General features: G+C 36.4%; 3 protein-coding genes across 6 annotated transcripts; 1 reads left to right on the forward strand and 2 right to left on the reverse strand.

Moving 5' to 3' along the window:
* Positions 1-256: 256 nt before the first annotated feature.
* Positions 257-137,074, reverse strand: ATM (ATM serine/threonine kinase; the record flags this gene model as incomplete). 3 transcript variants are annotated; one of them, XM_079708598.1, is made up of 62 exons in its annotated part: positions 257-499; positions 606-742; positions 4,513-4,576; positions 5,318-5,432; positions 10,242-10,328; positions 11,691-11,856; positions 13,801-13,950; positions 22,195-22,311; positions 23,080-23,220; positions 24,603-24,685; positions 25,522-25,660; positions 26,118-26,276; positions 26,646-26,759; positions 27,660-27,867; positions 28,382-28,599; positions 29,390-29,503; positions 30,594-30,761; positions 31,258-31,492; positions 33,904-34,023; positions 35,287-35,391; positions 36,769-36,917; positions 37,822-37,924; positions 38,024-38,112; positions 40,116-40,203; positions 43,384-43,539; positions 45,655-45,742; positions 57,137-57,314; positions 62,692-62,868; positions 64,044-64,185; positions 67,174-67,345; positions 69,282-69,377; positions 70,739-70,871; positions 71,685-71,849; positions 72,394-72,568; positions 85,114-85,313; positions 85,826-85,952; positions 86,909-87,024; positions 90,277-90,523; positions 91,549-91,718; positions 92,778-92,951; positions 94,956-95,076; positions 96,951-97,081; positions 97,212-97,287; positions 98,113-98,268; positions 98,367-98,449; positions 100,694-100,893; positions 102,023-102,194; positions 103,286-103,375; positions 104,312-104,437; positions 104,987-105,112; positions 107,070-107,295; positions 108,094-108,189; positions 109,421-109,615; positions 111,096-111,467; positions 113,111-113,280; positions 117,978-118,141; positions 119,778-120,016; positions 120,676-120,841; positions 130,700-130,864; positions 135,391-135,536; positions 136,807-136,919; positions 137,003-137,074. In XM_079708598.1, the coding sequence occupies 62 exons, from the start codon at positions 137,072-137,074 to the stop codon at positions 316-318; spliced, it is 9,174 nt and encodes a 3,057-aa protein (XP_079564724.1). In that variant the 3' UTR covers positions 257-315. The 3 variants fall into 3 exon arrangements, with proteins under 3 accessions (XP_079564724.1, XP_079564725.1, XP_079564723.1); XM_079708599.1 differs by having other exon boundaries at positions 26,646-26,755; positions 27,656-27,867; XM_079708597.1 differs by having other exon boundaries at positions 40,116-40,224.
* LOC307055299 (heterogeneous nuclear ribonucleoprotein A1) lies at positions 49,078-52,805 on the reverse strand. Its single transcript, XM_079707426.1, has one exon. It carries the CDS (start codon positions 51,396-51,398, stop codon positions 50,286-50,288), a length of 1,113 nt encoding a protein of 370 aa, XP_079563552.1. The 5' UTR covers positions 51,399-52,805; the 3' UTR covers positions 49,078-50,285.
* Positions 137,075-141,448: 4,374 nt separating the features above from the next.
* On the forward strand, positions 141,449-194,278 carry NPAT (nuclear protein, coactivator of histone transcription; the record flags this gene model as incomplete). 2 transcript variants are annotated; one of them, XM_079708483.1, is made up of 18 exons in its annotated part: positions 141,449-141,485; positions 157,745-157,863; positions 167,886-167,946; positions 169,228-169,300; positions 172,299-172,339; positions 172,857-173,081; positions 174,048-174,129; positions 175,099-175,186; positions 175,934-176,025; positions 176,107-176,194; positions 181,695-181,791; positions 182,407-182,535; positions 184,718-186,388; positions 188,488-188,603; positions 188,679-188,787; positions 191,372-191,432; positions 191,513-192,689; positions 193,908-194,278. In XM_079708483.1, 18 exons carry the CDS (start codon positions 141,449-141,451, stop codon positions 193,983-193,985), a joined length of 4,344 nt encoding a protein of 1,447 aa, XP_079564609.1. In that variant the 3' UTR covers positions 193,986-194,278. The 2 variants fall into 2 exon arrangements, with proteins under 2 accessions (XP_079564609.1, XP_079564610.1); XM_079708484.1 differs by having other exon boundaries at positions 191,534-192,689.
* Positions 194,279-211,293: the final 17,015 nt, after the last annotated feature.

Below are 211,293 nucleotides of genomic sequence, written 5' to 3' on the forward strand. Positions count from 1 at the left end.
TTGCATTTTCAGCTAAAGCAAAAGTCAGTGATTCTACTGAAAATGATACAAGTATGCACTTGAGAAGAAAAAATAAACATTTACCTTAGAAGTAGAGCATGATTGACTGTTTATTTCTAAAGTGTGAGAAAACTGTTCCTTGAGACTATCAAAGCATCTTTAGGTAAATGAAGCAAGCATTAAACGTTTTATAAAAAACACAGTAGTTTACTTAGTTCAATATTAATACCTATTTGAAGTATGTGGGTGGGTTAAAAATAAAGGCCAAAATACAATTTCTAAAGGCTGAATTCAAAGGCAATCACATGCTTAATATCACACCCAAGCTTTCCAGCCTGGGAAAAGTCGGCTGAGATTTTTGGGGTCCATGGCCTGTTGTATGAGCAAATTCACCTGTCCACCAACACTGAGTACGGTTCCTTCCTCCACTCCTTTTAGTTTCTCTTGCAGTCTCATCAAGACACGTTCAGCTACTTTGTTGAAACTGTGGTCAATATCACTAATGACAAAAACACAAAGGTTAATGAGGTGGAACAGTTTAAAGGGCCTTGGGAATAGGAGAATCTGAACAATTGACAAGAGATCCTTCCCCACATACTGCTCACCTGAGTTTTCGTTTGCATTCCTGGTCATCTGCATTTGGAGTGGCGTGGAGCTCACTTTCATCCTCTGGCCTCTGCTGTAAATATAGAGCTTTCAAAGGATTCATTGTCCAGTCAAAGAGAGGATCATACAGGAGGACCTAGATAGAGAGGACATACGTATTAGAAGAACGATGTGTATTTTGATGATGTATTTAGAAACAGTAGAACCAGTATTATAAAAATAATACAGGCCAGTCACATGGTAGTTGACTGGGATGGAGGGGCAAACTTATCACATGTGCTTCATGTTTCCTTGTGGAGGAAACTATACTAACATGATGCTCTGGGATTTTTCTCCCATCTGCATCCATTCTTTCTCCATTTTGGGGGCTGTGACATCCTTTGACCCATGTTTCCTGATTGGGTGAAAGTAATCAATTAAAAGCAGATAAGCACTAGTTACTCTTTCCTTCTCCCTCTCCTCTTGATCAGTTCTTGGGTAAGAACATTTGCCAAAGCAGAGAACTGCAGGCCCCAACTCTCCCTCAGGTGAGTACCAAGGGATAGATTAGATTGTGGGAGCTGGACAGCAGTAGCAAGCCTATTTGGACCCTACTCCTAAGCCATATTCTCCAACAGTTGTATCAGTAATAAACCTGACATTTTGATCTCTATCTTATTCTTAAGGCTCTTTCTTTTCCACTCAATTAGTTCCAAATTTGGGTGGAGAAAAAAAAGGTATAATTTATTGAAAACTCAAAACCCAAGGTCTAGTGCTATGGTTGGCAGCTTGAAATCTACATATGGAGTAAAATTTGAATACTAAAATAACTGGCATGGCCAGAGAAAGTGATTCTAAGTCTAAATTTTAGTAAGTGAGGTCACAGGGATTTTTGACCTCAGCAATTCAGAACAGCTAACTGCCCCTGGTGTTTATAAGCACATAATTTTTTTAAATAGGCCTCAGCAAATGCTTACCATACAGGTCTTAATAATAAGTGAAGACTCAATTCCAGGAATGCCTGATTTTGCAGGATATTCCAGCATTACAAAGTTGGAATACTTTCTTGCTGCTTCCTTTTTTGTGTTTCTAGGTAGGTCTGCAGTCTGATACTATAAAATGCCCTTAGCATTACATGTTTAATTCCAGGACAAATACTAGATCAGCAGTACCAAAAACTGGTCATCTGTTTATGCTGTTCTGAGCATCCTCAGACTATTAAAAAATACAGAGGTACTCACTCTGAATATATGTGGTTTGTCCATAAATTTAAGGGTTTCTATGTGACTTCAAATTGGGCACTGACATAGGTTTAGACTTCAGGGATCCAAACCAGTTTCACCCTCAAAAGGGACATATATTGTATTAACCAACGAATGAAAAGAAATTGGGACCTCTATTATAAACAGACTATATGGTCTTCTTTGGTTGAAACAGAGAAACAACACAATTGAATTATTTCAAACCCAAGGGCTTGTGTTAGGAATCATATTTACAAATTCTGGAATCAAGGAGGAACAGGAGTAATTAAAAATATACTTTAGCTTTATTATCAGAACAGAACTGGTTGAACAAAAACAAGAAAGGAATACAGATTAAGTTAAGGCAGGGTTTCTCAATCTTGGCACTACTGACATTTTTTAGCTGGATATTTCTTTGGTGTGAGGGCTCTGTGTATAGGATGTTTTGTGGCATCTCTTGCCTCTACCCACTAGATGTCAACAGTACCTTCACATCTCCCCCAGCCCCAATTATGACGATCAAAAATGTCTCCAGACATTGCCAACTGTCCTCTAGAGAGCAAAACTGCACTTGGCTAAGAACCATTGAGTTAAAAGGAAAGATTACCTTAGTAGAATGGATAAAATCTTAGAAGATAGGATGGTCTATTATGAAAAAGAAAATGAGATCTTGAAGGCCAGTAGAGACAAATGTACTGAGAAGGAAAGGGAAATGCAGCCAAGTCACAGTGTTCTTAAAGAGGGTTAGGAAGCGAGAAGTTTTAATTGTTATTATATCAGAAACAGTGACTGTGGCTCAATGAAATCTAACAGAGCAAACGTAATGACTACAAAAGAGGAGACTGAAATAACATTCCAGAGGATTGGGATCCAGCAAAACTCCTGAGAAGTACCCTGCTAAAGCTGAAGGCACAAAGTCCATAGTGAGGTCAGCTGGGAAGGTTGGGACAACCACACTAAATTATTTCAGGAAATTCAGACAGATTTACAGAGGGAAGATTAGGCAAATCAGTGTAAAACACACAAAGCTTATAAAGCTTATAAGTAACACCATTATTGCAGGTGGAGATGCAGTGGCCTGAAACTCCCCAACAGTTTCCATCTTACTCAGTAAAGTCTAAAATCCTCACACTAAGGTAGAAACCCCTAAATAATCTGCCCACTATTACCTCTCTAACTTTATCTCCTACCACTCTTTAAAGAATGAGGCTCACGAGCAATTTGGCATTCAACTAATAAAACTTCTGAAGCCTTGAAGGAACTACGCTCTTCTAGCAAGTGTTAACTCAGGACATCGGTACTGAAGGAACCCCCACATCTACCCAGACACAAAAATCCTTTTGACTGAGACTGAACAGAGTAAAATACTGGGGAATACATTAAACTTCTTTGGATCTTAAATTAATTTGAAAAGTTTGGATTTTTTGGTCTTAAATGCAAAAAAGCAAGATAATTTGATTTTAGACCTTGATTTCTGCATTACTGAGGCATCCATGTTATCATTTATTCTTGCTGCAGCACCAATGGCAAACAAATGACAATATGTATGAACATAATATGGGATAAAGGGAAAGCTTTTCCAGCCTTGGGAACAGCACAGCCTTAGAGATAACTTTATCAACACACTATTGGGACCCATTTTAACTCTCTTTGTACCAAAAATCCATATCGCCACCAGCAGTCTAAAGGGGCTATAAAGAGGACTTTGGTTCATAAAGGCAGTAGACACAGGACCACCCTAACAGACTATAAATTTCACCCTCCTTGGGATATAGTTCCACCCTTGTTGATCACAGGCTTAATGGTTAATGCCAATGAAGCTTTTAAAAAATACAAATGTTCTTGCCTCATCCCTAGAAGTTTAGTTCAAATTTGGTCAACATCAATGTTGTTTAAAAGCAATACAGGTGATAGTGAAGCGCAGCCAGGTCCAGCACCACCAGTTAAAGAAACAAAAAGCTGAAAGAATGTAAGGGAGGCATGCTTCAACTCTACTTCCAAGCTTCCCTGTGGAGGACACTCTCCTGATCTCTTGCCCCACATACCCTTTACTAGGATAGAGAATGATTGCCTCAGGTACCCAATTCTCACTTGGGTAGAATTAACGTCATAAGCACTGGAAATTTGCTGGACTTCCTTCCTTCCCTTTCTGCCCTGATCAACATGAGGCAGTGATCCTGATGGAGTGTTTATGCCCTGTAGGCCCAAACCCCACTCGGTGGGCTGTCCCCAGGTTAAGACAGCAAAGAGGCACTGAGGTGGCACCAGCAGCAAGCCAGTCTGGCCCTCACTGCTCAGTCATGTTCCTACAGTAACAATGCTGACACTTTGATCTCCATCTGTCTCACTACATGGTTCTGAACCTGGGCATGGGAAAAGGAGATACAACTTATTGATTTCTCTTCAAACTCCAAAGGAAACCATTCTGAAAATAATACCATACAAGGTACCTAAGATGTCAAAGTGCTGATGTATGTATTAAAGACTAGAGGTTACTTAGGGTGCTGTAACATGCCAAGAAACTTGAGGGGGCTGAAGGCATTTCTAAGCCACTGTTTACTCTCCTGCTGCCCAGCATCATCCCACCTCGTTAAAATAAAGCACTGATCCTCCAATCAGTGCCTTCCTAACAAGATACACAGTCTATCAGGCAGAGAAATAAAGATTTCCTTATAATATACTTTACCTCTACAATGGTTAACAGGGTTTCCTGAGAGTTTCTCATAACCTCCATGGTTTTCTCACAGCATCTACAAACACATTATAAATATGAATTTTATTATACACCAACATTTTCAACATATCTTTACCTCCTATATACTCATGTTTAATATGCTGAGACTATTCCTGTTAATAATTCCCAAATTAATATCTCAAAGAGCATAGTATTTGGCAGAGTGGGTTTTCTGTAGATGTTTCTGAAATGAATATAAATATATATGTGAATATGAGCTTAGCATTTATAAGAATAACACAATACTACTATGAAACATTTCTTTCAGTTGATTATTATGGTAATTACAGTTTACTTTGACTAGAATCTGCCCTGTTAAAAGTTGAGTATGTAGACTTAAAAAAGAAAGGAAGTTGAGTATGTAGACCTATGCTGGGAAAACTACAGGGAACTGCAAAGTTCTTTTAGCAGGAATTGGTACCAGATCATAAGCTCCTTTAGGGTAATTTATATACCCAAGAATGAGCACACAAGAGAAGTTCTGATCAGTAAACAAAGAGCGAGGACAGAGGTGTGAAAAGTAAAGGTGGGCTGCTTCCAGAGGCAGTAAGTGTGTCATATTGGGTGAGGTCCCAAGTGGTCTGAAGGAAGGGGAAATTATTACTGCTTTTACCCAAGGTCTTTTCCTTAGTATTGGTAAAGCACTGGAATGTATAATAATTCTAGTAAGGGTGAACTCTATAATCTATAGAAATCAATAATCCAAATAATTTCAACACCAAAAATCATCTGCCTTACCTTACCCTATTTGACTTACCTTCTGAAGACACCTTCTACACCAGTAATGCCCATCCCATCCACAATATCTCTGGTGAGTCTAAAGGGAACTGTTTCAGGAGTAGGAAGGATTTTACCCTGTTCAAAAGCAACTCCTGAAGTAAAAAATACAGTGAGGTTAGGAGGTCCCATAGCTAATTTACTTTCCTCTCAACTGGTATGTGAACTTTGCAGAGGCACTAAATAATTTGTCACCAATATTCAATCAGTACTAAAACACACAGTCATTTATTCTATTTCTGCTCTGCCTGCCTTCTTCATCTCCAGCATTCTCCAGGAGATCCACCTCCAATTTTAAAAAATCAAGTTAAAAAAATTATTTATTGATGTAATTAGAGAATTCTATATTAAAGGTAACTTTTAAAAATGAGGTAGTGAAGGGTAGAATTTAAAATGCAGAAGATATATATATGTGTGTGTCTGTGTGTGTGTGTGTGTGTGTGTGTGTGTGTATATCTTTTATCCACTTTTCCCCAATGGTGACATCTTGCAAAACTACAGTACATTATAACAACCAGGATGTTGACACTGATACAATCAAGATATAGAATATTTCCATCAACAAAAGGATCCCTCATGCTATATTAGCCACACCTACTTACTCCCAAGGCCTACCCCTACCCCCTGTTCTTCCAGTAATAACTCATCTGTTTTCCATTTTTATAATTTTGTAATTTCAACTATGTTATATCAACGGAGTCAAACAGTATGTAACCTTTGAGCATTAGCTTTTTTCACTCAACATAGTTCTCTAGAGAATCATCCAAAAAATGGAAAATAAAATTTTCACCTGGTTCTCTTTTATATCTCCTATTTCTATGTTGAAACTATTTCCGTGCTTAGACTTAGCACCTTTTCATTTGTTTCAAACATGTTTGTAATTGCTCCTTGAAGTATTTTTATGATGGCTGCTTTAAAATCTTTGTCAGATAATTCTAACATCTTTGTCACCTCAGTGCTGACATCTATTGTTTTTCATTCAAACTGCAATTTTCCTGACAAATGATTTTCAATTAAAATTTTGCCCTTTTTAGATATTACATTATGAGACTCTGGATCTTATCTATACTTCTATTTTTGCTGGCTTTGGGAGTAACCACCTTATTTACTGCTAAGTTGTGGTAGAAGACCAGGTTCCCCACTTGGCCTCCTCTGACATCCAAGAGGAAAGGGGGCTCCTTGCTACAGATTGGTGACACGGGAAGTCCAGGCTCCCCGCATGGTTTCCACTGACACCATGGGTGAGTTGAAGGAAAAACAGGGTTTGAAAAATATAGAGAAGGACGCAAACAGCATAAGTGATACAGTGAGACAGTCTAATGTATTGTTATTGGAGTCCCAGAAAGAGAGGGAAGAATCTGGATTGGTTGTATGACACTACTATGACTAAGAGAATATAGCAGAAGTGACACTGTGCCAGTTGCAAACTAACCCTTAACTTCTACTTCCTTCCTCTTGGAGCCCTGAGATGCTTTGTAAGAAGTTCAGGTTACTTTGCTAGACAGAGAGGCCACATGGAGGAGCAATGAAGCATCAAATGTGTAAGAAGCCACCTTGGACACTGGCCCAGTTGAATCCTAAGGTAAATTCAGCCCCAGGTACTGACTACAGCTGTGTGAAAGATCATAAGTGAGAATTTTCCAGCTGAGACTAGTCAACGCATTGACTATAAAAGATAGTAATAGTAGTTTTAAGCTACTAAATTTGGGGTGGTTTCTTATGCAGCAACAGATAATCAAAGAGATACACAGAAAAGTGTACAAATCATCAAAGTCATTCAAGTGTGTGGCTAATTGAGATTTTATAAAATGAACAAACCCATGTAACCAGCATTCCAGAAGCCCCGCCTCATCTCCCTATGAATCACGAAACACCTCTTCAAAGGCTTACCACTATCCTGACTTCCAACACTATAGATTAATTTTATCAGTTTTATATTTTACATAAGTGGAATTATACAGTATATATTCTTTTATATCTAGATTCTTTCACTTAACATTGTATTTGTGTCTTCTATGTTGAGTGTGGCTATAGTTCATTCAATCTCATTGTTATACAGTACTTCATTTTATGAATACAATAAAATTCATTCATCCATTCTCCCAACCAAGTACTAACCAGGCCCGACAGTGCTTAGCTTCCAAGATCAAACAAGATCAGGTGCGTTCAGGGTGTTATGGCTGTAGACTGTTCATCCATTCTATTTGTGATGGGGGTTGGGGCTGTTTCTAATTTGGGGGCTATTATGAATAGTACTACTATGAACATTCTTATACACATGTGTGCATTTTTACTGCAGTGGAATTGCTGGGTCACAATTCCCAGCTTTAGCAGATAATGCCAAAGAGTATTCCAAACTGGTTATACCACTTTACCTTTCTCATTTATAGATGTGTTCAGCATGGACATCGGTTGGCATACTCCTATCTCTACTTTGCAGCTTCCATTGCACTGCCCTTTTGTTCTCATGCAAAATTTCACTCCTCTATTGAGTTCCCACATTCTGGCTCTAACAACTCCACTCATCCTCATATTTATTATACCCCAACATCTAAGAATTTCTATCAGATTCACTGAATGTTGGTGTGGACCTAGCTCACGATCTTCCCCTCTGTCCTAACTCTGGAATTCATTCTGGGGAAAACCATATAATATTCCTGATCTTCTCTGTTCTAATGAAATTCAATTTACTCTCTCTTAGCAAACCACTTAGCAAAAACTTACACTATAGAACTTATAATCTCCTAAAACTGTACTTTCTAAGAAATCTTAAATTCTACATTTTACTTAAAACCTCTTCTCCTACCCCTTTATTTGTGTTAAATAATCTTCAAACTCACTGAGATTTCTAGTCTATTAGTCTCTCTTCCTTCCCTACTCAGCTCAGGGGTATAGCCTGCAAAGTTGATTACTCTCACTAGTAACTCAAATCTTCTTGGCCCCTTGCTCCTCCACACTTACCATTTCAGACTAGAACTTAAATTCCAGGGATGCTGAGGGTGCTGGAAGAAATCGTATGATGACACTACAAATTTAGGATTATCACCCTAAAATGCCCCTTAAAATGCTTGGCATGTCTTTTTTATTTATGCCTTTCTAGTCAGCCCTTGGTCTCATTTCCATGGTACCCACTTTAAAAATTTTATTGTTCTTTTAAGGCCAATTACCATCCCTCCAATTCTTAGCAAATAAACATGCTTTCCAGTTCTCAGAGAAAAGAGAACAGCAAATATCATTGCCCTCAAATTCTTTCCCCTCTAGCTGAAGACCTTCCTATGAGCACTCATCCTTTCTTCTCTTGGAGGAGAAGCTAACACACTTCCAGTGTAACGCCAACTCTACACCCTCACATGCTTCATGATTTCCCTTGCTCTTTCAATTATCTTTATCTCTCTCCTATAAGTATCTCCCATCTTAAGAAAGCAAATGAACAAGAACAAAAAACCTCAAAACCAAAAGAAGTGGGGGGAGGGGACCAAATGTGTGTCTCCCATCTCTGCAGCAAATTTCTCTTCATTCTTCCCTTACTTCTAAATTTCTTGAAGAACAGTTCCATATTCTTAGCCTACACATCCTTAATTTCCATTTAATCCTTGTTTTTTCACAATCTTACTTCCTCCATTCTATCCAAAGTTTACTAAGATTGATTAATTGTTAAATTCAAAGGTCTGTTTTCACCATGCATCTTATTTGACCTTTCTGTATCAGATACTACTGAGCACAGCACTTCTTCCTCCATGAAAATTTATCCTCTCTTGTCTTCCAAGGTATCCCTACCTCTAGTTTCTATGACTTGTTGGTTATTCCTCACTTTTCTTTTTTCTTTTCTGACTCAGCCTTTTTTTTGGCCTCGCTGTGCAGCTTGTGGGAACTTAGTTCCCCAACCAGGGATTGAACCTGGGTCCTCGGCAGTGAAAGTGCCGAGTCCTAACCACTGGACCACCAGGCAATTCCCAAGACTCAGCCTTTTTAATGCTGATTCCTTACAACTCCATCCTTAGTTCTCTTCATCAAGGATGATGTACAAGATTAGAACCTCCTCTAGTCCAAAGACTTCAACTAATATCTATTTGCTGAAAAGTTCTATATCTCTTACTATATATATCTCAACATCTTTGCTTTCCTATATATTAAACTGTCTACTTCCCCTGGAAATCCCAATAATACCTCAAAACAACATACAAAACTAAACTCATCAGTTTCTTATTCTCTATAAAATCTGCTGTTTTCCTTAGCTAGAAACTTCAGTTATCTTGGAGTTCTCTCTCCCACTATTTCCATATCTAATATCACTGGTGCAAAATTACTACAAAAATGTCCCCCAAATCCAACTCCTGTTTCATACAACTTTAGTCCAAATCATTTCTTTCATTATCTCGTCTAAACTATTATAACATCTCCTAATTTGTTTTCCTACTGCACAGATACTGTTCTCCAAATTATCTTTCCAATAATCAAATAAGATTATGTCCTGATTAAATGTATCTTCATTTACTTCCCATTGTTTAACAGATTAAAGTTGAAACTTCTTGGCCTGGCTTTTTATAATCTAGTACCAATCTATACCTCAAGCTACTCAACTACATGCAAACTTCACTCCAGCCACATTTAATGTCTCACCATTCCTAAAACATGCTACAACTTCATTATTCCTCCCTTCATATCTGCTCTATCCTCTCTCTAGATTGTCCTTTCTTTGAGAACTGGCTTAAATGTCACTCATTATCCAAGGCAGAATTAGCTACTCCCTCCAGCATCACTGTGTTTATGCTTTTTTTAAAAACAGTATTTATTGTTTTGATCTCTCTCTCTCTCTCTCATACTTGCAATATCCTGGCAGGCAAACAACATTTCTTGATGACCAAATATTTACTGAACAAAGAAACATATCTTTTGTTACTTACCTAAATCTATATGTACAAGTTCTGCTGACTGCTCATTTATCAAGATATTCTGTACATGTCTATCACCAAGTCCAAGTATGTAACCCACTAGAAAAAAAAAATCTGAAATTACTGATATCATCTATTTCTATAACACAATTAGCCATAATTTCAACTAATACCACTGACTCTATATAATTTTTAAGTAGCTTAGGCTTTTTTGCCTACTTGAAGGAAATTATGCACATAACTGGCCATTTTCAGTTTAAGTCAAATCTTGCCGGCTATTTTCATTTATGCTGCATTTTACAAATCCTAGATGATTTGCTAAAAAAGTTTTCCATTTACTAATAAGCACATACATTAAAATATTAATACTTCAAAATTGAGTGTGGTTAAAATTGAGACCCATTATTTACCAGGACCAAAGCAGCACACTATATACACTCAAATATTTCTTGAGTATACTTTTAAATTGAGGTGCCTATGGGTAAATTCTTCATTCTTCAGTGAAACTTTCTTCTGCTTGATGAATTATATTTAACACAAATTAGTCAATAATTCATTTCATCAGGTATATATCCAGGAAAAACTACATTTCTGTTTTTAACACAGATGATAACATACTTTAAAATGCTTTTAACCTAATGAAACACACTATGAGGTGTTACAGAAAAAATAGTGGACAGGGTGTTAGGATGCCTAGGGTGCATGGCTTGCTCTGTCATTAACTGGGCCTACTTTCTCGTTTGTAAACTAAATTAGTTGAATCAGATTAATGATTCTCATTGTAGGAAAAAAGAGGGTTTCATTATTACCTAGAAAATTTTCAAAATATACATGTCCTGCCTTCCTGGTGTATTGTCCCTAAGTGATGAAAAGAGTGGTCTTTAATTAAAAACCAATAGATCCCTGATATTCCTGTTAGTTCTCATACTCTAAGATTTTGTTAATTGCCCTATCTAACTATTCCAATCTCTCAGAAATAAAAAAAGCCAAAATATATATTGTATACAAAATATTTAAATATATATCATTATTTCTATTCCAAAACCAAAATTCTATTAAACAGAATCAATCTTTGGGTGTTAATATCATGGTATTATACAGGCTGTATGCAAGAACAATAATAATGAAAGGAAATAACTTAAATGGAATTATCACGAGTTTTATTATTTTCCAAAGAAAATCCCAGAAAATAATACATTGAGGGGAAAGAAAATAAGCCATATTCACTATTAAGCAATGAAGAAAAATAACCAGTCTTTATTTCCCTACCTGGAAAAAAGAAATTCTCTCCTGCCAAAGCTAAGAAGAGCTACATTTAGAAGCTAAGAATCAGGATGAACAAGAAACCCAATGATCTAATGATGAAGATGGTTTGATTAACAAACACCATCACCATCACCATCCCCCTGTAACTCAGAATGTAGGAAGTGCTGAATCTACTAAAATGTATAAGAAGATTACCAATAGAAGAAGTAGCAACACTCCGAGTATAAGCCAATCGTTTCTCAAACCAAACAGCTGGATCCAAGAATTTTTCCATGCAGAAGTAACGGAAAACTGGTTGAAAATTTTGGCAAATCTCCATGAAGGTTTCATATTTCTCTTCAAAAGACTTTTTTTGTACATCCTTTAATAGATAAAATATAAAATTATTTTCTGAATATTCTGTTCAACTAATTTAACTGAAGTCTACTAGGAGTTTCAATAGGAAAATAGTATGATAGATTTAAAGGCAATAAAAAGATGAACAAGACATTATCTCTACCCACAAGAAGCTAAAAGTCTGGTCAGGGAAGCAATTAATAACAAGTTATAATCCCTTTAGGGTTTTCATGTTAATTTTAGGGGAAGGTGGCATACCAACAGTGACTGTTATCTGTTTTAATTCAATTCTAATTTGAATGATTCTGTAATCTATGTGGAAGTAAACACAAAAATGCCAAAGGTAGCTCCAGATAGTCTTAGGTGTATCACAGCACTAGGGGTGTGATAGGAAACAGGAAAAAGAGAAAGAATGGAAGAATCAATCCCGGATGGAGGGCAAAGCAGCTGACACATCTCAGATCTGTCCTTCAACATTTCCTTATTATATAATAATTTCCTGAAGCAAAGCACATCTACTTCAAAAGGCTCAATCCTCATCTACGGACTGATGACTTCCAAACCTGTATCTTTGGCTCAGGTATCTTTAATAAGCTCCAGCCTGATGTGCCTCTCCAACTTCCCACTCAACATCTTCACTTGGATCACTTCCAAATCCAAACCAATTCACCTTCTCATCTTTGGCAAAACTCAGACACTTCCTCTATTCATCAACACAGTAAATAGCTTCTCCACCTACTCCATCATACCAACCAGGAAACTGGGTGCCACTGATACTCTTTTTTCACCAACCCCACTTCTAAATAGCAACCAAATCATCTAAGTTTTGCCTCTTTAATATTTCTTAAATGAACTGCCTGTTCTCCATTCCTACTGTTATTACTCTTAGTTCAGACTCCACCTCATGCCTCTAGTCAGTTTTCTCAAAAATATAACCCACAAAAACATAAGTGTTGTCAGAGTTTTCTAAAATGCCAATCTGATATTACTATCCTTCTCAAGGGTTCTCTATTGCCTACAGGATAGAGTGAAAATTTCTTAACATTTCATAACATTCCATTTTTTGACTAATAACTACTGCTTCAATCTCATCTATTCCTCCTCAAAACCTAAGCCTATGCTATCTTTACCTGCCTGTTCATGCCTCCTTCCTTTTTGTTTGTATGTTCCTCTGCTTGGAAAACCAATTCATTTATAAAACTCAGCTCAAACACCATCTCCTGTATGAAGTCTTTCTTGAATCTGATTCTTTCCACTCCTCCCTGTCCCAGGTAGAACTGATCACGTCCTCCTCTGTGCCTACACAGTACCTTTCCATCACAATCCCTATAGTACTCTACCATACATTTTAAGAAACATATAACAGAAAGCACAACAAAAGAAAAAGTAAATGAATTTTAGAGTTGGACAGACAAGGTATAAATCCTTGCTCCACTATTTATTAGCTCATTGACCTGGAGTAAGCAAAATTTTCAGAACTTCTTCTCATCTTAAAATGGGATAAGTATGATGGTGATTAGTCATATTTGTTAAGTCTCAGCATAGTAACTGGTAGAGAGGACACATTCAATAAATGTCACTGACTGGGTGAATGAATGTCAGACCAGATGGCCAGTGTGATGTGGCAAATGTCTTTGAATGTCTCTATTTCATAATGGTTTTTTTTTTTTGTTTTAGTCAGTGTTTTGTTTGTTTTATTAAGAATTAGCTTACCCCAAACTGGAAGCAAATTTGCATACACTGAATAATGTTAAGTTCTCATAGGACAAGGGTTGACACTTAACAGTTTAAAAACCTTCCTTTTTCACTCACACACACTTTCATTCTGGTGAGCTTACTTTCTTATACTTACTGTCATTAACAATTACCTGATGAAATTAAAACTTTTTACATTCCATAATATTTGATATCAGTTTTAATAAGCTATTAGATAACCTTGCAATAACTTATATTTTTGAGTGTTACTCACCATCATTTTCTTTTGGCACTGATTGGCACTGAAATCCTTTGGCCTGTATCTTTTATGAGCACCACTCTCATTGTTAACAAGAAATTCACCAATAGGGACAGTTCCTGTGCACCATTCAAGAACACCACTTCGCTGAGAAAGGGGAACCACCTGAAGTTACAGATGAAGTCTCTTTTGATTATGGAAAGGCATTAAAGAGCATGTGATGATTATTCAACTATCAGAGTCAGTGTGAAGCATTTTTTCAAGTTATACTATTATTTTTCTGTCCATAGGAAAAAAGCAACTGAAAATAAACAAGCTCAAAGAATAAGATTTTCTAGTCTGCTGCATAGACTTCTGAGAACCTGCTCTTCTCTCAATCTCCATGATCCCTGAGAGGTCAATCCTGTTAATTATACTCATCATCTGTGACTGAGCCATACTTAGTTTGTTCCATTTAGCAGAGGAGTTAACTTTGCTTTCCTACACTTTTATTTTTTTTTTTTTTTTTTTTTTTTTTTTTTTTTTTTTTTTTTTCTTTGCGGTATGCGGGCCTCTCACTGTTGTGGCCTCTCCCGTCGCGGAGCACAGGCTCCGGACGCGCAGGCTCAGGGGCCATGGCTCACAGGCCCAGCCGCTCCGCGGCATGTGGGATCTTCCCGGACCGGGGCACGAACCCGTGTCCCCTGCATCGGCAGGCGGACTCTCAACCACTGCGCCACCAGAGAAGCCCTCCTACACTTTTAATGTCAAATTCAAAGAATTTCACTTTGGAGAAAATATCAAATGTAGTGTCAATTTTAGTATATTTTAATAATTGAAAGTGTATGTATTCTCGCTTCATAGTCTCGTTAGCTTCACCAAGAGGAACTGTATTCCTAAACATAAAAGCAATTTTGAACCCTGTCCTGTCTGAGTGAAGAACAGACGCCCTCCGGCGACCTACACGCAGAGGCGGGGCCAAATCCAAAGCTGAGACCCGGGAGCTGTGAGAACAAAGAAGAGAAAGGGAAATCTCTCCCAGCAGCCTCAGAAGCAGCAGATTAAAGCTCCACAATCAACTTGATGTACCCTGCAACTGTGGAATACATGAATAGACAACGAATCATCCCAAATTGAGGAGCCGTGTGGAGGAAAGGTTCCTGGTGCTGCAGCCAGGAGTCAGTGCTGTGCCTCTGAGGTGGGAGAGCCAACTTCAGGACACTGGTCCACAAGAGACCTCCCAACTCCACATAATATCAAATGGCGAAAATCTTCCAGAGATCTCCATCTCAACACCAGCACCCAGCTTCACTCAACGACCAGCAAGCTACAGTGCTGGACACCCTATGCCAAACAACTAGCAAGACAGGAACACAATGCCATCCATTAGCAGAGAGGCTGCCTAAAATCAATAAAAATCATAAGAAGTCCACAGACACCCCAAAACACACCACCAGACATGGACCTACTCACCAGAAAGACAAGATCCAGCCTCAACCACCAGAACACAGGCACTAGTCCCCTCCACCAGGAAGCCTACACAACCCACTGAACCAACCTTAGCCACTGGGGACAGACACCAAAAACAACGGGAACTACGAACCTGCAGCCTGCAAAAAGGAGACCGCAAACACAGTAACATAAGCAAAATGAGAAGACAGAAAAACACACAGCAGATGAAGGAGCAAGATAAAAACCCACCAGACCTAACAAATGAAGAGGAAATAGGCAGTCTACCTGAAAAACAATTCAGAATAATGATAGTAAAGATGATCCAAAATCTTGGAAATAGAATAGACAAAATGCAAGAAACAGTTAACAAGGACCTAGAAGAACTAAAGATGAATCAAGCAACGATTAGAAACACAATAAATGAAATTAAGAATACTCTAGATGGGGTCAATAGCAGAATAACTGAGGCAGAAGAACGGATAAGTGACGTGGAAGATAAAATAGTGGAAATAACTACTGCAGAGCAGAAGAAAGAAAAAAGAATGAAAAGAACTGAGGACAGTCTCAGAGACCTCTGGGACAACATTAAACACACCAACATTCGAATTATAGGGGTTCCAAAAGAAGAAGAGAAAAAGAATGGGACTGAGAAAATATTTGAGGAGATTATAGTTGAAAACTTCCCTAATATGGGAAAGGAAATAGTTAATCAAGTCCAGGAGACACAGAGAGCCCCATACAGGATATATCCAAGGAGAAATATGCCAAGACACATATTAATCAAACTGTCAAAAATTAAATACAAAGAAAACATATTAAAAGGAGCAAGGGAAAAACAACAAGTAACACACAAGGGAATCCCCATAAGGTTAACAGCTGATCTCTCAGCAGACACTCTACAAGCCAGAAGGGAGTGGCAGGACATAACTAAAGTGATGAAGGAGAGAAACCTGCAACCAAGATTACTCTACCCAGCAAGGATCTCATTCAGATTTGATGGAGAAATTAAAACGTTTACAGACAAGCAAAAGCTGAGAGAGTTCAGCACCACCAAACCAGCTTTATAACAAATGCTAAAGGAACTTCTCTAGGCAAGAAACACAACAGAAGGAAAAGACCTACAATAACGAACCCAAAACAGTTAAGGAAATGGGCATAGGAACATACATATCAATAATTACCTTAAATGTAAATGGATTAAAAGCTCCCACCAAAAGACACAGATTGGCTGAATGGATACAAAAACAGGACCCATATACACGATGTCTACAAGAGACCCACTTCAGACCCAGAGACACATACAGACTGAAAGTAAGGGGATGGAAAAAGATATTCCATGCAAATGGAAACCAAAAGAAAGCTGGAGTAGCAATTCTCATACCAGACAAAATAGACTTTAAAATAAAGACTAATAGAAGAGACAAAGAAGGACACTACATAATGATCAAGGGATCGATCCAAGAAGAAGATATAACAATGGTAAATATTTATGCACCCAACATAGGAGAACCTCAATAATAAGGCAAATACTAACAGCCATAAAAGGGGAAATCGACAGTAACACATTCATAGTAGGGGACTTTAACACCCCACTTTCACCAATGGACAGATCATCCAAAATGAAAATAAATAAGGAAACACAAGCTTTAAATGATACATTAAACAAGATGGACTTAATTGATATTTATAGGACATTGCATCCAAAAAGAACAGAATACACATTTTTCTCAAGTGCTCATGGAACATTCTGCAGGATAGATCATATCTTGGGTCACAAATCAAGCCTTGGTAAATTTAAGAAAATTGAAATTGTATCAAGTATCTTTTCTGACCACAACGCTATGAGATTACATATCAATTACAGGAAAAGATCTGTAAAAAATACAAAAACACATGGAGGCTAAACAATACACTACTTAATAACGAAGTGATCACTGAAGAAATCAAAGAGGAAATAAAAAAATACCTAGAAACAAATGATAATGGAGACACGATGACCCAAAACCTATGGGATGCAGCAAAAGCAGTTCTAACAGGGAAGTTTATAGCAATACAATCCTACCTTAAGAAACAGGAAACATCTCAAATAAACAACGTAGCCTTGCACCTAAAGCAATTAGAGAAAGAACATAAAAACCCCAAAGTTAGCAGAAGGAAAGAAATCATAAAGATCAGATCAGAAATAAATGAAAAAGAAATGAAGGAAATGACAGCAAAGATCAATAAAACTAATAGCTGTTTCTTTGAGAAGATAAACAAAATTGATAAACCATTAGCCAGACTCATCAAGAAAAAAAGGGAGAAGACTCAAATCAATAGAATTAGAAATGAAAAAGGAGAAGTAACAACTGACACTGCAGAAATACAAAAGCTCATGAGAGAGTACTACAAGCAACTCTACGGCAATAAAATGGACAACCTGGAAGAAATGGGCGAATTCTTAGAAATGCACAATGTGCCAAGACTGAATCAGGAAGAAATAGAAAATATGAACAGACCAATCACAAGCACTGAAATTGAAACTGTGATTAACAACCTTCCAACAAACAAAAGCCCAGGACCAGATGGCTTCACAGGCGAATTCTATCAAAGACTTAGAGAAGAGCTAACACCTATCCTTCTCAAACTCTTCCAAAATATAGCAGAGGGAGGAGCACTCCCAAACTGATTCTACGAGGCCACCATCACCTTGATACCAAAACCAAACAAAGAGGTCACAAAGAAAGAAAACTACAGGCCAAAATCACTGCTGAACATAGATGCAAAAATCCTCAACAAAATACTAGGAAACAGAATCCAACAGCACATTAAAAGGATCCTACACCATGATCAAGTGGGGTTTATTCCAGGAATGCAAGGATTCTTCAATATACGCAAATCAATCAACGTGATACACCATATTAACAAATTGAAGGAGAAAAACCATATGATCATCTCAATAGATGCAGAGAAAGCTTTTGAGAAAATTCAACACCCATTTATGATAAAAAACCCTGCACAAAGTAGGCACAGAGGGAACTTTCCGCAACATAATAAAGGCCATATATGACAAACCCACAGACAACATCGTCCTCAATGGTGAAAAACTGAAACCATTTCCACTAAGATGAGGAACAAAACAAGGCTGCCCACTCTCACCACTCTTATTCAACATAGTTTTGGAAGTTTTAGCCACAGCAATCAGAGAAGAAAATGAAATAAAAGGAATCCCAATTGTAAAAGAAGAAGTAAAGCTGTCACTGTTTGCAGATGACGTGACACTGTACATAGGGAATCCTAAAGACGCTACCAGAAAACTACTAGAGCTAAGCAATGAATTTGGTAAAGTAGCAGGATACAAAGTTAATGCACAGAAATCTCTGGCATTCGTATACGCTAATGATGAAAAATTCGAAAGTGAAATTAAGAAAACACTCCCATTTACCACTGCAACAAAAAGAATAAAATATCTAGGAATAAACTTACCTAAGGAGACAAAAGAACTGTATGCAGAAAATTAAAAGACACTGATGAAAGAAATTAAAGGTGATACAAATAGATGGAGAGATGTACCATGTTCTTGGATTGGAAGAATCAATATTGTGAAAATGACTCTACTACCCAAAGCAATCTACAGATTCAATGCAATCCCTATCAAACTACCACTGGCATTTTTCATAGAACGAAAACAAAAAATTTCACAATTTGTATGGAAACACAAAAGACCCCGAATAGCCAAAGCAATCCTGAGAATGGAAAACGGGGCTGGAGGAATCAGGCGCCCCAACTTCAGACTATACTACAAAGCTACAGTAATCAAGACAGTGTGGTACTGGCACAAAAACAGAAATATAGATCAATGGAACAGGATAGAAAGCCCAGAGAAAAACCCACGCACATATGGTCCCCTTATCTTTCATAAAGGAGGCAGGAATGTACAGTGGAGTAAGGACAGCCTCTTCAATACGTGGTGCTGGAAAAACCGTACAGGTACATGTAAAAGTATGAGATTAGAACACCCCCTAACACCACAGACAAAAATAAGCTCAAAATGGATTAAAGACCTAAATGTAAGGCCAGACACTATCAAACTCTTAGAGGAAAACATAGGCAGAACACTCTATGACATAAATCACAGCAAGATCCTTTTGGACCTACCTCCTAGAGAAATGGAAATAAAAACAAAAATAAACAAATGGGACCTAATGAAACTTAAAAGCTTTTGCACAGCAAAGGAAACAATAAACAAGACCAAAAGACAACCCTCAGAATGGGAGAAAATATTTGCAAATGAAGCAACTGACAAAGGATTAATCTCCAAAATTTACAAGCAGCTCATGCAGGTCAATAACAAAAAAACAAACAGCCCAATCCAAAAATCGGCTGAAGACCTAAATAGATATTTCTCCAAAGAAGATATACAGATTGCCAACAAACACATGAAAGAATGCTCAACATCATTAATCATTAGAGAAATGCAAATCAAAACTACAATGAGATATCATCTCACACCGGTCAGAATGGCCATCATCAAAAACTCTAGGAACAATAAATGCTGGAGAGGGTGTGGACAAAAGGGAACACTCTTGCACTGCTGGTGGGAATGTAAATTGATACAGCCACCATGGAGAACAGTATGGAGGTTCCTTAAAAAACTACAAATAGAACTACCATATGACCCAGCAATCCCACTACTGGGCATATACCCTGAGAAAACCATAATTCAAAAAGAGTCATGTACCATAATGTTCATTGCAGGTCTATTTACAATAGCCAGGAGATGGAAGCAACCTAGGTGCCCATCATTGGATGAATGGATAAAGATGTGGCACATATATACAATGGAATATTACTCAGCCGTAAAAAGAAATGAGGGCTTCCCTGGTGGCGCAGGGGTTCAGAGTCCGCCTGCCGATGCAGGGCACACGGGTTTGTGCCGCGGTCAGGGAAGATCCCACATGCCGCGGAGCAGCTGGGCCTGTGAGCCATGGCCGTTGAGCCTGCGCGTCCGGAGCCTGTGCTCCGCAATGGGAGAGGCCACAACAGTGAGAGGCCCGTGTACCGCAAAAAAAAAAAAAAAAGAAATTGAGTTATCTGTAGTGAGGTGGATGGACCTAGAGTTTGTCATACAGAGTGAAGTAAGTCAGAAAGAGAAAGAGAAATACCGTATGCTAGCACATATATATGGAATCTAAGAAAAAAAATATGTCATGAAGAACCTAGGGATAAGACGGGAATATAGACACAGACCTACTAGAGAGGGGACTTGAGGATATAGGGAGGGGGAAGGGTAAGCTGTGATAAAGTGAGAGAGTGGCATGGACATATATACACTACCGAATGTAAAACAGATAGCTAGTGGGAGTCATAGCACAGGGAGATCAGCTCAGTGCTTTGTGACCACCTAGAGGGGTGGGATAGGGAGGGTGGAAGGGAGGGAGATGGAAGAGGGAGGAGATATGGGAACATATGTCTATGTATAACTGATTCACTTTGTTATAAAGCAGAAACTAACACACCATTGTAAAGCAATTATACTCCAATAAAGATGTTAAAAAAAAAAAAAACAGGCCCTTCAAAATGAAGGTTTACAGCTTTTTTTTTTTTTTGCGGTACACGGGCCTCTCACTGTTTTGGCCTCTCCCGTTGCGGAGCACAGGCGCCAGACGCGCAGGCTCAGTGGCCATGGCTCACGGGTTTAGCCACTCCACAGCATGTGGGATCTTCTCGGACCAGGGCACAAACCCGTGTCCCCTGCATCGGCAGGTGGAATCTTCTCGGACCAGGGCACAAACCTGTGTCCCCTGCATCGGCAGGTGGACTCTCAACCACTGCGCCAACAGGGAAGCCCCGGTTTACAGCTATTTTTATAAATGTAAACATGCTAGATGAGCATTCATTTAAGGGCCAAAAATGATTAATTAATAAAATAAAGTGACTTGAGAAGTATCTTCTCAGGCAAATAGCTGAAGGAAATGCAAATTGGTACATCCCTCTATTAAATGTAATCTGACATATCTAGCGAATTATAGGTGCATTTACTCTTACCCATCAATGCAACTTTAGGAAGTCTACCCACAGGTTCACCTGCACATATGTGAAATATTATATGTTCAATGTTATTTATTGCAGCATGGCATTGTTTGCTACAACAAAAGACTATAAACAACCCAGATGCCCATTTTATATGAAAGGTACTTGGTATGATAACTATGCACTAATACATAAACCAGCTGTTAATAAAAGAGAAAAATTTCTATAACATATTGCTGAATTAAATATATGTATATATATATATGTTGCCATTTCTCTAGGAAGGGGGGAAATAAGGAAATATATTCATGTATTCTATTTGTATAACACTGGAAACAAATGAAAATGGTACTTATAAGAAGGGGGCATGAGGTTGACAGGGAAAAGGGTAAGAGAAGGCTTCCTTTTTTATACCTTTTTCTACTATTAGATTTTTGAACCATTCAAATGTATTACCTAGTCAAAAACTAACATATTTAAAATTTAAAAACCCTATATTATATACTATATTCTTCACTGAATCAGTATTTTCTTTTTAACATCACTTTTCCTCTTATAAGCACTTTTATACCAGAAATAGGCCAAATGGTCACACATAAGGGGAAAATACTTTAGCTGATTATTACAGGAACCAAGATTTCTTGAAACAAAAAATTGCTGCAATTAACATTAATGTGTACTTTTACAAAAGAAAAATATTTTCTAAATCAGATGTTGGCAATACATGGCCTTTGGACCAAACCCAGTCCCAGACTGTTTTTGTACACCCTGTGAGCTGAGAACGGTCTTTCAGGTTTAAAGGGTTATGAAGAAGAAGAAAAAAAAAAAGAATATGCAACAGAGACCTTATGTGGCCCACAAAGTCTAAAATGTTGGTCCCTCATAGAAAATGCTTGCTGACCCCTGCCTGAATAATGGTGTCTTTTACATGTTCTTAATGAAGCAGCAGAAGTATAAACTAGTTACCTTATATGTGCAGATAGTCAACTTCCTCTTCCTGGTTTCAGTATTTCTCTGCAGCAACGTATTACACATCTGGAAAACCTGCTGCATGACAGCATCTTGTCTCAGGTCATCACGGCCCTTCAGAATAATCAAAACACAAATAACTAAGCGTAGTTCATTTTCTTTATTATAAAATCACACGAAGAGTCATCTGAGGACAGCCAAAGGGAACTTAGAAATCAATCTGAGGATTGTGCTCCTCATAACTGTCTCTTAAATAATTAAGACCTAATACTATTCTTTCGTTTAGAATAAGCTATACCACTGGGTAGGCAGACCAATTTAGAAATAATTAGTCCCGTCCCCCCCCCACTTGCTGCTTTTGTAATTAAAATAATTGGAATCCCTCCACTTGAGGGCACACTGTAAAATACCAGTGTAGAGGAGCACTGTTGTTTCTCTACTACTTCCCAGCAAGGCCCAAAGAGCTTAAGAGCAGAGTAAGGGAGGAATGCTCTCACTTTCTGATACATTTAATAGCACTTAGCACAGTGCCAGACTCAGGATATTGAGGCAAGGGCCTTCAACTTGAACTATTCAAGAAAATAAGCTACACTCACCAAAAATTTTTTTTCCACAACAAGCAGGCTGATTGTTAATCTCATCATGTCTGTACATGTTAAAAGTATTCTTTTACTTCAACCAACTATTATAATAAGGCTGGTCTTTCAGAGAGACAAAAAAATGAGGAAAAGCATTCTGCTTCTAGAAAACAATATATTTCTACTTTATGTTTTCCTCACCTGTAATTATTCAGAATAAAAATAAAGACCCAAAGTAGGAAGAAAATATCAACTAAAGTTTTCTAGTTGACTTTTTTCATTAACAACAAAAGGAAAATCTCACCTTGACAAGCTGTCTCCTTTCCTTGCCATCAGAACCCAAACAATCTATTATTTTTGGTAAATTTAAACCTCCTGCTAAACGAAATTCTGCTTTAAATGACTGTATGGTCACCAGATTTCCATATTCCCCTGTGGGGTCCACCTAATAAAATGTATAAATATGACAATAGCTCAGATACACAATTTGCATTTAAAGAAAAATGAATTATAAATGACAATTTTAATATTAAACAGAGGAATGAAAGACAATGTGCTGTTGGTTAAGAACTGAAGTGGTAACTTTATAAATGAAAGAAAGAAGATTTGACATTGGAAAGGCTTTAAAAACTGACATAGATAAAATTTACCTCCCTAGACAACTCTTAATAAAAGTAGGGCATACAAAGTTAGAATAGTGTTACTGAAAAACTACTGAAAAGCCCTGGGTCAGGTCTTGCCACTGACCTGTATATGTTAAGTCATCTGTATAAATTAAGTCATCTCCTCACAAAAACAAGGTAAATTTTAGAAAAGTACGGAGAGGAGTTTTCTTGGTTGTAATTGCTAAATCTGGCATTTTCAGGAAATATTCAGCTAAATAACTTGCTGACAGGTTAATCCACATGATGAAGCTACATTGAAAATCAAGTAACTACAGATATTAAACACTAAACTACAAACTCAAAGGAGAGATTTTACAATGTAGTTAAAATGATCATTTTCTAAACTGTAACCTTTATTATTACATATATCCCTGGCAACATCGTACTTCTAACAATAAAAGACCGTCAGGACATAGCTGAAAGTGTCATGTATATTATAGTCAATTTAATATTGTAATATATATTGTATTATTTAATACCATAATACATCATAGTCAATACATTCTAATGCATACAGAATTTTAAAAACCAGTAAAAAACAATTAGGGACTTTCTTGCTCAGTTAAAACTTAATTTTGGCATAAACACATGAAATCTTTCCTTCTGGCCAATAAAAATAAGTCTATAGACTTCTTCATAAGAAAGATGACAGCTGTAAAAATGAAGGCAAAAGAAAAGAAAGCAGGAGAGGTCTTTAAGTATTTTAAGTCTTGGGCAAAGGGAATCCGATGAAGCAAAAAAACTATAGGCTGGGGACTTCCCTGTGGTCCAGTGGCTAAGAATCCGCCTTCCAATGCAGGGGATGTGGGTTCGATCCTTGATTGGGGAACTAAGATCCCACATGCCATGGGGCAACTAAGCCCGCATGCTCTAGAGTCCGCGTGCCACAACTAGAGAGCCTGTGCACCAGGACTAGAGAGAAGCCCACACTCCACAATTAAGAGCCTGCGCGCCACAAGGAAAGATCCCGCATGCCGCAACTAAGACCTGATGCAGCCAAATAAATAAATATTAAAAAAAAACAAAACTGTAGGTTGAAACAGGTGAAACTGCCAATATTTAACCAATTTTGACCTACGAAAAAAGGCTATTTCAAATGGTTTAACTTACTAAAGAGTAATTTAGCTTAATTAAAAAATCAAAACAGTCAATGGGAGATTACCTTAATTTCCATAGTAGGAACAACAACATCTTCTAAATTTTTAAGTTTGATAATGGGCTGGTCTGCTGGAATACTTATGCCTTCTGTATTTAAAATAAAGAGGTTTCAGTGACAACTGCAAATTGAGGAATAGTACTGAAGGTAAAGCAGGAGAATTCAGTAGATACCATAAACCCAAACTGTGGCTAATCTGTGGTTCAGGCCCTGATTTAGAAATGAAGACCAAGGGCTCCGGACACAATGCCACTCAGGGTCAGGGCGTAACAATGGTTAACATGGCTGACAAATGAATTTGCAGGTTACCTGGCACTGGTAACTAGACCAGATTCACCTGAGGGGTCAAATTGAGCAACTTAAGATAATTATATACAGTGTAAATAGCACATAGATAATGTACTCCTGTCATATTACTATTAAATGTGACTAAAGGACATGACTAAAGGAATAGTCTTTGTTTGCTTAGAGAGGAACACTATAAGAAGCCTCATTCTTATTTTAAAATCAGAAGAATTTAAATGTGAAGATATGATTCTGAACAGAAAAAGAATACAATTATTAAAGTATGGGGAGAGAGATACAAATAACCAAATATTATAGCAGCTTATAATTATTTAAATAGACACAGCAAGAAGACTAATGGAGAAAATGATAAGGTCTTTCCATTTTTAAGTCCTAGAGTGCAGTCACCTATTATCAGTTCCACAAAAAGATATTAAGTAAAAAAGTGACTGGAGGGGTGTTGAAGCTACTATACAAAAATTAAGTTTTGAATCATGGTTAAGTTATAAGCATCAGGACTTTCACATCTATAATTAATGTGTGTGAGTTGAACAGATTTACATTATTAAGCTCTATAATTAATATATCCCTACAGAGAATAACAGCAAGAAGGCAACACTCATTCTTTCAAACTGCATACTTCTCTGAGTCTTCCACTGAGTGGCATCTAAATTTGCTAGTATAATGTAAGCATCACAAAGTGCCTCAACACTTCTGACCATCTGAGGTCTCCTGCTTCTGATAGTACATATTATTTTGTTTGCAGCCTCGGTTCGATCCTATTAATAAAAAACAAACAAAAAATATTACATAAGCAAATACCCAAGACTTAAACTTTTCAGAGTTATAATAACAAAAGGAAAAATAATTTATGCACAAAGTTAGACAATGGAAGGACTATAATCCCTCAGAGACCAAGTCACCTTATTATGAATGAATTACATCAAAGATATAATAATCTCAAGAGTTAATGACTTGGGTGCCTTGTAAAATTTATTTTTTCTTTGCTCATTGCTCTGAGGAAAAAAGGTAAAAATACTTTTGGTATTTCTTATGCTTTGAGAAATATTCAGGAATTTTGAACCAATTTTAGGTAGCATCACAATAACAAAGGATTTACAAACTGAATACTGTCAACAACACACACTCCTAGAATTCCTGAGACTTAAGAAATGAATATTTTGGGAAAAAATGAATATTACAGTTCAAAAAGGTATGCATGTTCAATCCAAATACCTCATCAAGCTGAGAGCTTTGTTTAGGTGCATTTTTAGTTATTCTACTCCTTCTTGCTGCCTCTGGTTTGGTCAAAAATTCATCTTTGTTTGCATTTGCTAAAGCCAGTATAATAAACAAAGTATGATGAGGGTGATCCATTGAAATTCTAGAGATGAGCTGTCACAAAATTAAGAACTGTTAGTTTTATGGAAACAAAAAAAAAAAGAAAATCCATAACCTTTTAAATTTTGCTTAACATTAAGATATGTGTTACTGTACTAGATGCTGCTGTGGGTGGACTGTGTGAGTATGGGTATGTATGAGAGGGAGAGAGACAGAAGTACATGAGGAATAAGAGAGAGAGAAATTGAGTAACTTATGTGGAGCATGAGAGGAGACAAAAGGAAATCTTTATTCTTGCCCTTATATAGCATAATAAATATGAGTAACTAAACTTTTTTTGTATTGCCAGTTCCTGGAGTGGAACAGTAGTATATAATAATATAAAAGAAAAGCAACTGTGGTTTTATTTTCAGGTTTACTTACATTATTGAGGACTTCATGAAATCCTAGGCCTCCCATCATCTTGGTCCCCATTCTAGCAGCCAATTGGTACATAAGAGGCAAAAATTTATATGATGGAATCTTCGTTCCATCTCTCTACCATTAAAAAGAACACAAAATTAAAAAAACAATGCATTTCAAATAGTCTCACAACTAAGCAAATAAATTATTCTAAGAAAATGCTCCTCTACTAGTGCAATCATCTAGCAGATATTAAATAAAACGTCACTAATCACATATTTTTACTTATCATTTATCTTAAAGTCTAGATTGATCACTGGTAAGTCATAATATTTGAACCTAAATCAAACTGTATTCAGAACTGGAATACTTGGCACTGCTCATATTCCAGTGAATCCAAGGAAGACAAATGTGGATCTAAGGGCTACTGTAATCTTGACTCCTCAGAAGTCAGTGTGAATAACAGGGAATAACTATTTTTCCCTACATGCTAAAAGTAACAGGATTTAATGTACAATAGTAGCAGAGGTTGGCTGTATCATTCTCTTCAGCCAGAAGAACCATTTTACTTTTAAGCTTCAAACTGATTGCCAATATATACCTTGTCAACATAACTTTAATATTAGGTGTCATCAATAAAACCTAAGATTTTTTAAATAAAAATTTACAAAATACTGCCACTTTAATGTTTTCTTAAAATCTTTTTTTCCATTTACAAAAATAATTTATCGTAAAAAATCCCAGAAAAGAATAAAGCAGGGGAAAAATACCCCACCTGTGATCACATCATTTTTAATTGCTTTCCAAATCTCCCAATCTAGCATTCTGAGTACTTTCCTATGGTAACTGCAAAGATATAGGAAAAGACTGACCTAAATTCTCTCATAGCCACATAAACCAACATCATTAGCGCTAATTAAGTACCTATGTGTAGAGCCCTGAACCAAGTGCCAAGGATACAAAATCCATGACATTGAGGGGCTTATGTCTAAACTTTTAAAGCACAGGCTAGAATATTGGGTTGACAAAACTTGCCTTCATCATGCCATTGACTTCAGAAACTCCAGAATTTTCAAGCCAGAGGGAACAAAGACGGAATATCCACATATCATGCCCTTCTCCACTTAATAAGCAATTGATGTAATTTTCAACTGCCTTACATAAGAAACGTTTACGATCTTCTTTCAATGCATGGAGTGCACATTCATCCAACTCCAGCTCTCGCTGGACCTTTACTGTGTATCTTACATTGGATAATTAAAGCAAAACACAAAAGCCATCAAATTTTATAGAACTATAACATTATATAAGATATACAAAGTAAATGAAAAATCTGGTGTCCACCTTAGGAGAAAAAGCAAAATTCTAAGAATTATAAGGGGAACAAACTTAGTTTTGTCTTAAAGTAAGTTTGTGCAACTCAAAAGCTATCTTAGGCAACTAAAGACAAAGTGGACTCTATCCAAGGTATTTCGTTAACATTATTCTCTACTTACACTAAAATATATAGACCAAAAACAGGTTTGAATAAAGGATTTAATTACATCAAAATAGGTAACTCCTCTCTATTTAATTTCAACATCTATCTCTTCTTCAACTATGATACCAACAAACAAACTAAAAAAGCAAAACAAGAAGCTAACATCAATATACTTTACAATTAGCTTAGAACCAGAGCATGAATTCTTATCTGGTTCTCTATACCTGTATATATACTGTATATCTGTATATCTTGTCACTTGTAGACCCCTAGTTACCTGTTGGTCTGAATTTTATGTTCCCTAAGAAGGCCAACTTCCTCTTTAGCTCTTTTCAGGAGAGCTTGCTTGTTTTCAAATTCTGACGATTTCATGTAGTTTTCAATTCTTTGGTACTGAGTATCTGAGAACCGTGCTAATGAGAGAAATGCCTTCATTTTTCCATTTCTGAGCCCATCATTGCTTTCTCCATCATAATTTCCAGCAACTTCTACTGCCTTCAAGAAAAAACAATCCATTTATATTATATTTAGATACTAAATACATCTAAAGAATTACTCAGATCAAAGAAATATCCACACTAAAGTTTAATTTATATATATGTATATAAGCTCAATTATATGAAGTACAGTATTTTCTTGACTTTGCAAAACAACTCTGACATGGCAGAAATAACCAAAATAGCTAATATTTGCAAAGAACAGTGCAAAAACAAAAAACTATAAAATTAAAAAAAAATCATATTATGCTTTTCATGTTCATTTATTTAAGTGAAGTAGCTATTTCTAAAATTAGCTAAACTAAATAAAAGGGAGAAACAGGAAGGTCAAAAGTGGTAGTAGCACTGGAGTCCCAGTCCTACTTGTAGCGTTGGGGTACAAATGAATAATAAAGGTTGACTTGCATATTCCTTAATCAGCTATTTTTACAAATAAGTAAATGGAGAAATTATCAGAAACTTAGCTTAGAACCAGAGTAGTTTAAAGAGTAGCTGGTGATGGGGGTAGAGAGAAGACACATTTGGGCTTACTTTCCAAACATGCTCCTTCTTTTGTAACATTGTTTCATTCTGCCCTGAGGAGTATACAGAGCTACAACAGTAATAATATTTAGAAAAGTGAAATCTGTTTCATTCTGCCCTGAAGAGTATACAGAGATACAACAGTAATGATATTTAGGAAAGTGAAATCATACTTTTATTTGCATTTGAAATACATCTGACTCCAATAAAAAGATCAAATGTGTTCATGCTAAACAACTCTCTTAAGGGCTGCTCAAAAATCTTACCTTTTCTAGATACGTCTGCATGATGACTGCAGGATTTTCTAAGCAAGTTTCTGCTAACCAGGTGCCACAAACCCTCAGACATTCTGTGTATATTAGTTTCAGGTTGGGATCATTCTGTATATGAAAGCAAAATCTTAAAATGTAATTCATTATCATGACTATATAAAAGAATCTTCCACGTAGGGGGAAAAAAGCAGGTTAAAAATGTCTTTCCTCATTTGCTTTTACCTTACAACTATTTTAGTAATTCCAAATATGTAGGTTTATAAAATAATCATTCTCTACTGTTTATTATTATTACTATTATTGGAGCAACTCACATTTATTGAGTACTTTCATATGCTAGGCATTTCTACCAGCTTTATGTATAGTAACTCATTTAATCCTCAAAAGAACCCTCTGAAATAAGTACTATTGTTATCCTTAATTAGAAAACTACAACTGAGGTCAAAGAGGGTAGGTAACTCCCTGGAGTCCACATTGTTAAGCAATATTTAAACATCATATCATACGAGTTCCCAGGGTTTTGGTATAATGATGAATTCTCTAGTGATGAAGGATGTAAGATAAGTTTCCATTATCCAAAAGTACAAAAAGTTGATATTCACCAAGTAGGTTTATGTCAGAGGGACATCATTGTGTCCAAACCTTTAAAACACTTCATGATTCCTACAAATGCTGCTACTTTGCCCATCATATGCTGGAGATGGAGTTGAAGAAGCAACCAAGTTTATAATAACTAATATAGGTAATGTTAGATAAAATATTAGACATGATGTTTTCAAGGTCTTTGGATTAACAACCCAATTATTCCAACTTGCTTTTTTCTAAAAGTTTTGTTCTCTCATGCATTTCCTCTTCCATTTTTTTTGTCATTTCAAATTTATAGTATCTATTGCATCTCTGTTTCCCACATACTGTAGAAAGTTTAAAAAACTGAGGCTTATCACTGGGATAGACTAACCGACAACAAGATGGACTGATAGAAATGCTATAAATAGGAAAAATGAATACTTTCTAAACTTCTTTTACAAATATTAATTTTCAAGACTCCTTTTAACAATTTCTTGTTCATGGGTCAAAGCTTTAATAAAAGCTTTAATAAAATTGGTAATTACTTTAAATTTTATTTTAAATATCTTAATGAACAGTAATTTTTCTTATAACTGTAAAATACGAATTTGGCCAATAGAAAAAAGTGAACCTCTGTACAACTGGCATCCAGCTTCTTGATCATTTGCTTGAGAATACTCAGGGCAAGACTCTGTTCCTTTTTTGCCCAGAATACTTGTGCTTCCTCCAGCTGCCACTCAGAGACTCCACAACTAGCTGAATTATACTGTTTAATTTGAAATATTGCCCTTTCAGGAAGCTGAAATGAAAATGACAAATAATAATAAATACTTTTACTATTACTAATACTACCACTACTACTACTAATAAAAGCAGTTACTACCATTCACTGAGGACTTGACTATTTGTCAGGACTGTCTTAAGTGCATCTCTGATTGCCTTCCCCAGGCCCAATGTCGGCCTGTTTTTCTCTTTATATAAAGACATATATATAATTATGTGTGTTTATACACAGTATATAAAATTGCTAACTTGTTATAAATACAATGAGTAAGTTAGGTAACTTCTCATTTTTTAAACCAGGCAATTGAGGTTTAGAGAAGGTGAGTACCTTGGTCAAGGCTCAAACTCAGGTCTTATTCCAAAATGGGAAATCTTAAACAATTATGCTATACAATGTTTTAATAGCAATCTCTGTCTCTCAATGACATTTCTTTTTTACTTATGCTTTCTATTTTCTGGGTAATAAAAGGCAAGGTCAAGAGGTGAGATGACATAGTTTTAAATCTGATTACCTGAGTGTTCTTGAAAGTTCGGGCTAATACAGAGAGTTCTACAAGATGCTTGGTGAGAATGTCCTTAAGACACTCTCTTTGAGAGTTTTCCATTTCCTTTTCCATCAAGATCTCCAAAATGACTGTGCGTAGAGCCATTATAGGCTCCTGAAAACTAAAATCACTGTCTTTGAGAAGCTGGGAATGTTTCCACCACTTAATGTATACTTCAGAGGGCTGCCTATCTGTTATTGATCTGAAAGCCAAATCACAGAATTCACGTAAGAGAAATGAAAAAAAAAAAAAAACCCTGCTAATATGCGGGTTCTGAAACTTAAGGTTTAATAAACACAAAGGAATTTTTTTTTTTTTAACTGACAAATACAGGCAGTGGGCCGGATTTGGCCTGAGGGCTATAGTTTACCTACCCTTGACCTGGTCCAACATTTTCTCTCTTTTTTTTTTTTAACGTCTTTATTGGAATATAATTGCTTTACAATGTTGTGTTAGTTTCTGCTTTATAACAAAGTGAATCAGCTACACATATACATATATCCCCATACCTCCTCCCTCTTACATCTCCCTCCCATCCTCCCTATCCCACCCCTCTAGGTGGTCACAAAGCACCCCTGGGGGGCAGGACACAAAGGAATTTTTGCAGTAACATGACTGGAACTTCTAAAATAATCCAAAATAAGGACCATAGTTTAGAACCCTACAATATGGTCAGACCTCTGAGGGTCAGTCAGCAGAGAACCCAACAGATGATGAACATTTAAAGATTTTTTCTTTCTTTGTTTAAATTGAAGTTATTGTTGATTTACAATATTATGCTAGTTTCAGGTATACAGCATAGTGATTTAATATTTTTATAGATACTTTCAAGATTTTCTTAAAAATACTCTTCAACCTCACAAAAAGCAGCACTTCTAAACTAACATTCTTCTGAAATGAGAACACGTTCATCAGGCCTGTCATTCAGAACATCTATACCTCTAGTCCAGCTTCAATGTTCCCTGTGGTAAAAAGGACAGTCAGCAAGGAAATGTAATAAACTCATTATCTACTGTGCCTGCCAGGCACAGGGCATGACTCTATGCAAAATGGCAGCTGTTAAAGAAAGAATAATCCAATGAAGGAAATGCTGGCATCTGGTAAAGGTTTCATATACCAATACTATTTATTAAAGGAAGAGAAAACACATATCATACAATTAGTTTATATGAACAGAGTGCTTCCCAGATGTTCAAACTAAGCAATACTGTCCAATCCTTTAGGCCTACTATATGAAGAGAAATTAAGATGAAGCAAGGAGACTAAGAAGATGATAAGGTGATGACTAGGAAATGAAAGCTCTTTTAGTTGCTTGATAAAGAAGGAAACAGTAACACAAATTCACAGGAACCAAAACTTTAATTCCTCCCAAAATGATCCTAGAGCAGCAGGTCTCAAATTTTCTAATCTCAGGAACACTTTACACTCTTACAAATTATTGAAGACCCCCAAAGAGCTTTTGTTTATTGGATTATACTATTAATATTTACCTTATTAGAAACTAAAACTGAGAAAAATCTAACATGTATTAATTTATTTTAAAATAACAATAGTAAATCGACTATATATCATATATCATAAATAACAATTTTTATAAAAAAATAACTATTCTTCCCAAAACAAAACAAATTTAGTGAGAAGAGCACTGTTTCACATTTATGCAAACCTCTCTGATGTCTGGCTTAATGGAGACAGTTGAATTCTCACCTTTGCTTCTGCATTTGGTTTGCTGTGCTATGATGTTTGGCTGAAGTATATGAAGAAAATCTAGCCTCATACAGATACATAGTTGGAAAAGGGAGGAGTATTTTAATAGTCTTTTCAGATAATTGTGGCTATTCTCTGATACCTCACCAAAACTTCACTATACCTCATGAGAGAATGAGAGCAAAAACACCAGATAACATTTTGCTATAATTTTAAGAACAGTTTTGATTTCATGAACTCCTGAATGGATCTTGGGAAAACCAGGATCTCTATACCACACTTTGCGAACTGCTATCCTAGAGCATAGGTATTTGGTACCAGCTCATCAATCTTTCCCTTTCTTCCTTATAACTCCCTAGCAGAGAAAGATCCAGGCACACTGGAAAGTGAGATCACTTCCTTTTCACCACTGTAAGAGGCAATCTCCCCTAAACACTTACTCCATATTCATTAACATTGACTGTTTACTAAGAATTGGTCACCAGGAAAAAGCACTAGGGATACAAAGGATTCAAGAATAAATAAGCCCTATTTTTAGGGAGCTTCTAGTACAGCATGGCAGAGTATACATAAAATGACACTAATGCAATGTGATACTAAAACAGAATGGAGTATAATGTGCTATGGTAAAAAACATGAGGAAACAATTTCATCTAGGGTTGAACAGGGAAAAAGTTGTAAAGAGAAAAACACAATAAGTTAAATTTTAAAAACCTGAAGTTTTACAATGAATATTTTAGAAAATGTTTATTTTAATAAGATCACAGTTCATTAGGTTAATTTACTTATATCTTGATAAAAGGAAATAAACCTATGGCTGGTCTCTATATAGTTTTTATTTTTTAAAGTCCCTATTGGTAACAGAAAGGTTATACTTTGGAATACACAGTCATTTGAATCACATACCTTGAGAAAAGCTCCCCAATGTTTTCGAGCTCTCCGATGGCCTGCAATCTGCTAAGTGTGGGGTAGAGGGAATACACAGACTCAAGACTGCCCTTACACAACTCTTCCACTTCTTTAACTCTAGTGGCAGAAAAGACAAGACACTTAGAAACTAAGAAGAGGTTTGCAGGAAGATAAAAGTTGACTTTCCATTATAGGCCTTGGTGTGGACCTAATAATACTAACACTCACAAGCACAAGCATAAGGTAGTGGAAACAAAGTAAGCCTTGGAACTGTACAGACCTAGATCTAAATCCCAGTTTTGCCAGTAATAGCTGAATAGCTTTGGGCACATTACTGGATTCCTCTGAACCCAAGTTTTTTCACTTCCAGTTGAAAATTAAAGAATACCTACAGAAAAAGCCTAACAAAGTGGCCACCACATGATAAGCACTTAAGTGGTAGCAAGTATTACTTCTGTAATAAAGTACAGGATTTATTAGATCACAAATACTGTTAAACAAAAAATGTGTGACATTTGTTTAGCCTGTTATAGTTTTTTGTTGTGCATTATCTCATTTGTACCTCATAACAAGCCTTTAAGTATTGACCATTAGTCACCATTTTATAAAAAGGACACTAAACGTTAAGAGAGGTAAATGCCACATAACTACTAGAGGAGAAAAGATTAAAATTCTCAGTACACTGGTCCAGGAAGAAAACAAAGGAATGGGAAACAAGAAGACCTTCTTCAGGGTTCTGCGTAAATAACTGATCAGGGCTCCCAAAGGGAATTTTATTTTTAAAAGTAGAATATATTTGAACCACATAAGCAAAGAAAAAGTTATTACATAAGAAAAAAATAACTTAACACTTTATGTAAGTACCTAACATGAGCATGCTCTTACATCTAAAACAAAAAATTGAAACATAACATTGGTTATATATATATAAACATTTGTGTGTATATATGTGTACATATACATATCAAGTGTGTATTAAAGAATTTTTTCATACAAAAAATTTAAAATATGAAGTATAGAAAACAATTATTAAGACAGGAATACTCATAATTCTTATGAAAACATGCTTGCAAAAGATAAAATTCATCTGAGCACTCATTTCTCAGATATGTAAAAGCTATGAAATTCTTAATTGTTGAATATTTCCTCCCACTTTTGCACTACTTTGAGTTTCAACACTGACTAGTATGAATTATTAATTACACAGGGAATTTTTTTAAAGGGGGAAAAGGGAATGACAAGGAAACAACCTGACCACAGCCACCAGGTCTTACTCCTTCACCAGTGCAGATCCTTGTGTTGAAATTATTCTTCAAGTTCTCAGAAAAGAAGCCATGACATTAAATATTAAAATACAGTAACTTTTTTTTTTTATAATACCTGGCATATTTGAGACTCTCATAAAAAGTGGAGAATTCCCCATCTCTTAGAGACTGCAGAGCATTATACAATGATTCATGGTAACTGGTTCCTTCTATGCCTTTGCTGTGAAATAATTTTAAAAATAAAAGAAAAAGACATTTAAAAATAGAGACTCCTAAGATATGTGTGCATAAACAGCTTCACCAAAAGGCAAAATTTTAAACTAAAATTAAGATATCTCCATTTTAAAAAATGCATTTCTAGAAAACTTGGTAAGAATTACAAAGAATTTTGTGGATCATTTAAATTCTTCAAGCAGAAAAAAGTGAATTTCTCAGCTATTTTTCCTGGCTCTAAACATGTTATATTCTCATTTATTTATTTGATGAACACCTACTACGTGCCAGGCACTAGTCACCAGGTTCTAGATGCAGGGGATCCATTAGTGGACAAGTCAGATCAGGTCCCCATTCTCATGGAGTTTATGCTCTGGTTTGCAGATGGACAATAAATAAGAAAAATACCGGACAGCGACAAAGGATATGTAGGAAAGTAAAAGAGGGTAACAAAACAGAATGACTGGGTGGCTATTTTAGAATGGACAGTCAGAAAAGATGTATCTGAATATGTCTGAATGACAAGTAGCCACCTTCATGGTAACAGGGGAAAAAGAAGATATAAAAACAGCCTGGCTTGATGGAAAAAAAATGGAGAAGTGCTATATGGCTGAAATATAGTATGCAAGGGGAAAAACAGAATATGGAGATTCACAGAGGCAAGTAGGAATCAGCTCACAGAGTAAAATGTTTTTAAAATACAAGTGCATATCTCTAATTTTACAGCAATCTAACAGTTTGAAATCTGAAAGACATTCTAATTAATGAAATTTTTTTCTGTGTAAGTGATTAAACATACAATTAATATGATTTAATTTTTTGGTTTATATCATCAAAAGACTTTTTACATAAATACACAATCTTTTATTAGATTAGGTGTTTGGCTTTTCATTCAGAACACATGGTGATGGTACATGTAGGTTATAAATGTTTTCTTCCCGTGCTAGTGATTTAGCAGTGTTTTTTTAATAAAAGAAAATATTTCACAAATAAAGATAAACAGTCTTTCATGTACCATCCAGCCAATAAAAGTGCCATCTAACTAAATAAAATGTTTGCAGCAGGGAGTGGGAAGGGAAATGCCTATAGTTCTCTTTGGATTTATAAACAATAAGTGAATAAGATTCTCATGAGAAAATAATTTTTATATTTCTATTTTCAAAAATATCTTGAGGGTGGAGGGGAAGCTGCCCTAGTATAAGAAGAGAGTGCAATTCAGCCCTACGTATATTTACTGCATCCTGCTGTATTATTTAAGCATTTAGCTTACAGCATCTACAAAACAGGAAAACACAACACCCGCTACATTCATAGAGCAAGATAAAAACAGTTCATTATTCATAACTAGAGAAATGGCAATTAAAAATGTCTGAATTCTTCTTACTTGACAGAAATGCAGTGGTCCCACTGCATATTCCTCCATGCTACTTGGTAATGAAGTTCCTGTAGTTCAGCACACCACTCTTTATTTTCATGATCTAATCCCCTTAAATAGACAGAAAGGATATGGCAGAGTCCCAAATTCTGCAAGGCCTATGCAGGAGTTCAAAAAAAAAAGGAATCAAAAATAACAGAATACTAGAGATACAAAAAACAGCAAACATAAAAAGTAACTTTCGGGCTTCCCTGGTGGCACAGTGGTTGAGAGTCTGCCTGCTAGTGCAGGGGACACGGGATCAAGCCCTGGTCTGGGAGTATCCCACATGCCACAGAGCAACTGGGCCCGTGAGCCACAACTACTGAGCCTGCGCGTCTGGAGCCTGTGCTCCGCAACAAGAGAGGCCATGATAGTGAGAGGCTCACGCACCACGATGAAGAGTGGCCCCCATTTGCCACAACTGGAGAAAGCCCTCGCACAGAAAAGAAGACCCAACACAGCAAAAAAAGAAAAAGAAAAAAAAAAAAAAAAAACTCCTACCCCCAACATCTTCTTTAAAAAAAAAAAAAGGTAACTTTCACAATTTTAGTAGTTCACAACATCACTTAAAATGCCAAAATATTGTTTGTGTGTTTCCCCTAAAACACAAAGATAGAGCTCAAAGGGCTCTGATATTTGATAAAAGAATGGCTAAGGAATATTAGCCAGTAACAGAAATGACAACTCCTGGGACAAACTCTAGTGCAAACTATGAGAAATAGTTTACATGAGATTTTCCATACAAAGGACTTAAATCACTACCGGGCACATTGTATACAGTCAAGAAATGTCTTCTACTGTTAGCTAAGAAGATTATGACCAACAAATCTACACTATCTTTCAGGTCAGTGACTTTTCCAATTTACCTGTGTATCCCTCTGAGTTTTAATCCCAGTGCCTGAAAAAGAACCTTCAGTCTTACCTCTACAGTTTATCTGGTTGTGTAAATATTCCACTGACATACTGAAATAATCTGAGCACTACACTACTAGTGCTTTACCAAAGCAGAAAAAAAAGTACCTGGATTATTCCTGCCTGGCGAGCTGAGGAGGAGATTGCTGTCTCAAGGTCATATGTTACTAGGGCTTTCCCCCACATTGCTTCATGTTCATATGTTCGTAGTCTATAAGAAAAGAGTTTTTAAATGCTTTTGAGTTTTACATACATGTAACTTCTTTCATAACAGAATTACTATAGCATTATATATAAAAAAGCAATTTACCTAGTAAGGGGTTGTAATATTTTCCCTCCACCACAACCATAAAGACTATCTGGCTCTCCTATACTTCTGTAGATTTCTAAGAGCAGATCCTAAAAACATGGAAACAAAAAAAATTGGAGGGGAAAACTATCAGTTTATGAATTCAGCAAATTTGAAATTATATCATTACCATCATGTAACTCCCAATTCTACATGTTATGTTATAAAAGTAAAATATAATGATATTTAAATATATACTAAAGATACTGATCAGCAACACAACAAACTGATCCCAGACAACAGAATGACTGCAGACTACCTGAGAAGAATTGCTCACGATTTAGTGAATTAGATAAGAAATAAATCCCAACCCAACAGGCTTCTAACACATGCAAAAATAATCATAAAAACAAAAGCAAACAATCCTGTCAACAGCTAAAACTGTACATGGGAAAATGAAGTCCTGCAAAGTCTGACTCTTGAAAACTGAATTTGGTAAAAATACAAGCTGTAAAGGTTTTCTTTGAGAGAAAATTTAAAGTTGCACTATGTTATAATTGGTAAAATGTGATATGGATAAAGATTGGTTTGATGACTCAAAACTTTGTTATACAATTTACTTAGGAAAGAATTGATTCTGCTTAAAATAATCTCAGTAAAATAAAAATGAAAATAGCAAACAAAACAGAAAGAAAAAAAGGAAAAAGAAAACAGAAAATTAGAAACTGCATTGCAGAGAAAATTGATCAAGCAATTTAATTCTTTTAATGGTACTTGCTCCAGGAAATACTTTCTAAACACAAATTGATATTGGCATAATTCTATTATTCTAATCAAACTGTTTCTATTCATAAACATGAAATCAAGCCCTCAGTATTGGAACATTCAGTTCAGAAGCCTAGCACAGTGCCTGAAGCACAGGAGATACTCCAAAAACTCAGAGAAGAGGCTAAGACTATAAAGAAGCAAAAAAAAGGAAAGAGAAAAATCAGGAGAATGGTATCAAAAAGGTAGATAGAACATATTTCAAGTAAGGCATGGTTGATGGTGTTAAGTGTTGATGAAACATTAAGGAAGAAGTTGAATGAAAGGTGACCGCTAGACTTAGTAACATGAAGTTTATGAGTGACATTAGCAAGTGCTATTCAGTGGAGAGAGTAAAAGGAAGGAAATGGAGACAGGAAAAACAGACAACTTTTTCACAAGGTTTGGCTGTGATGGAAAGGGAGAAAAAAAAGATGTCACCTTTAAGAGAACATAGGGAAAAGGGAAATGATTTTGTGTCTGTTTGAAGGAGAATGTTTTTAATAAGAGTTTGAAAATTTGAATATGTTGAGAAGGAGCACTACACAATAAAAAAAAATGTTCCTGAGAGAGAGTTGATGAAAAACAAAGCACAGAAAGAAGGACAGAAGAAGAAACTTTCTCTGCTTTAACAAGAGGAAAGATTACAATGGCAGCAGATGCAGGGAGATTTCTATGTTTGACAGTGGGATGTGGTGGGACTTGCTATAATGTCCCCTATCTTGTCCAAGAAGTAGGAGGAGAGACAAACAAAAGACAGAAAAGAGAACATCAGAGGTTTAAGCAAACTGAAGGAGATGAAACTCATTTTAGAGGAATTAGGTGACCAAAGAAATTCAGTAAGAATGGGTCAATTTAAGAGTAAACATTAAAAAATTTACAGAAGAAGCAATCTGCCCTGGGATGTGACATACAATAAACAAGTAAACAAACAAAAATATAATTATAAATGTTACGTGCTACAAAGAAAAATGAACAGAGTACTGTAGCAGAAAATACATGGTATAAATTCACCCTATGTGATAGGTGGTTTTACTTCCATCTTTCAGATAAAGGAACTCAAGGTTGGAAAGGTTAAGTAATTTGTGCAAGATTACACAACTAAGTGGTTGAGTCAGGGTTATAACTCAAGTTTGTCTACTCCAAGGCCTAAGCCTCAAACCATGAATTTACGTATATGACAGTCCAAAAAGGTAACTTCAGTTTGAAAATCGAATGACAAATCAAATCTATATAGTCTTTATAACAAAATAATAGTCCAAAGTATAAAACAAATATTATCACTTATAATAAGGTCAATAATATTTACCTGTAAACTTATTCCAGTTTCTTCCTTACTTTTTTCACTCAAACTGGAAATAGTTGTACTCTGGCTTCCTTCTTCAAACGTAAGACTTCTGTTTGTCACAAGAGCACCTCTTTTAATGGGAATATACTATTCTGAAGCTTGCTAATACATATACCATACACTTTGACAGAAAAAACTAACAGATTACAAATAAAATATAATGAACCATTTATATTTAAAAACAATACCAGTTAGGCCTAGAATAAAAAAGGAATTTGTTAGTATTAATTCTTTGAATGAGAATTACATTTTAATGACAGTCTCGTTTATGGGAAGGCTATATGCCAAAATATGCTTATTTACAGAGCTTAAAAATAGAGCAGAAGCCCCTGAGTTCAATTCCTAAATGTTCTGTCAGTGGTTTTACCTGAAGTTTAACCCCATTAATAAACACAGGCACACAAATTAGGACCACACTTGAGACACCACTTAACACTTGATAATTTGGCAAAAATTAAGAAGTCTGACAATATTAAGTGTTAAAAAGGAAGTGGATCAGTAACACCCAAGGTAATAAAACTAATAAGTGATAGTCAGAATTAGAATTCAGATTTCTCTACTCCAAGGCCTCAGCTTTACGTATGCATATGATACTCAGTCCTATAACTAATTTCAATTCTAAAACCATGCCAGCTATAGTGTTTATGACAATAATAATCCAATGTATAAAATAAATACTATCATAAGTGATGTTATCTCTATTATTTACCTATACTTATTTCAGTTTCTTCTTTACTTTTTTTTACTCAAACTAGAAATAGTGGTAGTTTGAATCCCTTCTTCAAATGTAAAGCTTCCTACTGAGCCACTTCTTCATGAACTACATTTCTGAGTTGGTAAAACCACTTTAAAAACCAATTTGGCACTATCTTATAAGACTGAAAATTTGTATACCCTGCAACCCAATAATTCTACACCTATCATTAACAGGGGAATGGTTAAATGAATTGTGGCATATTCTCCCACTGGTATATTATGTGGCAGTGACAAATTAATGAACCACAGCAACACACAACATAGACAAATCTTACCAAAAAACTGAGGGAAAAAGACAAGTTGTAGGAAAGCACACATATAACTTCTTAGGAAGCTTAAAAATAAGGAAACTAAACTATATTTATGGGTTTCTACTCACATGAAAACAGTATCATCCAAACAAATGAGCAACACAAAACACGAGATAACATTTACTTCTTGGAGGAGCACAGAGGGATGGGATAGAGGAGACCCACTGACAAAATGGCACTGACAACATTCTATTTTGCTTTATAACCTTTATATGTAAATATTCCATATATTTTCCTTATTGGTAAGTTATGCAGAAAAAAGTTTTTAGAGGAGAAACTTGGAAAGTACGAACAACAGTATTAGAGTCTATGATTTTGAGTCTAGAGCTACAACTCATCTAGGCAAAAAGCAGAGTTGCCAGGACTTCTGTCAGGCATTGCCTTAGGTATCAGGAATATTAAAATGACTGAGGTGTGAACTACGACCGGTTGTCTAAATCCTGTTTGAAGGAGTTTTGACTTCTTTCTAAAAAAAATTATGGATACGAACTTTGAAGGCTCATACTTTCTCAGGAGCAAGTTAACAAATAAAACTCTGTATGTATTCCTGAATACCTAGTATAAGGCATTTTGCTATTAACTAACTCGAATAGAAAACCTAAGAGAGTAATTCATTTTTTTGACCTGACAGTGTTTGTAAACTGTTGATCTGTATTTTGCTTTTATACTTTTCCTGATCACTTTAGATGTATAAAAGTCTCAGTTCACCTGAGTCACTGAAGAAAATTAGCATTCCCTACCCTCTCTATACACTTTATGTCTGTTTGCCCTCCCCTTCCCATCAGGCATCTGAAAAAAAAAAAATCAAAATCAGACTGTCAAAGCAAACAGCAAGCCCCACTTGTCAAGCACTTTTCCCCTAAAGTTAACCAAAATAAAATCCAGGCACTCCTGCTTGTTAAACAAGCAATTTTGCAAAAATGTGCCACATTCTATATGATCACCTTTCCTCAAATTAAAAGAGCTTTTATTTATACTCAAATAAGAGCTCAGTTATTCACTCCTGATTAGTAAAAAATATTATTCTATGGAACCAAGATACCAAGGCACATTCAGATTAAAACTACTACTCCTAAGTATGCAGGACTTTTGCCAAATTTTTAAGATCAAGAGTAGGCAAAAATCAATTTCTTACTCATTTCATACTTAAAGGACAACGTATCAATACTTGTCTTTGTACAAAGTCTACGTGATCGTAAACATATCACTTATACATTATAAAAATGATCTACATATTGTAGATTTTTAATTGTTTTCAATTGAAAAGTAGAAATTAAAACAAACCAGAGAGTTAAGAAATCAGTCCAAGTCTACTAAGTTAATTATATTTGAATTAGGCTCTGAATTCCGGTTCCTGGTTTTCCACAGTCCAAAAACCATACTGCTTCTAGCTTAATGACAATCCAAAGTAGAAATTATAAGTAGCAAGCATAAGAAATGCATCAATATAACATCTCTTTGCTGATTTTGTAATATGAGTGATTTTGTGGTGGAAAAGTGAGGATAACTATAAAAATAAACACTAAGCTATTTGAAATAAAGATTTGAGGAGGGCAGTTGGGACAATAAACTGTATATTTTTTACTCTTTGACTTTCCTGGCTATTTTTTGCTTTTCCCTATTATCTAGGATACTTGTTAGACTTTTATGAAAGTTCTAACTCAGAGGAAAAGCAAATTAAAGTAGTAGAAATACGGGTAGATAAAATAATAAAGTGATTTAGTCACAGAAAGCAATCAGTTACATTACTTCTAGTCAATAAGTAAAATGTATCTTCAATAAACTGAAGGAATAGTGGTAAACAATTTAATTGAAGTTAGGGAATCACTCAACCATTTGAAAAGTAATTATTGATCACTTATATTAAGTTCCTAATGCTAGTTACTATGGGGAATACAGAGGAAAATAAGGATGATCTCTGTCCCCCAGGAGCTTGCTATGTGTATAATTTTTATAATTCTTAAGTAATAAACATCTCTATTTCAGAGAATTGCTTATTTCTTTAAAAAATTTTTTATTATCATTTCTCTTTAAAAGGTTGATAACGTCTATCTAAAATATCTTTTAAATGGGAGTGGCAGTAAAACAAATGTTTAATATATACCTTTAATGAAACAATGTCAACACCAATTTTACAAACAAAAACTTCCAAATTCCATTACCTTTTCTCTTGATCGTCCATGTTCTTCTTATCTGCATAGATTTCTGCATAGAGCAATGCTGTAAAATGAGCAGCACAAGACTGAGCTACCTTGGCAACCTCTAGATAATTCAATTCCAGCCAGAAAGCATCATCAAAAACTGTTCCTGAAGAAGGTCTAAAGAAAAAAATTTAAATATCTAGTCATGTCCATTTCTTTAACTTAAATGCCAAAAGAAAAGTATGTTGATATAGAATCCAATGGTAGCAAGTGCTAGTTAAAAAGAAAATTATATTTAAATAACCAAAAACAACATACCCTCAATATATAACTATGAACATCTAAGATAACATAGCTGAAGAGCTCCGTCACTCTTTTTGGATCACACACCTCTTAGAAAGTCTGATGAAAGCTATGAACCATCATCCCATACAAATTTGGGGTTCACATATGCCCTCCACTGAGGGATCCATCGACCATGGGCTAAGCATAGGCTATAAAGAATAACTAATAATACATACACGAGTGTTTTTAAATGGCCAATTCAATGAAAATATTGTTTCTTCTAAGATACATTTACATGTCTTTCCTATTGCAGTTAATTTTCTTCTTAGTTGCCTAGGTTGAGGTTATTTTAAAAATATCTTCCACTGTGATAACAGTAGGCCATAACTGGAAGGGACCATTATATTATCTTTTTCAAAACAAACATTACAGAGATGTGACATGGAGTGGTTAAGAGCACTGGTATTAACGTAGGATACTCTAGCTAGGTTCAAATCCAGCTGGTTCACCTACTACAAGCTGTATGAATTTTGGCAACTTATCTTCTTAAGGCTCAATTTCTTCATTTGTAAAATGCAGAAACAATATATACCTCAGAGAATAGTTGTAATGAGTAAATAATGCTTACAAAGCTGGTGAATAAAGTGCCTATCACATAGCCAAGACTTAATTGTAGCTGTTCTGAGAAACGTGAACCTGAACTCAGGTCCTTACCCTTTATTCTATGTCCCAGTCATATTCTCTCAAGGAATCTTCTTCAAGGTCGTATTTGGAATAACAACTTAATGTTGAGAAACGTTATCTTCTCCAAGGCCAACTAATGTCAATACCATTCTAACTCAATGATAAATAAAAAATGAATGATTCAGAGGTGAAACTGCCTCCCAACACTGAGAAAAGACATGTTTCCAGCTATAGTTAAAGCTTCTTATGGGCTTTCTCACAAGAGGATTCAATACAAAACAATATGGTGAAGCAGTAACTGTCTAACCAGAAACACAAACCCTGAAAGGCCTAACACTTCTTTTTCTAAGAGTGGGATGGAAAGGAATGAGGGGGATATAGAAGAGTTCATTTTTAAGATGTAAATGCATTTACGTTAAACAATTTTTCAGTTTTCCCCTACCATTCCCTCCCATTTTTATCAACCACTGCCACTACCACCAAACAAACTAATGAGACATCAGTGACTACCTATTACATTATTTAGACCTACTACATTATTTCTTCAAAGTTCTGGTCAACTCTGGAGCAGTACAGATCAGTCAGACCATCCTCTCTAGAAATTGCTGCACTCACTGTTAAAAATCTCAAGAGAAATAATAGGAACAAAAATACTATATTATAAAGCAATTGAGAAAATAAACACTGCTATAGCACAGCATCACTATACAGAACCACAGATTTTGAAGACCATGGTACACAGTAAAGAAACTTATGTTTCATAATAAAGATACATGCAGGAGCTTTTTACATAACTCTAGCTACTTCTGAGACAAAATGTAAAGAGAAACGTTAAAAGAGGAGTAATGCAACTAAAAGTAACCTGGAAAATCACTTACTCCTTTCCTTCACTGTAAATGAAATAAACTAAAGCCTCCAAAGACTGAATGAGTTAGCAAAGATAACACTGTTACTATTACAATTGGGGGTCAGAGTTCCTACAGTATTCAATGTCTTGTAATTTATTTTGTAATAACCCATAAAGGAAAATAATCTGAAAAAAAACATATATATAACTGAATCACTTTGCTGAACACCTGAAACTAACACAATATTGTAAATCAACTATACTTCCATAAAAAAGAAAAAGAATTCAGAGTTCCTGACACTGATTTCACCAAAGTGCCACCCTAAATATGGATCATTACAAGGAGATATAAGCATCACACATATTAAATACAGCAACTTGCAGTAGCATTACCTCAAAGAATCATGTTAAAATTCAGCCAGCAATAACAAGTTACACTTCTAAATTCCCAACTCAAGAACCAATAGTTACATTACCTCTTTTGTCTCCTCATGTAGTCCACAACAGCAAGCATTGTTCTTTGTGATTTTTTATCCAAATGGCATCGGAAGAAGTGCTCTGACTCTGACAAACAAAGATATGTCCTCTCAGTCCCAGGCAGACTTGTTTAAGCACTTTCTCCCTTTTGTTTGTGTATCTGTCTTCCTCTACACTATAAGGTTCTGGCACAAAATTGGTTTTCAATAAACAGAATTTAATGGCATTTCTTTTTCTTTTAAAAGAAACTACTGAGCTTAAAAAAACTGAGAATTTAATAGTAATTTATATTTTATTTCTGAAGAGGACTAATTCATTGATTCAAAAACTATTTACCTAGGATTTTTCAATGTACTAGGAGCTCAATATACAACCATATTACAAAGACTATTTGTGACCACACAGAACTCACCAACTAGCCTAAGAAACTTTTTTTTTTTTTTTTTTTTTTTTTTGGCGGTACGCGGGTCCCTCACTGTTGCGGCCCCTCCCATTGCGGAGCACAGGTTCCGGACGCGCAGGCCCAGCGGCCATGGCTCATGGCCCCAGTTGCTCCGTGGCATGTGCGATCCTCCTGGACCGGGGCACAAACCCATGTCCCCTGCATCGGCAGGTGGACTCTCAACCACTGCACCACCAGGGAAGCCCAGAAGCTTTTTTTTTTTTTATTGGAGTATAACTGCTTTGCAATGTTGCGTTAGTTTCTGCTGTACAACAAAGGGAATCAGCTATATGTATATGTATATCCCCTCCCTCTTGGACCTCCTGCAGAAACCCCCCCAACCCACCCATCTAGGTCATCACAGAGTACCGAGCTGACCTCCCTGTGCTACACAGTAGGTTCCCACTAGCTATCTATTTTACACATGGTGGTGTACATATGTCAATCCTAATCTCCCAATTCATCCCACCCTCCACTTCCCCATCTGTGTCCATGTGTCCATTCTCTCTGTCTGCGTCTCTATTCCTGCCTTACAAATAGGTCCATTTGTACCATTTTGCTAGATTCCACATATATGCATTAATACACAGTATCTGTTTTTCTCTTTCTGACTTACTTCACTCTATATGACAGACTCTAGGTCCATCCACATATCTACAAATGACCCAATTTGGTTCCTTTTTATGGCTGAATAATATTCCATTGTATATATGTACCACATCTTTATCTACTCATCTGTCGATAGACATTCATGCTGCTTCCATGTCCTGGCTATTATAAATAGTGTTGCAATGAACATTGGGGTACATGTGTCTTTTTGAATTATAGTTTTCTCAAGGTATATGCCCAGTAGTGGGATTGCTGGGTCATATGGTAGTTCTATTTTTAGTTTTTTAAGGAACCTCCATACTGTTCTCCACAGTGGCTGTATCAATTTACATTCCCACCAACGAGGCAAGAGGGTTCCCTTTTCTCCACACCCTCTTCAAGATTTATTGTTTGTAGATTTTGTGACGATGGCCATTCTGACCAGTGTGAGGTGATATACCTCATTGTAGTGTTTATTGCATTTCTCTAATAAGTAGTGATGCTGAGCATCTTTTCACATACCTCTTGACCATCTGTATGTCTTCTTTGGAGAAATGTCTATTTAGGTTTTCCACCCATTTTTTGATTGGGTTGTTCACCGTTTTGATATTGAGCTGCATGAGCTGCTTGTATATTTCGGAGGTTAATCCTTTGTCAGTTATTTCATTTGCAAACATTTTCTCCCATTCTCATGTTGTCTTTTTCACTTGTTTATGGTTTCCTTTCCTGTGCAAAACTTTTAACTTCAGTTCCCATTTGTTTATTTTTGTTTATATTTTCATTACTCTAGGAGGTGGGTCAAAAGAGATATTGCTGTGATTTATGTCGGAGTGTTCTTCCTATGTTTTCCTCTAAGACTTTTATAGTGTCTGGTCTTACATTTAGGTCTTTAATCCATTTTGAGTTTATTTTTGTGTATAGTGTCAGAGAGTGTTCTAATTTCATTCTTTTAGTTGTAGTTGTACAGTTTTCCAAGCATCACTTATTGAAGAGACTGTCTTTTCTCCATTGTATATTCTTGCCTCCTTTGTCATGGATTAGGTGACCATAGGTGGCGTGGGTTTATCTCTGGGCTTTCTACCCTGTACCATTGATCTATATTTCTGTTTTTGTGCCAGTACCATACTGTCTTGATTACTGTAGCTTTGTAGTATAGTTGGAAGCCAGGGAGCATGATTCCTCCAGCTCTGTCTTTCTTACTCAAGAGTGCTTTGGCTAGGGAATTCTCTGGTGGTCCAGTGGTAAAGAATCCACCTTCCAATGCAGGGGATGTGGGTTTGATCCCTGGTTAGGGAACTGGGATCCCACATGCAGCAAGGCAACTAAGCCCCATGCCACAAACTACAGAGCTCATGTGCTCTGGAGCCTGCATGTCACAACTACAGAGCCCACGTGCCCTGGAGCCCGAGTGCCTCAATGAAAGAGAGAGAGAGGAAAAAAAAGAAAAAAAAAAAACAAGATTGCTTTGGCTATTCATGGCCTTTTGTGTTTCCATACAAATCAATTGTAAAATTTTTTGTTCTAATTCTGTGAAAAATGCCATTGGTAATTTGATAGGGATTGCATTGAACCTACAGATTGCTTTGGGTAGTATAATCATTTTCATAATATTGACTCTTCCAATCCAAGAGCATGGTATATCTCTCCATCTGTTTGTGTCATCTGTGATTTCTTTCATCAGTGTTTTATTGTTTTCTGAGTACAGATCTTTTGCCTCCTTAGGTAGGTTTATTCCTAAGTATTTTATTCTTTTTGTTGCAACTGTAAAAGGGATTGTTGTCTTAATTTCTCTTTCTGATCTTTCGTTGTTAGTGTATGAATTCAAGAGATTTCTGTGTATTAACTTTATATCCTGCAACTTTACCAAATTCATTGATTAGGTCTAGTAGTTTTCTGATAGCATCTTCAGGATTTTCTATGTATCATGTCATTTGCAAACAGTGACAGTTTTACTTATTCTTTTCAAATTTGTGTTCCTGTTATTTCTTTTACTTCTCTGATTGCCGTGGCTAAGACTTCCAATACTATGTGGAATAACACTGGTGAGAGTGGACATACTTGCCTTGTCCCTGACCTCAGAGGAAACGCTTTCAGTTTTTCCCCACTGAGCTTGATGTTTGCTGTGGGTTTGTCGTATATGGCCTTTATTATGTTGAGGTAGGTTCCCTCTCTGCCCACTTTCTAGAATTTTAATCATAAATGGGTGTTGCATTTTGTCAAAATCTTTTTTCTGCATCTACTGAGATGATCATATGATTTTTATGCTTTAATTTGTTAATATGGTGTATCACATTTATTGATTTGTGTATACTGAAGAATCCTTGCATCCCTGGGGGAAATCCCACTTGATCATGGGGTATAATACTTTAAAAGTGGATTGGATTCTGTTTGCTAGTATTTTGTTCAGGATTTCTGCATCTATGTTCATCAGTGATATTGGCCTTTAATTTTCTTTTCATGTGATATCTTTGTCTGGTTTTGGTATCAGGGTGATGGTGGCCTTGTAGAATGAGTTTGGGAGTGTTCCTCCCTCTGCAATTTTTTGGAAGAGTTTGAGAAGGACAAGTGTTAGCTTCCTCTAAATGTTTGATAGAATTTACCCGTGAAGCCATCTGGTCCTGGACTTTTGTTTGTTGGAAGATTTTAATTACAGTTTCAATTTCATTACTTGTGATTGATCTGTTTATATTTTCTATTTCTTCCTGGTTCAGTCTTGGAAGCTCATACCTTGCTAAAAATCTGTCCATTTCTCCCAGGTTGTCCATTTTATTGGCATACGGTTGCTTGTAGTAGTCACTTATGATCCTTTGTATATCTGCAGTGTCACTTGTAATTTCTCCTTTTTCATTTCTAATTTTTTTTTTTTTTTTTTAAGAGGGTATTAAATTGTTTATTTATTACACATGATAATGGATGATACACAAGCTTCATTCCCATCCATATCTGGTACCATAATCCAATTTAGATATATTGCATAGGATATGCCAACAATCATATATTAATAATCAAAAAACTCCATCACTTGGCTTGGGTGACCCTTTTCACGGTGAACTCCAGGTCACAACGCAGGAACTGTCAGTTCAACTACACCAAGGTTTCGGAAGACAGTAGCTTCTCCACCAAAGCAGGTTGTAAATAAATTTTGAATGGAACCTGGCATCACCCTGAAGGAACTCTAACTTCACACTGTTGGGGTAGTTTACCAAAATGGCTTCAGAGTAGACTAACTTTACACAGCACATTTAAAAAAAAGACACATTTATTCAGCGTCATGATCAGACTATTACATTTAGCAATCAACAGCATGGGTGCAAAAAAAAAAAAAAAAAAAAAAAAAAAATCTACATTAAAACCCTTTGTTGGAATGCTTTACACTTTCCACAGAACAGAAACTAAAATAACCTGTTATACAATTAGTCACAAATACAGTCCTCGAGTTTTGCCCATACACATGAGTATTGTCTAAAACATGTCTTCTTTGTAGCAGCTAGGCCCTGCCACCACTGTGCTTGGCTGAGTTCACAAATCTGTTGTAACCTGTAGCTTCCCTGTCACTTCTCTGGCTCTCCTCTCCTGCTAAGCTTTGTTTCCTGGCAGTAATCAAAACCTTCTGCCACTGCCATAGCTACTGCTGCTGCTGGAACCACCATAGCCACCTTGGTTTCGGGGTTTGGCAAAGTATTGGCCTCCACCACCATAGGGGCCAGAACTTCTGCCTCCAAAGTTTCCTCCCTTCATGGGTCCAAAATTGGAAGATTGATTGTTGTAACTGCCAAAATCATTGTAGCTTCCACCACCTCCAAAATTGCTTCCACTACCACCGCCAAAGCCGCCTCCGCCTCCTCCGTTGTTATAGCTGTCACTCCCGCCATAGCCACTGCCCTGGTTTCCATAACCCTGTCCACCACTTCCATAGCCTCTGCTTCCTCCAGAGTAACCAGGGCCGCCTCCTCCATAACCACCATCATTACCAAATCCATTATAGCCATCCCCACTGCCACCATATCCACCACCACCACGGCTGCCACCAAAGCCACCTCGACCACTGAAGTTTCCTCCACGACCAAAGTTGTCATTCCCACCAAAACCACCGCCACGACCACCACCAAAGTTTCCAGAACCACTTCGACCTCTTTGGCTGGATGAGGCACTAGCCATCTCTTGCTTAGATAGGGCTTTCCTTACTTCACAGTTGTGGCCATTCACAGTGTGGTATTTCTGAATGACAATCTTGTCTACAGAGTCATGGTCATCAAAGGTTACGAAAGCAAAGCCTCTCTTTTTGCCACTGCCTCGATCAGTCATGATTTCAATCACTTCAATTTTCCCATACTGTTCAAAATAATCTCTTAGATGATGTTCTTCAGTGTCTTCTTTAATGCCACCAACAAAAATCTTTTTCACAGTTAAGTGGGCACCAGGTCTTTGAGAATCTTCTCTTGAGACAGCCCTCTTTGGTTCCACAACTCTTCCATCCACCTTGTGTGGCCTTGCATTCATGGCCGCATCCACCTCCTCCACAGTGGCATATGTGACAAACCCGAAGCCTCTGGAGCGTTTGGTGTTTGGATCCCTCATTACCACACAATCTGTGAGCGTTCCCCACTGCTCAAAATGGCTCCTCAGACTCTCATCGGTTGTTTCAAAGCTCAAACCTCCGATGAAGAGCTTCCGCAGCTGTTCGGGCTCTTTGGGTGACTCTGACTTAGACATGACGGCAGTGGAGGGGGGCGGGGGAGACGTTAACGATGCTTACTCGGCGGCGTCCACCTCATTTCTAATTTTATTAATTTGAATCCTCTCCCTTTTTTTCTTGATGAATCTGGCTAAATAAAGGTTTATCAATTTTATCTTCTCAAAGAACCAACTTCTGGTTTTATTGATCTTTCCTACTGTTTTCTTCATTTCTATGTCATTTACTTCTGCTCTTATCCTTCTTTCCTTCTTCTTTCCTTTCTTTCCTTCTTTCTTTCTTTTGGCTGGGCAGGCTCTTCGTTGCAGCGTGTGTGCTTAGTTGCGGTATGTGGGATCTTAGTTCCCCAACCAGGGACTGAACCTGGGCCCCCCACATTGGGAGCATGGAGTCTTAAGCACTGGACGACCAGGAAGTCCCATCTGCTCTGATCTTTATGATTTCTTTCTGTCTATGAACTTTGGGGTTTTTTTGGTTCTTCTTTCTCTAGTTGCTTTAGGTGGAAGTTTAGATTGTTTATTTGAGATTTTTCTTGTTTCTTGAGGTGAAATTGAATTGCTATAAACTTCCCTCTTAGAATTGCTTTTGCTACATCCCATAGGTTTTGGGTTGTCATGTTTTTGTTGTCATTTGTTTCTATGTATTTTTTGATTTCCTCTTTGATTTCTTCAGTGGTCTGTTGGTTATTTAGTGGCATATTGTTTAGCCTCCATGTGTTTGTGTTTGTGTTTTTTTTCCTATAATTGATTTCTAATCTCAGCGTTGTGGTTGGAAAACATGCTTGATATGATTTCAATTCTCTTAAATTTACTGAGGCTTGATATGTGACCCAAGATGTGACCTATCCTGGAGAATATTCGTGTGCACTTGAGAAGATGGTGTAATCTGCTGTTTTCGGATGGAATGTCCTATAAATATCAATTAAATCTATCTGGTCTATTGTGTCATTTAAAGCTTGTGTTTCTCTCTTTATTTTCTGTCTGGATGATCTGTCCATTGGGGTAGGTGGATATTAAAGTTCCCCACTATTTCTGTGTTACTGTCAATTTCCCCTTTTAAGGATGTTAGCATTTGCCTTATGTACTGAGGTGCATCTATGTTGGGTGCATAAATATTTATAATTGTTATATTCTCTTCTTGGACTGATCCCTTGTTCATTATGTAGTGACCTTGCTTGTCTCTTGTAACAGTCTTTAGACTTTTTTTAATCTGATATGAGTATTGCTACTCCAGCTTTCTTTTGATTTCCATTTGCATGGAATATCTTTTTCCATCCCCTCACTTTCAGTCTGTATGTGTCCCCAGGTCTGAAGTGAGCCTCTTGTAGACAGCATATATATGGGTCTTGTTTTTTATCCATTCAGCCAGTCTGTGTCTTTTCGTTGGAGCACTTATCCATTTACATTCAAAGTAATTATCAATATGTATGTTCCTATTACCATTTTCTTAATTGTTTCGGGTTTGTTTATGTGGGTCTTCTTCTCTTGTGTTTCCCACTTAGAAAACCTCCTTTAGCATTTGTTGTAAAGCTGGTTTGGTGGTGAATTCTCTTAGCTTTTGCTTGTCTGTAAAGCTTTTGATTTCTCCATCAAATCTGAATGAGATCCTTGCTGGGTAGAGTAATCCTGGTTGTAGGTTTTTCCCTTTCATCACTTTAAATATCTTGCAACTCCCTTCTGCCCTGCAGAGTTTCTGATGAAAAATCAGCTGATAACCTTAAGGGGATTCCCTTGTACACTGTTTGTTGCTTTCCCCCTGTTGCTTTTAATATTTTTTCTTTGAATTTAGTTTTTGTTAAGTTGATTAATACGTGTCTTGATGTGTTTCTCCTGGGGTTTATCCTGTACGGGACTCTCCGTGCTTCCTGGACTTAGATGGCTATTTCCTTTCCCATTTTATGGTTTTCAGCTATAATCTCTTCAAATATTTTCTCAGACCCTTTCTCTTTCTGTTCGTCTTCTGGGACCCTATAATGTGCATGCTGGTGCATTTAATGTTGTCCCAGAGGTCTCTGAGACTGTCTTCATTTCTCTTCATTCATTCTTATTCTGCTCCTCAGCAGTTAATTCCACCATTCTATTTTCCAACTCAGTTATTCGTTCTTCTGCTTAAGTTATTCTGCTACTGATTCCTTCTAGTGTATTTTTCATTTCAGTTATCATGTTGTTCATCACTGTTTGTTTGTCCTTTAGTTCTTCGAGGTCCTTGTTAAACATTTCTTGTATTTTCTCGATCTGTGCCTCCATTCTATTTCCTAGATTTTGGATCATGTTTACTATCATTACTCTGAATTCTTTTTCAGATAGGTTGCCTATTTCCTCTTCATTTATTTGTTCTTGTAGGTTTTTACCTTGCTTCTTTGTACCATATTTTTTTGATGGATGGGGCTGTGTTCCTCTCTTGCTGGTTGTTTGGCTTGAGGTGTCTAGCACTGGAGTTTGCAGGCAGTTGGGTGGAGCTGGGTTTTGGTGCTGATATGAGGACCTCCGGGAGAGCTCACACCGATTAATATTCCCTGCAGTCTGAGGTTCTCTGTTAGTCCAGTGGTTTGGACTCGGCACTTCCACCACAGCAGCTCAGGCCCAACCCCCAGCCTGGGAACCAAGACCCTGCAAGCTGCATGGTGTGGCAAAAAAAAAAAAAAAAGGCAACAAACAAAAAGGAGCAGAAAAATAACAAAGAGTAAAAAATAAAATTAGAAAAAATAAAAATGAAACAGCAAGAACAAAGCAAAGCAGAACCACAACAGCTAAAAAAAAAAAAAGGGCCAGTAAAGGCCTTGGTGGGGGTGGGCAGATCAGGCCCAGTTCCTGCATGGCTGTAAGATAGCCTAAGAGACTCTTAACACAGTGTGATGTGTGCTATGATAGGGAAAGCTTAGAATACCATAGTGGCATACAGAAAAGAACTCTGAATAGGAATAGTTTCACAGAAAAAACGATATCTGAAAGAAGAGTAATGGTCCATCTGGAGAAGAAGAAAGGATAGTGTTCCCGGCAAATAGTGATAAGATGGCAGAAACAAGAAAGATCATGGAGAATATACAGAACGATTTCATTGTGTTAAACCACAGAGCTGAAAAGCAGTAAGGATGCTGTGGACAGAGAGAAATAGATGGACTAATGATATTTATGACACAGAACTCACAGGATTCGGTAATCAGATGAGATGTGAGAAAGGTTTCTGGCTTGGATAACTGCATGCCATTCACTGAAGATGTACACATTAAAAGAAGTAGGCTGGGGAAGGAGGTGAAGATGATAATTTTACCTTTGGACAGTTGAATTTGAGATGCATGTGGCACATTCAAGTGAAGTCAGTGACATTTACAGACATCAGAAGAGAAATTTATATAGCATGGAAGGAAAGTAGGTTATAAAAGTAAGTAAAGCATAATCCAAGAGAAATTTAATTTGATAGGAGTCTATATATACTTTCCTTTTCAATACCAGATTTTACATATGAAGTTTAAATTTTCATTTAAGGCAATAAAAATATTGGTACTCAGGGGCTTCCCTGGTGGCGCAGTGGTTAAGAATCTGCCTGCCAATGCAGGGGACGCGGGTTCGTGCCCGGGTCCAGGAAGATCCCACATGTGCGGAGTGGCTGGGCCCGTGAGCCATGGCCGCTGAGCCTGCGCGTCTGCAGCCTGTGCTCCGCAATGGGAGAGGCCACAACAGTGAGACGCCCGTGTACCGCAAAAAAAAGAAATATTGGTACTCTACACAGACATAAAATAAAACTGGCTGATTTTACCTTTGAAAGGCTGTAGCATAAATATGTATGTACAAATGATAAACATAAAAAAAAAAGTCTTAGCTATGTTCAGGATAACAGATTATCAGGTTATCATAAGCAGCAATTATATCAAACTTGGCATGTTATAAAATTGTTTTTACTATGACTTCAAATTACATAATATTAAAGTTTAAATGCTTACTGGTAACTGTGAATCACTTATACCTGTATTTCCCGTATTAAGAATAGGAGATATAGGCTGGATAGTTTGCCAAGTCTCTATGAGAACTTTTATTTTAGGATTTTCATTTCAATGGCCTAAAGAAAATTCATACAAGAGTATTTTGAATTATTTACAGGACCAACTTATAATCTAGTAGTACTATAGAATGGGCATCCATGCTTATGTTTAATAATTATATTATTTCCAATAGAAGATTTGTAACTGCTGTTAGCCAATAAAAAGGAACATACATAAATAATAAAACAGAGCAAAGTAAAGTTTAAATGGCAACACGGTCATGTCATATAAAGGCTGTGGTAGTGAAAGTAAAAGGAAGTAATTGGGAGAATCGAGTAATCACAACCTATGTCAAAGCGCCTGGAACCATAGTCAAGGTTGGGAAGAATAATTTAGTTGCAGCAAAATACCACATGAACTCAATACTATTCTTATAATTATGTTGGTCTTGAAGTACAGTAAGTGAATTGTACCTAGTTTTATGTTTGTACATAAAATACATTAGTAATATGTATCAATACTAAAGACAGTAAGTTAACATTACAAATCTGTAAATATTTTCCTTTTTTCAAATTTAGGTTTGAAAATCTGACACACGATGAGCCCTCAACTATGTATATATGTATTATGTGCACCCAATTCCTCAATGAATTTTTCCTGCAATAAGCTCTTATCATGGGAAATACTTCTTATATAGCATGGAAGAAAAGTAGGTTATAAAAGTAAGTAAAGCATAATCCAATTTTTGTTTTAAAAAACTGATGTATAGGGCTTCCCTGGTGGTGCAGTGGTTGAGAGTCCGCCTGCCGATGCAGGGGACATGGGTTAGTGCCCCGGTCTGGGAGGATCTCACATGCCACGGAGCGGCTGGGCCCGTGAGCCATGGCCGCTGAGCCTGCGCATCCGGAGCCTGTGCTCTGCAACGGGAGAGGCCACAGCAGTGAGAGGCCCGCGTACCACAAAGAAAAACAAAAAAAACAAAAAAACCTGATGTATATATACCAAATGTTAATTGTAGTTATCCTAGATGACAGAATTATGGGTGATTTAATTTGTTTAATTTATGCCAATTTTTCTGTATTTCCCACTAGAAATATGATTAATTAAAAAAAAAGGTTGCTTTTAAAAAATGAGTTGGCCATAGCTCTAATATAAAACTCCAGGGCTTCCCTGGTGGCGCAGTGGTTAAGAGTCCGCCTGCTGATGCAGGGGACACGGGTTTGTGCCCCGGTCTGGGAAGATCCAACATGCCGCAGAGCGGCTAGGCCCATGAGCCATGGCTGCTGAGCCTGCACGTCCAGAGCCTGTGCTCCGCAATGGGAGAGGCCACAACAGTGAGAGGCCCGCTTACCACAAAAAAAAAAAAAAAAAAAAAAAAAAAATTCCATCATATCTCCAGCACAGTACCTATAATATGTGGTTGCATTTATTTGTCTGCTGTTTCAATTACTAGAACGTAGGGTTATGTCTTGCTCACATCCTCACTGCCAGTGTCAAGCACGGTGCTTGACATACACTGAATGCTCAATTAGTTGCTCCATTAATAGTAGTCAATATTTACTGAAGGGATACTATGCATCAAGTATTATCCTAGTTGTTTTACATACATTACCTCATTGAAAACTTGCTACAACTTTTATCTCCATTATACAGATAAGAGAACAGATGTTTAGAGGTTATGGAATTAAGCCTACAAGGGCCTTGATGGGATTCAAACAATCTATCTTTCCCTAGCACTGAGATGTTAACAGTATAAATTTGAGAAATTTAACAGAATACCTGAATCCAAATTTGCAGGAGTTGTGGATCGGCTTGTTTCTGAGCAGTGTCTGAAACAGTTAGTGAAAAATCCCTGAATGTGTGTAGAAAGCAGATTTCTCCATGATTCATTTGTATCTTGGATTAAAATGTCATGGATCAAGTATGGAAGCACAGTCTGACAAAAGTCAGTTTTCACCTAGAATATACAAATACATCCAGTCAATAGTTTTCAGTAAAAATATTTTACTTAAAATTTTCATTCCGTTACTGACATATTAACCTTTTTTTTTTTTTTTTTTTTTTGTGGTACGCGGGCCTCTCACTGTTGTGGCCTCTCCCGTTGCGGAGCACAGGCTCCGGATGCGCAGGCTCAGCAGCCATGGCTCACGGGCCCAGCCGCTCCGCGGCATATGGGATCCTCCCAGACCGGGGCACGAACCCGTATCCCCTGCATCGGCAGGCGGACTCTCAACCACTGCGCCACCAGGGAGGCCCCATATTAACCTTTTTAAAAAAATGACAGATGAATCTGTCATGAACCCTATGTACTACTAAAAAACATACAAAAAACATGTATACTATGTAGTGTTAAAAAAAAAAAAACTAACCTAGAATATCTAAATCAAACCTATACATTACACTGCAATTGTTCATTTTCTGTCTAGGCCACTTGCATATAATAAAATAGGACATTAGGGCTTCCCTGGTGGCGCAGTGGTTGAGAGTCCGCCTGCCGATGCAGGGGACGCGGGTTCGTGCCCCGGTCCAGGAAGATCCCACATGCCGCGGAGCGGCTGACCCCGTGGGCCATGGCTGCTGAGCCTGCGTGTCCGGAGCCTGTGCTCCGCAATGGGAGAGGCCACGACAGTGAGAGGCCCGCATACCGCAAAAAAAAAAAAAAAAAAAAAAAAAAAGGACACTGTTGACAAATGAAATTATGATGTCACTACTGTAAAAATATTTCACAGCTGAAAAGTGTTACTAATAACGAGCAGTTTTCTAATTTGATAAAAGGGAAAATGGGGATAAAAATTTAAGAGAAAAGCTGAAAATTTGATTTTTGAACATTTTCTACATTCAGTGAAGAGCTACAACAGACATGTTAAAATGTTTACTTTTTAATAAACCCCAATTTCTGGGCATAAAATTAGCATACTTATTTGTGGTATACTCCAAACTATAGAAAACTACTTTAATATATGTAGTACATTAAAACAGTACTCAACTTTATTTTTGCCAAGACATCATCTTCATGTATCCATCATATACCACACACATGAAACAGATTATTGATTACCAATTGTACACTTTCTCCCTTTCAAACTAAAGACAAATCAAAAAGCCAGTTTTGGGGCTTCCCTGGGGGTGCAGTGGTTGAGAGTCTGCCTGCCGATGCAGGGGACACGGGTTTGTGCCCCGGTCCGGGAAGATCCTGCATGCTGCGGAGCAGCTAGGCCCGTGAGCCATGGCTGCTGAGCCTGCGCATCCGGAGCCTGTGCTCCACATCAGGAGAGGCCACGACAATGAGAGGCCCGCGTACCGCAAAAAAAAAAAAAAAAAAAAGCCAGTTTTGGAAATACAGAAGTTAAGTAACTAAGAATTGGGGTGTGTGTATATGTGTGGTGTGTGTGTGTGTGTGTGTGTGTGCATATGAATGTATATTTAGAACATTTTATCTTCTGGCCCAAAGTCAGAATGTTATAAAAATCTTAGGGGCTTCCCTGGTGGCGCAGTGGTTAAGAGTCCGCCTGCCAATGCAGGGGACATGGGTTTGAGCCCTGGTCCGGGAGGATCCCACACGCCACGGAGCAACTAAGCCTGTGTGCCACAACTATGGAACCTTCGCTCTGCAGTCCATGAGCCACAGCTGCTGAGCCTGTGTGCCACAGCTGCTGAAGCCCACACGCCTGGAACCCATGCTCCGCAAAGGGAAAGGCCACAACAATGAGAAACCCGTGCACCGCGACCAACAGTGGCCCCCGCTTGCCATAGCTGGAGAGGGCCCGTGAGCAGCAACGAAGACCCAATGCAGCCAAAAATTTAAAAAAATAAATTTATTTTTTAAAAAAGTGTTTAAAAAATTTTAGGTTTATTCATTAATGAGAAATGAGTTGTGTGTGTATCCAGGGTATCACTCACTTTTTTTTTTTCAGAAGATGTATTTATTATATCAAACACATGTTAGGGTGCTTAACTCTATGCCAGTATGCCAGACAGAGGCAGGATCAGCATGCAGTGCAGAAGGTTTACTAGGGAGTGCTCTTGGGATCAATGTCTATAGAAGGAAGGAAAGGAAGAAGCAGGACTGGAGTGAGGGAAATGTTGGGGTGTGGTGTGGCAGCAACAAAGGCCTCCATCAACCCTGTGGGGAGCTCAGAAGCTGAGGTAGACCTTCAGAGCCATCTTCAGTTGTGGTAATGGTACAGAGCTTTTATACTCTAAGGTCAACCAGTCATTGAATGCAGGTTGCCCTGGGAATAGGGTATGATTTGGGGTGAAGCAACTCTCTATTATCAAGGCAATTCTGAAGGGTGTTCTCAGCTAGTAGCACTTACAGCAGCTGAGGGAATAAGTCCTCTGAACTTCTACGAACGCAGTGTAGTACTGCAGAGAGTGTGATGATTTATTCACTGTTAACATTTTTTCTGTAGAAACAAAGACTGATTTACAAACTGCTTTCAATAGGGTACTTTACCAAAATATTCACTTCTTTATCAGTTATTTTTAACTGGTAGATGTTTAACTAGTCAGATATTTTGTTTTCATATTTCTGTTGAATCATGCTTGAGAGTATTATAAATTAGGTTAGCTTTTAAAGTCTTAGAGCATCATCACATTGTGCTGTTTTAGATGATACATTTGATAAAAGTGTATAAACTTTTTGTTTAACCTTGGCAGGTACCATTACTCTCTAATGAAATGAATGGTAGTGTACCCCCCAAAATAAAAAAGCAATGCTAACTGCAACCACACCTCTTCTCTCACTCAAGAAAGCATGTCACAGAATTCATGCAGAAAACGCTTTCGACAAAATGCAACACCCATTTAGGATAAACACTCTCCAGAGGGAGAGGGAACCTACCTCAACATAATAAAGGGCATATATGACAAACCCACAGCAAACATCTTTCTCAATGGTGAAAAACTGAAAGCATTTCCTTTAAGATCAGGAACAAGACAAGGATGTCCACTCTCACCACTCTTATTCAACACAGTACTGGAAGTTCTAGCCACGACAATCAGAGAGGAAAAAGAAATAAAAGGAATCCAAATTGGAAAAGAAAAAGTAAAACTGTCACTGTTTGCAGATGACATGATACTACTATACATAGAAAACCTTAAAGATGCTATCAGAAAACTACTAGAGCTAATCAATGAATTTGTTAAAGTTGCAGGATACAAAATTAATACACAGAAATCTCTTGCATTCCTATACACTAACAATGAAAGATCAGAAAGAAAAATCAAGGAAACGATCCCATTTACCATCGCATCAAAAAGAACAAAACACCTAGGAATAAACCTACCTAAGGAGGCAAAAGACCTGTACTCAGAAAACTGTAAGACACTGATGAAAGAAATCAAAGATGACACAAACAGTTGGAGAGATATACCATGCTCTTGGATTGGAAGAATCAATATTGTCAAAATGACTATACTACCAAAAGCAATCTACAGATTCAGTGCAATCCCTATCAAATTACCAACGGCATTTTTCACAGAATTAGAACAAAGAATTTTACGATTTGTATGGAAACACAAAAGACCACAAATAGCCAAAGCAATCTTGAGAATGAAAAACAGAGCTGGAGAAATCAGGCTCCCTGACTTCAGATGAAACTACAAAGCTACAGTAATCAAAATAGCATGGTACTGGCACAAAAACAGGAATACAGATCACTGGAACAGGATAGAAACTCCAGAGATAAACCCACACACCTATGGTCACCTAATCTATGACAAGGGAGGCAAGAGTATACAAATGGAGAAGACAGTCTCTTCAATAAGTGGTGCTGGGAAAACTGGACAGCTACATGGAAAAGAATGAAATTAAAACACTCTCTAACACCATACACAAAAATAAACTCAAAATGGATTAAAGACCTAAATGTTAAGGCCAGATACTATGAAACTCTTAGAGGAAAACACAGGTAGAACACTCTCTGACATAAATCACAGCAAGATCTTTTTTGATCCACCTCCTAGAGCAATGAAAATAAAAACAAAAATAAACAAATGGGACCTAATTAAACTTTTAGCTTTTGCACAGCAAAGGAAACCATAAACAAATGAAAAGACAACCCACAGAATGGGAGAAAATATTTGCAAATGAAGCAACAGACAAGGGATTATGCTCCAAAATATACAAATAGGCCATACAGCTCAATATCAAAAAAACAAACAACTCAATCAAAATAATGAGCAAAATATCAAAATAGACATTTCTCCAAAGAAGACATACAGATGGCCAAAAAGCATATGAAAAGATGCTGAACATCACTAATTATTAGAGAAATGCAAATTAAAACTACAATGAGGTATCACCTCAGCCAGTCAGAATGGCCATCATCAAAAAACGTACAATCAGTAAGTGCTGGAGAGGGTGTGGAGAAAAGGGAACCCTCCTACACTACTGGTGCGAATGTAAATTGGTACAACCACTATGGAGAACAGTATGGAGATTCCTTAAAAAACTAAAAATAGAGCTACCATATGATTCTGCAATCCCACTCCTGGGCATATATCCAGAGAAAACCATAATCCGAAACAATTCATGCACCCCAATGTTCACTGCAGCATTATTTACAATAGCCAGGGCATAGAAGCAACCTAAATTTCCATCAACAGAGGAATGGATAAAATAGATGTGGTACATATATACAATGGAATATTACTCAGCCATAAAAAAGAATGAAATAATGCCATTTGTAGCAACATGGATGGACCTAGAGATTGTCATATTGAGTGAAGTCAGTCAGAGAAAGACAAATATATCACTTATATGTGGAATCTAATAATATGGTACAAATGGTCTTATTTACAAAACAGAAATAGAGTCACAGATGTAGAAAACAAACTTATGGTTACCAGGGGAGACAGTGAGGGGGGCATAACTTGGGAGACTGGGATTGACATACACACCCTACTATATATAAAATAACTAGTAAGGACCTACTGTATAGCACAGGGAAATCTTCTTAATACTCTGTAATGACCTATATGGGCAAAGAATCTAAAAAAGAGCGGATATATGTATATGTATGACTGATTCACTTTGCTCTACAGCAGAAACTAACACAGCATCCAATATGTAGCTACCCTGCAGCTGAAACCTACTGCATAAAGTTTTGGCTAAATAAAGACGCCCTGTTGGATGGATTCACAACAGCTGAGTATAGGTGACGTTGCATGAAGATGATGTGCAGTACAAAGCACTCTTTTTATATACAGGCCATGAACATTCACACAAAAGAGAAATGGAATGAGACCATCAAAGAAAATTATTATGAGAAAGCTCAAATGAAAAAAATAAAGTTAGAAAGGGAATAAGTCAGACTAATTAATCTTCTTACCTCACACATTGGTTTTAATAACTGAAGAACTTCACTTTTTGTGCCTCCACTATTCAAAAAAGCACAAGTCAGTGTCTTTAACCAAATGTCATGATTTTCACTTTGAGGAATCCACAGGCTTGTATCATCCAAGCCTTCTAAAGGACTTTCTTTGTCAAGTCTAGGTACTTCTAAAAACTAGAAAAAAGTGATGAGAAAACGTAAATAAGGTAACCAGAAATACATTTTACCTTTCCTATGCCAAACAAATATCTAGGCATGAACAGATCTGTTTCCAAATAAAACTAAATATGCTTAAAACTAAATCTTGAGGCATCAGTTACCTTTTAAAATTAAAATACATTTATGTTTATGAGAGGCAGAGTCACCTGGTAAAAAATTACTGATCTAAACAGCAGGAAACTTAACTTCTCCTCTCAGCTCACTAGCGGTATGTTAAATAAATCACAGACACTCTGCCTCATCTGTCTCATGTATGAATCCAGCCTAAATCTACCATACAGAGTTGATTTCGGAATGAAATGAAATTTTAAAATGTTAAAACTACACTGTTTTACAGGTTATACTATTAGTTTTATTAATAGCTTATATTGTCAATAATTTCACTGAGACCAAAATTATATTACATTAAAAGTATCATTTCAATGATGGGTGTAAGCCCTGAAGTTAAATTGGTGAAAACTAAACAGCATATTTCTCAGTTGCTTTATGAAAAGAAAATATTAAACAAAATAAAGGAGAAGTAAGAGTTCTTAAGTATCTTTCATGGAGTACTTTCAGTGGAACCTTGTTATGATATCAACATGGAAAAAGGAGAAATCTATAGGCCATCTTAAATTTCACTAGAGGGTTGTGATACTTTAACTTACTATGGAAATAAACACTTGCTTGTTGATCACAATATCTATAAATGGCTTTCATGGGATCAAAGTAAGGGTTTTCTACTCCTAAGGAAAAAAAGCCTGTCATTAAGAACTCCTCCTACCAGGGAATATGGGGACATGTGTATGCATATGGCTAATTTGCTTTGTTGTGCAACAGAAACTAACACAGTATTGTGAAGCAATTATACTCCAATAAAGATCTATTAAAAAACAAATAAATAAAAAATAAAAAAGAACTCTTCTTATCCCCCCAAATCAACCATCATTTCTTTAGGCTACCTATTTCAGCTTTTCCACACTGCCATAACTAAAAATACAAATCCCTTGGATTCAAAAAGTACAGCTAGAATTATTTCCAAGGAAGGTAAAATGTTAGTGTAAGTAAGCAATATGATATTCATATCCCACAGCAAACAGAACTGTTCTAGATACAGTGGATATTCAATAAACATTCATTATTCGAGAGACCTTTTTTCTTGATGTTCGAAAAGGCTGTAGATAGATCAGCATGGGATCATTTGTCATCTTATAAATCTCCCAGAAACTATGTCCAGTTTTTGTGGCTAAAATGCTTTTCAAACAGGTAACAGCTGCTGATCGCACTTTGACACTGAAAAACACATATAATTCAAATGCCACAAAGTATATCAACTATTAATCTTGATGAATGTTAAGCAACTCCCAATGAAAAAATTAAAATCTAAAATTTTAAATTTATATTAGGAAATGTTTACATTTATTAGGAAATTTTACATCTATAAAATTCTATAACATCAAAGCAAAAATTATCAAAGGATTTTTAATATTCCTTGAGTAAACATGAGTTACTACTCACTGTAACAGCAATTCCCTTCATTCAATATAATAAAGTTTACATTATGACTACTATAAATTAAAAACTCATAAAAAGAAATACTTGAGAATAACATTGACTAATAAGAATGAGTAATAAGAATGACAGAATACTAATTCACCCAAGAAAAAAATATTTTGATACCACTTTCTCTAAGCGGTACAAATAATTTGGGGTAACACAGAATGGAATTTCCCTACAAATGATAAAATTATTGTCTAGAACAATTTTAAACAGTAAGTATGTACTTATTCTGACCAGAAGCTAGTTGAAATCATTAGGTAAGGCATCAAAAACCTCTAATAAAAAATTGAACATCCTTCTCTTCTGCAAAAAATTAGGTAAAGGAGGGCTGTAATACAAGAGTACTGAAAATATGACACTGACAAAACATGTCATAAAGCCTGATACTATAAATGATGATGAGCTGTCAAGTAAAGGCTTAATTCTATGTCTCAATTTAAGACACAGAAGCATAAACCCTAAACTTGGATTCATCTCTCATTCCTTTCTTTCCCTCACTCCTCCACATCCAATTCATCAGCACGTCCTGCAGCCTCTATGTTAAAAACATACCCTAGGGCCTCCCTGGTGGCGCAGTGGTTGAGAGTCCGCCTGCCGATGCAGGGGATACGGGTTCGTGCCCCGGTCTGGGAGGATCCCATATGCCGCGGAGCGGCTGGGCCCGTGAGCCATGGCCGCTGAGCCTGCGCATCCGGAGCCTGTGCTCCGCAACGGGAGAGACCACAGCAGTGAGAGGCCCGCGTACCGCAAAAAAAAAAAAAAAAAAAAAAAAAAACATACCCTAGTTCCATCCGTGTTCCATCTCATCTCCATTACTGCCACCCTTATCCAAGTCACCATGATTTCTCCTCTGGACTACTGCAATAGTTTCATAATCAGCTTTCTGTTTCCATTTTTGCCCTATCACAAGCCATTTGCCATATATGTCAGAGTAAAAATGTAAGTTGCATCATGGCACTACTCCGCTTAAAACTCCATGGCTTCCTTATATATTTCAAATAAAATCCAAATTTTTAAATCAGAATTAGTCCTACCTTTCTAATTTCATTTCATACTATCTTCTTCCACACCAGGCTTTTTCTGATCCTCAAACACATGAAGCTTATTTCCATTCTAGCTATTCCCTGTATGCAATGTTTTATCCCTAATCAACTTGTAGCTGATTCCTGAACTCAGATCAGCTAGATGACACTTCCTCAGAGAAGTCTTCCATGATTCTGGGAATTCCTTGGTCAACATTCCCTTTGTATACCTGAGGTCCCTCAAACATGTAATGATTTTTTTCCTCTTACATAAAAGACATGAAAAACAAATTGTACCTATCCCTGTGGTTCTCAAGTTTAAGTCACACTAATATTTCTGTGCAACTTCTTCAGAAAAACCAATTGCAAATTACGGTGTAACAAATGAAACATTTAATGCTTGCAAATTTTCTGTGGAAAATCTCTTCAAAAGCTGTGCTAGATATAATTTGAAATACATTTTTAAAAATGAGATAGACTAATAAATGGATAGGAGGATGGCTAAATGTGATAAAGCAAGGATAATAATAGTAGAATCTAGGAAGAATCTAGGTGGTGAGTATATGGGTATTTACTGTAAAATTCTTGCAATTTTGCTCTATGCTTGAAAATTTTTATAATAAAAAGTTGGGAAGGAAATCATACCATCCTTTTTACTGTAACAACAACAACAAAAGAGTGAAAGATACATGTAAATTAAACAATGAAAACAGAGCAGGTAGACATTATTGCCAATCATTTATTTCCCAAGAGAAGTGGGGGGTGTTATAGGGAAATGGATGCAAAATACCTATTTACTTAAAAAGATGCCCAATTGTGGGCAAAAATCCTTTGAACCCAGTCTCCAAAAATGGTGGTGATAAGGTGCTCAAATATATCAAAATAAATACATCTGGCCCTTGAACAACGAGGATTTGAACTGTACAGGTCCACTTATACATGGATTTTTTTCAACAGTAAATACTACAGTACTACACAATCTGCAGTTGGTTGACTCCTCAGATGCAGAACCACGGATAGGGAGGGCCAACTATAATTATACATGAATTTTCCACTGAGCAAAGGTTCAGCATCCCAACCCCCACATTGTTCAAGGATCTGTAAATAATAAATAGATAACTGCAAATAAAGAGATAAATGGGGAGTGGAAGATGGAGAAAAAGTAATCTCATAATCAACAAGCTGAAATTATACTATTTGTTGCAATTTTGTTTTGCATTCTATGCATTAATGGGCAAAAGAAAGCCCTGTCTGATTAGCTTAAGACTTTTGGAGTTAAAAAATTTCTGCTCTATGACTTATTTTAAAAGGATCAAAATGTCTAGCCAGGAGGAGAGTAGCACCTTTGATTCTGACAAGTGCACAAAATATCCCCATTTACATTCCCCTATCTTAATGTTTTGTGTGGAACCACTTGGTAGTTTTCATATTGTTTGTCTAGTCTACTCTCACTAAAACTTAACATGGATCATGTCTGGTATATCTATCACTATATCAAGCTACCTGACATATAGTAGTAGGGTTTTAGTAATTATGTGAATTAATAAAAATACAATGATATTCATTAAATATTTAAGACTGAAAGTATGGCAACTAAAAGGAGAATGCTTTAGTTATTGGAAATGCTAATTCATATGAAGTATCAATCTTGAATGTCAGATTAAGTGCTATCAGGTAGAAGGTATCATTAAATACTCACCAATCTTCTACCAGTGTATTATTCAGGTAGGTCAGCATTATGAAGGTCCACTGAAGTTCTTTATCTTCAAATAACTCAAGGGCCTTGGTATAAGATGTATCTTTACTATATTGTATAGCTATTGTAGAGAAATCTATAGGACCCACTTCTCCCAAGCAGCTTCCAACAGCCTCTATATATAGAAATTCCATTTCAGTAAAGTTATAGCTAAGAGATCATACATAAAACAGAAATTTTCTAATTTCAAAAATATGTTTTGTCATCCTTTAAGATTTAAGTGTTTTCTCAAAGATGTTGAATAGATTAAAGAAGCTACAAACTACTGTATCATTTCCTTTACATATCATCCATGTCGGCCATATTTTCCCCTATAAAATCATATCCAAGAGACAGATTAACTAGTAGAATGTAGTTATTAAGGAAAGTCTAAATATAGCAGCTGTATGCAAGTATCAATTTTCTGGGGGGTATTACATAAAGACCACAAATCTTAAATACTCAGTTCAGTGTAAATTCACACACACACACACACACATACACATACATGCAGGAACACACATTTTTTCCCCACCTGTATTATCACTACCCAGATGAAGATAGATGTTTTCAAGATGCCAGAGGGCCCCCTCATGTTCTTTCCCAGTCATGATGGAATTTAATAAAACATGTTAAAAAATTATTTGACAGTCCTCCTTTCAAAAGGTGGAGCCTAATTCTTCCCTTGAGTGTGGGCTGTACTTTGTGTCTTACTTCTAAAAAACAGAATGTGCACAAGTCTTTCACCTCCTTAACTAAAATTATCCCACGTATTTAATTCTCTTAGATGCTATTATAAATGGAATTGTAAATGGAATGGAATTTCCTTCTTAGATTGTTCACTGCTGGTGTACAGAAACACAAATGAATTTTGTGTGTTGATCTTGTATCTTGCAACTTGGCTGAATTCGTTTATTACCTCTCTTATAGTAACTTTCCTATAGATTTTCTGGGACTTTCTATATATATATACAGTAATGTCATCTGTGAATAGAGATAGTTTTTACTTCTTTGCTTTCCAGTTTTTGTTCAATTGCTCTGGCTATAACTTCTAATATAATGGTGAATAGCAGTGGGCAACTTTGTCTCATTCCTGATCTGAGGAAGACATTCAGTCTTTCACCATTAAATATGACATTAGCTGTGGGTACAAATCACTAAGATTTTATGCTATGCGGGAAAGCAACTTAGGCCTCCTGTAGCAAGTGACATTTGTCCCCAGAAGCAGTGCTACTATGGACAAAGGGTAAATTCCTTGGTCAAAGGAAAGTTCTAGAGTACTGATAAGGTTCTGTTTCTTGGTCTGGGTGCTGGATGCACAGGTGTGTTCCCTTTGCAAAAAATTCTTCAAGTTATATACTTACGACTTTTCTATATGTAAGATATATTTCAATAAAAAATTTACAAGAAGTACCCTAGACACTAGACCTCCACTGAGAAGTTAAGGAAGACTCTGTTGAAAGACAGTAGAATCTGTGAAGCATCTCTTATTTCTCCCACTTTTCTTATTTGAAGCAATTATTTCATGACAACTTCAACCTGATTTTAATCATGTGATTTTTCCATCCTGTGATCACCAAATATAAAACCTATACGAGGCATGTGCTGGCTATTTATCTTACATTAGGTTACCCCCAAATGGTGGCAGAAAAGGACTTGAATATGGTTTTAATATCTGAGCTTAATATAGCCCTCCAAGTCCTCATTCTTTCTGTTATATAAAAAAGATATTAAGTACCAGTCAGTTATATCTATAAAATGTATCAGAAGTCAATTTATTTGCAACTTAATGCTACAAATAGGTTTTTCTGACTTTCCTAAATATTCACAAGGCATTTTCAAATTAATAGTTATGCACATGTGTTAATCACTAACTTTTTACTTTACATGAATGTCTAAGGGAGGAAAATATGAAAGGAGGGCTGCTTAGGGAGACTTGAACTAAACAGAAATATAAAAAGCATCTCACATTTCCCCAATATTCCAAGTAACAAACTTTTACTGATTTTTAAAATGCTATGAAGATGACCATCCAAACAAAAAACTCATATTCATTCAGCCAAATAGTTTACCTAAAACTTCTCTTTCACCAGTGTGGTTTACTGCCATCTTGGATAACTGCAACAAGCTGACAACTAGCTTCACCATTATGCCATCTGGAGGGTTATCTAGAAGCAGTTTTGAAAAAATTAGTTTAAGCTACAGTGAAGACAACACTTTTCTTTATACTATGCTCATATATTAAATTGTGTGACCAGAAAACTTTTACAAAGTTTTTAAAAAAGATTTTAAATTGTGAGCATTTCAAAAATATGAGGTGAATGAATGTATCTGAACTTGCTTAAAGAGAATCATGTAAAAATGATCAGCAATATTTGGCAGACAGAGAGAAAAATGTCTTAAGTTGTGCAGAGAAATCAATACCTTAGCAAAATCACAGTTAGAAACATAATCATTCAACATTAAACTAGAAGGAACCTTGGGAGCATGCTTGGTTTTTTAGCCTCTTGCATATAGAATAGACCAGCACTGTCCAACAGAACTTTCTGCGATATGAAAATGGTCTATAATCTGTGCCGTCCAATGGCAGACACAAGCCACATGTTACTACAGAGAATTTGACATGTGCTAATACAACAAAGAAATTGAACTTTATATTTTATTGAATTTTAATTCATTTAAATTTAAATAGCTAAAAACATCTATTGGCTATATTGGTCTGGATCAATAAAATACCCAAATACACAAGAACAGGAGATAGAAAGAGGGGTTCGTTTTATATATATATATATATATATGTATATATATATGTATATATATACATATATATATATACCTATCTCAAGAACAAATATACTAGAAACTCAGATTTCAGATGGTCAAAACAAAACTAATTTTTAAAAGTACCGAGGACAAAAATATCACAATAGAAACATGAAGTTAATGAGCTCAGGAAGATGAAAATCAAAACAAAAGCAGAAAGAGTTTCCACCAAGTGCAGTACTATAATAACCTAAACTCAAATCAACATAAAATGGATGTTTTAAGTAAAAAAAAAAAAAACACAAAAACCTAGAAACACATATAAATATGTGTATATATACAAAACACACACATATATACATACACACAAAACACATACATGGCTAAGATGTTTAAAATAAAATGAAAAATAACATCTTTTATTTAAATAAATTGGGGTAGTAGGCAGAGACAAATTACCTTGCATGCCTGCTCTAAGGAATTCAAATTTTTATTTTAGGCAGCAGCAAATTCTTAACATTTTTTAAGCAGTAGAATAACATGATTTGGACTTAGAGAAATCATTCTGGCAGAGGTGCAGAGAACGGATAAAATGGGAGTAGTTCAAGGTGAGGAGACCACTTAGGAAGTCTTTCATAACTAAATGAGAACTGATGAGGGTCTGAAATGAACTAAATCTGTGGCAATTAAACCAAGAGCAAGAATTTATAAAAGATTCTTTCAAAAAGAAATGGGTACAAATAACCCAAGTCATTAAAATTAGTACCCTGAGATGCTCTCATAAGATCCATCATCTGATCTTTATGCTGCTCTAGTTGTCTTCGAAGATCCTTCAATCCTTCAAGCCTTGTCAATGGAAGTGCATCATAAACATTTACTGAGAGAAAATGGTTAATTTCCTAAAAGAGAAAATTAGCTAAAAATGTAACTTGCTTTTGACATGTATTGGTTGAGTCTGTAAAATAAAACTTAAAAAAATTTTTTAAATTAGTGCCTTCTACAGATACTAATTCATAACAGTTACTACCAAACAAGGTAGAAATAAATTACTTATTTCACTTCAAATCCTACAATGTTTTAATCATTTAAATTGCAATAGACTCTCTCATGATACAGTATTTAGAGTTTAAGATTGTTATAGCATACTCAGAGGGAAAAGCTTAAATTTCTATTTATTTAGTACTGCAACTCTAGTTTTATCTTAATATATTTAACCACATTTTCATACTGATTATAGTCAAATGTAGAGTATAATTTTAAAATTATAATAAGATTTATAAAGAAAAATCTATCTGAACATAGTTTTGAAGTTTATAAAGGTTAAAACAAGATTAAAACTTGAAAAACTCTTCAGAAAGTTACATATCTTCTCTAATTCAAACATTATATTGTCCGACAGAGGGTCAGATGGTAATTTTGAGATATTAATGAATCTTATGTGTATGAAAATCAAGCATATTTTATACCATATTTCTTCAATATTTAAATTCAGATCTTTATCAAGAAATTTTGAATTTATACTTTTACTGCAATGCAAGAGTATATATTAAGATTCAGTTTCTCATCTGTTAAGAGGACAGATTTCATGTTATGTTTTCTTTAATCACAATTTTTAAAAAAGATTGGTTTTTACTTTCACAGCATTAGAGGTTTCCAAAAAGTACTACTAACCCCTCTAATACAAAATAGCAATATTATGGAATAATTATTACCTCCAAAAGTGAAAAGGGTCCTCTACTGTATTTGATTTTCTGCTGAGTAATACGCAAATCCCTAAAGACAACATGGTCAGGAAAAGGATCTAAAAGTTTAATCGTGATATAGAGATTTTCATTATCCTTGTTATCAATCACTAAATATTTCAACAAGTCCAATACCTAAACATAATTAAAAAAGAAAAAATCAAGAGGAGAAATGGATTAATTATATTTTAAAGTAAAATAAGCAAACCCACTGTAATAAATGATAAAAACTCTACTTAGTTCAGATAAAATCACTTCTAAGGCACCCAGCTACTACTGTTTCTGTGCTTTCAAATAATTCAACAAATATGTAAGGCCTTTACTACAGGATGGACACTGAGGTATACAGTTGTCAATACTACTGAAACATTTTATATAAGTAATACCTTACACACCATCACAGTGGAGTGAACTACATCCTTAGTTTTGACTACCTCTGCACTTCAGCATAAGTAAGAGATAGAAATCAGGTTATTTACTAGATCAAAATTACTAGGTGCTCTGTAATTAAATGATTACAAGGATTAATTCACTGAGAATGTTTTCCCCACCATTTTTCAAAGAATATTTCCACTAAAATTACTGATTACACCAAGTAAACATAAAACACTCAGCTCCTTCCAACAATACTTTATCAGTGTATTTCAAATATCATTTTGAATATGATTTGGAAAATTACCTGTTCCTGAACCTCCATCTGATCATCCACAAGGGGTATAAGTGTACCAACAATAACATGGAGATGACTTTCTAAAGCATCCTTACAGTAAGTTACTGCTGTGTGGCAAACCCGGCTTAACAGGTCACAACAAAGAGAGAAGCTACGTAATGACACATCCATGAAATGAGAAGGCCTAACATAGGGGAAAAAAAACAGTAAGTTCTAGGACACTACTTTGACATAAACTCATTCAAAAGTCACTTTTATTCAACAGCTCTAATGCTGATGTGGCTTGACATAAAAGTCACTTTCACATCTAAGTCCTTAATAGTTTAAAACCCGAAAAGAGAAGTGACATCAGCAAAATGACAGTAGGAAGCTCCAAGCTCCCCTGACAGAAACACTGAAAAACAAGCAAACTGTAAGAGCTTTGTTAGAGCTCTGTAAAACAGTCAAAAGTTTACAGCAATCAAGCAATCGCTGATATCAAGAAAAAGGAAACTTAAAAACTAGGAAAGCTTTGTGGTGATTTTACTTGCCCTTGCCCCATGACGCCCCCAGCCTGGCAATAGTCATGAAAATTGCAGTCCCCATTTCCAGTGTGGGATCCTGGTCCTTAGTTCTGAAGGAAGTAGAGCATATTTTGTTCACAAATGATTGTGTATGTCTGCTCTAAACCTGTCTGGGAGCTACCTGAAGGACTAATGTAAGGTGCTTGGCTCTTGTTTTTCCTAACTTGAGTCTCCTACAGGCTGGAAAAGCTGAGGGCACTGCTTGAAAACATTGTTAAGGCTAACCAACAACCCACAGCTGCCTGGGATAACAGACTCCCTAATGCCTAGGATGAAAAGCTAGAGAGAGAGTTTCCTTGTAAAGTTAGAACACTCAAAATCACTCACGTTGAGCTTCCCTGGTGGTGCAGTGGTCAAGAACCTGCCTGCCAATGCAGGGGACATGGGTTCGAGCCCTGGTCTGGGAAGATCCCACATACCATGGAGCAACTAAGCCTGTGCACCACAACCACTGAGCTTGCGCTCTAGAGCCCATGAGCCACAATTACTGAGCCCACGTGCCACAACTACTGAAGCCCACGTACCTAGAGCCCGTGCTCCACAAGAGAAGGCACCCCAATGAGAAGCCCGCGCACCACAACAAAGAGTAGCCCCTGCTCGCCGCAACCAGAGAAAGCCCAAATGCAGCAACGAAGACCCAACACAGCCAAAAATAAATTAAAAAAAAAAATTCACTCACATTTTCAGGGAATTTATAAAGTCACACACATGCCCAGGGTAAGGTGCTTGGTCAAAAACTACCTAAGAAGACCATAATCTTTCACTTTGGGCTTAACCTTAGGCTCAGTGCAAGCCGAGCTAAATGCTGAAGGAGAGTCTTAACACAGAGCCAATCTGCAAAGACTAGGAAAGCTTTCTCTCTCTCTTTCTCTCTCTTTGGCTCCTGGTATTCAAGGAAATCTCTGTCAAAACGCTACCTGAACACAAGTTAAGCAACAGTCTTCAGTGACTACAATGGCAAAGAATACGCTCTCTAGAAAAACAGTTGAGTAAATTCATGAAACAAAGTACCACTACAGCCTTCAACAATTCAAAAAAAAAAGTCAAACCTTGGGGAAGGGGAAAATCTGATTTCCACAGGTAATATATCATAATAGTAAAATGTCCAGTTTCAACAAAAAAATCACAAGGCATTCAAAGAAATAGGAAAGTATGGACCCTTCACAGGAATAAAATATATTGACTAAAACAGTTCCCAAGGAAGGTCAGACTGGAATTATTAGACAAAGACATTGTCAAACAACTGTCTTAAACATGCTAAAAGAGCTTAAAGACAAATGAAAATGAAGATACAGCATACCAAAACTAATGGGATTCAGCAAGGGCAGTGCTGAGAGGAAAGTATGTTACAGTAAACAGCTACATTAAAAAAGGAGAAAGACTTGAAGAACACTACAAACACTTAAGAATTAACACCTCAAACTCTTCCAGAAAAGGGAACAGGAGGGAACACTTCCTAACTCATTTTATGAGGCCAGCATTTCTCTGATACAAAAGATAAAGTGACCAGAGGAAAATTATAATTTCTAACACTCTTATGAATATATATATATATATATATATATATATGCAAAGCTCCTCAACAAAATACTACTAAACTGAATCTAACAGCACATTAAAAGGATACATATCAGGGCAGGAGTCAAGATGGCGGTGTGGGAAGACGTGGAGTTAGTGTCTCCCCACAACTAGGGTGCCTGCTGGCTGCTGCTGGGGGACTCTGACCCCCAAGGAGACAAGAGGAACCCCAGAGTGAACCGGTAGAACGTAGGGGGACTGAGGCGGGGAGGAGAAGTGGAGGCCAGACAAGATCGGCGCCCCTGAGGCTGGGGAGATCAGGAGAGGCAGGTGGGAGGGACTCTCTGGGAAGAGCAAGTGAGGAGCATAGGGCAACTGCCTGGCCCACTCGGGCTGTGAGGCCTGCTGAACTCCCAAGCTGGTTCCCCCCCTCCAAAGCCCAACCAGGCCACATGGGTCCTGGAGGCATAGGAGGGAGGCCAGGGAGATCAGGAGTGGCAGGTGGGAGGGGCCCTTGGGGAGGAGAGGGAGAGGAGTGGTGGGCAATGGCCTTCTCACTCAGGCATGGGGAGGCTCCTGAGCTCCCTGGCCAGTCCCCTGCCCTACAAGGCCCCCCCTTCACACCCCTGCCTGGCTGCATTGGTCCTGTGGGCATAGGAGGGAGGCCGGGGAGACCAGGAGACACAGGTGGGAGGGGCCCAGACCAGAGGAGCAGGAGAGGAGAGGAGGGTGTTTGCCCCACCTAGTCAAGCCCAGGAAGGCTGCTGGGCTCCCAGATAAGGTCCCCTGCCCTCTGAGACAAGGGGTGGGGGGCACGCCTGGGGCCCTTCAGTTCCTTGGGCCTAAGCCCCACCCCCCACAGCCCCCAGGGCCTTTTCCAGCCCTGTGGGTCCTGAGCATTGGCCCTGCCCACCACCCAAACCTCCCCCTTGCTTAGGGCCCACACTACACAGCCAATGCCTTCCCCCTCCCACCCTCCGCCGTTTTTTTTTTTTTTTCCTTTTCCCTCCTCTATTTCACTGTGGTGGTACTGATGTGCCTTCTGGTGGTTGATTCATCTATATTTTTATTTTTACATTCTTTCTAACATATCTGTTACTTTCCTAGTCTAATTTTATTTTTTACTTCGTTATTGCTCTTTTTTTTCTTGCCACCTCACGGGGCTTGTGGGATCTTGACTGGCGAGCCCGGGGTCGGGCGGAAGCTCCTGTGGTGGGGTTCCAAGTCTGAACCACTGGACTAACAGAGAACCTCAGACCCAGAGAATATTCATTGGAGTGGGGTCTCACAGAGCTCCTCATCTCAGCACCAAGACTCAGCTCTACCCAACAGCCTACAAACTCAAGTGTTAGAAGCCTCAGGCCAAACAACCAGTAAAAGAGGAACACAGTCCCACTCATTAAAAAAAAAAAAAAAAATTAGATGGCAAAAAAAAATACGTCACAGATGAAGGAACAAAGTAAAAACCTACAAGACCAAATAAATGAAGAGGAAATAGGCAATCTACCTGAAAAAGAATTCAGAGTAATGATAGCAAAGATGATCAAGAATCTCGGAAACAGAATGGAAGCGCAGAATGAGAAAATACAAGAAGTGTTTAACAAAGATCTAGAAGAACTAAAGAACAAACAAACAGAGATGAACAACACAATAACTAAAATGAAAAAAATACAAGAAGGAATCAGTAGCAGAATAACAGAGGCAGAAGAAAGAATAAGTGAGCTGGAAGACAAAATGGTGGAAATAACTGCCGAGGAGCAGAATAAAGAAAAAGGAATAAAAAGAATTGAAGACAAACTCAGAGACCTCTGGGACAACAATAAACACACCAACATTCGAATTATAGGGGTCTCAGAAGAATAAGAGAAAAAGAAAGGGTCTGAGAAAATATTTGAAGAGAACATAGTTGAAAACTTCCATAACATGGGAAAGGAAAGCCACCCAAGTCCAGGAAGCACAGAGAGTCCCATGCAGGATAACCTCCAGGAAAAACACACCAACACATAAATTAATCAAACTAACAAAAATTAAATTCAAAGAAAAAATATTAAAAGCAGCAAGGGAAAAACAAAAAATAACATACCATAAGATTATCAGCTGATTTTTCAGCAGAAACTCTGCAGGCCAAAAGAGAGTGGCAGGATGTAATTAAAGTGATGAAAGAGAAAAACCTACAACCAAGATTACTCTACCTGGCAAGGATCTCATTCAGATTCAATGGAGAAGAAAAAGCTTTTCAGACAAGCAAAAGCTAAGAAAATTCAGCATCACCAAACCAGCTTTACAACAAATGCTAAAGAAACTTCTCTAAGTGGGAAACACAAGAGAAGAAAAAGACCCACAAAAACAAACCCACAACAATTAAGAAAATGGTAATAGGAACATACGTATCGATAATAATCTTGAATGTAAATGGATTAAAAGCCCCAACCAAAAGACACAGACTGGCTGAATGGATACAAAAACCAGACCCATATATATGCTGTCTACAAGAGACACACTTCAGACCTTGGGACCATACAGACTAAAAGTGAAGGGATGGAAAAAGATATTCTATGCAAATGGAAATCAAAAGAAAGCTGGAGTAGCAATACTCGTATCACATAAAATAGACTTTAAAATAAAGACTGTTACAAGAGATAAGGAGGGACACTACATAATGATCAAAGGATCAATCCAAGAAGAAGATATAACAATTATAAACGTTTATGCACCCAACATAGGAGCACCTCTATACATAAGGCAAATGCTAACAACCATGAAAGGAGAAATTGACAGTAACACAATAATAGTAGGGGACTTTAACACCCTACTTACGCCAATGGACAGATCATCCAAACAGAAAATAAATAAGGGAAAGCAAGCTTTAAATGACACAATACACCAGACAGATCTACTTGATATTTACAGAATATTCCATCCAAAAGTGGCAGAATACACTTTCTTCTCAAGTGCACACGGAACATCCTCCAGGATACATCACATCTTGAGTCACAAATCAAGCCTCAGAAAATTTAAGAAAACTGAAATCATATCAGGCATCTTTTCTAACCACAACACTATGAGACTGGAAATCAATTACAGGAAAAAAACTGTAAAAAACAAAACTACATGGAGGTTAAAAAGTGAGCTACTAAGGGCTTCCCTGGTGGCGCAGTGGTTGAGAGTCCGCCTACCGATGCAGGGGACACGGGTTTGTGCCCCGGTCCGGGAAGATCCCACGTGCCATGGAGCGGCTGGGCCCGTGAGCCATGGCCGCTGAGCCTGCGCATCTGGAGCCTGTGCTCCGCAACGGGAGAGGCCACAACAGTGAGAGGCCCGCGTACCGCAAAAAAAAAAAAAAAAAGTGCGCTACTAAATAACCAAGAGATCACTGAAGAAATCAAAGAAGAAATAAATACACAGAAACAAATGACAATAAAAACACGACGACCCAAAACCTATGGGACGCAGCAAGAGCAGTTCTAAGAGGGAAGTTTATAGCAATTCAATCTCACCTCAAGAAACAAGAAAAATCTCAAATAAACTATCTAACCCTACACTTAAAACAACTAGAGAAAGAAGAACGAAGAAAATGCAAAGTCAGTAGAAGGAAAGAAATCATAAACATCAGAGCAGAAACAAATGAAATGGAAATGAAAAAAACAACAGCAAAGATCAATAAAACTAAAAGCTGGTTCTTTGAGAAGATAAACAAAATTGATAAACCCTTAGCCAGACTCATCAGGAGAAAAAGGGAGAGGACGCAAATCAATAAAATTAGAAATGAAAAAGGAGAAATCACAACTGACACTGCAGAAATACAAAGGATTATAAGAGACTACTACCAACAACTGTATGCTAATAAAATGGACAACCATGAAGAAATGGACAAATTCTTGGAAAGGTACAATTCTCCAAGACTGAACAAGAAAGAATTAGAAAATATAAACAGACTTGTCATGAGTAATGAAATTGAAACCGTACTTAAAAATCTTCCAACCAACAAAAGTTCAGGACCAGATGGCTTCAGAGGCAAATTCTATCAAACATTCAGAGAAGAGCTAACACCAATACTTCTCAAACTCTTCCAAAAAATTGCACAGGGAGAAACACTCCCAAACTCATTCTGCGAAGCCACCATCACCCTGATACCAAAACCAGACTAAGATATCACAAAAAAGGAAAATTACAGACCAATACCATTGATGAACATAGATGCAAAAATCCTGAACAAAATACTAGCAAACACAATCCAACAGCACATTAAAAGGATCATACACTATGATCAAGTGGGATTTATCCCAGGGATGCAAGGATTCTTCCATATATACAAATCAATCAATGTGATACACCACATTAACAAATTAAGGAATAAAAACCACGTGATCATCTCAATAAATGCAGAAAAAGCTTTTGACAAAATTCAACACCCATTTATGATAAAAACTCTCCAGAAAATGGGCATAGAGGGAACCTACCTCAACATAATAAGGCTATATATGGCAAACCTACAGCAAGCATCATACTCAATGGTGAAAAACTGAAAGCATTTCCACTAGGATCAGGAAGAAGACAAGGACGTCCACTCTCGCCACTCTTATTCAACATTGTTTTGGAAGTCCTAGCCACAGCAATCAGAGAAGAAAAAGAAATAAAAGGAATACAAATTGGAAAAGAAGAAGTAAAACTGTCACTATTTGCCAATGACATGATACCATATATAGAAAATCTTAAAGATGACACCAGAAAACTACTAGAACTAATCAATGAATTTGGTAAGGTTGCAGGATAAAAATTAATGCACAGAAATCTCTGGCATTCTTATACACCAACAATGAAAAATCAGAAAGAGAAATTAAGGAAACGCTTCCATTTACCACTGCAACAAAAAGAGTAAAATACCTAGGAATAAACCTGCCTAAAGAGGCAAAAGACTTGTACTCAGAAAACTATAAAATACTGATGAAAGAAATCAAAGACAACATAAACAGATGGAGAAATATACCATGTTCTTGGACTGGAAGAATCAACATTGCGAAAATGACTACACTACCCAAAGCAACCTACAGATTCAACGCAATCCCTATCAAACTACCAATGGCATTCGTCACAGAAGTAGAACAAAAAATCTTACAATTCGTATGGAAACAGAAAGGACCCCGAATAGCCAAAGCCATATTGAGAAAGAAAAACGGAGTTGGAGGAATCAGGCTCCCGGACTTCAAACTATACCACAAAACTATAATAATTAAGACAGTATGGTATTGGCACAAAAACAGAAATATAGATCAATGGTACAGGATAGAATGCCCAGAGATAAAGCTACGCACATATGGGCACCTAATTTATGACAAAGGAGGCAAGAACATACAATGAAGAAAAGACAGCCTCTTCAATAAGTGGTGCTGGGAAAACTGGACAGCTACATTAAAAGAATGAAATTAGAACACTGCCTAATACCATACACAAAAATAAACTCCTAATGGATTAAAGACTTAAATGTAAGACCAGACACTATAAAACTCTTAGAGGAAAACACAGGAAAAACACTCTTTGACATAAACCACAGCAACATCTTTATTGACCCACCTCCTAGAGTAACAGAAATAAAAACAAAAATAAACAAATGGGACTGAATTAAACTTGAAATGAAACAACAGACAAAGAATTATACTCCAAAATATACAAACAGCTCATGGAGCTCAATATCAAAAAAAAAAGAAACAATCCAGTTAAAAAATGGATGGAAGGCCGAAATAGACATTTCACCAAGGAAGACATACAGATGGCCAAGACGCACATGAAAAGATGCTCAACATCACTAATTATTGGAGAAATGCAAATCAAAACTACAATGTGGTATCACCTCATGCTGGTCAGAATGGGCATTATCAAAAAAGCTAGAAACAATAAATGCTGGAAAGGGTGTGATGAAAAGGGAACCCTCCTGCACAGTTGGTGGGAATGTAAATTGATACAACCACTATGGAAAACAGTATGGAGGTTCCTTAAAAAACTAAAAATAGAACTACCATATGACCCAGCAATCCCACTACTGGGCATATACCCCGAGAAAACCATAATTCAAAAAGAGACATGCACCACAATGTTCACTGCAGCACTATTTAGTAGCCACCAATAGCCAGGACATGGAACCTAAATGTCCATCGACAGATGAATGGATAAAGAAGATGTGGCACATATATACAATGTGCACAAACTCAGCCATAAAAAGAAACAAAATTGGGCTTCCCTGGTGGCTCAGTGGTTGGGAGTCCGCCTGCCGATGCAGGGGACACGGGTTTGTGCCCCAGTCCAGGAGGATCCCACATGCTGCGGAGCAGCTGGGCCCGTGAGCCATGGCTGCTGAGCCTGCACATCCGGAGCCTGTGCTCCACAATGGGAGAGGCCGCAGCGGTGAGAGGCCCGCGTACCGCAAAAAAAAAGAAATGAAATTGAGCTATTTGCAGTGAGGTGGATGGACCTAGAGTCTGTCATACAGAGTGAAGTAAGTCAGAAAGAGAAAAACAAATACTGTATGCTAACGCATATATATGGAATCTAAAAAACAAAAAAAATGGTACTCATGACCTAGTTGCAGAGCAGGAATAAAGAGGTAGACATAGAAAATCGACTTGAGGACATGGGGTGGGAGGGCAAAACTGGGGCAAAGTGAGAGTAGCATTGTATATATACACGACCAAATGTAAAATAATTGGCTGGCGGGAAGCAGCAGCATAGTACAGGGAGATCAGCTCAGTGCTTTCGATAACCTAGAAGGGTGGGATAGGGAGGATGGAAGGGAGGCTCAAGAGGAAGGGGATATGGAGACATGTGTATGCATATAGCTGATACTCTTTGTCGTGCAACAGAAACTAACATGGGGGCTTCCCTGGTGGCGCAGTGGTTGAGAATCCGCTTGCTAATGCAAGGGACATGGGTTGGAGCCATGGTCCGGGAAGATCTCACATGCCATGGAGCAACTAAGTTCAAGTGCCAGAACTACTGGGCCTGCACTCTGGAGCCCACAAGCCACAACTACTGAAGCCCACGTGCCTAGAGCCACAGGCTCCGCAACAATAGAAGCCACCATAATGAGAAGCCCGCAAACCGCAACAAAGAGTAGCCCCTGCTCGCCACAACTAGAGAAAAGCCCACATGCAGCAACAAAGACCCAACACAGCCAGAAATAAATTAATAAATAAATTTATATAAAAAAGAAAGAAACTAAAACAGTATTGTGAAGCAATTATACTCCAATAAAGATCTATTAAAAAAAAAAAAGGCTATACATCATGAGCAAGTGGGATTTATCCCAGGAATGTAAGAGTGGATCAGTATAGGAAAGTCAATCCATGTAATATACCACATTGATAGAATGCAAGAATACAACACATGACCATCTCAAGAAACAGAAAAGGCATTTGACAAAATCTAACATCCTTTCGTGAGAAAAACACTCAGAAAAACATCAGAATAGACAGAAACTTTCTCAACAAAATAATGGTAACCTATGAAAACCCAAAGCTAACAACATAATCAATGTCGAAAAACTGAAAGCTTTCCCACTAAGATCAGGAATAAGACAAGGATGCCGAGTTTCACCACTGATACCCAACACTGTACTGAACTTCCAGCCAGAGCAATTAAAAAAGAAAAAGAAATAAAAGGGCATCCAAATCAGAAAGGAAGAAGTAAAACTATATCCAGATGACATGATTCTATATACATAGAAACTCCCAAAAGAATCCACAATAAATCTACTAGAAGTAACAAACAAATTTAGCAAAGTTACAAGTCACAAAATCAACGTACAAAATTATTTGTGTTTCTATACAATAGCAGTTGACAATCTAAAATGGAAATTGATTAAAAAACTCCATTTACAATAGCATCTAAAAGAATTAAATACCTGGGAATAAACCTAACCAAGGATGTGAAAGCCCTGTGCACTGAAAACTATATAGCATGGATGAAAGAGATTAAATAAGTTCAACTAAATGGAAAGACATCCTATGTTCATGGATTGGAAGACAAATTGTTGAGATGTTAATACTATCTAAATAGTCACATATTCAATGCAATCTCCATCTAAATTCCGACAGACTTTTTTACATAAACTCACATGGAATTGCAAGGGACCCCAAACAACCAAAACAATCTTGAAAAAGAAGAACGCTGGATGACTCACACTTCCTGATTTCAAAAGTTACTATAAAGCTATAGTAATCAACACAGCATGGTATGGCACAAGACCAATGGAATAGAACTGAGAATCCAGAAATAAACCCATACATCAATGGCTAACTGATAATTCTGACAAGGATGCCAAGTCCCTTCAAAGGGGAAAGAACATTCTCTTTAACAACATGCTGGAACAATTAGATTTCTACATGCGAAAGAATGACATTGAACCCCTAACTCACACCACATATAAAAATTAAAATGAATAAACAACCTAAATATAAGAGCTAACAGCATAAAACTGTTAGAATAAACTCTAAGAGTAAATCTTTGTGACCTTAGATTTGACAATGAATTCTTACATATAATATCAAAACCATGCAAAACAAAAAAAAAAAAACCAAACAAGATAAATCAGACTTTATCAAAATTAAAAAGATCTGCGCATCAAAAGACATTATCAGGAAAGTGAAAATTTTATAGGATGGGAGAAACTACTTTCAAATCATATATGAATTCAATATCCAGAATATATTTGCAAATCATATATTAAGAGTTCAACACCAAGAATATATAAAGAACTCCTACAGTTCAACAAAAAGACAATCCAATTTTAAAAAATTGGCAAAGGACTTAAATAGACATTTCTCCAAAGAAGATATACAAATGGTCACTAAGCTCATGAAAAGATGTTCAACATCATTAGTCAGTAGGAAAATGTAAAATCAAAACCCCAATGAGATACCACTTCATACCCATGAAACAACCCAAGTGTTCATCAACAGATGAATGGATAAACAAAATGTGGTATATATATCCAATGGAATATTACTTAGCGATAAAAAAGTATGATGCTGGATGAACCCTGAAGACATGCTAAGTGAAACAAGCCAGACAGAATGGAAAAATAAATTATGATTCTACTTATATGAAATATCTATAACAGGCAAATTCATAGAGACAGGAAGTATATTAGAGGTTATCAGGGGCTTACAGGGAAGTGGTAATGTGGAATTATTGCTTAATGGGTACAGAGGTTCTATTTGAGGTAATGAAAAAGTTTTGGAACAGTGGCGATGGAAACATGAAACTGTGAACGTAATTAATATCACTGAATTGGACACTTAATAAAATGGTTAAAAATGACAAATTTTATGTTATATATTTTACCAAAATAATAAAACCTAAAAAAAAATTAGTGATGGAAAAAGACTGAATGACTATACAAACACGTGATTAAATTAAAATAAAAATTATAAAATATTTTCAAAAAGCCAAAAAAGAAAAATATGAGAAAACAAAATGGAAATAGGTATCTTCATGTGCTTTGAAGTACTTAAATTTATTTGATGGCAATGTTATCTCCTAATAAGAAAACAAATAATAGAAACATCATTAAAGTCAATGGAAAGGAATAGAGATGCTAAAAAGAACATACATCCCAAAATCTATAGTAACTGTGATGTTGTGATTTATAATAAGAAATACATATTTGGTCCCCATTTCTGGCACAGAGTTCCTAAAACTCTTGGAATTTCCTGTGATGAGAATAAAGGAGTCTTTTTTTATGTTAATGAGTAAATTTGGGGAAGCACCTAAGAATGGGGGCTGGTTACCAGGAGAACCAACCCTGTGATTAGAGGGTTGGAACTTCCGGTCCCACCTCTCTGACCTCCAAGAAGGGCATAGGGAGATGGAAGCTGATTCAGTCACCAATGACTGTGATGATTTCATCAGTCATGCCTATTTAATGAGGCTTCCATTAACACCCAAAAGGATGGGGTTTAGGGAGCTTCTGGGTTGGTGAACACTTGCAGGTATGGGGAGAGTGAAATGCCTGGAGAGGGCATGGGAGCTCCATGCCCCTTCCCCATACCTTGCCCTATGCATCTCTTCCATCTGGCTGTTCCTGAGTTATTTCTTTTTGTAATAAACTGGCAATCTAGTGAGTAAACAGGTTTCTTGAGTTCTGTGAGCCACTCTAGCAAATTAATCAAACCTAAGAAAGGGGTCACTGAAATCTATAGCCACTGATAACCTGGGCTTTCAAATGGAGTCTGATGAGGTTGGAAAGGACAATCTTGCAGAACTTGGGCTCTTAACCTGTGGGATCTAACACTGTCTACGGGTAGGTATCAGCTGATGTCTAGATAATTCCCTGGATGTGTACAGGGAACCCCTCTTCGTCCCCTACCACACACACTGGAAGTAATGACCAGAACTGCTGTGGTAATATATATATTTATGGCCATCTAAAATTAGAATATTTAAAATGTTGAAGACCCTTAATACTTAAAGATTTCTAGAGTTGGAGAAGTAGTGATGCACTTTGTAAAATATAATAGGTAGATATAATATATATTAAAAAGGCAAAATTCAGAAAATAATACTCTGGCTTCTACCTTGTAGAAGCATATAAATTTTCAATTAAGATAAAAGGGTAGAGAAACTACTTATATATTGGTCTAAATATATTATTTACCTTTGGTTGATATAGTGAATCAAAGTATAAATAACATCTCGAAGAACAAAGGCCCAAGCTCCTCCTAAGCCACTCTTTATATCGTTCATTAATAAACTAACAAACAGGTGATATATTTTAAGAATTCTATGTTTTTTATAAACATTATTTGTTTCAACTGCTTGCTCACATATGGCTAGAAGAATTTTCTGATAGGAATCCTAGAAAATAAAGATACATTTAGTAAAAACTTGCCTAATTACATATACTCAGCCCATAATACATATATTTTTTATTCAAAATACAGAATTCTAAATTATAGAATTTTGTTTTGGGTTTTGATATCAAATGCAAAATATTACATTAAGAAAATCACTATCTTAAACCTAAAAAAACTACTGTCAATTTACTTAGTTTTCAGATAGTAAACAGTAATAGTATATCCTTAAAATATACATTTTATATATATATATATATATATATATAATGTATTCCCTAAGCCAACATGACTAAAATGTCATGAAATTCAGCCCTCATATGTGACATATTTCAATTAATACTGACAAGTAAAATACCAAGATATAAATTTGTAAATGAGTGTTTTTCTTAATTTATTCAGATAAATTTTCCATTTGTTTACTTTTTTTTCTCTTTAAGATGTACTTATACAGATTTTCTAACTGAAAAAGAAGGAATTCTCCCTTCAGTTATTATACTAGTAATGTATACTTACAGGGCTTTTGGAAAGAATTTCTAAAATGCTTTTACGCTTGGTTTTGTGGCAATTGCTGATATAGGCAAATGTCGCTTTAATCACATGTGATGGAAAATGAGGTGGATTAGGAGCAGGATCCAAATCCCTAAGAGTTATAGAAAAAAATACAGTCGTCATTTTCAGAAAAAAAATTATCAAGAAAAAACATTTTCTTAATAGACAAGTGAAAATCCAAAAAGAAAATTTAGATTACAGTAACCCCAAATTTTGAAATTATTTTCTACTGAAAACTAGACTTTTAATAAAATCACAAATGACATATCACAGTCTATATACATCAATCAGAATACCTAAATACTTTAACTTTCTAGGACTTAGTCAATTTAAAATAATTTGCTTAAAAAATCTTTTATAAAGTTAATGGCAATTCCACGAATGAGACTTAATATCAATTCACTTCAGTTATGAATTAAAGCTCTATGCTAGTACTATAAACACAATAATATCTTAAGACACAGCAATCAAATACTACATCAAATGAAATTACATATGTAAAAGTATTTTAGTAGATATTATTACTATTTTATACGCTTAGCATTGTAGAGCATATAAAAAAAGTTAAGGGCATTTTCAAGTAGCTTACAATGAAGCTGAGAAAATAATTTTAACATTCATATACAACTAAGTGGGTTTCACATCCAAATGAAATTATAGTACAGTAAGATTCCCCTAGCAAAGGAGCATGATAGAGAAAAGGTGATAAGAAAGCCAAGTCATAGATAAGAAGAGAACAAAGAATAATGTCATGAAGAAAAAAATTTCATGAGACAGGAGATGGCAGAATGCTCAAGTATTACAAAAAGATTGAGAAGAAAAAGGTCACTGAATTTGCAAATAAGGTGGTCAATTAAAAGATCAATTACTGTGGAGAGGCTACAGTAGAGCAGATACTTCAATTCAAAGGTAATTATTTTTAAAGAAACAGAATTTAAAAGCAGAGTACATGCCTAACAACTGAAATGGACATTTGAAGGTGTTAACCAATAAACTTCCCAAGGTTCTGAAATTGCAGCTAATTCTCTAAGTTAAAAATACCCATACCCTGAAAAGTCACAGGGGTCAGTGCTTTGGCTGGCACCAGAAGTTGCTGGTTCATGTAACGTCATTAATAACTCCACCACAATCTCTGGTAAATTACTAATGAATAAATGATCAATCTGCAAGGATACAAAATTAAAATATATTTTAGTTTTCATGTCTGTGATCTTTAAAACAGCTTAAGGGGCTCATGTTATTGCCTCATTTCCAAAATTATTCAAAGTGACCAAAGATCTAAGATCTGCAAGACATACAGCTAACTCCACTTTCTTCTGTTATGCAGCCAACCTACAGACTGAAAGGAAAATAGGGAAATCATACCAAACAAGACTCTCTTAATCCAACTCTTTCATTTAATTTTAAAGAATCATTTTAAGATATGGGGAAGGGCTTCCCTGGTGGCACAGTGGTTGAGAGTCCGCCTGCCGATGCGGGGGACGCGGGTTCGTGCCCCGGTCTGGGAGGATCCCACGTGCCACGGAGTGGCTGGGCCCGTGAGCCATGGCTGCTGGGCCTGCGTGTCCGGAGCCTGTGCTCTGCAGTGGGAGAGGCCACAGCAGTGAGAAGCCCGTGTACCACAAAAAAAAAAAAAAAAAAGATATGGGGAAAAATGTATATGTATAGCTGATTCACTTTGTTATAAAGCAGAAACTAACACGCCATTGTAAAGCAATTATACTCCAATAAAGATGTTAAAAAAATAAAATAAAATGAATCATTTTAATGAGTAAGGCTTCAGGTCTAGCCTGAAATTCCTCAACCTAATCATTTTCCTGTCAACCAAATTCCCCACTGAACTATACTGTTCATCAATCTACATTTTACTCTTATTTGAGAACACTATCTCACTTAGAGAACTTTACTAGTAAGAATTCCCAGTGACTGGCAGTAATCATCCCTTTGTTCCCTGCATAACTTTTCCCCAGATTTCTACTTGGTTGATATCCTAAATTCTGCTACCCACATGCCCTGTCATCAATAGTAGGCTAAATCCTCCTGGACAGGAACAGACCCTTCATCATCCACTTCCTGCCACAGGTAGCCTCACAAAAGGCATGAAGTTCTCTAAATATAAAGAATGGGTATACTATATTACACCTCAGCCGAATGAATGAGAACTGTGAAGTCTTAAAGGTGGATTTGTTAGCTCTCCAAATAAAGAATTACAGTGCTTTAAACCAAAAGGCAAATGGCTGCTTTATTATCTCTACTATCTTTACTTCTTCCACACAGAGGTTTGGAAACACTGCCTAATATAACAAAAATATTCTGTAATGTGACACTAAAGAAATCTAACGATCCTAGCCTTTCCCTGGGCTTACATATTAGTTGTCATGTCATCATTTCCAAGGTTTAAGCCCTTTTAAAAATCCAGCCCTGGGGCTTCTCTGGTGGCTCCATGGTTAAGAATCCACCTGCCAATGCAGGGGACATGGATTCGAGCACTGGTCTGGGAAGATCCCACATGCCGCGGAGCAACTAAGTCTGTGTGCCACAACTACTGAGGCTGCGCTCTAGAGCCCGCAAGCCACAACTACTGAGCACACATGACACAACTACTGAAGCCCGCGCATCTAGAGCCCATGCTCCGCAACAAGAGAAGCCACCACAGTGAGACGCCCACGCACCACAACGAAGAGTAGCCCCCACTCACCACAACAAGAGAAAGCCTGCGTGCAGCAATGAAGACCCAATGCAGTCAAAAATAAATAAATTAAATAAATACATTAAAAAAAAATCTAGCCCCATTTTCAGAATATCTGGAATAAGTAAGGACAAACTGGCCAAATCCAATTAATATCAGAGGAAAAATTAGTGAGTTTCCCTGCACACAGATGACAGCTGACTTCATTAATTTCATGATTCTCTAACAAGCCAGATCTGTAATGTTTAGCTAAGGTACATATAAATTATTCAGATATCTAGGTATAGCTAAACAATCTTATAACTGTAAATATTCTAAGCATTCAACAACGACAGTTTTAGAAGACTGAAAGACTGATAATAGTGGTACTAACACTTATCCACAGAAAAAAGAATCTTGATTGTTTCAGAGAAACTGCATATTAGAGAAAGAGAAAAAATTAACTTATAATGACGATGCTAAATGAAATTGAGACTAATAAAAATTAGACTTATGTCTTTAACCAAGAAGCTAAGAAATTATTTTTAATTTTTACCTCTCTTCATGCTTGAGACTGGTGTTTTAATCAGGGTTTAATGTAATCACGCTTCCCTTCTAGACTTATTCTGACTCAAAACTGCTATCTTTTGGTTTGAACACATAAAGAAGAATAAAGAGTAGGCTTGCTCAGAAGTCTAAGCTGGGAGATTGGGTAAAAGGGGCTAGAGGCAGAGTGTCTTTCATAACGTCCATAGCCCCTGGCATGCCAACATTCTGTTCCAACTGCCTTTTGGGCAGGGAGTACCTCTACTCACCATCTGCCTCCAGACTACAGACTTACAACCAGTTCTGACTGGGAATGGCCCACCTAAGCAACTGAGAGTCTTGCTGTTCCACTTCTTGGTTCAACACAGATAACTGGGCAACAAAAAAAGTCTCTTGAAGTTTATCCAGTTGTAATACTAATGTTGACCAAGCTTGGTTAGTCATCCCTTACTCAGGTTAAAAAAAAAATTGGAGTGACCAATCCTCTTTTACCTTAAAAAGTTTCCATATGTATTTTAATATAAGTTGCCTCAAATAATGTGATATATATATAAATTACTATAAAACAAACAGAAATTGTTAGTTCCTTTTTAACTTTACTCCATCTTTCATCAAATAATGAGTACTCAGTATATACTAGATAGTTGGGATACATCTGCAAAAAAGAAGAAAGAAAAAATCCTACCTTCACAGTACTTGGAGTGGAGAAGGTTGATAAAAACCAATGAACATAATTTATAAGTAAGTTACATCATATGTTAGAAGGTAGTAAATGTCATGGAAAAAACAGGCTTTGGGAACCTGGGATTGTACTTTTCCTTGAAAAGTGAAGGGCTTGATGAGATTAAAGAGGAAGTGAAAAAGATTTTCTATACCTTGTTCAGTATTGTTTGAATTTAATAACCAGCTTGCATTAATGTATTACTGCCAATTAAAACAAAATTTTGAAAGAAAAAGTGGTAAAATTATTCAAAAGTTTAAAAAAAATTTCTGATTAAAAACATTTCATTTAAAAGCTAATCAAAAGGAGAGAACACTGTACAACAATAACAAAAAATTAATGGATTGCCTATATTAGATAGTGATTATCACATAGTATTAAATTTAATTGCATAAATGATGAATAAATAGCCTTAAAGTTTTAAAGTTACACCTCAGATCAATTAGGGGATAAAAAGTACAGTAGATGTTGAAGTCATACCTGTTTTCCTAATAAGTTTTCATCTTTAAGCATATCATAGACTCTGGTAGCAGTCTTTCTTTGCTGTGCCATCCCACTGTCTCCTGCATCCTCATAAGCAAAGTATGGAAGAATATTTACAATAATCTTTGGAAAGCAGTCTGTCAGAAGACTTTTCCAATCCACTTGAATCTGATTAGCAATGGACTTTACCTCATCAAAATGACTTCTAATCACCAGATGTGGAATCAAAATTTTATAACAAGACCTAAAAATATAAAAATTACAATGTATATTAAATGTATACATTTTTAATATACATTAAAAATATAATGTTTCAAAGTAAAATTTTATAATATAGTCCTTAAAATAATAAACTGGTTTTGGGAATTCCCTGGCAGTCCAGTGGTTAGGACTCCATGTTTCCACCATGGATTTGATCCCTGGTCAGGGAACTAAGATCCCTCAAGCTGTGTGGCACGGCCAAAAAAAATAAAAAAATAAAATGGTTTAATAAGCATTAGAGCATCACTTTATCTAGATCATTAAGTACCCTAACTCTAATTTTATAAATGGAGAAATGAAGTTAAGTGAATTCTAAATAGTCACACTAAAAAAAAAAGAGATCACCCTAATAGTGTGATCAAAAACAAGTGAAAATTGAATTTATTTCTTCCACATAATCAATTTATGCAAAATTATTGTAAAGTGAAAGGTGAAAGCAATTAATAAATTCAAAGAATAAATGTAAATATTATTATTGCCAAAATGAACAAACAATAAGGACCACTAAACAATTACAAACTGCCTTCCCATCATCCTGATACCTAAACATTATTATTTAGTTGTTTCAAATCTCTCCATTTTCAAAATTTTCTTCTCCAGACTTGGAGTTAGAAAAATAAATACTTGTACATTAAACTTTAAATCAAACAGAAATAATGACTAAATGGCCCACAGTTAAGCAACAAATAAGAAAAATAAGGCAGAAATAATCAGCCACTAATAATTTACCTTTGATTTTTCATAGGGAAGATTATTAAATTATTAAAGCTGAAAGAGACCTTAACTACCTCTATATGTAACTCCCTTACTTTAAAGATTAAGAAACCAAGTCCCAGAGGGTGTTCATGTGGCTTGCCTGAAGTCATGTAGCTGGCTACTGGCACAGCTAGGACCAGATCCTAAGTCCACTTCAATACATTTCCATTAAAAAACGCTGCAACACTCACATTATCATTAATACCTAATTTTAAATTAGATATATTTCACATGTGACAGATGTAAACCTACCTGTAGAAATCTTCAATGTTTGTGTAGTTTAATAAAATAAAAGGAAAAGAAGATAAGCTGTATTCAGTATCTTGAAGATTTAGCCATTGCAATACCAGATAATCCAAATGAGAAGCCATGAAGTCTTCTAAACGTCTATATCCAAAAGTTTCAGAAAGTTTCTCTAAAACCTATACAAATCAAAAAAGAAGTCAATGTTTTAAGAAAATAATGAAATAATAAATCATTTAAATCCTTAATATTTATTTATAGTATGACTTTAAGCATTCATTTAACTTTTCTATACCTTGATTCACTCATCTATGAAATGGAGATAATAAAGGACCCACTTCAGCAAAACTCAACAAGAAAAATGTATTCAATATAATTACTCAGTGCCTGGTACATAGCAAACCCTCAATAAATGTTAAATGAATAAAAACAGAAAAATATGTTTCAATTTTCAAGATTTGATTATATTTCATTATAAAGTAAAACAATTCTTCTCAGTCCTAAACCGAAATGAGAAAAATCCGAACACTATATTCCACGTACAATAATAATTAGGTAGTGTAACTGTATAATTTTTTTTTAAAGTAACTTCTTACTTTAATACTGAGAGGTAGAAGTTTAACTATCTAGACTGACTACTTATAGGTTGGCCTACTGTAAAGCTCCACTGGAAACCATGCTAGTTATATCAAGCCATGATCTATCACTGGTTCATCATGTAAAAACCTAGGATGTAAAGGCTTGGAATTTCCCAAACCACTAATGCTGAGGTGTTGGAACAGGGGCAGGAGTAAGCATTCTACAACACTGTGTTGGACCCTGGTCTTCCTAATCATACAACTTAAAAGCTTTACAGCTCTAAAATTTGACTCCTGGCCCTGCTAGATCCCAATGTCCTGCTCCAGAATCCACTAGGCAAAACACATACTACTCCTTTTTTCTCCACTTCCCCCAATAAATACTATTCCAGAGGGCCTGGTCTGCATGATGACAGGTCACTCACTCTCATTAGTTCAATGACTGCCTTGTGAAATGCTCTTAAACTTAATGTAAAAAATGACACTGTATACAAATAAATACACTATTTTAAAAGTTACTGCTTTCTAATATTCCAAATCTAAAAAATAAAACTGTCTCTAAGTCTTTAATAAATGCCACATTAAAAATCTAGCTTTAACCTTAATTGTTTAAAAGTTACCCAAGGAAGATTATAATAAAAAATACTCATCCACAGTTACCTTTTTAATGAGGTGAGGCTCTAATCCATTCTCTTTCACAGACTTGCATAGGGCGAATAAAGCCTGTTTTTCACATACAGGGCTATAGTATAACACCACAGCTATCATCATCAGTAAAATGGCCTTTCTATTACAAAGCTCATCCAAAATTTCAGAGTTTTCAGCTCTGTGGGACTTCGGAAGAATTTTAAAAAGAATATGTAATGTTAATATTTAAATATTCCAAATAAACCAACCAGACTAAAACCAGAGTACACCACGACAACATCTAAGCAGCCCATGAACAGTTTTAAATCCTATAGTGATGGAGCTACGAAGAGACATTATGAGAAAGGACCACAGTTTCTACAGAGGGAAAGACTGCTTTTGATAAGATCTTATAGAAAGAACTGCCAAACATTTCAATGGGTATAAAGCACTTTAAAGAAAAAAAAAGAGAAAGAAAGAAATTGCAGGAAAGTGAGAGACTAAAAGCTCTTCAACTACCAAGTATTACCTCCTAAGATGTTTACCATTATAACTTAATATATAGATCTTTATTCTTTAAAAATATTATCATATATATTACTAAAAAAACCAATAAAGTCATGCAACTAGATAGAATGATATATGCTTCTAGTTTAATAACCAATCATTTTTCCAACAGACATGCACATTTTTTGACTTGCTATACTTGGTAGAAGTTTCTCTTCACATTTGGAAAAAACTGCCAGTCACTGATCCTATTGCTATTTTGGGTACAAAAAAAGGTAAGGACCTAATTCCTTTACTAAATGGCAATCACTGACATGTTTGAAAATAGCTATGAGGTTCCCACTAAGTCAACTCCTTTACCTATTCCTTATAAAAGATAGATCTACAGACTCTCTAACATTCAGACTCTCTAACATTCTGGCAATAGTTAAAAATTTAGTTTTACTGGGAACTAAACCCAACGTGCTATGCAAGAGGGAGGAGATACGGGGATATATGTATATGTATAGCTGATTCACTCTGTTATGCAGCAGAAACTAACACACCATTGTAAAGCAATTATACTCCAATGAAGATGTTAAAAAAAAATGGGGGCTTCCCTGGTGGCGCAGTGGTTGAGAGTCCGCCTGCCGATGCAGGGAACACCGGTTCGTGCCCCGGTCCGGGAAGATCTCACATGCCACAGAGCGGCTAGGCCCGTGAGCCATGGCCACTGAGCCTGCGTGTCCGGAGCCTGCGCTCCGCAACGGAAGAGGCCACAGCAGTGAGAGGCCCACGTATCGCAAAAAAAAAAAAAAAAAAGATGTTAAAAAAAAATGAATAGAAGATGCAAGTTCTTTCTATAAACTTGTTCATTACAGTCTGTTTCAATTAATGACATCTAAGACAGAATTTGCTTTTTTTTGATAACAATGTTGATTCATATTATGCTCTCAAGATGTAAAACTTCTTAGATCTTTCTCCAAATGAACTGCTGTCAGGTCAGTATTCTCCCTTTTTGCACATGACAGGCTGATTTTAAAATATATAATATGTTATTTCTAGTAAATTTTAAATTGAGTATTATTTACACTCATTTTTCCAATCTATTGAAAACTTTTTCTAAATTCACATTCTTTCATGCAACTTTCCTTTTCAGTTTGGTGCTGTTACAGAATATATAGTCATTTGACTAACTGTTTCACACACTTTTAATAAACAAATCAAGGCATAGACAAATGAATAAATTCTACCACTAAGACAATTTTTGCCATTTTAAGAAAAATATTATTCTACAGAAAAATATGAAAATCATAAGGTTCATTAAGGAGCACAAAGATAATTTGATCTTCCCAATTAGAACATTTTTTCCTCAATCCATTTCTTCCTATTGTCACCTGTTCTGTGAATTAGCTTTTAATCAGATCTTACAAAAAAATAGTTTTTAATTAAAAAATAAGCCATTTATACTCCCATAAAAACTCAGTAAATTCTGTTTTTCCTACAAAAATGCTGCATATAAGTTGAACCAAAAGAAATTGTCATTATTCAACCAATTCTGACCTATAAATAAAGTAATTTCAATAAATTCATATAGCTGTTCTAGTCTAAGTTTATATTGTGAACTACTGGATATATACTGTCTTAGACCAAACTTGGTAAAGTAATATGTGGCATATTTATAGAAAGCATATGATAACAGCAAATAAGCATTACTAAAATTACCACTTCTCTCATTCCTTCCTGAGCTTTCAAGTATGAATTTTCAAACGCTGCTTGCTGAAGCTTCAAAGGAAGTGCTTTCAATAATGTGGAAGGACCTCCTTTTTTCATATGCTGAAATAATCTTAAAAAAAAAAAAAAAAGCAAAAAGTGAAATATAAACTGTACTTTCCAAAGCCTATTTACAGGGCAAAAATAAATCACTCTGTGAGACATACTAACGTATTAGATTTTCTTTCAAAACACCAAGGAAATGTGAGTCTATTTAAAGAGGTTCAAATCTACTGCTTAATATTAGGGTCTTTACCATATACTCCATTTTCTCCTAGAACTGAAAAGGGTCTCAACAGACCTTTTAGATTATTGCCCAAACCTGAATATCCCTGAACTCTAACTAACCAGAAAAGTTGTCCTCTGGTCAAATACCAGTTAGAAGCAGCCACAGACTCTTACATCAACCTGCTTTAATATTTAATCACAACTTAAAAGTGGATAGTTTTACTGTCTTAATATTCCATTACAAAAATTTTCTGTGATAGAGAAAAGCTGATCAGTGCTTTTTGCATAATGTACAATCATATTTAAGGACAACTCTTTAACCAATTTTGTCCTTTATCCTTTTTTACTAATCAAAACTAATGAAAAGTATCAACTTTTTTGGTGTTCCTGACTCCTTCAGTTTCTCTAATCTCTCTTAAATAGCCTAATATTAGATATCTAACAAGTAAACAACCAATAAATAAATGCTATGCTCATGCTACTCATGAATTTATGCATTTTTGAATCTTAAGAGATTTTTTAATGCCACCACTAACCTGCTTTATTATATTCAACTTATGATCCTCTGTAACCCCAGATCTTTAACTTTAGTATATATTTTCTATCTTTTTTAAGGACTTGAAGTAAGCACACATTCATTAACAAACCTTACAGTGCTCTACGGTTTTTATTAAAAACAGTCCTAAGCCTGAGCAGTCAGACACGATTCTGACTTATGAAAACATTATTGTCAGAAACTAACACACCATTGTAAAGCAATTATACTCCAATAAAGATGTTAAAAAAAATTATTGTCAGCATATCCAAATTTTGGACACATCGAACACATGTATTTATGTGACTTCTGGGCAAGTTCTTTATAGCATTCTTTATTTATTGGTCACTTACATTTGAACAGTAAAATTACTTAAATGATTTTCAGTTTTGATGTTTTTAAAGCATAATGTAATTTTCTTCAAATGTTCATTGATTTTACAAATTATTAAACAACTGGCACATTCCAAGTATTATTCTAGGTACTAAATATACAAGAAAGGAGAAAAATCAATGCCCTCTAGGAACTTATATCCTAGGTAAATGTGTTAAAATACAATTATTTCAACTGGTGATAAATGCTACAGAGAAAAATAAAGCAGAGAGGTGCTTTATTTACAGGAGTATGAGGCAGGAAAGGCAGAGGTAGGTTATAATTTAGTTTTAAAATCAAGTTGATAACCTGATAAACATGCAGTTGTTAAAAAATTAATATTTGCTTCTTCAGGTACTCAAACATAAAACACATCCCTGTGAGAGAAACACTCCAGTGTCTAACTCTATGTTCACTTGAATAAATATGATTGTAATCAGCACAATGTAAAATGTGCTAATTTTCATTTTACAAACTCATATAAAATCTCAGTAATATCCAAACATCCTATATCTCTTGTAAGTGGGAGTAGACACACCTCATTCAACTCAACCACTTACTAGCTGTATGGCACTGAGCAAATTACTTTATCTGTCTAAGCCACACAGTTTTCATTAATAAATTGGAGAAAATAATAGTATCAAAGTGATACAGTTGTCAGAATTAAGAGAAAACATAAATGCCAGGCATACAATATATGCTCAGTAAATGTTAACTATTCTTAATATCACAACTAGTGAACTATGGCTGTCCTACACATTGAATTGCTATCTGCAGCACTCCAGACACTTCATGAATACTTGACCCATTACCTATTGATTGACTGTGCAGCCAACATGCGAACTTGGTGATGATTATCAGCAAGAAACTGTGGAAATACTTCATTTACAGGAAAGTCTTTTCCCATTACATTCAGAATAGACCATTTTGAATAAGGATCAGCCTATGGGAAAAGAACAACTGAGGTTAAATGTGAAATACTAAGAGAAAAATCACCCATTAACAAACAGAAACAAAGACTGCTTTAAAAACGTCAATGGAGACCATATAATAACTGAAGTAGAATAACTCACCTCAAGCAAAGTTTTAAGGCATTTTACTAGTGCCATTCTTACAGAGAATGTGCATTTTCCCTCCTTTGTTAAGTGCCTGAAATAAAGTATGTGTCTTAATATCAAGTAATTATTCCAATAAAAGCACAGTAAAAAAAAAAAAAAAAAAAAACACTGGACATTAAGGTTATTCTAGGTTGCTTCCAAGATTTCTTTCCATGCTAAATTTAACTCTCCCTATGTGGCATATGCCAATATTCTCACCTTCCAAAAATTCCAGCTAAAATAAATTGGTTTGAAAAGGAGTTTATTTTAATGTATGTTATTTGTGTCACACGATTATGCCTCGTTTTGGGGCTATCCCACTTCAGCTAACCATGTTATAGAAAACTTGCTTTAAAAGGAAAACGTTTTTAAAGTTGTTGTGTTGTTATATCAAAGACTTAAAAATGACATTCTATACTGACTCAGAAGTCCTTGCCCACCAAATGGTAGGAGGGCTCTAAATTACATATATGTGCTCCTCTATAGGTGTCTTGGTATTATCTCACACTATGACTATATGCATGAAATAACCAGATAGTGACAAGGCCAATTTGTCCACTTGAGGAATATAAACTACTCAATTGATTTAGACTTGTTGCACTTTGCTTTATTCATCATACATGTCAAACTATTAAGAGATTCAAAATTCGCAGGGAAATACACTAAAACCACTTTAGGAAGCCAAGTCTTAAGCAGAAAACAATGCAGTTCTTCAAGCAATTAAGGAGGGAAACACAAATTACATTTCACTATTGTTAAAAGATGTATATAGTTACATTCGAGGATTAGAAGAAATCACTAATGTAGAAATGCAAAGTTTGCATTTGTATGCAGAAGTGGCAAAAGAAAAGTAACTCCACCAAATGTCTATACCCACCAAAATGCTTCAATCACTGTGAGAAACTGTCCTTGAGCATCCCTTGTGTTCTCAGAATCCATATTTCCTTGACATAGGTTCGTCACTATGTGAAGGACATGGTTTAAAATGGTTTTACAAACATCTTGGTCACGGCGATACAAAGAACACACATTGCTGGGATGGAAAAAAATTTAACTTTATCAGCATAACAGAGCACACCAGTTTAATTTACAAATTTAGAGTGAATATTTTATATGGTTTTAATGTCTTACGATAGTGGTTTTAGAAGTTCAACAACATCTTCCATTGGCAAGGGATATTCTTCTCCAGGAAGGTCCTTTAAAAGCACTAGATACTAAGATAGTTGGGTGGGGGAAATTAGTTTTTTTCATATATCATTTATTTAAATAAGTACATATATATAACCATAAATTCATATATAAACACGTGTGCATACACACACACACACACACATGAGCAGTGAATTTTTATGAAGCAATATAATTTAAAAAAAGGTGGAGGCGGGGGTGTTTTGAAGTCAAACAGAGCTGGATTCAAATCCCAGCACCATAACCTGTTACTACTTGAGTGGTTTAAAAACTTGCCTTGTCATCTGAGTCTTTGTACTCCCAGCTGTAAAATGAGGATATAGCACTTACCTGGCCAGATTACTGTGAAGATTAAAGGAGATGAATGTAAAGGTCTAGCATTTATTGTAGGAATTCAGTAAGTGACAGTTGTTATCACTGTTGGAGTTAAGTGCCTGAGCAAGAGTCTGAAACTATATTATGTCACCACCCTCCGAAAACAATGCCTGGGGATAACTTCAATGGTTAAATACTATTCTATTAATGAATTTTGGAAAGCAGAGATAATTATGGGCAGTGAAGAATACAAATACCCTGACCTACCTTCCTATAAGGCAACCTTGTAAGGCTCTCTATGGAACGATAGATATAAAGGGCTACTCAGCAACTACTGGTTGTTATACTGGTAGTTATAACGAGGCAGCCAGTTTCTGACAGCTGCCAAATAATTTTCTAGCTGTATTAAGAATCAGAAGGCATTTTTTTCCTATCATCTGTATGTAGAAAATTGTTTCTCACTCCTTCTGATACTATAAAAGAATATTAAATTGGACCATTTTAAATATTTGCCATGAGAGTCATGTGTGATGTTACTGAGTGTCTTGAAGTGACTTTGAACATCAAAGCCCCAAGAAAAGCATACAGCCCTCCCCACTGGTTGGGGCTAGAGACTTGACTAGAGTGTTTGCCAGGGTTGAAACCAGGGAATCAAACAGGGCTCAAATAAGCATATTTGCCAGGGCTAGGGGATCAACCAGAACATTCACCACAGCTAGAACATGACAAGGAATTCTACCAGGGACTCAACCTGTATGTTTCCAAGAGGTTCTAATTAGGGAATAACTTGGCATGTTTCCCAGGGCTGGGGAAATCACTTGCCATGTTTGCCAATTTGCTGGGACTAAGATATGACCATGGACTCATCCAGGATATTTGCTGAGACAGGAGCTCTCCCCACATGTTCACCAGCACTCGGGCTAAGGGTATGGCCCACACAGTTGGGAGATAAGTTACATGTAATAATACTGAGTAAGTAATGCACTGAGGTTAAGTGGGAAGCCAGGTTTCTTACTGTTGGAAAAGGGAGCTACAAATATGGACACAGAAAATAAATCCTATGATGTTAGATTGGAATTGGAGATATCTATCAGTAGATGAGTAAAGTGATGAGAGAAGGGAAGGAGAGAGATTACTTTTCTTAAGTCTAAATCTAATCACGAGGAAACATGAGATCAACTCAAAGTGACGGATTCCATACAGCAAGTGGCTGTACTATTCAAAAATATGAAGGTTGTGAAAGATAAGGAAAGACAAAGGAACTGTTCCACACTGGAAAAAACTGAACAGACCTGACAACTAAATGCAATGATACAATGTTAATTTCCTGATGATTATACTATGGTTATATAGGAGAGTATCATTGTTTTTAGGAAATACACACTGAAGTAAAGGGGTATCACGTCTGAATATTTAATCTCGAAATGGTTCAGAAAAAAAGTGTGTGCTTGTGTGTGTTTCTGTGTGTGTAGTGTGCAAAGAGAGAGAATGATAAGTCAAATGTGGTAAAATGTTAACTACAGAGGCTTATGAAGGAAATATGGGAGCTTTGTAGTATTTTAACTTCATAGTCACTTTGAAATTACATTTAAAAATTTTAAAGCATATAAACCAAGGTCAAGGCAAGATTCAGACTTCAACAACAATGTTATGTGAGTATTATTTTTACATTCAGAGTCTGTGGCTCTTGGCCTAGTTTAAAATAATAATAATTACACCCAAAGAGAATAAATCTATCCAAAGTCCATCCAAGTTTTAATGTTTCAGTATCCACTTAAATTTTTTTCACAGTATATTAGAAGAAAAGTGTATTTTATAACTAGTCTCAGATTCATTTCTCAAGGAAGAAATTTCAAGTCTTCAAAGGTACTATATGATTCTAATATGTCAGTCCATTACATTTAGCTAGCAACATCAGACACAACTGAAGCACTTCTTCATTTCACTGAACTCACCATGTGTAGATGGAGAGATTTGGTAAGGTCTAGCATGCTAGAATTAATTAACATTAACAATTTCCTTCGAATATCAGCTGCTCTAAATGACACAGTATTGGTCTGAGCAGTGGTTACACACATACACAAGAACTTGAGCATGTCTAAAAAAAGTAGATCTTGCTTTGACAGATGTTCTTCAGCTAAAGGATTCATGGCACCTAAAAATAAAAAGCGCTTATTAAGACTAAGAGAGGTGTACAACAAATACATACATTGAACATTAACACAAATATCTTCCCCTTGAACAACAACAAAAAAGAGATAAAAATATATGGAAAGCAAAATTATGACGAAAATGATTACACACTAAAAGCTTCAAAATTCTTCATAAAAGGTTACCCTAGGATTCTGTCATCAATAAATAATCTATGGAAAAATCTATATAGACAAATATTCACTGCAATACTGTTAGAAAGGAATCTAAATTTCTGACAATAAAAAAGTGGTCCAGTGGTTAAGAATCCACCTTCCAATTCAGGGGAAGCCAGTTCGATCCCTGGTCGGGGAACTAAGATAACACATGCCATGGGGCAACTAAGTCCACACACCTCAACTAGAGAGCCCATGTGCCGCAAACTACAGAGCCCACATGCGCTGGAGCCCACGCGTCAAAACTACAGAGCCCACACGCTCTGGAGCTCGTGCATAACTAGAGAAGCCCACGGGCTGCAACAAAGAGCTCACACCACAATGAAAGATCCCGTATGCCGCAACAAAGATCCCGCGTGCTGCAACTACGACCCGACCCAGCCAAAAAATAAAAAATAAATAAGTTAAAAAAAAAGTGGTCCAGTAAATTATGGTATGTATGTTAATTGGGATATTATAGAGCCATTAAAAAGTATGATTATCAATAGCACAAGTACCTAAATGAAAAAAATGCTTACAGTTAATGTTAAAAGAAAAGAGACAAGGTATAAAAAGGCATTTGAATGTTGATGCTGATTATATTTTGAAAGGGTCTATGTAGAATAACAGAAAAAGGTTAACAATGATGGCATTATGGGTGCTTTTGCACTGTCCTGCTTTCTATTTTCCAAATAACCTATTATATGTTTTTATTTATTTAATAATTATTTTAAATTCCCCCATGAAGAATAAAATAGGAAACTAATAAATTCAATTAAAAATCAGGGAATTCTAAAGTGTATAGAGGTGAACAATCCCAACAGACTGTACAAAAAGGAAATAAAATGAGCATAAAATTAGTATCTATGAGGCCTTTCATAATACCAAATCAATGTAAAGAGGTTAAAAAAAAATCCCATGCAGTAAAAATATATTTACCAATAGTAATTTGGCTCTCTCCAGATTCATTTGCATCAATAACACTACTAGCAGGGTAATCATTAAATAGACTCATGGATGACTGATCCTCCATCTCCATTAGATTTTCATCAGTACCATCTTCCACTGATTCTACTTCTCTAAAGTCAAATGGCTTTTTGATAAAGGATACCTTCAAATAAGAGAAAGAAAGACGTTCCAAGTTGGCTTCTTTCAGAAGCGTGCTATCGTTAAAACTGACCTAATCAAACAATTCAAGATTCAAGTGTATGAAACCCGGCAGTACTATTTCTATTAAATGTCTTGCAACAGGAAAACAGATATATAAACTGTATTGTCTACACAGAAGAATAATACACAATCTTTACAAATGATATCGTATATTAAAAAGTTTCATACTACCCCAAATTGATGAGGGTGTAGGTAAAATTATAAATTGGTAAGACTATTTTGGAGGACAATGACATTATTCATCAAAAAGTAAAATTTACATTCCTTTTGAACAAGCAATTTCATTTCTAGAATTAATCCTACATCCTTCATAGGCACAAATAGAAGGAGAAGAAAGTATAAGATATTTACTGCAGAACTCTTTGTAAAAAAAAAAAAAATCATTTAAAATTTTAATTAAGATTAGTTGGGTTAAAATACATATATACTATTCCCATATATAATGAAATACCATGGTACTGCCAAAAAAAAAAAAGTATACTTAGGTATAGCCCTATGTAGTAGCAACATGGAAAAATGACCAAGATTTATTATTAAATGAAAACACTCAAGTTACAGAATATTTTTTCACTCATTAAATATTTGAATATCTACTATGTGCCAGGCACTGTTCCAGACAAAAAAGTATGTAAGCCCATTTATATGGAAAAAGAAAAATAAATATCACGATGAGAATATGTTGCTTGTCTGGCAAGGTTTTTGTTTTTATTTTTAAGAATAGAGAATTATTTTGAATTTTGGTACAATGTCATACAGAAAAAGGTACTGAGTCCGGATCATTAGTTCCCAATCACTTGGTCTATTATTATTTATTGAGAAACTAACATCCAAGCACTATGCTAGGTATTGATATTAAGAAGCAATCAAATACATTCCCCCCTGCAAACGAAATAACTTTATTTAATTTCCACATTTTAAAAACATAACATACCATATTCTGTGAGATGCATCCCTTTTCAAGAGAGATTTCAAAGTTATAAAAAGCATCTTAGAATCAATGAAATATGGTAGTAAAATAGGAAGCATACTTACTAAACTTGTACAAATATCTGTAATATCATGCATTAGCTTTGATGTTAATAATCGTAGGAAGAAGCCAGATGCAATCTTATTTGGACTGTGCTGTAATTAAGACAAACAAAACACCAAGCAAACAAAGAAATAAAAACAATTATTCTTTGCAGATAATATTTTCTCTATCATGAATGAAACGCAGATTTTCTTTTACACTGGAAATTATCAGAATAAGCATGGATAAAGAGTTTACTATTAGGAGCAAGATATGAATTGCTTCAAAAATACAAACCTCTTTCCTTAAAGTAATAATAACTATAGCAAATATCTTTCATTGAGCATAAACAACATTAAAGTAAAATACCAGCTATTGCCCCTAAACATAAGCAAGCAATAATCATAGCTTAGAGTTTATTCATCCACTCTCTCCTTCCCCACTTATACCAAAACACAAAAAAACACATTAAAAAACCAAAAATACATGCTGATAATATCGATATATGGCCATGTACTTAACATTAGCTTTAAAAAGTGTTTCTAGTTATTATCAATACTCTGGTCTGGCTCAGCTACCCCTCAGGCCTGCTCCAAATCAAAACAAAGATTACACACAGTAGCACCCTTTCTACCAAATGTTATGTAACACTACCTGGGCAAAAGAGAGTAATGTATGTGCTAGAACTGTTTATCTTTGCAGCGCCCACTAGCCCTCGTGTACTGGTATGCACATCACATACTTAGTAGTCAACAAGTTTTTATTAAATAAATGAAAATACACTGGCAATAAAAGAGTCACCAATTAGTTGTATATTAAAGGGGTAAAATAATCTCAGAAACTTTCCTGAGAAGGTTAGTTTTGTGCAGTTAGTTTCATGGGAAACTCATATTACCTGTTGCTTTTTTCCTCTGGATACTACCTTAATTTACCAACTTAATTTAAAATCAGTGTATCAACTTATGAATGGACCCAAAAAACAGTAACAACACCAACCAGTTACCATCCTCCTAGGTAGGCTATGGGGTCAAGTAGGAAGAACATCTTACCTTGGTACAGTTATGTAAGCAACGTGTATATAGATGCATCATATTTCTCAGTGAAACAATTCTAGATTCTTCATTTATCTTATTTTTAAACAAAGTGATACTTTCTCCTGCATACTGCATTAGAGACTATTAAAAAAAAGAAGGAAAAATCCAAATTTCAGTTAAAATCATAGCTGATTGCTTTTTTGTTTTACTTAAGAGGTAATCGTTTTAAGAAGTTATACTTGGTTATAAAATATAATTAAAAATGAACAAATTTTTAAAAACCACTAATCTTATACCCTGTTATCCTTACAAATCACACAACTGACAGAACAGCATAGAGATAAAAGTCAGTTTCATGGTTAGAGCCTACTGGATTAACACTCCTGGTTAAGAATTCTTTAGGATAACTGATCCAGGAAAAAAATTTTAAAGTACAGATAAACACCAGTACTTTTGTTAATGAGATTAAATTTTAATGTGATATAATTTCAATTACTGTATTTATAGTTGGCTTAAAATAATTTCAAATTTAAGGAAGGAGATACAATATCATTTCTTCTCAGACTGCATAAGTGAAAAAGAAAGAGCTAACCTACATAAAAATTTGTTTTCCAAACAAATATACCAGTTTTCCCAGTAATATATTTCATTCAAATTAATCCAAAACAATATTGACATAAATCTTCCTACCTTGGCTTTCTGGAATAATTCTGATTCGTATGCTTCCTCTTCAGCTATTACACCCACATAACAATAGCAGCCGAGAACGCCCACCAAAAGACTTGAACACCGGACAAGCGTTTCTGAATTTGAAGTCTTAAAGTAAAACCCAAATAAAAAATTTTTATATTTTGTAAATCATTTCGAGTACTATTATCTTTTGTAAGAGCAAATTTTATGTACATATTAAAAAACAAAAGTTCAGTTAATTGAATTAATAGTGGCATAATTCAGATCATCTCTAAAACCATCTGAGGGATCCCTGCAGAGTTGTGATAACCAGGGTTCTCAGGAAAAACAGAAGTAGTATGTCCTAATGGCAAAGTAATATATCTCTTCTTAAAGTGGCTTAATGTACTGCACACACAAGCCCTTAAATATCTGAGGTAAGGAGGAAAGAAAGAAAAAAAACTGATAGGCAAATAAATGTCTGTAACTGTTAGAACATGAGTAGAAGTTAGATTCATAATAAGAGACATTAAAATGACATTTTGAGCTTCTAAGAGATAAGAACCTTGATTTATTCAGCTTTTTAGAATCCACAGACTAGCACAAGGCATTTTTGCCAGTAGACACTGCTTAACCAATTTTATAGAATTATGTAAGAATGTGCAAAGATTACACAGAAAAATAAAATTTTCACATTTTTCTGTTCCTATATCGTATGAAATGTCATTTTAGGGGAAAACAGAAGATCTCATTACTTTGTAATGAAAATGGTTACAACTATAATCCAGAAGTAAGTCAGTAATTAGGGGCAAGATAGAGCAAATAGGCACACTGTCTCTTCTCTGGCTCTTTGTATCATTAATTATGGCTACTGAATCATCTCCTTTGAGTAGCTTGTAGGTTTTATTTTAGTCAACAAATATGTTATCATTTATCATATAACTAAGCACTGCAGAAGATACAAAGATTAATAAAAATTATATATGCCCTTTAATGACCTTCTAGCATAGTTTAAGAGATATTTGTGTATATGGTACAAAGAAGATGCTAAGTGTCATTTAAAAATAGAAATATTGGGCTTCCCTGGTGGCGCAGTGGTTGAGAGTCCGCCTGCCAATGCGGGGACGCGGGTTCGTGCCCGGGTCCGGGAGGATCCCGCATGCCGTGGAGTGGCTGGGCCCGTGGGCCGTGGCCACTGGGCCTGCGCGTCCGGAGCCTGTGCTCCACAACGGGAGAGGCCACAGCAGTGAGAGGCCCGCGTACCACAAGAAAAAAAAAAAAAAAAACTAATTACTATTAAAATTAAAAGATGTATGGCTGAGATTATCTAAGAAAGGCTTTAGCAAGGATTTTGACATATGGATTATCTGAACACATAGAAATGGGTAGAAAGACACAGGAGTTTTGGCAAGAGAACAGCACACACGAAGAGAATTTGTGATTTTAAGAGGACAAAGGGGGCTTCCCTGGTGGCGCAGTGGTTGAGAGTCCGCCTGCCGATGCAGGGGACATGGGTTTGTGCCCCGGTCCGGGAGGATCCCACATGCCGCGGAGTGGCTGGGCCCGTGAGCCATGACCGCTGAGCCTGCGCGTCCGTAGCCTGTGCTCCGCAATGGGAGAGGCCACAACAGTGAGAAGTCCGCGTACCGCAAAAAAAAAAAAAAAAAAAAAAGAGGACAAAGGAAATGATATGTGAGCCATTACTAAAGGACCTCTAAAATATGGGTGACTGCTAGTTCATTTATTAATGACTTCTCCCTCTTCAAGTGCAACCAAAATCTATTAGATTAGTTTATATCATGTCCTTTTCTGTTATTGTAATATTTCCCTCCTCTGTATTGAGGTTCTTTTTCATCAAGCACTATGCTCAAAACCTTTATTACTACTCATCAACTCACACAAAGAATTCTACTTCTTTAATGTCTATGAGAATTCCTGGTAAAAGAAAATAGTCAAATTGTTTTTCTTCAGTTTTCCTTTTTTTTCATGCTAAATTTTCCCTATATGTAGCCATGTGCTACTACTTTGCTTTTAAAATTAGGCTTCCTAACAGTCTACCAAAGTAGAATCAAATATAGGCTTTAGTTTGTTTTGAAAATCTCACCTCAGATGAGTAATTATGTAGAAGCTGTTCTGATAATCCCAGAAGATAGCGATCCAGTGATTGCTTGAGATTTTGGTGGACAGAAAAGCCTACACTGGATTGGTGCTTTTCTGTAGTATGTTCTTTCACAATGGTTAAAAAATTCATCTTGTCAAAAGTTGTCTGAAGAAATAATTCTTCAACTTCTGAGAATGAAGGTTCTTCTGTATCTTTTTGGTGTTGCTCACTTCAAAGAAATGAGATTTTTAATTTGTAAAATCAAATTATCTATTATTTCACCTTCATATAGCAGCAATCTATTACAAATAAAAACATTAACAGCATCTATATTATTCAAAGACTGCTTATACAATTAGTGAATCATTCTTTTAAATGCTTCTCTTCTTTGGATTTTGATAATTACTTGTATAGAATTTCATTATTCAGTAGCAAATTTTACTAATAAACAAACAAAAAAATAAAAGTTACAGTCTCAAAGGCAAATTCAGAAAGTATTAAAAAAAATTAATAACAGATATAAACACTAAGAATAACATTATCTGAGAAGGTCCCTTTGATTTCTCCAAAATGTAGAACTTTTTTCATCTTATGCCCTCTGGAGGAAGAGTAGGAATCTTCATGCCAGTGAATCATTTTCAGTCACAGTGATAAACATAAGCCTCTTGAGTCAATCAACTAAAATGAGGTTTTTAGACTTATTCTTGTTTCCCTTATCCTCAATTATCATTAGTTTTTAGCGAACAGTCAGATTTTATTTGACATATAAAAATGGGTCACATCTTTAAAGAACTCATTTCCACATGATGTTTATGTTCTTAATATCCCATCATAAATATAAACTATAGGACACAAAGTATAATTATTGAATTAAAAGAAACTTTTCCCTTGCTAACAGTTATGATTTTTTTAATTGACCAATTCAGTTCATAATTTTTAAGATGTAGCTACTACTCTGCTCACATTATTATCTTTGTTAATTAAAGCTGTATCTTAAAATAACACAGAACTCTATTAGATAACATACCATTCTGGCACACTTTGGAAAAAATTCATTGCAGCTTTACAGTTTTTCATAGTGAGACTCACAAGAATTTTCTCCAGGGCAAGATGAGGAAAATTACTATAAAGTAAAATAAAAATCTTTATTTAGAAGACCAACAGCCATTTAAAGCATTCTTAAACACCCAGGTTTAGCTATAAATATTGACCTCTAAAATTTGGATCCAAAATTAAAACTACTTTCATCTCTACTGAATTTCTTTACATCTGAAAACAGGTCTTAAGGAGCATACATTTCATGTTACTATCATTTTCAACACTTCCTAGAAGCAGGCTCATACTGAATTTTTAAAGAGCATAAACAATTATGAAATAAAAGTACGACTTCCCTGGTGGTACAGTGGTTAAGAATCCGCCTGCCAATGCAGGGGACATGGGTTCAAACCCTGGTCCGGGAAGATCCCACGTGCTGCAGAGCAACTAAGCTCGTGTGCCGCAACTACTGAGCCTGCGCTCTAGAGCCCACGAGCCACAACTACTGAGCCCACACGCCACAACTACTGAAGCCCACATGCCCTAGAGCCCATGCGCCGCAACTACTGAAGCCTGCATACTCTAGGGTCCGCATGCTACAACTACTGAAGCCCATGTGCCTAGAGCCTGTGCTCCACAATGAGAAGCCACCGCAATGAGAAGCCCGTGCACCACAACAAAGAGCAGCCCCTGCTCGCTGCAACTCGAGAAAGCCCATATGCAGCAACAAAGACCCAACACAGCCAAAAAATAAAAAAATTTTTAAAATAAAAAAATTTTTTTAAAAAGCCATTAAAGGAAAATCACTAGGATTCAGAGGTCTGTCCTCCAATCACTCAGTTCCATTTACTGACTGTGGAAAGGTTAAGTGGGCAAGCTGCTCACATCCTAGTGCTTAAGTCCCATTTTGGCTTTTTCTCATTTCTTCCCCTCATTAAAATATTTCGCCTAGAAGACACTCTCATTAGGATTCCAGGATATACATGAGTTGGATATATGTTCAGATGGACCTATTTACAGACGATCACAAAGAAACATGTAAGTGCTCAAAGAACTATACACATATTCTTCATGCACATCCCCCTTAATTTCACTGTTTAGGCAGAGAGAGAAAACAAAGTAAAAGAACTTGGACAAAGATCCAGGCACAAAGATACAGAACACTATAAAAACAAAGGGACTGTTTAACCTCTAGGACTAATTCTGGGAAACCCTGTATGATCACTGTAAAATAAAGCCATCTAATATCAAACAAGAAATGGAGGGCCCCTTACAAAACAAAACAAAAGCCAGCAGCATGCTAACTGAACTCAAATTACCTGTGAAGAATTGGAGGCAGCTCTGTACTGTCTTCAAAGTCATCCTCTAACTGACGGAATAAGAGCCATTTCATTATCAATTCCTTTAAAGAAAAATTTCTGTTTACATCATATATATTCTTCTCCATTCCTGTTTTTACTGTTTCTGGAACTACACAGATGGTCAGTGCCAAAGTCAAACAGCATACTGCAGGACTACAGCAAAACAAAGGACAATTAATATTAAAAGTAAGCTCTTTGCATAGAAAATAAACTTATGGTTACCAAAGGGGAAAGGAGGTGGGGGAGGGATAAATTACGAGTTTGGGATTAGCAGATACAAACTATTATATGTAATTCAAAAACAGTCATGTACCACAATGTTCACTGCAGCTCTATTTACAATAGCCAGGACATGGAAGCAACCTAAATGTCCATTGACAGATGAATGGATAAAGAAGATGTGGCACATATATACAATGGAATATTACTCAGCCATAAAAAGAAACAAACTTGAGTTATTTGTAGTGAGGTGGTTGGACCTAGAGTCTGTCATACAGAGAGAAGCAAGTCGGAAAGAGAAAAACAAATACCATATGCTAACACATATATATGGAATCTAAAAAAAAAAAAGGTTATGAAGAACCTAGGCGCAGGACAGGAATAAAGACACAGACATAGAGAATGGACTTGAGGACACAGAGAATGGGAAGGGTAAGCTGGGACGAAGTGAGAAAGAGGCATGGACTTATATATACTACCCAATGTAAAACAGATAGCTAGTGGGAAACAGCCACATAGCACACAGAGGTCAGCTCTGTGCTTTGTGACCACCTGGAGGGGTGGATAGGGAGGGTGGGGGAGAGACGCAACAGGGAGGAGATATGGGGATATATGTATATGTATAGCTGATTCACTTTGTTATAAAGCAGAGACTAACACGCCATTGTAAAGCAATTATACTCCAATAAAGATGTTAAAAAAAAACTATTATATGTAAAATAAACAACAAGGTCCTATTGTATAGCACAGGGAACTGTAATCAATATCCTGTAATAAACCATAATGCAAAAGAATATGAAAAAGAATATATATGTGTGTGTGTGTGTATATATACACAGACACACACACATATATATATAACTGAATCACTTTGCTGTACACCAGAAACTAACACAACATTGTAAATCAACTATACTTCAATTAAAAAAAAAAGTAAGCTCTTTCAGGGACGGAGACCTTGTCTATCTTATTTACCACTGTGCCTCCAATGCTTAGGGCAGTGCCTGGCATGCTGTAGACATATAGTAAACTTCTATGGACTAAATAAACACAAAAAAACTCTAAAAAGTCTGACTACATTTGAGAAAATTCTTGATTAAGAACTATCTCTTATTGTAACGTATGCAGTACTAAAAAAAATAAAGTTTATGAAGATTGAGCAAAAAATAATTGTCAATTACAAATAAAAGAAATATAAACACTTAATTCTTTAAAACTGGCCTTAGTAATCTCTTCACATTTGAAACTAAATTACACTTATTTATTTATTAAGACTTCCCGGACAAACAACAAAAGCATCTGAAACAGAATTTAACATATCTTTAACTGAAGTTAGAAATTACAAAAATCAGGGGGAAAAAATACATATAAATATATATGCTGCAAAACAGAATACAATCCATAGTCAACTTACCATGAAGGTCTGCAGGCTGACCCAGTAAATAACTTCCAGAATTCTCTGTCAACCTCAACTAAACTGCCTTGAATTATGGCTCCAAGTAAGCCAAAGTTTTCAGCTTGTATTTGTTCAGAACTTATACCACGAAAAGTAATAGACCAAATTTTAATCCAGAGTTTCAATAAATCTGACTTTTGAGAGCTTTCTAGGTTTGGTTTCTTGCCTTGACACAATGCAACTTCCATAAGGCATCGTAACACATATGGTGTGCGTTCCCCACGTCGCTGTTGAGGCAGAAGCTGGTGTAGTATCATTAGTAATGGTGACAACTCACAGTTAGGTAAACTTGAAGGATATTTTGATATTAATTGAGTTGCAATCTGTAACCTAAAAAAAGTATAAATAATTTGAAAATTATTCAAATCCATTAAGAGGCTAAAAGAAAATATATAGACATAGTACTCTAATAATATCCTAATTAGAATATTATCATCATCCTTTTCCAGACTACTCTCATAAACTGGCCCTTAATATTTATTAGGCCCTACTTCCTAAAGTGGCAAGATTGAAAACATTTAGGCTAGCTGGGTAAGCTATCCTATTTTGCTTACACAGTAACTTTAAATCACTAAATTACTAACATTCTACTTCTTACTTATCGCACACATCCCTGCTCTTCGGCCACCTATAATATTCCTCTAGAACAGGAAAACAAACAAAAACCCCAAAAAACTGTTTTCCCTTGACATTAATTCAGTTAATTCAATAAGTATTTGCTGCGAGTTCTCTAAAATGTGTGCTACTCAAGAATAGGAACTATATCTTGTTCACCCTCTATCCCTTATGCTTGGCACATAGTAGGTGTTCAATAAATAACTTCACTAAGTGGACAAATTAAAGAATATGAAATTGGCAACATCAACTATAAAAAACTTAGCAATACATATCAAATCAATACGATTTCCTCCCACAACTCAATTATATTTAAACATTACATCAACAGGGGAAAAATCAAAGAGCACTGTTAACAAAAGTATAATGGTAATCTACAAATTTCTAACTGTCCTTACACAAGCTGCTTAACCTTTCTCAGTTGCAGTTGTCTTTTTGGTAAAGCAAAAAGGCTGAGCTGCATGAATTCTACAGATTCCTAACAGACCTAATATCTTGTGATTCCAGTTTATTTAATTACTTAAATAACTACAAATGCTATACGAGACTAAAGAACAGAGCAAATGGAACTTCCTGGGTGGCATAGTGGTTAAGAATCCGCCTGCCAATGCAGGTGACACAGGCTCAAGCCCTGGTCTGGGAAGATTCCCACATGCCATGGAGCAACTAAGCCCGTGTGCCACAACTACTGAGCCTGCGCTCTATAACCCGTGAGCCACAATTACTGAGCCCACGTGCCACAACTACTGAAGCCCGTGCACCTAGAGCCCATGCTCCGTGACAAGACAAGCCACTGCAATGAGAAGCCTGCGCACCACAAAGAAGGGTAGCCCCCGCTCGCTGAAACTAGAGAAAACCCCATGTGCAGCAACAAAGACCCAACACCACCAAAAACAAATAAATAAATTTCTAAAAAAGAACAGAGCAAATACTAAAAAATAACCTTTATCATGGTATAAGGTCCAAATTATTCTGTGATTTCTGAATACTATCTTTAATTTCTTCCTAATCTAATTCTATTAGAAGGTGCCAAGCATGGTAAAATCTCTTTGTGTTGAGGTATACAACTCAGTGAATTCCATGAGACACACAGTACTGATCGCCTACCAAGCAGCCATTCTCCTTCTTCCTTGCTATGGCAATATGCTTAAGAAAGGTGCCCTATTCCTGGCCTCCAGCAGATAAGCCATGGTGGTTGATCTCACATGTCCTAGTAATCACCTTCCCCTTTGTCAGTCATTGCTTTGGGAGTGACCTAGTTCTGGCCAGGCCAATGAGGTAAAGGAATCTACTGGGGGTCTTGTGAGAAAAATTAATGAGACTAAAATGATATTGAAAGAGAAAAAACAATATTTTACCAAGGCACAATGTCAAAATCATTCTGTGACTTCTGAAGATGATCTTTTATTACTTTCCAGCCTAATTCTATTTTCCTCTTTTTGCAAGGTGCATTGCAATCACTAAATTCTCTTTGTGTGGTTGTGTAAGACTGAGAAATCTCCAAAGATCTAGTACCTTCATTAAAAACCTGTAAAACAACAAAAGGAAACCTATTTTTTTAATACTGCTATTGTTTCTAATAGTTCATTAGGAAAAAATGTTCCTTCTTAGATGAAGATACAGGTTAGTCATACAGCAAGAGTAATAAACTACAGAAATATATGAATATGAAAATATGGTAACAAACATTTTGCAGACAATAATGGCTCTCTAGAAAGTAGATATTACCAAATAAGTTATTAGTTTTAGTTCCTGGGAAACTTTACTAAAAGCACCAAAATATCTAAAAGTAAAGCAAAAACCTCTGTTTCCAAAGATATGAAATCATAAACTTAGTGTTAAGAAAATATTTGACATGTGAAATTATCCTAGGATGGTAACCAAATCTCTGGGGAAAAGTTTTACTTAAGAAACATTGTCTCTATTTTATTTACTTCTGCTCTGATATTTATGATTTCTTTCCTTCTACTAACTTTGGGTTTCATCTGTTCTTTCTCTACCTCCTTTAGATGTAAGGTTAGGTTGTTTATTTGAGATTTTTCTTGTTTTCTGAGGTCAAACTTCCCTCTCAGAACTGCTTTTGATGTGTCCCATAGGTTTTAGACAAATGAAATAGAGACTAAAAACATAATAGAAAAGATGAATGAAACTAAAAGCTGGTTCTTCAAAAAGATAAACAAAATTGATAAGCCTTTAGGCAGACTCATCAAGACAAAAAAGGAGAGGGCCCAAATCAATATAATCAGAAACGAAAAAGAAGTTACAACTGACACCACAGAAATACAAAGGATCATAAGAGACTACTACAAACAGCTATATGCCAATAAAGTGGACAACCTAGAAGAAACAGACAAATTCTTAGAAAGGTACAATCTCCCAAGACTGAACCAGGAAGAAATAGAAAATGTGAACAGACCAATAACCAGTAATGAAATTGAATCAGTAATTTTAAAACTCCCAACAAACAAAAGTAGAGCAACAGCTGGCTTCACAGGTAAATTCTACAAACATTTAGAGACTTAACACCTATCCTGAAACTATTCCAAAAAACTGCAGAGGAAGGAACAATTCTGAACTATGAGGCCAGCATCACCCTGATATCAAAACCAGACAAAGATATCACAAAAAAAGAAAATTATAGGCCCATATCACTGATGAACATAGATGCAAAAATCCTCAACAAAATACTAGCAAAACGAATCCAACAATACAGTAAAAGGATCATATCCGGGACTTCCCTGGTGGCGCAGTGGTTAAGAACCCACCTGCCAATGCAGGGGACACGGGTTCGAGCCCTGGTCCGGGAAGATCCCACATGCCGCGGAGCAACTAAGCCCATGTGCCACAACTACTGAGCCTGTGCTCTAGAGCTTGTGAGCCACAACTACTGAAGCCCGTGCGCCTAGAACCTATGCTCCACAACAAGAGAAGCCACCACAATGAGAAGCCCACGCATCGCAACGAAGAGTAGCCCCTGTTCTCCGTAACTAGAGAAAGCCTGCACGCAGCAACAAGGACCCAACACAGCCATAAACAAACAAATAAATAAATAAATAAAAATTTATATTAAAAAAAAGGATCATACCCCATGATCAAGTGGGATTTATCCCAGGGATGCAAGGATTTCTCAATATTTGCAAATCAATCAGTATGATATAGCACATTAACAAACTGAAAAATAAAAACCAAATGATCATCTCAATAGATATAAAAAAGTTTTTGATAAAATTCAACATCCATTTTATAATAAAAACTTACCAGAAAGCAAGCATAGAGGAAATATACCTCAGCATAATAAAGTCCATATATAACAAACCCACAGCTAACATCATACTCAATGGTGAAAAGCTGAACGTATTTCCTCTAAGATCAGGAACAAGACAAGGATGTCCACTCTTGCCACTTTTCTTCAACATAGTTTTGGAAGTCCTAGCCACAGCAATCAGAGAAGAAAAAGAAATAAAAGGAATCCAAATTGGAAAAGAAGAAGTAAAACTGTCACTGTTTGCAGATGACATGATACTATACATAGAAAACCCTAAAGATGCTACCAGAAAACTACTAGAGCTCATCAATGAACTGAGTAAAGTCACAGGATACAAAATTAATATACAGAAATCTGTTGCAATTCTACACACTAATGAACTATCAGAAAGAGAAATTAAGGAAACAATCCCATTTACCTTGCATTAAAAAGAATAAAATACCTAGAATAAACCTTTTGCCTACAGGAGACAAAAGACCTGTCCTTGGAAAACTTTAAGACTGTGATGAAAGAAACTGAAGACAACACAAACAGATGGAAAGATATACTGTGCTCTTGGATTGGAAGAATCAACATTGTTAAAATGACCATATTACCCAAGGCAATCTACAGATTCAATGCAATCCCTATCAAAATACCAGTGGCATTTTCCACAAAACCAGAACAAATAACTTTAAAATTTGTATGGAAACACAAAAGACGCCAAATAGCCAAAACAGTCTTGAGAAAGAAGAACAGAGCTGAAAGAATCACACTCCCTGACTTCAGACTATAAAGACTACAAAGCTACAGTAATCAAAACAGTGTGGTACTGGCACAAAAACAGACACATAGATCAATGGAACAGGATAGAGAGCTCAGAAATAAATCCATGCACTTATGGTCAATTAATCTATGACAAAGGAGGCAAGAATATACAATGGAGAAAAGACAGTCTCTTCAATAAGTGGTGCTGGGAAAACTGGACAGCTACATGTAAAAGAATGAAATTAGAATGTCCTCTTATACCATATACAAAAATAAAGTGAATTAAAGACATAAATGTAAGACTGAATACTGTAAAACTCCTAGAGGAAAACACAGGCAGAACACCCTCTGACGTAAGTCATAGCAGTACTCTTTTGGATTCATCTCCTAAAGAAAAGGAAATAAAAGCAAAAATAAGCAAATGGGACCCAATTAAACTCACAAGCTTTTGCACAGCAAAGGAAACTATCCAGTGAATGAAAAGACAACCTACTGAATGGGAGAAAATGTTTGCAAATAATATGACTGATAAGGGGTTAACATTCACACATATAAACAGCTCATACAGCTCAACATCAAACAAACAAACAAACAAACATTATTAAAAAATGGGCAGAAGACCTGAACATACATTTTTCCAAAGAGGAAACGAAGATGACCAACAGGCACATGAAAGGATGCTCAACATGCTAATAATCAGGAAAATGCAAATCAAACCCATAATATCACTTCACACCTGTCAGAATGGTTATCATGGTTATCATCAAAAAGAACACAAATAAAAAACAGTGGCAAGGATGTGGAGAAAAGGGATCCCTCATACACTGTTAAGGGGACTGTAAATTGGTGCAGCTAATGTGGAAAACACTATGGAGGTTTCTCAAAAAGCTAAAATTAAAATTACCATATGACCCAGTAAAATTCTCCTAGGTAAATATCCAAAAAAAACAAAAACACTAATTCAAAAAGGTACATGCACCCAATGCTCACAGCAGCATCAACTGCCAAGATATGGAAGCAACTTCAGTGTCCATCAAGAAATGAATGGATAAAGAAAGACTGGTGAGTGTATATACATACATACATATATATACATATATATATATATATATGTATATATATACACACATACACACACACACACACAAAAGACTACTACTCAGCCATAAAAAAAGAAAGAAGTTCTGCCATTTGCAGCAACACGGATAGACTTGGAGGGCGTTACGCTAAGTGAAATAAGTCGGACAGAGAAAGACAAATACTGTATAATATCACTTACATGTGGAATCTAAAAAACACAACAAACTAGTGAATATAACAAAGAAGATGCAGACTCACAGATACAGAGAACAAACCAGTGGTTACCAGTGGGGGATGGGGGTAACAAACTACTGAGTGGGAGTTTATTGTAAGGATGTACTGTACAACACAGGGAATAGAGACAATATTTTGTAATAACTGTAAATGGAGTATAACCTTTAAAAATTGCATAAATTTTAAAATTTCTTCTATGGAGGAAAACAAAAGAAACATTAAGTCATCAACCGATGAATGGGTAAACAAAATGTAATATATCCATACAATTGAATATTACTCAGCGATAAAAAAGAATGAAATACTGATTCATGGTACGACATGGAAGAACCTTGAAAACATTACACTTAGTGAACGAAGCCAGACACAAAAGACCACACATCGTATGATTCAATTTATATGAAATGTTCAAAACAGGCAAATCCACAGAGGCAGAAAGTAGATTAGTGGCTGGTTGCTAGGAAGTGGAAGCAGGGAATTGAGGCTGACTGCTAACAGGTACAAAGTTTGTTTTGGCAGTGATGGAAATGCTCTGGAATTAGTGGTGATGGTTGCACAACAGAGTGAAAATGCTAAAAACCACTGAATTACACCCTTTAAAATAATGAATTTTATGTCATGTGATTTCTAAATCAGGGAAAAAACAAAGAAAGAAAACACATAGGGTTAGGATAATCTTATTGCCTGTAGATAGTTTTCTTAAGAATGGAAAAGTTCATCATCAGTTTTCCCTAAGTTTATATTTGCAAGATAGTTACCTCTTAACTTAGAAGGGCAATGCTAAATATTTATGGTGTTTTGAAAGGAATAGTTACATGTACAGAGTAATTTTACAAGCTTTTTACAGGCCCAATAAAAGGAGAATGGGAAATTTCAAAATGTGACAAGATCTACTATACCTGGTGACAAATATCTGCCATCAATTCAATCAAGTTTTCCTTGACAGCAATATTACGAGATGCTGAAGAATATTTCCCTCTGCTTCCTATATGACTTATTTCATTAACTAGCAGATCATATACATTGTATAAGATACTCTTCCACTTTCTTGATTCATAGGCACCTGTAATTTTTAAAAATAATTAAGTTAAAATATAATTTATATGTACAATCCATTTGCACTGCCAACTCCCAAAAAACTATTCAGCTGTTAAGGTGGAAACAACATTAGAAGACATCTGGTCCAGCCTATTTAGTACCAATGGCTCTTCTGACAATATCCTTGACAAGCTCTACTTCATAATGATGTCCACTTCACACATTTCACACTCAGTTAACTGTATTTCTTATAAAATTCTTCCATATTCTGATCTAACTATCTCTAACCAATTCAATCAAAATCTCAATCAAACTTTAATTTCTTCTCTCCCCCAAAGCAAATTAATACTTCCCCTCTTTTACATAAGGACCAACTTCTCTGTATGTCTTTAAGAGAAAAACATTACCAGTTCCTTCAACAAGTGTACAAATAACATGCTATCCAGACTTATCATCATCCCAGTCATCTTTCCCTAGACACACTCCAGTCAACTTATGTCCCTCTTAAAATGATGACTCCACAAAATCTGGAAAGCATAATATTTCCAAACGTGATCTAATGAGTATGGGGAACAATGGGGTTGTTTCCTCCCACAAAACGAAGAACCTATTTAAAATCTATTAATGAATTTAATTAATCTATTAAAGAACCTAATAAAATCTATTAATGTATACTAAAACTATATTCGTGTTTCTGACAGCCTCATCATCTGCCAATTTTCAATTCATCCTAAACATGCACTTAACTAAAACCCTAAACATGTCTCACCATCTCTTAATAAGCCTGATTTTCATTCTGGTGAGAGCTATGTGAAAGATGAAAAACTAAGGAAAGGCACCATTCTTTCACCCACAGTGGTTTCATGGGCTACAAATACATCTAACTATACATACTAGAAAAGCCCATGAAACATACACAGCTGCTTTTGATAAAAAGTGGCTACAACAGTTTTCCTCTATTTTAGCTATTATTCAATGAATTTCCTTAATAAGGTCATTACACTAGCCATGATGAACTGGTCCAAAGGCTAGTACAAGCCAGATTCAAAACACAGCCTAAGCATGAGAGAACTCGTTCAATTCCAGTTCCACCCAGTAAAGTTCCTGTCTACTGAATGGAGCTACATCATCCATGCAATACTCTTTTGGTGAAAGACAAACATAAAGGAATGAAGGGAGGATAAGTCATTCATTTCTGGTTTCCCTAGCAAATATGTATTTATCTTCCTTGGGAACTGACTAATCTGGCTAGTTCAATCTTCATTTATCTATTTTATTTTCTAATAAAAGCAACATGTAGATAAACAAGACCCTGCCCTCTCTAAATTCTTTTACTCTTACAGTCTGTGTCACACCTCTTAGCACCTAATTATTGCTGCATAATCAGCTCCTAGAGGGAATAGTGTCTCATGTTTGTTTGTAGTCCTCACAAAACATAGCATTGTACTGAACAAATGGTAAGGCATGATATGATTTGCTACCTACCATAGTTTCAAATTAAAGAAAAAAAAAGTGTAAAGAATATCCTCATGACTGACACTATTACCAAGCACAGCAATCCAGAGGAAGGTCATAACCTCCTATAACATACAGATTTCATACTTAATCCTCTATATTTCAACGAAGAAGCAAATTCAAAATAGGAAAAACTTTCTTTATACCTTTTTCATGAGTTTTGGCTCCCTTTGGATGATGGATATAAATTTGTAGTTGAAATAACTCAATAATTACTTCTTTTAAGGAATCATTAAGTCTATGTTGAGTCCAGATATAAAGTAAGGTAGGAAGAATTTCATCTCCTAATTCACATACTCGAATTCGAAAATTAACAGCCAAAGTCTTGAGGAAGATAATAAATGCTGCTAAGATATGATTTAGGCCTGCAGAGCTCTTTTCTTGTCTGTAACAGAAAATAAACAGACTTAATATAACGGGGGAAAATGCAGAAACTGAAGACAGTAATGAAGTTGCGTGCTGAAAGAAATAAAAGTTCTGATTTTCAAATAATAGTAGCCTTACTTTCAGAATTATTCAGAAAAATCATAGCAGCACTACTTAGCAACAACAAAAAATAGTTCCTATTTGGCATTGGGAGATCACTCCTGTTAGCTATCCCTGCTGCTGAAACACTGTCTAAAATTATATAAAACTAACTTGTAATACCTACCATTTATAAAATATTTCACATTATAAATTGGGTAATGCCACACAAATGTAAGATATTGATATTTCCAAAATATATTCCTATTTCATTTTATTCTTAGCACATTACATCTATCTTCAAAAATCAGGAAAATAAAAATACTTAGAGGCCATATAGCTTTTCCTGTTATTAAAAAAGCAAGACAGATCTCCCCACTCAAGAACATCATTACATGTTCTGCATATTGGATATTCAGGAAGTGCTGGACCTAACACTTTCCTTGGGAATCCACTAGTTCTACTATAATCGGCCAATGATGTTTTCAAGTTGGTAAAATTGAGTTACGGAATCTAAAACACAGTCTTGCAAAAAGATCAAATGGATTTCGAGTACAAAACAAAAACAGATTAGGTTACCTTGCATGCTGAATAGCCTTAGAAAAAAAATCCAAAAATTTGGAATCTAATCCATCAGTCTGCGAACAGCATCCTTTGGTCACAGCTTCAATTATTCTAGCCACCAAAACTCTATTAATGTCTTGTGAAGGTTTAAGATACAGCCGGAAGTACACAGAGAACAATTCTTAAAAAAAAACAAACATGTTAGCTATGTTTTTAAAAAGAAAACTATCAAAACATTTAACTTAGATGTCACAATTTAAATTTCAATAATCCCACAGACAAAAGATTAAAAATTATACTAATTTATACTTAATACATAAGAGCATTCCATCAATATTTATTTTTATAAATTAAACCACTTTCAAGACAGGAACTACAGGCAGCAGAGTATGTGAACACCAGTTTAAAAGCCAGATCTCAGGGGCTCCCCTGGTGGCGCAGTGGTTAAGAGTCCAACTGCCGATGCAGGGGACACGGGTTCGTGCCCCAGTCCGGGAAGATCCCACATGCCACAGAGTGGCTGGGCCCGTGAGCCATGGCCGCTGAGCCTGAGCGTCCGGAGCCTGTGCTCCGCAACAGGAGAGGCCACACAGTGAGAGGCCCCCGTACTGCAAAAAAAAAAAAAAAGCCAGATCTCAGATAAGCTACTTAACTCTCTATTCCTAAATTCCTTCAGCTAGGCCTAACAAAGCACTTGACAGTGTACTCTCCACAGTTTTGTTTTGTTTTGTCTTAGTGCTATTTGATTAATAATGTGTGTAAAGTGTGTCAAGAACTGTGAAAGATCTGAGACTTTACGCTATTTGTAACCTAACAAATTAGAATGCCAGTTTCATGGATGCTGGCAGAAGACATGGAATTCCTGATCAGAGAAAGAGGACAATTTATTTCTCACAGGAATGATAGTAGCCAGAGTACCTTCATTTTTGCATAAATTCCTCAATCTCAAAAGCAATGTGAAGAGGGACAGGTGACACAGTGCAAATGACGAGCTACAATACAGGAGAGAAATCCCAAGCAATGAGCTGCAAGCAAACCTGTCCTTTGTTCTGGAGGAGGCCATCATCTCTATCATCTCTATCTTCCAAGGCTCACTGTACACACATACTTTAAAGAACAGTCTGGAAAAGAACAGTCAGTGTCATGTCTTTGACATGACATGCAGAAACGTGAAATGCATTGAGAATTATCTCCCAACACAATGAAAAGCAAAGTTGCTAAGGCAGGATTTTCTTCCCATAAAGAGATAATTAGGAAGTCCTCAGTTAGCAAAGTGACTCAAGAATAATTTCAACTGTATATGTCAAATAATTCTGCAGAAATAGCTTAAAGTCAGAAATGTTAAATTCAAAAGAATAAGGACAATATAAAAGCTTCAAACATCAAATAGTAAGAAAAATGATTTTTCAAATGATTCCTATCATATCTGACTTTATAGAACTCTTCACAAGTGCTTCCCAAAGTTTTTTCACTACATGCAATACCTAAATAATGGTAAAAACATGAATTAACACACACAAATTTGGAGACAGAAAAACAGGACGCGTTATCTTTAGCATTTCCTTCCTATTACTTAGCAAGAGCAAAGTGGTGAAACAGGAGAAGCCAACAATGCAACTCTCTGTCTCTGATTAAATCTCAACTTTCACGGCTTTTATTTTACTTGGGGAAATTATCCCAGTTCTCAGAGAATCCAACATATTCCCCTAGTAAGTGGGTAAAAAAAAAAAAAAAGTTGGTATAAGACATTCAACAAAAGTCTCAGAAGAGTGGAGTCATACTTCTCCAAAAAAGGCGGCAGTGCATGCCTCCAAATGAATTCCCTTTCTCCATGAATTCAACAACAAAAGAAGCTCAAAGAGCAGATAGCAAAACAGCATGATATTAAAAAGCAGTTTCTGCAGACTCACAGACATAAAGAACACACTTGTGGTTGTCAAAGTGGAGGGAGGTGTAGGGGAGGGAAGTATTGGGAGTCTGAGATTAGCAGATGCAAACTTTTATATATAGGATGGATAAACAACAAGGTCCTACTGTATAGCACAGAGAACTATGTTCAATATCCTGTGATAAACCATAATGGAAAGAATATGAAAAAGAATATATATATGTACAACCAAGTCACTTTGCTGTATAGCAGAAATTAACACAACATCAACTATTCTTCAATAAATTTTTTTTTTTTTTTTTTTTTTTTTTTTTGCGGTACGCGGGCCTCTCACTGTTGTGGCCACTCCCGTTGCAGAGCACAGGCTCCGGACGCGCAGGCTCAGCGGCCATGGCTCACGGGCCCATCCCCTCCGCGGCATGTGGGATCTTCCCAGACTGGGGCACGAACCCGTATCCCCTGCATCGGCAGGCGGACTCTCAACCACTGCGCCACCAGGGAAGCCCAATAAATTTTTTTTAAAGGAGTTTCTGGAGTTAAGAAAATAAAATAAAACCCCAAATGACATCATTAAATGTAGATTCCTTGGGATTTTACACGTAGACAGCCATATCATCTACAAATGTGAACAGTTTTATTTCTTCCTTTCCAATCTGTATGCCAATTACCCTTTTCTTGCCTAACTGCCCTAGCTAGGACCTCCAGTACAATGTTGAATAGGAGTGGTGACAGTGAATACCCTTGTCTTGTTCCCAATTTTTTTAATGAAAAGTTTTAAATTACAGATTTGATTTCTTTACTGGTTGCAGAAGTATACAGATTACCTACTTCATACTGGGTGAGTTTTGATAGTGTGTGGTTTTAAGGAATTGTTCCATTTATTTTCAGTCATCAAATTTATGTGTGTAGAGTTGTTTATAGCATTCCCTTACTATGCTTTCAGTATCTGTGGAATCTGCAATTATATCCCATTTAATTCCTATTATCAATAATTTGTGTCTTTCTTTACCTTACTCACTCTTGCTAGAGGTTCTAGATTTTGATGTTTTCAAAGAATCAGCTTTTTGTTTCAATAATTTTCCTTTATTGTTTTCTGTTTTCATCGATCTCTGTTCTTATCTTCTGCTGAAGCGCCTTTGGATTTGTTTGTTTTTCTAGTTTCTTGAGATGGAGGCTAAGATTATTAATTTGATATCTTTCCTCTTTTCTAATGTAGGCATTTAAATTACCTATAAATGCTATAATGCTATATATTACCCTCTCAACATAACTTTAGCTACATTCCACAAATTTTGATATGTTGTAATTTTCATTTTCATTCAGTTTTAAAGATGCCTTGAGAATTTTCTTTCCACCCATGAATTATTTAGAAGCATGTCATTTATCTTCACAAAAGTACTATGAAGGAAAGAGTACCATGGTAGAAAATAAAAAGAGAGGAAGAAATTAGGAAAAACAATCAGAAAATGGCCGTGACATTTAAACTGAGACTTGAAGGATGAGAAAAAAACAGGCCATACAAAGGGTAGCCTCTGAAAAAAGAACAAATGCCACAGGTAAGAAAGAGCTTATACTCTCTAAACAGGAGTGTGTGAGATGATCCACAGGTATGTCAGAAGAAAATATTAGCATTCCTATTTTTTAATTAAAACTAATTATAAAAATTATGCTTTACTGATTTTTAATATAGAAATCGACAATGGCCACTCTGGAAGACAGTTTTGTAGTTTCTTAAAAAACTAAACATACTTTTACCATATGATCCAGCAATCATGCTCCTCAGCATTTACCCAAATGAGCTGAAAATTTATCTGTACACAAATGTTTATAGCATTTTCATTCATAATCGCCAAAACTTGCAAGCAATCAACATGTCCTTCACTAAGTGAATGGATAATTAAACTGTGGTAAATCCAGACAATGAAATATTATTCAGTGCTAAAAAGAAATGAGCTATCGAGCCATGAAAAGACATGGAGGAACTTTAAATGCGAATTACTAAATGAAAGAAGCCACTCTGAAAATACTATATACTGTACGATTCCAACTATATGACATTTTGGAAAAGGCAAAACTATGGAGACAGTTAAAAAGATCAGTGGTTGCTAGGGATCAAGGTGGAGAGAGGGATATATAGGCAGAGCACAGACGATTTTCAGGGCAGTGAAACTATTCTCTATGATACAATAATGGTGGACACATATCATTATACATTTCTCAAAAGCTATAGAACGTACAACACCAAGAGTGACAGTGTAAACTATGGACTTTGAGTGATATGAGGTGTCAGCGTAGGTTCACTGACGGAAACAAATGTACCGCTTTGGTGCTGGATGTTACTGTGCACGTGTGAGGTCAGGGGATATATGGGGACTCTGTACTTTCTGCCCAATTCTCCTGTGAATCTAAAACTGCTCTAAAAAAAAAAAGTCTATTAAAAAAAAGTTTGGGGCTTCCCTGGTGGCGCAGTGGTTGAGAGTCCGCCTGCCGATGCAGGGGACACGGGTTTGTGCCCCGGTCCGGGAAGATCCCACATGCCGCGAAGCGGCTGGGCCCATGAGCCACGGCCGTTGAGCCTGCGCGTCCGGAGCCTGTGCTCCGCAACGGGAGAGGCCACAGCAGTGAGAGGCCCGCGTACCGAAAAAAAAAAAAAAAAAAAAAAAAAAAAAAAAAAAAAAAAAGTTTGAAAATCACTGGGTTAGCGAATCTGAATAAAGGCCACTGTAGCTAGAGCATAGAAATTAGAAGGATGGGGTGGGCTTTAAGGTCAGAGAGATAGGCAGGAGCAAAACTATGTAGCACTTCCAAGACCTGAAGGGAAGTCCATATTTTATATTAGTTATATAAGAAAGCAACTAAAGGTTTTTAACTTTTCTTCCTTTCTACCTTATTCGAAAAACTATTTTCTTCCTTAGGACAATCTTAGGGCTCTTGCTTTGGAATCCCTTCTTCTCAGGAAACATACACGAGCAATTTTCCTGTGTATTCAACTACTCTCTCTTCACTGAATCCTTCTGATTACATGTATGTGTACTCCAATCACTCTCTTCTGTAATAGGACCCCCTTTTCCCTTCCCCTTGTAACCAAAACTTTTGAAAATGTTGTATTTGTTAATCCATTTTCTCACTTGTCACTCATGCTTTCATACCAGTTTGTTATACAACTGAACACCATCAACCAACTGACTCTAACTGCCACATGGAATAATTCATCCAACAATAGCAGATACACATTCTTTTCAAATGCATATGGAACACTCACCAAGTTAGACCTTATCCTTGATCATAAAAGAAATCATAACAGTTATAAATAATTTTGGTTATAAAAAGCATGGTCTCTGACCATAACATTAAACCACAAAAGGAAAACAAAACAGGATAATTACCCCAAATGAATGGGAATTAAACAACATACTTCCAAATAATCCAGGGTCAAAGGGAAATCCTCAAAAAAAACCTAGAACATATTTTGAACTAAAGAAAAAGAAAAAAACAACATTGTCAACATTTGTGAGATGTGAGTAAAGTAGTGTTTAGAGAAGAACTTATTATATTAAATGCACATATTTGGAAAGAAGCTCTCAAATCAATGATCTAAGCTTAAGAACCTAGAGAAGAAATGAAATCCAAAACAATCAGAAGTAAAGAACTAATAATCATAAGATCAGACTCAGTAATGAAAGAGGCATACCACTACAGAGCCTAAGCACATTAAAAGGATAATGAGACAATAATGTTCAAGAACAACTTTATACTCATACATTCAACAACTTACATGAAATGAACAAATTCTTAAAGAAACAAATTCCAAAGGTCACTGAAAATATGTAACCTAAATAATCCTGCATCTATTAAAGAAACTGAATTCATAATTAAAAACCTTACAACCACCACCACCTCCAAATTCAATCCAGTAATATATAAAATGGATAATACATCATGCCCTAATAGGGTATATCCGAGGAACACAAGGTTGACTCAACCTGTGAAAAACTGATCAACATAATTCACCATATCAATAAACTAAAGACAAAAAAACTCATGATTGGGCTTCGCTGGTGGCTCAGTGGTTGAGAGTCCGCCTGCCGATGCAGGGGACACGGGTTCGTGCCCCGTTCCGGGAGGAACCCACATGCTGCGGAGCGGCTGGGCCCGTGAGCCATGGTCGCTGAGCCTGTGCGTCCAGAGCCTCTGCTCCGCAGCGGGAGAGGCCACAACACGTACAGCAAAAAAAAAAAAAAGATTATCTCAGTATATGCAGAAAAAAATTAACAATTCAATATCCATTCATGATAAAAAACCATGAGCAACCAGAATAGAAGGGAATGTCCTCAACCCGTATTAACAGCTAATATGCTGAACTTCCCTGGTGGCACAGTGTATAAGAATCCACCTGCCATTGCAGGGGACACGGGTTCGAGCCCTGGTCCGGGAAGATCCCACATGCCATGGAGCAACTAAGCCCGTGCACCGTAACTACTGAACCTGTGCTCTAGAGCCCATGAGCCACAACTACTGAGCCCACAAGCCACAACTACTGAAGCCCATGCACCTGCAGCCCGTGCTCCACAAGAGAAGCCACCACAATGAGAAAGCTGCACACTGGAGCAAAGAGTAACCTCTGCTCGCCGCAACTAGAGAAAGCCCATGTGCAGCAATGAAGACCCAATGCAGCCAAAAATTAATTAATTTATTAATTTATTTATTTTAAAAAAATAGCTAATATGCTGATGATCAAACACTGAATGTTTCCCCCTAAAACCAGGAACAGGACAAGGAAGGATGTCTCTTCTCACTACTCCTAATCAAAATCATATCGGAGGAAAAACTATAAATCTCTTTGAAGAAAACACAGGGGGAAAGTTTCATAACATTGGATTTGGCAATGATTTGTTGGAAATGACCCCAAAAGCACAGGCAACAAAAGAAAAAAATAGACAGACTGTATTCATCAAAGCAAAACCTTTTGTGCATCAAAGGACACTATCATCAGAGGTAAAGGCATCCCATGGAATGGGAGAAAATATTTCCAAACCATGTATCTGATAAGGGATTAATATAGAATACATAAAGAACTCCTACAATCCAACAACAAAAAACAAACAACCTGATTAAAAACTGGGCAAAAGATTTGAATAGACTTTTGTCCAAAGATGATATACAAATGGCCAATAAGCACATGAAAAGTTCAACATCACCAGTCATTAAGGAAATGCAAAACAAAATCACAATGAGACACCACTTCATACACCTTTACATTAGGATGGCTATTATCAAAAAAAGAAAGAAAAAGAAAAAGAAGTGTTGGTGAAGATGTGGAGAAATTGGAACACTTGTGCATTGCTGATGAAAATGTAAAATGGTGTAGCCCTTGTGGAAAACAGTATGGTGGGTACTCAAAAAATTAAACACAGAATTACCATATGATGAAGTAATTCCACTTCTGAATATATACCCAATTGAAAGCAAGGACTCAAAGAGCTATGTGTATACCATGTTCATAGTAGAGTTATTCACAATATCCAAATGTAGAAACAATCCAAGGGTCCAATGACAGATGAATGGATAAACAAAATGTAGTATACACATACAATGGAATATTATCCAGACTTAAAAAGGAAGAAAACTCTGACATATGCTACAACATGGAAAAACCTTATACATTATGCTAAGTGAAATAAGCCATTCAGAAAAGGACAAATACTGTACAATTTCACTTATAGGAGGTACTGGGTAGTCAAATTCAGAGACAGAAAGTAGAATGGCTGTCAAGAGCTGGAGGTGGGGAGCAGGGGAAGTTCCCGTTTAATGGGTACAGTTTCAGTTTGGAAGATGAAAAAAGTTCTGGAAATGAGTCGTGATGGTTGCATGACAATGTGAATATACTTAATGCCACTGAATTGTATACGCAAAAATGGTTAAAATGGTAAATTTTATGTTATGCACATCTTACCATTAAAAAAAAAAATCAGGGCTTCCCTGGTGGCGCAGTGGTTGAGAGTCCGCCTGCCGATGCAGGGGACACGGGTTCGTGCCCCGGGCCGGGAAGATCCCACATGCCGTGGAGCGGCTGGGCCCGTGAGCCATGGTCGCTGAGCCTGTGCGTCTGGAGCCTGTGCTCCACAACGGAAGAGGCCACAGCAGTGAGAGGCCCGCGTACCACAAAAAAAAAAAAAAAAAAAAAAAAAAAAAAATCATACTGAGGTCCTAGTCTATATAAGGTAGAAAAAAGAAATAAGGCCACATGGCTCAGAAATGAAGGAACAAAAAACTCTCTACTACTTGCAGATGACACAACTGTCTAAACAGAAAATTCCCCAGAATGAACAAAAGAGCTCCTAGATCTAATAAGCAATTTTAGCAAGGTCCCAGATCAATATGGTATACAAAAGTCAACTGTACTTCTGAACATGGAAGAGAAAATGTTTTCAAAAGACAGTAAAATTTACAAACTACTGCAGTATAAATCTAACAAAAATATACAAACTCTGTATGCTGATAAATCAAAAAAGATGTAAATAAATGGAGAGATATATCATGTTCACGGACTGGAAGAGTCTATGTTAAGATGTCTATTGCTCCTTAGTTCAATAGGTTCAACGTGATACCAATAAAATCCCAGCAGGATTTTTTGTAGAAATCAACAAGCTGATTCCAAAATTTATATGGAAATGTTGGTTTAGAAGACTAAGGCCATCTTCTCATCTCACTCTAAACTCTCTCCCTAGACAATCTCATCCATAACCATGGCTTCAATCACCACCTCTACCAAATATATTTTGAATGTAAACTTCACTTCTTGAGCAGGCTTCCTGAGAAGTAAATTTCAGAGAAGGTAACTAACTATAAAAAAAAAATTCAACAAAAAGACTGACTATTAGAAGTGAAAGTAGTTTGCTTAAAAATGGAGAATTTCAGAGAACATGCCAGATGATGGAATCAGAGTAAAGAGACTAGAGGAACGACTGCCTTTGTTTCAGAGACCCATAGTTACAAGTAATAATCTAAAATGTACAAATATTCTAAATATTTAGGCTGAACCATTTTGGTGACAGACGTGTCGGTGTACCCTAGATATCACTGGCCTATTCTCTAAAGGCTGCCACTAGGCTTACTGAGGCCTCTGTTTGGGACAAAGCCTCCTTTGTGTTCAGAGCAACAGCAAAGGCCCCAGATAAGAAATTAAGCAATAGCTAAGGCTTTTATTCATGTGGGAACAGTAGAATACAATGTAGACCACTGATTAGGTCATGGGTTTATGGTCCACAAACATCTTATTTTGAAATAATAAACTGATGGTAAAAAATATAGATAAATGTCTTTTAAGTTAGCACAATTTATCTTGAATACTTCTCAATGAAAAATACTGAGTTTCTAAATTTTCAGAGGTGGCTATATTAGAAGACTTTGACATCTGGCTTAAAGTCACCTCATTAAAGCCAAATACCATTTTCACCCATTAAGCCACCCAGAGCCAGAAATACTTCACTTTTGAAATCAATAAACTCAAAAATTTCAGCCTCTGACCAAACTTCCTTTGTGGTCTCTTAGTACCTCTCACCTACAAACTGTCAACAATACCTCCATGGCACCCCACTCTACTTATCTTGTTAGTCACTGGGTCCTATATATTCTATTCTAATATTTCATTTCAATTACCTTACCAGTGACCTGCAAACTGCCTAGTCCTAATGGATACTTCTGCATCTTATTATTTCTACAACACTTTAAATGTCACACCCCTTCCAACTGGAAATTCTCTTGCTTTCCCTTTTATGACATCTCGCTTGGTTTTCTTCTTTCTACTTTAATCATTGTTGCATTTAGGTGTCACTGATCTGTGAACTCACTGCATTATAACTTTTGGTTTACTTGTTTTTTTCTGTCATTGGACTGTCAAGTCTTTGAGGACAGGCATGGCACCTTTCAATTCTGTAATTCTAGTTCTGATAGCAGGCACCAAATACATTATTAGTGACAATTTAAGAAGTACACAATACATGAAAAGTGTCAGATTCTATAATCATTTAATTTCACTAAGGTACTGTTAAACTGTGAGGTCATTTGGGGGATATAAATAGACTCAATGCTCTTTTGGTGAAATTTCATTTCACAAGGAAAAATTCACAAATAACAATCTTCAAAACATACCTGTCCACTGTTGCTGAGATATTTCACACCAGTATTTTCTCACTGAAAGAATGTCCTTCAGCAATATGTTGCTACAATCAGCTCCATAAATGGCACAATTAGATGAATCTTTCACTGTAGCCATGATATAATTCAAGAGTTCTTGACATTTTAGCCTGGGTGCTCCTATTTAAAAATAAAATAAACAAAAACATATAAATCTTAAGAAAAATAAGTTAAGGATGCTTGGAATGGCAATTGTATAAATAATTCCATTTGGGAAATTACTGTTAATTAATCTCCTTCACATAAAACAGGGATTAGCAATCTATGGCCCAGGGGCAAAATTCAGCCAACCGCCTATTTTTGGAAATAAAGTTTCATTGGATCACAAACATGTCTATTCATTTACATATTGTATATGGCTACTTTCATGCTAAAACGGCAAAGTTGAGTTGTTGAGACAGAGACTACATAGCCTGCAAAGTCAAAAACATTTACGATCTGGTCACTTTAGAAAAAAAATTTGCCAATCCTATAGGATTATATAGCAAAAACAATCATTCTACCTTAATAATTCACAATTTCTGACATTATACCTTGAGTGACCCAAAGTTTCCTGGTATTTTTTATAAAATCCTGAATTTATTACAGTAAGATTATAAGGAGAATACTATTTACTTTGAAAAGCAAAATTACTTCCAAGTCCTATAATAGCATTTATTATATATACATATGTAAGGCTATAATTTTTAGTTTTATTTATTAGAGGTCCTGAAAATTCAGAATTAATGGATATATTCTTTTTTCTTTTAATGGAACTCTTTTTTTTTGAATTTATTTATTTTTGGCTGCATTGGGTCTTTGTTGCTGTGCACGGGCTTTCTCTAGTTGAGGCGAACGGGGGCTACTCTTCGTTGCGGTGCACGGGCTTCTCATTGCGGTGGCTTCTCTTGTTGCAGAGCAACGGGCTCTATGCTCGCGCACTTCAGTAGCTGTGGCTTGCAGGCTCTACAGCACAGGCTCAGTAGTTGTGGCACACGGGCTTAGTTGCTCCGTGGCATGTGGGATCTTCCCGGACCAGGGCTCGAACCCACGTCCCCTGCATTGGCAGGCGGATTCTTAACCACTGCGCTACCAGGGAAGTCCCTGGATATATTCTTTTTTTAAAAAAAATTTATTTATTTTATTTATTTATTTTTGACTGTGTTGGGTCTTTGTTGCTGTACACAGGCTTTCTCTAGTTGCGGCGAGTGGGGGCTACTGTTCGTTGCAGTGTGCGGGCTTACTGTCGTGGCTTCTCTTGTTTCAGAGCATGGGCTCTAGGTACACAGGTTTCAGTAGTTGTGGTGAGTGGACTCAGTAGTTGTGGCTCGCGGGCTCTAGAGCACAGGCTCAGTAGTTGTGGCGCACGGGTTTAGCTGCTCCACGGCATATTGGATCTTCCCGGGACCAGGGCTCAAACCCATGTCCCGTGCATTGGCAGACGGATTCTTAACCACTGCACCACCAAGGAATCCCTGGATATATTCTTAAAGGTAACGAAAGTACATTTAAAAGTTATTTGTTACTTTCAGTAAATCGTATTGATGTCACAGCTGAAATTTTTCATATTTCAATACTAACAATCTTAAAATTGCATATAAATTTTTATTGTAAGTTATGAACAGGGTGCAAGTCATTATGTATATTGGAATATATTCTAGTTTAGGATTTTTTATGATGAGACTAGTTATATTTAGAAGTATGATAAATAAATATACACTGTTATAACAAAAAATCATCGCTTCTTGGCCTTTTGGCTAAGATCAAGGGTAGTTTCTGTTATTATTAGTTTAAAAAATCATTTTTACTTATGGCTTATAATTTTAGGCATCTGGCTAATGATGAAATGCACAATCATAATATCTTCTGCTGTAACACCCTGTGTATTTCTCTCTTATAGTCTTCCTAACATTTTCTTAACTATAACATCTGTTATAGTTGAACAATATTTGCTTACTGGTTCCTTCCCATCTACCTCTTTTTTTCTGATCTCTGTTTCTTTCATCATACCTTGGGTACCAATGTTAAGCAAGTCTGGCAAAGTCTGGACATGTGTTTAAATTCTCATCAACCTTCGAACCCTTTAAAAAAAAAAAACTGAAGAAGTGAGGTGAGGGCTTCCCTGGTGGCGCAGTGGTTGAGAGTCCGCCTGCCAATCCCTGGGCCGGGAAGATCCCACATGCCGCGGAGCGGCTGGGCCCGTCAGCCATGGCCGCTGAGCCTGCGCGTCCGGAGCCTGTGCTCCGCAACGGGAGAGGCCACAACAGTGAGAGGCCCGTGTACCGAAAGAAAAAAAAAAGAAGTGAGGTGATATGATAGTAGCTCCTGGTTTTGCTCTGAGATTAAAGATGTTTAAGTTACAAAGTAAAACTTGAAAGAAAAAAAAGCCTTGAATAAAAATATCATTTTTCAACCATTTAAATAATCTTACACTGAAAATTTCATCCATTCATTCCTACAAACCAACATATTGATACTTTCATACATTTTTAAATGTGATCACGGGCTTCCCTGGGGGTGCAGTGGTTGAGAATCCACCTGCCAACGCAGGGTGTATTCCTGGTGAATTCCAGGTTCAGTCCCTGGTCTGGGAAGATCCCATATGCCGTGGAGCAACTAAGCCCGTGCGCCACAACAACTGAGCCTGCACTCTAGAGCCCGTGAGCCACAACTACCGAAGCCCACGGGCCTTGAGCCCGTGCTCCACAACAAGAAAAGCCACCGCAATGAGAAGCCCACGCACCACAACAAAGAGTAGCCCCCGCTCGCTGCAACTAAAGAAAGCCCATGCGCAGCAACAAAGACCCAACACAGCCAAAAATAAATTAATTAAAAAGAAAATGTGGGTCTTCCTTGGTGGCACAGTGGTTGGAGTCCGCCTGCCAACGCAGGGGGTGTGGGTTCGTGCCCCGGTCCGGGAGGATCCCACGTGCCGCAGAGCGGCTGGGCCCGTGAGCCATGGCCACTGGGCCTGTGCGTCTGGAGCCTGTGCTCCACAACGGGAGAGGCCACAGCGGTGAGAGGCCTGCGTACCGCAAAAAAAAAAAAAAAAAAAAAAAGAAAATGTGATCTCCACTGTTAATTTTGCAGTAGGTTTTTTTCACTTTAAAGCAAAATTCTAAGCTACAAAGTTTTCTGATGGGCTACAAATGGGCTACAAATATCTTTCTTTCACTCACAAATTCTATCAGACCATATTAAGATCTATTAAGAGCCCAGCATTAGTAGCCAAGAATACAAATTTTAATGGATGCAGAGCAAAAGCGGGTGCAAAAATATTTCGGTGTAGCTTTCTCCTGTCTATGCTGGAGTCCCTTCTCAGGACTTGCAGCTATCCACACAAAATGGCATCTCAGAGGAGCCGAAAGACTAAATTTTTGCTAAAGCCACTGCCTTTTAGACTCAGGTCTCATACCACCATTCTGAAACATCATTCACTAACAATCTGTATCCTTCTACTTAATAATGTTTACCAACACTGGGCTTTTCTGATTCTTAAACTAAACTTGGCATCACAAAGCCACTTTCTTATCTGTGAAAAATAGAGTTTGAGTCCAAGTCCCTAAACAAACATTTCCGCCTCTAGCTTTTCAGCATTGTATGAAAACCATTTCCTTACAGAAGCCTACTAGGATGCTGCATTTTGGTTCAAAAATATTGGCTTTTAAAAACTGTATAAGTTCAAAATGGGAGATATGTGGCTCATCAGGAGCAAAAAAGAACTTGGTTTTTTTTTTAGTCAATAGTAAGCATGCTATTAGTTAAAGAGTGTGGGTTCTGACTGCCAGGAAAGCTAATGTGATCTTAGAATGAATCAGTAGAAGTACAGAATAAAAGATATGCAAGTCCTGCTCCACTCCATACCAATCAGAATATGCCTATAAGATTGAGTCCCACACTTTAAGAGATAGAGAATTAAACTGAAGAATATTCAGAAGTGACACAAAAACTAGCTCATATGAGCAATAGGAAGTAGGTCTGTTTAGCTTAGAGAAGAAGACTCAGGGGAAATATCATGGGTAACTTCAAATATCTCAAAGGATATCTGAAAAAAGGATATTGAAAAACTGAGTTAGTATTTTTCTGTATTACCTCAGCAAATAGAGGCAGTAACAAAAGGAGACAGGTTTTCACTACTATGAAAACTACTAAAACAGAAAAGAAAGCCTCAAAAGGCATGTTTAATCATTACGGCTACCTAAGTGCCAGGGACATATAGATGGGATCCAAGAAAAATGGGTAGATGAAATAATATTTTTTAATCCTTCCAAACCCTGAGATTCTATCATTCCATGCTTGTATAAATTCCTCCAAATATTTGAACCTATAGTATTAAAAATCATTATATGTACTAGAAATTATAGTTAGCAATGAACTATTTTTTTTTCTTTTTTTTTGTGGTACGCGGGCCTCTCACTGTCGTGGCCTCTCCCGTTGCGGAGCACAGGCTCCGGACGCGCAGGCTCAGCGGCCATGGCTCACGGGCCCAGACGCTCCGCGGCATGTGGGATCTTCCCAGACCGGGGCACGAACCCGTGTCCCCTGGATCGGCAGGCGGATTCTCAACCACTGCGCCACCAGCGAAGCCCAGCACTGAACTTTTATATCACCATATTCAGACCAAACTCATGTAACAATAATCTATTAAGCCAAGTAACAGCACTTACTTTTATTTGCACATTTGATGAAGTATTTGACTAAGCTACTGATTTCTTGCATCTTTTTCTGCCTGGTGGCTTGTGTTGAGGTTGATACATTTGGTTTTGCTGTTCTCAGACATTCCGTTTCTTTCTGAATATATTTCTGTAAAACTCTTCAAGAAAGTGCAATGTAATTTCAGAAACTCATTAAAATAATACTTAATTATAATAGTTTCAAAAAGTCCTTCACGCCATCATAAAGAGCATTGTTTAAACCACATTGCTTCAATCAATGTACCAGCTAAACAAAACAATTACATTTCTTTTTTAAGGCCTAAGTCCTCAACACCAATTTAAAGTCTGGCCTGCAAAGCTCTTAATCTGTAACCTCCAGGATTTTCTATTGCTTTCTTGCCTGCTTTCTCATTTTATCACTAAAAGCTTGCAATGCTATCAGGGGCTCTCAATTCTTTCTCAACTCTTTCTGTTATTCTGTACATAACCTATCTCTTTCCTAGGCAGTTGGTAATGTCTCTAGCCTTTAAATGAAGCCTGCCTATAAGATATTCATGATTAGTTGGGTACATCAGGTGCATATTTGGCCTACATGATCAGCTTATGCAAAACAGTATTCATCTTTAGATATTTGCGGTATTTGAAATAAAGTAAGTAACCAGAGGAAAAGAAGTATATATTTTTCATGTTATCTATAATGATATCTGCAATGGTCTATCTAGTACCAAATAAGAGCTAAAAAATAAAATAGATTATCTGTTCTAAACATTCAAGAACAAGTAAATACTCATATTTTCCCTTGACTGAAAATGTTCTTTCAAGTTTATCAGTATTCTATATTAATTTAAAGTATTTTATTCATCTTTCCTAAGTCTTACAATCTATTTCTAGTTATAAATGGACTTCATAATTGAAAATTATGTCTTAATGTAAAAAGCATCAATTCTGTTTGCCACTCCAGTTCAGCAGTGAATTGTGTCTTTCCAATGCCAGAGGTTTGTGTTTGTTAACTGCATTCATATAGTTTTTCTAAAATTCCTTTTTACTTTTTAATTATAGTTTAACATATGGCAGTTACTTAGAGCAATATTTAAATATGTCAAAGTAACAATAAAGGACTTGATATAACTTAATTTTATGCTCTAATTTGAAATAAAGTCTTATGAACTGGTATGAAAGAAATTCTAATTTTGAGTGAAATATGTCTAAGACATTTTATTGAACAAATGATTCAAAAATTTTAACTCTTTATGAACATCCTTTAAAAATTATGTTTCAGATAAATATTGAGCACCAATTTCCTATGCAAGGCACAACGGTACAAAGGGAGCAAAGATAAATTAGACCTACATACACAAAAAAATATCACAAGAGAAATAAAAATGAAAAAGAAAAATAAAGACAGTCAAAAAATTTAGAAAGGAATACCTAAAAACAGCATCCCAATTCAAATATTTCCCTTGTTTGGAATCTGAATGCTGATCTAAATGTTGAACAGTTTCAGGATCCTGAATCAGGCGCTTAAATTTCTCAACCTCTTTCTGAAAATGAAAAAAGAACAAAATAATGCGTTACCCATCACACACTTGTTTCAAGGAAAGATTAAATTTAAGTAATTTACTACCCTTCGTTCTGTAGCTCTATCATGTTCTAGTTGACGGCAGCAAATAAGCAGATCATTAAGTGCTAGACTCATGATTCAGAATTTCAGAAAACACATCATCTGTAAAAAGAATATATACATATGTAAAATTACTTCAGACTGTGGTATTAATATATAGTTAGATCTAACTGTATAGCTAGAGGCATAGTATAATGCACAATGATTTTTCTTAGTACTACTTCCATATTTAAATGAGATTTTTTAAGAATATATCAAAACAAAGACTTAACATGCAAATGTGTGTTGAATGTGTAGCAGGATAAAAATAAGTAAGGTATAATTTACTTTATTTTTCTGAGACCTCTTCTAAGAAGAGGATCTCTTAGAGGAGAGACCTTTTCTTCTTCTAAGAAACATGACATTTTAATTGAAATATAAAAGATGAAAAAAAGGCAGCCAGGCAAAGAATAAGGAAAATAGCACTTAAGGATTTAACACTGTCTGAACGATTTAAAAGGACCCTTTCTTATATGTAGTGACTTGCCACTTTCCTGAGCCAAAAGCTTAAATTGCTTGCTTATGCTTTGGAATGGATATGCAAGAGGTTATCAGAGCTAGTAAGCCTTGCCTAGCACTTACATCTCAACTGGCTTTATGGTTCTCATTTAATACATAAAAATAGGAGGAAAATGATATTACTGTTATAAAAGGAAACGAACGAAATTATATGCTATAGTGATATACCTTGCAAATGTCAAAGGTCAACTATATTTTACTATGTCTTTTTTTGTGTGTGTGTGTGTTTGCGGGCCTCTCACTGTTGTGGCCTCTCCTGTTGCGGAGCACAGGCTCCGGACGCGCAGGCCCAGCGGCCACGGCTCACAGGCCCAGCCACTCCGTGGCATGTGGGATCTTCCTGGACCGGGGCACAAACCCGTGTCCCCTGCATCGGCAGGTGGACTCTCAACCACTGCGCCACCAGGGAAGCCCTATATTTTACTATGTCTTAATGCCACTGCAGTAGACCTCCTCCTTTTAGATTTTCTGATATAATCAAACCTTCCTTTGATAAACTTAAAAAAAATATCTTTCAAGAAAAGCACTGTTTTAGTATTTCTGAGCCTTTTTACAAAGAAGCTTCATTTTTGTTACTATAAATGTTTATAAACAAGGAAAAAATGTACGTCTATTATATCTACACTACATATATATCTCAAGAGGAAAAAAAAGGTGGGCAAAGTCCTTTCCCCATCCATCCACATAAATTCTACTCCATCTTTCAAGATCAAGTATATTACTCTGCCCCTGCTTAATCTCACAGAATCTTAAAATTGGAAGGAACTGAGAGACCATGTCCAATCTTCCTACAAAGGAAGAAATCTCTCCAACAAAATTATTGCCCTCTCTTTAAACACTCTCAATTAGAACAAACTTCCTAATAAGACTACTTATTTTATTGGCAGATAGCTCTAATTCTCTTCTCCATTTATATCCATAAGTTGTTCTGATTCCTTTACCCCTATAACAACCTCCTTTTCTATGCTGTAGAATACAGGTCATTATTTATTTGATTGCCTTTTTCATTTGATTGTATACCTCTTGAAGGCAAGGGCTGTCGTTTTTACTTTTCCATTCCTTATATTTGTGTCTAGAACTCCTCTCCCTTCTTGCTCAATATTAGTTTAAAGGCTTCCTGAGTCAATAAGGAAAATAAAATTGGGATTCTAACCAATGAAAACACCTTAGCAATATCCAAAGAACTGTAAAGGCAGGCACCTATATTCTTAATATGTTATTTGTAGTGTGAAAAAAATGCATGTTTACTGAACATGTGACACTTCCAAGAAGTGACAGCCCTAAACTTTTTTTTTAAGCTGTGGCTTTTCTGAACTTGCTTTTCCCCTTATCCAATTCTCAGAGATTGATTACTTCCAAGAAAACAAAACAGTTCAGTATTATCTACATAAACAGGAAATGTTCATTCACTGCGACAAGCAACAATATTTACTGGGCAACTACTGTGTTTGAGGTACTATGTTATGGGTAGTTAAGACACATAATGAACTAAATAGACACAAATCCTACCCTCATGGAGTCATGACTAGTGGGGAAGAGTGACAATAAACAAGTACACTGATAAATCAATGCATAATTCCAAATTGTGATATATGACTCAAAGGAAGCAAATACACAATAGCAATGGAAAGGATCATTTTTTATAAACTATTAAGGAAGATGTATCAGAGGAGGTTACAATAAAGCCAAGATCTGAATGAACTGGTGCCAATCATAGAAAGAGTTAAAGGACCAACATCTTAGAGAAGGAAACTAGCTCAGCCAAAGGGTCCCAAGATGAAAAAATGCAAAGTATGTTGGAGGAACTGAAAGATGGCCAAAGGAACTAGAGAGTAGACAGGCAGAGTAAGAGTGTCACCGGATAAAGTTGAATTCAATTAATACATTAATCCACAACGATTTAGGTTCCACTCCCAACCATGCAACTGGCATGATACATGTTTCCTAAGTAACAGCTTCTGAACTGGCAAATCCGTTGTTCCTTTTCGGATCTCAACCAAGTTGGTCCCTTTGCAGAATTTGACAATGATGCTTAGATACCATCTTCCTAGATCTAATTCTGCCTGTAGCATGCCATTCTTTTCTAACGGTAAGAGTGTGGAGTCTGTGGTCAGATTGTACTAGTTCATAACCTGGTCCTGCCACTTACAAGCTGTATAACCTTGGGCATGTTAGCTAATCTCTCTAAACCTCCGTCTTCTCAATGATAAAATGAAAAACAATACTAGAACTGAACTAGATCTTCAAAGAGTTATTTATTGTAAGGATTCGTGTCCATGTTTAACACAGTGCCTGGGGCATAGAAATTGCTCAATAAATATTAGCAATTATCATTATTCCCTTCCTTTCTGTTTCACAAGTCTCTTTTGACGGTTCTTTTTCCACCCACACCTGAAAGAACATCCTTGTCTCCTTACTTCTCACTGTATGTTCTCACAGTAGGATCTCATCCATTCCTATGATTTCAACACGTGAAAAATGCCCAAATCTAGTTCATTCAGTGCAGGACCTCACTCTTGAGCTTCAGGAACCTTTTACATGTTGTGCCTTTATATGCGTTTTCCCTTCTGTCTAGAAGGTTCCTATCATCCTCCAGGCCAATTTAACACCGCAAGGTCTCACCCCAAACAGAATTGATTCTCCCAGGCTACGTTTCTACAGAACCTCATCCACTCCTCTACCACCACAATCCTCTTCTATCACATTTTCATTCTTAATTCTAATAGTCTTGTTACTTATCTGTACCTGGTAAAAGCAGCCACCAACGCTCTTGAGTGCTCACCACAGGACAGGATTATCACAAGGAAGACAGTACAACGAGGTCACACAGCTAGCTGACTCGAACTCCGAGAGTGTGATACCAAAGCCCATGCTCTTAATCACGAGACTGTAGTTTAAGCCCAAGCAAATTGCTCGCTGATTAAAACTCCTAATTATGAGAGGGGAGAAAAAGATGATTACTCAAGCCATCTAGTTACATCTGGACACAGGAATGGTACGCGCACGAAGGTTCAATTCTGGGCATTAAGAAGTAGGTTCAAGGCTAAGTCGGCTGGAGCAGGAAGGGTGGGCGGACAAGAGCGATAAGGACAGTGGGCTGGGCAAGATGAGGTGAAGAGAGCAGTAAAGGGCCGCTCTGGAGGAGTGAGTCTGAAGGCCAGGACTGAACGGCTCAGATACGATTGAATTCCCCAACGCAGAAGCCACTGCGCTGCTTCCGCGCCCCTACCGCTGGACTCGGATAGCCAAGGCGGAATCTCTGGAAGCGGCGGCGGCCGAAACCTAGAATCCCGCTCAACTTGCCTCCCTCACGGGCCGAGCCGGCTGTCCACGCACTATTTCGGCTTCCGGATCAAACCTGGCGTGACCACGCAGCGTGCGTCTCGGTAGGAAGCAGTAAGGCAGACGGGCGCCCGGACACTGTCTGCCCATGCGCGCCAAACGCTACAAGCTCTCCGCTCCCAGCACTCGCACCCCCAAAACGACGAGCTCATCTTAGGAAACGCGCCTGCTCCCTGCCCGCCAATGGTGTGCGACCGCTGCGTTCGCCGCTCGCACTACCCGCCAATGGCGTGCGACCCTGCCTTCGCCGCTCGCCCGCTAGCTCGGGCTCCGGCTCACTCGTCCCGCCTCCTCGCCCCCTTCAGCCCCACCCCTCCAAATATGAGGACGGATATGACGACAGTTCGAAGAAGAACCAGGCGGGTTTCATTTCGGCGCCTTTCTTTCTCCGGCGGAAGCGATTGGCTGGCGAGGAGCTAAAGAGGCGGGACAAATCGCCGCGGGTTTAGTGCCGCCACTGGAACCGGGAGATGCGGCGCAAGAGCTGTCGCTGTGTTGGCTTTTACCTGGGTCTCGTCTCTTATTGCGGTTCCTTCTGCGGCTTCGATCATGCTGTTACCTTCGGACGTAGCCCGACTGGTATTGGGTAAGCGCCGACGCGGGAGGGAGGGGTATTGAACCAGGCTAAGCAGGACGGAAGGACCTTTGGGGCCAAAGGTTTTCCTTGGGTGGTGAAGCTTTGGGGCTTTGCCTCCCCGCCTGCAAATTCAGACTGGAGGTGAATCTTCTTCAGTCGGAGGCTCGGATGGTTTAAGCTTCTTTGTGTGTGGATGCGCCTCTCTTCCGAGGCTCCGTGGCGAGGGGAGGCTGAAGAGAAGCTCGGGGTGAAACACCTGAGGCCCGGATCCGGTGGGAAAGTCAGGCCTGCACACTTAATTAGGATCCCTGCAAGGGGAGTTGGCTACGTGATGGATGGAAATGCGTTCTTCAGCCTTGGGCTCACTTTCCCGTGTCAGAGCTGGGACCAAATTAGGAAAAATAAGAACTTCCCCGGCCACCCAGCTTTGTAGAAGGACCTTCCTGACGGCCTTCTCATAACTAGCCCTTAGAACTACGAATTTGGGACAAATGGGGTGATCTTCCCTCTCTATCCCCCACCCTCCCGCAAGAAGTCGTAGAGTGTAGGGGTTTGAAATGCCAGTTGCATACTTTAAGACAGCAGCAATTCCTGTTCTTTTGATTAGCAAGAATTCACAGGGGAAATGCCTTCCAGTTAAACATTTTCTAGTCCTAGTTAGTTTTTCCTCAATTTGAAAAGAATTAGTAACACTGCCAGTTGTCAGGCTGTATTGTCTGTGTGGGAAACGGGTTTTGTTGTTTTTCCCCTGAAAGAATAAAGAGGATTGTACTGCTGGGAATGAGAGCCACATAAATCTCAAAACCGGAGCCAGTGATTTACAGACATCATACGTGAATGGTAAATGGTAAACATCTGTGATAAAACTTCCTCTGCTATCCACGGCCATTACTACCATTATTTTATTGCCAGAAAAATCCATTTCTTATTCCATTTTTAAGTACTCAGCCCTGTCCAAAAAAAATGCCTTTTGCGCACAGGCTCTTGATGAGCACATTTTGCAGAAAACATTAGAAGGTAATGTTTCTACCATATGTTTTTGGAGAAAATAATGACTTAAGTTTAAACTAATATTTTGTTAATGTTTGGTTAATCTTTTGTGCACTTTATCGGAACTGAATATCAACAGTTAACCTACATCATCTAAGGAAAAAGCTAGCTATCTTGTAATTGTTATATTAATTAGGCTTATATGTAAACAGATCCAAAGTAGGCTTTCACAAAGTTCACATTAACATTGACGTACTTTATTATGGGTAGCTGTCCTGTGCATTGTGGGATGTTTATCAGCATCCCTGGCTTCTATCCATTAGATGCCAGCAGGACCCCAGTCCCCACCCCCACCCAGTCGTGAGAATAAAAAAAAGTGTCCAGATATTGCCAGTATGTTTCCTGGAGGGCACGAACCACTGGTCTTAAGAAAGCAGTACGATTTTCTAACTGGAATAATTTACACCAAACTTGTATTTATTCTCCACAAACCAGCTGCTCTCCTAGACTTCCTCCTTTTTTTAAAATGGATAAAAACTACAGAGATTGTTTCTTACCCTAAAATTCTTATTTGTCATTCACATTCCATTTTCATTGCCACCAATCCTAGCAGTATGCTTCCCATTACTTCTCTTTAGGACTGTTGTCATGGCTTCTCATATGGTCTTGCAATTCTTCTTATTTACTGTTACAAAAATCTGCCTAAAGCATTCACACTACACCTCCAATTCTAAAAGTTGAAAGAGTTGTGCACTTAAAAAAATTTCAAGTTGTGCGAAAGAATAATACCAAAAAAAGCAAATCTCCCCACACTCACCACTCTTGCTTTTTTCATTTAGCATTATCATATCAACATGGAGATCTATGATCACACAACTTAGTGGCTTAAAATATTAACAGTTTTATTATTTGCTCATGATTCTCCTCCTGTCAGTACTCCCTCCCTCTCAGTACTCCTTCAGCCCCTCTCATTGTTGGCCCCTTTTCTTCATTATGTCCTTTCAGCAAATCTGTGGGTGCGTAGTATGTTCCAGGCACTGTGCCAAATGCTAAAAATAGAGTTCTCCCCTTAGAGTTTACATAATTGGGTTTTTTACCCTTACCACACACACCAAAACATTTTCCTAGACCCCACCTCACATTCTATCTAATGCTCTATCTATGTCACCCTTTGACAAGTCAGATTTATTCAAAGAATAAGCTCTACTTCGTTGCTCTATTTCCTCACTTAGCTTTCATTCTTCAACATACTGTGCTAACTTTCGTACCTCACTACTCCACTTAAATAGCCCTCGCTACTCCGCTACATCCAGCTCTTTCCTTGCTGGAATTTCTTTAAATATTGTACAGGCCAAACTACATCAAAGTGTTGTTTGTTGCCTCTGGGCCACCAGTTTTGGTTTTATTAGTATGTCATACAAGGTGCTCTGTGGAACTGACCCTACCCATCTCTCTTGCTTGATCTCAACTTTTCAACATAGGCCCTATGCTCCAGGCATACCAAACGACTTGCAGTTTCTGCAAATACTCTTCTTATGTATTTTGTTCTCTCTGCCTGCAATGTTTTTCTCCCCGTCTTCCTAGTACACTTGTATTCAAGGTTCAGGTCAATTGTAATCTCAAACTTTTTCCAGCTGGTACAGTTAGTACTTTCTCCTTACATGCTCTCATGGCATTGTGGATTACTTCTGTCATACTCTTACCATGTTTTATTGTAGCTTTGTATTTACTTACTTTTTTTTTGGTAAAATAAAACATAAAATTTAACCATTTTAGCCATTTTTACAGTTCTGTGGCATTAAATACAATCACATTGTTCTGTAACCATCACCAGCATTCACCTATAGAACTTCACCTTACCAAAATGAAACTTACTTTTTTGTCCTATTTAGTATTCTTAATCTGGGATTAATGGACAGGCTTCAAGAGTTCTGTGAGCCCCCAGACTATCTATAAAACTTAATGTATAGGTGGGGCATTTTTTTATGGGTAGAGTATCCAGAACCTTTATTTAGATTCCCAAATACGTTTGTTCCTTTCTGTGTGAGTCAGCATCCATTCAGGAAAACTGAAAGTGATCTGAGTATTTAACATGGAGGGATTTAATGAGGGAATTGGTTACACTGGTGATAGAAAAGCTAAGACAAGCTGCTTACATGAGCCAGCTCAGAGAGTAGCAACAGCAGGAAACCACTCTGATAATCAGTAAGACAAGGAGAGATGAAACCCAGAGGCTGGTTTCACTGTGGAAGCTGGAAGGTAGACTTGTCTGGTGTGGGAGCAGTAGTAGAGGAGATTCTACCATGGCAAAGAGGAAGTGGAGGAAAAAAACATGGCTGCTTCTAACTGCCCTCCAATCTCCAACTGGTGCTTCCCATTGATTGAACCCAACCAGAAGCTAGCTGACATGGAGCCCAGGAAACTGCCTGCAGGGGCTCAGGTTTCCTGTCCTACAGGGCAGAGCAGGGGAAACAGGAAGAGTAGATTTGAAGACAAACAACCAGGACTGTCATACCTCCGAAAGTTGAAGAGCCACTGGTTCTGTTCACCTTTGTATCACTGAGACATAGATATTTAATAAATATTTACAAAAATGTAGCTGTGATCATGACCTTCCCCTTAGTACTGAATAATATCTGTCATATTTTTGGATTCTGTTTATTCAGATTCTGTTATTTGTTCATAATAATATGTCATTGCTGACACTTACAACATTTTATTGTCCTTACCCATTCTGTCTTTTCAGCTGTATTTCCAACTCTTCTCCATCATATACCTAGTGCTTCATCCAAACCAGGCATGTTCTTCAAACATGCTCCATGTGTGCTTTCCATCAGCTTCGTTGGGATTCCCCTACTGTCCTTCAAGATTTATCTCTTCCTTGAAACATGCATAGTATTCCCCAGTCTGTCAATACTTTCTCTAGCCCCTATGAAGTAAGTCCAACTGTCTTACCACCTTTCCTTATATTACAGTTATTTGCATATATATCTTTTGGGTCCTTGTAGATAATAGCTTCTTTACAGAGAGATTTTCTTTGTTACTTGTGGATCTAGTAATATAAAGCACTGCAAGTTAAGTCTTCCCAAGAATTATTTACATTTTTTAAAGATCTTAAACTACTGATATTTGGGGGAAATTATTAGAATATGTGAAGGAAATATTTTCAGGTAGGGAGGTTTGCTGTCTCTTGCTTTCTTCATCAGCTGTATCTCTCTTTATCTTCCCCTCTCTATAAATAGGAAGAAGAGAGGGCAGACTGTTGGCATCCTAGGTCCTAAAATTCAAAAACCCTAGATATAGCTAGGATTTTGTCTTTCCTTCTTTTTTTCAATTATGTTTTCCTTTTAGTCTATTTTGTTGCTCATTACCACCTCTACTGAAAAGCAGGCAGAAGACAATATTAAGAAAAAAGGACATTCAAATTACCTATTTGAACATTGTTCAGTAAGTTTACACAAAAGGTGTAGTTATTTTAAAGATTTTTTAAGGAATAAAAAGGAGAAACAAACTAATTTTGATTGAAGAGTAACTATTTATATTATTGTAATAAAAGATAATTGGCCCCTATTGTGTATTTTCATTGTAACATTTTAGATTTAGAATAATTTGTACCTAAAATTTCCCCCATTATTCTGATTGAGAATTGGTTGCAATCAGGTACTTAATGATGATAAATAAGCTTTTTGTAGGCAAATAACTGGTTAACTGTAAGTGTAATAATAAATGAGCATGAAAGCAGTCAACTGTTGCTTTACCACATTATTTTGGAACTTCCCAGACAAAAGTAAAGCAGAATACATCAAGTCTAATCCAAAATGGGAATTCTAGATAGCCCAAAGGTGGGCATTTTTTTTTGAGAGCAGAAGAGATATATCAGATATTGCTATTTAAAAATGTGTCATAACTTTTAAACACTGTTGTAGAAGCAGTCTAGCCTTTTAACAAAGCCTTTTCTCAAATGTATACTATACAAAAGTATAATATCTTAGGAGAAGCCAAAAACTATCTGGTCTTCGGTGATTCCTTTTTTTTTTTTTTTTTGGCTGCACCGCTAATCCCCTGACCCTCTGCAGTGAAAGCACGGAGTCCTAACCACTGGACCACCAGGGAATTACCACCATATTTTTCTAGAAAGGTTAACTGCATATCACTATATTCTGTCTTGGGCAGTGTTTCGCAACCTTTATTTCGTTATCATACCCTTAGGAAGTATTTTTACACTTTTTTTCCCCCTAATTTCCCCTTGCATGAGATTTTAATGTTACAAATATACTGTTTATATATTGTATGTATATCTGTGATTTATGCATAAAAAGAGTTATATTTTATTCATTCCCCTTCCTCCCCAGTACCAATTTTCACCCCCTTGGGGCTATGTCATTCATTTTGAGAATACTTGGTCTAGAAAAAAGCAAATCTACTTTAAGGAATTAGATTTCATACCACCAGCTTTTAGAAGTCCCAAGTGGTTATCAGTATATCTGGGTGGGGTGATTAGTACTTTTGAAACCTTCTACCATGAAAAGAAACTGTTTGGGGTCTTCAATTTAAATCTTGAAGCATGTAAAGAAAAAGCTCCAACTGCCCTGATTCCATGAATGATTCTAGTGATTTATAGATATTTAAAATTCTAACTTCATGAAATCCTAGTGGCAGCTGACTTACTTATTCCAAATAACGTAACTGTTAGAAAGCCAGTCATAAAAAATGATTTCTTTTCAGCTGGCTGTAGTTTTATTGGGACGTATATTGGGTTGTTTATTTGTGAAAAATGAAAAAACAAGGAAAATAGCAATCTATCTTTGATCCACATTGAAGGTGATTTTATATTTTCAGTGAAGGGGATATTGAAGTGGTAGTATCTGAAGTGAAAGGTTTCTTCTGATTTCTAAATGCTTTCTCACACTCCAAACGACAATGTCTTTGGTTGTTGTTGTTGTTTTTTTTGTATGTTTGTTTCTCCCTGTAGCATTGATTAGCGAGAGGTTGGAAAACTGATTCATCAGCTATGAGTACAAACTGGTGAATTGGTTCCCAAATCCCAGGTAGGGCATTCCCTAATATGGGATGACAATTTCCTTGCCCTTTTCTTTTCATAATGCTCATATATAATAACTTTGTAGGCCCTCTCAATTTTTTGACTTGAAGGGCCTGGTTGAAGATATCATTCCAGGTGAAGAGGGTAGACCTTTATAATTTTAAAGTTGGGAAAGACCTTAGTAATAATTGCCTTAGTAGTTATTAACTATTATACCAACACTGGGGTAAATATACTACAAAGGGAATCTAGTATCCAGTAATAGGATTTCGGTACATAGGGAATTCAAAAAAAGATTCTCTGAGGAAGTGATAATTACAGTAGACCTGAAGAATGAGTTGGAAAAAAAAAAAAAAGAATGAGTCGGAAGTAGCTAGGCTAAGAAAAAATAAGCTGCCCAAGCAAAGGCAATAAAATATACAGTAGCCTTGAAATAAGAGCATTCATGTATTGAAAACATGCTCAACATCAGTAATTATTAAATAGAAATCAAAACTACAATGAAGTACCACCTCGCATCAGTCAGAATGGCCATATTAAAAAGTCTACAGGGGCTTCCCTGGTGGCGCAGTGGTTGAGAGTCCGCCTGCCGATGCAGGGGCACGAACCGGGAAGATTCCACATGCCGCGGAGTGGCTAGGCCTGTGAGCCATGGCCGCTGAGCCTGAGCATCCGGAGCCTGTGCTCCGCAACGGGAGAGGCCACAACAGTGAGAGGCCCGCGTACCGCAAAATAAACAAAAACAAAACAAAACAAAGTCTACAAATAACAAATGTTGGAGAGGGTGTTGGAAAAAGGGAACCCTCCTACACTGTTGGTGAGAATATAAGTTGGTGCAGCCACTATAGAAAACAGTATGGAGGTTCCTCAACTAAAATTACAGTTGTCATATGATCTAGCAGTCCCACTCCTGGGCATATAAACAGACAAAACGACAATTCAAAAAGATACATGCACCCGTATGTTCATAGCAGCACTATTCACAATAGCCAAGACATGGAAACAACCTAAATGTCCATCAACAGATGACTGGATAAAGATGTGGTACATGTATACAATGGAATACTACTCAGCCATAAGAAAGAATGAAATAATGCCGTTTGCAGCAACATGGATGGACTTGGAGATTATCATACTAAGTAAAGTAAGTCAGAAAGAGAAAGACAAATACTATATGATATCACTTATATGTGGAATCTAAAATATGACACAAATGAACCTATTTACAAAACAGAAAAACTCTCAGACATAGAGAACAGACTTGTGGTTGCAGAGGGGAGGAGGGGATGGATTGAGAGATTGTTGTATAAACAACAAGGTGCTACCGTACAGCACAGGGAACTATATTCTATATCCTGTGATAACCATAATGGAAAAGAATGTTTTAAATGTTTATGTATGTGTGTGTGTGTGTGTATATATTTATTTATTTATTTATATATAACTGAATCACTTTGCTGTACAGCAGAAATTAACACAACATTGTAAATCAACTATACTTCAATTTTTAAAAAAAGCATTCATGTATTCGTGGAATTGAAAGACCAGTTTGGCTAGGAAAGATGGAACGACAAGACATAAGGCTAAAGAGGAAATTAGGATATAAAACAAGTAGAGCCTCATATGACATATTAAGAATATAGGATTTTTTCTCATTGAGATATAATTCACATACCACAAAGTGTAAATTTCAGTAGTTTTTAGTACATGTTGTGCTACCATCACCATTATCTTAATTCCAGAACATCTTACCACCCCGGAAAGCAACCCCATACTCGTTAAGAGTCACTCCCAATTTCTCCCTTTTCCCATCTTCTGGCAACTAGTAATCTACTTTCTGTCTATAGATTTACCTATTCTGGACATTTCATGTAAATATGATTATACAGTATGTGGCCTTTTATGTCTGACTTCTTGAATTTACCAGTGTTTTCAAGATTCATCAATGTTTGAACAAGTATAGATAGTTAATTCCTTCTTATGGCTGAATAATATTCTGTTGTATGGATATACCACATTTTGTTTGTCCATTGATGAACAGTAGGTTGTTTCCACTTTGGGACTATTATTAAAAATGCTGCTGTGAACATTTGTGTACAAGTTTTGTTTGGGCATATGATTTCAGTTCTCTTAGATATATTCCTAGGAGTGGAATAGCTTGGTTGTATGGTAATTCTATGTTTACTATTTTTGAGAACTTAACATACGGTTTTCAAAAGTGGCTGTACCATTTTATGTTCCCACCAGCAATATATGAGGTTTCCAATTTCTCCACTTTTTTTTTTTTTTTTTTTGCGGTACGTGGGCTTCTCACTGTTGTGGCCTCTCCCGTTGCGGAGCACAGGCTCCGGATGCGCAGGCTTAGCGGCCATGGCTCACGGGCCCAGCTGCTCCACGGCATGTGGGATCTTCCCAGATCGGGGCTTGAACCCGTGTCCCCTGCATCGGCAGGCGGACTCTCAACCACTGCGCCACCAGGGAAGCCCCAATTTCTCCACATTTTTGCCAATACTAACTACTGTCTGTCTTTTAATTCTAGATATCCTAATGGGTATGAATTAGTACATCTCATTGTGCTTTTGCTTTTACATTTTCCTAATGACCAACGAAGTTGAGTCTCTTTTCATGTGCTTATTAGCAGTTTGTGTATCTTCTTTGGAGAAAGGTCTGTTCAGATCTTTTGTGCATTTTTTAATTGGGTTATTTGTCTCATTATTGTCTTGCAAGAGTTTTTAAATATATTCTGGATTCTGGTCCCTTATCAGATATATGATTTGCAAATATTTTCTTCCGTTTTGTTGGTTGTCTTTTCACTTTCTTGATAGTATCTTTGGAAGTACAAAAGTTTTTAATTTTGATAAAGTTCAATTTATTTTTTTTCTTTGGTTGCTTATTCTTTAGATGCCATATGTAAGAAACCATTGTCTAATCCAAGGTCAAAAAAATTTACACCTGTGATTTTTTTCTAAAAGTTATAATTTTAGGGCTTCCCTCATGGCGCAGTGGTTGAGAGTCTGCCTGCCGATGCAGGGGACACGGGTTCGTGCCCCGGTCCTGGAGGATCCCGCATGCCGCCATGGCCACTGAGCCTGCGCGTCCGGAGCCTGTGCTCCGCAATGGGAGAGGGCACAACAGTGAGAGGCCTGCATACCGCAAAAAAAAAAAAAAAGAAAAAAAAAGTTATAATTTTAGCTCTTATATTTAGGTCTTTGATTCATTTTGAGTTACTTTTTGTATTTAGCATGAAGAAAGGGTCCAACTTCAATTTTTTGCAGGTGGCTATCCAGTTGTCCCAGCACCAGCTGTGAAAAGACTATTCTTTCCCCCATTGAAGTGATGTGGTACTTTTCTAAAAAATCAATTGACCATAAAAGCTTAGACTGTTAATTCTGTTCAACTGATCTACATGTCTATCCTTATGCCAGTACACAGTTATCTTGATTACTATAGCTTTGTAATATGTTTTGAAATAGGTAAATGTGAGTCCTCCAGTTTTTTGTTTTCGAGATTGTTTTGCTACTCTGTGTCCCTTGTATTTCCTTACAAATTTTAGGATCAGTTTATTAATTTCTGCAAAAACGGCAGGTGGGGTTTTGATAGGGATTGTGTTGTGTGTGTAGGTCAACTTTGGGAGTATTGATATTCTTCGGATCCATGAACCCAAGATATCTTCCCATTTATTTAGTCTTATTTAACATCTTTCAATGTTTTCTAGTTTTAGTGTAGTCTTGTTTTGTTAAACTTATTTCTAAGTATTCTTTTTAATGCTATTTTAAATAGAATTGTTTTCTTAATTTCGTTTTTGGATTGTTCATTGCAAGTGTATAGATATACAGTTGATTTCTGTATGTGCATCTTGTATCCCACAGCCTTGCTGAAGTCATTTAAAATTTTCTATATGTGACATCATCTCATCTGGAAACAGAGGACTGACTTTTGGTTTCATTTCTATTTTTTGACTCTTTTTTTTTTTTTCTAATATCCATTATTTCCTTCCCTCTGCTTCCTTTGGGTTTAGTTTGTTCTATTTCTAGTTTCTTAAAGTACAAGTATAGGTTATGGATTTGAGGTCTTTCATCTTTTTAATACAGGTATTTATAGCTATAAGTATACAAATAAGCAATGCTTTAGCTGCATCCCATAAGTTTTGGTATATTGTATTTTTGTTTGCATTTATCTTAAAATATTTCTACTTATTCATATATTCTTTGACCCTTTGATTATTTAGGAGAGTGTTTAATTTCCACATATTTGTGAATTTCCCATTGTTTCTGATTTCTCATTTCATTCCATACTCAGTATGATTTCAGTCTTTTTTCATTTATTAAAAACTGGGCAATTAGGAGAGAAATTGAAATAACAGGCATCCAGATTGGAAAGGAAGGAGTCAAATAATCTCTATTTTAAGATTAGATGATGTCCTGCCCAGGCTAGAACTTTCAGTACAGTGTTGCATAGAAGTGGCAAGAGCAGACATCTTTGTCTTGTCCTTGATCTTGTGGGGAAAGCTTTGAGTCTTTCACCATTGAATATGATGTTCACTTGTCTTAATGTCCACTTCGTCTAATACTGGTGTAGCCTCTCCAGCTGTCATTAGGTTACTGTCTGGATGGTGTATCTTTTTCCATCCTTTTATTTTCAACTAATTTGTGTCTTTAAAGTATGTCTATTTTCAAGAACATATAGTTGGATCATATTTTTATTCATTCTGTGAGTCTCTGCCTTTTAATTAGGTGCTTAATCCATTGCCATTAAATGTAATTACTGGTTAGGTGTAGATTTTGTCTACCATTTAATTATTTGTAGTCTATACATTTTATTTTTTTGTTGTTCTGCTATTCCTCTAGTACTGCCTTTTCTGTATTGAATAGATCCAGTTTAACATTCTAATTTCATTGTTTCCTTTTTATTTTTTATGTTTAAGTTATTTTCTTCATGATTGCTTAGAGATTACAGTTAACTTAAAACAATTCTATTTGGATTAATATCAACTTAGTTTCAATAGTATATTAAAATTTTTGCACCTTTATAATTCCATTCCCTTTCCCCTTCTTTTTGCTGTTAAAGTAATATAAATTACATCTTCATATATTGTATGCCCATCAAGACAGATTTATAATTGTTGCTGTATGTAGATGTCTTTTTTTTAAACATTTTCCCCCTTTTTGTTTATTTATTTTTATTTTATTTTATATATATATATATTTTTTGGCCACATAGCATGTGGGATCTTAGTTCCCCAACCAGGGATGGAACACACGCCCCCTGCATTGGAAGCACAGAGTCTAAACCACTGGAGCACCAGGGAAGTCCCTGCAGTTGTCTTTTAAAGCAGAGAGGAGAAAAAGGATTACAAACAAATATCATTTACACTATTTTATTCTTGCCTGTGTAGTTACCTTTACCATTTTTCGTTAATTTTTTAGTGTGGATTTGACTTTCATTTTAGTCTGAAGGACTCCCTTTAATATTTCATATAGGGCAACTCTGTTAGCAACAGATTCTTTCAGTGTTTTTAACCTGGGACTATCTTAGTTTCTTAATTTTGAAGAAGTCATGCTAGATAATAGAATTCTTGGTTGACTTTTTTCTGTCAGCACTTTTAATATGTCATCTCACTGCCTCTGGCCTTCATGGTTTCTAATGAGAACTCAGCTGTTAATCTTATAGAGGATCCCTTGTATGTTATAAGCCATTTCTCTTTCCGCTTTCAAGATTCTCTCTTTTGACAATTTATGATATGTCTAGCTATGGATCTCTTTGAGTTTATCTTGCTTGTAGTTTTTTAGTTTCCTGAATAAGTAGATTGATTATAGTTTCCTAAAATTTTGGGTGTTCTCAGCCATTATTTCTTCAAATATTCTTTCTACCCTTTTCTTTCTCTCAGTTCATTCTGGGACCCCCAGAACATATGCTTATGTTGGTACATTTGAAAAAGTTTCATAGGTCTTTGAGACTGTTCACTTTCATCATTCTTTTTTTGTTTCTGTTCCTCATACTGGATAATCTCATTTGATCTATGTTCAAGTGCACTGATTCTTTGATCTTTCTCCTCACATCTGCTATTTATTGGCAGATTTTGTACTTCAGTTATTATGTTTTTTGTTTTCAACTCCAGAATTTCTACATGGTTTTTTTCTTTTAATTTCTTTCTCTTTTATTTCTTTTTGATAGATGTTCTCATAATTTTGTTTAGATATTTAGGCATAGTTTTCTTTAGTTCTCTGACCTTATTTTAAAAAGCTGAAAGTTTTAAGTCTAGTGCCTTGGCTTCCTTAGTGACAGTTTCTACTGACCGCATATTTTCCCCCTTGTTTATTAGCCATACTTTCTTGTTTTTCTGCATGTCTCATAATTTCTTTATTGAAAATTGAGGACTTTAAAAGTTTTCAATTGGTATAGTGGTAGAATGTGACAACTCTTGTAATCTGATTCATCTCCCTCCATGTTTGTTATTGCGCCTTATTGTTGTTTAGCAGTTTTTTTTTTAACAATTAGTCTCCTGAACTAATTATATAAAGTCTATATTCTTTGAGTTTATATTCTATGATTGGACAATGATTTCCTTAAATGCTTGGAGTCAATAAATCTCCCACTGTTTGCTAGGGGGCTGTGTGTACATTGGGGTATGCTTCAACATTCAGCTAAGCATTTGACAGCTTTGCCTTAGCCTTCACTTCCTGCTTGTCAGAGGCTTATGGTCAGCCAGAGGTGAGTGCTTAGGGCTTTGTCAGATCTTTTCTGAATACACATGCTACCCTACATTTGCACATGGCCTTCTAGTGTCCCAGGAGTATGTCAGAGCTTTTAAAATCCCCCTACAGACTTCTCATTCCCCAGCTTTTCTTTTTGAGTTTGTTTGTTTAGCTTGTTTTTTGTCCCAACCATTATCTCTGTCATAGGCAGCTGTAGTGTTAACCAGTTTCTGCCGATTGATTTAACAAAAACACCTCCAAGGAGAAGGTTTACACAGGGTGAACTTTGATTCAATTCAAAGACAAGCGATGCAAGTGAGGTTTTACATGGAGTTGTCACACAAATCAAATAATGACAGTTTCTGGGAATGGGACTTGGGAAAGATTCCAGCTTCATCTGATCTGTCCGTTTTCTACTGGGCTGCTGGTTTTCACTGCATTTGCAGGCTGTTGATTTTCAAGTATACCACTCGGAGAGATGAGCATGAGAATAGAGGAAGTTAAAATGCCATAGTGTTCATTGTCCTTACTGACATTCAGCCATTTTTCTTAATAAATGCTCACAGATTTTTTTGCAAGACAATGATTATTTTCAGAGTTCTGTAAAAGTTTAATAATTTGTGCCAGTGTTCTCATTGCTTTTATAGAAGAGAGGACTTTTGGAGGTCCTTACTCTTCCATTCCTGCTGAAGCTGCTCAGGATTTAGAAGTTTAACCTGAGAGCTGTGGGAAATGATGTGAACCCTTCAGCTTTACACAAGGAAATAACCAGATTTGATTCACAAGTCAAGGCAGGTGTGATGCCTCATAGATGAAGTATCTTACTCTGGAAGAATTTAAGTGCTTTTTTCCCCCAAAGACACAGTGCTTATTTTAACACAATAGAATAAGAACCTTGTCTCCTGATATCCTATCTAGTGTTCTTTTTCTGCTATACTACTGCTTATAGAGTTGGTTAGTTGAACCTCAGTGATGCTAAGAAATAAAAAAAAACAAGGATAGGATGCTAGTCAAGACAGTGTTCATATATATGAAAGTACAAAGCACTGGTACATGATATTGTTTCATAAATGTCAGTTAGGTGTGAATGTTAAAGTTCTGGTTTAAATAGTTAATGCTTTGATTCCCAAAGGGCAGAAATTAAAACGCAAAGGAGTGCCTTTCTTACATTTCATACAAAGTAGGTCTTCTCTTCAGTTTTTTTTTTTAAACCATTAGGCAAATAAGTGAAATATACAGGTAAATTGCAGTGTTGAGAGAATGTAATTTTTTTCATAATCCAATAAGTTAATTTATACCATCTACTAACCTAGTTAATGTGGAGGTTACAGAGTAGAACATTTATCACTTATTGGTTCTCTTGTTATTTATTGTTACTTTATTGTTTCTCCTGTAAGTATTACTGTGCAGTAATTGCACTTTATCAAACACCTTATTTTTCTGGGTTAGCTAGAGTTTCTGGTAGTTTTGGTTTTTTCCAGTTTTATTGAGATGTAATTGATATGCATCACTGTATAAGTTTAAGGTGTACAGCATAATGGTTTGACATATATATTGTGAAATGATTGCTTCAGTAAGTTCAGTTAGCCTCTATCATCTCACATAAATACAATAAAAAGAGAAAGCAAAAAAAAAATTTTTTTTTCCTTGTGATGAGAACTCTTAGGATCGATTAAATCTCCTAACAATTTTCATATATATTGTACAGCAGCGTTAAGTATAGTCACTTACTATGTTGCAATGTACTTACAGTCCCTAGTATTTACAGTTGACCCTTAAACAACACAGATTTGAACTGTGCGGGTCCACTTACATGTGGATTTTTTTTTCAACAAACACACACTACAGTACTACACGATCCATAGTTGGTTGAATCTGCGTATGTGGACCTCGGATTTGGAGGGCCAACTATAGTTATACATGGATTTTTCGACTGTGTGGAGGGTCGATGCCCTTAGCCCCAGCATTGTTCAAGGGTCAACTGTATTTATCTTGTAACTGGAAATTTGTACCTTCTGACCACCGTTTTCTGATTGCCCCTCCTTCCATCCCCTGCCTCTGGTAACCACAAATCTGGTCTCTTTTTCTGTGAGTTCAGTTGGGGTTTTTTTGTTTTTGTTTTTGTTTTTAAGATTCCACATATGAGTGAGATCATATAGCATTTGTCTGTCTTGGCCTAAGTTATTTCACTTACCATAATACTCTCAAGTTCCATCTATGTTGTCCCAAATGCCAAGATTTCATTTTTTTATTAATGGCTGAATAATACTCCATTGTGTGTATATATACACCACAACTTATTTATCCATACATTCATCAGTGGACACTTAGGTTGTTTCCATGCCTTGGCTATTGTAAATAATGCTGCTATGAACACAGGGGGCACAGATATCTTTTCAAGATAGTGTTTTTTCTTTCCTTTGAATATATTCCCAGAAGTGGAATTGCTGGATCATATGGTAGTTCTATTTTTAATTTTTTGAGGATCCTCCATACTGTTTTCTGTAGTGGCTGTATCAGTTTTCAATCTCACCAACAGTACACAAGGGTTCCCTGTTTTACACATCCTCTCCAGCATTTGTTTTCTGTTGTCTTTTTGGTGATGGCCATTCTAACAGGCATGAGATGATATCTCATTGTGATTTTGATTTGCATTTCCTAATGGCTAGTGATGCTGAGCATCATTTCATTTACCTATTGGCCTTTTATGTATCTTCTTTGGAGAAATGTCTCTTCAGGTCTTTTGCCACTTTTTAATTGGATAACTTGGTTTCTTGCTCTTGAATTTTATGAGTTCTTTATTTATTTGGGTTATTAACCCCTTATCAGATAGATATGTGGAAATATTTTTCCCATTCCATAGGTTGTTTTTTCATTTTGTTGATGGGTTTCTTTTGCTGTGCAGAAGCTTTTTAATTTGATATATTCCAACTTGTTTATTTTTTATTTTGTAACTTGTGCATTAGGTGTCAAAGCCAGAAAATCATTGCCAAGACCCCTGTCAAAGGGCTTTTTTCCTGTTTTCTTCTAGGAGTTTCTTGCTTTCAGGTCTTATGTTTAAGTCTTTAATCCATTTCAAGTTAATTTTTGTGAGTGGTGTAAGATAAGGGTCTAGTTTCACTCTTTTACATGTGAATATCCAGTTTTTCTAGCACCATTTGTTGAACAGATGTTTTTTTCTCCATTGAGTATTCTTGGCTCCCTTGTCAAATTTAGTTGACCGTTTATGCTGTGGATTTTTTCTAGGCTCTCAGTTCTGTTCCACTGATCTATTTGTCTGTTTTTATGCCAGTACCATACTGTTTTGTTTACTATGGCTTTACAGCATATTAGCTAGAGTTTTTCTTTTCGAACAGCTGTTCTGTGAATTCTGCTTTGTACTGCAGCACAAACTGGTGTTTCAGGCAAGGCTGTAGAATCCCGCCATGTTCACCTGAAGTTACATTTATGATATGAAACTGCTGTAGTATTTTCGACAGCAGTTTTAATTGAAAGTACAGCATTTACTAAAATTACTGAGTTACATTTTATTTTTCCTTTAGGTTACTTACAACAAGAGAACCTTACTTCGACCTGCCAGGCTTTTATTTTGGAAAGTTCAAATTTAAAAGAATATGCAGAACACTGTACAGATGAAGGTTTTATCCCAGCCTGCTTACTGGTGAGTGATTTGTTCTTTAAGGAAATATTTCACCACTGACCCACATAAGACACTATAAACATGGTCTTAAAAATCAGCTCATTAGCAAAATCAAAATGGGCAGAAATTTGATAGTTTGTATTCATGTATGGGTGGAAAGACCTAAAGAAGGCCAGCTCTTTTTTTCATACATTTATGTCTAAGCTGGGAAGTGAGTTCCAACTTTGACTTTGAGAGTCAGTTTCAAAATGACACCCTCATTTCTAATTAGTTTCACTACTGCTTATTTTGGGGCTTACTTGTTTACTGCCTGTTATGGACTAAATATTTGTATCCCTCCAAAATTCATATATTGAAACCCCACCCCTCAGTTTATGGTATTTAGAGGTAAGGCCTTTGGAAAGTAAATAGGTTTAGATTAGGACATGAAGTTGGGACCCTCATGATGGGATTTAAAAAGTGAAAGACAGAGAAATGTTCATGTGCACACACAAGAAGGAAGATGTCTACAAGCCAGGAAATAGGTCCTCACCAGTAACCAAATCATCTGCCAACTTGATCTTGGATTTCCCAGCCTGCAGAACAATGAGAAACAAGCCACCTGGTCTGTGGCATTATATAGCAGTCCAATCTTTCCTATATTTGCTTTTCCTATAGTTGCTTACCTCAGACAAATATAAAACAGATATTTTGATATCTTGTTGTCACCTCTTTTTAAAATATCACTAGACCAGTAGAGCATTGTTTGGTATTTAATGGGTATATGCTAGAACTACATTATTTGAAATGGTATTTTGTCATTTTATTTTAAACATGGGTCTTTAGATTCATTTCAACTGTCACAGACAACATGATTATCTATGGAGGAAACCTAAAAAAACCTACAAAACTGCTGGAGTTTAGCAAGGTCACAGGATACAAAGTGTACGAAAGTCCATCATATTTCTTTATACCTACAATGAACCACGGGAAGTGGAATTAAAAAATATATATACCATTTACAGTAGCACCCAACAAACAAACAAAACTAAAATACTTAGGTAATACATCTAACAAAATATGCGTAAAATCTGTATGCTAAAATCTACATGAAAGAAATCAAAGACTTGAATAAAAAGAGATACTCTGTGTTCATGGAATGAGCAACTCAATATTGTTAAGACGTCTGTTCTCCAAATTTTGATCTATACATTCATTACAGTCAAAATCCCAACGAGTTTTTTGTTTGTTTTTGTTTTGAAATGGCCATTTATTGACTATGTCTGATCTGCAAGGTACCATTTACATCCTTTTGTTGTTCAAATAGTTTTTTCAAGAATAAACAAATAGAAACTGCATCTAATCCATTCATTTAAGGGGGATGGCTAACGATGTGACACAGAAAGCCCTGTGTCTACCTAAGGGAAATAGAGTAAGTCCCCTACATACGAACCTTCAAATTGCAAACTTTCAAAGATGCGAAATGCTACTACCCAGACATCACTGGGTCGTTTTTTCAAGAGGATAGATGGAATTGAATCCAGCAAGGAACCAGAACCTGTGCCATCAACGTCAGGCGTGAGTGAAATTGTAGTTTGCCCTCCATCTCCTATTGCTGATGATCCTTCAGCTCTACCGCCTCCCACCTCCTCTCCCTCCTCCAGTCAGTAACTCTTCTTGCCTTTTGACTCAATGCCAGCCCCTGTATTCCAGCTATTGTACTGTACTACTGTACTTCTCAAGGTACTGTACTGTAAGATTAAAAATGTTTTCTTTATTTTTTGTGTTTGTTTTTTTATGTATTATTTGTGTGAAAAGTATTATAAACCTATTAAAATACAGTACTATATAGCTGATTGTGTTAGTTGGGTACCTAGGCTAACTTTGTTGGACTTAACAAATGAGCTCTTGGAATGGGACTCATTCATATGTAAGGGACTTACTGTAATCAGCTTTCACTTTGATACCAATTAGGAAGTGATTTTCCTAATTTAATGAATATCTACCAGGCGCATACTCAGCATCAGCAAATTGATGATAACATTTTACGAGAGTGATCCAGATCCACAACTCTTTTGACAGCAGGACCTAATTTGAACTGATATTTATAGCCCTTTTTAAAAATCCCACTCTCTAACTATTTATCCATTTAGTTGTAGGAATGTTAATTTTAGATTGTGAGCTGCTGCCCCAACCCCGCAGGAGTTATTACATAATACACAGTTTATGTCCAGGAATAATAGGCATTATCTCAAAATCTAAAAAAAACTGAAATTTAATACACATTTGGGAGTGATGCTGATAATGGGGGGGCATTGCAATTGTGGAAGCAGGAATTTATGGAGAATCTCTGTACCTTCCTCTCAATTTTATTGTGAACATTAAACCGCTTTTAAAAATTAAATAAATAACACATATGATCCCAACAGTTTCAGGGATTTTGGATCTTCACCGCAAATGATTGGATACTCTTAGGCTCTTCATTTATTTAATGACAATAATTTTAAAGAATGAGAGCATTCAGAGAAAAATACTCAATAAACTTTTTATTAGACTTTTTTAAATTCACAATATCATAAGTTGTAATCCAGAGTTAATTTATCCTGTCTGCCAAATACTTTATAATTATTATATTTGTAAAGCTACCAAAAACATTGTTCACAAATCCAAAGAAGTCCTAATCACATTGTTTCGTTTTTTTTTTTTTTTGCGGTACGCGGGCCCTCACTGTTGTGGCCTCTCCCGTTGCGGAGCACAGGCTCCGGACGTGCAGGCTCAGCGACCGTGGCTCACGGGCCTAGCCGCTCCGCGGCATGTGGGATCTTCTCGGACTGGAGCACAAACCTGTGTCCCCTGCATCGGCAGGCGGACTCTCAACCATTGCACCACCAGGGAAGCCCGTAATCACATTCTTAACATTAACTTGCAGTCCAGTATCAGATTTGTTTGTGTTGAATTGGTTTATTGACAATAGCTGATTTTTGTTAAAGTAGCACCCACTTAAAAGATCATTGATCACTTTATCGTTATGAAATGCCTTTCTTTGTCTTCGTTTTAAAGTCTGTTTTATCTGATACAGGTATTGCTACCCCAGCTTTATTTTCATTTCCATTTGCATGGAATATTTTTCCATCTTTTCATTTTTACTCTTTGTGTGTCTTTAGATTTGAACAACTGAGTCTGTTGTAGACCGTATATAACCTTCATACTAGCTTTATAGTGGGTGATCCACTACCTTTACTATGTGTTTGTCTCTACCAGTGAGATATTTTTCTTTCATAATTTTCTTATTTCTAGTTTTGGCCTTTCCATTTAAAGAAGTCCCTTTAAACATTACTTATAGGGTCAGTTTAGTGGTGATGAACTCCTTTGGCTTTGTTCATCTGGGAAACTGTATCCTTCACTTCTGAATTATAATCTTGCCAGGTAGAGTATTCTTGGTTGTTTGGTTATTTTTTCCAGCACTTTCAATATGTTGTGCCAGTCACTTGTGTCATGTGACGTTTCTGCTGAAAAATCCTCTGATCATCTTATAGGGGTTCTCTTGTATGTAATTAGTTGTTTTTCACTTGCTGTTTTTAAGATTCTCTGTTTCTCTTTAACTTTTGACATTTAAATTATAATGTGTCTTCGTGTGGGTCTCTTTCGGTTAATTTTGTATGGGACTCTATGCTTTCTGTATTTGGATGTCTTTTCCTTTGACAAGTTAGGGACGTTTTCAGCCATTATTTCTTCAGATGGGTTTTCTATTCTTTTCTCTCTCACTCTTCTCCTTCTGGAATCCCTATTATGGGAAAGTTAGTGTGCATGACGTTGTCCCAGAGATCCCTTAAACTATCCCCATTTTTTTTCAATCTTTTCTGTTTTAATTGGGTGATTTCTGCTACCTTGTCTTCCAGATTGCTGATCCATTCTTCTGCATTCTCTAATCTGTTGATTGTCTGTAGTGTTATTTTCACTTCGGTTATTGTATTCTTCAGTTCTCATTGGTTCTTTTTTGTATTTTCTCTTTGTTGAAGTTCTCACCTGAGTTCATCAGTTCTTCTCCCAAGTTCAGTGAGCATCTTTATGACTATTACTTTAAACTCTTTAGCTGGTAAATTGCTAATCTCTCTTTTGTTTAGTTCTTTTTCTGGGGTTTTATCTTGTTTTGTTTGTAAGGTATTCCTTTGTCTCTTCATTTTGCCTAGCTCTCTGTATTTATTTCTATGTATTATCCTGGTCTTGAAAGAGTGGCTTTATGTAGAAGGTGTCCGGTGGGCTCAGTGGTAGAATCCCCGTCACCAGAGCCAGGTGCTCCAGGGGTATCCACTGTGTGGGCTGTGTGCACCTTCCTGTTGTGGTTGGGCCGCAGCTGCTGTGGGTGTGGTGGTGGGCAGGGCTATCCTTCAGACTGGGGGTCTGAGGCCCAGCCACTACTGCTGCCAGCTTGCTGATGTGCAGTGCTGGCCCCTTGGAGTAGGAGCACAGGTACCACTTAAGTAGTGTTGTGGAAGAATAACCCAAACAGTTCTTAAAAAGGATATGTTCAAGGACTCACATTACTCGACCTTAAGACTTACTAACCAGCAATAGTGATCAGGATTGAGTGGCATTAGGAGATAGTTAGGCATAAGATCAGTGGAACAAAATAGAGAGTCCAAATGTGATTTTTCTGACAAAAGCACAAAGGCAATTCACTAGAGAAAGGATTATCTTAACAACAAGTGGTGATAGAACAATTAGACATCCAGATTTTTTAAAAAAGAAGAAAAAGAAGAACCTTTACACATACCTCATACAAAAATTAACCAACAGTGGATAATAGATCAAGATGTAGAACATAGAACTATAAGACTTTCAGAAGAAAACATAGGAGAAACTGTGCAATCTTGGTTTTGGTAATAAATTTTTAGACATGAAGCTAAAAGCACTGACTAAAAAATGAAAATTTGATAAATTCAACGTTATAAAAATTTTAAATTTTTGCTCTATAAGAGACAATATTAAAAGAATGAGAAGCCATAAGCTAGGCGAAAATATTTGCAGCTCTGAAAAAGGAATTGTGCCCAGAATATATAGGAAACTTTTTTTTTTAACTGAATTTTTTCTTTAGTGGGCAAGAGATCTGAAGACCCTTCCCCAAAGAAAATACAGGAATGGCAATAAGCATGTGAAAAAAATACTCCACATTATTAGCCATTAGGAAAATGAAAATTAATACTCCAATCAGATACTGATACATACATATTAGAATGACTACTATAAAAAACAATTTTTAAAGTTTGTCAGATTCTTGGTGGCAAAGATGCAGAGCAAGAAAAACTCTTATTCATTGCTGATGACAATGCAAAATCATACAGCCGCTTTGCAAAACAGATTGTCGGTTGTTTATAAAGTTAAACAACTGGGCCCCATGTGACCCAGCATTCATACAACCAGATATTTACCGAAGTAAATTGAAAAACTTATATTCACAGAAAAACTTACATGCTGATGTTTATCTGTGGTGGTCAAAAACTGAAAATAACCAAGATGTCTTTCAGCAAGTGAATGAATAAACAAACTGGTACACTCCTACTAGTAAGCAGTAAAAAGCAGCACTGTTGATTCATGTAATAACGTGAATGAATCTTAAATTCTTCTGAATTCTTCTAAATTAGCAACTTTAACAAATAAATTAATATAGATAATGGGAGCCAGGTTTCTCTGTGAGAAAGAAAGTACAAATAAGCATAAGAATGAGACCTGTAGCATTAAATTATATAGTCAGAGATATCAGTTATGAAGTTTATGAAGTTTATTTTAATATATGTACAGTTATATACAGAAATACAGATTTTTCGGGGGGGGTATGCGGGCCTCTTACTGTTGTGGCCTCTCCCGTTACAGAGCACAGGCTCCAGACATGCAGGCTCAGCGGCCATGGCCCACCGGCCTAGCCGCTCCGCGGCATGTGGGATCTTCCCGGACCAGGGCACGAACCCATGTCCCCTGCATCGGCAGGCAGACTCTCAACCACTGCGCCACCAGGGAGGCCCCAGATTTTTGCTATATGTGGATTAGCATATCTGTGTGTGTAACTCTGCGTGCTATGGGGGCCTAGCTGCAGTAATACCCTAGTAACTACAAGCAAATCTACCACCCACATTTTTACTTCTCATGGTTCTGGAGGCTGGAAAGACCAAGATCAAGTGCCCCTGTTTCAGATCCTGGTGAAGGCTGTCTTCCTGGCTTATAAACGACCACCTTCTTGCTGTGACCTCACATGAATTTATGTGGACATAATTCATTGTATAGCATTCATTCAGCAAATGTTTTTTTTAGCTACTAAAAATAAAGCAGGATATAATGATCAAGTTAGTATTAGGTGTATCCCTTAACTTCTCAGACTTCAAATAACACAGAAGCTACTGTACCACAAGCAACTCTATGTCACTAAAATGGACAACCTAGAAGAAAGGGATGAATTCTTAGAAAGGTACAATCTCTCAAGACTAAACTAGGAGGAAATAGAAAATATGAACAGACCAATCACAAGTAATGAAATTGAAACTGACTAAAAAACTCCCAGCAAACAAAAGTCCAGGACAAGATGGCTTCACAGGTGAATTCTGTCAAACATTTAGAGAAGAGTTACCTATCCTGAAACTATATCAAAAAATTGCAGAGGAGAGAACATTCCCAAGCTCATTCTGTGAGGCCACTATCACCCTGATACCAAAACCAGACAAAGATACCACAAGAAAAAGAAAATTACAGGCCAGTATCACTGATGAACATAGACACAAAAATTCTCTACAAAATACTAGCAAACCAAATCCAACAATACAGTAAAAGGGATCATACACCATGATCAAGTGAGATTTATCCCAGGGATGCAAGGATTTTTCAGTATACACAAATCGATTAGTGTGATACACCACATCAAAAAATTAAAGAATAAAAACGATATGATCATCTCAATAGATGCAGAAACAGCTTTTAACAAAATTCAACACCAATTTATGATTAAAAAAACCTCCAGAAAGTGGGAATAGAGGGAACCTACCTCAACATAATAAAGGCAGTATCTGACAAAACTACAGCTAACATCATACTCAGTGATGAAAAGCTGAAAGCATTTCCTCTAAGATCAGGAACAAAAACAAGGATGTTCACTCTTGCCACTTTTATTCAACATAGTTTTGGAAGCCCTACACACAGCAGTCAGAGAAGAAAAAGAAAAGGAATCCAAATTGAAAAAGAAGAAATGAAACTGTCACTGCTTGCAGATGACGACACTATACATAGAAAATCCTAAAGATGCTACCAGAAAAGTACTAAACTCATCAGTGAATTAAGTAAAGTTGCAGGATACAAAATTAATACACAGAAATCTCTTGCATTCCTGTACACTAACAACAAAAGATCAGAAAGAGAAAGAAACAATCCCATTTACCATCGCATCAAAAAGAATAAAATACCTAGGAATAAACCTACCTAAGGAGGCAAAAGACCTGTACTCCAAAAACTATAAGATGCTGATGAAAATAAATGAAAGATGACACGAATAGATGGAAAGATATACCATGTTCTTGGAAGAATGTGTATTGTCAAAATGACTATACTACCCAAGGCCATCTACAGGTTCAATTCAATCCCTATCAAATTTCCAATGGCATTTTTCACAGAACTGGAACAAAAAATGTTTTAATTTGTATGGAGACACAAAAGACCCCAAATAGCCAAAGCAATCTTGAAAAAGAAAAATGGAGCTGGAGGAATCAGGCTCCCTGACTTTAAACTATATTACAAAGCTAGAGTCATCAAAACAGTATGGTACTGGCACAAATACAGAAATATAGATCAGTGGAACAGGATAGAAAGTCCAGAAATAAACCCACACACTTACGGTCTATTTACGACAGAGGAGGCAAGATTATACAATGGAGGAAAGACAGTCTCTTCAATAAGTGGTGCTGGGAAAACTGGACAGCTACATGTAAAAAAGTGAAATTAGAACACTCTCTAATATCATACAAAAAAATAAACTCAAAGTGGATTGAAGACCTAATTGTAAGGCGGGATACTATAAAACTCCTAGAGGAAAACATAGGCAGAACACTCTGATATAAATTGCAACAATGTTATTTTGTATCCATCTCCTAGAGTGATGGAAATAAAAACAGTAATAGACAAATGGGACCTAATTAAACCCAAAAGTTTTTGCACAGCAAAGAAAACCATAAAGAAAATGAAAAGACAATCCACAGAATGGGAGAAAGTATTTGCAAATGATGTGACCAACAAGGGATTAATCTCCAAAATTTACAAACAGCTCATGCAGCTCAATATCAAAAGAATGAGTAATGCAATCAAAAAATGGGCAGAAGTCCTAAATAGACATTTCTCCAAAGAAGACATACGGATTGCTAAGAGGCACATGAAAAGATGCTCAACATCGCTGATTACTAGAGAAATGCAAATCAAAACTCCAATTAGATATCACTTCACACCAGTCAGAATGGCCATCGTCAGAAAGTCTACAAACAAATGCTGGAGAGAGTGTGAAAAGGGAACCCTCCTATGCTGTTGGTGGGAAGGTAGATTTGTACAACCTCTATGGAGAACAGTATGGAGGTTCCTTAAAAAACTAAAAACAGAGCTACCATATGATCCAGCAATCCCACTCCTGGACATGTATCTGGAGAAAAACGTGGTTCGGAAGGATACATGCACCCCAATGTTCATTTCAGCGCTTTTTACAATAGGCAAGGCATGGAAGCAACCTAAATGTCCATCAGCAGATGAATGGATAAAGAAGATGTGATACATATATACTATGGAATATTAGCCATTAAAGCGAATGAAATAATGCCATTTGCTGCAGCATGGGTGGACCTGGAGATTATCATACTAAGTGAAGTAAGTCAGACGGAGAAAGACAAATATATCACTTATATGCGGAATCTTCTAAAAAATAATATAAATGAACTTTTTTACAATACAGAAACAGACTTAGAGAACGAACTTATGGTTACTGGGGGGGAGGGGGGAGGAGGGATTGATTGGGAGTTTTGGATTGACATGTACACTCTGCTATATTTAAAATAGATAACCAACAGTGACCTACTATATAGCACAGGCGACTTTGCTCAATATTCTATAATAACCTACATAGGAAAAGAATTTGAAAAAGAATAGATACATGTATATGTATAACTGAATCACTTTGCTGTACATCTGAAACTAACACAGCATTGTTAATCAACTATACTCTAATATAAAATTAAAAAAATTTTAATGACACAGAAGAATAAAATAGGGATCTGCTATGAAAGTTCAGGAGGGTAAAGGGAAGTAATCACCTATGTGTAGACATTGTCTTAGATATGTTACCTTTATCATCAATCTTCACCACAAAAGACTGTATTAATTAAGTCATATGTCTTAAGTCATTAGGAAGTCATTTTTATATATGAAAGTAAGCCTTAGAAAATCTGGGTGATTTTTCACACATGCAGTAAATGTTGAACTTAAAACCAGAACTGTCTGCTCTAAAAATCCTTGGCTCTTCCCTGTTCTATTATATGACCTCAAACTTGAGGTAACAAAAGCCTGCCCTTTAATTACTGATAGGAATGGGGGCAGTGGGGAATGACTTTATGAGATGATAGAAGTGAAAATAGCAAGGTATTGATCCTTGGGAAGGATATCTCTTACACTCAGTTTTTTTACTTTGTTCTTTGGCAGGTTCACATGGCATTCAGGATAGAAAGGGCAGATTAGGAGTGGGTCCTCATTTGTGTGACTGGATCCCTACCTCCCAACTGAAAACTGCACTCCTGCCATTGTACTATCTTACCTAAAGAAACATAGTCACAATATCTTATTCAAACAGACAAGGTTCTTTACCTTTAGAAGATTTGATTCACCCCCAACAAGCGACTGTTGCCATCTTTGATGACCTGCTCTTCACCATTTCTTTATCATCTACTCTGTAATCCAGATCTTTTATTAATTTTTATGGTGAAATATTTTGTAGTGGGAAATTATTGGTAGTATTATTTGGTTTTGGTAATGCTTGATCTTTTTCTTTTCAGTCTTTATTTGGAAAAAATTTGACAACAATTTTGAATGAATATGTAGCTATGAAAGCAAAAGGTAAGAATTCAGGTTCAGGGATTTTTTTGTGAGTTTTATACAGCATTTATCTAATATTTTTAATTAGAAATAATTTTTAAAGGATATTAATACTTCTTAAAAGCCATAAGAAAACTTGTGTCAACTATGATGAGATAAAATTTACTGTGAAATATCTAATTAAATAGTTCATTTTTATTGAGTGATAAGTATAAAATAATACTTTCCTAAATTCATGTCTTAAGGAGAAAGTTAGATTTATTCTCTCGTATTGGTTATTTCTATAGTTTACAACATGTTAAAAGACTCAGCAGTAAAGGATTAGTGTAAATGATAACATTTTTTTAAAAAAGCTTAACATTTATTGAGTACTGTCTATTGCAGCATTGTGCTATGTGCTTTCATAGGTTTTATCTCAGTCCTTAAAATGATCCAGTGAGAGTTGTCGATTGTTTAGACCTGTTCTTAAGTATCAGAAAATTGAGGATTAAAGAAGCCAGATGACTTTTCCAAGATCACAAAACTAGAAACTGTAGAGAGTAATAAGCCTAGAAGTTCAGGGCCTGAAGGTTTTCTTTTCCCAAACTATTTTATCTATCTTACAGGAATGTTTAATGTGTAAATGACCTCAGAAACAATATGTTATTGCAATACGAAGGTTTATATCCTACTTTTATGTTGGGTAGCTTTCTCTGGTTTGAGCTTTTATAAGTATATAGTAAAGAATTTAAATACCTTATGAATTTCCTGTCATTGTGGCTTTAGAACACATCCTGAAAAAGACTTAATTCGTCCTCAGGAATTTTACCTGTAATTCTGAGTAGTTGCTGAGCAGTCATGGTGATTTGGACATGAAAACATTGGATGTAGAAAACTAATTTCCACACTCCACGGGGGGTTGTGTAATTTTATAAATTTAATTTATAAGTCAAATTATTTTAATTTACTTTCAAATGTCACATGATAATAGAAGAAAGATTTAAAATAGTTTGTCTTTTTTATTTCAAAGAAAATATAAAATGACTGATCTAAAAAACCTGCATAAAAAAAAAAAAAACCTGCATAGTTTTCACAAGTTTCCTCTTCCATCGTATTGTATCTGATTCTTAATGGCTTGAGCAAAGAAAGCAGCCTCGTTGTAGCTTTGCAGGTCTTTTACAAGATAGGCTTATTTCTCAGTTCCCAACAAAATGTCAACAGCTGAGAGATAAGTTTTCCTTATTGATTTTCTGTGTCTGTTAAGTTAAATGATGAATTTTCTCCACCTGTATTTATTATGAAACGTTTCCTCTTATGATTTAGAAACATCAAATGATGTCCCAGCAATTTTGTCATCTCTGTGGAAGAAGTTAGACCATACACTTTCTCAGATCAGGTAATAAAGAGCTTATACAATAAGCTTATCAGAATGTGCATAATGATTTTGGAATGCAAACGCGTGTAAGAATCACTTCACATATAAATCTTAAGACCTACACTGTGCATTTATATAACACTGATCTAATTTTGAAATTATAGGTTATTGATATTTCTTTGTCTTTGATTGAAATAATTTGAAATAAATTGCCTATTTTAATAAAATGTTTAGAAATGAGGAAATTAATGGCACTCCCAGGTTCCCATAACAATTTAGAGGCAGATCTCTGGCTGAATACAAATCTAGTCCCAGTCTTTTTTTTTTTTTTTTTTATTTACGGTACGCGGGCCTCTCACTGTTGTGGCCTCTCCCGTTGCGGAGCACAGGCTCCGGATGTGCAGGCTCAGCGGCCACGGCTCACGGGCCCAGCCGCTCCGCGGCATGTGGGATCCTCCCGGACCGGGGCAAGAACCCGCGTCCCCTGCATCGGCAGGCGGACCCTCAATCACTGCACCACCAGGGAAGCCCTAGTCCCAGTCTTGGTGAATGCAAATCTCCTAACGTGGGCCCCATGTGGCTTGCCTTATACAGTTGTATCTTCATTACACAGGCAGAAAATTGATATGTGGAATCCATGCCTCCTTTGTTCTTCCCTTATAAAGAAACGAACAGTAATACTTCTGAATCTTCTGCTTTCAGAATTTTCATATGGGACTAATATCTGCCTTCTACATATGTCAGGGCCTTGGAATGCCAGTTTCACCATCCTTAGAATAGGTATCAATTTTAGAATGTATCTTATTTAACTAGAGTCTAGTATGTAAACCATAGTTTCTTACCCTTCTCTGACAGCTACAAGTGAATACCCCACTTAAGGAGGGGCCTTGTTTCTTTCCTCAGTTTAAACTGCTAGAATGGGTCCAAATGCTTTCTGTGTAACTCTGTACCACATCTTATTTGGTAGTCTTACTTTTTTTTTTTTTTTTTTTTTTTTTGGCTGCATTGGGTCTTTGTTGCTGTGCGTGGGCTTTCTCTAGTTGCGGCTAGCAGGGGCTACTCTTTGTTGCGGTGCGTGGGCTTCTCACTGAGGTGGCTTCTCTTTTTTTTTTTTTTCTACATCTTTATTGGAGTATAATTGCTTTACAATGGTGTGTTAGTTTCTGCTTTATAACAAGTGAATCAGCTATACATATATCCCCATATCTCCTCCCTCTTGCGTCTCCCTCCCACCCTCCCTATCCCACCCCTCTAGGTGGTCACAAAGCGCCAACCTGATCTCCCTGTGCTATGCGGCTGCTTCCCACTAGCTATCTGTTTTACATTTGGTAGTGTATACATGTCCATTTCACTCTCTCACTTCGTCCCAGCTTACCCTTCCCCCTCCCTGTGTCCTCAAGTCCATTCTCTATGTCTGCGTCTTTATTCCTGTACTGCGCCTAGGTTCTTCAGAACCTTTTTTTTTTTTTAGATTCCATATATATGCGTTAGCATATGGTATTTGTTTTTCTCTTTCTGACTTACTTCACTCTGTATGACAGACTCTAGGTCCATCCAGAGGTGGCTTCTCTTGTTGCAGAGCACCGGCTCTAGGAGCACGGGCTTCTGTAGTTGTAGCACGCCGGCTCAGTAGTGGCAGTGTGCGGGCTCTAGGGCTGTGGGCTTCGTTGTGGCGCACGGGCTTAGTTGCTCCGTGGCATGTGGGATTTTCCCGGACCAAGGGTCTAACCTGTGTCTCCTGCATTGACAGGCAGATTCCTAACCACTGTGCCACCAGGGAAGGCCCAATAGTCTTACTCTTATTCCCCTTTTCTGACCCTCATCTTTCCTCCCCTTGCAAACATCCTCAAAGACATTCACAGTTTAATTAACACCTATGAATATTTATAAGTTACGGCAACATTTTATTGACAAGGTGTTACATAAAAAAAGAAGGCTCTTAGCCAGGTGTTCTCCAAGATTGGTTCGTTTGCTATTAAAACTGCTTATTCGGGGCTTCCCTGGTGGCGCAGTGGTTGAGAGTCCGCCTGCCCATGCAGGGGACACAGGTTCATGCCCCGGTCTGGGAAGATCCCACATGCCGTAGAGCGGCTGGGCCCGTGAGCCATGGCCACTGAGCCTGCGCATCCGGAGCCTGTGCTCCGCAAAGGGAGAGGCCACAGCAGTGAGAGGCCTGCGTACCGCAAAAAAAAAAAAAAAATACCTGCTTCTTCAGGACTTCCCCGGTGGTTCAGTGGTTAAGACTTTGCCTTCCAATGCAGGGGAGGTTGGTTCCATCCCTGGCCAGGGAACTAAGGTCCTGCATGCCATGGGGTGTGGCCAAAAAAAAAAAAAAAAAAAAAAAAACTTATTCGATTTGGTAAGTTCTGTGGTCCTTGTTGGTAGAGATTTATTTGACAGATTTTTAAGGACAATGGCACAGTGTCTTACTGTTTACAAAATACCAATACATGGGTAACTTCAGTTCATAGTAAAAGGAGAATCAGCTTGTATTGTGAATTTTCTTATCTGTTTGCTTTATTCCTTTAGAGCTTCTATGAAGTAATGTCATAGTCATAAATTTGATGAAATCAGGATCTCCTTTGAAATCAGCTTGGATTCTGAAGTATTTATGTATCGAGTTACATGTAAAATCAGAATTTCTCTGGGAAGGCATCTCTATAGTCATAAAAGATAATTGATAATTGTAAAATATTATATATAGCTTTCTTAAATATATTGAGTTCCTAAATTCAAGTCAAATTGTACTCATAGTGGGATGTCAAGGCTCTGTAATTCTTATTGCATTGGATAGAAACTTGATTATTAAAATTATGTGTGTGTGTGTGTATGTTTATATGCCACTGTTTCTCTCCTAAAGCAAATAAGATTTGGTTACCTAGAAAAAGTGCATATCTTTTTTGTCTGAGAGAGATTTCTTGCCTTTTAACTCATAATTTACTTCAGGTCTGACTGTAACTAAATCAGAATGTATTTGGCAACAGAAGTTTTTTAATGTCAAACTACTTTTGTTTATTAGGAGCATGCAGAGTTCCCCAGGCTTTGCTGCCAATCAGAGAGGTTGGTATTCAACTTTAAACTATAAATAATGTTCAGAATTACTTTAAACTCAAACTTACTGTCAGATGAACATTTTAGTTAACAATACATGTATGCTAAGTTTATATTTTGTTTAAACCACTGCTTTTCTAAGTACTGTTATCATATTAGGAAATAATATTTTCATTTATTGTAAAAATATGCATTTTAAATATTCCTTATTTTTCTCATTGGCTCTCATTTATTCACATCTTTTAATTCTCATTCCATAAGTGTTTCCTAATTTATGGAGATGTTATCAGTGTGAATTATTACAGAAGAAATGTATTCTTGGATTTTTAAAGTTTGAATGTACTCAATTTTAGTTTGTTTCTTTTGAAATTATCACGTAAACTTAATTGATATTTTTAAGGGCTGTTTTTCAGTCCGTAGATCCACCATGTTAAACATGTGGTAGAACGCATATCATGTAAACTTCTTAAAATTCCCAAACTACTCTGACATTGAGTTAATTTTTTTAAATGCTCATGTGTTTCAGCCCGAACAAGAAGTGGAATTGCAGAAATCAAACGGCAGAGAAGGCTTGCATCTCAAGCAGCTCCTGTCAGTTCAGAGTTGCTGACTTTACCGTATCTTTCAGGGCAATTTACTAATTCTCCTTTGACAGCTACACAAGTTATTCGGCCAACTGCCCAGATTTCAACTCCTTTGAGGTCAAATTTTGTAGTGGTCAACCATTCACAGTCACAAGACACTATGACCCGTAAGTTTACATTTTGTACTCTTAAATTTTGTTTTTAATCAAACTGTATAAATGAGATGATGTGCTAATGTCTTTATATTCATGGTATAAAATTATAGCAAAAAATAGATAATAGGCTAGAAGTAGAATAGACATTAGGTAAATCTGCCATTAAATATGCATATTATTAAATCTGAGACATTTTAATCTAGGATTCTTCTTATGTCTGTTCTAACTGAAGTCCAACCTTGAACTCTGTTGTAGTTCTCAATTCTCTTCATTAATAGAAAAGACCCTGTTATTTGATTTTAAAGGGAATGCGCATTATATTTCACCACCTTCTTATCTTTGTTCATGGTAGTCTGTCCTGCTGGAATTAGGAATGTTTTTCCATCTCTACCTGTTGAAAATCCTGCATATTCCTGGCTGAATCTTAGAGCTAGGGATAAACTTAGAGATCATCTGATACTTCTTGCTTCTTATATACTTGAAATTATTATAAACACATGATATTAAGGGGCAAAAGTCTAGTTAATAACAGAGTTGGGGTCAGAACTGAGGTGCCACCTCTCAGTTCTTAGACTAGTCTCTTTTCTCTTCTGCACAGGTAAAATGTATTGACATCCACTATGTTCTCCCTTATTTCCATCTTTTCTCCAGCCTCTTTAACACCTCTGGGTAAAAACACTTACCCAGTACACTAAGTTTATACGTCTTATAATTATTCTGTTCTGCCATGATATTTTTTGTTGAGACTATTCTGTATACTATACTTGGTATTTTATCATGAAACCTTAAGTCATAGAGATTATGTTTTATATATCTTAATATCTTCTACCGTGCCTTGCACAGAGTAGGCACTCAGTGTATACTAACTGAATTTAATATAAAATAATGATCACTTTGTAGTGCTATTTATTTCATTAATTCAAGTATAAAAAACTATTCAGTTTCCTTGACTTACTGCTTTGTTCTCTTGAAATACAGCTGGAGAGGCTTTAAATATCATTCCTGGTCCTCAGGAAAGGAAAACTCATGCCAGTTTAATGTCTCCTGGTAGACGCAAAAGGTAAATGCCTTTTAAAAGGACAAGTTTCCAATAACCTTCCAAAAAAAAAAAATTACACCAGGATATTTTCATCGTGAATAAGGTAACAAGATTGCATGAAGTACTTGAGACTATTTACTGTTATATCCATTTCAAAACACTTTTTTTTTTCACATTCTATCCTCCCTGAAAACAGGTTGTGTTTTGTAATCACTGACCTATTCACTGTTTCATTAGAAATATCTTTTTTCTATACTGGTATAGAAAGGTATATCTTAAAACTGATGTTAACTCAGATTTTTTGAAATAAGTATTTTTTTAAACAAATATAAATAATATCTGCATGTTTTAAGGTCTACAAACACATATTTAAAGTTCTAAATCGATGGTTAAAAACTCTTCTCAGGGACATTCTCTGAGAAAAGTTTCTTTCTGTCCTATTTAGCCCACGTGTCTTTGTTTGAAGGATATTTCATAAAAGAGAGATAATAGTTTAAAATGTTTTTTCTGTTTTCTCAACTGCCATGCCATGGGTATTTTTGTTGGAATTTTTACTGTTGATTGTCTCTCATTCAAGTCTGACCTCATCCTCCTTTATGGCAAGGTTTCTCACTTAACCGCCTAAAACAATAGAACTACTATAATAGTATCTAACATTTATAAGAACCTTTACCTTTTTATAAAGTCTTTACATATACTTTATTGAATTCTTTCATAAACCCAATAATGCAGTTGGTTTTATCCCATTATAGAGTGGGTCAGAGGGTACCTTGCTACAGACCATATAGCTAATAAGTAATAAAGCTAAGCCTCAAATTCATTTCTTAATTCAAGTCTATTAATGCTTTTCAACTCAACTGCCCTTTGTTCCTACCACAAATAGAGAAAATATCTTTTCCACCATGATCTTAAGATTTGTCTTTACATGAAATTATCATTGAATTGGTTATTCATACTAGTTAAAAGACAAGCTTTTAAAATATGTTTCAGTGAATCTCAAAGGAAAAGTATCACTTTATCTGGGCCTCATTCAACAATACGGAATTTCCAGGATCCAAATACATTTGCAGTAGAAAAAGTAAGTGACCTTCCCAAACTTTGCAACTTAAGATATTCCTGAGTTTATAACTATTGATATATACACAAATATATATATATATATATATATATATATATATATATATATATATATACATATGTATATTTAGATTATGTGTGTGTTTGTGTGTGTGTGTAAAATACAGTATTTCTATAAGACTTCAGTAGAGGGAGCTCCCTGGCAGTCCAGTGGTTAGGACTCCTCGCTTCCACTGTAGGGGTTCAATCCCTAGTTGGGGAACTAAGATCTTGCAAGCCGCGCAGCGTGGCCAGAAAAAAGACTGCCATAGAATTGCCTTGGGATAGACTGTAGTGAAATTTAACAGTAGCAGACAGTCCCGTCAGAATAGATAACATGTGCAAATGCACCAGGTAAGAAACAGAAGTGTGTTTATGAAACTGTAAATACATCATTGTTGCTGGATTATGCAATATAATAGGGCATTTTTCCTCGAATAGAGACAGGTTATTAAAAATCTTGTATGAAAAGCTAAAGAGTTTGGAACTGTATCCTGTAGTCAGTGAAGAAAGAGTTGGTGAAGGATCCGTGAAAACACTTGTAAGTGGTTAACGTATACTAGTCAGGTGGTAATATCGAGGGAGCCACCATAACTTTTTGAGTTTCCACCTAAATTTATTAAAACTATCCAGCTTCCATTGATTCTTTTTAAGTAAATAACATAATACTCTATCCTGTGCTTTTGCTAATATTGACTTTGTTTTCCAGCAAATGGTTATTGAAAATGCTCGAGAAAAAATATTAAGCAACAAATCTCTTCAAGAAAAGCTTGCAGAAAACATTAATAAATTTTTGACTAGGTAAGCTGTTTGTATTTAAAATACCTAATTGTTTTTGCCTAATTGAGAACTATGCTAAAAATTTTCCTTTCTGTATTACAGTGACAACAATATTCCTCAAGTACCTAAGCAAACAGATAGCAACCCTAGTGAACCAGAGACTTCAATTGATGAACTCCTGGGACTTCAGGTATGGGTAAGGGTGTGTGTGTGTTTGTGTGTGTGTAGTACATATATTCATAGTTAAAACTGATGATATTCTTGTTTCATTTCAAAACCATTACTAACAGATGTATAAAATGATTTAAAATAATAATTAAAATATAAATTTCCTTCATTATCCAAATGTAATCTGTTCCTGAAAATGTGTTAGTGAATTTTCAAGGTCAAAATTACAGGGTTTTTTCCAATTTTATTGAAAAATAATTGATATCTCTCACTGTATAAGTTTAAGGCATACAATATGATGATTTGATTTACATATATTAAAATTGCGTTATTTAGATGGTAAATGTAATAAGACATTCCTAACCATCTAATAACTCACCAACTCTTCCAGATATCAGTAAAATACTTTTCCTGTATCCATACAACAATGTCGTGTATTTCTTAGTATTTAATAATTAAAGATTCATTAGTGGTTTTATTTTTGTGCAGTAAGCAGTACTGTACAGTGTATATAAAATAAATTACATTTCTTCTGCACCTGCTACAAACTGTATAAAAATATAAAGAAACAATGAAATAATATGTTAAAGATACATGATGAATCCAAGTAATATTGAACAAAATAAAATGAACAAGACACTTTAAAAAAGAAAGGATACTAACTAACTGAATAATTGTGAGATTTATTGCTAAGAGAAGGAAGATAGGGGCTATAGTCACTTGCTATTCAGTGAGAGTGAAGATGAAAGAGGGTGAGCTAGTAAAAGAAGAATTTAACAATATGAGTTTTAAGATTTGTCCAGGTGCAAATACCTTTTTGAAGAACAGCTGAGATTTTGGCTATTGCATAGCCTTTTACTTGGACTCTCAGATAATACATTCAGTTTTGTTGCTGTGCCACAAAATGAATTCATTATAATGAATTTATGGTAGCAGTTTTCTTTCAGATGATGAATTCTGGGTGAAACCACTGAGTTTTTTTTTCTTTTTGTCAGTTCCTTCAGAATACTTTAAAAAAAAATGTTTTTTGATACATTTTCCCAAAGTGAAATTCAGTAAATTTAAGAAAACATGACAAGCTTTTGAAAGCAACCTTTAAATTATTTAGCAGTCTTCTTTAAAAAACTTCTCCTATCTTAATGTTCAACATATCCCCTGTTCTAAATTTTTATAACCTTCAACTCCTTACTTATATTTTCTCCACAAAATACTTAGGTACTTACCATAATCAAGACACTCTATTAGATATTATAAGAAAAGAGAGATTATAAGAAAGTGAAGACACAACACTCTGTTCATGGTGTTCATAATATTGTATATTGGGGAAAAGTTAAAAATTCAGATTTCAATAACTTTGAAAGTACAGCAATACATAATGCCTAATGGAGTAGTATATACATAAGCTTCACTAAGAGAACAGAGCCAGTTGTACAAATAGGTGAATTTTTAAAATGTTTTTATGCGTCTTTGTGTCCTTGGGGTAGGCAAGATTTCTTTGGCTACACAAATTGCTAACTGTGTTTTTTTTTAAGACTTCTGTAAAATTCAAAATATCCGCTTGTTAAAAGCATCATTAAAATTAAAAGGCAAACCACCAAGTACCTTTGGAACATGTATTTCAAGATTCTTTCAGTTCTGATTTTTAAAGTTTAGACTGTAATAAGACATTTACTAGAAAAATGTGTTTCTTCAGCAGTAACTTTTGTAAGAGGGTATGCACCAGTTCATAGTTTGATTAACATTGGATTGTTCGCTCTTGACATTATTTATATTACTGTAAATTTTCAAGTTCATCAATACAGAAATATTTGCTCAAGCTCCTGGCTTTCTCCTAAATCACATTTCATCAAGAATTATTGATGTTCTCTGTATATCTTCATTGTCAAGGTTAACTGGTTCTTTAACTTCAAGTTTCTCTTTGGATTTTATGGCCATTTTTACTTTAAAAATCCAAGTTTTTAATCACTTCATGAGAGTTCCACCTTACCTCTCGCTCCACATGAATTTCCTATCCCTTGGGATCTAAATGTATGCTTCACCAAAATTGAAGAAAATATAACATTGCGGAAGGATTTACAGATAACTGAAATTGAGAATTTTTAAATCTTCAGCTATTAAAAGGAGATTAAATGAATACCCCTAGCCAGAGTGTACTGAAACTTCTTTGAAATAGAGTGTTTTAGCCAAAATTATTCTGTCAATTTTCTTATGAGATTCATTTGAAAAGTTTGTCATTCCATTTAAATCATATTTATCTCCAAAAAAGTTCAAATGTTCATAAACATGGAAATTAATTCAATAGTAAAGAAATACAAATTAAGACAACAGATTACTTTTATGTCTTAGACTGATAATGCTTAAAAATTAATATTGCCCATTATAGGTAAAAGCATGTACATTGTTACATAGAACAGAACAAGCATTCCTTTTTTTTTATGGTGATATCATTTTATTCATTGCTATTTACCAATAAAACTGATAATTAGTATTACCCATCCTTTCAGTTTATATATACATAAATTATTTTTCTTTTTTTAATTTTATTTTTATACAGCAGGTTCTTATTAGTTATCTATTTTATACGTATTAGTGTATATATGTCAATCCCAATCTCCCAATTCATCCCACCACCACCACCCACCTCCTACCCCCACCCCCCTCCCCGCTTTCCCCCCTTGGTGTCCATACATTAGAACAAGCATTCTTATACAACTTTTCTGCAAGGCTTCTTGACAGGATTTCTCAAAATTTTAAATGTATATATTGTTTGACCTAGTAATTTCACTGATAAAATTAATCCCAAAGAATGAACAGATGCCTGGATAAAGATTTTCACGTATTATTTACCATAACTGAAAATTAGAAAAAATGCAAATGTACAAAAGTGAGAATTGGCTAAATGTTGCAGAGTTACGTAAACAAAAGAGTTCTTTCCCTTTAGAAGGATACTGGGTTAAACGTTTAGTTTTGTACCCTACTAAAAAGACAGTATAGGGAATTTTTAAAAAGCATAAACCCACAGGGGCTTCCCTGGTGGCACAGTGGTTAAGAATCCACCTGCCAGTGCAGGGGACACGGATTCAAGCCCTGGTCCGGGAAGATCCCACATGCCGTGGAGCAGCTAAGCCCGTGCGCCACAACTACTGAGCCTGCACTCTAGAGCCCGCGAGCCACAACTACTGAGCCCGCGTGCCACAACTACTGAAGCCTGCATGCCTAGAGCCCGTGCTCTGCAACAAGAGAAGCCACCGCAATGAGAAGCCTGTACACCACAACGAAGAGTAACCCCTGCTTGCCACAACTAGAGAAAGCCCGCGCACAGCAACGAAGACCCAACACAGCCAAAAATAAATTTAAAAAGAAAAAAGGATAAACCCACAAGGACAGAGAAGAGGAAAGGACAGAGAAAGAATTGTTTAGAATTTGAAATGGACAAGTGGTACCTGACTTAGCAGACCCAGGATTCTAAGCCAGTAAAGGCAAAGTTCAGGTAAAAGCCACTTTACAAAAGACTTGACTCTAGTACCTCTGAAAGTAAATGTAAAGATAGGGCTACAAACAGGATGATAAGGTGTAACGTTTAGGAAGTATATAGTTAAACTCCATATTTTTTCCCCATTCACCCTGTTCCTCAGAAACACTACTGTCAGCCATAAACTGTCCTAGCAAGAAATCTAACTCACTCAAATAAGAAAAACTAAAAATACAGATGGTTCTGTAATTATTCTACAGCTTAGACCATAGTTGACAAGGTCCCTGCCTCCTTATTGGCACAGGGTTTAAAGACAGCTTTTGGCATGCTCCTTTTAAGTATGAGCACATAAACAAGGATTGTCCAACATTTGAAAGAAGTATTTGAAATGAAGATACAGGGACTTCCCTGGCAGTCCAGTGGTTAAGACTCTGTGCTTCCATTGCAGGGGGTGCGGCTTCTATCCCTGATTGGGGAACTAAGATCCCCCATGCCACGCGGCACAGCCAAAACTTTAAAATTTAAAAAATAATATAATAAAATGAAGAAACCAAAACAGGCAGATAAAAAGAGTGAGGTAGATCTATATTGAAGGCCCTAGAAAGCAGTGTACAACAAACTTATGTGAAGACAGCAGGTTAAACAACATTATTAAACCAATCTCATAGAAAAAGAGGTCAGAGGTGGAGGAATTGCATAAAGGTGGTCAAAAGGTACAAACTTCCAGTTATAAAATAAATAAGTACAGGGGATGCAGTGTACGACATAATGACTATAGTTAACACTGCTGTATGGTATACAGTTAACCCTTGAACAGCTTGGGGTTGGGGGAGCTGACTCCACATGCAGTCAAAAACCCACTTAAACCAAGGGGGAAGGGGGGTGGGATAAACTGGGAGATTGGGATTGACATATATACACTATTGATACTATGTATAAAACAGATAACTAACGAGGACCTACTGTGTAGCACAGGGAACTCTACTCAGTGCTCTGTGGTGACCTAAATGGGAAGGAAATCCAAAAAAGGGGATATATGTATACATATAGCTGATTCACTTTGCTGTACAGTATAAACTAACAATATAGTAAAGCAACTATACTCCAATAAAAAATTTTTTTTAAAGCCCACTTAGAAGTTTACAGTCAGCCCCCCATGTATCCAGTTCTGCAAGTGCAGATTCAACCAGCCTTGGATCTTGTAGTGCTGTAATACGTATTTATTGAAAAAATTCTGCATATGAGTGGACGGACCTGCACAGTTCAAACCTATGTTGTTCAAGTGTCAACAGTATTTGAAAATTAAGAGAGCAGCCTATCCTGGGGCTTCCCTGGTGGCGCAGTGGTTGGGACTCCGCCTGCCCATGTAAGGGACACGGTTCGAGCCCTAGTCCAGGAGGATCCCACATGCCGCAGAGCAACTAGGCCTGGGCGCCACAACTACTGAGCCTGTGCTCTAGAGCCTGTGCTCCGCAACAAGAGAAGCCAGCACAATGAGAAGCCCACACTGCAACTAGAGAAAGCCCACGCACAGCAACGAAGACCCAACACAGCCAAAAATAAATAAATTTTTAAAAATAGATAATAAAAATAGCATATCCTAAGAGTTCTCACAAGGAAAAAAATACTTTTTTCTTTTTCTCTCTTTTTTAAATATGTATATGAGATGATGGATATTAACTAAGCTTATTTTGGTATCATTTCACAATGTATGTAGGTCAGATCATTATGCTGTACACCTTAAACTTACACAGTGGTGTGTGTCAAGTAATAAAGAACATTATAGCATGGTTTTATTCTATATTTATTTTATTTTAATGTTTGGGGATATAGTCACCAAAGTGATTAATTAGTGGTATTAGGGAGCATTCACTTTCTATTTTCTAGTCTTCCTGTTTTAAGTGAATAGTGTTACAAGCAGAAGAAATTTTCTTGGAAGGGAATACTACATAAAAGGTACAAAATATCAGATGTCCTCTAATTACTTTGCTGGTATTAAACCATATTAATTCAATTAGGATCACTTTTTCTTTGTTTTTTGTTTTTGCAGAGTGAAATCCACATGTCTGAAGAAGCTATACAGGATATATTGGAACAGACAGAATCCGATCCAGCATTTCAGGCACTCTTTGATCTATTTGACTATGGTAAGTAGAACATTTCTGTCAAAGCAGTTAGGAGAAAAAAGTTTCTCCAATTTCTCTGGAGAAACAGCTTAAACAGTAAAACAACATTTCCCAGAGCATCTGGAAAAAAGTTCCTATTTTCATTAAAACAAACATATGGATATGAAAGAGTTTTTTTGTGGTTTTTTGTTTTATTTTTTTCTTAAAGATACTTAGGCTGTAAAAATAACAGTTTTGGGGGTGGGGGGGGTTAGTTGTGGGCAGTTTTGCCAGTCATCAAAAATGCGTTGAGGTCCACTCCTATACATACATTATACTAAACAGTTGGGTAATACAAGAGGAATAAAAATATTTGTCTGTTGCCCTCCATCTTATGGCCTAGTGCAGTAGTTCTCAAAGTGTAGTCTCCAAACCAGCAGACCAGCATTGTCTGAGAACATGTTAAAAATGCACTGGTCTAGTGGAAAAATCATACTTGTCAATGATATACAAGGCAACATGTTAAAAACTATAATTAAAGGACTATAATTAAGACCAAACTTTAACATTTGCTTGACCACTGTCAAGCTGTATTAATTGATGCTTATTTTTATTTTGGTCATTTAACCAACTGTTTCCCTATTCCCTTTTTCACAGGTAAAACAAAGAATAATAAAAATATATCACAAGGCATTTCCAGTCAGCATATGGAAACCAATCTCAATGTAGTCTTAGCAGGTGAAACTAATCTAGCAGTTAAAGGTTCTTTTGAAACAGAAGAATCTGGTAAGAATTTGATTTTGTTAATATCCATCTAAATCCTAATATCAGTCTCAAAATCTCAAAGGCAGAAAATGTTGTTTAATTTGAAAGTTGTTCAAATTACCACATAGATCATTTTTGTGTTTCTAAGTTTTCTCTTCATTTAAAAAGAAAAAATTATTCCCACGCCTTTAGTACTTTGATTAAAAGGTGAATTTTTAGTACTCATTCCTTCATGATGCAGTAGACATGCACAAATTGGTGTTAATACTGTTGACCAGTTCAACCTGTGTGTAACATTTAACATAATTTTTTGAGACACATATTCAAATCCCTAATGTGTAAGCTTGGTTTGTGGTATTAATCATCCAGCCTCGTCAGCAAGCTTAGCTGAGTGCTCAGTATCAATATCTCACTTATTTAGAGGAAATTATATACTTGCTGATAGTCCTGAATTATGGGTTTTATGAGGTTTTAGGTTATATTCCTATGTGTCTACTAAGTTAGTTCTTTATGTTTCTGCCTCCCATAGAGTACCAGTATGGCACATAATTGTCCCACAATAACTACTTATGAATGAGGGAGGGCAGTGAATATGTCTATCTTAGATCTTTTAAATATTGGCCAAGTTTTTTAAAATTTCATTTTTGTGAAACATAACATATGCAGAAGTGCACAATAAAAGTGTACTTTAGCTCATTGAATTGTAATCAAGCAAGTACCCACATAACCATCTCTAAAGTCAAAAAATAGAATACCACCAGCACCACAAAAACATCTCTTCGTATCCCTTTGCAGTCACTACTCCTTTCATCCCTTTTCCTCAGAGATAACCATTATCCTGGCTTCTCTCACATTATCCTGGCATCTCACACTTGCTAAACTTTATGCCTCTTTGGTACCACCTCTGTCCATTTCTGTCTACGCCAAGCTATGCCACAATAATCTTTTCTGTTCATCTCTTCTTAAATGCCATGACCCCTTCCAGCTCCCTCAAAAGACTTCATGGCTTCCAAGTTTCACATCATGCCTTCCAAAAACCAGTTTTGGAATATCTCAGACTATATTTCTATTTTGAGTCCTTTGCTTGTACCCAAACCCAATCCTCCATTTCTTCTTAGGCTGAATTGTAGGAGGGCGTGTCTTTCTCATATATATTATGTGTGGAAGATTGTGCTTCAGATAAGCTCGACCCTGCACAAAATGAAATTTGAAATCCTATTTTCTCAGAAAGTCTCTTCCCACTTCGTTGAAACTGACTACCCCTGAATTTATGTGGCCTGTATATAATTTCCACTGGTTTCCCCACAATAAGGATTCACATGTGCTCCATACCCACTATTATTTAACCAGTGTCACATTAACAGAATTTTATGATAGTTGATATACATTTTTCTGGATTTTTCCCAATATTTTTCATATTGTTAATTGTTATTGTTTTCTGTCCTAAACTGTGAATGATGTATGACACAGTATATCAGTATTTTCTCAAATGCCCTTCTTCTTTTTCCAACTATTAACACTTTTATTTGTCAAGATCTCTTCGTCCAATAACACTTTCTCACATCCCATAGGCCAGAAGAGGTGCCTTTTGTTCCTATACTGCTACGGTTTTTGGCATGTTTCATCATGACTTTCTGTCCTATGTCTGCCTCCCTTAGACTGATATCACAAAGGGCGGAGACTGGGTCATTCATCTTTGTATCCCAGTACCGGTCATATGGTTGATCTTCAGTAAATGTGTAATAAATGTTAAAGTGTACACAATAACATCAAATGTTGATCATGCAAAATGTAATTGGCCCCATTTCACCTTCAAGAATATATCAGATGAAGTATGGTCAGTAGAAATGGTAGAAGTTGAAAAGTCAGTTGTTTTGAAAAAACTATGTTTGTAGCCGGTTTTTTTTAATATATTGGTACATATTAAATGTTCTTAAACATATATACTTTTTCCTTCATTGTGTCATCTGTTTTCTAAAAAGCTTGAAAAACAATTTGGCACTTGTTAAAAGCATCAGTAATAAGAAAAGTACCTGTAAGTTTTTTGATACTCAAAAAATGAGAGTGAGTTTATCAGACTTCCACTTGCTGGTATGTCAAAGATGAGTTACTTCCTTGGCAAAATAGGTTTTATAGTAAAGATGACTACCTTAAAAGCTGTTACATACTCACCATATCTTTCTGCCATCCTAATATTTTGCAGGTGATCAATCTGGTCAACCCCCATTTTGTACATCCTATCAAAATGAAGACACATCAAATGTTTTGAAGAATGGCAGCAACCATGATGAGCTTAGACAGGAAGCCCAGGAACATTTTTCCCAGATAGATTCTAGCGTCCAGAAAAAGGCCTTTAAAACAGTAGTATCTACTGAACAGAAGTGTAACCTTGATATCACCTTTGAGTCTGTGCCTAATTTGAATGACTTTAACCAAAGAGTAAACTCTGATGCCGAATGTAATCAGCATTGTGCTGAATTATACACCAATCAGATGTCTACTGAAACTGAATTGGCTATGGAAGTTGAAAAGAATTCTTTGTCTCCAAGTGTGCAGAATGAATCTCGATTACAGCCTGATCAGTCTGATATACCAATAACTCCATTTGCTTCCCTTGGTGGTGAAGCTAACAATGCGAACTTAATTCTCTCTGGAAAAACTTCTCAGCTTTTATCCCAAAATATGCCATTAACTGGAAAGCCATCTAAAAAAGGTCAATTTTGTGAAAGTTCTGACGATACAAGAAGACTTACAACTAATTTCCATGGTTCCAAGTCACCGGATTCTAGAGAAATTCACCAGAGTAAAATTGAAATTAATAATGTGTTACCAGTTGCATCGCAGCAACTTTCAGATTGCCAAAATAATTCTTCACTTCAAAGTAAAATATTACCTGTGTCTGTTGAAGGTTCGGGTTTAACTGTATCTGAACAAAAAGTGGAAATTCACCTTGGAGATTCAGTATCTTCAATTAAACAACCATCTAATGATTCATCATCTGTTGAGTTAAATCATACAGATCATGAACGTCAGCCCTCCAAGTCTGAGAAAGTTGCTTTGGGTTCACAAGAGCCTTCATCTTCTGTAAAAGAAGATGGAGATAGTATTTTTCTCGCTTTAGGTGAAAATAACTGTGAGGAAGTTACACTGATACCCCCAGAAGCTAATCCTATAGAAGATATACATTCTCTTCCTTCAGAATCTGTGTGTTCTTCAATGAGGGATTCTCACCCTGAGTCCCAGAATACTAGTGATAAACCTGCTGGCAACAAGTCAACAGAGATAGATGCATCAAATATAGTCTCTCTCAAAATTATCATCAGTGATGATCCATTTGTTTCCTCAGATTCTGAACTTAACAGTGCTGTTTCTAGTATCAGTGGAGAAAACTTGCCAACTATAATTTTGTCTTCTCCTTCTAAATCACCTGCCAGAAATGCAGAATTAGTTAAATGCCTGTCTTCAGAGGAAACCACAGGTACTATCTCATCTGCTGAAGGAATTGGGGATTCAGCCTCAATGGAACAGAGCCTTTTAGCACTCAAACCTGAAGACTCTACAGTAAACAACACTCAGAATGAAGACAGCATTGCTTTTTCAGCCAATGTTACACCATGTGTTTCCAAGGATGGAGGATACATACAGTTAATGCCAGCTACAAGCACAACTTTTGGCAATTCAAATAACATTCTGATAGCTACTTGTGTAACTGATCCAACAGTCTTAGGAACAACTGTCAGTCAGTCAAATGTGGTGGTGTTGCCTGGGAATTCTGCACCTATGACTGCTCAACCACCACCTCAGTTACAGACACCCCCAAGGTCAAACAGTCTATTTGCTGTCAACCAAACTATGTCACCCAGCTTTTCACAAGGTAACTTTAGAACATATTGAAGTTCATTTCTCTGGAATGGGATCTAATTTCTTGTGTGTGCTGTTATTGACTAGAAGGTAATAAATCATGGATGAGATTATAAAAGAAGATTCAGAAATTTGTGATTATGCTTTCTCTTTACAGAATTAATTCAATCAAATTTTTTTAAAATCTGCTAAGCTATGGAATTCAGTGGTTTCATTTTTTATTTCTTTTCCTTTCCATAGTTACTTCTCAGTCCATGGTTAATCTATCAATACAAGAAAAAGAGTGGGGGGGAGACTAATTCATCAAATATCCATATACCTACTAAAACCCAGTGTTGTGGGAGATTTTTCTTAAATAGTTATTATAGTCTTAGTTTTCAAGGAATTTATTACCTATTTGGAAAGACTTTCAAGACACAACTTGAATTTCTCCCTGCATAATACCCTTTGTAATTTCTCACTATCTTCCACATTTGAAAATTGATCCCTGTCTTTAGAATTCTTTGTTTATAGGAGCACTTGTGGCATTTATTATATGCCATTTTATGTGTAGTTAGTGACTGAGATGCCTGTCATAGTGGTCATTCCTTTTTTTTTTTTTTTTTTTTTAGCGGTACGCGGGCCTCTCACTGTTGTGGCCTCTCCCGTTGCGGAGCACAGGCTCCGGACACGCAGGCTTAGCGGCCATGGCTCACGGAACCCAGCCGCTCTGCGGCACGTGGGATATTCCCAGACTGGGGCGCAAACCCATGTCCCCTGCATCGGCAGGCGGACTCTCAACCGCCGCGCCACCAGGGAAGCCCCATAGTGGTCATTCTTGATTATATGTTCCTTGAAGGTGGAGTTTATGGCACATTCATCTACACTTCCTTAGATATTGATTCCCAAGCTCCTTTCCCCTCTTTCTTTTTTTACATTTAGGCATACAATTAAATCAGATTAAATATCAGCAATTAAGTATTAAGCCTGATGGATCTATTTCAAGTGCTGTTTAAAATAAGATAAAGGAGGGATCAGAATTGGTAGAAAAGGTGGAACTTGAGCTGAAGCTTAGAGAAATAAGGTAGTATTTGGAGTAAAAGGAAGGGAATCTTAAGCAGCACAAGGATAGGTAGGTATTTGAGAGACTGAGGTGGGTGTTCAGGAAAGTGAGGAAATCAGCCTTACAGGAGAAGTTAATGAATTTATTAGGAAAAGATTCATTTACAGGGCAGGGTTAAATTATGGTAGCCATAGACTATATTGTTGACTTCTCCATGTAAACATTGTATTTTCTCCCACGGTTTTGACTGGTTGCTCACTTATCTGGACCCTTTCTGACAAATACCACTGAGATAATATTATAGTTTGGGGTTGTGAGTAAGTCTTAGACTGTCAGTATTCAGTTTGGACCGTTATTTTCTGGTAAAAGATTCAGACTTGAAACCTGCACTACCAATTTTTTGATCAATTTCACTATTCTTTCTAGAGGAATCAAGGTACAACTATAATGTGATCTGGCTGTAGAGTCTTATGCTTACTCATGATGTTTACCTTGACTAATTGCCATAAGAATAATATTCAGCTTGACTTTTTCTTAATTTGTTAGCCTTGCTGTTGTCCCTAAATTAATTTTTTAAAGGAGAGTAGATTATATGAAAAACTGATTATAATTATATAGTATTTATTTCAAATTAATAATTACTGGGGCTTCCCTGGTGGCGCAGTGGTTAAGAATCCTCCTGCCAATGCATGAGACATGGGTTCGAGCCCTGGTCCAGGAAGATCCCACATGCTGCAGACCAACTAAACCCATGCGCCACATCTACTGAGCCCACATGCCACAACTACTGAAGCCTGCACGCTCTAGGGCCCGTGCTCCACAACAAGAGAAGCCACCACAATGAGAAGCCCGTGCACTGCAACGAAGAATAGCCCCTGCTCGCCACAACTAGAGAAAAGCCTGCGCTCAGCAACGAAGACCCAAGCAGACATAAATAAATAAATCAACAAATAAATAAATTTATTTATTTTAAAAAAACACAAAACCTTTAAAAATAATAATAATAATTACTTTAGTGTCTTGTGTTTATTCCATTTTATTGAGAATTGTTGGTTGGTTTTTTTTTTTAGGATCTGCCATTATAATTGCTTCTCCAGTCCAACCTGTACTTCAGGGAATGGTGGGAATGATCCCTGTATCTGTGGTTGGACAGAATGGAAATACCTTTTCTGCTCCTCCTCGGCAGGTGAGATTTATGAACTGAAAATGGCTCGGTGCCGCTTTTCAAACAAAGTATAATTAATGGCTTCTTCTCGTCCAGGTCCTTCATATGCCTTTGGCAGCACCTGTTTGCAATAGAAGTATCCCTCAATTCCCTATCCCTCCAAAATCTCTGAAGACTCAGGGACTAAGAAACAAGCCTTGTACAGGTACATTTTTAAGTTCATTCATGTCAGCTTTATGTGTGTGTACTCCTTTGTTTGCAGCAATATGACGGTATTTTTTTAAATTTTTTGGAATGCTAATAACTTTCCTAACAGGTGGTTGTCCAACCTTTGCTTAAAGTTTTTTGCAGTGATTTTAAGAAAAAGACAAATGGAACAAAATAGAGTTTAGAAAAAGACCGTGTATTTATAGCAACTTATACATAGTAGAGGTAATGTCAGAATTCAGAAGGGATAGGATGGTTTGTTTAGTAAATGAAATCTATTGGCTATTATATATATTACAGGGAAAAAATAGATCTCTTCCTCACAACATATATAAAGGTATGAACTCCAAGATGATTACCTGAAAGTGAAAAGCAAAACAAATAATGAAAGAAAATGTAAGAGAATATCCAGATGATGCTGGGATAAAACATTGCTTTTGATAAATGAAAAAATTTGATAATGCTGACTACTCCAAAATTAAAGATTTAGTTCAGTAAAAGACAACATATACAAAGTAACACGAGATTTTCATTCATGAATGAAAATATTGATGAATGTTGTGGTGAGTTCTCAAACTTCTCTACCTCAGACTTCTCCATCTTCATGGGTGACAAAATGCCCATGTTGTTAACCTAACAACACCCTAACCCTCAGAACTGTTGACCCCTTTCATTTCTAAGTCTTTAATCTTCACTTCAGCCAACCTGTCCCATAGCTTTACCTTTAATTTTTCACTACTTGTTATTAGACCTATATAATTTTTAACGGTCAATAACCTCTCTCAAAATACTCGCATTTCTGTATATCCACTGAATCTCTCTTCAACCAGTGAGAGCCCCTATTACTTGAATCCTTACCTTTACCTGAATTTTCACTTCCTTTCTGCATTCATTTCCTTCCCTATCCAGGCTAAACCCCACAATCCACCACATCAGCCACTTTTCCCAGTACTCTTAAACGCCTTCATATTCACATTCTTCTACCATATCCACTTAATACCCTCTAGCCCTGGGTCTGTCCCGCCACCCATTTCTCTGCCTTTACACCTGGGCTTCTTAGCATTGCTTTAGAAGTGTTTCCATTCAATAACACTTAAAAGTTTCTCACCCTCACTGCCACTTAGCAGTTATTTTAAATGTCTACCTATCTTCTTTCTCTCCCATTCCTCCTTAATACTATTTCAGACCTCCACAGGTCTTCTCAGATCTATCCAGTCACCACTTTCCTCACTCTAGGCCAATGATTTTGATTTTTATTGGTAGTAAACTCCATTTTCTCACATTACTCCCATTTAACATGTACCTGTTCATCTAAAATCATTCTTCCCTTTTCTCTTCTTAGAGGAATGATTATCTCATTCTTTCTAAGGTTAATGCAGGCTACCTTCTCTCTTCTGTGTATCTTCAACTTTTCTTTTTTGGCTTCTTCGCTCTGTGGCTGTCCAACTATGGATACAAGGATCATTCCCATCATTCCTTTAGGTTTTTCACATCTGCCAGCCCTTTATCCCCGACCCCTCTTATTTCCCATTACTTCTTCATCCATATTATTGTCCTTTCTCATGTTTCCACTAAAACTGTTTCAAGTCACCAGTGGCCTCCTAATGCTGCCATATGCATTGGACGTTTTCCATTCTTACCTTACTTTACTTCCTTCTAACAGTTAATACTATTGGTGGCTTCTAGAACTACTATGCTCCTCCCGTTCTAATTTTATGTAACTTAAGATCCACATACTCTACATATCTAAGTCTCACCTCTTCTTCTTGAAAAACCTCTTCTGCCTACCTTTCCCTCTTGGTTAATGTCACCATTTATTCCTCATTTACTGTTCATGTCCATGCGAATGCCCATTACTGTCTCTAAGACCTTCATCATCTCCTACCGTGAATATTTATAGCAATCTAACTAGAATTTCTATTTCCAGTTTTCTTTCTTCTCTAGTTCATCTTCTACACTGCTGCTAGAGTGACTTCCTAAAACAAATCTATTCATGCATCGACCCTATTTAAAACTCTTAAGGATTCTCTGTAAAACCTTTTGCATAATACCCAAGGTCCTACACGATATCATCTTTGCTTTTGTTTCCAGCTTCATATCTTGCTGCCCTTCTACATAAACTCATAAGTCCATGGAAATTAAAATATGTCTATTAAAACTCCAGAGCATGTGCTCTGAGCGACATAGGGTTACAAACGTGACAGTTAAACGGGCAGAATTTTTAAATAGGCATAATATAGTGTTTTCTTTAAGTAACTTTTTGGATCTAAGTAGTACCCTTAAATGCTACATTGAGCATACTAATTTGTAAATCCAAAGACTGGATTCATATTTGCCTGAAGTTAAAGCAAGTCATTTGCTCCATATTTATATTTCCTCAGTAACATGAATGAGTGATCGTCTCGTGTATATTACAAAGCTGCTTTTTTAGACCCAGTATGTGAAAGTATTTCATTTGTACATTAGCTATAGCTTAAATTTTTCTCATGGTGTCTGATACTGTGGTCTGTTCTGTTTTCTTTCAGAGAAATATACTTTCAGGAATGTTTTTCTTTTCTAATTAACTTAACTTATAATTCCAGGAAAACAGGTAAATAATTTGGTGGATTCATCAAGTCACTTAGTTGGATGTCATGTACAACGGTGAGCATAAAAGTAGTTTCTATCATAGAGTATTTGAATGCTCAAGTTAAAAGCATAAAGCATTTCTTTATGTTGCTAAGAAATTTTTTTTTTTCTTGTAGAACTGAAGTTCCTGACAAGAATATGGCCACAGATCTTGGGAAAAAATTGGAAGAAATAACAGTTCCCTTCTCAGTAGAAAGTATAGTTCCAACTAGCAAAACCTTTGAAAGCCACAGGCGTGTGCTCTGTTTTGATAGTACTGCTTCTCCTGTGGTGAATACACAGGGGACAAATCATAAGACGGTGTCCCAAAACAAAGAAAGGAATGACATTTCATTTTCTAGTCTTGACTCACCCATTGTTTCCTCCACCTTAAAACCCCCTTCTAATAATGCTCTCAAAAGAGAGAGAGAGAAACCTCCTGTGCCTAAGATTTTATCTAAATCAGAAACTGCCATTAGCCGACATACCATAAAAGAAACTCAGTCAGAAAAGAAAGTTTCACCAACAGAAACTATACTTGAATCTTTCCATAAAGCAACAGCTAATAAGGAGAATGAACTATGCAGTGATGTGGAAAGGCAGAAAAATCCAGAAACTTCAAAACTGTCTAACGGGCAGCAAACTGGGGGTGTACGGAATGAGAAAACTATAGCTTCACTGCAAGAGCTAACCAGAAAACAGGGCACATCCTCAAACAGTAAAAATGTCATTTCAGTAGGTGCACCTGTGAAGGATTTAAAACAAGAACAAACCAAGTCTGCCAGTTCTTTGATTAACCCACTCACCAAGCATACCACAGAAATGTTACAAGATATTCAGTGGCATAGCCCAGTAAATAGACTTGCTGATAGTACTGATTTATCTGTACCCCGGACATCTGGCTCAGGAGCAGGAGAAAAACATAAAGAAGAACCTACAGATGTTATCAAGGTCCCTTCTAGTAGGCGTTATGGTGAAGACAGTAGCACACCCAAAGTAATGGTCCCTCCTGTCACCCCAGACTTGCCTGCCTGCAGCCCTGCCAGTGAAACGGGGAGCGAAAACAGTGTAAACATGGCTGCCCATACATTAATGATTCTCTCCAGAGCAGCCATCTCTAGGACTACTTCAACTACTCCTCTAAAAGACAATACACAACAATTTAGAGCATCTTCAAGGAGCACCACAAAAAAGCGGAAAATTGAGGAATTAGATGAGCGTGAACGACACTCCCGTACTTCTAATAAAAGTCTTGCAAATTCATCAATACCAATGAAAAAGAAGAAAATTAAGGCAAGTTTGAAAGTCTTAATTTCAAAAACACACCTTGCCCTTCCTTCAGTGCTCAGATTAAAGATCTCATCATTTTTTGCCATAGCTACCTACCTGAACATTTTGGTCAAGGTAGCTTTGAATTCTGGTTCACAAAATACATTCTCTAGCAGTATCTCTCAGCCAGTGTGGTACTCAGCAGTTATCTAGATGAAACATAGCATTTTCAAAACAGTTGCTAAGGCATGTATTTATAAACATCTTCCTTGGGAAAAGGAGGTTTTTGTTTCTGACATGGTAGGTCCCAAGATTTGGCGGGGAGAATGACATAACACATGAAAAATTGGGAAGCCATTATTGTGTATGGAATTACCAAGTGAAAACTCCTTTGCAACTCCTCCATCTTAGGTTTTTTCCACATGTCCTACCAGCTCTTCCATAGATTCTAATATAAGTTAATGTGTTGGAGCAGTATAAAAATTAAATTTACCTGTTTCTTCTTTAACCACGGTTATCTGTAGGAAAGTAATGTAGGATTATTATTGATAAAGCCATTTTTCCTAAATCTGTTTAGCCATTTAGTAAGTGGATTGAATAGAAAGGTTTAAAATGTCATAGAGGAAGTATTGTGTCAGGGAAAGAATCTTGGCTCTGCTGCCTTGCAAGCCTGGGTTGAATCCTGCATCTCCTGCTTATTGGTTCTTGACTATTGTTAAGCCCATAACATCTGAGTCTGAGCTGCATCATTTGACATGAGGTTACCACACATCTTACCCAATGGCTGTGAGGACTAAATGCAGTGTTTGTAAAGTGCCTAGAGTATGTTAAATGTTTGGAACTAGAAAAGTACCTGTTAACTCTTAAAATCTTAGTAAAGCTTTCTAAAGTTTACAGTTTAGCAATAATGACCACCTTATAAAAAGCATGTTCTCTCTTGTCTCATTCAACATTCATACACTCTGAATTTGTATAATGTCTTGTGCCCTAAAATAATGAAATATCATTGAAGTATATTTTATTAACCTTGGATTTATAAAAATTGTCTCTATTTCTCTGTATAACTAAAATGCTAATGAACTAAACTGTTTTGGCAAAAATTTTGGTAGTATATGAAAGTACCTGATATGAGGGTCTATGTGACTTACTAAGAAAGCTAGCTTTTTGGCCTTGTTTGAGTTCAATATGTTAACTTAGGTTTATTTTTTCTTTCTTTCTTTTTTTTTTTTTTTTTTTTGACAGAAAAAGAAGCTACCCAGTTCATTTCCAGCTGGAATGGATGTGGACAAATTTTTGTTATCATTGCATTATGATGAGTAAATATTCTGAACATATAAGAACAGTAGCTATTTAAAACTACTATTCCTTAAACTATGAGTGTAGGGAATGAGATACTGACAGAATCTGAAAGCATGACCTGCACTTTCATTGTACTGAAATTTCACTTTATTTCTAAATCATGCTGTTTCTAAAGCAGCTTCCTAGTTTGTAAATAGCTTTACCTTGGTATATTTTTATTGTGGAAAAAGCATTTGCAGAAATGTGAGTAAAGCCAATCTGCAAAACTGTATATCTTTGACAATTGTATATTGTAAATACTGTGTAAATCTTGTTGAAATAGAGCTTAAATCAACCTAATGTTCTTACATTGTATTTTTTGGCTTCTTATGATCTCTAATTCTGAGGCTTATTCATCTGGAATAGTTTCTCACTTTGAGTGGGAAAAGTATACTTTTCCTTATGAATTGCCTTCAGTAATTATCCCACAAGATATCTGAAGACATTGCCACTAATTAGTACAAGAGTGTTAATGCATTCAAATGGTAACAAAGTAACCAGAAATTAACAATTTGGGGTTTTTTCTAGAGTGAATACTTTGCCGCCCCTTCTTATAATTGCAGTAAAGATAATGTTCCTAAAATTGTACACTTTATTTCTTCTGGTTGTTCTGGTCTCTTTGTTTTAAAGAGAGAATTTTGTAAACCATTTGAGTGTTCTGATCTTTTGTTTATAACTTTTAAGATCTTTTACATAACTTTAAGCATTTAGACTGTTGAGCCATAAAAAGTTTGGTTATGTAGTAGTTGAGATTTCTTGGTATGTATATACTTTTCCCCTAAATACTGGGGATTTAAAGAACTGCACTAATTCATAGAACTTTTTACGTAGTAGAGACCAATGCACATTTAATTTAAATCTTGTGTTCTATGTTAAAGCTTGTATGCAGGATTATCTTCTGTTGTCCTTTTAGAAAGCCATGTCCATCATAAGATGTAAAAAGAGAAATCGTAGTTTTCTATTTTAATTTAGTTTCTCCTAAAATGGGCTGTGTTACACTCGGATATAGTACGTTTTCTCTGTACCCCTTAAAGTATTAGAGAGTTTCTCTCAGAAAGTCCTTAAGGCGAATGAAAGAGGTGCCTTCTCTGTATTAGACTCACACACATCAGTCAAGTTGAAGAATTGGTTTAAACCTTTAAATGAGTACAGAAATTATAATTCGTACCAATTGTGCCTAGATATTAAAGTATGTTCTCTTAAGTGCTTTCTGTTTTGTTAAATATCAGTATACTAAGGGTTTTTTCTGCAGGTGTATATATTTATGAGTCATTTTCCTCAACCATTTTTTTTTTAATACTGGGCCTTTAAAAAACTAAATCCATCCTACTCTTACACTACATTTCTCAATGTGGAAATCACGTCTTACTAGCTGAACCTTACTGCAGAAATTTGTGTTGTAATAAATTTTTATGATGTGGCAGTGGTCTGTTCCTAAGGAACCAGGAATTAGTACAGTTAATGTTTATTTAACTCAGCTTGATACTGTACTACAGTTAGGTTTGAATAAATATTTTCATTAACTTCAAAAGTTTGAATTCCTTCATACTGGCAATCATTCTCTTTTAGATACTTTGAAGAAATTCCTTTGCAAGTCAATTCTTGTTTTCAGAAGTTTACATAATGCTGAAAATTATAGATTTTCTTCTCATTCAGTTAATTTGTATGTACTAAGAATTCATATACAAATAAAATAAGCTCACTTTCTTCAGGACTCTTAGTTCACTAGCCAGGAGCCACTAGATATAGTCCAAAGACAACTTGTATTTGGAGCTTTCATTTATGTTCAAGAACAAAACCATAGTCTCCATTTTATCCTAAAAGTCCCAATGTGCTAGACTTAATTATTGTACCCGGTAATCTCTTTTAACAGTCAGATGCCCAGTTGACTACATTTCGGGGTTAAAGTATACCACAGACAACTTGTGGCTACTTCTGTAACTACATGTAAGGATCCATGCACTGTTTATTTTTGGACATTACTTAGTGCAGCAGTCCCCAACCGTTTTGGCACTAGGGACCAGTTTCATGGAAGACAGTTTTTCCACAGAAGGGGCGAGAATGGTTAAGGGTTCAGGCGGTAATGTGAGTGATGGGGAGCGGCCCATGAAGCTTCGCTCACCTCCTGCTGGGCGGCCCGGTTCCTAACAGGCCATGGATTGGTACTAGTCCACGGTCCAGGGGTTGGGGACCCCTGACTTAGTGTACTCGGTTGTATGCCAAATTTGAGAAGTCTTGTAATTAAAATATTTGATTAGTTTAGCCCTGGATATTGTTGGAACCCTTTAGTAAGTATGTTGAAATTTTACATGAGTAAAGCATCCATCAGCGTTCAGCCAAAGGCTCGATGTCATGACTATTAGGAATACCAAGATTAAGCTTTGATAAGGAGTAATTTCAAAAGCATGGTGCTATATATTCTACATTCATCGTTTTTCAAGCCACCATCTTTCAGCCTCAGGCTTAACTTACTGAAATTATATATCAAATTTTGACCCTGGTAGTATGCATTCTCTTTTAATAGACTTTCCTACTTTTATAAGTATTGGTTAACATATTTGCATACTTTACTCGTCTTTTTTCCCTAAATTATTTTTTCTATATAATTGAACTTAAACTGTAAATATAACTTCCTAATGTTTTTTTTTTACTTCAAATAATATCAGGCATTATCCAGTTTTTAGCTATTATTTAAAAAAAACTAGCAGTGAACCTGTTTGTAAATAAATATTTTTGTTGTCAATTATTTCCTTAGGAGTTGCTTTAGAGAGTAGAATTACCAAGTCAAAATTTAGTGTACATTTTTTTAGGGACCTCAATACATTTTGCCAAATTTCTTCCGGGAAATTACTTCAATTAATATTCCTGCCAGGAAGTTGTCGTTTCTTCCATAGCATATGCTTATACCTTACCAGGGATATATTCAACTGTATCATTACTGGTTTCTATTGGTTTTTTATTTCTTGATTTGTTGATATTAGGATAAGCTCCTAATCCATATATAATTTGGTTTGATACCTGGTGTGAAGAAAGAATCAGTACATTTTTTCCCTAAATATTTAACCACTTGACTCATAAAACTGCTTAAAATAAGGTTTCTCTCCTCATACACATTTATGTATAATGTCTCTCTTATCCGCTACTGATTCCTAATCTTTTTTATTTACAATTCTAAAATCCAAAATGTTCACAACCAATTTTTTCCCTTAAGTTGGGCATCAAAACTCATTGCAAGGCAAAACCTGACCTGATTTGACATGAAGCTACATTAGTCTTTATCTCATTTGGTATGACTATTCATATTTTGCTGGAAAAATAGCAATGTGCTTAATTAGTGTACCGTTTCAGATTCAACTGGGGTATATGATATATACATTCTGTTACTTTTTTAAAATCCTAAATATTCTGAACTATGAAACCCAGCTAACCAGAGAGGTATAAAATCAAAGGTTTGGGACCTATATTAAATTTATACAGATATACATGCACTACGTAGTACAGTTTATAGATTATTTTGTGCCATTGATGAAAGCATTGTAGCTTTATGTCCATTATAACTTTTCTGATTTTTTTCAGGTATTTGTCTCTTTTAAGCTTCTGAATTTACTTTAGAATCACTTGTATTTTTTCCAAGTTAAAATTCTATTGGAATATCCATTTGAAATACATTAACCCTATGACTTACCTGATACTGAAAAGCTAATGGTAACATGGTATATATCCATAATTTTGTAGTTATCCCTATCCTCACAAATGTCCTATTAAACTGGGTATTTTGTTGTTTGTTGCTATTTTTAGGGAAGTCTGCATTCCATTGTTTTAACTGATTATTGCTTTTTTGTTAATGTAAAATTTTTATGGAAGGATAAAATAGGAAAGTGCAGAAACTATTATACAGTTCAATGAATTTTCTAAAAGTACACAAATCCACTTAATCACCCAGATCAAGACTACAAATGGTACCCTAGAATCCCCTCATGCTTCCTTCTAGTAACTAACTGCTAATCCCAAGGATAATTATTCTGACCTCTAGAGCCATCGTTTCAGCCTTTTTTAACTTTGCATAAATAGATTTATGCAGTATATAGTCTTTTTTAACTTCTGCACAAAATTGTGAGAACCATTCATGTTGTTTGTAATTCAGTTGTCATTCTCAGTGTTGGGTTTTTTCATTGTATTTATCCACAATTTATTGTACCACAGTTAATCTATTTTACAGTTGAACATTTAGATTATTTCCAGTTTGGGGCTATTATGAATAGAACTGCTGTGAATATTCTTGTACATGTTTTTTTGGTGAATGTATTACACTTTTCACTTGGATATATATTTAGGAGTGGAGTGGCTGGGTCATCGGGTTTCATATACCCAACCTTATTCAGATTTTTCAGTTTTCCAGAGTGGCTGTACCAAATCATATGACGATCAACAGTGTAAGGAGAGTTGCAATTGTTCTACATCATTGTCAGTACTTGATATTTTTGTTATAGCCATCTTGGTATCACATTGTGGTTTTGATTTGCTTTTTCCTGATAAAGTTGAAAACCATTTCAAATGCTTTTTGACCATTCAGGTTGTCTCCTTTGGTGTAGTATCTGTTTATTTCTTTGCCCATTTTTGTATTGGGTTGTCTGCCTTTTTCTTACTGATATGTTGCTGTTCTTTCTGTATTCTAGATTTAAGTTCTTTCTCAGATGGATATCTAATATCTGAATATTTTACCATTTTTTCTTCTAGAAGTTTTTTTCAGCCTTTTGTATTTTGATCACTTATCCATCTGTATTGGATTTTCCATCTGAGTGTCCAATTAACTCAGAACCATTTATTGAGAAAGACTATCCGTTCCCAAATTCGTTGCACTGTTACTGCTGTCATAAGCTGGTAAACTGAATATGTGTGGGTTTGCTTCTGGACTCCTGATCTGTTCCATTGATCTATTTTTCTAAAGATGTGCCAGTAACACATCTAAAGTACTATAGGAAATCTATTTTATGTTTTATTTTCTAATTAGGCCCCTTACTGAATGGACTTTATTAGAGGTAATGACTTTCCTGATGCTTATTTTTTATTTACTAAAGATATATCGTCTTGAAATAATTATTTTCCAGTTTCTTTTTACTACACTGATAGTATTTCCAGTATAACTAATAATGATCAAGATAGGCTTTCTCGTCTTATTCTTTATTTTAATAGAGGTGTTAAGTATAATTTTGGCTTTTGTTTGTAGCGTTTTAAGTATTTATATCAGGGGAATTCCCTAGTGTCCTAGTGGTTAGGATTTCGGACTTTCACTGCCATGGCCCGGGTTCAGTCCCTGGTCAGAGAACTGAGATTCTGCAAGCTGTGCAGCGCAGCCAAAAAAAAAAAAAGTAAAAAAAAATTTATATCAGGAGTATTTGTTCAACCTAATTGGATGCTCTTCTAACATCAATTAAACTGTTTTCATTAAATCCATGAATTTCTTTTTATATTAATAACCCTAATATTGTGTACTTTGCAATCTTAATGATTCTTTAAATATAATTAAATTTGATTTGTCCACTTTTTATTTAAATGTTTACTTCTAGTGAGATTGGTCTCAAGCTTATTCCAATTTTTTAAATGAACTTGAAACTTTGTCTCTTTCTAGTGTATCTGAATATTGGAATAATAAAGGGTGCCTACTTTTAAATTAATGTGATATTTAAATAAGGCAATATATGTAAAGCATTTAGGTCACTGGAACATAATAAGCACTTTAACATCTAGCTGCTACTCTAGCTGATGCTGATTTTTATTCTTATTTTCTGCAACAGTTTTTTTTTTAATTGAAGTATAGTTTGTTTACAATGTGTTAGTTTCAGATGTACAGCAAAGTGATTCAGTTTTATATATATAAATACTGAGTATAGTTCACAGTGCTATATAGTAGGTATATAGGTCCTTGTTGGTTATCTGTTTTATATATAGTTGTGTGTATACATTAATCCTAAACTCCTAATTTATCTCTCTCCCCCTTTCCCCTGTGGTAACCATAAGTTTGTTTTCTATGTCTGTGGATCTATTTCTGTTTTGTATATAAGTTCATTAGCATCTTTTTAAATTTCACATATAAGCAATATCATGATATTTGTCTTTCTCTGGCTTACTTAGTATGATAATTTCTAAGTCCATCCATGTTGCTACAAATGGCATTATTTCATTCTTTTTTATGACTGAGTAATATTCCATTATATATCATGCCTTCTTTATCCATTCATCTGTAGATGGACATTTAGGTTGCTCCCATGTCTTGGGGCAACAGTTTATTTATTCAGTAGAATGGGATATAAGTGTTCCTTCAAACTAAAATCAGTAAATCATCTAAGCCTGAAGGCTTTTGCAGAAGGAGTTCAGGTTTTTCTCCCCGATTTTCTTCCAATCTGATTGATCTTGTCAGACTTATGAGTCTTTTTACTGAATTAAATTATATTTTTCTCTGTAATGTTTGCTTGTGTTCTCTTTAAATTAGATGTGACTAATTTTTTTGTGACAAAATCACCTCTTACATTTAACAACTATATACTTTTCTGATTGACTGATTTCTTATTCTTTGTTTCTTGTTCTCAGAGTTCTTTTTTCATATTCAACTTCTTAAATTGAAGAGTTTTGATTTTTTTCCTAAGCATTTAATTAACACTAAGAACTTAGTTCTGATTTCAACTTTAGACATTAGACTTTGAAAGATGGGGTAAGACTTTCATTTTCTTGGTTTTTTTTTTTAATATCTTTACTTAGAATAAGGTAGCATGCTTTTTTAATATATATTAATTAATTTTATTTATTTGCTTATTTTTTGGCTGCGTTGGGTCTTTGTTGCTGCGCGTGCGCTTTCTCTAGTTGCAGTGAGCGGGGGCTACTCTTTGTTGCGGTGCACAGGCTTCTCATTGCGGTGGCTCCTCTTGGTGCGGAGCACAGGCTCTAGGCCCGCAGGCCTCAGTAGTTGTGGCTCGCAGGCTCAGTAGTTGTGGCGCACGGGCTTAGTTACTCCACGGCATGTGGGAGCTTCCCAGACCAGGTCTTGAACCCATGTCCCCTGCATTGGCAAGTGGATTCTTAACCACTGCACCACCAAGGAAGTCCCCTAGCATGCTTTTTAATTTAAAATTTTTTTATTTTTTTAAATAAATAAAGTATTTTTATTATTGTGGTCAAAAGATAGGTTAAAATTTCTGTAAGTGTTGCATGGGTGCTTAAAAACAGGTGTTTATAAAGGTACAAGGTTTGATATTTATTTAATCTTAACAAATCCCATCTAACTTTGTTTTTAATACTTGACATAAACATTTAATTTCCCATTATAACTATCTTGCACATAGTTTTTACTTCAGTTGTTTGGTATTATTACTCAGTGATAGTCTGTAACTTACATAACTTCTTTTTGTTTACCTTTATTGAGATATAATAGGCAAAATGGTAAGATATTTATAATGTACTGTACATCATGATTTGATCTACATATACATTGTGAAAGGCCCCTCTGGTTAATTATCACGTCCATCACCTCACATATTTATCCAGTTTTGTCAGTGTGTGTGTGATAATAGTTGAGTTCTCTCAGCAAATTTCAATTTCAGTTATATAATACAGTGTTGTCATCTCTAGTCACCAGGTTATACATTAGACCCTCAGACTTTATTCATGTTATACCTGAAATTTTGTACTCTTTGACCTCTCCCTATTTTCCTCTATACCCCCAAACTCTAGCAACTGCTTTCCTACTGTTCCAGTTTTTTGTTTCTTTTTTCTTTTTTTTTTTTTTTTTTTACAGATCCCACATGTAAATCATACCATGCGGTATTTGTCTTTCTCTCTGGCTTATTTCACTTAGCATAATTCCCTCAAGATCCATCCATGTTGTCACAAGTGGCAAGATTTCCTTCTTTTTCATGGTGGAATAATGTGCCATTGTATTTACCACATCTTTTACTCATTCATCTGTTAACTGCCACTTAGGTGTTTCCTTACCTTGGCTATTGCAAATAATGCTGCAATGAACATGGGAATGTAGATTTTATATATATATATATACACACACACACGTACACAATACATGCACGTGTGTGTGTGTGTGTGTGTGCTGTGTTCATTTCCTTTGGATATGTACCCAGAACTAGGATTGCTGGATCATATTTTTTTCATTTTTAACTTTGAGGAACCTCCATGCTGTTTTCCATACTTGCACCAATTTACATTCCCACCAACAGTGCACAAGGATTCTCTTTTCTTCACATCCTCAACAACACTTATCTTTTGTCATTTTGATGATAGCCATTCTGATACGTGTGAGGTGAAATCTCATTGTGGTTTTGGTGACTACTGATGTTGAACATCTTCGTGTACCTGCTGGTCATTTGTAATGTCTTCCTTGGAGAAATGTCTATTCACATTCTCTGCCCATTTCTAATTGATTTGCTTTTTTGCTATTGAATTGTGTCAGTTTTGTATATACTTTGGACATTAACCTCTTGTCATATAGATGGTTTGCAAATATTTTTTCCCACTCCATAGGTTGCCTTTTCATTTTGTTTATGATTTCCTTGGCTGTGTAGAAGCTTTTAAGTTTGATCTAGTCCCACTTGTTTATTTTTGCTTTTGGTGTGAAATACAGAAAAAAAAAATTCTCAAGACCCATGTCAAGGAGCTTACCTCCTGTGTATTCTGGGAGTTTCACGGTTCACGGTTTCAGGTCTTGAATTTCAGGCTTTATTCCATTTTGAACTGATTTTTGTGTACGGTGTAAGATAGTGGTCCAATTTCATTCTTTTGCAAATGGCTGTCCAGTTTTTCCAGCACCACTTATTGAAGAGACTGTCCTTTCCCCACTGTATATTCTCGGCTCCTTTGTTGTAAATTAATTGACCATATATGCATAGATTTATTTCTGGGCTCTCTATTCCACTGATTTATGTGTTTATTTTTATGTCTATACCATACTGTTTTAATTACTATAGCTTTATAATATAGTTTGAAATCAGGAAGTACGATTTCTCCAGCTTTGTTCTTTCTCAAGTTTGCTTTAGCTATTTGGGGTCTTTAGTGGTTTCATACAAGTTTTAGAATTGCTCTTCTGTTTTTTTGAAAATATGCCATTGGAATTTTGGTACAGATTGCAATGAATCTGTAGATGACTTTGGGTAGTATGAACATTTTAATAATATTCTTCCAGTCAATGAGCATGAAATATCTTTCCGTTTATTTATGTTTTCAATTTCTTTCATCAGTGTCTTATACTTTTCAGTGTCTAGATCTGTCACTTCCCTGGTTAAATTTATTCCTAGGGTATCTTTATTATTTTTTATGCAGCTGTAAATGGGATTATTTTCTTAATTTCTCTTTCTGATAGTTCATTGTTAGTGTATATAAATGCAAAAGATTTTTGTACCAGGCATACCTTGGAGATATTGCAGATTCAGTTACAGGTGACCACAATTAAGCAAATATCACAAGTCGCACAAATTTTTTGGTTTCCCAGTGTGAGATAGCATCATGTCTAAAAAAAAATACATACCTTAATTTAAAAATCCTCTATTGCTGGGAGTTCCCTCGTGACCTAGTGGTTAGGATTCCAGTCTTTCACTGCCATGGCCCAGGTTCAATCCCTAGTCAGAGAACTGAGATCCTGGAAGCTGTGCAATGTGGCCAAAAAAAAAAAAAACGAAAAAGGTAGCTCCAATAAACTAAAATTAAATAAATAATAAGAATAAATTTTTTAAAAAATTAAACACTTTATTGCTTAAAAAATGCTAAGCATCATCTGAGCCTTCAGCCTTTGCTGGTGGAGGGTCTTACCTCAATGTTGACGGCTGCTGGCTGATCAGAATGATGGTTGCTCAAGATTGGGGTGGCTGTGGCAGTTTCTAAGGCAACAATGAAGTTTCCTGTATCAATTGACTCTTCCTTTCATGAACAATTTCTCTGTAGCTGTTTTATAGCATTTTATCCACAGTAGAACTTCTTTCAATGGAGTCAGTCCTTTCAAAACCCTGCCACTCCTTTATCAACTAAATTTATGTCATATTCTAAATCTTTAGTTGTATTTCAACAGTCTTTACAGCATCTTTACCAGGATTAGATTCCATCTCAAGAAACCACTTTCTTTGCTCATCCATAAGAAGCAAATCCTCATTCATTCAAGTTTTATGATGAGATTGCAGCAATTCAGTCACATCTTAAGCCCCACTTATAATTCTAGTTCTCTTGCTGTTTCCACCACATCTGCAATTACTTCCTTCCCTGACATCTTGAACCACTCAAGTTATCCATGAGGTTGGAAACAACTTCTTCCAAACTCCTGTTAATGTTGATGTTTTGACATAAAGGCATGAATCATGAATACTCTTCTTTTTTTAACATCTTTATTGCAGTATAATTGCTTTACAATGGTATGTTAAGTTTCTGCTGTATAACAAAGTGAATCCACTATACATATACACACATCCCCATATCTCCTCCCTCTTGGGTCTCCCACCCTCCCTATCCCACACATCTAGGTGGTCACAAAGCATCGAGCTGATCTCTCTGTGCTATGCAGCTGCTTCCCTCTAGCTATCTATTTTACATTTGGTAGTGTATATATGTCCATGCCACTCTCTCACTTCATCCCAGCTTACCCTTCCCCCTCCCCGTGTCCTCAAGTCCATTCTCTACGTCTGCGTCTTTATTCCTGTCCTGCCCCTAGGTTCTTCTGAACCATTTTTCCTTTTTTAGATTCCATATATATGTGTTAGCATACGGTATTTGTTTTTCTCTTTCTTACTTCACTCTGTATGACAGACTAGGTCCATCCACCTCACTACAAATAAGTCAATTTCGTTTCATTTTATGGCTGAGTAATATTCCATTGTATATATGTGTGACATCTTCTCTATCCATTCATCTGTCAATGGACACTTAGGTTGCTTCCATGTCCTGGCTATTGTAAATAGAGCTGCAATGAACATTGTGATACATGACTCTTTTTGAATTATGGTTTTCTCAGGGTATATGCCCAGTAGTGGGATTGCTGGGTCGTATGGTAGTACTATTTGTAGTTTTTTAAGGAACCTGCATACTGTTCTCCATAGTGGCTGTGTCAGTTTACATTCCCACCAACAGTGCAAGAGGGTTCTCTTTTCTCCACACCCTCTTCAGTATTTATTGTTTGTAGATTTTTTGATGATGGTCATTCTGACTGGTGTGAGGTGATACCTCATTGTAGTTTTGAGTTGCATTTCTCTAATGATTAGTGATGTTGAGCATACTTTCAGGTGTTTGTTGGCAATCTGTTTATCTTCTTTGGAGAAATGTCTATTTAGGTCTTCTGCCCATTTTTGGATTAGGTTGTTTGTTTTTTCGATATTGAGCTGCATGAGCTGCTTGTATATTTTGGAGATTAATATTTTGTCAGTTGCTTCATTTGCAAATATTTTCTCCCATTTTGAGGGTTGTCTTTTCGTTCTTTTTATGGTTTCAATGAATGCTGTTAGTGGCATCTAGAATGGTGAATGCTTTTCAGAAGTTTTTCAATTGACTTTGCCCAGATTCGTCAGAGGAATCACTATGGCAGCTATAGCTTTACAAAATATATTTCTTAAATAAGAAGACTTAAAAGTTGAAATTACTCCTTGATCCATGGACTGCAGAATGGATGCCATGTTAGCAGAATTTAAAACCATGTTAAGCTCACTGTACATCTCGATCAGAGCTTTTGGGTGACCAAGTGTATTGTCAGTGAGCAGTAATATTTTGAAAGAAATTTTGTTTTCCTGAGGAACAGTTCTCAATACTGGGCTTAAAATATTTGGTTAACCATGTTGTGAGCAGATGTGCTGTCATCCAGACTTTGTTGTTCCATTTATAAAGCACAGACAGAATAGATTTAGCATAATTCTTAAGGGCCTTAGGATTTTCAGAGTGGTAGATGAGCAATGACTTCAAGTTAAACTCACCAGCTGCACTGGCCCCTAACAAGAGAGTTAGTTAGCCTGTCCTTTGAAGCTTTGAATCCAGGCATTGACTTCTCCACTCTAGCTATGAATGTCCTGGATGGCATCTTTTTTCAATAGATGTTTCAGTAGCTGTTTCATCTATGTTGAAAATTTGTTGTTTAGTGGAGCCACCTTCATGAATTATCTTAGCTAGATCTTTGGATAACTTGCTGCACCTCCTACATCAGCACTTGCTGAATCTTGCACTTTGATGTTATGGAGCTGGCTTCTTACCTTAAACCTCAAGGACCAATCTCTGGTAGCTTCAAACTTTTCTTCTGCAGCTTCCTGACTTGTCTCAGCCTTCACAGAATTTGAGAGAGCCAGAGCCTTGCTCTGGATTGGGATTTGGCTTAAGGGAATGTTGTGGCTGGTTTGATCTTCTAGCCAGACTAATAAAACTTTCTGCTTACAGTAAGTCCCCTACATACAAACCTTCAAGTTGTGAACTTTCAAAGATGTGAACATGCGTTTGCATGTCCAGTCACATAAGTTAGTTTCCATGCCTGGTGTATATTGTCATATTGCATGCATCCTCTACAAGTGGTTGTGCTTTTGTCCAGACCCTCCGTCTCCTATTGCTGACAATCCTTCAGCTCTACCATCTCCCACCTCTTCTCCGTCCTCCAGTCAGTAACCTGTTCACTTGATGCCAGCCCCTGTATGCCACCTGTGGTACTGTACTACTATACTTTTCAAGGTGCTGTAGTGTAACACCTAAAATGTTTTATTTTTTGTGTTTGTTTTTTTATGTATTTGTGTGAAAACTATTATAAACCGATTACAGTATAGTACTATATAGCCGATTGTGTTAGTTGGGTACCTAGGCTAACTTAGTTGGACTTACGAACAAATTGGACTTATGAACTTGCTCTCAGAACGGAACTCGCTCATATGTAGGAGACTTACAGTATTAGCAATGAGGCTGTTTCACTTTCTTAACATCCCTGGGTTCACTGGAGTAGCACTTGGTAACTGGCACAAAAGGCCTAGCTTTCAGACTATCTCGGCTTTGTACATGCCTTCCTCACTAACCTTAATCATTGCTAGCTTTTGATTTAAAGTGAAAGACATGTGACTCTTCCTTTCACTTTAACACTTAGAGGTCATGTAGGGTTATTAATTGGCCTACATTCAATATTGTTGTGTCTCAGGGAGTAAGGAGGCCTGTTCCCTCCCCTCAGGGAGAAGGAGAGAGATGGGGAAGTTGCCAGTTGGTGGAGCAGTCAGAAGACACAATATTTATCAAGTTCACCATCTTGATATGAGTGCAGTTCATTGTGCCCCAAAACATTTACAATAGTAACATCAGAGATCACTGGTCACAGATCACCATAACAAATATAATAACAATGAAAAGTTTGAAATATTGTGAGAATTACCAAAATGTGACATAGAGACATGAAGTGAACAAATGCTATTGGAAAAATGGTGCTGATAGACTTGCTTGATACACAATGCAAGGTTGCCATAAAGCTTCAATTTGTTGAAAAACAAAAAATACAGGCATATCTCGGAGATATTGCAGGTTCAGTTCTAGACCACTGCAATAAAGCAAATCACGAGTCATGCAAATTTGTTTCCCAGTGCATATAAGTTATGTTTACACTATAGTCTATTTAGTGTGCATTAGTATTATGTCTTAAAAAACAATATGTTTACCTTAATTTTATTGCTAAAATATGCTAACCATCATCTGACAACACAGGATTGCCACAAACCTTCAATTTGTTTAAAAAAAAAGAAGCAAAAATACCCCACAGTATCTACAAAGTGCAATAAAATGAGGTATGCCTGTATATTGACTTTGTATCCTACAACTTTATTATATTCATTTATTATAACAGTTCTTTGGTAGAGTTTTTAAGGTAGTCTATATATAATATATCATCAGCATTTCATCTACTTCCTTTTTGTTGTGGAAGCTTTTTATGTCTTTTCCTTGCTTGCTATTTTAATTGTTCTCCTTAGGACGTCCAGTAATATGTTGAATAAAATTGGTAAGAGTGGGCATCCTTGTCTTGTTCCTGATCTTAGAGGAAAACCTTTCAGCTTTTCATCGAGTATGATGTTAGCTGTGGGCTTGTCATATATAGCCTTTATTATGTTGAAGTACAGTCTTTCTACACCCCCTATATTGGGAGTTTTTATCATGAACGGATGTTGAATTTTATCAAATGCTTTTTCTGCATCTTGAGATGATCATATGATTTTTATCCTTCATTTTGTTACTTGGTTTATAACATTGACTTATGGATACTAAACTATGCTTACATCCCTGGAATAAATTCCACTTAATTATGGTGCATGATTCTTTTAATGTGCTGTAGATTTTAGTTTGCTAATATGTTGTTCAGGATATTTGTATCTACTTTCATCAGAGATATTGGCCTGTAGTTTTCTGTTCTTGTAGTGTCCTTCTTTGGTTTTGGTATCAGGGTAATGATGTCCTCATAAAATTTGTTTGGAAGGATTCCCACTTCTATTTGTTGGAAGAGTTTAAGAAGGATTAGTATTAATTCTTTAAATGCTTGGTGGAATTCACCGATGAAGCTGTCTGGTCCTGGACTTTTCTTAATTGGGAGGTTTTTCATTACTGATTCAGTCTCCTCACTAGTAATTAGTATGTTCAGATTTTCTATTTTTTCATGCTTCAGTCTTGGTAGGTTATATGGTTCTAGGGCTTTTTCCATCTCTTCTAGTTTGTGCAGTTTATTGGTGTATAATTGTTCAGCATACTCGCTTATGATTCATTGTGTGGTACTAGTTGTAATATCTCCTCTTTCATTTATAATTTTATTTATTTGAGGCTTCTCTTTTTTTAAGTCTAGCAAATGATTTGTCATTTCTTTTTTAAAAAATCAGCTCTTCATTTTAAAAAAATCTTTTCAGCCTGTATTTCATTTCTTTCTGCTCTGATCTTTATTTCCCTGCCTTCAACTAACTTTGGGCTTAGTTTGTTCTTTTTCTAGTTCCTTGAGGTGTAAAGTTATGTTGTTTATTTGAGAACTTTCTTGATTCTTAGTGCAGTATGAAGTTCCCTATTAGAACTGCTTTTGCTCCATCGCATGTTTTGGTGTGTTGCATTTCTATTTTCATTTGTGTCAGAATATTTTTTAACTTCTCTTTGGTTTTCTTCTTTGACCCATTGGTTGTCCAGTAACATGGTTTTTAATCTCCACATATTTGTGAATTTTCCATTTTCTTCTTATAATTGATTTCTAGTTTCATACCACTGTGGTCAGAAAAGACGCTTGATGCAGTTTCAGTCTCCTTAATCTTAAGACCTCTTTTGTGTCCTAACATATGCTCTATTTTGGAGAATGATACATATGCACTTGAGAAGAATATGTATTCTGCTGCCCTTGGATAGAACGTCTTATTGTATCTAAGTCCATCTGGTCTAACGTATCATTTAAGTCCAATGTTTCCTCATTGATTTTCAATCTGGATGAAATATCTATTGTTGAAAGTGTGGTATTGAAGTCCCTATTATTGGATTACTGTCTCTTCCTCCCCTAGGTCTCGTTCCCCCACCCACCCACCAGCCACGCTGTGCAGCTTGCAGGATCTTAGTTCCTCGACCAGGGATTGAACCCAGACCCCGGCCATGAAAGTACCAAGTCTTAACCACTGGACTGCCAGGGAGTACCCTCAGGTCTGTTAATATATGCTTTATATATTTAGGTGCTCTAATGTTGGGTGGATATTTACAATTTTTTATTCTCTTGTTAGATTGACCCCTTTATCATAATATAATGACCTTTTTATCTTCCTACGTTCTGTGTCTTAAAGTCTATTTTGTCCAATAATAAATATAGCTACCCTGCTTTCTTTTGGTTTCCATTCATGAGATATTTTTCCATTCCTTCACTTTCAGTCTCTATGTGTCCTTAAAGCTGAAGTGATTCTCATGTATGCAGCATATAATTGGGTCTTTTTATTTTCCATTCAGTCATTTAAGGTTACTATTGATAGATATGGACTTACTATTGCCATTTCGTTCATTGTTCTCTGGCTGTATTGTAATTCCTTTGTTTCTTCATGTCTTGCTTTCTTCTTTTGTGGTTTGATGGGTTTTTTTGTAGGGGTGCGCATAGACTCCTCTATCTTTATCTTTTGTGCATCTACTATAGGTCTTTGCTTTGTGGTTACCATGAGGCTTATATAAAACATCTCATATTTATAACAGTATATTTTAAGCTATAACAACTTAATTTCAAATACTTAAGTTCTACACTCTACTATCCCCTCCATTTTATGTTTCTGATGTTACAGTTTACATATTTTTACCTTATGTATCCATTAAAAATTTTTGAAGTTATGCTTATTTTTAATCATCTTGTCTTAGCCTTCACACCAGAGTTATAAGGATTTACCCATCACCATTACAATAAAGTATTCTGAATTTAACTATAGATTTATCTTTACCAGTGAGACATACTTTCAAAGGTTTGTCACTAATTAGCATCCTTTGATTCAGGTTGATGAAGTCCCTTTAACATTTTAATAAGGCTGGTCTAGTGGTAATGAACTCCTCCTCCAGCTCTTGCTTGTCTGGGAAACTATCTCCTTCAATTCTGAAGGACAGGTTTCCTGGATAAAGTATTCTTGATTGGCAGTTTGTTTTTTCTTTCAGCTCTTTTGAATATATCATACCACTCCCCTCTGGCCTATAATGTTTCTGCTAAAAAATCTGCTGATAGTCTTATGGGGGTTCCTTTGTTCATGACAAGTTTTTCTCTTGCTGCTTTTAAGAGTTTCTTTAACTTTTTTTTTTTTTTTTGCAGTACGTGGGCCTCTCACTGTTGTGGCCTGTCCCGTTGCGGAGCACAGGCTCTGGACGCGCAGGCTCAACAGCCATGGCTCACAGGCCTAGCCGCTCCGCGGCATGTGGGATCTTCCCGGACCGGGGCATGAACCCGTGCCCCCTGCATCAGCAGGAGGACTCTCAACCATTGCGCCACCAGGGAAGCCCTGTCTTTAACTTTTCACAATTTAATTATAATGTGTCTCCATGTGAGGGCTCTTTGGATTTATCTTTTTTGGATTTCTCTGTGCTTCCTGAATCTGGTCTGTTTCTTTCTCCAGGTTAGGAAAGTTTTCAGCTGATATTTCTTATAAGCTTTCTGCCCCTTTCTCTTCTACTTCTGGGACCCCCTAGAATGCATATACTTGTTCACTTAATATTGTCTCATAAGTCCTTTAAGCTGTCTTTACTTTTTTTTTTCTTTGCTCCTCTGATTGGATAAATTTCACTGCCCTTTGAGTTCACTGATCCTTTTACTTGTCTGCTGCTTAAC

This window comes from Hyperoodon ampullatus (assembly GCF_949752795.1).
Source record: "Hyperoodon ampullatus genome assembly, chromosome: 7".
Lineage (NCBI taxonomy): Eukaryota > Metazoa > Chordata > Mammalia > Artiodactyla > Ziphiidae > Hyperoodon > Hyperoodon ampullatus.

Bases quoted from the DNA above. Each gene is read 5' to 3' on its own strand.
- LOC307055299 (XM_079707426.1), bottom strand. From the start codon at position 51,398: ATGTCTAAGTCAGAGTCACCCAAAGAGCCCGAACAGCTGCGGAAGCTC.